General features: G+C 44.4%; 4 protein-coding genes, 1 non-coding gene and 1 pseudogene across 21 annotated transcripts in view; 4 read left to right on the forward strand and 2 right to left on the reverse strand.

The window, feature by feature from the left end:
• The first annotated feature begins 25744 nt into the window (after positions 1–25744).
• ZNF532 (zinc finger protein 532) lies at positions 25745–129208 on the forward strand. Of its 14 annotated transcripts, none has more exons than XM_057698357.1 (11): positions 25745–25993; positions 27582–27663; positions 27748–27857; positions 71678–74040; positions 86139–86320; positions 90949–91125; positions 97002–97164; positions 100976–101257; positions 122479–122591; positions 125062–125209; positions 126652–129208. In XM_057698357.1, exons 4-11 carry the CDS (start codon positions 71695–71697, stop codon positions 127144–127146), a joined length of 3906 nt encoding a protein of 1301 aa, XP_057554340.1. In that variant the 5' UTR covers positions 25745–25993; positions 27582–27663; positions 27748–27857; positions 71678–71694; the 3' UTR covers positions 127147–129208. The 14 variants fall into 14 exon arrangements, with proteins under 14 accessions (XP_057554340.1, XP_057554335.1, XP_057554338.1 ...); XM_057698352.1 differs by having other exon boundaries at positions 27790–27857; XM_057698355.1 differs by having other exon boundaries at positions 27790–27857; positions 122479–122570; positions 125059–125209.
• LOC130831006 (60S ribosomal protein L36-like) lies at positions 88373–88679 on the reverse strand (annotated as a pseudogene).
• Positions 129209–138934: 9726 nt separating the features above from the next.
• On the forward strand, positions 138935–201111 carry LOC130830936 (O-acyltransferase like protein-like). Its single transcript, XM_057698217.1, is given in 16 exon segments — positions 138935–139091; positions 154601–154740; positions 156117–156195; positions 165261–165402; positions 166369–166595; positions 171147–171326; positions 171877–171979; positions 181357–181458; positions 187112–187268; positions 188710–188816; positions 193541–193654; positions 195191–195323; positions 197666–197846; positions 200353–200358; positions 200534–200676; positions 200986–201111. Coding segments are annotated over 16 exon segments (2097 nt in total).
• Positions 201112–202042: 931 nt separating this feature from the next.
• TRNAE-UUC (transfer RNA glutamic acid (anticodon UUC)) lies at positions 202043–202114 on the reverse strand. The gene has a single exon. It is a non-coding gene; the product is annotated as a tRNA-Glu (tRNA).
• A 35682-nt stretch (positions 202115–237796) lies between these two features.
• SEC11C (SEC11 homolog C, signal peptidase complex subunit) lies at positions 237797–252206 on the forward strand. 3 transcript variants are annotated; one of them, XM_057700286.1, is made up of 6 exons: positions 237797–238233; positions 245356–245465; positions 247469–247618; positions 249545–249664; positions 251336–251393; positions 252005–252206. In XM_057700286.1, exons 1-6 carry the CDS (start codon positions 237952–237954, stop codon positions 252056–252058), a joined length of 774 nt encoding a protein of 257 aa, XP_057556269.1. In that variant the 5' UTR covers positions 237797–237951; the 3' UTR covers positions 252059–252206. The 3 variants fall into 3 exon arrangements, with proteins under 3 accessions (XP_057556269.1, XP_057556270.1, XP_057556271.1); XM_057700287.1 differs by lacking the exon at positions 252005–252206 and adding an exon at positions 251860–251996 and having other exon boundaries at positions 238058–238233; XM_057700288.1 differs by lacking the exon at positions 247469–247618 and having other exon boundaries at positions 238058–238233.
• Positions 252207–285808: 33602 nt separating this feature from the next.
• The window catches only part of GRP (gastrin releasing peptide), an 11114-nt gene continuing 8564 nt past the window's right edge, over positions 285809–288358 (forward strand). For both annotated transcript variants that reach the window (XM_057700391.1, XM_057700392.1), the window contains exon 1: positions 285809–285947. In XM_057700391.1, the coding sequence (XP_057556374.1) occupies positions 285809–285947 (139 nt within the window). The remainder of the gene's footprint in view (positions 285948–288358) is intronic.

Below are 288358 nucleotides of genomic sequence, written 5' to 3' on the forward strand. Positions count from 1 at the left end.
CCCCATTTGCCACAACTAGAGAAAGCCTGCACACAGCAATGAAGACCCAATGCAGCCAATTAAAAACAAAAAAAGTGTGTGTGTGTGTGTGTGTGTGTGTGCATGCGTGCCTGTGCTCCTGTGCACGCACTTGATTTACATAGAAGCTATATGAAGGGTGACCCAAGAAACAGTGGTTATCTCTGGGGAATGGGGTTGGTGTGGTAGGAAGGATATTTGCACCCTTCTGTAATATTTGCACACTTTACTTCTATAATATTTTGCTTAATGTTAATGAGGTGGCATTTTATGCGCCACTCGGTTTGTGGAATCTTAGTTTCCCTGACCAGGGATCAAACCCATGCCCCCTGCAGTGGAAGCGTGGAGCCTTAACCACTGGACGGCCAGGAAAGTCCTGATTTTCTTTCTAAATGGAGGCTATTTCTCTGCCTAGGAAAAAGGCCTGTTGTGTTTACCCCAAGGAAACATCTTTATTTGTCAAAAACTTCCACAGGATCCATTTATGAGGCTGTTAGCTGTGTACCCAATAACATGGAGGAAACACCAATGTTTCAAAACCCTTTGTCTTATTGAAGACTTCTGGGACGTTCCAATATTCCACTTCCTTTCATTAAAAAGCAAATTGGCAGTAAGTTTTCCTAGATTTATTCACTCTCAAAGCAAGCACAGCCTTTGGCTTGAATACTCTACATTAAGCAGAAGCAAAAATGACACAGCGAACCTGTTTGGGGTTATAAAATATTCTAATAGATTGAGTTAAGGCATCACTTTTCTGAACCCCAGTCACATTGCTAGAGTCAATATCTAATTTAATTCATGTTTATTGAAAGTCAAAGTACCTATTACTTTACAAAGCACATAGGGAATCAACACAGCAGCACTGAAATTAGACCAACGCAACTTGAATTAAACCAGGTACCCCCACGTAAGGGCAGTGTGATCCCTGTAAATCTATACTTCTTTATCTATAAAATGGGAATAGCATCTCATAGAATTATTTTAAGGAGTAATCTATATATTTCTACACTAGGGAAATGCAAATTAAAACCGCAGTGAGATACCACTTCACACCCAGACTATTATTAAAAAAACCCAGAAAGTAACAAGTATTGATGAGGAAGTGGAGAAATGGAATTCTTGCGCACTGCTGATGGAAACTGTGGAAAACAGTATGGCAGTTCCTCAAAGAACTAAACATAAAACTACCATATGACCCAGCAATTCCACTGCTGGGTTTATACCCAAAATAATTGAAATCAAGAACTCAGACTGATATTGTACACCCATATTCATAGCAGCATTTTTTCCTTTTTTTTTTTTCACATCTTTATTGGAGTATAATTGCTTTACAATGTTGTGTTAGTTTCTGCTGTACATTGAAGTGAATCAGCTGTATGTATACATACATCCCCATATCCCCTCCCTCTTGAGCCTTCCTCGCACCCTCCCTATTTCACCCCTCTAGGTCGCTCTTGAGCCTCCCTCCCACACTCCCTATCCCACCCCTCTAGGTTGTCACAAAGCATCGAGTTGATCTCCCTGTGCTATGCAGCAGCTTCCCACTAGCCATCACATGGCAGTATTTTTTGATTCACAATAGCCAAAAGGTGGAAACAGCACAACTGTCCATCCACAGATGAATGGATAAATAAAATGTGGTATATACATACTTTGGAATATTATTCCGCCTTTAAAAGAAATGACATTCTGATCAAAGCTGCAATATGGAAGGACCTAGAAAGCATTATGCTACGTGAAATAAGCCAGAAACAAAAGGACAACTATTGTATGATTCCATTTTTATAAGGTACCTAGAATAGGCAAATTCATAGAGACAGAATATAGAATAGAGGCTACCAGGGGCTAGGGGTGGGGGGGCAGTGGGGATGGGGTAATGGGTACAGACTTTTTATTTAGGTTGATGAAAAAGTTTTGGAAATGGATAGTGGTGAAGGTTGCACAACATTGTGAAGATACTTAATGCCGTTGTACTGTACACACATAAAAATCATTAAAATGGTCAATTTTATGCTATGTATATTTTAACCATAATAACTAAATTACATATATTTCAAACACCTGGCATGGTACCCCAGTGGGCACTCAAATTTAATTTGAACCATTCATGGGGTAACACCTTTGGCCAGGACAAAAACCTTCCCATAATTAAGGAAGTAGGGTACAGACTGTCTCTTGAGAAGACCAATAGCAGGGCACTAAAGAAAAGGCAAAGATATTCTTTATTTCAACCTCTAATTAGCCCTCGGTCCTCTGATGGAACACAAAATGCACAAGGCAAAACCTGCCCACACCTGTCCCTGCTCCCAACATCCTTACATTTGATAGAAGAGATGCTACGGAAGGGAAGGGCAGGAAACCTGAACTGACAGACATGAATGCACAGGGCACAACTTCTACCAAACCCTGCGAGTGACGTCTGCAGGCTCACCTCCTCCAGCGATGCTCACTCCATGGGGTCACTTTAAATCCACATTGTGGAGGGAGGGCCCTCAGACTCAACACTTCGGGGAGCAGGCTGAAGCAGTAGGGAATGGGGAGGGTTGTGGCAATTTGGAGCCTTCAGGCCCCACCTGAGGAAGCAGCAGGTCAGCCATCACCTACTGTGGCCATGCCCAGACACAGGCCCAGCTTTACAAGATCCTCGGACTTCACAGAGAGAAGTCACAAGCTCAAATTCTTACATGAAATATCTCAACTTCCAAACATGGGTGTATTAATCATGTCTTTTATTTTCTGTATTTCTAATGCTTTGACATGTAAGGTCCTTCTGACCCTGGAGGGACTGTCCCTCCCAGGTTTAGCCAATTTCTAGAGTGAGAACAACCCATTTGTGAGTGTACTTTTCCAATATAAACCAACCATTCCAGAGCCCACATGCTAACTACCTCCATAATTGGGCTCTTACGCTCTAGGTCCTGTCCACCTGCCCTAACCATCCCAGGGCAGGTGCCAGACAACCAAGGTCACCCCCTATGCCTCTGAACCTGCTGACATTATTCAGACCAGCCAACCCCAAGCCTGTTGATCCTGTCTTGCTCATTCTTTCCCATAGAAACCGCTGTAAAGTCTCCAGCCCACAGCCTCCCGCCCCTGCTTCCTGACCTGCCACAGTCTTCCCCATGTGTCCCCACAACCATGGTGTGGCATTCCCCCACCTCTTAGGAACTGTAATAAACCATCTCTTCAATGACAGTTGTTTCCTGAACTGTTGGCCTTACTAAACCTCAAATTTTCTGTTAATATGCTGTGTTTTAAAACAATGGAAAACACTGATTTAAAATAAAAATTTAAATGGCAAGAACAGTGATGTCTGTTGTGGTGTCTGTGAAGCAGGACTTATCCAGGCTGTGTCCCGAGACTTGGTTTCATTGACTTTTCATATCCATCCTGAATGGACGTCATTAGTTTCTTTCTTCTATGATAAGGAACCTAAGGCCAGAGAAGTTAAACACTCACCCAATGTCACCAATAGTGGCTTAGATGGAAAGTGAATTTGAGTTTTGAACTTGGAGAAAGCAGGATTGGGAAGGAGGAGAAACAGAACACTCCTACAACAGAGAAGATTAGGACTCTGCGATGTCACAGAGGCTAAGGAGAGAGGTTGTTTAAGTGGGATGACTGAGTAGGAATTTCCCTTGCTTAGGACGTAAATAGCTTTTGTTAGCGCCTATTGGTTATGGTTAAAAACTGAATAAAGAGTGTTGTCTTGCTATAAGGTATGTGTCTTACTTGGGATTTAAAAATAGAAGGATTTTGTCCAGACACAAATCAGCCTTGGTAGAGGAGGAGGAGGGTCAAGCCTCATGGTGGGTATCACTCCAAGTTAATAAAACACCTCTAGTACTGGGTTAACAGACCTGTAAGTAGCTGCTGTATCTCAGGCCCAAGGTCATTCCCATCAGTTTGTACCTGGTGACACACATATTGAGTGGAAGCTTTGGAGTTTTTATATTGATTATTTACATACACAAAGAATGCATACTGATCTGATTGTTAATGTGCTTCATAAATGTCCATTCAAAATAGAAGAAATCCAAAGTATCTCATTTCTGGGATATTACTGAATTTCTTGACGGATTAAATTCTATTTTCAGCTTTATGACTCATGACACCACTAGCATCCTCAAGTTGTGTGACACACTGGGTGGAACAGTTGTATGAGGTCTTCAGCCATGCACTTTTAGAATTACATATGTTTTGGGATGTCTTTTTACTGCCCAGCTAATACGGAAGTTCAGAGGAAGCAACTAATGCCAGAATTACAGAAATGGGCATATACTTGACAACACTAACAGCATCGGACACCAGCAGTGTGACCAATAATAGCTGTGACACATACCCTTAACGTACCTCTCAGTATCCAGCCCACCTCTTTGCTAAGGAGCCAAATGATGTGGGGAGGGAACTTGACAATGTACCCAGCTAATTAATCACTTTCCCAACTCTCTTGTAGGTATGGTTGGCCTTGTTAACACTGTCCAGGACAGCGACAGGTTAGGAGAAATCTGCTGGGAGGCTTCTGGGAAAGCTTTTCCTTTTCTGATGAAAGGGGACAGAGGCAGCAAATCCAAGGCTTCTCCCTCTAATGGTGATCCAATATCCATTCTCCTGGTAATAGATATTCGGGCTGTGTCTAGGTTTTGAGTGTTACAAATAAAGATGTTATGAACATTATTGGGCAAATCTTTGTAGATATGGATTTTCCTTTCCCTTTGGTAGATAATTAGGAGCAGAATTGCTGGGTCACAGATTAGGTGTATGATTCATTTTCTCAATAACGTATGAGCATTCCAGTTGCTCCACATCCTCACCCCTATTTGATGTTGTAAGCCTTTAAGGTTTAGCTGTCTGAAAGGTAATGGTATCTTACTGTGATTTTATTTTATTTTTATGAGTATTATTTTTAATCTTCTGGCTGCACCACACGGCATGTGGGATCTTAGTTCCTGGACCAGGGATCAAACCCGCACCCCCTGCATTGGAAACACTGAGTCTTAACCACTGGACAACCAAGGAGGTCCCTTATTGTGACTTTAATTTGCATTTCCCTGATGACTCATGGTGGTGAGCACTTTTTCATGTGCTTATTGGCCATTTGAGTATCTTTTTTTGTCAAGATGGCAGAACCGAAAGATGGGAACAGCCAGAATCCCACAGTCAGTGCTTAGAGAACCATCTGACCAGCTCAGGCTGTAATGAGAGTGCGAAATAAACTTCTATTTTGCTAATCCACTGAAATTCTGTTCCATATGTTTCGAGAGTTAAACTGTATGTAAATTATACCTCAATAAATCTAATTTAAAAAATAAAAAGAATAGCAGAGGAGGGGCGGATCCTGAGAAGACAGGAACCCAATGGGATGCTGAGCAGACCTGGACCTCCATGAATGACTCACATCTGGAGGGGGCTTCTGGGCCCTGACCTTTTGTGTTGGGATTTAATCCTATGCCACACATTTATTAACTAAATGGTGATTCTTGCTAGAATAGTTCCACTTGCTAGAATGAATTCACGCTTGAGATGAGAAATTGAACTAGACAAATGCAGATGGGCTGGAATGACCTAACACTGTCAAAAATCCCAGCTCCCCTCTGTTAAACCAGGAGCCCTGGTCTCAGGCTTCAGAGCCCCTCACGTCACATTGCCCAGGAGCCACTAATTCTGGACCTGGCTGCCTGCAGAATTAAGTTGAGACCTCCGGGAAATGGGCTATGTATAAGGATCTCAAAACTCCTGAACTGTCCTTAGCTGAACTTTCCTCCACTCTCCAAGGCCCGCTAAGCTCTATTTGAAGAGCTTGCAATTTAAAGAAGTGAAGAGGCTGGGAGGGATAAATCAGGAGTATGGGATTAACAGATACACATTACCATATACAAAATAGATAATCGACAGGGATTTACTGTACAGCACAGGGAACTGTATTCAATACCTTGTAACAACCTATAATGGAAAAGAATAAAAACAAGAGGAAAAAAATATGGAACCGAATCACTTTGCTGTACACCTGAAACTAAGACAATATTGTAAATCAACTATACTTCAGTAATTTTAAAAAATAGCTTAGGGACGTCCCTGGTGGCACAGTGGTTAAGAATCTGCCTGCCAATGCAGGGGACATGAGCCCTGGTCGGGGAAGATCCCACATGCTACGGAGCAACTAAACCCGTGCACCACAACTACTGAGCCTGTGCTCTAGAGCCTGTGAGCCACAACTGTTGAGCCCATGTGCCACAACTACTGAAGCCCGTGCTCCTAGAGCCCGTGCTCGGCAATAAGAGAAGCCACTGCACTGAGAAGTCTGCGCACTGCAACAAAGACTAGCCCCCGCTTGCCACAACTAGAGAAAGCCTGCGTGCAGCAACAAAGACCCAACACAGCCAATAAATAAATAAATAAATAAATAAAAATTTTCATTAAAAAATAGCTTAAAGAAGTGAAGAGGCAGCAAACACAGGGAGTTGAAAATGAGAAACATTTTCACCAGGGTTAAGCTAAGTCCTGGGCTTAAGACTTGTTAGTGAAGCCCACCTGCTATCCTTTTAAATAGATAAAAGACTCCTCAGTCTGCCACCATGAAAAACTACATCCACCCCCCCCCCCATTCTCCCACACCCTGCTCTCTTCACCCCCAAAACCCTATAATTAAAAAGGCTCTTTTCATTCTGGAATACAATTCGAGTACAATCATTAGGAAAATCCTACCCTGTTTCTGTGGTTACTGACAACTCCTTTGTGTAAATCTCATTAAATCAAACCAGGGACTCCCAGTTTTTAAGACAAATCCTGGGAGGAGAAAGCTATGTTGATTTTAGAAATAATGTTGCATATCTCAGGTGTGAGGCCTCTTTGGATTAGAAAGTAATATTATTTATCTCCCTGAAACCGCTAATACACCAACCATGAAAAATTGATAATGGTTTTTATCACCAAGTGTCCTTTTTCTACTGTGGTAGTGTTCTTTGTGTCCCTTTCTAGAAACAGAAGGCTTTCTTTGACAAGCAATCTTATTTTCATGTCTTTAAGAAAACAAATGAAATTACTGAAAGTATTGCTTTGGAAACTATTTTCATCCTGTACATTTTTGGTACTTAGGAACAATTTGCTTCTCATTTAAAAAGAAAAATGTTTCTTATTCAAAGCATAAGCAACAGTGGGTATTCCTTATAGCCTAAAAGGCTTGAAATGTAAAACAGTTCTCATAGAAAACTAGAGACAACAGAGAGACTTCCCTAGAGCAGAGTAGCATACAATATAGAATACTTATACATTAACGACCTCCAGGCCTAGAGGTTGTTACCTATTATTCTCTTTTTTCCCCCTTTAATTTTGTTGTTTCTATTTCCATTCTAGAATTTCCGAAGTCCTTAACTATAAAAACAGTCCGCTTCTCTTGTGTCTTTTTTCCATCAAAGGATATAAATAGCTTAGGCATTTCCTTTACCATCAAATGCACAAATAGACTAATCTGGGCCCTATTCTGGGTGCTACCCAAAAAGGGTTGTGATGGGACCCACTCTGTGGGCTTATGTATGGATGTGCCTTTCTTTGTGTGAATGAAGGCTCTTCCCTGCCACTGTGCCAAGTCCTGGTGACTGGAAACAAGCTCCTTGGGGGCTTCATTTAAAGGATTAACTTCCACCAAGGACTCAGTCTTAAAGGGATCTTTCACATGCTCCACATTGCTTGAATTCATGCTGATTTCCTAACTTTGCCCATGGTTGCTGCAATCAATGACAGGTGGTCATGTTAGGAAAGCGACTGATAACCGGGATAGGGATAAAAGTTCACGAGTGAAACTATCCAGGTGCATAGCTGGAACAGAGACTCTGAATGCCACACTCAGCCCTGAGGTGCCCCCTCTCATCTTCAGGCTCCCCTGGCACCGGCTGCCCCCCCAGGTGCTCCCAAGGTGGCGCTAGCTTTTGTCTGGTACTTCTCTTGTGCCTGTTTCATTCTGCCTGTTATTACAGAGCGTTGTTTCCTTTGTCTTTATCCTGAACCCATCTGTAAGGCATTATTCTTCTGGCTGGTCTTCCAGCACCAGCACACTACCCTGTCCAGGGTTGTGCATTTATAAGTGTGACCAGAACCTCTCTTATCCGTTGCAGGGAGTATCAAGGAAGTATCCATGCCTGAAAAGCTAGAGCTGTTGGGACTTGGTCAGACATACTTTCTAGAAAAAGGATAACCTGGTAGAATATTCTTCAGATAGAGATATTATTTATCTTTATTAGGTAGCTTTAAATCAGAACTAGAAATATCTTAACCTTGAATGAGCTAGTGAGGACCTAGGAAGACCTTAGGAAGCTTAGGAGTGGAAAAAAGAGTATCAGACAAAAGGAAGGGGGAAAGAGGGCAAAAGGGAAGAGGATTAGGGAGGCACACCCTCTTGTGAGATTACATCGTGATTAGCACAGCGAAATGAATATTTATGAAGGCGGTGCTGATTATATTACGAGGGATCATCTGAATAATCATGAATATGTTTCCATGCATTTGGACCTAATGGGACGGTTTTCAGTCTTTAATGAGGCATTGGCGCGTGTTTGCAGAGCGGGGAGAGTGGAGCGGGAACAGAGAGAAGGGGATGAACGATACAGGTCACAAGGTTTCCGCACGTATTGTCCTCACCGGACTGCTCTCTTCTCCCTGCAGTCCTGTCTATACAGATCTAGGGAGAAAACCTCTAAAATCACGCACCGGGTGCCTGTCAGTGCAGAGGCTAAAATGGTTTGCTGTTTTTTTCTAAACCTACTTGGCGCCTGAACGGAGTGGAGTGGAGGGGAGGAGGGAGGCTCTAGGTCTTATGCAGATTGTGCAACTGAGTTTTGGGACGGTTAAGTGATTTTTTCCAAGATCACAAAGCTAGGCTTCAGATCCACCTCCTGGCTCACTCGCAAGTGCATATACGGTGAACATGCCGCCCCTTCGCCGGGTCGGTACTGGGTTATTGTCATTGTCCTACCATAATTGCTAATGGTTGTCCCTCTCACTCGCAAAAATATAACCGTTGGAATGTTAAAGGGTTTGTTTTGTTACCCGGTTTGAGGAAAGCACCTATTTCTTTACCTTCAGTCCCTAGCAGGATGCCAGGTTAGTGGTTGTTTGGGAGGAAGATGGCAGGAAAATCACAGAGGGATGGTTGGGTGGGTGTTCCTGAGCTGTTCAAAGGGCATGGAGGAACTGGGGGCGGAGGAGGAGGGCTGCAAAACGGTATAAGTTTTCACCTCAACAAACTGAGATGTACTCGCTTCTCGGGAAAGACAAATGGAACCAGCCCCGCATAAGGCAGGGGCATAAACCAGAATGCCAACTCAGTTATTTTCTACCAAGAGAAAAAGAGCTCTCCCTGGTCTGGGCATGCTCATGTGGGCGGTACGTGCAAGGGGGAGGCAGGTGATCTTGTGCCCTGGAGCTGAGGGACCCTAGGTCCAAATCCCAGCTCTTTCTTTTTCCGTAGCTGCAGTTTGACCTGGGGCAAGCCCTCTATCTTGGGTTCCTCGGCTGGAAGATAGGCTGTGTGAGGCCAAAATGCAACAAGGAGTGTAGCAAGGCGCCTAGCACAGGATGCAGACCCACACATGGGAGCTATTCTTAGCTTCTCCCTGCAGGCGGAAGCGGAATTGCAAACGGAATGCCTGCTCGCAGGGGAACCAGAGCGGGGGAGGTAAGCGGGTGATTCAGCTGCCCGGTGCATCCTCTCGGCGCGGGGCTACACCTGCCACATTCGCGGGCACCTCCCGCAGGGGGAGGTTCTGGGTCGGGCGCTGTCAAAGCAGGATTCCGACTGGAGTTTATTTCCCCCAGGTTCTAAGCTAACCAACCCCCTCCTATGATTGACACATTCTTTCTTTAGATATGCTAATACCTTCAATTAGATTACAGACTAGTCTGGCCCTGACATGCTTTGTCTCTTAAACAGACTTCGCCTATCTCAGGCCTTTCATATTAGATTTTTTTAATAGTTCATCTCAAAGGAGGATTTTTAACCCCATTTCCTTGTTCTTTCAGGGGTACCCCTGTCGGGTGACCTCCAGCCTCCATCCGGGCCCACTCATTCCACCATCAGGGGTATCCACTGGGACCTTGGGCAATTTTTTTTTTTTTTAATAAACAAGAAACTACATCTCACTTTCCTAATCTATAAACTGGGTTGTTTGGTGAGTTGTTAAGAATAAATGAAGTCATCCTTGAAGAAGGATTAGTGAGAAAATCTTGAGTACCATAGTGTATGGTATATGGTGGATAGTAGGCGCTCAATAAACGTGTTGAATGAGTGAATGAATACATATCGTTGATTGTTGGGACTCCTACCATGTGCCACCTACTTTACTATTCTTTGGGAATATAATGCTGAACCAGAGAGGGGGTCCTGGCCCTTTGGAGCCTACAGTCCCCAAGGGTTAGCGACAAACAAGGAGCCCTGGTGCTGGGGAATAAATGCAACCACTGGAGAAACACAGGGTTTTCCTGGAACACTTAGTTAGAGGACCAACATCAGTGACAAGGTCTCTGAGGCTCCCCCGAGGAAGTGGGCTCCTGATGCCGAAAGCTCTGCACCGGTGCCGCATTGAATCTTGGAGACGGGTTTGGGTGAAGTAGAAAAGGACAGCTTTATTACTTTGCCAGGCAAAGGGGGACGGAGCCGGTTTCTGCCTTGAAAAACTATGTGTCCCAACACCAGTGGATGTGATGAAGGGTTTTATAACAATTGTTCAAGGGTTGGGGGGGGGGTCTCTGACATTATTAGGGCGTGAGCAGGGCCTGCACGCCTTTCATCTCGCCTCAGGTGGTCGGTCTCAATCTTGATGAGCTTCTACGGTCCCTTTAATCTTGCCTCAGGTGGTTTCTTGGCTGCTCCCCACCCCTTGAGTAGCAATGGTTCGAATCTGCCGTTTGGAACTCGGGGAAGGTCATGGAGGCTGGTGTCTTGCCTACAAGAAATGGGGGACCAAAAAAAAAAGGCCTCTGTGCCTGGGAGCCCCACAGGGCCCGGCTCGGTGTTACCCTAAGATATGACATGAATGGTTAAGAGTTAGCCAGCCAGAGGTGGAAAATCTCAGTGCCCTGGTGCAAAGGCTTTCCATGCAAGAGAGGCTTTCTTCTGACAATGAGACCCTGAGGGACTATGGGAGTGTACCTTGCGGTGGGGGATTTGGGTCTGAGAAGAGGCATGAGAGGTAAGCACGGGTTAGATTTCGGAGGGCTGTGTAAACCAGGGAAGGGAGTTGGATTTCATCCTAAGTGCCATGGGTGTTTAGGAGACAGGGTTCCACAAGGTTGATAAAAATGACTCAGGGCTTTCATGCTTGGACTCCATGTGGAGTAGTGGTCAGTATGAGACGGGAAGGAAGTGGGCAGGGCACAACCCTTAAAAAAGGACACAGCGGTTGAGAAAAACTGGATATGACAAAAACTGGTTAGAACTGATTAGGCCCAAGATGGTGAAAGATACAACTTCCAATAGACCTTGAGCCATATTATAATCTCACTTTAATAAATTAGCATATTCTAAATGACACACCCACAGGTGCCATGACAGTTCTGAGGCTGACCATAAAAGGCCAAGAAGTGGGCGGTGGCCTAGTTCCTGGAAATCCCTGCCCCTTCCCCAGAATAGTGGGAATAATCCTCCCACTCAGCCTATGAAATTACCCAGCCCATAAAAACTAAGACACCCCCCCCATATTTCAGGCCACACTCACCTTTTGAGACAGGCCACGTTCTGTGTATAGAATGTGCATCTCTGTCGTAAACCTGCTTTCAGTTTACTATGGCTAACTCGTGAATTCTTTCCTGTGTGAAGCTAAGGCTCCTTGCTTGGCAACCCATTCCAGGGACTCACCCAAGACCTGGGACACGAGGTGGCCTTCTCCCCCTCCCGATTTTTCCTTTGATTATTAAAGTTTAGCTCTTGGGGCAGAGCCCGCTTTCCTACCGGCTTGTATTCTTCACAAGCTTCCTATGGTAATTAATCTACTTCTTCCCTATCACTTTGCCTTTTGCTGAATTCCTTCTGTGCCAAGACATAAAGAACCTGAGCTTCATTAAATCCCAAGATGAGTTGTGTAGTTTCATTGGGAAGACTGTGGGTTCGAGTCCCATCTGAGGTGTGGTTTTAAATAGAACATGGCGCCAGGCTGCCTGGGATTGAATGCTGACTCCATCGCTAAAGGCTGTGAGCTCAAGAAAGTTACCCAGCCTCATTTGTAAACTGAGATAATAACAGGGCTCAACTCATAGGTGTGTTTGAGAATGTGAGTTAAGTGAGATAATACGTACAGAGCAACGTACTTAGAACAATACCTGGCATAGAGTCAGGGCTGCGTGAGCATTGGATGTTATCCTTGCTACTACAGCTTACACACCAAAAAGCCTCTGGTCTGAGGAATGCAGGGGGAGGGGAAAGCTTACAAACTGCCAGATAATGGAAACTCCAGGAACTTGAAGCTCCTCCTCTTAGTTCAGTCATGGTTCTTACAAATTTGGTTACTTGGTTTCAATAGCTGATTAGAAAAGGAGCAGGTGCTGGAAGTAGGTTCCCAAGGAAAGGCAGAAGTAACTTCTGGCAGCTCAAGGAAAATCAAAGTACCAGGAGAAAGATGCAAGAACCACAAGAATTATAGCAGGCTGGCAAACTGTGGTCATTTAGGGCAGAGGGTAAAAGTCCTGTGCATCCAAAGCACAGGAAAATTTTCGCTGTATTCCAGTACAGTTATTGAGAGCATAGAGACGCTGTTCAGAAAACAGCTCGCCCGTGAAGGCAGAAGTATGTTTTATGAACTTTAGAAATAATGTTATTTTCAACAGAACATAGTAGATTCATAAGAGATCCAGTGATAAACAACCCAGTGTATGTGTGGTATCTCTTTCTTTAAACCTCAGCTCCAAGCTGCCTAGCCGTTTAGGTCTTGCACCTGTTACAACTTTTTTTTAATGGGGTTTTTTCTTGGGTCTTTGAGATTTTCCTGGCAGGCTTTCGGTAGCAATCTGTTCCCGTTACCCTGACTTTCTTCCCGTTCCCACCACTGTATTGTTGGTATTTGATCATTTACTTTAAGACATCCTGAGATATAGATACATAGCTCATAATTACACTGTAGGGTGAAGGTATAGCAAAGTTTAAAGGAATTAGCAAGAAAAAAAATACATGGCAATTTATTTGTATAAAGGTAGATGTTTTCTGGGGTCTTTTTTGTTTCTTCTTCCAGGTGGGTGGGATATAAATATGCAGAAGAAAAAGAAAACTTGGTTTCCATCCGGATGAAAACTCAAAGTTCAAGCCAGGGCAAGAAAAACTTATTTTCTGCTGCTGGGTGGGAAAGGTGGGCTTTCTGAGCTTCAACCACCTCTCTGGCTTCCTGTGTCTGGAAAAGACCCATAAGAGGAATGCCACGGGTCACAAGAGTTACTTAGCTGAGTAAATACACATGAGTGATTGGGGGAGAATTACAAAGTCTTCTCTAAGTAACCGAGTCAAAACTAACAATACTCAGTTGTCAGAACATCAAGTGAAGCTGCCCAAACTATCACCCTAGACACGGCCAAGTATTTTAAAGACTCGCTGTTGAGGACAATATTTGATGGATGTAGTTTTGTTTTCTAGCTTATGGGAACAAGAGTGCCATGGAGGAACAACAGATTGAATGCAGTTGGGGAAGGAAATCCGGTAATTGTAGATGGGGAACACTTGGCAAGACAAGGAATGGATAGGGGCTGTTTAAAAAAAAAAAAATTTTTTTACTGCCAAATTTATGGCTCAATTCTGATTCGTATCAGTAGGATTTGTAAGCTGTCCTTTGACTGAGGTTTGGCAGTTTGGTATGTACTGGTGGTCTTAATCCAGTATCTGGACCAGAAAGCAAACGTTTCATCTTTGGAATCCCCGTTACAATTGAAAATTTTCCAAGGAGACAGTGGAAGCCAGATGGGAATGTGGCATGCATTGCTCTATTAGCGCTTAAGTCCTCAGTTGGTGCTGTATTGCTTTGTGCTTTCTTCTTTCATTCCTGAACACTTATGAGAACCTACTGTGTGCCCAGCCTCACAAGACTCCAGAACACTAGATGCTGGGGATTTACAGCAGTGAATCCAACAGGCCCCATCTTTGCTTCATGAAGCTTGCTTTCAAATGGGAGGGAAAGGAATGAAAGATGCAATACAATTACAGTTGCCAGATTTAGCAAATAAAAATACAAGACACCCAGTTAAATTTGAATTTCAGATGAACAATGAATTTTTTAGTGTCAGTAGGTTCCAAAGATGGCATGTATTTTATCTGGCAACCTTAAATATTGATATAATGCTGGGTAGTGGTAAGTGCTACAGGACAAGTAAAGCTGAGTACAGGGCTAGCTAAGACGGAAGGGGGCAGTTTTAGTTAGGGTGGTCAGGGACGCTCCCCCTGACAAGGTGATGATGGAGCAGAGACATGAATGAAGTGAGGGAGGGAGCCAGGTTGGCAGATATCTGTGGGAAGGTGTCCAAGAGAGCAGGAACTGTACTTCAGAGACCCTGAGGTCCAATCCTAGCATCACAAATTGGGTTCTACGCCAGTAAGCATTTAATAACTGAAATTAACTAGCTCTGGGTCAGTCCACGGTCCTATTCGCCACTCATATCATATGCTAATTCTACAATGTGCACATTATTAAAGTCTAAGTGGTGGGGGGGGGGGAGGGTGTAAAAGGACAAAGAATGGAAAGGAAGCAGGATAGTTTGTGGAACTGTTGAGCTTGGCACCGAAAATGGAATTCAGCCTCAAAGCTCCACACCAGAGGGCTGGGAGAGCTCCTTTGGGACCTTATGCTACTACCTTGCTCTATGCTAGAGGGCACTGCTGGGGTCTCTACACTTCACGACTGTAGCATCTGCTATCAGAAAGTGCCCAGATAAGAGATCAAGAATGCTTTTCCAAATGCTACCTAAAGAGCCAAAGCTCTAAGGCAAAGGGAGGCCTTCCTTGGCTTTATATTTGTTCATGGGCTTTTGCTATTAAATTCTAAGTGCTTATTTGCATCTTAGCTAGGATAGTCATCACCAAGGAAAGTTGTCTCTTCTGTGACAAGCTTCCTAGCAGAAACAATGTAAGTAGGGCCTGAGGCCCTACCACCTGATCCTGCAGGAGTCCTGCAATGGTCCTGGTTTTACAGATGGCAAGACTTTCCCCCTCTTTTGTCAAGATTCTTTGGATTTGCTAAGGATAAAGAGATCAGACCTTTTCTTTTTTCTTTTTTTATTGAGATTGTCCTTTTTTACCCAAATGCTTTATTAGTTAGTAGGTCTCAGAGAGGAAGGCTTAGGGATACTTCTGTGCATGTTTTCTCTTTCCTCTCCAGTCACCTGGTACTACAACCTCACACAGGATGGATAAGCTGGAGGATGAGGCTGGAGTCAAATAAGGGAGGCCCTGAAGGGGCAAAATCAGCAAGAACCAAAACTGGCTACTCCCCACCCCAGCCTCGACTTTGAGAACCTACACTGTACCTTAGTGTCTTCCTTAACATGACTTTGCTGTTCTGTTGTCTTAATTAGCATTTCTTTATTCTTCCAGAGCTCTTCTGCCCCAGAAAATGGTTTGGTTGTTTCTTAGGGGAACTTCTCTTAAGACCCATCAACTCTCGATGAAAAGAACACAATAATCGCTGTTCTAAGATCCTTTGAATCCCTCAGCTCTAAGTCCTCACCTTGCTGTTTTTACCAATCTTGGACTCAAACCTCCTAGCCAAGCTCCTGCATGGATAGACCCACCTTAAACCAAGCTTCCAATTCTCAGTAAATTCTTTTCTTATTTTATTTTTCCCCCAGCCCCCGGCCTTTCCTCCCACCTCCCCTACCCCCACCTCCATTCTCAATCAATTCTGACCTTCCTCCCCGCCATCCTCTGAGACACGGTGCAAGCATTTTGAGGAGTGTGCGCGCCGACTTGCCGTGGTAAGCCTTCAACTCAGCTTTGTCGTGTTAGCAGGCGGTGACCATCGTGTGTGCGGAGCCAGCTTTCGACAAGGGCACTTTTTCTTTCAGCGGAAAGGAATAACACGGTGTATGTGCACTTAATATATGATAAGCTGGTTGCTTAAGGGCTGTTTGGTGAGAAGAAATTGGTTGAAAAGAGGTCAGTGATAAGTGAAGAAGCCTCTGAGAGAGAGCAGGAGGGGGACTTCCCTGGCAGGAAGTGGTTAAGACTCAGCACTTCCACTGAAGGAGACGCAGGGTTCTGTCCCTGGTCAGGGAACTAAGATCCTGCATGCCAGCACAGTGTGGCCAAAAAAAAAAAGAGGGAGAGAGCGCGCCTTAAAGCATAACACAGCTGGAAACAGAGGACAGGTGCACTGAGAAGGCTGCAGAAAGCACGGGCAGCACTCGCCTCCTGGACATGGAGGCAGGAAAACAACGTGGCAGGGGGATGGAGAAAGGAGCATGCGGCTGTTGAGGCACATGCCCGCCTTGGAGGATGCAAGAGGAGGAGGTACCTTTTGGACCTCCCGAGTTAGACGTGACTGTCAGTCATTTCTCGAGCTTACTTGACAATTCATTGTGACCTGGAGTTAGAGTAGATATTAGAGCTAGAAACACAGATTTGGGAATCCAGAATAAAGAGATACTTGAAGCCCTGAGAGCGAATCTGTTTCCTCAAGAAATGCAGAGTTGGAAAAGAAGAAGATCAAAGATAGAACCTTGAAATATGAAAAAGAATGTCTCTCTCTCTGTATATATGTCACTTTGCTGTGTAGCAGTAATTAACTCAACATTGTAATTCAACTGTACTTCAATAAAAAATAAACTAAAACAAAAGATAGAAGCTTGAAAATATCCATATTTAACAGACAACTACAGAAAACTCAGCTAGGAAGAAAAACTGAGAGAGCATGATCTTTAGAGAAAGGGGCGTCAAGCTAAAGGAAAGAAAGAATTTCAAGAAGGGGCTTGTGTGAGGAGGTCCACGCAGAATTCCCAAAGTAGGGACAATCTTTCAGACCATAGTTTCATTAGGGAGGCAGCCAGAAAGGCGGGTAGAGGGTATATTTTATGCCCCAAGAGAAAGGGCCTTTATTCCTCTTGACTTAAGTCGTGCTTAGAGGGTAAGGGTAGGATGGACTAGTGAAAAGAATCTAAGCAGATGGGCGGCAGCACCTGGAGGGGCTTAGTTACTGCTCCCTTTGCAAAGCAGCTGAGTAATGTCTGTGGTGCGCAGTGCCTGGTGCTGAAGTAGTTTAACTGGTTGTGGTTTATGCTCTGAATTTTCCATGTGCTATAGTCAAGCTGACTTAATACTCTGTGTGATGGACTGGGAGGGACAAGATGAGAGAAAGGTCAGAGGAGAGGCACTGTTCAAGAGGGAGGATCCAGGAATCCTCTGGAAGTGATACAGTTGATTGCTTTTATATTTAGTGAAAGGCTGAAGTGGAAACTCAAGAAGGGTGTGATGATGATGGTTCATCTGATCATGATTATTTATCTCTGCAGATCTGGACTGTCAATGCAGTGAGATTAAGGCAGATGGGTTTTTCACTGTTATCTAGCAAAAGTTGAGTTTGTCTCCTCAAGGAAAAATTTCAAATCCAGTGGCTTTTACTCTTGATGAATCACAGCTAGATATTCACTTATAAATTAAATACAGAGAGTACTATCCTGATATGTCATGAACATTACAAATTATACACAAAAATAGAAGTTGAAGAAGGTTGAAATTATGATGGACTAAACAATGTCATTAAAATTTAATTTTCTTTACGAACAGTATAAAGTATTTTGCTCGCCTTAAAATTTTTAGTATTCAACCTGCATCTTTTTTAGAAATCTTTGTAGAATACATTGTGATAAAGTGATCTGAAGATCTTGTTTGAAATTCAGTTTATTTATACGTTGGTTGTAAATGCTGCCATAGTGGGAAAAGACGCTTCACAAAGTCATGTATCATTGGAACAGGTGGGTCATTTTCACCACGTGCTTAATGATAAGGCTCACTTCTTAATCCTACCCACCATCTATGCAAAAGGTTGAGTGGAAATTTGGGTGATGAATCGCTGTTTCCCAGTCAGTCAATTGTTCCTGTAATGTAAATCGGGAGATGTTGCATTTGGATTTTTATATTTTAAATGATTAGTTTCAAATATACAGAAACTCTTCATTTGGGATTTGTTGGTTTCTTTTTTTTTTTTAAGTTTAGGAAATTTGCTTTATGATACAAATTACATAGCTGATAGTTGTTAAAGGTAATATTCATATGTAATTTTTAGCACCAAATCAGAAGTGATTGCCAAACATCTGTTTCTAAAATGCTCTCTCCAGGACTTCCCTGGTGGCGCAGCGGTTAAGACTGCAAGCTCCCAATGCTGGGGGCCCGGGTTTGACCCCTGTTCAGGGAACTAGATCCCACATGCATGCCACAACTAAGGAGCTTGTTGGCTGCAACTAAAACCTGGTGCAACTAAATAAATAGATATATTAGCTTTAAAAAAATAAAATAAAATGCTCTCTCCATAGCATGAGTTTCTTTCTTAAAGCAATCACTTTCTTTTTCGTGGTTAAAATGTTATCTTTAAAGGGCTTTGTTTTTTTTCTTTCTCCTTTCTTGGCTGAGTCGTGTGGCTTGAGGAATCTTAGTTATCCTGACAAGGGATTGAACCCAGGCCCTGGCAGTGAAATCGCTGTGTCCTAACCACGGGACCACCAGGGAATTCCCATGCATTTTTTTGTTCTAACAAAATATCTGCCAGACAGTGTGTTATAGACAGCATTTACTAACGAAAAAGACAGCAGATTTGGAACTCTTCTTTTTAAGAGGACAACAAATAACTTATCTTTATAAAGCTCTTTGCTGTAACATATCCAGCAAACCACTGTGTGGTACAAAGATTTCAGTAGTCATGCCTCGTCTTTCAAAGTCCAGGATTGAGTCCCTCTTGCAGGAAAGTTCTTCCTATACCTTCCCCCCCCACCCCCCACCCCCACCTCCTTTAAAAATAAAATCAACCTCCCTGATGATATCCTGTAGCAATCTCTGAACTTATGGCTTTAATTTCTTGGCTGCAGTAGCATATCTGTGAATGATTCAGTGATGAATTTTGTGTTGGAATTTTTGTAATTTAATCCCAGAATTAAAGATTTCTGGAGAGTGGCTGCTTCTTTAATAGTTATTATTACACAGTTTTTAAAAAGTCATATATTGGGACTTCCCTGGTGGTCTAGTGGTTAAGACTTTGCCTTCCAATTCAGGGGGTGCAGGTTCGATCCCTGGTTGGGGAATCAAGATCCTACATGCCTCACGGCCAAAAAACCAAAACGTAAAACAGAAGCAATATTGCAACAAATTCAATAAAGACTTTAAAAAACAAAAATAAAATTTAAAAAATCATATTTTTTCAATTAAAGAAATCATTTATTATTGAGAATGTACCTTCTCTGCTAAACTTTTTATTTAGTGGTTTATAAAAAATCAGTTCATACAGCTGTGCCATCACTGGAACAGGATCATGTATACACCCTAAGCAGTGGCACGTTAGAAATAGCTGCTCTTCTCTTTCAACAGTAGAGCAATCTTCCCACACTGTCTAATATATTCTAATATGTGTTTGCTCAAATCTACAGCAATATTTTTTAAGCATCTTCCACTGTTTGCTGACAAACAAATGTATTTTATTTTGCAGTCATATTTTCTGGTTATTATTTTCCTATTTTAACATTTGTTGGTTTATATTTGTGTTTTCTACCATTCCAGAAATAACCAATGTTTCCCCAGTGAGATGTGGCTTTGGGTCATTTGGTGTTAAATAAACTCCTCATTAAGTTTAGCAAAAATTTTAAAGCATTTGATCATCTCATCTCTAAATGTCATTGAGAAAAAAAAAATCCCTATGGGCATTTGATCGATCTGGATGTTCTGAACACCTAAATTTTCAGTGTCTTTCTGTATGTGCTGATGGCATTGGGGAGACCTCAGTGGGCCAAAGTATCATTATTCCTGACCTCACAGGTTTCTTGTCTCATGGGGAGAGAGCCAAAAACTCAAGTGTTGGGAATTCCCTGGCAGTCCAGTGGTTAGGACTTGATGCTTTCACTGCAGTAGCCTGGGTTCAATCCCTGGTCTTTGAACTAAGGTTGTGCAAGCTGTGCAGTAAGTGTCATGTGAAAAGGATAACTTAGGAACATGTCAGGGCCACCCATACTCAGCTTGTATGTGTAGAGAGAGTCGAAGAAGGCTTCTCCAAGTGAGTGACATAAATTTACACCTAATTAACATAGGAGTTAGTTAGACGAAGGGGATTGGGAAGGGTGGGGAGAGTCTTCCAGAAACAGGGAACAGCATTGTGAAGGCCTGACAGTGAGACATCAGGTTTCATTCGAAGAACAAAAAGTTCTGCAAGACGGGATCTTAGAATGTGAGGAGGGAGGGGCAAAGGATGTGGACAGGCAAACGGGTTGAATCATGGAGAACCTCCTGAGTCTGGACCTTATTCTAAGGACAATGGAGAGATACTGAAATGTTTGAGTAGAGAGGTGACAAAATGGCATCTTTAGAAACATTCCTAGAATTCTCAGTGTGGAGAATGTTGGCCAGGCTGGAGGCAAGATCAGTTAGGACCAGTTCCAAGCTGAGGGGATGAGCAGGAGGTTGAGTCCAAGTGATGGATATGAAAAGAAGGGATTGGAATCTACAGATCCTTGGAAGGTAGACTCCTTAGCACATGGCGATGGAATAGATGAGGGAGTAAGTGCCATCAGATGGTGGAATCAAGTGGGAGATGGATCTGGTTTGGTTGGTGTCTGGGGTTGAGAGTAAGAAATTAAGAAATAGAAATAAGCTCTGGATAACCTCTGGAGATCCACTTTTGAGGAAGTGAGGAAGGCAGGATTAGGCAGAAGGAGTTGACCCATAATGCTATGGAGACTGAGGCCTAAGCCAATTTACAGGGAGTTCTGGAGCTCAGATGGCCCTTTAGAATTGGCCCAAATCAAGGCAAGCCTTTGTATGGCTACATCGGCCACACATTGGCTGCTCCCAGGGGAGGAGTGTAAACTTGGGTGAGATAGTTCATAGGACCTGGCACAAGATGGTAGCCAAGGCAATTTGCCAGGAAGGACACAGTTGTGAGTGGTCAGCTATCAATAATCTCAGCAGCTAGGGAATGGGGGCATATACCCCAAAGATGGTTCTATACAAAGCACTATAGTATCCACTACAGTGGCGAAAGATCTTATGTTTATCTTGGGACATGCTTATTTTTAGGTACCTATGGGTTTATTATCCATTCCTTAGTTCACAAATAACTAGTTAATTTCAAGTATGGAATGTACTAGGCATTATGCTAACCGGTACAGATGGTGGGGGTGTTGGGGGAGGATACAAAGATGAAGATTCACATACAAAGTAGCCTCTGTGCTGCAAGGGACCAATGAGATCCCTTCGTGGGTGGAAGTGAATCCCTGTTTCCTATATGTTAGCTTCTCCTCCTTGAAGGATTAGGCCTGATTGCCTCTCCTTTCCTCTGATACCTTCCAACTCTCCTCTTTCTTTTCCCCTCCTCTTGGACTTAGTAGGAAAGAAGCCCAAACACAAGTTCTTTTCAAAGAAGCCCAGACATAATGTAAAAGTTACAAAGGTTTAGGAAATCTTACAAAGTTCTCAACAGGCCTTGTCCATTGGCCCATAGTTCCTGAAGATGACTCTTTGCTGGTATCCCAATTCCAAAATTTCTTGCTCTTTGATTCTCTAGAGTGCATACAACAACCCTTTCCTCAACCCTTTCCTCGGTCCCTATCGTTTTCTTTCCTTGGGCAAGGCTGGCTTTTCAGCATTTAGGCCTAAAGGGACAGTAGGAGATGAAGATTAGTGAATCCATCCAGGGGCCAGGAATTAGTTCATTCATTCAGATATCTAGGGGCCTCTGAAATAATGTCCAACTTTGGATGATTACATTAATTAAATGAGGCTATTAAACTGAGGTGGCTCTAATGTCCTGGCCACTTATGTTAATAAACCAAAATCTAAGCGCAGAAATACCTCATTTACAAAATCAAAACCGATAAGGACAACCAAGTCACAAACAGCCAATTAGGTTTTAAGCTGTAGCCAATCAAATAATGTCCTTTCTTTGTGTCTTCAGCCATCTCCCTCTGCCTCTCCCCAGCTCCTATAGATGGAACCCCCTACCACTTCCTGTATGGCACTGCCCTATTGGAATAGATTTTTGCTCAAATCCCCACTTAAAAATTTTAATGTGTCTCAGTTTATCTTTTAATAGGACACAGCTCACACCCTCTTCAGGTCTCTGAGTGAAGGCTTTGCAGGTTATTTTCAAATGAGGTTTGGGAAAGGGGAGGTGGCTTTGCTACAGAAAATCTGTTTATGGAATCACTAACAAATAATAAGGGGAATCGTCTCTTAGACCTCCTCTCAGTCTATTTCTGGCAGGTTAGTAATGATTTAAATCTGGTTATGATTTCTTTCAAGGGTATGTTTTTGGAAAATATTAAAAAATTCTGATTCTACCAATATTTTATTAAAAACATGACAGATTTTTCCCCCTTTGCTGGCCACTCAGCTACAGATCTTGAAATTATAATGCTAGTGTCAAATAGTGTAATCATTCCTTTGAAAACAAGCCAACAAATCTACCATATGAAACTATAAACAGCTAGGCCTAGCTTAGTTTTGAGCTAAAAAATATGTAGCTCAAGTCAGGGGACTGTCAGTTTAAGGAGTGGTTTGTCAGGCCTTTTGATGGTGAGATAAAGAAAAGGCTTTTCTTTTTGTTTTTCTTCTCCTTTCCCTCAAGGAACACACCTTTTGTGTGCTCTGCCTAACAAAGGAATTTCCCAATTTCATAGTGGAATTCGGAGGGAAAGTATGATGTGTAGACTGATATCTATATGCTCTTGCAAAGCCGGCTTCAACCACAAAAGGTTTAAAAAAAAATGGCTGGGATTTTGCAATACACTGATTGGAGGAAAAAACGAAGACATTAAGAGTTAGCAAGAAAAAACAGCAACAACAAAATCCCAAAGGATTTGGAATTTCTTTAGTTTCTATTTGGCAGAAGAATAATATGATTTCTTTGTTCTGCCCTTTCCTATCTACAGCAGTCAAATAATAGTTTATTTCATTCTTCTATTGTTGCCCAAAGCAGAGTGGTGCCCAAGATAGCCTTACATATGCACAATAATAGAATGAACCTTTGTACTAATTTTTTGGAAGAGGGGTGGTGTTATTTTCTTTTTAAACTTACACTAAAAATTATTTTTTCTGCTGTGAAATTCAGTGATTTCATAGAATAAAGATGGGTGCTTTGCTTTTCACTCTTGGTCTACCTGGCGAAGGGATTTCTCTGAAATCCTCTTTGTAAAAATAGAACTGAGATAATTTGCAAGAAATTATTATCTTTTACTTTTGGTTGGTTAGGGTTTTTTAAAAGCAGATGCAATGCTATCCGTTGCTATTTGTGCAAATGATGAATTGTGCTTTCAAACTAATTTCCTCCAGCCGAGGCTTGACCAAAATACTGGGCTTTGTAAACGGCTCTGCTCAAAAAGTATTTTTGACATTATGAAGCCATGTGAGGCGGTTCTACAACTGAAGCCTCTTTACAATAAGCAATCCAGACCTGAGTTTTGGGAGTATAATTCTTATAACCATTCAAATACTTTGTGCTGTGCTTTCAACTCTTAGGAGAAGGGAACTGGGGGAGAGGCAAGAAAGTATTTTAAGTAAACAAAGATTTTAAATCTAGGAAAGCTAGGATCTACTATGGTATGGACATTATGGAATTCCATACATTGTAATACGTGTAGTGTATCCAGATTTCAGATTAAACAAGGCCTTGTATCCTTTCCAATGCACATAATGTTTTTACATGCATATTAATAAAGGCCCACCTTTGGGAGAAGAAAAAAGGCCTCCTTTCAAATGAAATCAAGCCCAGGTAAAGTTGAAACTCAACCCACAGAATACTGGCACCGGTTTCAGGCTAAAAGAAGATGAGTTTCAATTTCACCATCTTGGAACATTGATAAACGTGATCAGGTGGCTGGCAAAATTTGCAGATTACATAGATCTTTCTAAACACGTGTAAATATGTGTCCCAATTTATGTGCAACTCCAAACAATTTGCTGTTTGAAATTAAAGACCAACAACTCTTCTGTGAGACAATCACTCGGTTCATTTACATGAAAAGTCTTAAATCGCAAAAATGCTACTTCCAATTTACATCAGACAGTGACCCCATAACAGAGAACAATGGCCTCCTCGATGGAAGTTCATGCAAAGGAGGGGCACACTGAGATTTAAAAAGAAAAAAGGAAAAACCAACAAAGAAAACTTTTCAGCACACTTTGCAAATATTAACCCATTAATCTAATTTAAAATAAAGCACAGAAACACTTCCTGTGCTGGGAGTCTTCACGGCTCCTCGAGCAATATTATTATCTTCAGAGCCTGGTCAAACAGGAGTGAGCCTTTTTAAGAGGCTATGGTGACATTGTTTTCAGATCCTTCCATTTTGCCCTATTTCCAGGGTAGGCACAATTCGCTTGATTTGGGGGTTCCTCGCGTTTTAAAAAACCTTTCAACCGAGCGCACGTCTGTGAATCGTGTAGGAACCAGGAGCCAGGGCTGGATAAACAGCATACCTGATCTGGTGGTTAATATACTGTCTCCTTCTCGGACGTGTTAACGATTATACACCTTTGTGGTCTTCACGCGATTTATACATGTATCTTTTTTTGTGTTCTGGAGGCTGTGACCACCTGCTGTACGTACAATATGTGCTTGTTACATTTGCACACATCTCCCTTCTTGAATTTAAAGACCTAGCTATTACATCTTGTTTACTCAATATCATTCCCCCATTTAAAAAAAAAAAAAAAAACCCTACATGAACTGAACATGCCATGTTTCAATCTGGCCCCAGTGGCTTTTTCTCTGAAAGCAAAACGTGTGTCTTTTACACCAGGGCTTTCTCCCCACCCCAGGGGGTGTCTTCCATTCTTTTGTGGCTCAGTTTAAGGCGAAAAGGGCTCCAAACCACTAACTACCCAGAAGAGAGCCCCTTCTTCCACCTCCAGGGAGAATTTCAGATTTAATGCATCTGAAGATAGCGTGCTCTCTTCTGACTTGTTTGCCACCATTACGAGGATAACAGACACCACCTTGGCTTCAAGATCCTGGGTAGAGGCTCGCGGTCTTTTGCAACCATCTTTGGCGAGGCCTTGCTTCCTTCCATTCGAGTAAGTTGCGGCTTGGGGCCATGGAAAGGACCGGGTGAGAGCCTGCAAATGTCGTTGGAAAAAACAGCAGCCCTCCCTGCAGCCCCTCACCATCACCACCCCGCTCTCCCGGGCGAAGCCGCGCCGCGGCGGCCGCATATGGGCGAGACTTGGCAGGTCCGCGGGGCTCGGCTTCCCTGCGCCGAGTCGGCACCGGCCGGGCGTCCGCGCCCGCGGGCTGCGGGGCTCCGCGTCTCGCCTCCTTCTCCCCGAGCCTCCCTTCCCCCACCGGCCGCCCCCTCCCCCTCTCCCGCGCTCCCTTTTGTTCGCTCGCCGCTCGGGCCGAGCCGCCGCCGCCGCCGCCCGGGCCCGCACCCCCATCGTAGGCCCCGGCGTGGCGGGCCGCCGCTGCCGCCGCCGCCGCCGCCGTGCGGCCTAGAGCGCGGCGCCCGGGGAGGCGCGGGGCCCGGGCCGGGCGCACGGCGAGGCCGCGGCGGCGGCGGCGGCGGCACCGGCGGCGGCACGGGCGGCTGCACGGGCGGCGAGGCCGCTCCGCCGCACACGCACACCCCGACCCCGGCAGCGGGAATGCAGATGACACGCCCGTAACATGGAAGCCGCCGCCGCCGCCGCCGCCGCCGCTACGACGACAGCAGCAGCAGCCACAGCAGCAGCAGCCGCCGGCGGCGCCGCGCTGAACAAAGGTCATCCGAGCTGCGGCCCAGACGCCCGGGCTTGACCGCTGCGAAGGCCAACCCCGGGCAGGGGGTGGGTGTGCGCCCGGGGCGCGGGGGGCGGCGAGGGGGCGGCCGGGCCGAGCGAGGGGCGCAGGGCCGCGGAGGAAGGGGCGCGCGGGCGGGCGCCGGGGACAGGCGGGGGCGCCGGCCCCTCGTGCCCGGCCCTGCGGTCGGGGCCGGCGCGTGAGGCTCTGGCCCCTGGGCCTGATCGCCGTGGCCTGTCCCACCCAGGCCTTGGGGACAGCCGGCCTTCGCGCCCCGCCGGCCTCTTTGGGGGGGCCGAGGACCAGCCGGTTCTGCTAGGCCCCGCAGGTTCCGAGAGGGGGGCCACGTGAGCGCCGCCGCTCGCCGCCTCCCCCCTCCAGTGCTGGCGGTGCACCGCGGATTTTTTAAAAGGCCTCTGTGCCCCTCTGTCCCCCTGGCCCTGAATCTGCCCCCCACCCCCACCCCAGACAGCCCTAGATTGCTTGCCCGAGGTGAAGGGATTTGGACGACTCCCCCCAGGTGCTTGAAAGAAGAGAAGGTCGGAGGAGGAGGAGGAGGAGACTGGGGGGGCTGCTGGCGGTGGTGACAGGGCTGGGAGAGAGAGGAGAGGGACGGGAGGAGGGGGCTGGGTGGGGTGGGGGTGACAGGCAGAGAGGAGCCTGGTCAACAAGCCAGCACCACTCTGCCTGGAGGCCGAGGCCGGCTCCTGCCGCCGACGCATCCAGGGTGAGGAGACACACATAGATTGCTTTCTTGGGGGCTCTTTGTCAGCCACCAGCCCAGAGCACACACACTGACACACACGTACACAAAGATCTGAGCCAGGTTGTGGGAGGTAAGTGGGGGAAGGAGAAGGAGGGGGCAGCAGTGTCTGCGGTGGGCTTTGGGGTGGAGGGGCGGGGGGATGGGCCTGAGGGGCTCTGGGCTGCTCGAGAGGTGAGCCTTTCCAAGGCTGTGTGCTTGTGTGGCGCTGGGGGGGGGGGGGGGACACACGATGACCTTCCCCTCCTCACCAAGACCTGAAAGGGAGCAGCAACCCCCAGCGAGATCCCCCCTGTGCTGATGATTTTCAGGGACTTGTTGGCAACTCAGCGAGGGTTGCCATAGCTTTTTTATGTAGGGTGACCAGAACCGGCTGAAACTGGTTTGAGGCAGATCAGCTCCTGAACACAATGCAGTCACTGAGCCTACTACAGTGGGATAGCAGCTTCCTCCCTTCATGGCAGCCAAAAGCAGAGGAGCTTGCAGGAAGGGACCATCCCAACACAGTATGTGAATGCACACTTAGACACCACACAGCACTGGTACGTGACTCATGGAGCCCTAGAAGATTCTGTGTAGAGAAGATGGGGAAAAATGTGCAGGTTTGCAAGGTCTGAGATTCCTTGGGCTTTTCCTGCCTTTTTCTTTTGCTTAAGGGATGGACAAGGAGCTGAGATTTATGACCCTTATTAAAGAAAAAAATGTGCCTTGCTAGGGTGGGGACACTTGGTTTCTGCAGTCTCTCTCTTTCTCTCTCTCTCTCTTTTCTCTGCGTTTTTAACAAAACCAAACCAAAACGAACTGATGGGTTTGTAATGGGAGTTTGTTTGTTGCTGGAGAATGCTACTTTGCATGCTTTTTTTCTCTTGCAGGGTATGTTCTGTTTTGTGCTTTTCCTTTTAGAAGCTACTAAAGGGTGTTGGGGATACTTCTGACTATTATGAAGGCCAAAAGGTAACAATATTGTTCTAGGAAATGAGCATAAATGCATTCCAGTGATGCTGTAAGGCATACATGCTGTCTTTTTTTTCCTTGTAGGCCTGTTGACTGGGGCTGCTTTTAACCCTTTCATATTTGCAGAGAATGCAGCCGTGTGACAGTAACTGAACATTGGTCCAAAGTCTTTCCAAAAGGTCAAGGTTCACAAGGTGAGATATGATATTTTGAGCATGAATTTGTGTTAATTTGAGGATCTGTTCAGACACAGACTGACAGTGGATTGGTACCCTGGAGGTAATATTGGGTGGAGAGTGGAGGAAAAATACTCTCAATGTTAGCCAAGTTTAATGGGATTAGAGTGACTTTATGATAGTGTTGCTATCAAGGTGAAATCAGAATGACTTCATTAAATCGCATGTGGCTGGTCATTTAGAAGAGGCAGGCCTGAAAAGAAGCAAGTTTAAGAGAATGGTAGGCGTCAGGGCCTTGTGGGGAATGCACTGTTTTGCATAAGAGTGAAGCAGTACACATGTAGCATTTTCCCGATGATTACAAAACAAGGGAAGGACTTTGCCAAATCCAGGCAGCCTAGCCACCTTTTGGGGATTTGAGGAGTCTGAAGGTAGATTTGCCTTTTGTTCATTTATCACCTTTCTTTTTACCTTGCTCTCTGTGTTAACCTGAAAGGCTTTTCACTCTGAGTCAAGTGGTGGAATGGCTTTTATTGATTTGGGGGGCTGTTGACGGTGAGGTTGCCATTGGATTATTTGTGGCATACATTTTAATGTGGAATACTTAATGCAATGCCAGGAGGAGACCCGGTAGTCCGGCTTCCTCTGTGTAAAGATGCCTGTTAACTCAAAGGTTTACAGCAGTGGATGGTAGAAAATCTCCAATGCCTTAGAAGATGACAGTTCTATTTGAGCTGGCATTTTTATGCATCCTCCAAAACCAAAAGAGGTTTTAGAAAAGAGAGAAGCAGCAGTAATGAGTGGTAGCAAAGTAAAGAACAAAGGCAGTGAGAGCTTACAGGGGAACACGAAGCATTTCGCCTTGGGGTTCCTTGTGAAAAGAACTGCAACTTTCCCAAACAGGAAACCAGCAGCTCCAGAATCAAATCCAAGATGATCTCAACCACAGATAGAACTAGTTCTGTCTTCTCGTTTGGTGAAAGTACAGTCAAGGGGAGCCCATAGAAGACATGCTTGAAAACAATTTTCTCCCCTACTTTGTAGAGGGTATTTTGTTCTTCTTTGCATTCAGCAGAATAGTCTTTTCAGAAATGCCGAGGGTCATAGAATGGGTTGTGTGCTGGCAGTTGATGGGCAGAATATCTGCAGTGAAGGGTGTCAAGTATGCAAGAGTTTTATTGTTGAAATTTTTTTCATATGATTTCAGAGCATCCAGCATGTGATAAAAGTGGCGAAAGAGAAACAACAGTGCGTGGTTAGCTCAGAATACTTTGTGTGGTATTTAATAGAGATAAATGTAATCTCGGACTGATAGACCAGTAAATAGCTTATGTGATGGAACAAAATTCTTTACAAATCACTGTGCGAAAATTGGTTTTCAATTCTACAGCATTTTTCACTGCCAGAGGTTCTGTGTCTGAATGTGGCAGAAATCTGCTTGCAAAGCAGATCCCAGTCCACGTTGCATGATGTGCTATTCCTGCTTTTCTGGTGCCAACTAAAACTCAGATGGCTAATATGATAAACCTTAATTAGCTTAGTACTGTAAGCTGTTTTATAATTGAGTCCTTCACTCCTGTCTTTAGAAAGTCAGTGATTTTTATTTAACTTTGACAGCTAACCCCTTGCAGTGACTGTTTCTCGATAGGATGTTTAAAAGCCTTTTTTGTAAGGCGTGGCATGTCCCAGAATGTTCTGGTTTACTCTCTGTGGTTTTTTAGCTTTGTTACTCCCCCTCCCCCCAGAAGGCTCCTGGAAAATAGCATTTGCTTTGCACGCAGGCCCGTCTTTCCACTTTCCAGCTGCAAAGAGCCGTTACAGGTCGGAGAGCTGGTTCTCCAGGGCTGCAGTCAGGAGCTCATCTTGGCTGGAGGTTTGTCTCAGGTGGCGATCTCACGCAGGGCTCTGAGGATGTAGCAGGCCCAGGTCTCCCCAGAGAGGAACAGAGTTTTCTGGGCTCAGGAATGTGTGGAAGCCACAGCATCCTCTTTCCCAGAAGCGCCAGGTGGGAGCAGGGTGGCACCCACACTTGGAGTGGGGGCCTGCGCCTTGCTGTCGCTGTCCCTGTCGCCACGCGGGTGGCCACACCCGGAGCCCAGGGCCTGGTGAGGATTGCCTGCGGCGGTCTCCGAGGACGACTGACGGGCCATCCCCTCTGGAGGAGGAATGTATGGGTTTGGCTGAGACGGGTCCACTGGAAAGAAAGTGTCACTGGGTGGTGAACCTTTGCTTGTTTTTATTATTTGCCTACTTAGAATCACTTTTCCCATGTTAAAGAACGTTGGATCCAGGGTTTTTAGACCTCTCAGCCTCCTGGTTTAGAACTCTAGTGTGCACATGCTCCCTGTCTCTCTCTCTCTCTTTTTTTTTTTTGCTCTTTTCTCATGAAGAGATTCTGCACCTCCATCCACCTTGACTCCCGTTTAAAGGAGTGTCTAGGAAGGCTGCAACCAACACGTGAATGAAGTTTTCTGCAGATACCTTTGACTAGCATGAATTAGAACTTCAGGGTTTGTAATCTCCCTTCCCCCTTTATGTCTTCCCCTGAAATGCTTTCCCGGGCTGTGCCGTGGGGTACTGTCGGTCTGCCCTTGGAGTTGAATGACCTTCCCCATGTCCTTGGTGGAACTCCCTTTAGCTGTTCACAGCTGCAGCAGAGGTTGCCCCCCTGTGGAGCCTCACAAAGGTTGCCAGCACGGGGGCAGCAGGAAGGATCTGGGGAAGATGGGGTGTTGCCCCTCCCCCCATTCCCCTAACATCTCTTCCTCATCAGTTCAGTACAGCAGCAACAAAATAATAACAACAGCCACTGGTAAAGGTCAAGGAAATCCACACCTTTGTGTTAATTATACAGGCATCACCTCAGCGATATCGTGGGTCTGGGTTCCAGGCCATCATGATAAAGTGGTTATCGCAGTAATCACTCGAATAAGCAAGTCACTCGAATTTCTTGTTTTCTTGGTACATATACAAGTTATGTTTACACTATAAACTGCGAAGTGTGCAGTCGCATGTCTAGAAAAACGATGTACGTTATCGTTGTTAAAAAATACTTTATGGCTGAAAAAAATGTTAACTATCATCTGATGGTACACAGTTGCCACAAACCTTCAGTTTGTAAAAACAGTATCCGTGAAGTGCAGGAAAGCAAAGCGCAGTCAAAGGAGCTATGCCTGTATTTGGCGTATAGTCTTTAACTGTGTCATGGTTAAATAATTAACTTTTTTTTAACTTTTATATTTACATACAGTAGAATTTACTCTGCAAGTGTATAACTCTACAGGTTTTGTCAAGTGTGTAGCACTGTGTACACGCCACCACTATTGATGGGGACTAGTTCCGTCGCCTGAAAAATTTTCCTCCTGCTGTCCCTTTGTAGTCAGACTCTTCTCCACTCCAGCCCCCCGGCAGCCACCGATTTGTTCAGTCCTCATATTTGGTCTTTTCCAGGATGCCATACAGATGGCTTCTTTCACTTATCAAGTGCGTTTGAAAAGCGCCATGTTGTTTTGTGTACCTAGGCTTGGTTCTTTGTTGTATGGCCGAGTTGTGTAGACCTCTGTATGGATGTACCAAGGTTTGTTTCTCTGTTCTCCCACTGAAAGACAATAGGGTTATTTCCAGTATTTGGTGGTTGGGAATAAAGCTGCTATAAACATTTGCATACAAGTTTTTGTCTGAACGTAAGTGTTTACGTGTCTTTGGCAAGTACTTAGGAGTGAGACGGCTGGGTCCTATGGTACGTAGGTAAGAATTAGAAGTTAGAGTGAAAGTAAATTTAGCTGGTCATAGCTCACAAGGAAAGATCTAGCCTTGTCAGCTGCAGTTAAGACTTCCCAAGGAAACTTTTCATAGCAAATGTTATCTGAAGACACAGGAGAGATGTTCATGATAATAGACTACTAGGTAACAGGATGACAGGCTTTATAACCCAGAACTAATCGGAATTAGCCAAAAGTGGAAACACGAACCTGCAAGTGGTAAAATAGCCTTGATTTCCTTCTGCAGGTATTCCTAATCTCTTCAGAAGCATTTGGCAGTTTAATTTTTACATTTGTCTTCAGGTTCCATAAAACACCAACCTGTAACAGAATTGAAACTTTGGAAAGGGGTACGAAAGATCTCTGTTGAAATCTTAGCTCCATGAAGAACTTACCATTGGTTATAATTTGTCTGATTTATTGACTGTCAAAATATCAGTCTTATTTTAACATTTGAAGTTATTATTTAGCTTTTGTGCCTTTTAAAGAAGTGAAAATATTTAAGGAGTTTCAAAGCAGTGAGGTAGGGAGATTTTGGAAGCAGATTTATTTATTTTTTTAGAGGATAAAGTCATGTTCTGGATCAGGAAGAACAAATAGACTGAGGTTATTGTGTTGTAGAGGGAGGGAGGGGAGCCCGAGAAGTGGGAATCAGTGTTAACTTGGGGATTATTTCATCCACGTAGCAGATACTGCATGTTTAGTAAGCACCAGACGTTGTGCTAGGCACTGGGAGGACCGAGGGAAAAGGAATCCAGAGAGAAGAGTCTAGTGGGAAGTAGCCTACAGATGCTATGATAGGAATGTGAATGGGCCACCTAGTGCCAAGTGTGGAGGGAGGAGCCCTGGAAGAGGTGGCTTCTGAGCTGGACCGTGAAAAACCAGTAAGAATATGTAAGGCAGGCAGAGACTTGGGGGAAGAGCATGAGAGCCCGATGGAGCAGCGTGTGGAAAGGCCCTGGGAGAGCTTGGTGTCGCAGGTGGGGATGGGAGAGTGGGGTGGGCGTGGGAGAGTAGGAGATGAAGCTAAGAGGCCAACAAGGGCCAGGCTTTCGAAGGTCATTTTATACCGTCCATTCCAGGGTGGGCTTCCCTGTGTAGGCAGCAGAGGCAGAAAGACTTGTAATGACAAAGGTCCTGGGGCAGTACCACGAGTATGGAATGAGGGCTCTTCAGGCTGGAGGCAGGGATGTCAGAGGGGGGCCCTCACGACAGTAGGAGAGAGGAGGAGGGCTCGGTCTGAGGCATTGCCGTGGGGCTGCGTCTGGGGCAGGTGTGTGTGTATGTGTGCTGGTCCCTGATTAGATACAGGACATGAGGGAGGGGGAGGAGCAGAAGATGCTTCCTGAGGTTACTTGCCACCTGTTACTTCTGTCTCTGAGATTCAGGAGGCAGAAAAGCCTTGGGAGGTGGAGGTGTTGATACAATGAGTTCAAGTTTGGGTTGTATTGCCCACGGGGTGTCCTTTGCCTCCCAGATCTGTTTGAGCTGGAGGTCTAGATTGGGAGCAATTTATATAGAGCAGAGATGATAGAAAAAAGGCATGATAAGATGTGCGTTTTGGCTCCCAGAAGATAATGGTTTATATAGTAAAAAGCATGAATGAAGGGGAGGTGGGGGCTGAAGAACTTAAGATGCATACTTCAGGAAGTTGGAGGGCAGAACGTTTCCAGAAAGGCAGACCACGATGTTAGCAGCGAACACCTGCAGACAGCGCAGTCCATTGTGGCGGCCTTTCCATACATTTAGTGCTGAGACGATGAGGTGAGCTGTATGCTGTTGTCTCCGTGGTGCAGGTCAGGAAACTCAGGCCAACATCCTGGCCAAGGTCTGCCAGCTCAGAAATGGTGGTGGAATTAGAATTTGGAGCCGCCTCCTCACCTCTAGGCTCTTCGGCCTTGGGGGCAGGGGGAGCACGAGGTGGGGGGCGACAAGGGGAAACCATGGACGGTGCCTGGAGGGAGGAGCCGAGAGAGACACAGTAGGGGCTGAACAGCGAGGGCCCGGAAGACGCTCAGGTTGGGAGTGGCCGGTGAGGACGGTGGAGGTGAGCATGTGTCGTGGAGAAGTTGGAGGCACAGTAAAGGGCCTTTGTAATTAGCCAGGGTCTGCTGACCTTAGTCATCGCGGGAGTGGAGAATCTGTATCTACACCAGAGACAGACGGTGCTAGGAACAGCGTGTCGGAAAGAAACGTTTTTTTCTGGGCACAGGGGTAAGGTTCAAATTGTGAGAAGGAATAAAGAGGTGTTTTTGTTTCATTTATTCCTTGAAAAGGATAAGAAAAAGTAAATTGAAAGTAGTGTTGAGAAAAATCTTTTGTTCTAACAAATAAACACAGTTTAAAGAATTCTTTGAGTCATCTTCTACAGACAGGAAGTTCTAAATTCTGCCTGTTAGAATGAGGGGGGTCAAGAATTATATTAAAAAAAAAAAAAAAGAATGGGGGGGAGAGCAAATCCTACTTAATCTAAATATGGAGACTGACATAAGTAATTTTTAGACAACCTCTGCGTGGCCTCCTTAGCTGTCCCAAGTATTCCCCACCAAGTATCCTCTAGTCGTTAGGAGCCCCAAATGCAGGTTTTGTTTTCAGTCAGATATTACCACAACTACATAATTGGAGATTCCGAGCACCTTGAAAGATTCATAGAGACCTAAAGGTGACGTCAAGGTGGCGAAGTTCTTGAATGTCTTCTCAAGTCAGCCTTTCCTTTTAGGGAACCAAACTCCTGCTGACTCATGCGTCTAGTAATGGGTATTGATTTTGGTAATTTTCTTCTGTGGGGAGCAGATTCTTTCTAGGTATCTGAGCAGTAAGAATTCTTGAAAAACTTCTAGGTAAGAAAATTCACAGCTCTGTGTTTAAAAAAAAAAATCACAAGGCTGGAAATACGTTAAATATTTACAGTTGTCTCCTCATTTTCTACAGTGGGCCCGAGTTGCGGCGGGGAAGGGGGATGTTCAGCAGGTAGTTAATAGCACGTTTGGAACCAGAACCCAGCACCCTAGACTGCTAGTCTAAGACTGTTGTCATCATTACTTTCTCTCTGCCTTCCAAAATTTCTCATATATATATTTTTTAATTAATTTTATTTGTATTTTATATATTTATTGGCTGTATTGGGTCTTTGTTGCTGCACACAGGCTTTCTCTAGTTGCGGCGAGCAGGGGCTCCTCTTTGTTGTGGTGCGTGGGCTCCTCATTGCCGTGGCTTCTCTTGTTGCGGAGCACAGGCTCTAGTCTAGGCACGTGGGCTTCAGTAGTTGTGGCACATGGACTCAATGGTTGTGGCTCACGGGCTTAGTTGCTCCACAGCATGTGGGATCTTCCTGGAGCAGGGGTCGAACCGTGTCTCCTGCATTGGCAGGTGGATTCTTAACCACTGCGCCACCTAGGAAGCCCCCTTATATGTTTTTTTTAATAAATTTATTTATTTATTTATTATTTTATTGGCTGTGTTGGGTCTTTTTTTGCTGTGCATGGGCTTTCTTCTTAGTTGCAGTGAGTGGGGGCTACTCTTCGTTGCAGTATGTGGGCTCCTCATTGCTGTGGCTTCTCTTGTTGTGGAGCTCGGGCTCTAGGCATGTGGGCTTCAGTAGTTGCAGCACATGGGTTCAATAGTTGTGGCTCACGGGGTCTAAAGCGCAGGCTCAATAGTTGTGGCGCACGGGCTTAGTTGCTCCGTGGTATGTGGGATCTTCCTGGAGCAGGGATCGAACTGTGTCCCTTGCATTGGCAGGCGGATTCTCAACCACTGCGCCACCTAGGAAGCCCTCTTATATGTTTTTGATGGTATAAAGGCGAGCTCGTACTTGTAGTCCTTACATCATGTGAACCTGAGAGCCTGAATTATTCAAATGAACCCTCACACAGGTACTCATTGACAATTTTGCTGATTTAACATAGCAAGAGTGGGGGAGGTAGTTTGAGGTCTCTAGCTTGAGAACTGGGTATGCCTAGTGTTCTACTTAAATCTGGATGGTAAGGCCATGGAGATTTTCGGTTGCCTTTGGCTAGCTCTCTGTGATCTACACCTGTCTGCCCAGCTCTCAATGGTATAAACCTGTATTCTGCCACTGGCTAGCTGTGGGACCTTGAGCAGGTTACTTAAATTCTAAGCCATGCTTTTCTTGAGGGTGGTTTTGAAGATTCAATGCATGTGAAGTGCTTAGTGGGGTGCTCGGTGAGTCTTCCCTGAAATGTTAGCTATCCTGTGTTCCTGCGCCTTCCTGTTTTAGGGGAATGGCTTTAGCCCTGACATTCTCTTTTCTGTCTTGGAGGGTGGTGTTTCTTCTTTTCTTTTACCTCCTTAATCCGTAGTGATTTTCGTTTTTTGGAGGATGGGGCAGGCATGAAAGCATACATGGTGAGTGTCACCTGCCTTGTCTGTAGGTTTTCAGTTACAGCTGCCCTATATCTGATGAAAAGGGGCGGAAATCTAGGCAAGAGTACTTGTTCCTACTTGGCTGCACTGAATCAGTAGCCAGAAATCTTGGACGAATTTTGTAGTTATAATCTTAAACTTCAATTGTCTTTGCTCCCAGAAAAATTCAGCCCCATCAGTGAGTGGCCAGAGTCTGGGTTGTCTGTCTGTTGGTGTAATTTGTGTCAACCAGAATTTAAAAACAAGCAGAATTTGATCGTGAATATGCGGCAGGTAGCTTGAGTCTCTTCCATCCCTTTCCTGCCCACTTTTGCTTGACAGTGACCAGATAGTCCAGTCATGCACACTGGGACTCGAAGGTGATGGAAGATCGAGTGGAGATGGGATCCCAGGGATCTTTGTGTCTAGAACTGCCCTGTCCACCGTGGCAGGCACCTACCACACGTGGCTTTTGAGCGCTTATAATGTGGCTAGTCGTAACTGAGATGGGCTGTAAGCACAAACTATACACCAGGTTTTGAAGACTTATACAAAAAAGAGGAAGTAAAATGTCTCAATAGTTTTTTAATATTGATTATATGTTGAAAGGATATTTTGGATAATTTGGTTGAATAAAATTTATTATTAAAACTTATTTCACACCATTCTCCCTGCCCCCCCCCCCCTTTTTTTTGTTTTAAAAGTAGGAATAGAAAATTTAAAACTGTATTTGTGGTTTTCATTCTCTTTCTATCAGACATGCTGGTCTGCATTGTTGGACAGTTAAACAGATTTAACAGTGAAACTTCTGTGCTGCCGGTGGTGTTCACAGTTGCTGATATTGAGTCCCTCTTTTGGTTGAAATAGTTAAGAGTAAGAACTACCTTCGGGTCTCCTTGTTAGAGAAACTTGTTCTCCCCTAGTTTGGGCTCCCTGTCTCCCTGGGTTACGGGGTTTAAACATCCATGCTGGGTTGGTGTCTGCTTCCGATTGGAAAGGGAACCAGCGTTTACTGCAAGTTTACCATGTGCTGGATGTCTGGACACTGACTGTCCCCTGAAAGGTCTGACATCCCCAGTGAGACTTGGAGAGGTTAAGTGACCAAAGATGGCAGCACTGGTGAGTGACCGAGCTCAGACTTGGGCCGTTCTTCCCGGCTTCCTGCTGCATTTCCCTACCTGCTGCTGCTGTCCTGTACCTGTGGCCACTGCTGTCCTATACCTGCAGCCCCTCCTGGGTGCCCTTGTTGCCCAGATAGGACTTCTCACGCTTTAATTCGCATACAGATCACCTGGGGATCTTGTTGAACTGCAGATAATGATTCAGTAAGACTGGTCCAGGCCCAAGAGTCTGCATTTCTGACAAGCTCCCAGGTGGTGATGATCTGTTGGCCCGTGGACCACACTGGGTAGTGGGGGTCTCCACTGCTTCCCTTGGTTTCAGACCTGCTGCCTCTGCTTCCAGAGTGATCGGATTCTCCAGGCCTTGCCTTGACTGTGGGAACCCACCTTCGATTTGCATGTGGTGCCAGTGAGTGCAGTTGGGGTCAGCTCTGGTTTTCGGCCGTGGATGCCCAGTCTGGCATGAACACTGATTTCTGGGCACACAGGATCTGACTGGATCCTCAGTGTATCCTTGTTCCCACATACCTGCATTACTCCAGCTTTATTACCTTGCCCCCTTGGCGTCTGTAACCTGATGAGACAGAAGGTAATTTTAATATTGAGATGAGATCTAGGAGATTCATGGCAGAGGTACCCGTTTTAAGTCATTGTGATGAAGACTCAGGCCTTAAATCAATACGTAGGAATGACCGTGCCACGTTTGGTTCAGGGACTCGGAATCTGATGGGAGGTGAGGACTCAGAGCTGTGAGTCGGCCACTGTTTCTGCCTCCACGCACGACAAGGAATCGGGTGACTTGTGGCTTTTCCTTAGAGTGGGAGTCCTAGGGGAGCCGCCGCACAGAGTGGGGTTGAAGAATGGCTAATCAGCACCACCTGCTTGTCTAGCACAGGCTGACGGCAACCACCCTGGAGTCCTTGGGTCCAGATGTCCTGGGGAAGGTCACTCTGGGGCCTGAGCCAAATGAGAAATTTTGAGTTCTAGCAAGGAGTTTGGTGTATTATATGTTTGAACTGTAAGAGACGACAAAACTGTAGTGAGGGTGTTTTTAAACTTGGGGGTGTACATTGATTAAATGGATAAAGTGGTGTCTGTTACATGAGATAGTTTGCCATCCCCATCTCTCTACAAGAAGGCCTCCCGTCTCACAGAAATCCTAGTTGAGTTCTTATTGGGTGTTTGGACACAGAGTCTATGATACGCAGATCCAGCACGTTGAATATGATTTATTAATTGTGGCTAAATCTGTCAGCTCCCTGTTTTGTGCAGAATCCCTGCCTGGGGTGGTGGGGATATGTGTCTTGGGCCTGTGAGTGTGTCTGCTGTGGCATCCCATTTCCGTGCGGGGAGCAGGGGCAAGGCTGGGCGTTCAGGACGGGCACGGCCACAGAGACAGCCCTGGAGAAAAGGGTTGGGACCGTGGGTGTTAACCTGAGTTGGGAGTGAGTTCAGGATGCAGTGGGGTGGTAAGTCAGAAGCCTCACTGGAGCGTCCTAGGAGTGAGGGTCAAAGACTAGGCGGGTAGATGTGCAGAGAACGTCAGAAGGCAAAGCAAAGATGGCTGGTCCCCAGGCCAGTGAGCTGAGCCCGAACCAGGAGTACACGGCATGCAGACCGATGGGCACGTAAGAGTGCGGGACCACAGGTGTCAGGAGATGGGCCCCACCTCTGTGCTCAGGAGGGCTCCACGGGATGATTGTGGCGTGAGTGAACAGATGAATGGGTGAGGACAGTGTGAGAATAAGTGCGCCTGGTCCCGGATAACTGAATCAGAACCAGCCTTACAAAGTGGCCTTCACTTGGGATGGTTGGCCAAGGACAGCTCAGGCGGCCAAGGTGAGGAGGTGGATTGGGAGAGGCAGTAGCTCCTTGAAGGCAAGATTCGCGTGGGAAGGCATTGCGACACTGGATTGCTGGCGTTTGCTTGACTTTAGAGGACACACAGTCAGGATGTGGGTGTTTAGAGCAACACAGTAAGAAAGGGAGCTGATTATTAGGCCACAGCTGCTGCCAGGGGGACCCGAAGCTAGGAGCTCAGACATCGTCTTGCTCTAAGCTTATTCTGTGATCTTTTCAGGACCACGTGTCCTCAGTTCTCTCTTTGCGCCTCCCTGTTGGTACAGCTGCTTTCTTTTCCCTGAGTACGTGGCTGACAGCCCCTGTGTCCCCATGTCCTCATTGAAGCCACTGGTGGGCATCACCTGTATTCCTCAGTCTCTCTGCCAGTTCTCAAGACCAAAAACCTCATTGGTCCTGGTCTCTTCAGCTGCAGCTTGGAGGGCAGGGTTACTGCTGACCCTAAAAGGGGGACAGTTGTCTCCGAGGAGCTGGCCGGTGGGCCTGTGAAACACCCCTGAGGAGCGTCTGCTACAGCAGGCATTGTAAAGGCAGATGGATGCAGTGTTAGCTATCTGGTGTGTCTGGCCCAGGCATTCCCCGTTGTACAACGTGGTGCTTTCTAGCGAATCTCATCGTAAGAGCAAAATGTGGCAGCTGCCTTTGTTCTCACATTGGCAGACCATTAAGTGGATGAGTAAAAGCAATGAAAATATGAGCTGCTTGTGTTTATTAGCGAAGTTCAACAAGCTGTAGGCCAAAAGGGGGCAATGAAGGGGGCTGCCTTTTATAGGATGTGCTCGTTCGTAAATGAAGATGGTGCTGTTACCCAACTGTTGGGTTTTTCAGTCGGGATGGGTTTTCCTCGGTTTGTCCCATCTTTCCTCTGTCCTCTCCGGCCTGGAGCTCGGGCTTGCTGTGTGACTACGCTGTTTAGGGAGTGCCGCCTGTAGCTTTGCCATAGTTCATTATTGTCAGGAAGTAACTTACCCAAAAGCGAAGTGCGCGTGTGTCCTTTTCTGATAGCCTCACTTGGCTCCTGAAGGCAGAGGTGGGAGGAAATATACAAAAAAGGAAACATTGCATGGAGGTAGAGGTTCCAGGAAAGATAAACGTTGGGTGCAGTTTTGAAAAAATAGAGGGATGGAGTTTTACAAAAAGGGAAAGAAGATCCAAGGAGGGAAACGATGGGAAAGCTCAGCACTTGGCACGAGAAGAGAACGTGTCCAGAGGACACTGAGCAGAGTCTTCAGGCTGAGACAGAGATTTTGAGGCAGGAAATGACTCAACGATTAAGAGTTGCAAGGCAGATAGCTAAAGGGTGACTTAGGCACTGTGGGAAAGGGCAGTGAGGGAAACCGTGTCAGCTTGGAGCCACTTTGGATTTCTGAGGCGTTAGGCCTCACAGCAACCCTGACAAGCGGGTGGCCTTAACCCATTTCATGCCTGAGGCACTGGAGGCCCTAAGAGTGAACAGACAAGCCAGGCGGAGCAGCCGGTCCGTGTTGGAGATGGCTTTCCTACCTGGGTCTTTTGGACCTGAAGTCTACAGCCTGTATGTTCTTCAGTATAGCAGCCAAGGTGTATGAGTTCTTTTGAGTGCAGAAATGGACTCTTTTCTCTATTTACTCAAAAATCCCAAAAACAGTATGTTTAGTTTTCAGTATTTGCTCCATAAATGTGTAGCACGTGCTGCTTGTCTGAGGAATGCGCTGGACCTGGGGCACTGGAGGTGGGGGAAGCTGGCCGAATGGCTGGAGGCCATTGTTCACGCCTCACACTCAGGGTCTCTCTCGGGTGTGTAGGTGTGCATCTGAGGACTCTCATAGGGAGGGGTGGGGGTGTGTGATGTGAATGCATGAATGTTTGGCGCCCCTCTTAGGTGTATGTCCATTTGGCAAAATGCAAGTCTGGTTTAGCTGTCCAGTGTTAACTTGGGAAATGATTAAACACATAGTTTAGCACTTGAGTAATAATCATTAGGCTTTGCTGGTTTTGATTTAGATGACTCATAGATTTTAAAGAAAATTTCTTTTCCTGCTCATCTTGGGCATTAGGATATTGTTGACCTCTGTTGGAGTTTCACATTTAACCATAACTTCTTTGGTTACACAGTGCTCTAATTTCAGGTCGTTGAGGATAGGAAAATTTTGTTCTCTGTTGGCCTCTTCGAAGACCTTGCTGGGCTGTGTTTCTGCAAGAGGCACTGGAGTGAAGGATGCTCGTTATTAAATCCATGTAGTTGTTGGGAATTCTGGTGGCATCTATGTCCTTATCCTCTCCTGTTTGGGGGCATCAGAGTTGTGGCCGAATTTCTTCTAGGGCTTTCCCTATGCTAGAATCCTATCACTGACCTCGTTTTGATGTTTTAATAACTCATATTAATATGTACTTACTATTGACATATTCCAGGTATTATAGACAGCACCTACCTGGATTGTTTTATTTAATCCTCACAATAACTCTGTAGGGGTAGATCTTACTATCTGTTTTCTGCTCAAGAAAACAGAAGCTTAAAGAAGTAACTTGCTCAGAATCGTGTAACTTTTAAAGGGCCGAGCCGGGACTCACTCCAGTTTGTCTTATTCCAAAGCCCAGGCTTTTAACCACCACAACGTACTGTGGTTTATAGGTGTCGCTTCTAAGCTGATCAGTGGGAGGCTCAAATGTCTTTGAGGTTCAAAGCCACGGCTTCTGGACCAACCAGTATTTCTCTTGTCAGGATCCGGGAGTCATGTCTTGTTTGCTGCCTGACACTGATGTGACTGTGGCTACTGAGAGTAGGTGAACATTAAGAGAGAACCTTGGTTTCCCGATTTTTCTTCCTTGACCGTAAATATGTGTGCCTCCCTGTGCGCATGTGCATTTGGCAACACAACTAGCCTCTTCTTGGCAATGCTTGTAGAACCAGCCAAACGCTGTTTTTATTATCATTTCTGTGGCATTAACATTAAGGCAGAGTCCCTTTAGAAATACCACCTTCTTGTTCTTCTTCCATATTTGGAGATTTGTTCTCTTGTTCTTTCCTTAAGTCATCTTGGGTCAATGCCGAGGTGCCCCTGGAGAGGAAGTACCAAGAAAAACATGGAGGTAGAATTGTTCAGAAATATGGGCAGGAAGGATCTGCCTCACACTGGGCTCCAGAACTCCTGTTTTCTAATACCATCTTCCAAGGAGAATGATTGATTAGACCTTATTTCAGGTATGTCCCAGAGATGTCTCACCCTGAAAGCTTCCAGCATCAGATAAGCTTGGGTAGTGTTCCCAGTCTGGGCATTGGATCCCATAATGAAGTTTCATACTAGAAGTTCACGTCAGCACTTTCAAGTTAAGAGAAGCCTTGGGAAAAGGAAGGGTGTGTGTGTGTGTGTGTGTGTGTGTGTGTGTGTGTGTGTGTGTGTGTGTAACCCGGCACTTCCCACATTCCTCTGTGTGTGTGTGTGTTTAATCCAACATTTCCCAAATTCCTAGACTGTAGAATCCCTTCTTTCCCCTTTTTGGTGGAAAATTGAATAACAGGAGGAGCATCCGTGGGTGACCATTGTTCCAAGCTGTTGGTTATCTTTGGTGAAATTAGTGAAAAATGAGAGAGGGCCTTGTGAGAAATAACAGAGAACGTCCTCCTTCTCCTCCTTTTAATATAACACAGCATTGGACAAAATGATATAATTAATTCTCTTTCTCTGTGTTTTTCTGTTTTCTGTCTACTCCAGGAAGAGAACTTTAAGTGAGTTTACCTTTAAAGTCAACAGCCAGTAGACATGCTGTGAATGATAACCTTGGGGGGCTGCTCTCAGTCATGTTTTATAGATGAAAGTGCTGCATTTCATAAATCCAGAAGTGCCTCAAGTGAATTTGGTATCTAGCAAGACTAGGCAGTGGCCTCATTTTGGAGTTCAGGACCAGTTGTGATAACCCTGTGGGGAGCCCCTTTGTCCAGACCCTTCCTCAGTTGGTGGGAGAGAAAAGGGGGGGACGGAGCTGGAGTGGTGATGCCACCCACTCCAGGCTGGGAGGAGGCTCTGGCATGGGTGCCCGAGGGGAGCAGGTTTATTGTGATCTTAGGAGGACTAGGTCTTGGTGGGAGGAAAACAGGTGATAAGGGGAAGGTCTGGTCTGTTGATGCAGAGCAGGGGTTTGGGGTTTTCAGCCTCAGCGCTAGTGATGTTTGGGGCTGGGTGGTTCTTTGTTGGGGGGCTGTCCTGTGCAGTGCAGGATGTTTAGCAGCGACGCTGACCTCTACTCACTATCCCACTGGATACCAGTAGCACCCCTCGCCCCTCTCCGAGCTGTGCCAACCAGAAGTGTCTCCGGACGTGGCTAAATGTCCGTGGCGGTGGAGGAGGGGCAAAATCACCCCAGCTGAGAATCACCGACTCACAGCCTTGTAGCGAGGACAACACTTCAGAACTTGGGTAGTAAAAATTCTGAAAGAAAGACCTCTGAGGGAAGCCAGTGAGCACGTGTGCCTGGACCGTCAATTCCCTAGAGAACCCCTAGTGCTCCCTCATGCTTTCTAATACTGAAAGTCTCCAAAATGTTTGCAAATAGTTTCGGTTTAAGTATTTAAAATAAAAAAGTTTCTGGTAAAATGAATACGAAACAGCAAAAAATAGAGCCCCCGGTTTGATGGGAGCATTTCAGGGACAAAGGCTTCCGTGCAGGATTTAGGGTTTTTGTGCAAAAACGTAGAAGGCTTATTCAGGTGCCAAAGGAAAATTACTTTGAAGTTCTCCTGTCTGTACTCAAAATATCACCTCTAATTTAGAAAATCTATACTTTGCTTCAAGCTAGAATTATAGAGATGCTACTGAAAAGTGTGGCATTTATAAAATGCCGAAGGAATGCTTCTAAAGCCTTCATGAGTTTTTTCTCTTAAACCAGGATCTTTTGTTTTCAGTACTAAAATGGGTATGTGATTTCTTAGTTTTGAAATAGTTGGAATTCACCAAACACAAAGCATTTTATATCCAACTAATAGCAAAGAAATTTAGAAGCTTTCTTCTTGCTCTCTCATCTTTGAAACTTTGAATAACCCACTTCAAGCAGAGGCTGTATTGAATTTTTCTGAAGTCAATTAATGGTGGCAGATTTAGCCCAGACCCTTGCAGTATTTCTGTAAACTCATTGACAAATTAGTGAATTGCCGGCACAGGGGCCTTTTAGTTAAAAGAATGTGGAATGTCCAGTGGGAGATAGAGTGCTTGCAAGAGGACCTTTGACAGACTTGCCAAGGTCGGTGATTCTGACTCCCCGAGTTCATAGGAAATTTCAACTTTCATCTGCTTCCCTGTAGATATGAGATTCTGAAAATGCTTCGGTGGATGAACTTAGAAAAACATTCTACCCCCGTCTTCCTTCCCCTGCTCTTTCTAGATTCAAGTGTCAGATGTTTAATGTGAATCCTAAGCCTTTCTATGAATTTTACATCTCTATAAATTTTACATATCTATGCATATAAACATGTAAAATGCAGTATGCTTATTTTTTCTTTTTAATTTTAATGTAGTTTCTATATTGTTTTAGGACCTGATTTTTTTTCTCCCCTCACTAAATGGTGTACCTTGACTGTTTTGTGTCAATATCTATAGTAGCTCTACCTTACCTTTAATGAGTGCATAGCCCTCCATTAAAAAGGATGTACTGTAAATAATGTGAATGTACTTAAACATTTTTAAGTGTACACTTCAATAGTGTTAAGATGGTAAATTTTATGTTATGTGTATTTTACTGCAATTAAAAAAAAAGGATGCACCATAATTGATATAATCATTTCTCTGCTGATGGACATTTACATGTTTTCCAGTGTTCTGCTGTATTAAAATAATTCTGCACCAAACATTTTTGTACTGATGCCCCTCGCTTTGAAAGATTTTATTTCTTTGGTTTAAAACTTTGCACCTGTGCTCTAAGATCAGTGACGTGTCTTCCAGATACAGCAACTAGGATCCTTGCCCTTCTTTCCCTTGGGAGTTGCTAAGGAAAGAGCAGGTTTTTCCTTCTGGACTGTAAGAATTTCTTGGCTGTGAATGTGCTGTTGGAGAGAGAATCCCATAGTTCGTAATCTCCTCAGCTGAAGGTTTTCTTTCATAAAACTTGGGGGGTGTCTGGGCAAGCCCTTGCCTTGAGCACCTGTTTACTGTCTCACTCCAGGTATCTGCAGAGATAGTCAGCCCAGGTAGATGACCTGGTTCCCAAAGGCATTCCTGGAGGTGAAATGAAGGCCACCACCCCTTGGGAAGACCAGATGACTGAGTTTTGATAACCAGGTTTGGCTAGCTGGTTAGGGGGCTTACTCCTTCACACAGTTGTCTGCGCAGAACTGAGCCAGCTGTTCAGATGCACGGCTTTGGTATCTGGTCAGCTCTGCCTTCTGCTTTCAAGTTTTTCTAACAGAGCCATCATTTTGAAATGCTAACTCAAGGGCACTCCTGCCCTTTACATTTACATTCTGCTTTCTAAAGAAAAACATGGGACAGGTATTTTTGGAAGCTTTGTATATTCAGTAAGTAGATATTCCACTGTTTAAGAACCTTAGCACTTACGGCAAGTCAGCACAATTCTATTTTTGACTCTTGAGCAAGGGAAAGAAAACATCAGTCACGTGGATTGACCGGAGTTGCTTAATTTGGGTATGTCTGATGCAGGTTCAGTCACGGGGCAATCCTTTACCCCGAGTCTCCCGCGCTTTGCTTCGGGGAGGTGGTCTGGTGGCAGAAGAGGGATGTAAACTGGTCCTTGGCAGCAAGGCGGGACCTGTCATCTCCCACCAGGGCCTCCACCGAAACCACACAGCCAAGCAGAACCCCAGGCCTGAGCGCGCAGGAGCCTCTGCCCTGCGGGACGTGCCAGTCGTGGTGAAAGTGTCCTTTCCCAAATCCTTGGACCACGCTGAGCCGGGGTGAGCTATGGTTGGTCCCACTTCCTGAGGAGGTGACTGCGGGCGAGCTCTGTGAAAGCTGCTTTATCCAGGAGTCCCACGGGGTCATCCCGGGAGGAGCAGCATCACATGCAAATTGTTCGTCCTCTGAGCAGGGGCTTTGAAACTCAAGGAGCCCTCCGCAGACATCTTTCTGTTAGTTCTGTTTGATGTGTTTGTGCCTCCCTTTCAAAAGTATTTCTTACTGCTCTGTCATCCTAGTTGTTTTTCCGAGGATGTCCTATACCCGGGTAAACAGAACGTGGAAAGACAGAACTTTGTCTTCCACAGAGGGGTCTCTGGGATTATGCTCTAAGTTATGAAAACTCAAATGCATTTTAAAGGAATGTAGTCACTTGAGTAATAAAACATGATTTTCATGGGATATTTAATTTTCTACAGGCAGACTCAGGATAAAACTCCTAGATATTCATTAATAAAGGAAAATGTGGGAAACGGGCATTTTGGAACATTTTGGCAAACTGCAAATGAAAATCGAATATTAAATCAGTTAACTCCGTGTGAAAGTAAAGAACCACTTCAGATGTACCCTGTCATGGCTCAGTGTCACGTATTTTCTAATTTTGTGGCTATGAAATAGAATATTTTCATTTTGAGTTTTTTTTAAAAAAATGATTATGTGATTCATACTTTTCTTTCTCCTTTTCTCCTGTCTTCAGCATGTTGTGGACCATATTTTCTCTCTCCTCGATTTTCCTCTCTTCCTTTCCTTCTTTCCAAACATTTGGCTAACACTTAAGAGCGAAAAGCGGTGGAGTTAGGTAGGTGCAGGTGAATAAACTCCTGGGCTCCCTGTTTCCAGGTGCATGTCACTTATAAAGAAGGATGCTTCTCAGGGTGGACCTTCCGTCCAGCAGGCTGTCTTTCTGTTAATTTTCTTTCATATTTTACTTGCCTCTTCATATATATTTCTGAGTTTTTCTAAAAATACAGTTATTAAGAAAACAGCAGCACATTAACTTGTACATTCAACTTGAAAGGGCATTTTCCCAGACTGGAGCAGGTGCTTAAGAAATATAAAGTCCTACGTAAAATGAAGTACCCTTGTCAGCGCTTCGCTGTTATAACCAAGGCTTGTCCAGACGTTCACGTGCCTTGGGCTTCCACATTCTTTCCTGCTCTTTTTCACCAGAAGGGTGGTTATTACCTCTTTAATGACATCTAGTTATTTTTTTGACCTTTAACTGTACCTGATGTCTGCTTGCTAAAATCTCCATGACTCTAAATTGCCCTGTTAAAGGAATTTTTTTTTTTTTTTTTAATTTTTATTGGAGCCCAGTTGCTTTACATGTTGTGTTTCTGTTGTACAGCAAAGTGAATCAGCTATACGTATACACATATTCCCTCTTTTTTGGATTCCCTTCCCATGTAGGTCACCACAGAGTACTGAGTAGAGTTCCCTGTGCTATACAGTAGGTTCTCATTAGTTATCTATTTTATGCACACTGTCAATAGTGTATATATGTCAATCCCAATCTCCCAGCTCATCCCAACCCTCCATCTCCCCAAAGGAATTTTTTTCCTCCCCCCTCCTCATTTTTGAGAAATGTAAAATGTACTCTGTACTTTAAATTAAATTAAAACATAATTTAATTTAAAATTAAAAAATAGGTTATGAATTACATACAAGTACTACCTATATTCCTACCTGCCAGTGTCTTAACTGAATATCTTTGTACACGTTCTGTTCCCTCCCTCTCCGTCTCTCTGTTCGGCCCTCTTTTCTCCTCCTCCCCTCCTCCTCCCCTTTCCTCCTTTTTCCTGGGACCTCTCCTAATAGGTAAATGGTTCCTTCCTTCCTTTTTAGATGGACCTGGGGCCTCTGTACTTAGGGATATTTAAGAAATTACCACATAAAATGGATTAACCTTTATAAATGGGGTTTAAAGTTTTCTTATACTTGGCTTTGGTCTATTGTTTTGCCTATGTCTTAAGACTTTTTACTTAAAATAAGAGTTTGTCTATACCAAATCTGACCAGCCACCTCATTCTGTCTTTCTGACCAACGCTTTTTATTGTCGCCCATACCATTTTCTCTCTCATCCGTTTGCCCTTTCTGCTGAGGCTCGGTGAACTCCTGGGTTCATACTTACCTTGGCTTGGGAGAAGTAGTTGATTGCCTAGATAAGATTTCCTTCAGGCTGAGGTCCTTTGGAAAGTGAAAGTAAGAGAGTACTAAAATATCAGGCATATGCATACATATGGATACTGAAATGTAGGCAAACCTAATTTACTATGAAGTGAGGAATGTGTGGTCTCCTGATGGATGGAATGACAGAAATCGTTCTTTGAGACATGGTAAACACAAAGGGGTATGGTTTAAGCGCATGAGTAAATGGTTTTAATGTCTCTGTTTCCCCCATCTTTCACGTTTATCACATGAGATAAAAAATACATCCTCAGTTTCAAAGCAAATGGTGAAACTCAGCACTGTATATCTTAAAGGTTATTTTTTGAAGTGTTCTTATTTTTGCAAGAATTCTTGAGGAAAGGTTTCTCTTGCACTTCCTTGCTTTGGCAAAATCTTTTTGGAATAGATCAAAGTCTATATTTAGAAGGGTACTCCCGAACAAATGTATGCATTGAGTTAACATGGATGTGTGTCTGTGATGTCATGGAAACATGTATAGACATAGAAAGATGTTTGATATGTTGTTGAATGTAAAAAAAGCCTATTATGTTAAAATTATATATGTGTATTTATGTTTAAGCTTATGTATGCATTTAGAAGTCTGCAGCCCAAATGTTATCAGTGATTCGAGTGGGCTTCCTGGAGATGGTGACTTTCTGTGGCTTATACTTCCATTTTTTTTTTAGAGTATTGGCAAAGAGCATATACTACTCTTAAAAGAAAAATGTTTTAAAAATCCAGGAGTGAGGGACTTCCTAGGTGGCACGGTGGTTAAGAATCTGCCTGCAAGTGCAGGGGACATGGGTTCGATCCCTGCCCCAGGAAGATACCACATGCTGTGGAACAACTAAGCCCGTGCACCACAGTGAAGAGTAGCCCCCGCTCTTCGGCAGCTAGAGAAAGCCCCAGTGTAGCAACGAAAACCCAACACAGCCAATAAAATAAATAAATAAATTTATTAAAAAAAAAAAATCCAGGAATGAAAGAGAGGTATTTTGAATAAATGGAAGCCTGTTGGCTAAATAAAGCTCTTTCCAAACATGCTACCTGGGCATTTGAGTTAAGAGTGATTCTGATGATGACATAGCGCTGTTCACAGAGAGATTTTGAATCTAAGAGGTTGTGTTGGCCGGAAGGTGCCTTAGTTGGGGGTGAAAGAGACAGAGGAGGTAGGATACTGTTACTGCAACGAAATTCATGCAAAGGGACTCAAGGTTCTGCTGCTGTTGGATGAAATGCTGGGGTTCTTGCCCTATCATTTCTGTAGTGTTCATTGCACAGAACATCTTAAGGAATGCTTGTCAGTAAACTGAGAGCAAGTTGGTTATTCCAGGCTATCAAATCAGCAATTTCTAATGTGTACTTCAAAGAGAAAAAAAGGAATAAGTAGAAGCTTCTCATTCTTTTAGACGTCAGTGAATCTTTTCCCATTGTGGAGTGAATGGTTAGCTTTCAGAAGTGAGGTAATTAGGAAGCTGTATACATTTTTGGACCTAAGTGCTTATTATGTAATATATTAGAACTGCTTGAAGACCTAGCTTACCTGTGAAACGGTTGCCTTTAGTATTTAATGTTTAAAGGGTTTGTTTGGCCTGTGCATCTCTTGCGTGGAAGCCAGAGAGGGTAGTGATTGTGTGGGGTGGAATGGTGGACCATTTTAGTTAAACTGTGCATCAGCTGGGTGGTTCCAGAATATCCTGATCCTCTGGGAAAGTCGTCAGAATGTCCACTGGGTTTATTGTGGCTTTGTCCTTGTCCTGTGTTTACTGCCTTTGGTCGTGACCGCTTCCTGTGGTTCTAGACTCAAACCGCTTAGAGAAGGAAGAGATGCTGTGTGGCCCTTCGCTCTCTGGCTGGTACCTTTGTAGCAGATTCCTGTTGTCTTGTCCTTAGTCCATCACTTGTCTTCTCATTTTCAGCACTTTTACAAAGAAGCATAAATACGTGACTTTCATCATGCAAAGCCTTCTGTTTAGGAAGGGTTTAATAAATAATACGTGAAAATAATATTCTCATTAATCAAATCCAGTAAACCATGGCTTGCCCTGGGTATGTATTTGCGAGGTTTTAAGACTGTTGACCTCCTTACTCTTCCCGAAGGAATTAATTAATCATTTGCCTTTTCTGCAGTTTTGATCCTCCCTTGACTCCCTTCACTGTCAGGCACTCCTTGGCATTTTATGATCAGGACTAGCCTATCAATTTTTTCTAGATATTTTGGCAGTGTTATCTAGGTTAATGTTGTGGCCTACCTGGAATATTTTAGATGTTAATGTACATTAAAGTTTGGGCAGGGTTAGCGGGCTACTGGATCATGAGAGGTGCATCGTGGGACTTGGAGAAAAGTTAATGTATCACAGGAAAGGCTACGAGAAACCGTACCCGAATTCTCCCCCTCTTGTCTAACATGCCTTTGGCATGGGGCCAGTGAGCAGAGGCTGTCATTGGATTCTCCTTTGTAAACTGTCACTATATTTTGACCTAAATTGGCTTGCCCCGCTTGGATTGTATGACCGGGTGTGCCAGTCACAGCCGGCATTGGTGGTGCTCTACAGAGACTAGGTGTCTAACGGATGCCCAGCCGTCTCTGCTTCGTGTGGGCGTTTCTGCTTGTTGGCTGCAAGTAAATAGACTCCTTCTTTCCTTCCTTCCTTCCTTTCTTTTTTTTTTTTAATTTTTTGGCTGTAATGCGCCGCGAGGCTTATGGGATCTTAGTTCCCTGACTAGGGATCAAACCCGTGCCCCGTGCAGTGAAAGCCCACAGTCCTAACCACTGGACCGCCAGGGATTTTGTAGATTCTTGTCCTTAACGTGGTATTTCGCAGAAGGCATGGAGTACCTCTGAGATGTTCTTCAAGGAGAAAAGGGTCCAGAGGTCAAATAGATTTGGGAGACGTGTTACACTCCAGACCTTCTTTGTGATTCAAAATGCACATTACTCCATCAACAGTATCAAAAGGAGGTGGGAATAAAGATTTCCACGTTTTGTGTAATGTTTTGTGGTAAAGAAGCCAGTTTAAACCTCGTTTAAGCGTTGAACCCTAGAATCTTCCTTCCCTCCTAATATCTGTGAAGAGAGCACATTTTGGGGACCAGTAATGTAGAGCTGGGAAGTGTGTTGGGGCTACCTCTCACCAGCTCACCTGCCCGTCACAGGTACCTCTTCTCAGTCCCCCAGGGACGTCATATCAGTACCTGGAAATGTATCGTGTTGGGAGTATTTAAATCACAGAAATGGATAAATGCTAAAAAGCAGGACTCTCCACCCCTCACACTGCTGGTTATTAAAAATTACACACATTCTGCTGATAAGAGAACCAGACATTAGAATACGTTTCTAAAATCTTCATTTTAAAAATTTATTGTAACTTGTCTTCCCTGTTCACTGCAGCAGGGTTTTTTTTTTATTTTTATTTATTTTGTATTTTTAAATTTTAAATTGTAGTGAAACATACATAATAGCTTTCATTTTAACCATTCATCAGCATACAATTCAGTGGCATTAAATACATCACCCTCAGCAAACTTTTCCATCACTCCCAACAAAAACTCTGAATCAATGAAACAATAGCTCTTTCTCCAGCCCCAGGTAACTTCTGTTCTTTTTTCTGGCTCTCTGAATGTACCTAATCTAGGCACCTTAGGTAAGTGGAAAGCATAGCAGTTTTTTTCTGGCATGTCTGCTGTGACCCGGTGGAGCCACCGCTGGTGTCCGGGTGGGAAGGAGGATTGCAGCACACACCTGAGACATCCTCAGTCACGTGCATCTTTATATTCCTTCCCCTGCAGTTTTTGGTCCTTACGTATGAATCTCTTACTGTAAGCCACCTCAAATCCTTCTTTAGAGGTATTATTTAAATAAAACAACATATGATGTACATAAATGTTGAAATGACAATAACTTGGACAGATTGGAGCAGGTTGGGATTAATCAGTTAGAGAGAGGTGTCTTCGGGAGGCTTTGAACAGGAAGAAGATAGAGTAGGCTGAGGACTAGAGCATATGAAGATAAACCAGCAAAAGAACAAGTTGGGAGACAAGATCTCAGCCCTGTGTGACCTTCCGTTTTAAAATGGGCAGCCTGGTTAGCTAGAGACATAAAAGGCTACACAGACTATATTCTTCAAAGGGCCATGGTTTTGTTCTGGGGTCAAGTCTTAGGTTGTAAGCCTTTTTCTTTTTTCTTTCTGTTTCTTCCCCCCCCAGGACTTGGACAGAAACACAAAAATTCTCTGGGTTGGAATTTCTCTTTGATGTTGGTCCTGGTCTAAGGGGGAATTGTTACTCTCGTTTCATTATGTGTGCTCTTAGATTTGGTAAGTTTGACAGAACAGTTCAGCTGTTTCTGAATTAAGCAATTTTGTATGTAGGTATTTTTTTCAGAATATAGATCATCTAAAAGTACGTAGGTATTTTTTTCAGAATATAGATCATCTAAAAGTAGTTGAATGCCAGAAGCTTTTCTTCTCTCCCCTTTTTTCCTTTCCTTTATTTTTAAGTCTCACTTGAGTAAGGGTCTTCTGAATGCATTGAGGTTGGGGAAGAGAGACCTGAAAAAGAAAAATACATTACAAAATACATTAAAAATACGTTAAATTACAAAAAGATACATTAAAAAATTCTTTCTGAATATACACGACACCTAATTTTGCAATCAAAAGTGACTATTTGGGGGTTTTCAGTTATATGACATTTTGAGACAAATAATAGAATTTGCTGTATTTCACTGTAAACAATTTTGAGACCATACTAAGTGCAGTACAATCAGTGAACTATTTTCATGTTTGCATTTCTGTTTAGGAAGAGCCTTGAACAGTTTGATGTATTTTTGGAGAAGTGAGGCTTGAGGAACAGAGTGATTTTGAGTTGTTTACATTGAGGAGGGAGATGTGAAGTTAAGATGGTTAACGATTTTTAACAATTTTAATTTTTTGTTGAAGTAATACACGTACATGAAGATTTTTTAAAAAATCAGTATTTTCCAGTCCTCATCCCTGTAGGTAGTTAATTTCAACTCTTTGATCTGTTCTTCTGTTGTTAACTTTCTCATTGCTAAATAGTATACTTGCACTAGACTTCTTCATTTAGAAATTACCTTCTGGCTATCTGTTCTCGTAGGGGTTATGAGACTGGGCTGTGGAGGCAGAAAGTCTGAGCTCTCGTCCATCCTCTACCCTTCACTGGCCATCTCGTGCTTGAGCAACATACTTAAACTTTCTCTGCCTAATATATAAAACAGGAATAAAAATAATAATAATAATGGCCCCCAGGCCTGCCCTTTATGTTGCAGGGCCTGGGGCAAGAGCACAAAAGGAAGCCAGGTGGCTAAATATTTAAAGGGTATAATGAAATATTTAAGAGATATATTTAAATATTTAAAAGGTATATACCATATGCCTAAATATTTAAAAGCTTTAAGTCAAGCTGTAGCTATGGCCTGGCCCGGTTTTCACCCAGGGCCTGGAAGCCTAATCCTCTGGCGTCTCCCCCAAGACCCAGAGTCTGGAGATGCGCTCATCCTTGGAGCAACCTGCTCGGGCAGCCCCACTGGACTCTGGCCCTGGATCCGCTGAACCAGCTGTAGACCAGACCGATCCGGCTGAAGCCTCCCAGGGAGCCGACTGTGGGTGGATTCTCCTCATGGGATAATTGTCTTGAGCTTTTTCTGACTAAGACTTTCCAGGCAGTTGTAAGCACCTCCCCAAACCTGCACCCTCTATGCAGGGGTGCAGCAGGGGCTCTGCCACCCCAGGGCAGAGGCTGCGAGCGGCACGGACACACCCCTCCCCCACCCCATCTGTCTCTTTCCCATAATTCTCATTCACTCAGCCAGTTTCCAACGTTTAAAAAAAAAACCAGAAACAAAACTTTCCTATGAGACTGAAAAGAAAAAAAAAAAAATCTCTGTGTTTAGATAAATGGGTTGTGTAAAGCGTGGGCCCAAGGGCAGAGGCTTCTTTTGTGTGGAGGCAAAGGTACTAAGCATCCCTTTGGCTGCTGTGGGGATTGACAAGCAAAACTCTCACAACAGGGCCCGGGGCACAATGACTCCTCTACTGTTGTTTGTTGTGTGTCTTACATTTGGGGCGTTCTGTAATTTTGCTGTGGTGTGGACATTTTTCATATGAGGTGCTGGGCCATCACATGAGAGGTAGATCCTTGCCAGATTTAGCGGAGAAAAAAAAAAGAAAAAAAGATGCCCAGATAAACGATGGAATGTACTTCTAGGAAAAGATTAATTGTCATTTATCTGAAATTCAGATGTATTTGGCAGCTCTGTGAGGATCCTTTCAGTCTGAGACTTGGCTCTTTTAGTCTCGGGAGATATTCCTGTATTTTTTCTTTGATGATATCATCTCTGTGTTTTCTCTTTCTGGAACACTTATTACATGTTGGACCAACTGGATTGAACTTTTAATTTTAATGCCTTTTCTCTCCTATTGTCTAGATCTCTAGTTCCACTTTCTGGGAAATACCCTGATTTCCTTGACTTTTTTTTTTTATACCTGTTTTATCTTTTATTTCAGTTATTAATATTTATTCATTGTAAACATTCCTTCCTGTTCTTTGGGTGCTGCTTCTCCATAACTTCCTGTTTTAGTCCTCTGAGGATAGTCTTTGTGTACATACACACGTTCCTCTGCTCTTTGAGGCATTTCTGTCCTCGTTTTGCTCTTTTATTTGTTTATTTACTTTGGTCTGTCTTGTGTGGGAGGCTTTCCCACAGGTCTGGTGATCTTTAAGATCGAGGCTGATTGGAAGCTGTCCTCAGGTTTGTCTGTGATCAGTCGTGGAGCCGGACTCCACTGAAGGATCCCACAAGTCAGCACCTGGAGCTTTCGTTTCTCAGGGTCCTTTCTCCTGCCTGGGGAATAAACTTGGCTTTTGGCTTTAGGGTGGAGGAAAGGGAAAGCCAGGCTTTCCCATCTCCTACCTCACCGTGGGGACTCTGAATCTTAAGCCTCTGTGGCTTTGGTTAACCCAGAGAATTTTTCTCTTGCCCTTCCCCGGCTGCCCCAGGTGGCAGAGGGTCAGGACATCATACGGGGGCTCTGCGTGCGGACTTCATCTACTCCCTGGTTTCAGCCCCACACCACTCCTTCCATATCTGCTGTCTCCTTTGCTGATTCTAAAGCCTGAGCTTCATTGAAGTTCCCTGGGACTAACTGTCCTCCATGTCTGCAGCCCCCTCCTGCAAGACCTTGGGATATAACTTCTCGACCACTGTCCTCTTCCTTTTCCCAAAACTATTGATGTCTTAGGTTGGGTTTGGTTCCATTCTCATGGCCCTATCCTGTGGGTGTATAATATATGTTTTTGGTAAGAACTTTATTGAGATACAGTTCATACTCTATAGTTCACCCATTTGTATTATACAGTTCAGTGGTTTTTGGTCTTTTCACAGGAGTTGTGTAACTGTCTCCACAGTCAGCTGTAGGACTTTTCCATCACCTCAAAAAGAAACCCTGTCTGTTGGTGAGAATGTAAATTGGTACAACCACTATGGAAAACAGTATGGAGGTTCCATAAAAAACTAAAAATAGAGTTACCATATGATCCAGCAATCCCACTTTTGGGCATATATTTGGAGAAAGCTCTAATTCAAAAAGATACATATACCCCAGTGTTCATAGCAGCATTATTTACAGTAGCAAAGACATGGAAGCAACCTAAGTGTCCATTGACAAGTGAATAGATAAAGAAGATGTAGTATATATATACACAATGGAATATTACTCGGCCATAAAAAAGAATGAAATGTATATAATGCCATTTGCAGCAACATGGGTGGACCTAGAATTTATAATACTAAGTGAAGTAAGTCAGACAGAGAAAGACAAATATCATATGATATCACTTATATGTGGAGTCTAAAATACGATATAGATGAACTTATCTACAGAACAGAAACAGACTCACAGACATAGAAAACAATCTTATGGTACCAAAGGGGGTGGGGGGAGGGCGAGGAATGAATTAGGAGTTTGAGAGTAGCAGATACAAACTACAACTTATAAAATAGATAAATAACAAGGTCCTACTGTATAACACAGGGGACTGTATTGGATATCTTGTAATAACCTATGATGGAAGAGAATATGAAAAAGAAAAGATAACATATATGTAGAAGTGAATCACTTTCCTGTACACCAGAGATTAATACAACGTTGTAACTCAACAATATTTTAATTAAAAAAAAAAAAATAAAGTAAAATAAAATGGAGTAGGAAAAAAACGAAGACATCCAGTGCTTTTTAGCTGTCACTCCCCAGTTCTCCCAATTCTTCAGCCCTAAGCAACCTCAGGTCTCCTTTCTGTCTCTATATATTCACTATTTTTATCTTTTTAAAAATACTTTTAATGTCATCTTTGTAGGATTTCAGGAGGGAAGGGAAAGAAACTCATGAATTCAGTTAACATTCTTTTGTGGGACGTTCTTGCCATGTATAAAATATTAACCTATAAAAACATTCTGCCTGTTTCTCTGCTGTTGCATTCTGAGGATTGGCTAACGCACCCTTTAACAGACATGGGGATTTTCCTTTGTATTTCCTCTCTGTCCCCGTCCCATTGCCCCACCGCCCCTCCTGTTTTTTATCCTCTTGTTTAATGCCCTTGCTTGACCAGAACCTCTGATCTTTCACAGCCGGGAATTGCCAAGCCCAGACGAATGGCCTTCATGTTCTCTTGGCTGCTGTAGTTTTCAAGTGTCTGAAGAGTGGTTGTATGGGGTGGTCGAGTTGGAGCTGGAAGGTCAGCCTCTGAATCCAGGCCCCCAAGTATCTTCTAGGTTGAGGAGGTGGAGGCTCTGAGCTTGTGAAAGTGGGTATTATTTTCAGTCACTTAACAGCTCTCCCTCCCATGCATTCACTAGTCAGTAAACACCTGCTCTTGGGCAGTTTTAGAAAATGAACTTTTGGGCTCTGACTGAGCCAGTGAGGTAGAGGAGACAAACACAGAGAGTGACAACGTCACCTCTTATAAATGGTGACGAACGCAAGGTCACAAGTCCTCATGGCCTTTGGGGTTGATAGTGGATACTAACCTCTCCTTGGGGCAGCTGCCAGGGAGCCCTGGCTGCGTCTCTTCTGGACTCCAGGATTCCTCTGAAGGTTCTGTACCTCACTCTCTCTGCATTCACAGCCTGCCAGGCTGTGGTCCTCTCCTTTCCCACCTCCAAGGCTGCTTCCCTTCCTCTTTCCCTGAAGAAAGGGAACTCGGCTTTTCAGAGAGCTCAGTGACTATGAGGTAGATGTCTCTACCACATGGGGGGCACTTAGCCCACTATTGCTTTGACTGCTCCAAGCCCAGTCTCCATTCCTATTTTTCTCTAGCTTCTGCGGTACAATGACGTGTTGATATTGGTTTAGCTCCTCTGGATGAGGGCTCCTGGCCAGGGGGATGTTGCTGGGTGCTCAGCCCTGTTGTGGGCCTGGTCTGAGCCAGGGCCCTGTGACCTGTCAGTCAGCATGTGAACATGGTCCAGAGGTGCAGATTGGGCCAGGGTTAGGCAGGGAGTGGGTGAGATGGCAGCTACTCCTTGGTTATCCCTGTCTGGGAGGACAGAGCTTCGAAATTAAGAGAAAGAGTTACAGGACAGTCAGACATATTGAGATATTTTGCTTTGAGAGTTGAAATTTTGCTGCCCTTTAGGAGGAAACTGCATTCTTTTCAGTGTGTGAACTCCAGGTGACCCACCCGTGGCTGATCCCTAAAGCAGGACTTGGAAGCACATCTACACTAGGAAAGGGGCCAGCATTTTGAAATGAAATGAGACGTAAGGGATTTCCCTGGCGGTGCAGTGATTAAGAATCTGCCCGCCAGTGCAGGGGACATGGGTTCAATCCCTGGGCTGGAAAGATCCCACATGTGCGGAGCCACTAAGCCTGTGAGCCACAACTACTGAGCTGTGTGCTGCAACTACTGAAGCCCACATGCCTATAGCCCGTGCTCTGCAACAAGAGAAGCCACTGCAGTGAAAAGCCTGTGCACTGCAAAGAAGAGTAGCCCCTGCTCACTGCAAGGAGAGTAAGCCCGTGTGCATCAAGAAAGACCCAACACAGAAATAAAATAAATTTATAGGAAAAAAGAAAGAAACGAGATGTGCTAAGGAACCAGGGCCATTGCTCTGTAAAGTATCCAAGAATGTTCCTCTTCCTCCTTTCTCTCCAGTCAAACCATCATCGCCGTGAATGATCTGGCAGTTGTTATTAGTTCTTATTTTAAAAATGAGGAAATTGAGGCTCTTCCCTCAGAAAAACGCTAGGAAAGAATTCTTCATCCTTGGCTGATGGAGGGGTGTGTGTGTGTGAGATTATAGATTAAGAAGTAGCACGGCCCTAGGAGGAAAGTGTGTCCCCCCACCAGGAGAACAGTGGTTGGGCTCCGGTTGGGTAGGGTCTTTGGTGTCAGGGCAAGGAATTTGGACTTAATTTGGAAGGTGATTCGAGGATTTTTGATAGAGGGGAGCGATAGATATGATTAAGATGTAGCTTTAGGAAGATTAACCTGGCAATTCTGAACAAGAGCGTGGAGAGCGGGGCGTTGTGTTTTTCTGGGTGTAAGACGGGATGCTCCAGGAGGAGAGGAGTGGCAGGGGTCATGAAGAGCATGGGTGTGACATTGCCGAGGAAACGGTACAGGGCTCGATGAGAGAGAAGAATTTCGTATAAAAATTAAATGCATATATTTGAGATGGTAAATTTCATGATATGTGTATTTTATCACAATTTAAAAAAATGAAATTTGTACCTTGCTTTGTTTTGCTGTATGTGGGCCGTTAATTACACTGGGTTTGTGATATGTGTGGATTTTAGTATTTGGTTGGGAAATTGTACTGCATATAATTTGGGAAACAGTAGTTCCCAAATTAGCTGTTAACTTTTGGAATGGCAAAACCCAGTTACTTTGTTATTATAGAGAAAAGGAAAGGCCGGCCTTGTTAGAAGACACCTGAAGGATGACAAGGCAGGTAAAGGATTCATTTCTTTCCACGTGACCTGTACAACCAAATCGCTAGGAGGGACTTATTTTTATAGGCTGTTTCTTCTCTTTCCTTTTTTTTTTTTTTTTTTTTTGGCTGCTCCACAGTGCACGCGGGCAGGATCCTTGTTCTCCGGCTAAGGATTGGACCTGTGCCCCCTGCAGTGGAAGCGCAGAATCCTAACCACTGGACCGCCAGGGAAGTCCCCATACAGGCTGTTGTTTCCTATGGTTAACTGTCAGTGATCCAGTAGTCCTGTTGCCCACCTTGGGCACAAAGAGAAACCAGGTAAATCGTCAGTATCTCTGGCCACAGACTGGGGCTGGCTGTTGTAGCAGACGATCATCTCCATCATTCTGTGTGCAAGAAAGCGTGGAGAACGCAAACTTTGAGAGATTCTGTTTTTAATAAACTCAGGTTTAAAAGTTGCTAAGCCGTTTTGCTTACTCACTGGCTGACCTTGAGGCAGCTTATTGGTAAGAGGATAAAATGGAAAATTAATCTCCACATACGCAGAGCTGTTTTTTAAACATTTTAGGAACTACTTCTTGTTTGTAATGCCATTCGCCAACGTTCTTTGGAAGTAGAAGGATAGAAGTACCCATCTGCTCATCCCAGCTCCCTTCTTTGCATTTTAGTACTCCCCCACTCTCTTAACTAGTCATTACCTCTGTCTTACTTTTTAAAAACAAACTGAAGCCCAAGCTTTATTTAGATTCCCTCTGTTTTTACCCAGCGTCCTTTTTCTGTCCCAGGACCCCATCCAGGAGATCACATTGCATTTAGTCATCGTGTCTCCTTGGACGTCTCTCACTGTGACAGTTCCTCAGACTTCCTTTGTTTTTTATGACCTTGACAGTTTTGAGCAGGACTGGTTAAGTATTCTGTAGATTGTCCCTCAGTTGGATGTGTCTGATATTTTTCCTGTGGTTAGGCTGGGGTGATGTGTTCCTGGGATACCCTGCTATTCTGTCACATCAAGGAGACGTACTGTCCATGTGACTCGTGGTTGATGTTGACCGTGGTCACCTGGCTCAGATGGTGTTTGAGGCTTTTCCACTGTGGAGGTACTCTTCTCTCTCCCCTTTCCACACGGTCATCTTTGGAGGAGAATTATTTAAAGAGTGGGATTGTCCTCCACCTCCGTAAGGGTAGGGCATCTACATAAATTATTTGGAGTTCTGCACAGGAGATTTGTCTGCTTTTCCCCATTTATTCTGTTATTTCAATCACTTATATAAGTATGGACTTATGGATGTTTATTTTATATTTTGGGTTATAACCCAGTATTGCTTTATTCGTTGCTCAGATTGTGCCAGCTTGGGCCACTGCGAGCTCTTTCAGTTCACCTCTGTGTCCCTTTGACATGCCCCTCTCAATGCATTTTGTTTCCTTTCTTTTTGTCTTGTCTTGGAGCACTTCCTTAGTTTCTGGCACTACAGAATGCTCCAGGCTCATTTTGTGCATTTCCTGCCCAACACTGGAATCGGCCATTTCTCCAAGGAGCGCTGGTCCCTTTTAGTGGAGAGCAGTGTTAGAAACCCAGTGCTGGCTGTTCTCACTTTTGGTCTTTGCTAGGCATCTGCCCCAGTACTGGGTTCACCTCACAGGACTCTCTTTTTTTCCTATCAGATCTTTTCATACGGTAGCCCAGATTTGGTTTTTATAGCTGTCAGATTTTTAAACTAGATCAATACAAAATTATTCCTTGGATGGGCAGTCAAGCTGCTTTTATATATTAATTTTTAAATGTTTTGTGTTCTAGTATCAACACTACATAGGAATCTGGCTACAAATTTACATTGAATTTGGGTCGGTGATATTTTTGGTCTGTCATTTGTGTCTTTTATTACAGTTTTTACAATAGTTTTACAGATTCATGAACCTTAGGGAGATAGTTAAAAACCTATTAAAATTAAAATTTGAGCATTTGGTTTTATCAAGGCAAAATAAGCAGCTGAAATAAAATGGACCTGGGAGCTGGAGGTTTGCATTTATCATTCCCAATTTAAGGTGCAGCTTAGATGGTAGAGAATGCCAAGGGTAGTGGGACAGTTAAATGAAAGAGATTAATTACTGTGTAGGCAACTGGAACAATATAAAATTCATATCTTCCGGATGTAATTTCTTCTCTGTGTTTGTCTTTCATGGGAAACCCTGCCTGAGAACCTGTCTGAGCACATGTCTTGCTGTTAAGTGTGAGGGGACTGTAAGCTGAAATGAATACTCCTCTTTACTCCTTGTCTCAAAACAGATAGAGATATACATTATTTTCTTTTCTGTTCCCCACATCATGCTAATTACTAATCGAGTTTTTCTTTTCTTTTAAAAAATATTTATTTATTTATTTGATTGTACCGGGTCTTAGTTGTGGCTCACCGGCTCCCTCGTTGTGGCTCAGGAACTCTTAGTTGCGGCATGCATGTGGGATCTCGTTCCCTGACCAGGGATCAAAGCCAGGCCCTTGCATTGGGAGCGTGGAGTCTTAACCATTGTGCCACCGGGGAAGTCCCTATTTTATTTTATTAACTAAGACTCGGGGCTTCCTAGGTGGCGAAGTGGTTAGGAATCCGCCTGCCAATGCAGAGGTCACGGGTTCGATCCTAGCTCCAGGAGGATCCCACATGCTTCGGAGCAACTGAGCCCATGTGCCAAAAAAAAAAAAAAAAAAAAAAGATGTATTAACTAAGACTCAAAACTTAGAGCTTGATAAAATTCTTGGGTCTCCCATGGGGAAAACTTACCAGGATCCTGAGGGTTGGGAGAAGGCAGGTCTCCCCCCTGACCTTCTGCCCATCTGCAGAGGACAGTACGTTCTCTGCAGGGCACAGAGCAGCTGGAATCCTTTCAGGTGTGACTGCCAAAAGCTTGCTGCGGCCGCTTGTGGGAAGCTTTGCCCCCCCGTGGAGTGTCAGTCCATAGTTTTGCTGTGGTTTGGGGGCTGCAGAGCCCGGGTGGGCTCAGGTGAGGGTGGGGCCCCGCGCCTCTGGTCTGTGAACATCTCTTCGTCCACCTTCCTGGTTCTGACCTGCTGGGTCAGTGGCGCCTCAGCCTCTAGTTCTGATCTCCACTGAGGCTCACACCTCAGCCCCTGGGTTCTGTGCGGGACAAGGTAAGCCCCTGACCTTTGACCCCGAGCCCCTTGGTACCAGCCTCCCCCCCCGACCCCGCTGAGAGTGCTGCCCATGTAGCCTCCTTCCTTCTCTTGCTCCGATCCAGACACTGACGAGGAACCTGTCGGCCACACAGGTCTCCTGGCTGTGGTTGCAGGTCTCCAGTCTGGTTGTGGGATGAAGCGAGTGGGAACATTCCTTGAACATCTGTGACCCCCTGCCTTCCATGTGTGAATGGTATGCTTTCTGTGCTTCTTGTGTAGTGTGTTTGATCATGACGAGGTTCCCTCTGGACATCTCAATAGCAGCCGTCCCCGCCACAGCCCTGGGGTTGGGTGTGTGCTGTTATCTCCATTTTTAGGTGGAAAACTTCCCGACACAGAGAAGCCAGAGAGCACAGGGGATGTTGGCACTGGGAGGGGCATTGGGCCTCACACCCACTGTCTGCGTGTTGTCGTTGCGACATTAGAGCTTATTCTCTTCACCAGGGTTTGTCCATAGCAACTAATTTATTTCAGGCAACTGTACGGATGGGTTTTATATGCTCTTGCTTGTTTGTTAAGTGACAAGAACGTAGGTCGGTAAGTGATTTCATGGTGCTGCAGAGAGAAGTAAATAGGAAATTCACCATCTTCCTCCACGCATTCATTCATCACTCACAGAACAAACATTTCTTTTACAGCTAGTAAGCAAACCATATTAGGAACAGTTGAAACTTTTTAATAACGTAGATATTGTATAACAAGTCATCTTTTTGTTCCCTGGACGTTAGCTCATAAATATTTATAAAGTTGGGGGGAAGGCTGGGCTTAAAGTAACTCTAATGCATGGTGGCAGCAACAGAATTGGTGCCGCCATTTGGGAAATTGTTCTGGCATTTGTGTTCACGGATCAGAAGAAATGACCTGTGGTTAGAGCAAAATTTGGGAACTATAGCATCCCCCCCTTTTGGAGATTTATAATATTTATTAACGTAATAGAGGCTGTCCTGCAGAAAGAAATCTGCTCAACATAGAAAAATCCAGCATTTGCTATATGTATTTCAGCGTTGTGCTTGTGAAAAGCCTAATAAGGTCCTTTAGAACTGGTGTCTGTGTTTCACAGCATGTGAAGTGCAGCATGTGAAGGGTTGGTAATGTTTTCCTAGAGGAGGTGAATGTCGTGGACAACACGGGTAGGACTTGGAGAGGGGACAGGTTGGGAGGGAACACGAAGGCTTTAGTGTAAATTTGACCTCCTGTTGGACGAGTCAAGTGGCATATAAAGCAGGCGATTGGAAAGGTGGCTCTGAAGGTAGAATTAGGGCTACAGGTAGAAATGTGTGACTTCGGTGAATACACGGGATGTCGTGATGCCTGAGGTTGCCTTTGAACAAAGGTAGATGAAAGAGTCTGAAGGGACCCAGGAGGGGAAGAGCCAGGGAGTCATGGGAAACCCCAGGGGCCCCTGGCAGTGCTTGCAGGGTCCGTGAGAGGACAGAACGCCTGGAAAACAAAATTCTGCTGAAAGGCCATGGCAGTGAGAAAGGACGCAGCCAGTGAGCTCCAGCACAAGGGAGCAAAGAATGGGAGTGGCGTGTTTCTAGCTATGAGGCGCTTGCTTTGTTTCATTTAGTAGCTATACACTGTTAAATGAAAGCATGCATCTTCATTTAACTTTTTCTTTTGGAATAATTGTAGCTTTTAGAAACATTGCAAAAATAATGCAAAGAATTTCCAGGTACCCTTTACCCAGTTTTCCCTAGCCACCTTGTATGAGTATAATGTATCAATCAAAACTAAAAGTTTGTCATTGGCATAATGCTAACTAGACCATAGACTTTACTCAAATTTCAGCAGTTTTTCAACTAAGTGGAGGACAGTATTTGTGTGCATTTCCCTCTCTCTGTAGCCTTACAGTGTACAGTCAGAGTTTTGTTTTCCAAAGTTACTTGGGTGGGTTCTTTTCCTCCCTACCCTCTTCAGCATGGGTATTATGTCATTTGCTTGTAATATAGTTAGTTCTTTGTTACACTTGGTCTCTCATTTTGGGCCTCTCCTCATTCCTGGTTGCTCTTATTTTTTATTTACACACAGTTAAAATTCTCTGGGTTTTGACAAAGGCATAGACGTGTGTATCCACCCGCACAGTTGTGATACAGAACAGTTCTGTCACCTCCAGATTTCCTTCTATAGCCTGGGTTTTAACAGTGGTTTCAGGCGAGTGGGTTGCAGAGGGGTGGGGAGGGAGCTGGGTGGTACGGGGATCTGCCCCATAATGGCGAACTTGACTGTGAAGACAGCGTGGACAGACCACAAGGGTAGGGTCGCCAGGTTGAGGTTGGGGGACGTCTCTTTCACCAATAGGTAGAGGTACTAGGAGTGGCCAAAAGCCCCGAAGCAGGACAGCAAGCTCACAGTGAGGAGCAGCTTGGAAAGGTCAGCTGTGCGGAAACAGGCAGTGTCTGAAGGCAGGCAGGCCGTGGGGAGGGGTCCTGCCTGTTGTCTTTGAAGCTGACTGTGGAAAGAAGGCGTGGAGTAGCTACCAGGGAGGGTTAGAAACAGCCTCTGTCCCCTGGCAGGGTGGGAGTTAATAGTAAGGAAAAGAGAGGGTTGTGGAGGGGAGGGACACAGAGGATGCTCTGGGGCGCGAGGAACAGGGATTTGCTGCAGTCCTCTCTCGAGGTACCCTTGGCAGCTGCAGAACCAAGTGGAAAACGCAAAGGAGCTTTTTACTGCAGAGCTCTCGTTTGACCTGTGAGTGCTTGCAGTTGGGGGGAGTGATGCAAGGAGTAGGCCCAGAATTGCCAGTTGAGCTTCTGGAAAAGGCTGACGTTTGTAGGGACCATGTGCTTATGTTCCTGTGGGGCTGGGGCGGAAGGGTGAGTGTTGGAGGGAAGGGGAGGGAGCCTGCTGGTATACAGCCGGGAGGGAGAAGTGAAGGAGGACCACAGGGAAGGGCCGGGGCAGTATTTACTCGTCTTTCCCAAGGTTGTGCTCTGATTAAGTGACTCCGTGTTTACATTTCCAGAAGCAGTTTGAACTTTCACATCAGTTGTTTTTCAAATCAGGAATATTGGGTATTAACTGAAGAACACATGGCCTTGGCCAGAGTATGTGTGTCAGTACTGATACCATCCAGATTCAGTGAGACAAGAAGATGTCTATTCTGGATACTAGCAGCTGTATTAACTCATGTCCTGTTGGCTCATACAGAATTAAAACATATATTTTGTTCTTTTCACCTTATGTGTAAACTGTCTTTTTACACATGGGGAGCTACCCTGGTGGAGGCTGTTTAGAAAGAGAAGTTCTTCTGGCCTCAGCACGTGGTGGGCGGGGAGGGGGGGGGGCCACACCAGTGCTGGAAAGTGAGGGGGCGGGGCGCTCTGTGGTCCTGGGTCACCCTTCTTCCCAGTGGCTGGAGAGGAGCCTTAGACCCACAAGGTGCCCTGGCGTAGTGTCCAGATCCACCCAGGGCCTGATGAGTGTGAAGGATGGAGATAAAATGAACACTTCTCTCTGGCATTTTGGCACTTAACATGGGGCCTTCAAATGGCACGTGTTTAAGAGGTTCCATAGCTCCGTTTATTATTGCTTATTTTTTCCCTCAAAGCTGTACACATGAAGCCATTCGTGTGTGTGTGTGTGTGTGTATTTTTGTAAATTAATTTTTTGAGACCTAAGTGTCTGCCAGTTTTTGGGGCCCCGTCTCCTCGTCCGTCCCCCACCCTTTCCTAGAGAGAAGCACTGGGGCACAGACGTAACTGATCAGTTTTGTTTGTTTGTTTTTGTTTTTTGTTTTAAACTCCACAAAACGGACATCTGTTCCCAGCTGGTTTAGGAAAAGCGAGCAAAGAAGCATGAGGCAGATTTACGTAACTAAACTTGCTTGGTGTTTGGGATGGAATTGTAGGGAGAAAATATTTTTCCCTGATAAGGGATTCAGATTGAAGTAAGGTAGAAGGAAACAATCAGTTGGGGAAAAAGAGATGTGATTTCTTTTTCTCTTTTGTGATTGAAGAGATGTCATGATGGAGAGCCCTGAAAATGCTAAAGGTGGAAAAGGGATTGGTGATGGAGGAAGAGCCAAGGAGGGTGTATGCTAGTATGAGGGGAAAGGCAGGGGTTGGGACATAGGCCAGGAGAAACCAACCCCTGCTTATTTCTTTGAAGACGTATGAAGTCTGGGGATGCTAGGTCATTTTCTATGAGGAGCAAATTAAATGTGAAACATGCATGATATAAACACGTTATAAGAACATTGTACATTTGAAGAAAAGATAAGAAGGTTAGAAATGTGAGTTAGATCCATTAATCTGTTGAATTACTTCATTGAAAAGGGCTTCAGTGGCCAGATAAGAGCCAGAAAATAGTGACAGATACAGTCTCCCAAGAGGATAACAGACTTTGTATTATTGTAGTTGTTCTTTGAAAAGTTTGTATAATACTGAAGAGGTGGTCTGTAGACTTTGATTTGTTTTTCTTTAGGATTATTATGACTTAGCATTTATTGATTTTCATTAAAGAAAATGTTAGTTTCTCCATCTACATGGGGAGACCGATGTGCTGTCACTGGTCAGATTGACCTTGCGTATTCATTTGCAGTTGGGTTCAGTGGTTACGTTATGCCTGAGCTTCTACACCGTCATCCTCTAGTCGGAAATTGGCAAATGGCTTCGTGAAGAATGGTTTTTTATTGCAAAGTGTAAGAAGTATGATTAAGGGGTGAATGGGTTTTCCTTAAGTTTTTCTTTTGATACGATAACTTTTGACTTTCCCCAGCAAAGATGAAATAGCTTACTGTAAGTTTAAGAGATTTTGGTAGGAAAGAAAGTGTTTTGTCTGTGTCATAGGAGGGAATAGAGTGACCACATGACAGACTTGAGCTCTTTCATTTCCCTTTTTTATAAACAGGCCTAGCATTTTCCCCCCAGACATTTTCAATGTGAAAGGACATTCTACATTAAGCACAAATGCTGTTAGTGAATTATATGTTATTTATAGGGGGTTTAGTTTTAAATTAAAAGACTGTTAGTGCCTTTGAAGGAAGCTATATTTTACAGGGTATAAATGAAATGAAAAGACATTGTTGCAGTAACTAAAGACTAATTCTGTTTGAAAGTCAAGCTATTGAGGGGAAAGGGAAGCTAAAATGAGGTCTTTTTATCTTTTAAAAGAGAAGACTGAGATTTATTTTTATAATGTTTTTAAACAAAAGAATCTACTTTTAAAACAGTACTTAGGAATTGGGGTGAAAAAAAATGAAGAAAACTTTCAAACATAAACATTTCTCTTTGTACTTGATAGAACGGAGAAATGAAGCGGGAGTTAAGCCCTTTTTCCCCCTAAGTGGAGAATTGGCTCTTGCCTTCCAGAATGTGGGAAGGGGGAGGATGATAGGATGGTGTGATTGTGGGCATGAAAAACATTTCTATCAACCAAAAAAGAAGTGTGAAGTTACAGAGAGTGGTGTTTACTACACTGACTGTACAATCCTGGAGAGGTGAACTCACCGCCGTGGTCTCAGGTTTCAGATGACACGTGCTTTCAGCGGCTGCTGTACTTGGCCTGTTAGGCCCACTCTGCATTTCCACCTTGTAGTCAGCATTCTTTCAGGTGAACTAGGAGAGCTGACTCATAGGTTTTTAAACCTCTACGAATTCACTCTTAACTCTCCACAGTGTCCCAGGACTTCACCCCAGAGAGTTCATCCGGGTTCATCTTCTTGCCTAAAGACAACGTATATACATCTTAGGCCTTTAGAGGAATGGGGGAGGGGGCGGGCAGGTGTGGCTAGATGTCCACGGAGGAAGTTGCTCCTGCATTGGGAATGTCTTCTGGACTGCTTGGGGGGTTTGCAGACGTGGAGGTTCCTCTCTGGGGTGTTCTAAGCCTTCACTCTGCTTTAGTTGTGCGGGTAGGAAAAGATACGGGGCAGTGTGGTGGGCGACATCCTACCATTGACTGTAAGGTTTAATGCTGCTCACTATTCACAATAGCCAGGACATGGAAGCAACCTAAATGTCTGTCAACGGATGAATGGATAAAAAAGATGTGGTACATATATACAATGGAATATTACTCAGCTGTAAAAAGCAATGAAACTGGGACATTTGTAGAGACATGGATGGACCTAGAGACTGTCATACAGAGTGAAGTGAGTTAGAAAGAGAAAAACAAATATATTAACACATATGTGGACTATAGAAAAATGGTACAGATCAGCCAGTTTGCAAGGCAGAAATAGAGACACAGATGTAGAGAACAAACATATGGACACCAAGTGGGGAAAGCGAGGAGGGTTGGTGGGGAAGGAACTGGGAGATTGGGATACCAAATAGTACACTCTAAATATATGCAGTTTATTGCATGTTAACTGTGTCTCAATGAAAGTTCTTAAAAAAAAAAAAGATTTACTGCTGCTGCCACCGCCACGTGTGAGCACCTGTGTGTCCATACACCAGGCAGGTCCCTGCTGTGTGTAAATGGGAGGGAGATAGTACGAATCATGGATTAATCTTACAGATATTCATCAGAACTCCTGTCAAGCGCACTGCTGTTGTGAACTGCCCGTCGCTCAGCAAGTTTTGTTTCACGTGGTGACCTTTTTATCACGTCTTGTGGTTGTGTGTTCTGGGCCTACCACCCACTGAGTATTTGAATTTTCTCTTGCTTGCTTTTTTCTTTCTTTGCTCCTGAACTGACTGCTCTCTGGGATGAATGGTGGGAAACTGGGTGACGTCTTTAGCTCACCAACATCATGAGGAGAGGGCGAATGACATAAATCCCACGTAGCTGGAAAGAAAGGGTGGAGGGGCTTAGGCGGATCCCAGCCCCCACGGGGGACCTCCAGAGTCTGGGTCCCAGCTTTGGATAAGTGGTGGCATTAAGAAACCACCTTTCAGGCCCGTTTGACTCCAGAGCGTGTTGGGGGATGGTCTTTTTTTTTTTTTAATTGAATTGAATTTATTGCGGCTGCGTTGGGTCTTCGTTGCTGCACGCGGGCTTTTTCTAGTTGTGTCGAGCAGGGGCTACTCTTTGTTGCAGTACGTGGGCTTCCCTTGTGGCTCACGGGCTCTAGGCACGCGGGCTCAGCAGTTGTGGTGCGTGGACTTAATTGCTCAGCGGCATGTGGGATCTTCCTGGGCCAGGGATCAAACCCACGTCCCCTGCATTGGCAGGCAGATTCTTAACCACTGCACCACCAGGGAAATCTGAGTCTATGTGCTGAATTCTCTAAAAAGTGATCTGTAAACTTGGATCATCATGGCTGGTAAAGATAGCTCACAGGGATGCTTTGCTAATGGTGGTTTTATTGTGAGTATTCAATTTATAAAGGCAATATGATGCTTAAAAATAAAGCTGGTGACATTCAGGGATTATTCCTAAGTGGGTGGACTCTTAAGTGGATATGCTGTCTGACAGATGGATTTTTTCATTCCCTACATTTTATAGTTCAAGTTCATTTAGAGAAGAAAATCATAGTGTCAAACTTTCTCACTAAATCTGACTTCCTATAGATGTTTTCACATCATTATCTGCTTAGAAGTGTTTTACTTTGATGCCGGGGGTACATTATTTCCTGTCTGGTCCTGCAGGCACCCATCTGCAAGAAAAGTGGTCCAGAGTGTTCTCTCTAGGCTAAGTAAACCATCTAGAGAAAAGTGTGACTTCTGAGACATAAGTGAGTGGAAAGTGATTTATTCTTCAGCTCCTATTGAACCATAAGTGTTTATAACAGCTTCAACAGTAGTTTTTCCCAACGAAATTCTCTGAAGTGTTTGGATGTGTCCCAGAATAAGTGAATATGCTGCGGGTGTCTTAGCAACTGATAATGTATTTACGGTTAATATGAATTTCACGGGTGTGTTTATTGTTGCCTGAGTAGAAATTCTACCGTGACCCTTGTATAGTTATTTTTATTAGGAATGCATGATTTTTTACAGATTGTACAAGAAAAAACCCATTAAATACTTCAGTGAAATGTGAAAGACAACTTCTCAGCAATTTAAAGCAGATTTAAAGGAGGAATAATGTAGTAAACCTTGACAAGGAAAGAGTCTAGGTGTCTACAAATCACTGAGGCCGATTCGTCCATTGAAAGTTGCCCGCAATCAGCTGTGACCCTCGTTTCTTCCAACATAGATTGTTGCTTGAGTCCCGTCTCTTCTTCCCTCTTCTCCTTCCCTTTCTTTCTCTGCCTCTCCTTCCCTTTCCAGTTTTTCCGTCTCCCTCTTGCCTTTCCTTCTGTCCTTCTCTTCCTGGCTGCCGGCCTGCACAGCAGAAGGAAGGCACAGGCCCAGAGAGATGCCCTTACTTCCTGAGGGTCTCAGAGCCAGTGAACTGTCGCCAGAGCTGGGTGGGGCCTGTTCTTGTTGTAAATCTTGTGTTCTGGTCCCTCACGTGTGTCCTGTTGGTTATTTGGCATTTATGGTGCAAAGGCAAGAGAGACAGTGCCTGTCTTTAGGCAGCTTGACAGGCCAGTAGGTAAGAAGAGACAAGTATACACACACTGTAGTACGTACAGAACATCATAGAATCGTAAGATGGAGTGCTCTGGGGCTTCAGGGAGGAGGAAGAGCTCCCCTACGGCGGAAGGTCCCCTTGTAAAGACCCCAGGCAATGTGTGTATTTATATATCCTTCCTCTTTAGTAATGGCTGTGACTGTCCATTTCCCTAAAACTCTCGGTCCTCCTACCATCCAGGGCTTGGTGGACATTAACGGAGGTACGTCTTCCTAGACTGTTATCCAGCTGGATCTAGCCCTTCCTCCCCCCAGGCTGTCACGTCCTTGGGTCCATGTTGGCACGTGCTGGGAGTAATTTCATGGAAGGCCTTTCTTAGCTGTCACAGCCACTTGCACAGCTATGTTGGCTGAGTGGTAATTAGGAAGCAGCTGTGCGTTCCCTTAACCAGTGGAACCGCTGGACCAGGGAGCGAGATGGAAGGGACACTATAGATTTCTGCTGGGAGAGAATTTTTTTCCCTAACGTAATGGAGGGAATTAGGATTCAATAAAAACTGATAAGAGGGAGCTCCTCGGGGGTTTTTAAAAATCGCAGATGGAACCTTATTCGCAGTAGATGGCCTGTCTGGGTTAGGGTGCTCACATCTGTGGGTGAATTGAAATCTGTAATTGGTTTTTTGCCTGTAATATATTTCTTTTAATGGGATATCTCAAATCTGACAGGGACTATATTAGTAATAATTTTGCCCGTAGAGTTAAATGCTGTCAAGATCAAAATGTGTTTGGAAGTAGCTTTTTGTGAAAATGGTGAGATGAATCCAGTGATAAACGAAATTTTATAGCTGTTATACCAGAACCTGCTCTTCGTGCTGTAATAGTTTTGATCAGCTTGTTAGAGAGGCTCCATGCTGACCGTGCGGCACAGCATTTTGGAGGAATTACGTCGAAGCTGTAATTATCAAGGTATCCCATTCTCTGGATGTTTGCTCACTTTGGCTCAGAGTTCCGACATTATAATAAGTGCAGTTGGTGACTTGCTCTTTCGTGGTAATCATCACTGCGTTCATGTAAATCCTATAGGAATGTTTATCCCTGTGTTCGTTGCTGATGGAATGATTTTCTGTTCATTTAACAGAACATCTGATCAAATTCATGACCATGGGGGATATGAAGACCCCAGACTTTGATGACCTCCTGGCAGCATTCGACATCCCAGATATGGTCGATCCCAAAGCAGCTATCGAGTCTGGACATGACGACCAGGAAAGCCACATCAAGCAGAACGCCCACGTGGATGACGACTCCCACACGCCGTCCTCCTCCGACGTGGGCGTCAGCGTCATCGTGAAGAACGTTCGCAACATTGACTCCTCCGAGGGTGCGGAGAAGGACGGCCACCATCCCACCGGCAACGGCCTGCACAACGGGTTTCTCACGGCGTCCTCTCTTGACACGTACAGTAAAGATGGGTCAACGTCCTTGAAAGGAGACGTGCCTACCTCAGAGGTGACTTTAAAAGACTCTGCATTCAGCCAGTTCAGCCCCATCTCCAGTGCTGAAGAATTTGACGACGATGAGAAGATAGAGGTGGATGACCCCCCTGACAAAGAGGACGTGCGTTCCGGTTTCAGATCAAATGTGTTGACGGGGTCGGTTCCCCAGCAGGACTATGATAAACTAAAGGCACTTGGGGGAGAAGGCTTGAGCAAAACTGGAATCTCTACGTCAGGCAATCTAGATAAAAACAAAGTTGTTAAGAGAGAAACGGAAACAAATTCTATAAATCTGAGTGTTTATGAACCTTTTAAAGTCAGAAAAATGGAGGATAAACTGAAGGAAAACTCGGAAAAGGTGCTTGAAAACAGGGTCCACGAGGGGAAGCTGAGCTCTGAGAAGAATGACGCCTCCCTTGGCAGCGCGGTGCTGTCGAGGACCAAGCCATCCTCCAAGCTTTCTTCCTGCATCGCTGCAATTGCGGCTCTTAGTGCTAAAAAGGCTGCTTCCGACTCCTCTAAAGAACCAGTGACCAACTCCCGGGAGTCCTCTCCATTACCAAAAGAAGTAAACGATAGCCCTAGAGCCATTGAAAAGTCCCCGGAATCCCAGAGTCTGATCGATGGGACGAAGAAAGCGTCCCTCAAGCAGCCGGATAGTCCCAGGAGCATCTCCAGCGAGAACAGTAGCAAGGGTTCGCCATCCTCTCCTGCAGGGTCGACACCAGCAATTCCCAAAGTCCGCATAAAAACCATCAAGACGTCTTCTGGGGAAATCAAGAGAACGGTAACGAGGGTGTTGCCCGAAGTCGATCTCGATGCCGGAAAAAAGCCTCCCGAGCAGACAGCGTCCATGGTGGCGTCCGTGACGTCACTGCTGTCGTCTCCGACCTCGGCCGCCGTCCTCTCCTCCCCACCCAGGGCGCCCCTGCAGTCGGCAGTCGTCACCAACACAGTGGCCCCCGCCGAGCTGACCCCCAAACAGGTCACCATCAAGCCCGTGGCGACCGCCTTTCTCCCGGTGTCGGCTGTGAAGACGGCCGGGTCTCAAGTCATTAATTTGAAGCTCGCCAACAACACGACGGTGAAAGCCACGGTCATATCTGCCGCCTCCGTGCAGAGTGCCAGCAGCGCCATCATTAAAGCCGCCAATGCCATCCAGCAGCAAACCGTCGTGGTGCCGGCCTCCAGCCTGGCCAACGCCAAACTCGTGCCAAAGACTGTGCACCTCGCCAACCTTAACCTTCTGCCTCAGGGTGCCCAGGCCACCTCCGAGCTCCGCCAAGTGCTCACCAAACCTCAGCAGCAAATAAAGCAGGCAATAATCAGTGCCGCGGCCTCGCAGCCACCCAAGAAGGTGTCGCGGGTCCAGGTGGTGTCCTCCCTGCAGAGTTCCGTGGTGGAAGCTTTCAACAAGGTGCTGAGCAGCGTCAACCCAGTCCCAGTTTACATCCCCAACCTCAGTCCTCCTGCGAACGCGGGCATCACGTTACCGACCCGCGGCTACAAGTGCTTGGAGTGCGGGGACTCCTTCGCCCTCGAGAAGAGCCTGACCCAGCACTACGACAGACGCAGCGTGCGCATCGAGGTAACGTGCAACCACTGCACCAAGAACCTCGTTTTCTACAACAAGTGCAGTCTCTTGTCTCACGCCCGCGGGCACAAGGAGAAGGGAGTGGTGATGCAGTGCTCGCACTTGATCTTGAAGCCGGTCCCAGCAGATCAAATGATTGTTTCTCCATCAAGCAATACTCCTGCTTCATCTTCCGCCCTCCCGAGCTCTGCGGGAGCCGGCACACACACTGTAACAAAAATTCAGTCTGGCGTAACCGGGACAGTCATATCAGCCCCTTCCAGCACACCCATCATTCCAGCTATGCCTCTGGATGAAGACCCATCCAAGCTCTGTAGGCATAGTCTGAAATGTTTGGAGTGTAATGAAGTTTTCCAGGATGAGACGTCGCTGGCTACCCATTTCCAGCAGGCTGCAGATACGAGTGGACAAGTAGAGTATCATTTACATTTTGGTGTTTCGGTGGTGAATCTATAGACATGCGTGCTCTATACCGTGCCATTGATTTTCGCGGGAGCTCAGTTAAGTGGGGGGATGTGTGTGCATGTGTGTGTACACACGCACTTGAGAGAGAGGATTGTTTTCACAGAATAGAGCAAAGTTGAAACATGAATCTTATTTAAAAGTCAGTTTTTTTGGAAGATGATTCTTTTAGACAGATGGAAACTGTGTGCTGGTTGGGTTGTGGCACCTTAGGTTTAGGGTAAGTGAAGGAGTTCTTAATTGTCAGGTTATTGGAATTTATGTCGGAAGTCTGAGTGCTAGCAAGCACTTGTCACCCCATCATATTAAGTGTTTAAGTCAGGCTGTGTCACCGGTGTTCCTGAGTCATTTATTAGCGGCCATTTTGGGATTAAAAATTTTTTTGTCGTTTATATAATTACTGTGTTTTACAAACACACCCAGTCGGCACCCACTTTTAAGGCGTGCCTGCTTACTTAAGGTGTTGGTCTAGTATATTCAGTAATACTGTCCCCTGCAATGAATTTACGGTCCTAATGGAAAACCCGTCTCCATCTAAATAGAGTACCTTTGTGTGTTGTTCGTGGCTTTTTTTTTTTTTTTTTAAATGGTGACGCATAGGTTGGTGTTGGTGAGATGCGTTTCTCAATGGGCATCGGTCAGCCATTTCCTCTCTGTCATTTGCTTCTTTCTATGAGGCAACTTCTGGGCAGGAGTTAAATGTGTTTTACAAATATATGATACCTGTCATTCAGAATTAATTGGACATGTTGAACGAAACAAATTCAAGCTAGAGAGAGCATATGATTTATTGTCTAAGCCAGGAAACTTGTGAAATTGGCAGGGGCGCTGGTTTGAGCTGCTATACTCTGGCTCAGACTTTGTTTTTGAAGACCCAGTGATAAACTGATCTTCCCTTCACTTGCCTCCACTATCTTGTTGACGAGGAGCTTTATGCCGTGGCTCAGACGTCTGGTACTGTCCCCGTGATCAGTTCCTCAAGGGCAATTGCTGAGTTAAATTCTTCGTAGGATTTGAGTTCGGGGAACAAAAGATTAAGAATATCTCAGTGATTTTTTTTCTCTGGACATTCAGCTGAGTGGAAATGGAGATGATAAAGAGTTTCAAGAACATTCTTGCATCGAGAACATTGAATGTTACATGTTTCATTGGCTCTGACAGTGGAGCTACTCAGGTGGCGAGGCTGGTTCAAGAAGGAGTGACCCCCGGCAGGTCCTGGTGACAGGGCTTGGGTCCTGTCTGGGTCCCTCTTATCTTGTCACCACTTTATCAAAGGGACAGTCTTAAAAGTCATCTTAAAAGGATGCAGTCAAAAAGAGAAAAATCCGTTTCCTCAGTTCTGTCTGTCCTGCTGGTATTTTGTGCGAGTGGTGGAGTATGTCCCGGCTTGCGTGTGCTGGTCAGTATTCGCACGTGGAGCTGCCTTCACAGATGTCTGTTCCCTTGGGGATCCCTTCTTTAGGCAGGAGGAAGCACATGGCACAAGGTAGGAATTTTCCTTCTTCCCTGTTTTCCCCTAGTTTTTGTTCTCTGTTAACCATTTAGTCTCAACAGCCAAACTAGGGTCAAACAGGGAAGCGTTTTCCTTCAGGGAAGGGGATTAACGTCTCCTCTCGTGTGTGTGGTTGCTTTGCCTTGACTTTTTGTGTATCGCTGGAACAGGTGTGTGGCACAGTTCCCCCGTTCCCCACGGGACACTGAGGACCGAGTCGGGGCAGAACATACACTAACTCCGGGGCCAGGTAGCACGAGGCCAGACAGTCGCCCCGTTCCAGTGCCTTCCTCTTCTGACTCTGCCGAGCTAGGATCCACTCAGCCCACCTGGGCAGAGCGTTTCTGTTGAGGGAGCGTCCCCTGCCTGCTGAGCCAGCCACTGGCCCGCTGGCAGCGTCAACAGGCCCCGTGGCCCCCCTCCTGCTCCTCGCCTCCCCTTCCTCACCGAAACCCTGCCCTTCCCCGCAGCACCCCTCCGCGACTGCCCGCGCTTCTGGGACTCAGCCAGGGCTTCCACGCATCTGAGGGCAGCCTGGTCTCTCACTTCGGCCGTCCAGCCTGCTCCCCGGGGTGCGGGGGGGCTGCCCCTTCTTCAGCGTCCTGAGCCCCGCCTCCAGTCTCTCCCGCAGCCCAGGAGGCCTGTGACATCCGTGCGGCTCCTGCTGTCCTAGCCTCGTACGTAGTGGGAGCTCATGTGGTCCCCGCCCATGGCTGGCCCCTGGCGTGGCATCAGGTAGACAGGGCCGTGGCAGGTGGGGCTGAAGACAAGGAAGGACAGGAGAGAAAAGAGAAGAATTCTCTGTTTCATCTTCTCCAGTCTGCGGTTCCCATGACCGCTGCCTGGTGATAATCTGTGAACTTTAAGTGGGAGAAACAGTCACCTGTATAAATTGTTTCCTCTCTGAGAAGGGCCCTTACAACACGTAGTTCAACTTCTAAATTTTGTAAGAAAATCTAAGGGCAGCTCAAGTACCAGTCTTTCCTGAGCGCTTTCGTTCCATTTTACTTTCCATTTCTCCGTTGGCTTCCCTGTGCTTGGTAACTTGTGGGTGAACTTGAGCCAGAGGAGGCTGCCTCACTGCCCAGGGCGGGGACCAGTGCAGGGTCAGCCCTGTGCCTGCAGCTGCCCGTTTTCTCTTCTGGCTCTTCGAGAATCAGGTACAACAGATTCCTGTACTGACCCTGGCTAGCACTGATTCTGGAGGTTAAAGGGTGTGACCTCAGGGCCCTGGCAAAACAAGCAGGCCCACTGGCCCTTGCTCAGTGCCTTGCCACCTGTGAGTTTACCATACTAGAGAAGGGTGTGCTGGTTCACCGGCAGTGGGAATATTCCTCCCCCTCCCTCCCTTCCTCCCATCAGGGGTATTGCTCCCTTCCTTGCTTCTGCCCACCTTCTATTTATAATTGCCAAGGTAATTTAAAAATTTTACGTGATAATGTCGAAAGTGTCCTGTGCTAATGCCTTGAGTCTTCTCAGATCATTCTGTTTTTAAACTTTTTATTTTGAGGTAGTTCTAGATTCAGGTAAGAAATAATACAGAGGGATCCTGTGTACCCTTTGCCCAGTTTCCCCCAGTGGTAACATCTTGCAAAACTATTAAATAGCAGTATCTTATCCAGGCTGTGGGACTGATGCTATCAATACATGGAAGCTTTCCATGACCATAAGGACCACTCACTGCCTTTTCAGAGCCACAGCCATCTCCCTCCCACCCCTGCCTCCTTCTCAACCCCTAGGAACCACTAATCTCTTCTCCATTTCTATAATTTTATCATTTCAGGAATGTTACATAAATGGACTCATACCACATGTAGCCTTTGAGATTGGCTTTTTTCACTCAGCATAATTCCCTGGGGGTTTCTCCAGGTTGTTAGATGTATCACTAGTTTGGTCCTTTTTATTGCTGGGTGTTATTCTATCATGTGGTTGTACCACAGGGTGCTTAACCCCATCCAGTCATGAAGGACGTCTGCATCGTTCCCAGTTTGGGGCTGTTATGAATAAAGCTGCCACAGACATTTGTCTACAGGTTTTTGTGTGAACGTAAGTTTTCATTTCTCAGGGATAAATCCCTTTATGTGCTGGGTTGTATGGTAGTTGCATATTTATATTCTCAAGAAATTCTTTTCCACAGTGGCTGTACAATTTTAAATCTCAAGAGCAGTTGTATGAGTGATCTAGTTTCTCCACATCCTGACCAGCATTTGGTGGTGGCATCATGTTTTATTTTAGCCATCGGATAGGTGTGTAGTGACGTCTTGTGGTTTTAATTTGTGTTCATAGCTAATGATGTTGAACATCTTTTTATGTCTGTTTGCCATTGGCATATCCTTTTTGGAGCATTGTCTCTTCTTGTCTTTTGTCCATTTTCTGATTAGTTTTTTTGTTTGTTTTTGCTGTTGAGTGTTAAGAGTGCTTGATATATTTTAGATACTGGTCCTTTGTTGGTATGTGGTCACAAGTCTTTCTCCTGGGCTGTGGCTTCTTTCATCTTATTAGCTCTTTGGTAGAGTAGATGTTAATTTTGATGAAGTCCCATTTATCAGTTTTCTCTGTTATGGCTTGTGCTTTTGGTGTCAGGACTAAGAACTCTTTCCTCTAGATTCTGATAACCTTCTTTTATGTTTTCTTCTAAAAATTTTTCAGTTTTATGATTTATGTTTAAGTCTGTGATCCATTTTGGGTTAATTTTTGTATAATGTGTGAGACTTAGGTTGAGATTTCTTTTTCTCCATGCATGTCCTTTTTCTCCAATACCATTTGTCCAGAAGGCTGTCTTTCCCCCAAAGAATTGCCTTTGCAGTTTGTCAGATATCAGCTGGGCATATTTATGGGGCCATTTCTGGGACTCTGGTAGACTGATTCTTCCAACTTTAGTCTTTTTTCTCAAAAATTTTTTAAGCTATTCTGGTTCTTTTGCTTTCCATATGTTTAGTCTTGTTTATGTATACGAAGAAAATCTTGTTGGAATTTTGATAGGAATTATGTTAAACCTGCATATCAATTCGGGGAGAATTCTTTTCTTTATTATGTTGAGTCTTTCAGTCCATGAACAAAGAATGTCTCTCCATTTGTTTAGCTCTTCTTTGATTTATCATTTTGTAGTTTTTATCATACAAGTGTTATTCATGTTTTGTTTGCTAGCTTTGCTTCTTTCTTTACGTGTTTTGTTGGCAGTCCCCTGTCCGTCCCCTCACCCCCAACCCCGCATGTGGGCAGTTGTAAACGGTATTATATTTTTCAGTGTTTACATGTTTGTTGCTAACATATGGAAAAACAATTAATTTTGGTATATTTATCATGTATCCCTTGTCTTTGTTAAACTCATTATTAGATTTAGGGTATTTTGGTGGGGTGGGGGGGTAGACTACATTGATTTTTTTTTTCCAGATATTGAACCAGCCTTGCATCTCTGGAATGAATCTCACTTGATCAAGGTGTATAATTCTTTTTATATATTGTAAATTGTATTTGCTAATATTTTGCATCTGTATTCGTATAGGAAGGGACTTATAATTGGTGTTATTTTCTTTAAATATTTGATAGAATTCTCTAGTGAAACCATCTGGGCCTGGAGATTTCTTTTTTGGGACTTTTTTAAACACCCACTGGGCTGGTGGAGGGACTCCTTGTCACTTGGTAGGGTTGAAAGTCCCACTTCCCTGCTGCCTTCTCTGATACCATCCGGTCACGGGTATTAGGGCACCTTATTACAGCCTCAAGGGCAGAGAGGTCTGGGCTCCACCTAGACGTGGCGTGTTGCGGGTGGGGCCATAGTGTTTCCTGGGGTGTTTGGCTGGAATAGAGCAGTAATTGTCTCTTTTGCTAGGCTGCCCCTTTCCAGGTCCTTTGGCTACAGAGAGCAGGCTTTTGTTGGGGACTTTTTTGTCTGCACCCATTGGTGTTTCTGGGTTCCCAGTTTCCTCAGCTCCAAATCTGGGATCCGTGAGGCAAAAAGAACCCCAGAGAACTCATAACTGTCATTCCTTGGGTCCCGAGGTCCCTAGCCAGCTTGCCTTCTCTCTGCCTTTCAGATTCTCCATATGTTTGTTCTATATATGCCCAGCAATGTTAGTTGTACTTAGTGGAAGGAATAGAGAGGTACTTCTATTCCATTTTCCTGGAAGTGGAAGTTTCTTGCTGTTTGTTTGTGTAGCTGTTTTGTCTTCCAGAAGAGTGTGTGTAGTTACATCGTTGTGCTCTGCTTGAGGCCTCTGGTCTGTGATCCTCAGTCGCATTTTGGAGTCAGGCTTCCTGGGAGGACAGCATTCCGCTTGACTGTGGACTCAGCTCCTCTTTGAGTCTCAGGCATGTCCCCTGCTCAGTGCAATCACCTCTGTCGTGACCCATCTGTGACAGCTGTCAGTGAGCCTCTCTTCTCCCTTTTGCAGCCCAGCCTCTCTCTCTCTCTTTTTTCTTAACTTATTTTTTTGGGTTCATTTGGTCTTTGTTGCTGCATGCAGGCTCTCTCCCCCTTTTTCTAAAAAAATAAATTAATTTATTATTTATTTTTGACTGCGTTGGGTCTTCGTTGCTGCGTGTGGGCTTTCTCTAGTTGCTGTGAGCAGGGGCTGCTCTTCATTGTGGTGTGCGTGCTTCTCTTGTTGTGGAGCACAGGCTCCAGGCACACAGCCTTAGTAAGTTGCAGCACTCAGGCTCAGTAGTTGTGGTTCGCGGGCTCCAGAGCGCAGGCTCACTAGTTGTGGCACACGGGCTTAGTTGCTCTGTGGCATGTGGGATCTTCCCGGACCAGGGTTTGGACGTGTGTCCCCTGCATTGGCAGGTGGATTCTTAACCACTGCACCACCAGGGATGTCCCGCCAGCCTTTCTCTTGAGAACAAGTTCTTGGTTTAGCTTGGCACCGTATTCCTTTTCTTTTTATCTTTCATTTTCTCCTCATTTATATTTTGACCCCTGTTTATGGTTTGAAAGGATCCTTTTCCAGGTTAGTCCAGGGGTGCTTATTTGAACCCAGTAAAGCATCTCTTTTTCTGTTGACACCAGCCGTGGCTGTCTGTGCCACACCTCCTCTCACCATCTCCCGGTACAAAGGTGTACGGGCTCTGGAGCTTTTGCCAGCATGTCGTGGGATAAAGTAAGGTTTTGGTGGCATTTGCTGAATTCTGCCTTGCTGGTTACTCCTTCCCTTAAAGATGTTCTGTGGACAGTCTCTACAAGGTAATGATTGACTCAGAGACTCAGAGTACTGCTTTATCAGTAACTGGCCCTGGGCTCAGCAAAACCCCTGCAGGTCTCTGGTGAGAGCAGCGTGGTAGGAATCTGTGGCTTAGCTCGAGGCCCTCTTTACCCTGCGTCCCCCGAGCTGGAACCCGAGCCGGGACCCCAGGCACGCTCAGGCCCAGGTCAGTCTGCCCTGCCTGCATCTGCTCACCCTGCCGGGGGGCAGGCCACAAGGAGTGGGGGGTGAGATGGAGCCTCTGGGGTGGACCCTTCCCTTCCCAGCCGCACAGAACCAAGCAGGGCAATAAAAGTGGAGCACATGGGTGTTGACTTCTAATGCTGGTAAATCTGCCCTGGTTGGCGGTTTAGATTCCACCCTATTCCATTAATAATTCATGCCTTGGGGCACATTGAGAAAAGGAGTGGGTGGAGGGGCTAGAGAAGCTTCCTTCCGCTCCATGAAGCTGTTAAGGGCTGACACCTTTAGTTTTAATAATTGAAAATAAAACATACTGGAATGTCATTGCTTTACCTCTTGGTAAAACCACAACTAAATTTAGCCAAGTACAGACTGGAAGTGCATATTATAACCTCTGAATTGGTAAAAATCAGTTTTCTTCCTGTAGAATCTGTATCCGCTGTAGAATCAGAGGACGTTATAGGTCCTTTGCTCAACCCTTTTATTTTACTTGAAGAAACAAATGCCCAATCAGTGGCCAACTCAGGACCCAAGGCAAGATTTCTTTATTGCTTGTTATTCTTCCCAGTTTGTGATGCTGTAACCAAAGATACAGAAGCATAGAACTTTACAGTTGCAGAGACCATAGGGGTCTCGTGAGAATGGACCCTGGGGTTACATTCAGGTTAGCTTCAGGGGTGCAGATAAAGGTGACTTATCTGCAGTGGTCCTTATTTTGGGGGGTTGCTGATTCAGTTTAGGGTCAGGGAGTTTATGGGCGTCATTAACAGAACATCCTGGGTATATTAAATTATCTCGAGCAGCCTCCACCAGGTCTCGTTTCTAGACAGACTCTGCTCAAGCAGCTTCTTCTGGAAACCATGGAGCCCACCACCCCCAGTTCCCTCGCCCACCCGAAGTACCATTATTAGCTTGGTTTTTGGTCCTGCTCTCCTAAATGTTTAATTTTAATTTTGGTCAGGCCAGCCCTGTCCCAGTTTATATCCTTCAGTCTCATCAGCTCCTGTCTGTCTTCTTGAGTGATAGTCATTTGAGTAGATTATGTGTGTTGACCATCCTGCTTTCTGCAAATTTGCTCATATCACTGTCAACTCTTATTAGGGATTTTTAGCGCAGGATGATTTGAGGACAAATTTACCACCAACAACTAGCATTAGGAACAATGGTATTACAGTTATTTCTGCTATAATGCTTCCTTTGTGTTACTTCCATTTAAGTGAGATCTGAAATGTGTCCTTATTGTGAAACTGGGTGAAAGTGAGAGCCAGAAAACAAACCGGTATATTTTATTATTATTTATACTGTAGATGAAAGATTATGAAACTGCTGTTAATGAGGCAGAAACAATGCACTTAGTAGCACCTGGGCTGTTAAGTTGACAGTGTCTTGACCTCTGGATCAGTGAGTTTTGTGCCGTTGCAGGCTTTTGGTCTGTTTGAAATTTAAGCATAAGTAGATGCTGTATTTACTCACATTTCCCTTGCCTTCCTCATCTTTTCCCTTGTATATTTCCCAGGCTACTTTTCTCCCTTAAATATGAGTTGAAACACATGGAGTTATTTTCCTTGTTACTCAGATAATCCCTCACGTATACAAAGAGGATGCCGAGCCCTAAGGCTGTCTGAATCCTTACCAGAGCCCCAATGTGCCCCGTTCCCCTCCTCACAGCCTGCGTGGGAGGCCCAGCCATCGATTTCTGTGCCAGGATTGGGCATGGAAGGTGCGATACAGGTAGTTGTCAAGTATGAGTGTGATTACCTTTCAGCTTCATTTTCAGCTTTCTCGTGTTACCTGACTATTGAAAAAGTAATCTTTTACTTTAAAAAGTAGCAGTTCTCAGAGCAAATGAGTCTGCCCCAGACTTGAAATTAGCTGCTTGTCACCCAAGTACCGCAAATGTTTTCCATTTTCAGATGACAAGTAAACTGTCAAAAGACACATGAAACTGTTTAAATGCATTTTATTATACTGTTTTCTGTTCAAAAGGCAGGTACCATCATGTTAAACTGCTTTAGCCTCAACTTGTATAGTAGAGAGTCAGAGTTTTAAGATACATTTTTGTTTCTTTGATTTAAAGCAACAAAAGGACAGATTCTTGTAGACCACAAGAGATCTTGGCTTGTCCCCATGCTCAAAGGCATCCCCCAGATCCAGAGAACGTGTGTCAGTGCTGTAAATTCCTAGTATCCCAGAGAAGCTAATGGCATCTGCTCTTCTGGGCTATGATCCGTCACCATTGTGTCAGGAAGCAGAGAGGACACATTATCTAACGCACGGGCAGTGGATAAACCTGGAGGGAAAACAGGTTAAACCATGTCACGTGAGTTTAAAATTGTTGTGGTCACACACGTATCCAGGAAGAGAATGTCTGCAGTCCAGACAGCTTGCGCGTTCTCAGAATAGAATGGAGCGGGAGCAGGTAAACAGAGAAACATGGGCGTCAGCACAGGCTGTACACGGGTATGTGTGCCTCTGTGTGTACAAACTAAAGAGCTTTATCTGATGTGATTTCCCAGAGACTGCATTCTCCCGTTTCAGTAATACGGAGACATTGTGATCTGGGGCTGTCGCCCGCACGGGCCCCCACTCTTGCCTGTACTTCTGTACCTGAAGTGGGCGAGGAGCCTCAGCCCGGAAAAATGGCTGAGTGCAGGTTCCTGTAGCTCGTCAGAGGCTGGTGGGGACCTCGAGGGCCGATGCTGCCACCTGCTCTCACAGAGCCCTGAGGCCACGAGGACGGTCCCGCGGCACAGTGCAGTGTGAAGGGAATGCACCCCCTCTCCAAGAACTGGTGTGAAAGAGGTCTTTATTGAATCGTTGGTATTTGGGTGACCTTGTTACTCTAAAGCATTCTTCATAGTCTTTGCAGTCAGAGATTTCTATCATAAAGAACAACTTTAATTAACAAAACCTCTTCTTGAATAATTTTGATACTTATCTTAGTTAACCTGCTAGTAACAGAGCCCTTTCACCCGCCAGCACATCCATAACAGTCTATATAGTTATGTGTATTATAAACATATGAGCATGCAATAGAGGAGTGTGTTTAAGTCATTGTGAATTTTATGTGTATCATGAAGGGTGTTTGTGAACGTCTTGATGAGAGATCATGTGAAAATTCTTTTCAGCTTAGGGAATACGTACTTTGTCTCCTTTTTAGATTTTCTGTTTTATTTTTGTTGCTGTCTTTCCCTGTAATAAAAGTGGTAGAAGCACATCAACTCTCCATGAAAGAGACGCTGGGGGCGGGGGAACAGTGGCCTATAAGCCTGACGACAGTCCTCTGTGGCCTTCAGGTGCATTTGCCAATAGCCTCCACCCCCCCAGGGGGTGTTTTTGTTTGTTTACTCCTTGTAACCCCATCCCACTCCCCCCTCTGTCACAGGCCTTGGGATTATTCAGAGCCCGGTTCAAATCCTGGTTCTTCCACCTAATACCTGTGCAGCCTTGGCAAGTTTCTTAACTTTTCTAAACTTCTTTTCTTCATCTGTAAACTGGAGATAGTGTTGTCTACTTCATAGGTTATCATGAGAATCAAATGAGATGATGTATCTAAGTTTATCTATTTAAGGGACATAGTTCACCACTCCTATCATAGTGGAATGGGCTCAATACATATGATAAAAATAAAATGTTTTGACGTGAGTGTAGAAAACACTGGTTTTATTCCCAAGTAAGTGCAAGATGTTCTGAGATGCCTGTGGAAATTCAAACATTATAATTCACTGCTTGGGATGAATGACTGTGGTAAACGTGAGATGACCTTAGTTCAAAGAAACAGATGTTTACCTGTGATAATGTAGATGTCACCAGGATTTTATAATTAATGCATCTGTTGATTGGTTTGCGTTGCTGTGGCTTGTTTTAACCTTTGGAATATGTATTATTAGAAAAGGAATGCTATTTTTAAATGATGCTTAACCTCATCAAAGCTGCCTGTAATGTTCTTACTTTGTGACTGCAATAAACATTTTATGGGATAAAATTTGTATTTTAGTCCTTTCAGGAGAGAACCAAGAAAGAATTTTCAAGTGAGTTTCTAATTTTTCTTAGTTTAAGTTCCTCAGAAGTTTAAACCTTAATTTGCTTGATTCAAAAGCTAAAAGAATAAAAAGCCTTTGGAAAATGTCTTAGTTCTGTTGTCCATCTACAAGATTGTTTCAATTTTAGCTCAAGTCTATATTTTGAGGCTTTCTTTAACTGACTTTAATAAAAATTATACATTTTAGAAGATAGTGGATACTTGTTGCACAAATGTCCAAATAGTATTCAAACACATTTTATCTTCTGCTATGTTAGGTTTATTTTTGGAGTGGAAGTAATTAAGTCCTCTATTTATATTTACTTTAAGTTTTTTGTGTTTTAAAAATATGCCATGTTTAGTGCTTACATCTAAGGGGATGAAAATATGTAGCGTGTTTCAGTTTTTCCTGGTTAGTTAATGGTGTAGAGCCCTTTCCAAAGAGGATTTCAATCTCAGTTTTAGTTTATATGTGATTTGATTTTAAGCTCTGTGGTTTCAATTTAATATCTGAATTTATGTATCTAAACTTGGTTCGTTAGTTTTAATCATAAATCATATAATGGCCAATTCATTTAAGAGACCAATTCATGTGCAAAAAAGAACAAGTAATTGCTATGGCCATTCTTTTGCATTCCTGTATTTCAGATCTCAAGTTAAGTGACAAAAAAAAAAAAGAAAAAAGAAGGAAAGAAAACTGGATTAGCCACTAATTTTTATTGTTTTGAAGAAAGTTTTTTGAGTTGTGGAAATTCTGACTACTGTCGAGATAGATGCCCATAAACTTGTATTTTAAAGTTAATTATACATTAGATTTGCTAGCACACTTTATAAGAATACCTCTTCTTCACACTAAAAAAAAAAAATGTAAAAGTAACAAAATTGAAACTCTACCTAAAGCTAACATTCTCTTTACATGGATTTCGGGATGAGCCTGACTACATAGTACATATTATTTTGTCTGTTACAGCGTAAAGCATTTTATGTTGACCATTTAACTTTTAAGTTTCCTTTCTCTTTGGGCTTAGAGTCAGTTATCGTAGTATTTGAAATGACCGACGTATACTGATTTTGAGGTTTAACCAAGCTTCTTTGCATATCAGAAAATACTTCGTAGGACCAACCCTGTTTCCCCCTTTGGTTTGTTTAGAAGACTTGCACTGTCTGCCAGATGCTGCTTCCTAACCAGTGCAGTTACGCATCTCACCAGAGAATCCATCAGCACAAGTCTCCCTACACCTGCCCCGAGTGTGGGGCCATCTGCAGGTCGGTGCACTTCCAGACCCACGTCACCAAGAACTGTCTGCACTACACGCGGAGAGTTGGTTTTCGGTCAGTATGTTGTTCATTTCCGTTCAAGTAAAGCTTATTCACGTTTGAGGACACAGGGTTCAGAGTGGTCTGTGCACATCGTTTTCGGGGTCATACAGTGATACCTCGACTAACAGATCCTCTGAGTGCCTAGCTTATTGGTGGTAGAGTTGATCCGTTTGAATCCTTTAATGTATTGACTCTGGTCCACACGAAGCCACGGGTAGATAGGGTCCATCCTTCCAGGCACAATTGCACGTGGCAAGGTTTGGCCTGTATGGACTGTTAGAGCCTTTATACTTTCTGCGCCCTTTCTAGCATACTTTTGTTATCATGCTGTCTGCCTTTAACCCCTGCAAGAATACAGTGCATTTCTGTACCTCTGCATACTTCCTCTCCTCTCACCAAAACAGGAAGGGTGCGATGGTCCCTTACTTTTATCTCATCCTGTGGAAGGGTCGGATGTATGTCCTTTCCTACCATCACTCCTTCTGGAAGAGCCTTCCACCCCACGTCACCTTACTTTATTCCTTCTCCTCCATTGCCCGCGTCCAGGCTCCTCCCTCGTCTCTGCACATCTTAACTGTGGCCCCTTTCACTGCCCCTTAAGATTGTCAGATGTGTCTTTTACAACGTCTGACGAATCTAATGTTAGTTTAGTCTTTTACAAAATGTGACGAATCTCAGTGTCCGTTTCGTATTGAGTGATGATGCATTTGAACTTCATCCTCCACTTTGTGACCTTCCGAAATGCATGCCTGTACCTTTTGGGAATATTTTGTTCCTGTACGTTTTGACCCAGTGAAGGTTGACCAAGAAAACACGTCATTGATACACAGTGTCTTTGTTAATAGAGGTATTACTGTGTTGGGTATTTATCTTAAACTTGAACGTTTGGTCACTTGCTGTCATTGATATTAGACTGTTAATATACAATGATTTTTTTTTTCAGTTGTAATATAGTTATGATGTTTTATAAAAACGAAGGCCAGTTGGTATGATTTAACAGTTTTATTTCAGTTACATTTAGGTTGTGGCATCACCAGTTTCTAGGTGGTTCTGTCCATTTTTTTGGACACTGAGACTTACCTCACATTTTTATCTCATGCCTCCAACCCTGTGATGCACAGATGTTTAATGAACAGGGAGCCACCCTAGCAGAAAACCTTTGGTTTGGAAATTTAGAAACCAGGGTTTTTGGTACCAGTCCTGCCGCTCATTGTGTGGTGATTCATGTGTTCTCTGTGCCTTGGTGCCCTGTCTATGAAATCGGTGTGATGTTTACCTCTATCTTCATGGGTATGTTATAGAGCAAAACAGGATAATCTGAAAGCACGCTAAGAGCTTAAGTGGAATGTTCCACGTTGACGGTGCCCCTGATTCCACAGAATTCATACACAATGATACTTTGGTTTTTATCCCATGTTTGGAAGCTCTTATTACTGAATTCTTTGTTTAATACAGAAAGCAGTTCTATAACATTTTACTAGTGCAGTTCTTTTAACGGATGCCAATTTCCTCAGACATTTATAGTTGATTTTTCTAATATAGTGAAAGTAAACTGAAATTGGAATGAATAAAGGAAGTAAGACTTCTATAATTCTAGCTATTCCTGGTATCTTTCCTAAATGAAAACAAAAGCTCTGCAGACAGGCGAAAAGTAATGAACTCACTTGGAAAAGCCCATCCCTTGCTTTGTGAATGAGAGGGAAAAGAAGAAAAGCAAGCGATGGGCTTTTCTAAGTGAGTTCTCATTCACAGAGTTGCTTAAATTTGGCACTTTGAGTTTTTACTAAAATATCTGTGTTTAGTGTAGATTTTTTTTTCTTGCATTTGAAGGTTACAAGAGCTATAAAAATGCTGTTTGTATGTTGATGTTTTACCTCTTTAGTCATAGAATAGAATTTGACCCTAGTTTTTTCCCTGTCATTTCAAATAATGGTCCAGTCTGCTACTTGGCTGGGGTTTAGCAGCCCGTTGACCTTGTACATTTTCCCCTCCATTTTGGCTTTATAGTTTTTCCATTTTTTTTTTTCCTTGAAAAGGTTTTATTGTGCGCAGAGGGGAAAAGGTTCAGTCCTTCTTGGCCGCCGCTTCCCTCATCATGGCCAAGACGTTGCTCAGCTCCTCTTTCTTCCTCTTGGCACAGATGTGTCCTCACCCTTTTCTTGATGAACTTGAGGGCCCGCTTGTCCTTGGAGACCTGGAGCCACTCCATGGCCCGCTGCTCATAAGCCTCACACCTCCCGGATCACGTCCCGCATGAAATTGGTGTGCTGGTGGGTCGCCCGCGGCGGCGGCTGTGCCTTGGCTTGGTCATGTTCTTAGTCACTTTGTGGCCCTTGTTGAGGCCCATGGCCATGGGGTGGCACAGAGCCATGACTGCTGCCCTTCAATGGCTGCAGTGGCAGAAGTTGTTTTTCCAATTTAAAAAATCATTTAATGTTATTTTTAGCCAGAGGAGCATCTCTAGCATGGTTCCCAGCCTGACTTTGTCTCCTCCTGGGTTCGTGTGCCTTGTCTGCTCTCTTCCTCGTCTTATTGCATCTCCCAGATACTGAGGGAGTCACTTCTGGCTTCTGGTTGATTTGGTAAAAGTCATGTATTTCTCTGCATTTTCCTGCTTCTTGATCCCTTAGATCTGTATCTAGAAAGGGGAATTATAGGATTGTGTACTGTAAACATTTGTTTTTAATTAAGAGAAGTTTGATTGGTACTCAGAACACACAGGGCTTCAACTAAGTTAAGTATTTATTAATTAATAGACTGGATTTTCAGTAGCATTAGGACATGGTACAAACCTTTCAAATTCTCCTTCTATTTTTCTATCATATTTACATTGCATATTGGCCCCTGTTGCCCGTGAATCTTTTCTTCCACTCGTAGGCAGATATTTAACAGCTTTCTCTTAAGCTCTTTTAAATTTTTCTACTTTCTTTCCTCACATTAAAGGAGGGGGGCATGTTTTCCCTTGGCCTCCATGAGGCTCTTTGGACCAAGCCTTAGCCACATCCTTCTATCAGCTGTAGGTTCCCTAACCTCCTGTTTATTTTCTTAGGGATTAAATCTTCCTCTCTGTTCAGGCGACTTCAGAGAATCAGCCCTTCCTTGGTGTTTTGCCCTTTGAATACCACCTTTGTACTCTTGATGGGAAAAATATTTTATGATTCACAGTGCAGCAGATTCTTTTGTTTAACTGATGGTTAGTAACCCATCTAGCTTTGTTTTATGTAATCGTCCTCTTTCATAGGAATTACTGGCTTCTGGGGTTGGGAAGGACTATGAAATTGCCTAGTCCAAGTCTTCTCATTTAATGAATGAGAAACCAGCCCAGAGAGGCTCAATAACCCGTTCAAGACCACCCACGTTCAAGTTAACTCAGAATTGTTTCAGTGCGCTTGGGTGGCTTTATTGCCTAAAATAGTAGTTCAAGTAGGTAGGACAGAGGAGCTTTCCTCATCTGTTCTCCTGTATTTAGTGCTTTGAATGTATATGCTGCTGACCATGATGCCTTAGGTCATTTAAAATGCTAAGGCATTAATTATGATTTTTATAAAATGCTCGCAAAGCGTAACTGGGCACGCTTTATAGAACACATGTAACTCAGCGTGCCACTCCTGTGCTGCTCTGGAAGCCGCTCCTTGATTCGGAGGGAGGTTCTAAGAGCAGCTTCACGTGGATGCCAGCCCCTGGAAGGCAGCCCGGTCTGCAGCCTTCCTCCCCCCAGGTCAGCTCTCACACTCACACCCAGGGCGTGGCTGCCAGGTGTGTGAAAGGTCTGTCCACGGAGAGACCAGTCTCAGATAATTTTCAGGTGTGAACAAAGGATGACTAGGTGATAAGTGGATGGGCTGTAAGTGGTACTGGGAGTCCTTGCATGAGAAAGATGAGGTTGGGGAGAAGTGTCTCCAAGTTTTAAAGTTTGTTTCTGTATGACTAGATTTGAGTGAGGAGTTGAGCTAGTCATCACATTATTAGAAATTCAAGAAGAGGTTAGGTACAGAGGCAATTTATATAGGGAGATTGGTTTTTCAGAAGTTTATCATTCACGTCGTTTCTTAAACAAATGTAAGTGTACTTAAATTGAATTTCCAGGAGACAAACACACCAGGTGGTTGACTTTCTCTGTAGCTTCCACCAACGTTCAGTGCCTCAGAGTGGACAGGACACAGTGGCCGTGGCTTTGGAGCCAGTACTCATTTGTTCCTCTGGGTCCCTCTGTTGATGGCATGTAGGATTAGATAGCAAAGATTTCTTCCATTCGGTATTGGGGATGGGTGGGAACCTCAGAATCCAGCATGTGGGGGTTCTCTCAAAGCCAGGAGTCATAGGGTCTTGCTGTGGTCATGGCCTTGACATGGCCCCACGGTGCCTTGGTCTCACCACAGTCTGGAGTCTGGATGTTCATTCCTAGAAACTTTAAAGATGCTCAAATAGTCCATTAGAGTTTTATTTTCGTTCTTCATGATTCTTTCTCAAGTATATAAAAATAATTTGATCTGTTATAAATAGAAAAAACTCCCCCACACTTAGCCATTAAGAACCTAAAAGGGCTATTTAAAATATGTTCATTTTACCCCGTTTTACACAGTTAAGTCACACATGTGTAATGGTCTTGTGCTAACGACCGTGTGTTTATTTTCTAACAGATGTGTGCATTGCAATGTTGTGTACTCTGATGTGGCCGCACTGAAGTCTCACATTCAAGGTTCTCACTGTGAAGTCTTCTACAAGTGTCCTATCTGTCCAATGGCATTTAAGTCTGCCCCAAGCACACATTCTCATGCCTATACACAGCATCCCGGCATCAAGATAGGAGAGCCAAAGTAAGTCGTGCTGCTTTTCGGCCTTTCCCCCAGTTCTTTATTAGTAATTTAGAGGAGGTGGTAGTTCTGTGGGGTAAAATTTAAGATATGAAAAATTATGCCAATGTGCAGGTTTGGATGCTCTGTGAAGTATAGCTCATAACTGCCTAAGCCTTTCAGTCCTGTCCAGGGGGAAGTCTTTGTCCAAAAATGTCACTTACTGTTTATGCTTTTGTTGTCAGTGTTTGCTAAACACGTGAATATTTATCAATTTTGTTCTTTTTCTTAAGATGATTTTGTTCTTTTTCTTAAGATGATTTTTAGTAGGTTCTTGGAAGACTATTTCAATTTTCATAGTTTCTTTCTTACAGGACACACTTTTCACAGTCACGTTTATAAGATAAAGTCAACTTAAGACACTGGTTCCTGGATTTAATTTCATAGCCAATATAAATCCTTGATTAGTAAAAAGTGAATTTCATTCTTTGCCTTAATCTCGCTCTTAATTTTGTCGGGGTATGCCTTGTTGAGTCTTCAGTCCTTAAGTGGTGTTTTCAGCAGACAGGTAGGGGCTCCACCGGCAGTGGAGGCAGCTTAGCAAAGAGGAAGGCAGTGAGGGCGCCCGAGTCAGAATCCTGCCGCCACCCACTGGCTGTGTGACCTAGGGCCGGCACTGACCCCTGTGAAGTGAGGGTCGTGCTTCCGTCCCGGGATTTGTGTGAGGATAAAGCACGGTGCAGGGTGACATGTTTAAAATGCACAGCATGTGGCCCCTCTCTCTGGCGCACGGAGAGCCCATGGCCTCAGCTCCATCCCTGCTTCCTGGGTCCCCGGAGGTGCACGCCGCCCTGGGTCCCCGGAGGTGCACGCCGCCCTGGATCCGATGCCGGGGGCTGATGTTCTCCCTGAGTTGTTTACGGCAGTTTGGGATTTGATGCTTTTGGGAGGCTAGATTTGCTGCCTGAAACCTATTGGTGAGTTTTGTCTAAAACTCTGTATGGAGGTATTGGAGGGGTGGGGGAGGATATTCGGATATGCCATGTTATGTATGTCTGACTTTAACGTTTAAAGTTTGGGGGAAATGTTATTGGCTAAACACAATAGAAGTGACTCTGTTTACTTAAAAACTATGAGAAAATGGGGTTCTATTCTAATAGGACCTTCACTCTGATCTTTGCAGATCTTCAAAATGAAACATTACAAATTAGGGGATTCATATACACCTTGGTGTCTTAACTTTGAAGATGGACATTAGTGAATTTTAGTTAAACAGCCTTCAGTGTTCCTGGTCATGAGCCTTTTGGACACTCGCATAACCTGCCTTATCCCCCGCCCAGCCCACCAGTGAATATAATTTTTGACTTGATTTTTTATTCAAATAAATAAAACTTTATTGACTGGAATGTGTATGAAATCTGGAACAGTAGTTGTTAACCTGGGAATACAGCTCAGCAAATGATTAAAGTAAATGAAAACAATATTCCTCAAATTTCAGTAACGTATAGGAAAAAAATTATTCCAGTACTTTCTTAAAAACTTTTTTCTGTCACAATGGTTTTTTTTAACAAGTGCAAGCCCAAAGATAGGCATTAACGATTGAGTTTTAAACTATAAAACTAAAACAGATTTACAAGTGAAATACCACAAAACTCCCAGACCAGTGAACTCAGTTAACAGCATTGATTCAGGGAGATGAGTCCTCCCTGCAGCAGCAGGTACTGCTCCTTGGGCCCTGTGATTGTCACCTGTATTACAGGGGCCTTGGGGCCACCTTTCCCTATGCACACTCCTGTAAAGCCTGCCTTCCTGTGCCCTGCCGGAAGCTGGTTGGCCTCCATTTGAGCCCAGAAGCTTTCTTTCCATGTCAGATCTCTGTTCTGTTAAAGTGAACTCCACTCTGGTAGAACCTCGGGCACAAAATCTCCCAGCAGTCTTTGGTTAACAGGTGGTTTTATGCAAATGACTCAAAGTTATGCAAATGAATTATGTTAATTTTAAAAGATCAATATAAAAATCCCCCCCATTTTCGTTAGAGAATATATGGAAGTCTGAAAATATAGCCACAAAGACCTGCAGTCCCAGCATCTCAGCTTGAAAAGCACGACATATAATTTTTATTTCACAGGTGTTTATGTAGTGATTATTATATGCAGGTACCATTCCAGTGCTTTTGTTCCTTATGTTCCAGTGTGTGGTCGGGCATGTTTCCCTGCTGTGTCAAAGGGAACTTTGAACACCTTTTAGTCTTTTCTGGGTAATTTGAGATCATTTTGAATGTCCACTACTAGACTTTATGGTGATACAGTCTTGGGACTGTTTTCATATCTTCCTGGACGTCTGATTAACCAGCAACCTCTTTGGCTGCTTTGCCCTGCCTTCTATTTGCCTATTCTAAATGTATATAAGTATAGAAATGAGGACTTCAAAGTGAAGAATTGTGTAAGAGACGGAGTTTGGGAACAAGATCCTAAGAAATAAAACAGTACAGAACTATAATAGCGGCATGGTAGAGGACTTTGATTCAGACAGTGCTGAGCTCAAATCACAGCCCTGGGATTTACACAGCATCCAGCAGATTCTCTGCTCTCTGAGCCTGTGTCCCATCTGTGAGGGTGCAGATTCACCTCCAGGAGGTGTGGGGACGTGTCCTGCTTGGGACCGTGCTTTGTACCCAGCTGGACTCACTCAGTGGTGGTTCAGGCAGTTGGCAGCAGTTTTGAGCTTAGACTCCTTTATTCATGTGCTTTTATATTCAAGTGTGGCACTTTGTCCTGATCGAGGGTGGGTATTTGGGTTTACTTTTTATTTCTTTCCCACCTCCTGTTTTCCTTCCCCTCCCTTCTATCCCCTGCCGCCTCCCGTCCTTTGTTCTAGTCCAGTTATCCTGCCGTCACTCAGTCTTGCAGTTGGGATCAGGTCAGACTTTTAGGTTCAGCTTTCAAAGTACCTCCCCTGCCTGTCTCACATGCCAGGGTGTCCAGCCACACTGTCCCTATCACGCTGTGTCGTGTAGACGCTGCCTTTGTGCAAACTGGTCTCCCTGTCTGGAGTGCCGTCCCTCCCCTCTGCCTGACAGTCTCCCTGTGGTTATTTCGTGCATTGTAGTTGGAGAGTCTGCTTTGTGGTCACGGTCTATCACTCTGTCTGTGAGATTCGTGGTACCCTTATTTAGACTTTTCTTTTTTGACATTAGCACCAGTTTTTAATTTCGTAATCATGTCTATCCTGCAGAAAAGTTGGAAGAACACTGTGGAGAACTTGTGTGTCCCTTTCACCCAGATCCCCCGGTTTTCAGCATTTCTGACATTTACTTCATCCTTTCAGTTTTCTCTCTGTGGCCCTCCCTCTCTTTCTCCTATTTAGGAATAATTGGGCGTCGTGACATAAATATTTGAGTGTGTTCTGCCTCTCCTCCCAAAAAGGACACTCATGTCTATTATTACCACCATCTGGCCTCCCAACCAGGAATCAGCGTGGGTTACATGACCATCCAGTTCACAGAACCCATGAAAATTTCTCCAACTGTTGAGATATTATCTTTTTTTTTTTTTCCTTTCTTTCTTCCTGGTGCAAAATCCAGTCCAGGAGCACACTTTGCATTTAATTGTCCCATCCGCATGCTTCCACCTGGAGCAGTTGCTCAGTCGGTCCCCCTCTCACACAGCAGAGGATACCTGCCTCGTGTTCTAAGGATGACCCACCTTCCTGGTGCATCCCCGCTTCCTCACAGCTGGACTCAGGATCGTACTCTGGCAGGAATCTCCTCACCAGATCCCATCGGGGGCGCTCACTGTCTGTCCCTCAAGGCATGTTACCCTCCATCATACACTCCAGTTGGCGGCAGCCAGATCTCTGCACTGTGAGGTCACCATTTCCCCCTGGATATGTGTTAGTGGTTTGTGGGGTGTATTCCAGTATTACACCAGCAACCTGTTCCTCAGAAAAATGCTGAAGTAAATAGATTATGTCCTGTTTTATACTTTCTTTGCTGTTCCGTAGAAGGCAACAAAGCGAAACAAAATCCGAAAGGAATGCAGCATGAATAAAACAAGCCGTGCCATTTTTCATGAAAGAGTTATTTCTGAAAATGTAAGAATAGGGTCCTGAGAAAATTCCTAGCCTAGCTAGTAAGTCTCAGTTCTTTTCTTGAGGCTTTATTTATTTTTTTGCGGTGTGCTGATTACCGAAAAATCAGGAAATGCAAGCAAGCAAGACAATGAAAACAATACCATCCAGCAGAGATGATGACGGTTATATGCCATCTGTTTCTTTTCTATGCCCTTTAAAAAATGTGATCATATCCTACATACTGTCTTGTTACCTTTTTTTAATTTGCATGAAGATCATTTCATGTCGTTGGCATATGTCCACATCATAATTTTAAAAACTTCATACATTATTGCTCTTATTTAACTACATATATTACTGGATGTTTGGGTTATTTCCAGCTCTAAGCTGTTTCAGACAGTGAGGAAATGCACTTCTTCGTCGCACCTGGTAGACTTAACAGTGACACATCATTAACGCACCACCTTTGGGCTGAATGATGAAGTCACGTAAACCTTGTCTGATCTTAAAAAATCTCCCCTTTCTCCAATCAAGGGTGCTTGTGCTCTGTGCCAAGGTAACTGATGTGTCAGGACCTTCTAAAAACATGTATCACTCACGCCAATTAAATTTATAAATCTCATGTGGAAAAAGAGAAGTTAAATCTGTAATTTTTTGGCAGAGAAATACAAAGTGAGGTCCAAAGGTACGTGAGAAGTGCTCTCTTAAGAAGACCCTGTGAGGAAAGACAAGTGGTTTTAAGAAGAAAGCCATTCCTTTCTTTTAACTGTAGAAATAGCAAACAAAACTTTAGCCTTTTCTTTCTCATGTGGCTCACACCTTCGGTCAGTGTTTCTCTGCCATTTTCCTAAGCTGCTCGTTGGAATTCTTTCTGTTGGTGCTCCTGGATCTTCAGAGGAGACACAGGTGTCCCTGGGCCTCCCTTAAAGACCAGGACGACCCTATAGAGAAAGGGTGACCTCCTGTGGGCAGACGTGCTCACCAGTGACCCCATGAATCGCTGGAAGCAAAGGTTGGGAGCGGGGACTGCAGGTCCTTTCACTCTCCCAGAGGACTCCCGCCTGAGGGCCAGCAAAAAGTGTTGACGAATAAAGGAATTATTTCCAGAAGGTTCAGAGATGCTGAATTAACTTAAGGAGGCTGCTTGGTAGTAACGTATTCGGTAGGGAACTGGTTTGTAGTAGACAATGTGTATTTTAAACTCTTTAGAGCACAATAGACATTCTAGAGTTGAAGCAACATTTGTGGATTTTCTTTTACGCATCTTTATTGTCGTGTATAATTGCTTTCTGGTGCAGGGCTAAGATTCAGTGTTAAGAACAGGTACAGAAATAGTGACATTCAAGTATAAAATTACTAACTCTGAAAGAAAACTTGCAACAAGTAACAGCGTGTTCAGGCATCTGAGACATGTGGGCCTGCCTAGTTCATCAATCAGATTCTCTTTCAAGTTAGAGTACCACCATCAGGCTGTGTTTCTTGTCTGATCTTTAGAAGTATTTCAAAAAAGAAAAAAAAAAAATCAAGGGTGCTTTTGCTTTGTGTTAAAGTAGATCACAAGTGAAGACCTTGTAAAAATGTGTCAGCTATAGAATGATTTCTAAGCAAATGTGATCGAGTGCCTCTATACCCAGGATGTCAAGTTGAGCTGCACTCGAGTAATGCCAGCTGCCTTCGAAAGCATATTTCACAGCTAAACTGTTCTTTTCATTGTGTGTGTTTGTTCTTGCTGTGCTTCTGCCTCCTGAATTCTTGGATGTGACGTAGTGGTTCCTTTGGCCTGAGAGATGAGGGCTGACTGACGTTTCCCTGAACCTCTTCTGTTCTAGAATAATATACAAGTGTTCCATGTGTGACACTGTGTTTACCCTGCAAACCCTGCTGTATCGCCACTTTGACCAACACATCGAAAATCAGAAGGTGTCTGTTTTCAAGTGTCCAGACTGTTCTCTTTTATATGCACAGAAGCAACTCATGATGGACCATATCAAGGTGTGTGCACATCTCTTATGTCCTTTAACTGAACTGCAGGTCTATTCATTGGTTATAAATCAAGGCTGAGCTAGCTGCAGATTACAATAAAGCGTGTGCGCTGTCGGGGAAGGGATGGACACTGGTCATTGGTAATGAGCAGTTTGCAACATGCTAGCATCATGAGTTCACGTGACTGAGGGATGCTTTTTAATCCTAAGTCCTGGTCTGCATACCATGAAAAATCAAAGCAAAGTAACAAAGGCATGCCCTGACTGTAAAAGAATAATAAAGTTTTAGGTTTTGTTGTTTTTGTTTTTTTTTTCCTTTTCCCCTATGTGTGAAAATGATGACTGTGTAGTTTACTTTTTTGAGAACTTAGTGTTATGTAGGATTTAGGAATGGACAGGGATGCTGATGAATTATGGTAATTCACATAAATATTGGTGTGTTTAGAAAAATGAAAGTTTTCCTTTGAAATTACTTAAGCAGTTAAGTTCGCATTATAATTGATGCCCCTGGATTTTGCAGTCTTTTTTTTTTTCTTTCCTATCAAGTTTGCATGTAAATCAACAGTGGAATGTCCAGGATACAGCACAGTACGTGGCACCTGATGGGTGGTGTTATTGAAATGAATAAACGTCAAGTTTGGACGACCCACTCTCCAGCCCCCAAAAGGGGCACCTAAATCTCTTGATAGCCTTTTAAGCTCACTCGGGACAAAGCTTAGTCCTAGCCTCTTAACGGTCCACTGTGAGAGGTTAAGCAATTTGATTCCTGTGTCATTAGGAGATAATACCCATCAGCTCTCAGAGATTAAAGTGACTTCCTTTTCAGAAAGCAAAATGACAGACCCAGTATTATCATGAACTCAATCTCTCTTTCTCTTCGTTTTCCTCTGTTTAAATGTATTATACAGAAAAGGGCAGTTTACAGAGCAAATCAAGTGTCTAAATTATTCTAACCTCATGTTAGTTAAATGGACACACTATATTAATCCTTGGAAGTTCCCGTGTTGAGTGTATGTGAGCCCACAGAGCGTAACTGCCTATTGCCAAGGACTTAAAACCTCTTAGAGAGGGCACTCACCAGAAGCTCAGTGAAGGTAGTGATGGTGTGGCATTACTAGGGTGAATAAAATGCATGGGAGAAGTGTTTCATCATTCTCTAAGTACAATAAAATCCTCTTAAGATGTTTGAAAGGTTTTTACTAAAATTACAGAATTATCTTGGCAGTAACTATTTAATGAATGATCAGGAAAAACTACAAACTGCTAATCAAAACACAGGAACATTGGCATTAGGCCCAGGTGTTTTAAATGTACGATATGTGGGGTGGGTGGGGTGCAAGGAAAAGAAAGAAAAAGTTGCTTCTTAGGTGGCTTTTAAGGTATTTGCTTTCTGGATCTCACCTTTACATCTGGAAGTAGGGTCATCCTACTTTGTGGTTAGGGTCTTCCTTGTGTTAATAGTGAATTTGGAGGAATACAAGGTTCCAAGAAATAGACACTGAAGAGGAGCGGTAAACCCTGTGGCCACAAGGAGGAAAGGAGTGTTTTTTTCATCCGAACCTTTACGAGACTCCATGATACAAAAACAGTGGGAATGCTCACTTATGTTCTTATTTCAAGTCTGTTTTATACATTATGAAATATTACCCTGCCTTTATGTGTTTGGAGATGGGTAAGAATAAAGATAGTTTTAGAGGCACCCTGTTTTGGTTTTTATTTCTTAATTTATGTATCTAGCTTGTGAATTTATTTACATCGTCTAATACCTGTGCTGTTCAGTTTTTCATGAGGAAGAGTAGGAGAAAGGAGCCCAGGAACAGTGTTTCTCCCCATACCTATTTATTTAGAGGTAGATTTTTATTTGTCCAACTTAATCCAATTTGTATCTTTTCTTTGTCCACCACAATGTGGGTTTATTCACTGTGTGGGACTCCTGTGCTCCATGTTGGCATCTGCATTTAAAGTAAACCTTCAAGTTACCGTCATTCAGGCTTGTTATTGTTACAGGAGCTAAAGAAGCATTAATTCCAGAAGAATTAAGTTGTATTTCTTTTATTAAAAAAAGACAGTCATCCTTAATAATCTTATTTTTTACTTAAAATGTAAAAACAAAATGAGTAAATCAGAAATTCTCATTTTTGCACACATTCCATTGCTCTGTGGTCACAGCAGAACTTTCTGCTGCTTTTCTGGAGTTTCTATAGCATGATAAGGCTATCTTAGAATACTTTGATACTTTTTAGTTAGTAAAAATGCATTTGCCTCAGAATTTACAAAAAGTTTATCAGAAGATTTGCGGTTTGTTTTCTTTGGGTTTTAAATGGTTAAAAAAGTAAAAACTTGGCTTCTGTTTTGAGAAGGGCCATGTAAACACAGAGGCCTCTGCGCTGCATGGTGGAAAAGAAGCAAATGCAGTTTTTGGGATCAAGAGAGGTCTCTCCCCAGATTTTCTCTTTGCAAAGGCACTTTAATTTTTTTTTTTTTTTTGGCACACGGGCTCAGTTGCTCCGCGGCATGTGGGATCTTCCTAGAGCAGGGATCGAACCCGTGTCCCCTGCATTGGCAAGCGGATTCTTTAACCACTGCGCCACCTAGGAAGCCCCTGCAAAGGCACTTTAGACACATGGCCCAGACCCTTTTTCTACAGCCCAGTTTAACGATTATCTGGGGAGACCCGTAACACTGCTCATGAGAAAATTATAGAAACCCCTTTTTTCCCTCTGGGGTGAGACAGTATTGTGGTGGTTGGCTAATTCTTGGTACAGTTTAGAGAAGAGCCTGCCTTGAGAATGTGTGCTTGGTGAGTTTGCCGAAGGAACTGCTTCGTACCTGAACACGCAGAGGCTAGGGAGCTGAGGTCTGTGCTGTGCGAGTCTCTGTGGCCCAGGGGACTAGCCGTGCTAGGCCTGCTGTCTTTCTGAAGATGAGAAGAGAAGGCCCCATCCAAAGATAAATTGTACACTGAGGCACAGACTTATTTGCTTCTTTCTCTTTTTGGACTCCAGGCTTCTAGAACATGAACAAAACGAAAACCAAAGCAAGCTGGTCTTCAGGATCAAATTGCACTAGTTTTACCCCAGTGGAATTTGAAGTCCTGGGAGTTTAAGTTGGGGCTGTGGAGGCTACTGTGTTAATGATAATAAATAAGCAATGTAGAAAGGCTTTTTGAGCAGCTGCTGTGTATAGTTCACAAGTCTGGGAGCTATCAGTAAGAAGGGATGGATTGGGATGGGGTAGAGAGATTAAAATGACCAGAAATCCCCCCCAGCAAAAACCCAAACTGTAAGAAGTATTTCAAGAATGTGAAAGGCATTCAAGGGAGGGAGAAGGGTTTATTATTAACACATTGGTCTCAGGTGTTTGTTAAAGTTGGTTAGCTAAGGGTCTTGAACCCCTATCAGTATATTAGCCTATTTAAACATTTCTGGGTAGATGCAAAAGTAAAATGTTCTTCCCCAGAAGTTATCCGTTGTAGAGGGGACTCAACTTTGGTACAGTGGGGGACGACAGAGTGCCAGGAATGATTTGGATTCAATACAGAAGTCTTTCTTTTCAAATTTTAAAATGGCACAAGCAAATAAACTTTTAAAAATTACTTGGAACTAGAAACTCATAACTAACAGCAACTGTAAAAGTTAATACTCCTTTATTTCTTTTTATGTGTACATTTTGCTTAGGTTTTCTTCTTGGTATATTAAGAAATATTTCTGAATGAATATAAAATCATTTTGAAATGTCTATAATGTAGTAAGATAGTCCACATGTGCTTTCTTTTAGTGGTGTGATTTGTGAAAGATATTTCTTTTCTTTTTATAACATAGTCTATGCATGGAACATTGAAAAGTATTGAAGGGCCTCCAAACTTGGGTATAAACTTGCCTTTGAGCATTAAGCCTACAACTCAAAATTCAACAAATCAAAACAAAGAGGACACCAGATCCATGAACGGGAAAGAGAAATTGGAAAAGAAATCCCCATCACCTGTGAAAAAATCCTTGGAACCCAAGAAAGTGGCCAGTCCCGGGTGGACGTGTTGGGAGTGTGACCGGTTGTTCACGCAGAGAGATGTTTACATTTCCCACGTGAGGAAGGAGCACGGGAAGGTAAGTGACAAGTGAAGGCCTCCGGGTCAGTGTAAGGTGGACCGTCCAAGACATGGGTGCTTGCTTGGTTCTGCTGGTTATTAGCAGGGGGACCTCGAAAATCACTCATTGCCTCTGAACCTCCGTTTTTTAATCTATAAAATGGACTTTCCGAGTCCTTCCAATCTTGTTCTTTGATTTTGCTGATCACCCCAAGGCCAGCAGGAAGTTATCCACCGCACCTGTGTTTATAGCTGAGGAAACTGAGAACCATGATAAACCAAAGTTATAAAAACATGTGACTTTACCTGTTAGCTCTATGACAAAAGAGAAAGGAGGAGAGAAAGAAAGTTGGGGTTTTGAAAACTATCAGTAACATTTGTATGGCTTTTGTGATTCTCTCCTGAGTTTGGTGATAGGAGAGAGACCTCATCCTTAAACCATCCAGAAGAAGCTCTGATAACTCAAAATCTCCAAAAACTCTGCATATTTTTTCTTTTTAAAATAGTAAGTGTGTATCTCTCACTGATGAGGATTTTTTAAATGCCCATTACTAGACTTATAAAACTAGCAAGATTATTTTTTAACGTTATTCTGGTTGTCTCAAAGTTGGTTTGTTCTAGGTAGATCCAGAGGGTCTGCTTTGCATTTGATTGTTGTATAACTTAAATTTCTTTTATTCTCTAGCAGCCCTCCTTCCATTTTATTTTTTGAATGTGCTGTTGATTTGTTGGAAAAAATTGGGTTATGTATCCTGTAGATTGTCCCTTGCATTTCTGAATTTGGGTAATTGCTTCCTTTTGACATTGTTTGTTTCTGTTTATCCCATAATTCCTCGAAATTGGATTAGATTCAGGTTGAATTTTTTAGATGGGAATACGTCATAGGTGCTGTATTTTTGCTTCACATCCCGAGGCACCTAATACCAGCTTGTCCCACTTTTAGTTCAAATACGCTATACGTTCAAAGAAACCTTACTGCTTTAATTTAAGCCAATAAAGCCAAATAGTTATTCTTGGGGAACCTGTGTAAAAAGTTTATAAGAATTGGTTTGTAATTAGTATATTCTAGATCCTTGAAAAGTTTGTTTCTGTGGCATTTACAAGTTAATTAAAAGCCTTGCCTTGTAATCTCATTTATTCCCTTTATGGGAGGTGCTCACGCAGCTAGCATGTCGGACCTTCCTGCCATCCAAACAGAGTAACCTTGTCTTTGAGCATCGATCACCGTGCTCACAAATGGCAGAAAGATGTTTTTCATTATATTTGGTCTAGCTGCACTTAACGCAGCATCTCCTCACATGAAAATCAGCTACTGAGAGACTGTGAATGGCTTGAGTAGCGCGTGGCTTAGTTAATTGTCTCAGCCTCATTAGGCCCTCCTCATAGGCCGTGGCATTTTAGAATATTCGGGCTAAAACTCGGGTAGTTCTTACGGAGCCATGCTTGATAAACCTACTATATGAATACACCACCTGTAGTTCTTTCAGAGCCCGATGTGGTGATGCGAGGAAGAGTCTTCTTTTCTTGGCACCCAAACTGGATTTCACAAATGTTAAATAAAACAAGAGCAGACCGTAATAATTATCTGGTAGTCCCAACCCTTCATTTCTTATACATTTGAGATTTCTGTAACCAACTGGGAACATTTCAGAATTTTTTTTTTTTTTTAAACTATCTTTAATCTTGCACATCTGACAGTTATTGAGTCTGGAACATAACACGAAGAGACAGCTCGGAGGAAGAGCTGGTGGAACGAAATGTAACACTTTGCTTTGGGACCACAGCCGGCCGTGTGCGCGTGCGCGCCGTGCCTCGCAGGGGGCACTGTTTGGCTTAGTGGGATTTTAGGATTAGCTTTGAAGAAGTTGAGACTCTGCCTTTTGGAAAGAGGCACATCAGATTAGATTACAGTTTCAATTCTGTTCACTCGGATCTCCGATCTCCGGAAAGAACTAAAGGGAGGTGGGGGAGGAAAGAAAAGAAACTTCTTTCTAAGCTGTTTTGCCCTGAAAAGAGTGTTGAACTTGAGTCAAAAACTGAAGCGTGAGTTCTCCGTGCTGAGTCAGACTGGACCTCCGCTTCCACACCCCACCTACAGATGTCCTTGTGTCTGTTCCCACCCTTTCCTTCTTCCCTCCTGTCCCCAAACCTCAGATCTCCTACACCCTTCTTTTCTCTCTCCTCCCTTCAGACAGAAGCAGGCACCCTTTTCCACCCCCTGTGCTCCTCAGCTGACACTCGGGGCTCCATCACCGGACCCCCCTCACTCATGACCTCCTTGTTGAGGCAGGTGGTCATTTCTCCCTCTTTACCTCCCTGACCCAGTGCAGTATTTTCACCCGATTGGCACTTCTTCCTAAAAGCATTTTCTACTCTAAGTGTGAAACAGTACACTCTCTCCTGGTTGCCAGAACATCCATTGGGTTTCTGTCCTGGAAACATTTAACTCTCTCGCTGGGAAGTTTCAGTTACCCTCACAGCTTCACTTCTCATATATATCAATATATGTGCAGATAATTTCCAAATCTCAGTCTACAGCTGTGGTTTCTTGCCGGCATTTCAGTCCCCAAAATCCAGCCACTTATCGAGTGTTTCAGCTTCTTGTATAATTTACAGAAGCTTGAAGCCTATTCAACAAGGAACTTAAACTATTCTCAAATATAAAATCAGAAAGATGAGCTTGTCAGCGTTCTTTATCCAGTGATTTCATCCAAGCAGTGAGCCTTCCCCCAGATAAATGTACAAATACACAGAATTTTATTTACAATTTTAGGCACTCATGTACCTCCTGACATTCTTTCTTGGTTGCTCTAGGGGTGTCCCCGGGACCTCAAATTAGGATCCCCTCAATGAGATAGTATCTGAGGTCATTCTCACAGATCAAATAAATCTAGAATTTAAGGAACCTTATAGTAAATAAAAAAGTGAAAGTTGTATGTACTTGTTCAAATCTTGAGAATTACTCAGTGATATATGATAATTGTAGCCATTTTCTCATCTGCTGCCAGGTACCCCTATCCATCATAGGACCATCACTGAACTTTCAAATAGAAAGATCCTAAAGAAAGTTGCATTTACTGAATTGTGGAATTCAGATGCCATCCGAATGTTCCTTATGAGACTTTCCGAGGCTCTCTGGGGATATAGATGTGGTCTAGTTCTGTGTCTAGAAATTGGGAGGAGCCTGGGGTTTCAGAGCCTGACAGACTTGGTTTGAATTCTTTCTCTTGCCTTACTGAACCCAGCCATTTCAGAGCACAGGTTATTGAGTAGCTTGGTTCTGAGAATCAAGAAAAAGAATGTGGTGGATCCTAACAGCGGGTGGCTCCAGGTGAATCTTTTCTTTTGTTTATAGGGTATTGGTGACAGATGGAACAACACCACAGATGGAGAGTAACTGGGTTTCAGCACAGCCTTTGACAGACTCTCTCTCAGTACTGTTTTGTGTAGGATTGCACAAAAGGGCCTGGGTGAGACGTTGATTTTATAGCTGACTCATGATTCATTGTTGTATTGGAGAGAAAACTTCCATTTTGAATAAGATTTTGCTCAATATTTCTATCAATGACTTTTGACTGTAGGGAAAAAAACTGGGAGGGATTTCACAACGTAAATCTTAACAGGTCAGCACAGACTTTTCATTTAGGTTTTAAAAAACTAAGCACACTGATATTATGTGGGACAGATAGGGTTTAGTTATCGTATGTGAAAAAACATTCCAGCTTTGTTTGCCTATCTTAAGACCACCTGTCCTTTGTGGCTGCAGAGATAGCACTGATATCAAGGAAGCGAATGCCCTTTGATTTGGCACCATAATCTAGCTAGTGGTTCTCAGAACTTGATTGTGCAACTGAATCCCCTGCAGGAGGGCTTGTTAAAATACTCATTTCTGGGCCCTGGCACCCCCACAGTTTTTGATACAGTAGGTGTGGGAGGGAGCCTGATAATTTGCATTTCTTATAAGTCTACCCTTTGAGAATCATTGGTGTACCCTAGGTAGCAGTAAAAGCCCTTGGAGCACATTGATTTGTACAAGAAACGTTTATTTCTCACCCGTGCAGAGCTTGTTACAGGTGTGAGCAGTTCGATGGGGCAGCTGTCCTTCTGGTGACTCTGTGATCAGGACCATTTCTTTCAGCTTCTTCATCTCAACATAGGTGCCACCGCAGTAGGGAAGAAAAGACTAGAGAGTCGTATGCCCTTATATTCTAGATGTGACACGTGACACATACCATTGGCCAGGACGAGTCATGTGACCAGACCCACTTGCAGTTTTAATCTTTACTGTGCCTGGCTGTGGGGGGTGGGACAAACAGTGTTTACCTCTCCCAGTGCAGTGGCGACAGCATTGGAAGTGGTGCACCTGGGTTCTCATGGCAGCGACTGGAGGTGGATGTTGACACACGAGCACTCAGGAGGGTAACCGGAAGGGTGAGAGTCTGGAAACTCTGCCAGAAGGAAGAGAAGTTGGAGTCCAAGGGAGCTTTGATAGCTGTCTTTACATACCTGTATCCTCCAAGGAGGAACCAGTGCTTGATTAATTACAGAAGAGCTGAAGCCCTGTGGGTGAAATACCTACCTACTTGTCATGGGCAGGTAGATTCAGGCAGCAGCCAAGTGACCACCTGTAGAGGGATGGACTAGAAAGGATGCCTTTCAGACTCACTGTGGAATTAAATGAAAACATCTGTAGTAATACTTGCAGTGGTGCCATGGCTACCAGGAAGTAGGCATCTATATCCCATCCCAGTCAAAAAGTCACTTCTCGAACCGTCAATCTACAAAAAGCATTTCTTCTTACAGTTGATCTGATTTATAGGTTGAAGCCGAACTTGCAGAACAAATCACGGTGACCGCCAGTGGAGCTGAGCCCGGCAGAGTGGCTGCCCGTCATTAGAATCACCTGGAGAGCTAAAATCCCAGCACACATGCGCTCCTCGGGCCAGTTTCCTGGCCGATGCTGGGGATGGGACCTGGCGTTGGCATTTTAAGCGCTCAGGTGATTCTGGTGTGTAGCCAGGGTCAAGAACATTGGTGTCACCAGGCGATCTGCCGTGGACCCTCCCTTGCTGCCGTGGCCCCGGCTCATCTGACTGAAGCACACACCTTTGCTGGTGTATGGTGCAGGGGAGGCTGGTCCCAAGCGCATTTGTTTATTAGACTCCAGCTAATGCTCGCTTTGGGGGTGAATACAGGTGATACAGCTCCTGGAAAGTTGTGTTAGTGAGTAGAGGAGCAGCCTGGCCTGGTCTCACTATTTAATGCCTAATTGGAAACTATTTGAGGATGTCTTAATGTTTCTCTTTCTAACGAGTTTGTAAACCCTTTAAGAAAAGTCCACAGATCTCATCTCCTCCTTTTTTGGTACTGGTGGTGTGTGACCTGGAATACTTGATATTATTTCGTCTTTTCTATTGTGAAATACACTTTTAGCCTACTCAGATGTAGGTGAAAAAAGGGGCAATGGCAGAAAAGGAAAATGGGAGAATGAAATGAGAGTGTCTGGGAGGTTGGCAGAGCTGTTGGATGTAAGCAAGCTGTCATGTGCCTTTTTAAATGATGGTGAGTTTCCTGTGTGTGTCTACGTGTGTGTGTGTGTCTGTGTATGTATTTTTTGAAAGCACTCATCCAACCTGGATCCTAGCCATGCTTATAAAATATATGACAGGGCATACTTTTCCCCCTTAATCTTTCTGAAACAGTTTTAGAGAAAATTATGAGATACAATGTTACATCTCCTTTTTGTTTCTGTCTTCCTGCTTTACTGTGGTGTTGATTATTAGTTAAGAATATGAAAATATGGTTTGCAGTTAACCGTTTACAGTTAATTGCCAGATGGTTTCACTTTCATTCTTTTAGCCTTAGAGTTCATCCTGTTGTCATTAAGCCTGCATTACTTAGGGATATGAAAAGGCCTTTTATTTAATTAATCTGACTGTAAGAAGAGGAATAGATTTTTATCCTGAAACTCATCTTTTAGCTACGGTGATGTTAACTCTTTGCCGAAATGTGCTACCTTAGCAAGAGGTGAAAAAAATCATTTTCTCCTGTCTTTTTGGCTTAGAGCTTATTTGTGATTGCTCAAGGTCTCGGGAAAAAGGTATTTAAGTCAGTGGCATATTCTACACAACTCCTGGTCAGCTGTTGGGGAAGGATGGTTTCCCACTTGATTGTATGTTTGTCATCAGATGTGAACCCAAGGGTTTAAATAGTTTATTATATATGGTTTTATAAAGATCTTCTATGTGATTTAATGAAAAACATTTTTAATGTAAAAATGTCCAGTTTTTTAGTTCAGAGCATGTGAAGATACACATCTGTTGCTGGTTTTGGTAGCTTGTGCTGATTTGGAAGGTGGGGTGATGAGCTGACAGGGTTTGCTGCCTACGTGGCGTGCACCGTGCACCATTTTAATAAATAGTGTACTTATCCTTGAATCAGGCTCTGAGGTAGACATTATTACTAATGCCATTTTACAGAGGAGGAAAGGAACCTAAGGGAAGGTTGATTTATTACCTCAGGCTCTACAGCTTCTAAGAGCAGAGGTAGGATTCCAATTCAGGCTCCTCCATGCAATGCTGAGCAGCTACTCTTTTTGCAGAGCAGAAAAGCTTGATATTTCGAAAAGTGCATACTTTTCATCTCATTAGATCTTTCAATGTCGATATGGAACAGTTAGCAAATATGTGACTTTCCATCCATCGTCACTTTAATTTCGGTGTTTGGTCTTGGTTATACTTGGTTATGCCATCCTTAAACGAGCATGTGTCTGTAGTTTGGGGAGAAGGTTGGGTGTAACAGCCTCAGATTCCTTAGCTGGGACCCAGGGCTCTCCTGGAGTGATTGCGGTTGTGGGAGCAGCACCGAGGTGTCGTTAATTCACTGTGCAGGTCTTCCTGTGAGGTCTAGGGATGCTTGGGGTGGCTTCCCTTTCTTAGAGACTGCCTGGATGTGTTTGTGGCCGAGTGGATTGTAGTGGGAGTGAGCTTCCTGGGAGACAGAGGATCTTCCTGCAGAAAGGGGAGCTCAGAAACCTGGAAAAATGTGCACGGGAGTCCCCTGCCTGACTGTAGGAGTTAACCGACAGCAGGGGCTCTTGGGGAGCACAGAATCAGGATCAAAGTTCTGTCTCATGGTCTGGGTGTGGGGGATTGGGGCGCGGAGAGGTGGGTAGGACCTGGATGGAGTCCACCCTGGGTGATTGTGATACCATCAGACTCACTCACACTCCTCCCCTTGATTTGTCCCTTGAAGTCCTGCTCTCAAGGAATTAAGTTGACAGCTGCGAGACGAGCCGTTTAGGATACTTACCTCTTACTACTGAGAATTTATAAAAGGTGCCTAACAGGAAGATGGAGCTGGAGAATAACTTCAATTTAGGAGTTATTACACCTTTTAAAATATGTAGGAAGCAGCAAGTTTTTATCTTGGGCATTACCTTCCATTTAAAAAGTTCAGGAAACTCCCTGGCCGTCCAGTGGTTAGAACTCCGAGGTACCACTCTAGGGACCCAGGTTCAAATCCCTGGTTGCGGAACTGAGATCCCGCATGCATTATGGGTCCCCCCCCAAAAAAAATTTAATAATTACTTCTTTGACGTTAGTTTATATTTCAGTTAAACTATTTTAGCAGACTTATTTATTTTTGTACCTTGAACAAGAACTTGGAAAGCCCCGACCTTCCCGGTACAAGGCAATTCTACCTTGTTTCACTGAACCGAAATACAGTTACAGATGCAGAGAAGGAGCTGTGAGATTTGGCACTAAATTCAAAGAAGGTGAAAGGACAAGTTGAGTGACCAATTTCCACTTCTGAAATTTACTGACTGTTTCATGAGGGACAGAAAATGAAGAAAAATAAAACCTTCAAGAAAGATTAGTAAGTTCTTTTGAAAATGTGACTCAAATAAGACCATAAAATATTACTCCAAATTTTGTTTATAGCCAGAAGAGTTTTTTTTTTTCCCCCAGATGCTTCAAAAGATTTGCTCTTAGATATAAAATACTTATATCAGCTCAGATGTCTGTTGCAGTTACTTTAGGAGACATTTTTCTGTAAACTCACCGGAGGTTTCTGCAAACAAAGTTGAAGGGCTTTAAATATATATTTATATATGTGCAGTTATATGGTCTCATGGAAAAGACGAGGCTTTCTCTGTGAACTCCTTTAGTGCACGTTTTCTGATTCATTGAAGAACAGGGCATGTTACCGCACATTCCATTGGATATTAAGTGTAAAACCCTGAATTGAAAGATGTACAGGGAGTTCCCTGGTGGTCCAGTTGTTAGGACTCGGTGCTGTCACTGCTGTGGCCCGGGTTCAGTCCCTGCTTGGGGAACTAAGATCCCGCAAGCCTTGCAGAGCAGTGAGAGAGAGAGAAAGGAAGGAAGGAAGGCAGGCAGGCAGGCAGGCAGGCAGGCAGGCAGGCGGGAGGGAGGGAGGATGGGAGGAAAAGATGTACAATAAACATAATAACACAAAGTAGGTGGGTGTGTTAAGTTGCAGTCATCAGTCGGGTCAGTGGGCTTGCCTCTGGAAGCCTTGTAGGATTTAGGGACTGGTGGAGCCAGAGTGGGAGCCGCTTAGTGGTCCCAGTAGAGGGTTCCCAACAGAACCAATCGCCCTGCGATCAGAACTCAGGAGATCAGACCCAGCAACAGATAACACAGCTTTGTGGTAGATCCTCACACAACTGCCAGAGCATCTTTTGGGAATGCTGTCTGTCTGTCCTGGGTGGACCCTCGTGGGTGTGCTTAAGGTGGAGTTCCGAAGCCCTCGGCCCTCCCCGCCGGGCCTTCCCGCACCCCTTCCTCCAGGCCTTTTCATGTGGTTCCAGCAAAAAGAGCTGCTTACGGCCACTTCACGCACACCACGCTCTTCCTTGCCTCTGCTACTTCAGTTCCCTGTGCCTGGGCATCCCTGTGCTGCCCCACTGCCTGGGTAGCTCCCAGGCGGATCCAGCTCGTTGTGGCCACAGCAGGGCCCCTGTCCCCGCAGCCGCAGCCGCGCCCGTGTCCCTGCAGGGCCTCTCAGTGTTCTTCCTCCCGCTGGTGACCACTGCAGTCATAACGGGGCACCCTCTCTTTTTCTGTCTTCTTCGGCAGGCTGTGATCTTCCCGCTGCAGAGCAGGGAGATCCTGGTGGAGTGAAAGTAGGAGCTCAGTGAACTCTGTGGCACGAATCAGAGCCGCCTGGGCCCCGGGGTGTGCTGGGGAGCCAGGCTGTCCAGGCCTTCGGTGTGGCCGGGCCCGGGCTGTGGCTGGTTGCGCTCACTCCTTTTTGTAGGTGTGGGTGGCACCTGTGTTGTTACCTTGCCGCCTGGCAGGTGCACGCCTCTGGCCAAAAGCAGGGGGTGGATCAGTGTGGGCTCACTGAACAGGGGTCAGGGGTTAGAAAGGCACTTAAAGCACTCGTGCTGCAGACCAGCATAATGTCTTCTTTTGTGTTACTATTGATTTACAATGTTGTGTTAATTTCTACCATACAGCTAAGTGATTCAGTTATACGTACATATGTATACATTCTTTTTCTATTATGGTTTATCACAGGATATTTTTGTGTGTTTATCTTTTGGCTGCGCTGGGTCTTTGTTGCTGCACGCGGGCTTTCTCTAATTGTGGCGCGTAGGGGGCTGCTCTTGTTGCGGTGTGAGGGTTTCTCATTTCAGTGGCTTCTCGCTGCAGAGCACAGGCTCTAGGCGTGCGGGCTTCCGCATTTGTGGTACATGGGCTCAATAGTTGTGGTTCACAGGCTCTAGAGCACAGGCTCAGTAGTTGTGGCGCACGGGCTTAGTTGCTGCTTGGCATGTGGGATCTTCCCGACCCAGCGATTGAACCCGTGTCCCCTGCATTGGCAGGCGGATTCTTAACTACTGTGTCACCAGGGAAGCCCTATCATAGGATATATATATATTTTTTTATCATAGGATATTGAATATAGTTCCCTGCCGCACAACATATCTTTGCACTTGAATTACAGCTCGGTGGTCCTCTGCCCTACGAACATGCAGGCAGTACCACCTGGTTAGAGCGGACTGCCTCTCACCCCTGCAGGGACTGAGGTGTTCGTAGACGTTCAGGTGCTGGCAGTGCACGGCCCAGCAGGGATGCTGTGATTTTGGAGACAGAGGAGGACTCTTGCTCCCTGGGCTCTTCCTGTTTATCTCTCGAGGTTCAGGAGGTAGAGGCTCCCTGGATGCTGGTCTGGTGCTGTTGCAGATCAGAGAAACACAAGACTTGGCCATCTCTGTCTGCTTTGGGTGAATGTACCGAGTTTGCTGGCTTAAGAACATTTCTTATTAAAAACATCACCTGCAGCCAGGCCATCGCTGTCTCTGATGAGCAGTTTTCCTCCTCTCTGCTTCCACTGCCCCAGACCCAAACTGACGTCCCCCGGGGCCCTGCCCCCGTTGTCTTTCAGACCTCGGTCCCTTCCTGTGCCCCAGGGTTCCCTCCCTGCCCCTGGCATCCCCGGCAGGCACATGTAGGTGTAGACCCAATGGGCCGGGGCCAGGGGAGGAGAGTAGTTTCTTTTATTATCTGAAGTGTCCAGATTTGCTCTAGGATTGGGTTTCTTCATTGAACCAGAGCTGAAAATGGTGGTGAGCCTTTAGAATATTGGTACCGTACTGCGGTGTGATGTGAGGAGGCTTTTATGTGCTTGCCCAGGAATGCAACTCCATTTTGTAACTTCTTTAGGAAAATATGTTCCTAAGTCCAACTGGCAGACCAGATTTTTAAATTTCAAAAATTTGGCACCCAACTGTGGTGACCTACATGGGTGGGATACATATAACTGATTCACTTTGTTGTACAGCAGAAACTAACACAACGTTGTAAAGCAACCATACCCCAATAAAAAATTAAAATTAAAAAAAAAAAAGAATTTAGCACTTGATTCTGTAAGCTGATACTGCCTTGAAGCCCAATACAACCAGAAAATAATTTTACATCCCAAAGTGGGGGCGTCCAAGGAAATACAAGGCCATCTTGGCTGTGGTTGACTTGGTAAGAATCATAGACAGCTCTGGAAGGTGACTCAGAGGTCACAGATTCCCACTCAGGGTTCATTCAGTAATCTAGATCCTAGTGGTGTGCAGGACATGTTCTGAACACTTCCTATGAAAAGAAACCACTCTCCTAACTATATAGTTATGACTTTTTTTTTTTTAAACCTGGATTGATTACTTACTTTGTTAAATAGATTTGGTTCTGAATGATTGAGACTGGGCTCTGTTTTCTGTGGAATACAAGGTGGGTCTAAATCTGGGTTAGCAAACTAGTTCACAGGCCAGCCACCTGTTTTTGTGAATAATTTATTGAAACACAGCCACCCCCATTCATTTATGTCTCATTGTCTGTGGCTGCTTTTGAGGTACAAGGCAGAGTTGAGTAGTTGAAGCAGAGGCTTTATGGCCTGCAAAGCCTAAAATATTTATCATCAGGTCCTTTATACAGAAAGTCTGTCAACCTCTGATCTAAATTTATACTCTGTATATATTTCCCCCAAACCAGTCAGTTCTAATTTGTAGAAACTTGGATGGTTTAGTACTCAAAAATTGTTTTTCTTGATGCTTTCTCATGTACGAAAAAAGTTTGAGTTTCCTGTGCTGTGTTCATCTTAATACCTATTTATTTGTCTATTCTTGGATGTAATGAGACTGGAAAATCTTACTAGTGCCCTAAATATTAAATTCTCTCAGTAAAAAGATTTTAGAATTTATGACCCACAGTATTTCAGATTTCGGAGGAAGGCTACTTGCGTGTGTACAAGACCATTTTCTAAGAGAGCATAGGTGGTTTGGGTAAGTAGGTTTATTTCTTATGATTCACCATCTGTAACTGTAGGTAATATTCATAAAGAGGGAATGCTTTCCAGTTTCGTGGGCACATACTGACTATATCTGGATCTAACATGAATATATGAATTAAATACTTAATGAAGCATTAATTTTTATTTATCCTGGTGAGAAGTTTCAAGAATTCTCACTGTGCAAATTATACGTTTTATTTAATACCTATGCTAATGATGTTACATGTTTCTTTAGTGAATTTCTTTTTTAATAATCAACTTACTGAGTTATAATTTATATGTAATCTTAGTACATTTTTATTCTATAGAAAAGCTAATTTGTTTTACAGGAGGCATATTAAACTATAGAGCTTTCACCTGTCCAGGTTATCAGTCTGTACTTTTTTTTAATTCTTTCATTCCTCTGGGTACTTGCATATTATAGGAATAATGTGCAGTTCTGAAACTATTTAGAACAGGCCGTTCATTCATACTTAGGGAATGTTTAGCTTTACACCATGTTTGTTCTTCCATATGTATCTTGCTTTTATTCTATAAATATTTATCAAATTGTATAGTATTTGCTATGAGGGAGCACAGACCAAGTGTGAAATGTAATTCTTGCCCTGTAGATGCTTACAGTTGGGTAGAAAAGAAAGAGTAAACATTTTTAAAGCTAAAACTAGTTTGAGTTGGGTATGAAACAAGAGTCTTAGAAGCATCACAAGGTGGTATATAATTAAATACTAAGCGAAAGGTGCTTTCAATTCAGATTTCAGCTCATTACCTGTTGAGGCTCTATGAATAAAGCGAGCAGTGAAATACAGCCCAGCCTTAAAGGAATTCACAGGAGGATAGAGTGAAATTAAAAATTAAAATTGGGTGTGATACGTGGAAGAGAAGAATTAGACTTACATCTAAGGTACAGCGAAGCAGCTTTGAGCATCACTGTTTCGTGGGGAATCAGCTGGAGTTGGGAGATGCCGGGGAAGGTTGCAAAGAAATACTATCTCATACTATCCAAAGAGGTATTTGGAGGATGCACAGGAGGAATTTGCCCTGTGTACAGAGAAGCAGCAAGACAGTGGATATGGTACAAACCAGCATGGCATGCCAAGTGGCTGCCAGCAAGTAGTTCTGGAGGGTGACGTTCTAGGAAGTGGGTGATGGGAGGCTGAGATGGGTGAGGTAGGCAAGTCCAACAGCCTCACTCCCTGAAGCTACACCAGGTGGGCTTTAGGGAGAGAAGGGACACATTGAGTTGTGTGTTTCCAGTGGTTTGCTCGTAGCTATGTGGGATGTGGTGAGAGAAGGAGAGGCAGGTGGCTGGAGAGCTTGGAAAGGCCCACCAAGGACCTGAGAGCTGAGCTGGCTGAAGGGGGAAAGGGTTTGAATAGGTGTCCAGAAGAGGGAAGGCTGTCTCAGAAGGGCAAGGGAGGAATGTGTCATGGTCTTCAGATGTGGATTTGAGAGGCTTTGAGTGGAAGGTTTATAAAGTCGCAGGAGGTGTAGTCAGAATGATGGGTTGAGGATTAGGTGGTGGACCGTCGTGTGAATTTTGCCATCCATATGAGGAGACAGTGCAGTAAAAACCCCATTGCATATGATCTGCAAATACCCTGTTCTCTCCATCCCCACCCCCTGTAAGGACAGCCCATCTGTCCTCACCCTCCATCCAGCCCCCACTGACCACTCGAGGGTATCACAGCTGCACTTGTCCACTGTCTCTTGCGTCTTTCTCAGCATCATGAAGTCTGCCCTGGTACACTTATCCTAGCAAAGCAGCCTTCCTCACCCCCCTCCCCTACTGCCATTTTTTCTCCACCTAGCTTCACAACAAATCTCCCTGGAGTTGTTTTCTGCCCTTCTGTTGCATTTCCTTCTCCTGTTTAGACTTTTGTCCCAGCACTTCACCAAGGCCGCTCTTGCTGAGCTCTCCTACCTTCCGTGTCCCTGAGCCCAGGGGAGCTTGGCTTTCTCAGTCGGTGTCTTGTTGACCTGCCCGAAGCACTCGTTTGCTTGGTTCCCCTTGAAGTGTTTTCTTTGCCAGGCCTCTCAAGCAGTTTTCTCTTGGTTCTCATCCTGCCTCATCGATAGCTCTTAGTCTTTTTCATCTTATGAACGTTGATGTGTCCCTTGACTCTCAGACGATTCACATCCAGGCCCATGACTTTGAGTGGCATCTATGTCCTAACGACTCACAGAACTATTTATATCTCCAGCCGGAACTCTGAGTTCTGGACTTGACTCTAACTACCTATTTAGCATCTCTGCTTAGATCTCCAGTGGGCCTCTCACACTTAATGTACCCAAAATGTAACTCTTGATTCCTCTCCTTCCCTAAACCTGCTTCTCCCCTGTTTTCCCAACTAGTAGGTGGTAACTGCTCCACCAGATGCCCAGGCCAAAGAATTTGGAGTGATACTTGACCCCTCTTTTTCTCTCCTTTGTTACGTACATTCAGCGCATCCACAAGTCTACCCTGGAAGTATGTACCAAATCTAACCACTTATCATCACCCTTTGGTCCAAGCCCAGGGCGCGTGATCTCTCCTCTGGAACCTGTGTCCTGGCTCCCTGCTTCCATACTCGGCAGCCGGGGTGACCCAGGGAAATACAGATGGCTCTGGAGTATGTGCCTAGATGCCCAACATCACTAGGCATTGAGGAGAAACAAAGTAAAGTGCAGTAAAATTTTTACCAATCACTTTGGCAGAGTTGAAGAATGTGCCTTGGTGCTGAAGACTCCTGATGAACGGACACCGGCTTAGATCAGTAGATCAGTGGTGTCCTTTTCGAGGACAGCTCGGCAAGAAGGATCACAGCGCCTTAACATTTTTGCAACTTCTAAACTAGATAGTCTGTTTTCAGAATTCTACACAAAGGAAATAATTGGTCGACTGCAGAAAATTTTATCTGTAAAAGTTGAAAAGTTGAAACAACCTAAATCATTAACAGAAGATAGTTAAATGGATTACGGCCCATTTATACAATAGAATAACTATGATGGATTAAGAAGAATGTGGAATCATCAATATGTGTAGCTGTGTGTGCTTTCCAAGTGAGAAAATCAGGTTACAAATCAACATGTATAATATAGACTCGTTCTTATAAATACACGTGAATCTGTGTATCTGGAAGAGACATGGGCAGGATATATAGCTAGAACTTGACAACAGTTACCTTGATTGGTGAGATTAGAAGCAATCTGATTCTCTTTTATTTTGCAATAAGCATTTGTTATCTTTATAATCAGCAACAATAAGAGAAAGAAAGTGAAGGCTGCAGGATCTAGGTGCATCGTGTTACTTCACTTTGATATGGAAGCTGCCAAGCAGGAGTCCGTTCAGTTTCCCAGTCCCTTCTTCACCCAACCACCACTGGCTGTGTAAGCATCGCACCTGTTTACCTTATCTCCAGTCACACAGGAAGACGTGCTTGTCCTTCTGTGTGAGTCCCTCCCTGCCTCCCCACCTCTGTCCCCAATGTTTTTTAGAGGCTTCTAACAGGATTTAAACATGCTGATGTCTCACCCACCTTCCAGAAACAAACAGTGCTTGCTCTCTGTCCAGGACTTTATGGTAAATTTGTTACTCTGTGATCACTTTGTAGAACATACTTGTATTTTTCTGATAGAGAATTGTGTATTGTTATTTTTTTCTTTTCCTTTATTCATTTACACAGTGAATGTTTTCTGAGTGATTTCTGTACGCTGAATGCCATGGATATAAAGATGAACCACCCATAGCTTCTGTTTTCAAGGAGCTTACAAGAGAGTGAAATTCCTCCTGAAATAAAAATAAAAAACCAAAACTTACAGAGTTCAGGGCTTTTCTTTGGAAAAAAGAGGCATACCATATAAATAGGTATTTTATCTGTTAGCTGAAAAATTTTTAACTTAATACCATTTAGTTGTTAGAGAAATGCAAATTAAACCACAATGAAATACCACTAGCCACCCTTGATAATGGCTATAATAAAATAAAATGGCAATATCAAACGCTGGAAAGGATGCAGAGTCATTGGAGCTCTTATCCGTTGCTGGTGGGAAAACAGAGTACAGCCATCTGGAAAACACTTTGACAGTTTCTTATGTAACTTACCATATGACCCAGTAATCCCATTCCTAGGTATTCCAAGAGAAATAAGATCATATGTTCACACCAAAACCTGTCCATGAATGTTTATAGTTTAATTTATACCGTATACTTTAATAATTTCCAAAAACTGAAAACAACCTAGAAGTCCTTCACCTGGTAAGTGGATAAGCAAACAGGGGTCTATCCATCCTATGGAGTACTCCTCAGCAGAGAGAAACACGGAATACCAATATACTCGAAAGAGCTGCTGACGTGTGATGCTGAGTGAGAGGTGCCAGTCTCACAAAACCACAGGCGTTATGCTACACGATCCCCTTTACATGACAAATGGAAAGAGCAAAACTGTAGGACAGGAAACAGATCCGTGCAGGAAGGAGGGGTTAACTCTAAAGGGGCACATGGGAATTTGGGGGGCGATGGAACGCTTCTATATCTTGATTGTAGTGGCAGTTACTTAACTGTATCCATTTTTCAAAACTCATTAAAAAGTGAATTCTACATTTTGTAAATGAGTACCTCAGTGAACCTGACCTAAACTTTTTTTGAGGCTACAGGAAAAAAAAGTTTTTTTATATGAGCTATATTCACAGGTTGGTTCAAAAATCCAAATAATATAAAGGAATGCAGTTAAAAGCCTCATTTCCACCCTTGCCACCCTTGGAGTTTCTCTGTGCCAGCATCATCCTTTATACATCTGTGTCCTCATTTTTACCTCTTTCTAACACAGAACACAGCTTATTAATAGAATTTTCTGCACCAGTTCTGTCTCCATGTAATTTGTTGTAGTTCTTTTCATATCAGTGCTTTGAGATCTTTCATTCTTTTCTACAGCTGCATGACAAGAATATTGTTGTGAGTGCATATCATTTATTTAATTAATCCTCCTTGGATGGACCCAGATTTTTTCCCATCTTTTCCCATCACATACAGTGCTGCAGTGAATTACCTTGTACATACAATCAGTTCTGCTGTAACGCCTTTGTTGAAAACACAGATTTATTCCAATGCAGTTGATACATCAGGGAACAATTGAAGCATGATGTGAATTCTGAGTTTGCTCATATGTGATTCCATCCCTGATAAACGCTGGGTGAGCACAGAAAACTGTACAGAGTTGTGTAGGAATACACCTGACACACTTGGGCACACACCTCCCACCTCCACCAGCAACCTCATCTCCCCATGGGCTGAGTCACACAGGCCCACACCTGGTGTTACAACTTCCCTTTGATTTCAGATAACCCTCCTTCCACCGCTTCACAAAAACACTCAGCAAGCCTCCTGATGCTCACTTCCACAAGCAGACTTGCAAGTCTTTTCAAGGTAAAGTGCCATATTTTTTGCAGCACCTGTTTGTTAATATTTCTGAACTGTTTGACATGTGTAAGTCTGTGCTGCTGTTTTTATTAAATGAGTCATTGGCAGTTTTGAGTGTTCTGCCCCTAACTTCATTGTTGCTGGAAGTCCTGTGGGTTCTGTTGCCTGGTTTTGCATAGTTCAGTGATTTAGAACACATGCTGTATGTAGTTGTGTTACAGCAGAATTGACTGTGTTGTGTGCGGATTTATTTGTAGAATAGATTCCCAAGTGGAAGGGCCCAGAGTTTTAGGAGTTAAATTCTCAGGGGCTGCTGCTGTGATAAGCTTAAATTATACGGTTGGTTTGGTTTTTCCTTTTTCATAAAAAATGCTATGGTAGAGGTGTGTCAGTGTGCTTTGGGAATAACTTTGCTCCCCTTTAATCTTTCATTTGTGGCTGTTTCTGGACGTGTGATAGCTGCCAAGGAGGCTCTTTGCATGTTGGTGCGAGGCAGATGCCTCGTGGAGGAAGGGATCGCAGAAGAGGTGGAGAGAAGTGGATGTCTGGCCAGACGGGTGTGTGAAGTTGTGGCTTTTCTCCCTCTGACTTCTTCAGAGTTACTTGAAACAAGGCCTTCAAGCCAAGAGACAGGAAGGGACCAGTTATCAGAATGGAAATGTCTGATTGTGAGAGAGCCCACATCCACCAAGTGCCATCTGAGAAGAATGCCTTTCAGAGGCATTTTAAATACCAGAGCTCAGACCTGAGCCCAAGAGTAGGGCATCTAGAGCAAAGGAGTTTGGTAAGAGGAGTTAATAATAATGCTTTCTTTCCTAAAGGACACAAAGATAAAAGAGTCAGAAATTGGAGATTAGGGAGAAAATTTAGCAAGTGTACCCAAGTGTTTTATTTGATGTTTTACTCTAAAGTTTTACCAAAATTTTCATACCCTGCCAGCTCACTATTTCTTTAAAAAGTTCTCTTAAAAAACAAAATAATTTATAATTCAGAAATTTCTTTTCTGATTTTAGTTAAGTATAAAAAGTCCATTTAAGGCCCTGGTTCTGTTAATATTGATTTATGCAACCTTGGAGCCAGGAAGAAGTAAATGACCTTGAAAGTCTTGAAAACAGAATGATGATAGACTTTTACACTTTCTTCATCTTTCTTTTTTTTTAATGGTTACATCAGACATTCTTTTTTTTTTCTTTTTTCTTTTTTTTTTTAATCTTTATTTGGGTTTTCGTTGCTGTACATGGTCTTTCTCTAGCTGTGGAGAGTGGGGACTACTCTGTTGCGGCGAGCGGGCTCCTTGCTGTTGTGGCTTCTCTTGCTGCGGAGCATGGGCTCTAGGCGAGTGGGCTTCAGTAGGGCTTCAGTAGTTGTGGCACATGGGCTCAATAGTTGTGGCTCATGGGCTCTCGAGCGCAGGCTCAATAGTTGTGGCGCATGGGCTTAGTTGCTCTGTGGCATGTGGGATCTTCCTGGACCAGGGATCGAACCCGTGTCCTCTGCATTGGCAGGCAGATTCTTAACCACTGCGCCACCTAGGAAGTCCCCTACACTTTCTTAATACTGTTTTTTCCCACGTTTGTTTGATTAAAAATTGCTTTTCTTTGTCATAAGGTAGCAGTGTGAACTATTTATAATATTGAACATACAAGTTATGAAAATAAATTAGGCAAAACATCTTTAAACAAGTAAGTGTTTAAGATTTGACAAAGAAGAAAGTCATTTGCTGTGTTAGGTAATGTAAACATAGCAGGTTTGATCTGGAAACTGGAGTTTAAACTTGTAATTTTCTTGTCACCAGTAATTTTGAAATCTTGCCCCATTGTTTTGGGATTGCACAGTTCATTTCTGCATTTTTTTTCTTGAAGATGTTGAAAAAGAATATCACACATTGTCAACTCTTTTTGAAAATAGTAATTATTGATTCAGCTAAGCTGCTTTTCATTTATTTTATTATCTACTGAGGATTTCTTTATTGATATTTCTTTATTACAATTTTGATTTGATATTAATATAACTATGCCATAACCAGAAGTAGAATATTAAAATCTTCACCGTAATAGAAAATCCAGTCTGCATGTCTCTGACGCCTCTGCCCTGTTGTGTGCTTAGAAAGATATACTTCCATTGTTTCCCTCCTTTTTGATTATTTGCTTCAGCTGTCTTGCTTTTAGAATGGTGTCTTGTGTTCTGACTCTCCCAGGTGATCTTAACATTGTCCATCTTATATGTACAAAGTTCAACAGGAGTTAGATATTTGTAGATGTTAAAAACCTTTATTGAAACATAGAACTATTCATAACTGACCGTTCTTGACTTAAAGTTTTATTCTGAAAGAAACCTCTTACTCATTCTCTGGCTACATATGCCAATCCAAGAGACTAGGGATGGTTGATTTAATGTGATCAAAAATTCTTATGAAGGAGAAGGGACAGGATGTCTCAGGCAGTAGTTGGTCACTTGCTTTGCTCTCTGTCTCTCTTTTTTCCCAGAGATCATTCTTAAAATGGGATATATGATATATATCCATACATCCTGGGGATATACTTAGGAAAACAATACAAGCAACACTACGACTATTGCCTTTGTCTGGGTTCAGACCTTTTCAACATCCACCAGACTGCTTTGCTTTATTTGGAAGACAGTATTTGCCACTTTTTAAGAAATGAAACTTGGTTATGTGACTTTACTATTCCTAATAAAATAATGTATTGAGGATTTCTCTGTGTCCCAAGCACTGTGCTAGCCCTTCAGTGCCCCCCTTCCCCCAGCACCCTCTGTGAGGATGGCACTGCTGTGATGCCCGCCTGATGCTTGGGGGGTGGTTTATGGAGGTGGGAAACTTTGCTCTGTCATGTGGTTTGTGAGTGATGGAGAAGAGGTGCCAGCCCATCTCTGGGACTCCAGAGCCAGACTCTCAGCTGCCTGAATAGATTTGCTTCCCAGTTTGAATAAGGATGTGTTCATCAGGTGATTCATGTAAAAATAATATAAAAAAAAACTTGTTTCCTCATCACATGGGTCACAGTTGCTTGCGTATCTCTTCTTATTGCCAAAGATAGTAAGAATTTCACATGAGAACTTCTTCCTACTTCATCCTTATTTTTAACGAGGGCTGAGCCAAATTTCATTCCATTCATGAGGCTGACAGTTCTTTCTTGATTTCATTTCCTTGTGATATGACATTAATTCCAGACTGCAGTGCATATCATGCCCAAAGAATTTGTTTTTAAAGTTAAGCCACTAATTTTACTTTAAAGGTTCCACATGGGAATTTGTTGACTTAACATAACTATGTCTTAGCCAAGGTGGGAAACTTTGCGCTTTGGTTTTTATGTATCTCTTGAGAGTTCTCTCTTGCTGTCTGTGCCCCCCCCCCCCATACACAAATACACACATGCGCGTGCACACACACACACACACTCTACATATACCAACAGGCAACATCTCCAAAGTGGTTTCAAACTTGTGTTCTTGAGATAACCAAATGGCATCATTTAAAACAAAAAGCCTTCTTGGAAAACTCTTTCCTTATATAAGGAATAATTCGTTATTGGGGGGAAAGCTAAAATGTTTAAAATTAGCCAGAGATGTAATTTAAAATGGTACATTGGAGAAGGAAACATGTTTTTTCTGGATATAACAAATTAATTAATGGCTTTATTTGGTATTTACTGAAGAATTATGTTTTTCTGGGTTATCTGCTTTTTAAAAATAACACCTCTTAGGCAAAGAAAATTTATGCAATGTTTTCAGCTGAGTGTTTGTGTTGAATCAAAATCCTAAGTGTTTTTGAGGAAAAAAAAAAATATGGTTTTTTAGTCTTATGATAAAGTGTGTCCCATTCTCTAGAAATGAGCCCCTCCATGATAACTCCAGCCCTGCCCGCCCTTGCTGTTGTATCTTTAAAATAATCTTCTAGTCTTGTTACTGTATTGCTAAACAATGATGATTCTTAGACAATTACAGAAGTTTTTAATTTGTAAAGTGTTTGTTTTTGTTCTCTCCAGTGACTTTCTTTCTCTTGTCTCCTAATAAAGCAAATGAAGAAACACCCCTGCCGCCAGTGTGACAAGTCTTTCAGCTCCTCCCACAGCCTGTGCCGCCACAACCGGATCAAGCACAAAGGCATCAGGAAAGTTTATACCTGCTCGTAAGTCGTGGTTTCTAACGTGGGAAGCACAGTGAAAGGATTAGCCTGGAACTTCTGGAGGTTTTAACTATTTGACCACTAACTTCCCACTTAACCGTCCTCTGCTCCACAGTGTGTGGATTTCCTTTCGTAGTTTTATTTTGTTTTGACAGACCATTCGTGCTTGGTTTGTAACACTTAACAATATTAAAATAAAAAGGAGCTGTTCCTTGTCCACCCTTTGTATGTTCTTATCTGTTACCTATGTTTTTTTTGTTGTTGTTTTTTTTTTTTTTGCACCACGTGGTTTGTGGGATCTTTGTTCCCCCATAAGGGGTTGAACCTGGGCCCTCAGCAGTGGAAGTGCAGAGTCCTAACCACTGTACTGCCAGGAAATTCCCATCGATGTTCGTATCCATTATGCAGAGATGTGTATTTTATTACTGAGAATTTTGGAGAAGTGGCTCACGGGCAGGTAGGCACACGGTTGAATGAAATGCCCTTCGGTATCTTACACACAGCGAGGTGCCAGCGTCGGCAAGCTGGATGGGCTGGTTGATGTACTCAGGGGTTCAGAGCAGGCCCTGATGGGGCTGGTCATCGCGTCAGTCCTGGGCTGGACGTTTGCTCCTCAGCTGCAGTTCATCCCTCATCTCAGCACACATGATTGGTTAGAGACCAAATTCAAGGAACTGAGTGGGCCAACCCACTGAGTGCACAGTCCATGAGCTACTGCTTTGTATGTGAAGGTCAGAAATTGTTGCATTATTGTTAGTGAGAAAGCTCTGTCACCCACTCAGAACATGCCTGAAGTGAGGTGATATAACAAGGTACTTTAAGGCACTTCTCATAAAAGAGGACTAAATGACAGAAGCCATGTAGCCAGCGTGATGAAAGCAGGGCTCTGTGTACCGTGTGGCTCAGGGGGCATCAGAAAGTCGGCTGCCAGATGGCCGGGGCTTTGCGGTGTCGTGGTTAGTTAGGGAAAGTGTTTTGGTTCGGAAAACAGGGACCCTCCTTCCGTGAGGTTGAAGTCAGGAGTGATTTTGGTGAGATGATAACATTCTGTAAATAAAGTCTGTATGTTGAGACTGCATTGAAAGAATCAGTGAATTTAGGAGGAAAACCTGGGCTGAGAAAATGGAAGGAAGGTTGGCATGGATGGCACAGTCCTTCCTCTGACAGGTGTGTTCGTTTCCCTGTGAAGTCCCTTAAAGCGGTAAAGTGCCAGGATCATGCAGCTAATTTTGTTTGTTCTTTGGTGTTGGTGCTGGTTCCCACTGCTGCCCCGTAGAGGGTCTCTAACACAAATCATCAGTTTGTAGCCAGTCTTTTTTTTTTTTTTTTGGCCGTGCGGGCTTTCTCTAGTTGTGGCGAGTGGGGGCTACTCTTCGTTGGAGTGCGCAGGCTTCTCACTGTGGTGGCTTCTGCTGTTGCGGAGGACGGGCTCAGTAGTTGTGGCACATGGGCTTAGCTACTCCGAGGCATGTGGGATCTTCCTGGACCAGGGCTCAAACCTGTGTCCCCTGCATTGGTAGGTGGATTCTTAACCACTGCATCACTAAGGAAGTCCCAAGCCAATCATTTTTATACGATTTTCTGAAGCCTTTTTGAAGACAGCAAACGTGGTTGTTCATAAGCCACGAGGAGCTCTCCGTCCGCCTTCGCTGCAGTGGTATCCTTGATGTCTGGCTTCGAGCGTCTGTAATCACCATGGTCATTAATTTGTGTTTACCTGTTTTTGGCCTGTTTGATTAAGAAAATGATAAATTCATATCTTCTACAGAAAAGCTGTAATCATAATTTCGGGGCAGAGGCGTTGCAGAAGCTGAACCGACAACTTAAGTAACTGACCTACTTTGGAGATCTGTTCACGGTTTCCTACATTTTAATCGACTGACTGAACACACTTGAGCAGTGTGGTTCTAACCATGCATATTGCATTTGTGCTTTGATGAGGAATTTGACGGGGAAACCGTCTGTCTTGTCTGTGTTGTGGCAGAAGGGAGAGGAATTGTTAACTCCAGCTTGAAGGAGTCAGGCAGGGACTCTCTTCCTATTAAAGTGTCTCATAATGTAAATTCTGAGGGAACACTCTGAGTCACTGGAAAGAAAACTTTTGAAATTTAATGCTCTCCATGTTCTACAGCCATCTAGAGGAACGAATTAAGTAATATTTTAACCAAACTCAAAAAATAAATACTGCATCTGAACCAAATTAGGCTGATCCTATAAGGACACAGAAACTGATAGAAAACTTTTAACAAAAGCTGCAAGTTTTTTGTTTTTGTTTTGTTTTTGTTTTTTTCCCCCACAAATTGGCAACTGTGATTCATAGCAAAATTACTCTCACTTTGGACCATTGGTATTCATACAGACCACCCTGGCCCCTGAACCGCTTGTCGGCGGCTGAGGGCTTCCCACAGTGAATGTGTTCCTCAGTGAGTTCCTTTAAAGCAAGTAGGTTATTTCCATGTCTTTGGCCCCACAGGCACTGCCCAGACTCCAGGCGAACCTTCACGAAGCGGTTAATGCTGGAGAAACATATCCAACTCATGCACGGAATTAAGGATCCTGACTTGAAAGAAATGACAGAAGCCACCAATGAGGAGGAAACAGAAATAAAAGAAGATACCAAGGTCAAACATTGCACGTGTTCTCTTTACAGTGAAGTTGTGTTGACTTGCTTTTTCCTTTTTTTTTTTTTTTTTTTTTTGCATTGAAATTATGCTGCAGTTACACAATTTAAAAAATTCACACTATGCATAAAGCTGTAAAATAATAGGGATGCTCTTTCTGCACTCATTCTGAGCTTTCATCTTGCTCCTAAAAGGTAACCTTTATTATGTTTCTTCTATATACTTCCAAATACAATTTTTAGGGATCAATCTACTTACATGTAAAAATTTAAAAATTTTATGTTGACCCACAGAAGTTGTCTCTTAGCCTGGGGATTGTATGACTCTAGACTCCCTTTTCATCGGCAGTATATTGGTTGCAAGAGGTACCTAATCAGAATTGATTCCATTTAACTTCTCTTTGTAATGATAAAAGATTAAGATAAAAAATCTGTGCCTTATCAGTAGATAGTGAACTTGAAGCAGACAACACTATATATATTAATCTGAGTACAAGGCATGTATGTGCCAAGTGCTATTGGAGTAAAGCAGCGGTTCAGCAGACATTTAGGAGACCCTGCTGTCTTTGGCACTGTGCTGCGTCTGGAATGTTTCTGGGTGAAAGCCTGTGTGTGCTTTCAAGGAGTTAGTCATTGAAATCAGAATACAAGTCAGACTAGTGTCACATTAAATTGTAATCCTTTCCCTCAAGTGATGGGCAGGTAGGGGTGGAATTAAAGAATGTACGTGCAAAAGCAGCTTTAGGTCAAGGCGGGAAAGCCGGATGGCCATGGAGCTGGGAGAGGAGGGAGTGTCTCTTTGGCTTGGATTTTTGGAGAGGTGCTTTTGGGATTTGATGAGGCCAGAGGGGAAGGAGTATGAGGAGAATGAGTGGGCAGGAAAGGGCACTTGCTAGACCCGGTGAGGCTCAGCTAGCTGCATCTGAGTCTCAGGAAAATCACAAATGGCAAATGTTTTCTCCACAAGATGCTTTTCAGTCCGCCTGCCCCCTGCCTCTCCCTGGCCTCATCCACGCACTCACCTGGTCCCCCTGCCCCAGCCCCAGTGGCCTCCCTCCTGTCCCCCAAGCACACAGGTCGGCTCCCAGCTGGGCGCCTTTCCCCGTGCGGCCTCATGGCTCAGGCTGTCCCTGTGACACTGCGCATGGCTGCTTCGCTGCTGTTTGTCACTCCATTGGAGCCTGCGTCTGGTGAGGGCAGGGTCCTGATTGTCTTACTGAGCCAGCTGGTGGAGGATGCCTGGTCATCCTGGAGCTGAGTCCACTTCTGTGCGGCAGATGGAGGGAGCGACCCTTGGGTGGGGCGGTAGCCAAGCAAATTGTAAGGAACCCACACCCCCCAGCTCCCGGGAGGTGCTTCCCCGCAGCCCGAAAGCACTGACCGCCCATCACCCGCACAGAGGCCGGTTTTCAGTGCATCACCTGTTCTGTTTTCTTCTCCAAGGTTCCCAGTCCCAAGCGGAAGTTGGAAGAACCCGTTTTAGAGTTCAGACCTCCCCGAGGAGCCATCACCCAGCCCCTGAAGAAGCTGAAGATCAATGTGTTCAAGGTGCACAAGTGCGCCGTGTGCGGCTTCACCACCGAGAACCTGCTGCAGTTCCACGAGCACATCCCGCAGCACAAGTCGGACGGCTCGTCCCACCAGTGCCGCGAGTGCGGCCTCTGCTACACGTCGCATGTCTCCCTGTCCCGGCACCTCTTCATCGTCCACAAACTGAAGGAGCCTCAGCCGGCGGCCAAGCAGAACGGGGCCGGCGAGGAGAGCCAGCAGGAGAACAAGCCCGGGCCCGAGGATGCGCCGGCCGACGGCCCCGTGTCGGACAGAACGTGCAAAGTGTGTGCAAAGACGTTCGAGACGGAAGCTGCCTTAAACGCTCACATGCGGACCCACGGCATGGCCTTCATCAAATCCAAAAGAGTGAGCTCGGCGGAGAAATAGCCGCATCCCCTCCCCGCGGAGAATCCCGGTCCGCATTGGAAGCAAAGAGACATTTTTGTTACAAAAAGTTTGCAGTATCATAGAGTTAACAGTACTGTGTAGGCTGTTGCAATATATCCTCCCTCCACACCCTTCTCCGCCTCCTCCTGTATATCGTCCTCGATAAGTATTAAAACAGTATTTGAGTTGAAAAGAGTTTGTATATATTTAAATGAATAACTTTTTTATACTCTTTGTTACATGTTTGTATCAGTATTTAGTGGCAAGTGTTTTCAAGTTTTTTTCATTTGTTTCGTTCTCGGTTTTTTTTTTTGTTTGTTTGTTTTTTAATTTGGGTTAGAATTTTTCTTTTTGTACTGTTTCTTTAAAACAGAGTCCTTAGTAACAGGGGCAGTTCCTGAATTCAAATAACCATTTTGTATGTCACGGATTTGAATGGGTTAACTAATTACAGGCTACGATAATGCCTTTTTAATGTGTTTTTAATTTTTAGAATTCACTACATAAATTGTAGGTGACTGTAGGTCTCAAAAACACTAGGGACTTTTAAGTGTCTTAGCACTATCCTCAACGTGCCTGCCCCGCCGGGACCGCAGCCCGGCACGTGGCATCTTCTCCAGGCCAAGTGGTGTGGAAAGCAGCCTTGCGGATTGCTTCTTTCCCAGCAGGGGGATGAACACTTGGGCCAGAAATCCAGTAAGGAACGTGGATTAATTCCATCTCAGAACGGGGAAGAAGGGTATCCTAAAGGGAAAAAACGGGGGGGCCGGTGGTTCTCTGGGCCAGTTTGCAAGGCTGGCTTCTTCAAAAAGAGCACAAGGAGAGAAAGTGACGAAAGGGCTGGACAACTGTAAAAGTTACAAATACGTAGGTAGACCGATCAATTTATATAGTCACGTTTTTTGTCATGTAACTTATTAACTAGTACAGAGACACAACTAGAAATATCAAGTATTTGTCTGGCTCTTGACAGGGGGAAAAAAAAATTCACAGTTGACTTAACCCTTTGCTGTCTGAAGAGTTGGCGTTTCCTCTTCTGGGTGCTACTGCCAAACGCCCTGGTACTTAGACTTGGGATGCACAACTTTCACCTTATCGACGCAGCAGCCGGCGTGTCGCAATTGGCCGTTCGAGTCAGCACTGAGCCACCTGGGTTTAGTTCAGCCATTTCAATAAGTATATTTAATATCGGTAGTTCTGCTTTCTTAGTGCAGCCGAGGTACTCTTCTGTCCCTTCCAAACATTTATAGTTCTCTGGGAGAGTTATACTTTTTGGTTTTGTGTTTTGTGTTTTCTTTTGCATTTTATATCTTGTATTTATCCCTAAACAGGTTTTGTACTTTTTTTTTTTTTTTAAGAAAAATTCTTTTGTGTATATGTAGATATACTTGCATGATATACTGTAGTCAACGTTCGGTTCCTCAAAAGGTCTTGCTGCTGTCAGGTGTCATGCACTAACCACATCCATCCTAACTGTATGAAACACATTTCATATGTAAATAAACGTGGGACATTTGGCCTTTGTGCTTCCGTGAGAGAGTTATTGATGGTGGGTCTCTGACATCTTCATGAAGTTTAGGGAGAGTGATTCATTGCAGGGAAGGGCTACGGGATATTGCAGAATTCTTCCCGCTCAGGAGAGTAGCATATTCATTCTCGTTAGCAATCAGCTATTTTGTCACTTTCATATTGACTCCATCAAGTACATCGGTATAACCCGAGGGCGTGATTAAATACTCCTCAACTTGAAATTCAATTGCTGTTACTTGTTATATTTATACTTGTATTGCTCTTAAGTTGTATTCATAGCACTTTCAATATGTTTCTGCATTTGAACCTTGCAATAAACCTGTGTGGTGGGCTGCACGGGTCCTAATAGCCTAGTTTTACAGTTGAGGAAGCTGAGCTCAGATTAAGTTCTTGGCCCTCATAGCTGGTAAGTGGCTTTGCATATTAGAACCCAGATATTCTTGCTCTAAATCTAGTGCTCGCTCTATGTGTTTATGTACATATTGACAAATATTCCTTTATTCAACAAATAAAAAATATGTGCAAAACACGATACTAGAAATTTTTGTTTGTGGCACTATGGCTTTTTATAAGATAACCTGGGAGTCTATCTGCTAATAAATACCCAGACATACTTGGTGATATGAAATTGGCATCTCTTAAATGTCTAGTTGAGCATCCAAGAAAGTTTTTGAAAATGCCCAGAGGTTCAAAATGAAGAAGACACTGAAATGCAGAGTAGACAAACAGCACCCGATGCTGTAGCTTTGGGAGGAAACCTGGATGGTTCAATTGAAGAGAGAATTGATGAACTGGAAGAAGGATTGTGAAGAAATTCCCTAGAATGCAGCACAGAGATAAAGAGATGAAATGTGTGAAAGAGGTTAGGAGTCCAGAAGGACAAAACAAGCAGCTCTAACAAGTTTAATAGGCGTTCCAGAAAGGAGGAATAGAGGGAATTGGAGAGAGCCAGTGTGGAAAATTCTTAGCTATTAATGGAAGACACGAATACTTGGGTTAACATGGTGAATGCTGAGCAAAAATCCACATTGGGGCTTGTGAATTCTACTCATATTTCATTAGTTGTTGATGCTGGGTGTGGTTGTCAATGTGGGCATTTGAGAAATGGGACGTAGACTAAAGGCAGAAAACAGACATGTTTCATGAATTTTTAGGAATCCCATTTCCTTTTGGTCCGGAAGGGGGTGGGGATGAGGCTGACAGAGTAGGCTGGGTCCAAGTTGTAAAAAGCCTTGAATGACAATCTAAGGGATTCATACTCTGATAGAGATGAGTTATTGGAACAGGGGAGTGACAACCAGATTAATTGGTGACAGTGCTTAGGATGGATGATGGGAGAGAGTACAGTCAGTTAGATTGTGTTATGGTTGTAACCCTAATAAGATTTACTTTTTTTCTTTTTTTGGCTATACCCTGTGGCATGTAGGATTTTAGTTCCCCATCTGGGGATCAAACCTGCTCCCCCTGCAGTGGAAGTACAGAGTCTTAACCACTGGACCACCAGGGAAATCCCTCAAGACTTATTTCCTGTTCAGACTGGAGATGTTGCTCCAAATCTCCTTGTCCCCTTCACCCACTGTCAACAAAAGCTGGTTATTGTGGCAGATGGAAAGTGCAATTGAGTGCTGGGGCACAGAAGTGACAGATGTCACTTTTCACAACTCATTGACCAAAGCCAGTCACATGGTCCCACTTAGTCACAGGAGACTGAGAAGTGAGATCCTACCGTGTGCCTAGAGACAGAAGGCTGAAAATATCTGCACAGCATAAATGACCACCACAGGGGTAATTAGATCGAAGTAGCTATGGTGCTAACACTGGTTCACTGTGGGCGTGAGGACGTAGCTTAGGGTCGGGGAAGGAGCTCAGAAAGAGGCTGCAGTTGTAGGTAGTGTTTCAGGAGAATCGGGAAATTTCGTGCTGTTACAGAGAAAGAAGAGAATCCTGAAAGTTCAAACCTAGGTGATTTCTTGGACAGATATTTTTCAAGGTTTAGATTACCTAAATAGAAATAAGGAAGTCAAAATTAAGAGCTGTTTATGGAGAAGATGAACTTTAGATATACACTCAAGGTTAGTTTTTGTTTGAATGTGTGTGGTTGGGGGATTTCATTGTCAATAACCGAGTAACAGTAATGCATAAAGAAGAATGCCTTCAAGGTGGTAAAACATAAAATGAAGAAAAGGACAATGTAGGCTTAGAATCCATGGCATAGACAACTGCTTCCTCCCAAACACATTTTTCTGCAAATTCCTGACTCCTACTCTAGTAAGTATTCCAAAGAGCAACTGTTCCATCCTAAAGCTCTGATGGGTGCCTCTCTTCAGGGTTGGTGGGCTAGTGAGTTCCATCCCAGGCTCTTTGACCAACGGAAATTTCCTGTTGAAAACTTTGGCCAAGATTAATATATTATTTCATAATATAGTCATCATGCTGTGAGCACTGTCATTTTTTTTTTAATGACTACTTGGAATGGGAAAAAATGTATTTTAAAGAACTTCATAAAATAAAATATGACTTAAGGGAACCACTCACCTATCCCAAAGAATGGTCTGAAAATAAAGAGGGGTGTCCCAAATACAGGATGCTATTTATGCCATTTAGTTACACAGACGCACACTGCAAATCAGATGCTGTAAGGATCCCAGGTTGTAGCTTTTACCCCTGTTGCAGTGTGTGGGCTTCTCATTGAGGTGGCTTCTCCCGTTGTGGAGCACGGGCTCCAGATGCACAGGCCTCAGCAGTTGCAGCACATGGGCTTAGTAGTTGTGCCACATGGGCTTTAGAGCACGGGCTCAGTAGTTGTGGCACACGGGCTTCGCTGCTCCGCAGCATGTGGGATCTTCCCAAGCCAGGGACTGAACCCATGTCGCCTGCATTGGCAGGCGGATTCCCAACCACTGAGCCACCAGGGAAGTCCTGAAGCTCTTACTTTTAAGCACAGACCTTCTAGGTAAGGAACCTGGAGTTTGTTACCTTAAACACTTGGCTTCTGCTTGTACACAATTCAGTCTTTGCTTACATGGATCCTTGAACCTTCTTGTTGGAGTTTCTTTTTGCAGTGAGGTACCGCACATCCCTGCAGAGTTCATCATACACCTTTGGGATATGACCATGTGAAGTTTTGTCTCTGCGAAGAGCCTCTCTTCCTGCTGCTAGATGCTTCTGGACTAGCCAGTTGTAATTCTGTAGTCATCATTACTCCCAAAGCACTGATTCTGAACAGCCCCATCTTGGTCCACGTGGTTTGGGTGTAAGGATGAATTTGAGACTTGGCTACCCGGTCTTGGTCCACGTGGTTTGGGTGTAAGGACGAATTTGAGACTTGGCTACTGTCAGCCTTCCCTATAAAAGAGAGCATTCTCTTTTCACAGCCATTTTCCCCTCCCTACTTTCCCTTTTGGTGAACACTTTAGTAAAGACTCAGTACATTGGATGATAAAAATTTCATCATCTTAGCCTATGTTTTTTTGGGAATCTGCTCATTTATGTTTGCTGCTTCGTTGCAAAGTTAGATCTGGGGGTGCCCAGCACAGGTCCTGTGTGAATTAGGGTCTTAGCAGGGCACATGGCACACTAGAAAAGGTTTAATTTTATAGTAATTAAGGAAGGGACTATATACAGAGCTGCGGGCTGGAACAAAGGATGTTGAGGGTCCCGGGGACTCAGCAAGGGCAGGGGTGGGCTAGAGCAGGGTCCTCTAGATGAGAGCTAGAGCCAGAGCCAAGCAAGGAGGGTGGGAGGGAAATTATAGGGAAACTGCCTTTTCACACTCAATGATTTCCTGCCTGCACTTCCCACCGGCAAAAACCAAATAAAAGCTAGAAAACAAGGAAACCCAGTCATATTCTGTAATGTCAGTGTGCTGGGCACAGAGCAGGACAGAGAAGGATGCATGACGGGTCTGGAACAGGGGCTGGGAGACATGATGATAATCACAGATACCCAGCAGGTGCTTTCAGAGGCGCGTGCTCTACACATGTTTTATTGTCAATTCATGTTTTATCCCCTATAGGTAAGCTGTCAGCTGGAACAGGGTACTCTCAATTCCACGTTACTTTTTCTTTCTAATTTCCTCACCAAGTTTATCCTGGAGTTACACCCTTGCCCTCGTGGTTATTTTTTCTTAAGGAAACAGAAGAGCGTTTCCCAGAAAACATTCTGTGGTAGTTTCCAAATTAAATTTATGAGGTTAGTTTTGGCTCATAATGCAACACTATGTATAATGTTTCACAGTATTTAAAGGAACTGATTATTTAATTTGCTTTGCTTTTTATTATAAGCTGCTATCCTTGAGCTATTCTTACATTTATAATTGTAAATTACACTACCATGGCAAGTCTGTTTCTAAACACAATCCTTTGCAAGATGATATTTTTATCTAGGGGCGCTCTATAATTAGAGTTCACTCTATCACACATCCAACTTAGTTCCAGAACGTGTGGGTTTAGCCTAAGAGTAATTGTCTGACCTTCAGGTTGAGTCAAGTTTAATTGGATCGGTTATTTCTGGAGAAGAAACATCATCTATTTTTTAAAAAATAACAAGGAAGGCAGAGATCCCGTGATTGGAGAGGATGGTGTGAGGTTGACATGAGGCAGGAGAAAGCAGAGTTGCACGTGTCAAAGGGAATGACCCTGTCTTGGAAAGGGTAGAAGACACGTCTCTAAGGAGGGGTAATGGACATTTATCTTGATTTTGTCAGTTCAGCATCTGATCCCCTTCTGGGGTTAGGAATCTACCATTGTATGAATCTCTGAGAGATGGATCTTACTTCATACTCCCAAAACCAGAAGGTCACTCTCCCTGACCCCCAGAAGCCTAACCTCAGGCATGGGATGACCAATACTTGGTCAAAAAGATGCTCCTGCTTTGACTCTCGAGCAGGTGATACAAGTAGGGACAGTTTAAATGTACTCATTCCGATGGCACCGTGGCAATGGTCGTGGTGACTGCAGATGGAGAATTACACGGAGCATTGCATTTGCTGGTCAGGGAAAGCAAAGAACCAAGACCCGGAAGAAAAGAATGTAGATTCCTCAGCATCTCTGCCCATTTGGGAACCAGTCTGCCTTCCAGGAACCACTAAGCATCTCGGGCCCAGGGGTCCCATCATGGTGGGACATTTTGAAGCTTAAGCTTTTCCTTTTCTCTTAATGAGACACCATTCAAACAACATGACAATATCACTTATTTTATTTTATTTTAATATTTATTGAAGTATAGTTGATTTACAATGTGTTAATTTCTGCTGTAGAGCAAAGTGATTCAGTTATACATATATATTCTTTTCATATTATTTTCCATTATAGTTTATCACTATATTGATACTGAATATCATTCCCTGTGCTACAGGGACAAGTAGGACCTTGTTTATCCATCCTATGGGTACTAGTTTGTGTCTGCTGATCCCGAACTCCCAATCCTTCCCTCCCCCACTCCTCTTCCTCCCATCACAGGACCTGGCACTTGCTTATCCCTCTGCCTGTACTGCTTCCCCCTGTTGTTAATCCCATGGGGGCCTTTTCCCTTCTTTCAGGTTGGCTCTGAAGTCACCTGCTCAGAGGGATTTCCGGGTCACCTCACTCAAAGTGCCAGCACCCCCCAACAGCACACACCCGCTTGGCCAATCTCCATTTCTTTCTTTTTTCTTTTTCTTTTTTTTTTTGTCTGCGTTGGGTCTTCATTGCTGCCCACGGACTTTCTCTAGTTGAGTGGGGGCTACTCTTCGTTGTGGTGTGTGGGCTTCTCATTGCGGCGACGTCTCTTGTTGTGGAGCACGGGGTTCTAGGTGCGCGAGCTTTAGTAGTTGTGGCTCACAGGCTCTAGACCGCAGGCTCAGTAGTTGTGGTGCAAGGGCTTAGATGCTCCAGGGCATGTGGGATCTTCCCAGACCAGGGGTCAAACCCCTGTCCCCTGCATTGGCAGGTGGATTCTTAACCGCTGCACCACCAGGGAAGTCCCCAACCACTCTCCATTTTTTTTACCTGCATTATTTTTCTTCCCAGCACTTATTCCCCCGACACTATATGCTTATCTGTTAACCTTCTGCCATCCTTTGGATGAAACGTTCCAAGCTGTTCCATGAACTCTGCCTGCTTTCTGATCTGAGTTCACCATTTCCTCTCATTGCAAGAGGCATTTTTCATTTTGCAGCCTGAGAGCAGCAGATATTAGTTTTCCCATCAGGTTGATCCTTATTCTGGTCAGCAAAGACAAATCCTTTGTTTTCTCAAGTCCATTGCCAAATGATGAGAAGCCAAATGCTCTTTCCTTTTACGTAGAGCTAGTTACGTGAATAAAATGACTGTGGCATTAGTAACAGCATCAGCTAGCGACTGCCGCTGCCTCAGGAAATGATAGAGATTTGCTTTCAGGAAAGGAAGGCGTTATTTATTTTCATGTCCTATTTTTATGCCCAGCACATTGCCTTGTGGAAAACAGGTGCTTAAAATGTCTTCATAAAACAGCTGAGTCCCCTTGAAACTTGATTAGTCATAATTTTATTCCTTAAGCGTTGGGACAAATATTACAAGGGTCTTGAAAAGTAAAATTATGTTTTTCCCTTTTATTTAGGTGGAATTTTAAAAAATCATTTAGGTAGTTTTTATTACTAATGATGAAAATGTGGATATGTGTTCCACCCGTTGTACTTCCTTCCACCCTCCCCCCCCCACCCCGCTTGACAAAAGACAGAGTACTTAATACTGAATTCTAAAAGCAATTTCATATTTTCATTGACTACACAATATCAACAACTGACTTGGAAATAAATCCAGGTTTCAGAGATTTTTCTGTTTAATCATTCTTAAATATTCAAAGTACCTAAACCTCCAGTATTTTCAACCCTCTCCCTTCATCACTTTTTTTTTAAAGGAAAGAGAATTAAGTGCAAGAGATACATATGGAATTGAGACTTTTAACACTTACTAATGTTAATCACTCAAGAGCTCTAATGTAATACAAGGAAACAACTGAAGTAGGCTGATTACATGCTTTTATGAATTTACAGATGGGGAAAGTGAATAGATTAAACCCTGGTTTCTGTTGCCAAATTAGGTCCCTTTTTAGTCCAAGATGTTGCTTTCTCTGTGTATTTCCATATTGGATGTTATCCTTCATTTTTTGCACTGAAATTTCAGCTTCTACTTCAACTTAAGAACGGTCTGCGTGGTGCATAGTAACAAATAATGTATTCATGGCAGAAAATAATTTTGAAGGTAGACTCAGAGGGTTTCAAGGTCAGAGAAGACCGTAAAGGTAATTTTATAAAGATCATTTGATACTGAATCTTGTCTTTAACTCTCTCATCCAGTGCTCAACGACTATTGGATACCTCCAAGATTGGAGACCCCTATACCATTGGAAAGAGCCCAGTTCATCTTTGGGTAGTTTTGACTAGAAAGCTCTTTATTGTTTCAAAAGTGTCCCTTTGTAACTTGGATCTAATGCTCTGTTTTTTTCAAGGAACTATTCACCCAGTAACACTTTATTTCAGCTTGTGCGCCTGAATCTTTTTCTTTAGGTCAACAGCAATAACAAAGAATAATAATAAATTGCCACAATAGCCAATTTTTTTAAGGATTTACTATGGGTCAGACCCTGCAAGGCCCCCTTGTATATACAAGGGTGAGTCAAAAATTATCTGTACTCTGGTTATATTAAAACTTCTATAATTTCTACAGCCAGTGTGCAGATAGCTTTTAACTCACCCTTGTACGTTATCTGGGTGTCTGGTATATACTATCATCTGTCATGTGTGTAATAGGCATTTAGAATATAAAGAGAATAACAACTAATTGTCTTCATTATTTATGGTAAATCAGATACTCACAGTACTTTAAATAAGTTAATTAAATCTCACAACAATTCCAAGAAGTAGAGACTACTTGTTTTCCTAATTTTCCAGAGGAAGTAATTGAGGCAGTGAGATTGCCCTGGGTCACACAGGAAGTGTCAGCTTTGGGTCTTAGCTATTATATGAACTGCCTCTTAGAAAAGCACAAAAGATTAAAAAGGGCACAGTGCCTTCCCATATGGAGCTTCCAGGCTGTAGGAAAGAGGGAAACAGAGAATAGATGCCTTCAATATGAGGATATAAAGAGGATATGCCAGTGAATAGAGAATAGGGAGTATAGAGAACACACAGTTATCCTGACCCAAAGGGAAGTCCAGGAGGGCTTCCTGGAAGAGTGGGCTTAGAAGATAAGTAGGCTAGTAATGTTTAGGAGGAGGTGGGCTGGGTGAAGGGCACTGGAGACAGAGGGCACAGCATGAACAAAAGAGCAGAGGTGAGAGAGTGGAGTGTGTACAAGGAAGAGTGCTCTGGTCTGAACATTTGTGTCCCCTAAAATCCATATGTTGAAATCCTAACCCCTAAAGATGATGGTATTAGGAGGCAGGGCCTTAGGGAAGTGATTAGGTCTTGAGGGCTGACCCCTCATGAATGGGATGGTGCTCTTATAAAAGAGACACTATAGAGCTCCCTCACTCCTTCCATCCTGTGAGTGTTCCAGGAAAATGGGACCCTAGGGGATGGCCACGTCCCAGGTCTTGGGTGAGTCCCTGGGATGGGCTGCCAAGTGAGGGTCCTCAGAAAGAATTCAAGAGAGCAAGCCATAGTAAAGTGAAAGCAGGTTTATTGAGAGAGATACACATTCCATAGGCAGAATGTGGTCTGTCTCAGAAGGCAAGACTGGCTCCAGGGCATGGGGTCATCTCAAAAAGTGGGGTGGTTAGTTTTTATGGGCTAGGTAATTTCATAGGCTAACACGTGGAGGGATTATTCCAACTATTTCGAGGAAGGGGCAGGGATTTCCAGGAATTGGGCCACTGCCCACTTTTTGGCCTTTTATGATCAGCCTTGGAACTGTCCTGGCGCCAGCGGGGTGTGGCACTTAGCATATTCTAATATATTACAATGAGCGTATAATGAGGCTCAAGGTCTTCTGGAAGTCAAATCTTCTGCCATCTTGGGCCTAACTGGTTCTAACCAGTTTATGTCCCATCCTCAAAGGCTAATGGCTGTGCCCTGCCCCCTCCCTTCCCGTCTTATGAGGACACAGAAGGTGCCAGCAAAGACACGGAGGAGGACCTTTACCAGAACAAGACTGCTGGCACCTTGGTCTTAGACTTTCCAGCCTCCAGAACTGTGAGCCCTAAATTTCTGTTGTTTCTAATAAGTCACCCAGTCTGTGGTATTTTGTGACAGCAGCTCCAAGGGACTCAGACAAAGGGTAGGGGTCTGGGAGGCTTAGAGGCTGCTGTGAAGCCAGGAAGTACGACTGAGTCACAGTGATGTTTGCCCTCAGTGTAAACAAAATTTGCATCACATTTTAAATATAGCTAGAGAGCTTATTATTTAAGGCAGACTTTCTGGAGAGAAAGTATTTACACCATGAGAAGGCCAGAGCCATACATTTTATGTTGTGTTAAAGTAGATGAACGCAGTTACCACCGTCTTTTTTTTTTTTTTTTTTTTTAATAATTTGTACTTTTTTTTTTTTTTTGGCGCATGGGCTTAGTTGCTCCATGGCATGTGGGATCTTCCTGGAGCAGGGATCAAACCCGTGTCCTCTGCATTGGCAGGCGGATTCTTAACCACTGCGCCACCTAGGAAGCCCACCACTGTCTTTTGTCAGCATGGTTTGCTTCCCAGGACATGTGTCCTAAGCCCCCACGAGGGCATGTGTGTGTTTATTTGTCCTACCACAATGGCATCTCTTTCCGTGGAGGAGTTCATCACTCCCACGTGTGGCTTTCAAGTCCGGCAAACACATGAACAGATGCACACAAAGTCCAGATGATGACGCAGAAGCCTTTCTGTGCTTATCACTTATCTGAATGTTCTATAGGTTGGATTCACAATCGTTCTCGGATAAAAACCAAACACAGCCACTTATCCTCCGTATATTTAGTTTTTAAACCCAGAGATATTCACAAGACAGCTAACTAGAGAAAATCTAGCCATGTTAGCTGGAAATGTTAATCTGCGTGACTAAAGGAAGCCAGGTGGTCAGCGGCCCCCACATCCACAGCTCCATTTTACTCAACAATAACAAGTTGTGTACAAATCGGTTTCCATGGTTTGTTCATCGCAGCCGCTTTGCAGGTGGCGGAGGAGACACAGCTTGTCTCTGCATGTTAAAGGGCGAGAATGTCACATTTCCCCCCAACACGTTATAGGCTACTGTTTCATACATATAAGACTCTTTGTCTAAGAGGGGAGTTTTATCCTGACAGATTAAGGTGCTGACCAATGACGGTCCTGACTTTACTATTTTGTCTGCTCTTTTTTGAATTTCAATTGCCCTTTGCTTTTCCTGCAAGAAATATTTCTCTCAAGTGCGTGCAGGACACTGATGAATTCCTTTCTGATCTGAATTCAGTGGAGCCCAAAGAATATGCTCGAAGAAGTAAGTAGGTTTTTCTTGGCCCATCGGGTAGGTGAACACAGGGCAGACAGGTTTGGGCTGCGGCTATGCTAGAAAAACCCCTGAGAATTAAAAACCCAGAAGCAAATAGGAAAGAGAAGATGCTCCTCAATTGATAAATTACGCCAGGAATCAAGGCGGGAGGAGGAGTTTTTATTGCAGAAGGCAATAGAGGGGGTGGTATTAATTCTAGCCAGAAGGAATCTCATGAGGACCAATCTCTTAATAAGATGTGGATTATTCGTAAATCGTATGATGCTGTTTACTGTTTTGAAGTTGATAACGTTTCACTGTCACATGGGATGGCTTGGTTTATTTCTTTTTCTAGACATTTAGTCTGCTTTTGAAAAAGAATTGCTTCATTATTCAGGAAACAGCTCTTGCCCGTTACATGTTGGATAGTAAAGTCTGAGGCGTATCCTGGTGAATGCATTGGCTCAAGCTGGAAGAAGTTCAATGGCAGCCAGACCTGTTTGCATGTGGTATGGGTGGACGTCAGGCTGCTGTAATTATTTTTTGTTAATTTCCCAAAATGATTTTCATAAACAAAGGGACGTATATCTTCCTGCCGGAAAGGGGCAGGAAATCAGATTCATTTTCAGTGGGGTAACCTCTCCAGGAGACTGATTCATTGCTGGTGCTGATGTAAACCACTAAGAAGGAAAAATGTAAAAACTCACTCTTTCCAAAGCCAGAAACACTATCACAGCAACTTCCATTTCCATTTTGAACACATGTATAATTTATTTTGTATTGGAAAGCCCTTAGTAGCATAATATACAAAGATAAACAAAAGTTTTAATCTAATATTGAGTAATTCAAATAGCACATGATTTGAAGCAATTACCATTCTACACTGGATTATATGTCCTGATTGTTCATAAAACAGTAGGGAAATATGAATCCAATGTATTCAATAACCACCTTCAAGTTGTATTTTGGAAGTGATTATGTTTTGCTACAACACTTGGTGATATTGACAGGAAACATTCTGACAAACCCAGGCCAAATCAGCTGGCCGAGAAAATCCAGAAGTGTGCAATGATTTCTGGTGATGCGGTGGTGGTACATATTGTCATCATTAGTCACAGCTTGTTAACGCTTTATTTGTCTTATAAGTTACTCTAGTCATGCACCAACGATGTTCCATCTGTAGACACCTGAAAATCTTTTTTTTAATTAAAAAAATTTTCCAAGGTTGAATGGTCCAAGAAAGAATTGAATGATGTACATAAATGGATAGATGATAATTACTTAATTTAATAGGTGAATGCTACTATCTAGTGTTTTAACTGATTTTCATTCTAACGCACCCCCCAAAACATTCAACATGGTTGCTTTGACATTTTGCCTGGGATTTTTGAGCACAGCACGTGGTTCTGACCCTTGTTCTCAGCGTGGTTTTCCTGACAGTCATTTGGGTGGAAAAATAATGAGTCAATATTCAGAGAGTACTTTTACATGGCAGGTACTGTTCCCAGCCCGGTGCAAAAGTTGTCTCATTTAGTCCTAATGCCCCCATCCCACCATGGGGAGGGTGTTATTATCACCTCTATTTTAGAAATGAGCCACAAAGATGTAAATATTGTGCTGAAATAAGTGATGCAGATGGGATTTGAACCCAGGTCATCTGATTCCCAAGCCTGCCTTTTTAATCACTGCCTAAAATAAGCAACAACTAGAGAAACAAGCAAAAAAAGGAATGAAGCAGAGATATATGTATCATTATGTTGGGAATATACAGAAATAACATCAAGAAAAAAAAGTTGTATAAGAATATATATAGTACGCAAAGTTTAAAAAAATGCAAATTAAGGTGCTGTATTGCTTTGGGAGATGTGGAATGTCTCCGTTACACATGTAAGAAATGCATGAGAAATGCATGAGAAATGATATGCATGAGAATGCATGAGAATGATAGCCTCCAAATTCAGTTAGAGGTTGCCTTGCAGTGGGCATGGTGAGGGTGGGGATGTAATTGTGGAGCCATCCAATCTCAAACGATGGATCAAGTTGTGTTTTTTAAGCTGGGTGATTGAAACATAGGTGGTTCTTAGGGTTTTTTTCTTTACATCTTTTTAAGATTTTAAATGTTGCATAATAATGTTTTAAAACGCCATGCCCAATCCAAAGCACAGAGGTGACAATAGCAGAACCTCTGATACTGGGTGGGGTCTGAGGAATAAAGTGGAGAGAGACGGTTCTTGAAATTCAGGCCAACGTGTTTGTTTTTGCAGAAGGGAATGGGCATCATTGCTACTCTGGAACAGGAGAGAGCCTGATATTAGAGCCTGAGACAGACACTCAATCTGGCAGTAGGAGGATGGATTAAGGAGCGCAGAGCTTACTGGAAGGGAGAGAATAGTAACACGACTCCAAAATGAAGTTCCTGTACCTCCTTCCCACCATCCTCTACATTCGCTTTCATGTCCACCATCTTAAAGGGAGAGGGTTCCATCAAACAGTATTTGTGAGCTTTCATGTTGCCACCCCCTGGGGTCCCTGTCTGATTTTAACCCCCCTTTCATTGCGGAAGTCCTCAGGCCGGTATTCTGGCCCCTCCGCTTCTGGCTTTGTTTTTCGTTTTGTTTTTACACTCCATAATCCACAGGAATCTACACTGAATCTCTTTTCACGTGTAAAAATTGCAGCCTAAAAGATCTCTGTAACCAGGTAGATACAACTTACATTTTCAAGAAGAGAAAAATTAGATTAAAAACTATTGAGTATCTAGGAAATAAAATATTATGAACTAAAAATAATGCCTCTGAAAAATATTTAATGCTATGGAAAATAATCTTAGTATATTATTAAGGAGAAAAATCAGGATACAAAACAATATGTGTAATATAATACCTGTTTTGGAGAACATATGTATATACACAAATGTGTATAAGTGTATGAATGTGTGTGTGTGTATATATATATTTATACGGAAACATATTTATACAGACAGAGAAAGAGAGAGGTACTATGTCTCCTTTGTAGAGAGAGATTGTCTATCTTATTTTCCTTTGCAAAGTCGAAACCTAGCATGGTGCCATAGAGTGTGTATTAAGAGTGTACCACATCAATCATATATATAAATGAATGATTAATAAAGGACTATGAAAATGCTCAAAAAAAAAATCTCTGGCATCCTCCCTCCTGATTAATCTTTTGTTTTCCCTCAATTTTCTTTCTCCTTGACCACTGTGGTAATAAATTCCTTCTTAAAATTCGTCTTTTCTTAAAAAAATTTTATTTCTTTATTGGCTGCATTGGGTCTTCATTGCTGCGCACAGGCTTTCTCTAGTTGTGGCGAGTGGGGGCTACTCTTTGCTGTAGTGAGTGGGCTTCTCAGCGTGGTAGCTTCTCTTGTTGCGGAGCACGGGCTCTAGGTGGCAGGGCTTCAGTAGTTGTGGCTCACGGGCTCTAGAGCGCAGGCTCAGTAGTTGTGGCGCCCGGGCTTAGTTGCTCCGCGGCATGTGGGATCTTCCCGGACCAGGGATCAAACCTGTGTCCCCTGCATTGGCAGGCAGATTCTTAATTAGGAAGTCCCTAATGCAGTGACTTTTAAGGATTAAATCGTATAAATTAACAATTGAGTAAATTATGTTAAGAACAAAAGGAATGAATACTCAAAATTCACCATTTCCTAATTGTTGTATGCACTTGACCATCATCTGTACTCCTGAACTGAGTCTGTGTGGTGGAAATGCATTGCTGTGCACATCATCCTTTAAGCTCAAGTTCAGGGACGTCAGGCTGAGAGCTTGAAGTCAGCTGTGGTAGAAGTCTATTCACCACACAAGTCAGCAATTTCTGCAGGTTGGGGCTTGTATTGTTTTGTTGACTGTCTAGACTTCAGAAGATGATGGAGAAAATGTTACAAATTAAAACTTAAACGTGTGTTATGTCTATAGCCTTTGCATTATAAATAGCACCCCAAAACTGTCATTCAGCAAAAACATTGCTCACACCATGGACACACGAGTGAAGTTCTGACACATATCTTTCTGACTTCACATCCTCATTACTCATTAAGGTGGACAAAAATATCACCCAACATTTATGTGGGGATGACACTCATTGGTGTCATAGGTAAAATCATGGCTACAGATATGAGAGTTTGACAAAAACTAGTGAAAGCATCTGTGAGGATCGGTTGGCTATATACGGAATTTATAACAAGGAATGCTATTGATTTAATTATTATTTGTGATCTGTGTGTGTTATGGGCTGAATTGTGTTCCTCCCAAACTCATGTGTTGAGGACCTAACCCCAGTACTTCAGAACGTGACTGAACTTGGAGACAGGATTAATGTGAAGTGAGGTCACTGGGATGGGCCCTAATCTGACTGGTGTTTTTATAAGAAGAGGAGGTTAGGACACAGACACACCCAGAGGGAAAGCCAAGTGAAGGCACAGAGAGAAGACAGCCATCTACAAGCCAAGGAGCGAGGCCTCCGTAGAAACCAACCCTGCCAACACCTTGATCTCAGACTTTTAGCCTCCACGACTGTGAGGAAATCTATTTCTGTTGCTTAACCACCCAGTCTGTGGTGCTTTGTAATGGTAGTCTGAGCAAATTAATACACTGTGCTATACAGCATTTTTATCAGTATAATGTATGGTATATGTATATATATTATTATATCTTTTTTCTCTCATTTTGGGGAGAGAGCAGATTATTAAACATTTATCTTCACTGCCCAGGCCCCGCCCCACTGCTAGCAAAACCTCTAGGAGATGGACTTAAGAAGCAGAATTTTAAGGAAGCTTCTTACATGATTCTGATCATTGTGTAGGTTAGCTGAAAATAGGGATGTCAGTTTTACTGGTAATTACTGGTGAAAACATATGTTGGACAAGATACTAAAAATAGACACAAAACCCACCGCCTGGACTTCCTAGGTGGCGCAGTGGTTAAGAGTCCGCCTGCCAATGCACGGGACGCGGGTTCGAGCCCTGGGCCGGGAGGATTCCATGTGCCGTGGATCAACTGGGCCCGTGTGCGGCGGCTATTGAGCCCGTGTGCCGCGGCTATTAAGGCCCACACGGCTGGAGCCTGCGCTCCGCAGCGGGAGAGGCCACTACAGTGAGGAGCCCACGCCACGGTGAGGAGTGGCCCCTGCTCGCAGCAACTAGAGGAAGCCTGTGTGCAGCAACGAAGACCCAACACAGCCAATAAATAAATAAAATAAATAAATTAAATAAATAAAAAAAAAACCCAACCCCCTGAAGTAGTTTGTTAGGGCTACTGTAACAAATTACCAGACTGAGTGGCTTAAACAAGGGAAATTTATTTTCTCACAGTTCTGGAGGCTGGAAGTTCAAGATCAAGATGCTGGTAGGGTTGGTTTCCTCTGTAAACTCTCTCCTTGTTTTGCAGGTGGCCAATGACCGCCTTCTGCCTGGTGTCTCTCTGGGTGTCCAAATGTCCTTTTATACAGACACCAGTCAGAGGGATCAGGGCCCACCCTGACAGCCTCCTTTTAACCTAATCACCCCTTTTAGGGACTTCCCCAGTGGTCCAGTGGGTAAGACTCTGAGCTCCCAAGGCAGGAGGCCTGGGTTCGATCCCTGGTCAGGGAACTAGACCCCGCAAGCATGCTGCAACTAAGAGTCCACATACTGCAACTAAAAAGATCCTGCATGTCACAACTAAGATCTGGTGCCGCCAAAATAAATAAAATAAAATAAAAATAATATATAAACATTAACCTAATCACCCCTTTAAAATGCCCTATCTCCAAATGTAGTCACATTCTGAGGTACTGGGGGTTAGGGCTTCAACATATGAATATTGGGATGGGGGGAGGTGGGCGGGGGGAACACAGTGCAGCCCATACACCCTGTAAAGCCCATTTTTGATTTCTAACCTCTAGCACTACAAAAAAAAAATTTATGTTGTTTTAAGCCACGAAGTTACAGCAACCACAGGAAACTCATACAGACTTGCAAGAGGCTCACTGATTCGTGTGGCCACACATCCTGGTGACCACATTTCTTATTGTTTTTCCTACCCTTTTGTTCTATCACCACTTCTGCTTCTCCACCCCTACTTGTTTTCCTTGCTATGTTTTTAATATTGAACTCCAATATAAAATGGTGAATTTATTGAGTGAATATGTGATCCTTATTAAATATATATGGAGATAGAGGTATATCCATTTTCAATCATTCTAATCTGGGAACTTATTGCCTTTGGCTTTATCATATATGTCTCTTGTCTGAATATCTTGTCTTGTTCCATCTTTTCTCTGGAGAGAGGGCACTTGGAAACCAACAAGGTTTTATGCTCTTCTATGCTGGCACTTGGTATAAATGTATATAATTTAAAGAGCAGATGACCAGAATACACAATAGAAACACTACTGAAAGGAGACTCTGAAGCCGTGTTGTGTGTCTTTGGTCCCACCAGGCAGCTGATCAGTTATTTCTGCAGGTCTTTCCATGGCCCGCTGTGTTCTCCAGTTTCCACCCTCCTGGGATCCTGTCTCTCCATAAACCTGTCACACCTTCCCCGAGCACGTGGCTGCTGCTTCTCCCCAGGCCCGTAGCTTCCCAGCCACTTTTCACAAGCTAATTAGTAGCATCCTTGGCTTGGATTAGAATCCCTGCTTGGAGAGTGTTGCGGGTTGAATTGTGTCCTCCGAAAAGATATGTTGAAACCTGAACCCCGGTGCTGTGAATTCGCGATCCTGTTTGGAAATAGGATCTTTATAGATGTAATCAAGTTAAGATGAGGTCATGCTGGATTAGGGAGAGTCCTAATCCAACGACTGGTGTCCTTGTAAGAGGGAAATACGTGCACAGACACAAGACACACAGGGAGAATTGCTGCACAAGGACGGAAGCAGAAAATGAAGTGATGTGTCTAGAAGCCAAGGAGCGGCAACCACCAGGAGCAAGGAGAGAGGCGTGGGCAGATTCCCCATCAGAACCTCCAGAAGGAACCAACCCTACTGACCCCTTGATTTTGGAGTCTCCAGAACTGTGGGACAAAAAATTTCTGTGGTTTCAAGCTGCCCAGTTGGTGGAATTTGTTAACACAATCCTAGGAAACAAATACAGAGAGCTATGGCCTCTCAAAACCACCTGCCAGAATAAAAAAAACATTGTCTTCATTATCTGAGATGAAAGTAAAAAAGCAAAGCCAACAGTCTCAGGTAGGTCCTGGTCTTCATTTTCCTTGAGATGTACCAGGCCCACCATGGAGTCCAGGCAGACCCATTTGTAGCACTGTCTGCAGCAGAGGCCTTCCAAGGGGAATCTATTTATATGGAATTAAAACTGTGCTTAGCATATTGAGGCCCCGTTGGTTTCATATGATGCCTGCATTTTCAGGCACTTTGTTCCTCAGGGAAAAAAGCGGGCGGGTGGAGGGAGGCTTCTGGTTCCCAAGCAGTCTGCAGGATTTTTCATTTCCTGTTTTCTCTAATCTCCTCACATCCTTGAATCTTCCCCAAGCAGCTACTTTTGCTGTAAAACTTTCTTAACCCTTCAAGTCCCTTCTCCCTGGTCCTCATCCCTCAGCGCCCCCTGATGGCTGGGTGGCTGAACTTCCTTCTCTGATCACTTACTCCCTTTGGCTTCATCATTTATCTCTTGTAGTGATTATTTCATGTCTCCTGTCTGTGTGTCTATCCTCTCTCCTGGAAGCCAAGGCCTGTGGTAACACCCCTAGCATAGGAGGCACTCATCAGGTCACTGGTCCCAGCCCTGCCTTTGTTCTCTGGTCATCAGTGGAGGACTGACCATCTATTGATACTTGATTTGCATTCTCAGAATGTTGCCTCTTTTCCCATCTGGCTGTCAGTCTGGAGGGCATTTTACTCAAGGCCAGCCCCTTCACTGGTGCTGGAGCTAGGGACAGACAAGATGCTGAAACCAGGAAAATCTCATAAGAGGAAAAGGGTGACACAATGGGGTCCACTGAAATTTCTGGATTAACTGGATTTCAAATATCCATGTAGTGGTAGGCTGAAACATGAATCCCCAAAGATATGGCATTCTAATCCCTGGGACCTGTGAATATTACCTTACATGGAAACAAGAGTTATGCAGATGTGTTTAAGTTATAGATTTTGAGATGAGGAGGTTATCCTGTCTTACCCAGGTGGGCCCTAAATGCAATCACATATATCCTTAGAAGAGGGAGGCAGAGGCGGAGGGAGATCTGACACACAGAGAAGATCATGTGACCACAAGCCAAGGGATGCTGGCAGCCACCAGAAGCTGGAAGAGGCAAAGGATGGATTCTCCCCTGGAGACTCCAAAAGGAGCACAGCCCCGCTCACACCTTGATTTCGGCCCAGTGATACTGATTTTGAACTTTGGGACTTCAAAACTGTCAGAGGATAAATTTCTGTGGTTTTAAGCCACCAAGCTTGTGGTAATTTGTAATAGCGGTCACAGGAAACGAATACACATACTATTCTCGTTCTTGAAGTCCAAGATTAATAGTTGGCCAGATGAAAGGGAGACTGCCAGGAGGTGCTTGCAAAGAGCCTGCTTCAGGAACTTGGATATCAAATTGACACACATTCAGATCTTTTATCCACGAGGAGATCACTGTCAACTGATGCTCAGCATTTTACATGCCTCCAATGCAGAGCAAGGACTATTCAATTTTAGTTTTAAAAACTCTCCAATGTAACACAGCCATCTGGTAGGTGCTTAATAAATATTTGCTGTAAATGCTGAAGATTGTTGCTTTCGGGATTTGTTTGTGGCTCAGCATTCTAGAAGCTTCTTCTGCCTTCACCTTCCTAATATAGGTGCATCCTTATTTTAAAATTTAAGACCATTGGGCAAACTCTTTCCTCCATTTAAACCCAGAAATTAATCAATTCTGCATTTTCATATCCACATATCATTGCCAAGAAAGAAAACGTGTCTGCCAATTAGCTCAGCAGACTTGAAACAAGTTGTTTTTAATCTTTTGGAAATGAAAACTTGGAACAACTGCCATGCAATTTGAAGTAGCAGGTGGGATTAATCATTAATTTATTCCACCCCTCCCTCTCATGACAATCACGATGTATTTAGATTTGGACAGGGCCTCTGGCCTGGCACCTCAAGTTCTTGACAGAAACTAATTAAGGATAGGTGGGAAAAGGACAACCCGTCCATTTGAATTCATAACCGGAAAGGAAGCAAATGCAATTGAAAATCTGCACAGCATACAAAATAACCTCAGCTAGAAAACGATAAATCTAATCCATTTACAAAGCAAAACACCAATTGGAAAGAGAATTAGAGTTTAGTCTTCTCAAGTGAAGAGTCAGGTATCTCTCTACATTTGTCCTTCAGGGATTTATCCAAGGGTCAGGACAGGCTCTTGCAATTCTAGATCTTTAAACTTTAGGCTGCTGAGTTTGGGATACTCAGTGATGGAGAAGGGAATTTAGAAATCATGCCGTTTATTTATAATAAATGCATCCAGTTTTGTTTTTGACACAGAGAAGACCTGAAAATACATTTGTGGAGTTGGATTTGGGGCACTTGAAATTATTTTTTTCAAAATTTAATTCAATTGATTCAGCAAATATTCATTGACCTCCTCCTCTGAAATATCCACTGATGAAGACACAGCCCCTCCCTCACAGGGGAGACAGGCCAACAGTTACAGGCCTTCTAGTGTGATACGCTGAGCAAGAGTCTGGGCTGCTTCCTGGGCAGACCAGCCTTCAGCCCAGACTCAAAGGATGATTCAGAATTTGCCAGGCAGACAGGAAGGAGGGTCATTCCAGGCAGAAAGACAGACAAGTGCGGGCCTGGTACATTCTGTATAATGGAGCAGAGGAAATGGGCCTGGGTGTAGCACGATTAGACTGGAGAGGCAGGTCTGGTCACGAGAGCCCTTTTAAATCGTGCTGGGTGTCGGGAATTAATCTCAAAGAGCACAGCAGACAAGCCTGGCCGCACACAGCATCTCCTGAGAATATTTGAAAATCAGTGAATGCCCAAGCCTCACCCCTGACCAATTAAGTCACTCTTTGTGAGGGTGGAGCCTGGGTGTCAGTATTTTTAAAAAATTGCCCCAGGTGATTCTAATGTCTGCCCAGGATTGAGAATCCCAGCTCTAGATAAGAGATCTGCAGTTCTCCTCTCAAGAACCAGGTAGGAAATATTTTCAGTTTTGTGGGCCATACAGCCTCTGTTGCAACTATTCAATCTTGCCTGTGTTAGAAAGCAGCACTGACAGTATGTAAACAACTGTGATGGCTGTACTCCAATAAAACTACTTACAAACATAGGCAGGGCCACAGTTCGCCAGCTCCTACTCTAGATGATGGAATACCTTTGAAGAATTTTTTTTTAATATTGATTTAAAATTCTGTTCATAGTTTATTGTTTATGCACTATATTTGTTAAATAATATGTGATTCTGTTCTCATTGTAAAGGAATGGACACAATACAAAGCGCAAGTCTTTTTTTGTTCACTCATTCAATTCTCAGTCCCCCTTTCTGGATAACAGCTGTTTAGCAATGGGTCTGTGTCCTTCTAGAACTTTCCAGAACTTTCTCCTTGCATTTTGTGCATCTGTATCTACCAGAAAGATATTGTTTGGTTTTGTAAACTTGAAAAATATATTTATTGCTCTTAATCATTTTTCTTTCCACATAATAATGTTTCTTGGAGAATTTCCCACAGCAGCAAATATAGATCTATCTCATTTTAGTTGTGGCATATGAAAGTATCATACCTTTCCTGTTAGAGGCTGAACTATTTGAAACTACTGACATTAAACTGTTTTTGTCCCATAAAATGGATTTTTCGTGTGGTTCAACCTAATAGTTTGTGTCCAAATTTTGCCTTTACAAGCATTCATGCCACAAGCATCTTGCAATTCTATTCTTATATGTGTTTCCCTGGAGCAGATTCTGAGATGTTGAATTGCTGGGTCACTGGGAATACAGTTAGAAAGGAGCCTTCAGTTAAACCATAGACATCAATCCTGACAACTTTCAGCAAAAAGAGAGTTTATCAGCAGACAATGGGGCAGGTCACAGAAGGAAGAGGAAAGCCAAAGACCTGCTAGGTTTGGAACCCATCACTGGACCAGTGAGGTCCAAACAGCCTCCAGATGGTGCTCATTCTACAGCCTCGTAGGAAATAACCTGTGGATGAATGAGGCCCAAACTTGGCTTCAGACCTTGACTCGCTCCACTCTGGTCCTGGGAGAGGGTTGACCTCATATCACAGGGAGTGGGAGGGCAGAGAGGGCACAGCCTCCACGGACCCCATCAGCTTCTGTAATGAGAGGACACAGCACCTTGTCTTTTTGTCAAGACTCCATGTAGTTGGAAAGCAGTAATTTTCCAAAAGAAAATTTAGTTGCTATTAAGAGGGCAAATAGCTTCCAGGAGGCTAGATCAAGAGAACTATTTCTTCATATCCTTACCAACACTCAATTGTATCAACCTTCTAAATTTTTACCAATCAGATGGCTAGAGAAACAATTGGTGTCTAATTGTGGTTTCTTGGGTGAGATTGAGCAACTTTCTCATAATTATTGATCACTTGGGTTTCCTTCTCCAAGAGTTTCCTGTTCGATATCCTTAGCAGATTTTAGATGAGTTTCTTTGACTTTTAAAAAATTACCGATTTGTAAGGGTCCTTTATATGATCTGAATACAATTATTTATCCAAGCTGTTAATACAGTAAACATGTCCTCTCCCCTTGGGAGTTACTTTTTAACTCTGTTTGTGGTGCCTTGGAAGTGTTGTAAGGAGGGGAGGGATGTGTGGTCAATCTTGTGACTGAGGCAGTTTAGCTTAGAAGATGATCTCTGGCTACAAGTGACAGTGGATGCCAGCTCTAAGGTTCTGAGTGTTCAGAACGGAGGACAGTCACATCCACAGGAGGGAAGAGGGGAGAGTCAGTTATGCTCATTATAGCAATAACCTGGAACCACAGAAAAGAGGCCAGTGATAACAGACACCCACTGGCTGAGCCCAAGTGGCCAGAGCAGCAGAACGTGCCAAGAGCGGCGAGGGTTCATGGTGAAAGTCAGGTTACCTTAGGCAGCTCAGCAAGGACCATTTGCCCAATTATGGCCAGGAGGTTTTGAAAATAACATATTACTTTCTTAAAAAGCACTCACGTAAGCAAAATGCGGTTCCTTCAACCTGATGTCTACATTAAATCTCTGGAACCCAATTATTAGTAAAGACAGACAGAAATGCGAGAGGAGCTGTGTAGTTTGCCCCGCTGTATTTGGGGTTTTCTCCCCACTCACTCTAAGGAAGATCATTATCTTTAGTTATATGTAAATAAGAACCAATATACCAAGCCGAGAAACAAAAACAGGGTCTTTTTGTATATTTTCAAGGGCAAGAAGTTATGGGTTCAAATTAAAGTGGGTTTGAACACACAGCTCTGATCCTAATTAGCTACTCTGAATACTCGGCTCTGATTCTTGCTAGCAATTAAAAGGAGGGAGACTTGTGTTGCTGTGTGTATTGTTGTCTCTGGGCTTCAGTTTTCTTAACTTGTTCTATCACTTCACAATGATGTGACCCTGGGCGAGTGACTTGACCTCCCTGTGCCTCAGAAATTAACATTGGTACAATATGTGTGTACAGTTCTCTGTCATTTTAGCACACGTGTAGATTTGTGTAACTCATCCCACAGTCAAAACACACAACTGTCCATCACCGCGGAGGTCTCCCTCTTGTTACTGCTTTATAGATGATGGAACCACCTCCCTCCACCATCACTAGCCCTTGGCAACCAGTTATACGTACAGTTGTTCCAGAAAATAAAAAGTGTGAAAGCGGCCCAAACTCATTTTTTAAATTTGACTACAACTTTGATTCCAAAACTAGAAAAGGAAAAAAAAAAAAAAAATAGTGGTCTAAGCATTCGAGAGAAAGAAGTAAGACTGTAGAACTATTAAGAACGTTCAGGAAATTCTCCAGATACCAGAACAAATGACAAAAATCGATAGCATTTTTCCACACCAGCAACAATCAGTTGGAAAATATAATTAAAAATAAAATAGTGAGGAAAATAGCCAACTATATGCTATCTAGGAATTGTTTATGTAATCTATTTTAAGACTGTCAAGGAAAAAATATAAAATTAGAAATAAGGACACAAAAGAAGATTTTAATAAATTGCATGATATCTGATGATAGCTTGATAAAAAAATGTCGGTTTCCTCCACTTAACCTATAACTGTGAAGCAATTTCAATCAGTATTCTAGTCGGATGTTTTGAGAAACTCAATAAACTTTTTCTGAAATTTCCTGAATATGAATTTTCTGAAATTTGTGTGAATGACTAATGGTCCACAGATATTAACTGGCTCAATTTTGAAAAGATGACTAAAGGCTGAATACTCAATATACCTCAAATCTGTAGTAATAAAAGCCATGTGGTTCTGATATTAGAACCAGGACTGTCTTCATAGGCATGTGACCTTTGCACTCACACAGAGCCCCACACATAAAGGGGCCTCATGCTTCCTTTAATGTGACTTGCTGTCACCATCTTGAAATGCTTAATTAATTTTTAAACAAGAGGCCCTGCATTTTCATTCTGTATTGGCCCTGCAAATTATATAGTCAGCCTTGACTAGAAGAAAGACTGTTCAAGACTAGAACAAAAAATTACAGGCTCAAAAGAACAGATTTCTATTCAGTAAAGGACACCATAGATAAAGGATTGACAGATAACTTACTGAGAGTAAGTATTTTTGATGACTCAGGTAGACTAGGACCAATATATGGAAAAATAAGGAGCTCTTGCAAATCAAAAAAGAAAATTCATTAAGATATGGGTAGAGGATACAAACAGGTACTTTACAGAAGAGAAAACTTAAATGGCTTAGATATTTTAAACAAAACTGTCCTGACTTATTTGTAATTAGAGAAATGAAAATCCAAACAATTGGATATTTTATATCCAGTAAGCATCAAAAATGGGAAAGCTGGACAGTGCACAGAAGACAGGGAGCAGCATCCTTGGGGATGGAGATTGGGGCGGTCCCTCTGGAGCGCAATCTGATGGGACTCGCACAGCATTTGGGTACCTTGTGATCGAGCAAGCCCACTTGCAGGTGTGTACATTGGAGTTGAAGCCTCACGTAGATTTGTACAGGGACATGTATAAGGAGTTTGCCCCTGCGTGGTTTTGTGGGTTGGAGGCCATCTATGGGTCCGTCGCCCCGGGAAATACCTAAGTCTAAGATGCTGATGAGTTATTATACAGCGGTTGGAAGCTCTCAACTAGATGAGCGCAGTAACACCATAAATAGTACAAATGTAGCACTGAGTGACAGACGTGGAAACAGGAGATCTGAAGCACAAAGTCATTTACATAAATTACAAAGACGTAAAACAAAAACACCTACAAACAAGATGATACACATCAAACACAGGGGTGAGGGGATTGTGGGAAGGGAAAGAGAAAGAGAGAGGTGAAGAAAGAGGAAAGGAAATGAATTATTGAAAATGAAGGGGAGGGACTTCCCTGGTGGCGCAGTGGTTAAGAATCTGCCTGCCAGTGCAGGGGACACGGGTTCGGTTCCCGGGCTGGGAAGATCCCACATGCCTCGGAGTAACTAAGCCCGTGCACCACAACCACTGAGCCCAAGTGCTGCAACTACTGAAGCCTGCTTGCCTAGAGCCCATGCTCCACAGCAACAGAAGCCACTGCAATGAGAAGGCTGCCCACCGCAACGAAAAGTAGCCCCCGCTGGCCACAACGAAGAGTAGCCCCCGCTTGCCACAATTAGAGAAAGCCCGTTTGCAGCAACGAAGACACGACACAGCAAATAAATAAATTTAAAATAAATAAATAAATAAAATGAAGGGGAGGGACTTCCTGGTGGTCCAGTGGTTAAGACTCCGCACTCCCAATGCAGGGGGCCTGGGTTCAATCCCTGGTCAGGGAACTAGATTCCACCTGCCGCAACTAAGACCTGGTGCAGCGAAACAAACAAATGGTCAAAAAAAAAAAAAAAATGAAGGGGAAAAGGACATATATGAGCACAAACAAAATAAGACCTTTACAGGACCGGAGCTAAGGGAGGCATTTAACTATGGAGCTTGATTACTGCGCCCTTTTGCTCCCAAGATTAAAAAACAAACAGACAAACAAAAACCTCTAAAATAAGGTCCTACAAAATTGGATAAAAAAATTTTAAGACATGAGTATTTTCTCCTGGCTGTATGTAGGAGAAAGAAAAGCTATCAAATTTTAATTACATCTTTTTTACTCCCCCGAAGCATTTATTTTTTAAAAGAATTCAAACAATCTTTTTCAGCAACAGATCACGTATGAGAACATACGTCATTGTTCTGCTCAGTGAAGAGAGAGGCTGCAGGTGCAGAATGCAGGCTCAAGAGTGCTGTCTGAAGATATGTCTCTTCTTTTTTTGATCATTTAAATTTTAGAGGTTTAGAAGGTGGAGCTGAGTGCGGATAAATTCATTTGAAAGCGACACAAAGAAGCTAACTTTGCCCACTTCTTTTGCTTTGAAATTCAGTGTATGACTCCATCGGGAAGCTGGGAAGCAATATCCTTAATGGAAATGTGGACAGGCTGGGATCTTACAGTGAGTGTCTCTCCACCCACGCTCCGTTGGGGCGCTTCTGAGGGCAGTACTGCAAGCTTCACATTCTGCAGGTGAGCATGGGATCTGCGCCCACACTCTTAAAGGACGGGTGAACATTGGGCTCATGATGTGAAACCTGATACAACTCCACTGATTGCTTGTCTTCACTGTAAAAACCAAACTATTAAGATGTTTTGTAAAAAGTTAAAATTAAATTTAAACAGTTGGCAGAAACTGGCTTGTATGTCCTGAGTATGCGACATTGTAGGAGGTAGTTGTCCACAAAACAAACAGACCTTCAGATGTTCCTCTTACCACATTGCATGGGACAAGACCTCTGGATGACCTTTGTGGGGAATCCAAGGTCAAGTTCCAGCCAATATTCCTGAGCATTAATTCCTGACTCACCATCAGTGTTTGGGATACCAAAGGGAGATGGACTTCCCATTACCCATAATCCTTTCCCAGAAATAGAGCTCTGAGACGTGAATCTGAGGTTACCCCAGCAGATGGGTTGGAACTTTTACAAATACATGGCTAAATCTTGTTGACTGAGGTCACAGGGCTCACCATCTTCAAAGCATGTTAATTCTTTTACTTCCGGGAGGGAAAAAAACTAGCAGCAGCACAGGTTCCTGTTAAATACAAAGATATACTTTATGCATGTCACACAACACTGAAAGAAAATACATTACTGGTTGGCTAATAATCATATAAAAGAATGATAATAAAGCCAAGCTCTCTGATGTTAATGCTATAAAATGGTCTTACAGTCATTAACCATTGGCGACAGGGAGATTATCACCCAGTTCCGTTTGTCACGCTGAGTATTTGACAATGATTGCTTGAGGGTTTAATCAGTGTGTACAAAAGTCATATCCTATTTTCAAAGCAGATTAATGCTTCTGATATCAGAGCAAAAGGTCAGACCTACACAATCATGTAAGTTATGTGCTTAGAAGAAGCACCCCAGCAATTTTTATTTATAATTTGATCTTTGCTTTATTGGGACCGGCATTCTAACTATTGGCTTGATTTATTAATGAAATCTTTACTTGATACATTGTGTCCTGCTACAAAGAAATGGCAGCTTGGCAAATTGGTTGAAAATTGTAGGAGCTGTCAACTCTTAATGACCTGTAATATAGGAGAGAGATGCATCCCACACTGGAGGCTGCTTTTTAAATAATCAGCTACATTAACCCTTGGAGCGTATTTTTATTTAAATATGGGTGCATCTGAAGTTCTGTAAATTCACTTGAAATGCTCTGTAATGGAAAAGGCATCTGCAAAGAAGTCAGCAAACTTTTCTTCTTTCAATACATTTTTTCCCTTCTCCCAATCTGCTCGATGCACGGGTAGTGCCGCTGCAGCCACGCTTAGGAACAGTCGTGCATATATTCTGTGAACACTAACATTAAAGAATATTGTGGCGTTGTGTTCCCAGGATGGAGCTGACTACAGCGTGGGCATGTGTGTGCCCAATTCTTGTGCTGAAGAGGATGTGACTGAGATGTCTCGGCTGGGTAGGTCCGGTAGACTATGCAGTGAACCTGTTGTCCCAGCATTAGGTTTGAAAAACCCCAGCCCCTTGCAGCCTCTTGGCCGTTCTCTCAGGATTGAACCAGCCTTTCATCCTGATAAATCCAATACGCTGAGACTAATGGAGTTTGCGGGCCTTGGGAGTGAAGGTGGAGGAATAGGAAGGGCGTGGGTGGAAAGGAGGAGATAGACATTAAAAGAAGTTAAGTGCTGAATCTTTATGTAATTTTAAACCTAATCTTTCCTCACCCTCAGCTGCCCGGTTAGGTTTGAAGAAAGGCATTGGGTGGCATCTGGTTTCCACATTGTGAGTGTTCTCTGCTGTGGCCATTGGTCGGGTCCCAAATCCAGAAAGCCACTCTGGACTGGGATCATGTGAAGCCAGTGTGCCGTGATGGATTAGGCTAAGAGGCCAGCATGTGGTCCTGGTGGTCACCTCCCAGCTGTGTGATCCTGGGCAGATCACTTAATCTCCCCCTGCTCAGCCTCTTCCTCTGTACAGAGAGGGGTGGACCGTGAGGTTCAGTCTGGCCCTAACTCTCTGCAGTCTTACAATCCCTTCTGATTTTAGCCGTGCAGAATGGAAGCATTTTAGTCCACGTGGAAACTGGTCTTTCAAATTTTTCAAAGGAAGAGCTTTAAGGCCTAACGTTTTTACTGCTAGTGTCTTTTGTACTTTTTCTGGTTATTCAAATAAGACCTAACGTGACACGTTAAAAGGAAAACATTGTTTCTGTACATACAGAAACTTCCAACCCAAATGTGTGGATCGCCTCTTCACCTTATGCAATTGTGACACTAAGTATCTGGAGGTGGTGCTGACCTCACAAATTAAGGGCTCAGTTCCACCAGACTGCCTCCTACTTCAGATGCCAATTGTTTATTAGTGGGTCCCGAGGTTACCCACGACTTCTGTCCAACTTGGCTACAAATCAGGGGTTGCCATGACTCTGATATGTTCCCAGGAGCCTCTCCTCGGGTTTGATAGTTTGCTGTAACGGCTCACAGAACTCAGGGAAACACATGACTTACTATTACGGGCTTATTATAAAGGACAAACCTCAGGAATAGCCAAGTGGAAACGATGCAGAGGGTAAGGTGTATGGGAAGAGGCACAGGGCTGCCACCACCTCTCAGGGTGCACCACCCTCCCAGCACCCTGGTGTGTTCATCCTCCTGGAAGCTCTCTGAATCCCTTGGTTTAGGGTTTTTATGGAGGGTCCACTGCGTAGGCATGATGGATTAAACCACTCGCCATTGGTGATTAACTCTATCCCCTGCCTCCCTTTCCTCCCTGGAGGTCTGGGATGCGGCGGAAACTCCCAACCCTCTAATCACATGGTTGGTTCCTCTGACCACCAGCTCTTCTCCAAGTCACCTTATTAGCTCAAACTCAAAGGGGCTTATGGTGAAGAAAACAGATGCACCTGTCACCCCATCACTTAGGAGATTCCCAGGCTTTAGGAGTTCTGTGCCAGGAACTGGGGATGAAGACCAAATGTATACTTGTTATATCACAATATCACACACATTATTAAACGCCCTCTTGTAGGTGCCGATATTGCAGTTAGTTCTCAATGACCTTTGCCGAGACCAGCTCGGCGACTCGTGGCGAATGCCGGGTGCCGCAAGCTTAAAGAAACACAGACAGATTTAAGAGAAAGATGGGACCAGGGGACTCAAGACCTCTAGGATCAAGAGCCTCGCTGATTCATCCCACGTTGCTTTTATTGCGCTCTGGGCATTCCAGAAGCAAGATAGCCTAAGGTTCTCACACTCCCAGTTTCCTCCCACAATCAAGGTGATCTTTGAAGTAAACAAACAAAGGCCTCACATGATCTGGGGCAGTGATCTTTGTTTGCCTCCTGGGTCCCAATCTGAGCTGGGCGTGGAAAGCAAAGCAGCCCTGGGGGCTGGAGGCCTCTCTCAGAAGGAGTAAGGGTCTGTGCCCCACCCCTGATGGCCCCTCTGCGACTGTGCCTGTCTTAGGTTGCTCCTCCCCTGAGGAATCTTACCCGTCTCTGGCTAACCAGCCATCCTCCGGGGCCAAACAGGGTGATATGAGGTGTGCAAGTGAGGAAGGGGCTGCGCCCCCAGAGAGGGTCAATTTTCTGTTTCCTCGGTAGCCTATGCCCCCATAGCCTCCAAGCCCAGCATCCTTAGTTCCTCCGCTGCTCAAGCAGGACATCCTGCACCCAGTTGCTCGGCCCACATACTTTAATTACTTTTAGTAACATTTTCAAGGTTTCAGAAAGACTTCTGAATGTTTTCCCACAGACCTTAAATTGTCCTCTGAATTTGTGATTATTTCAACAGCTTCAGGTACTTTACCTCTCAACCTCAGCTGACTATTTTAGGTGGTATTAAGAAGAAAACCAGTTGTTATATATCAAATTTAAATTTCAATTCTTGTTGAATAAGCCGTAAATATCCTAGAAACAAAGATAAATTTTCTGAGTTATTATATTAGCGTATCAAGTGAATACTGTCTAATGAGTTAATGGTCACTATTATTTAAGAGATTTATCAATTAGTCCAGTTTTTCTGCCTAATGCCAAGCTTATTAGCCAGAGTTGATGTTAGAGTAAAATGAAAGGTTAGAATTTATTACCAATACAAAAGTATTTCGATGATTCTCTTTGAGGAACTAGAAAAAGGAAGGGCCCTGATTAGGGTGAGCAGAGCTGACTTGGGTGAACCTATTAGTAGAATTTAATCCTCATTGCCAAGGGGTTTATCCAGCTTCTGCACAGAGGCAACAGTTAGAAATGGGAGCGTCTGTGCCCAGGGGAAAAGGTCCCCATCTGGAAAGGATCTGTCAGCTGTTCCTTAAGGCTTTTTGAGGGAGTTGTCAATGTTTCCACTACAGATGTGGAGGCACCAGCTCAACAGTGACTGCTTGTGCAGATTTTATTCCTGCAGAGCAGGAGGGCAGGAGTCAACACGAGGAGAAGACCGTGGCAGACAAACCAAGAAGAAATGAGGCTGGTACAGCAGAGAGAGGGGAAAATATTCTGGGCAGGTCAGAACATATTGCTTTTAGGCAAAAAACTGCATAGTGTGGCTGTCGTAAGATGTTATAAAATTTCAACCAACAGACTTTGTGTGAGTTCCTGAGAATGAAAACATGCAACACCAGAGAGTCTAGATAAAATTTGGGTGTGATGATCACAAGCCTAGGCATAGACTAGTTCCCTAACAGCTCATGTCTGTGTCTTTCAGCACCACTTACTGTGTTGCATTTCCTAGCATTCTTGAAACAAAGTACCACAAACTGGGTGGCTTACAGTGCATCACTCCCATCTGTAACTCCATCATCGTGTAATGTTCTTCCCGGTGTGTCTCTTTGTGTCCAAATTTCCCTCTTTGTGTTCAAATTTCCCTCTTTGTGTAAAGATATCCGGCACACTGAATTTAGGACCTACCCTAACCTATATTGACCTCATCTTAAGTTGATAACCTCTGCAAAGACCCTATTTCCAAATAAGGTCACTTTCAGAGTGTTAACCAAACTCAACAGTTCCCTGGGTGGGGGTGGAGCGTTGTTAGGGTTTGAAGCTTTTTGGAGTGCACACAATTTAATGCAGAACACTACCTAACACCTAGTTCCTCATTTGGCTAGATTATCTGAGGTCCTTTAAACATGACAGGGAGTGGGGAATGTGGTGACTCACCGACAGATTAACAGGAGAAAATCAAGTTTAATTATGTACATTCAGGGGCTCCAGGAGACTGTGGGACTCAGGACAAGTTAGGCAATTGAGGCTTATGTGCTGTGCTGTCTGAGAGAAGAAGCGGGGAGGGGTTTGGGGCTTCAAAGGGAAGGAAGGCAATTTACAGGTAGGTGAAAAAGAGCACGTGTTTGGTAAACAAATGTTTGTGGGCCATGCAGAGACAACGGACATGGACAGAGACAACAGACACGGAGAGGAATTTTAACAAACAGACTTTGCTGGGTTTCTCCCTGTCCACACTCCTAGTTCCTATTGTACTATAGTTATCTATGGCGATAACTCTCTCTCTTGAATGTGTCCTCTATCTACATTCTTTTAGGCAGTTAGGACAAAGGTCAAAGGTTCTTCCTGAGTCTTTTGGGCCTTGATTGTCTTTAGCTTGAAATAATCCGAGAGCCAAAAAACAAGTTACGGGGTGGCAAATTTTGCTCCTCTGCACTGTTCTCTTTCCTTTGCTCTATGAGGCTGATTTCACCTCACTTTGCCTATTATATTATTATTATTACTACTATTATTATTAATTGACTGTGTTGGGTCTTCATTGCTGTGCGCGGGCTTTCTCTAGTTGTGGCTCACAGGCTCTAGAGTGCAGGCTCACTAGTTGTGGCACATGGGCTTGGTTGCTTTGTGGCACGTGGGATCTTCCCAACCCAGGGATCAAACCCACGTCCCCTGCATAGGCAGGCAGATTCTTAACCACTGCACCACCAGGGAAGTCCCACTTTACCTATTATAATTAGAATGATGAGGCCTACATAGTGGTACAATGGTGCTAGCACTGCAAGGGATGGCTTCTTCCCCCACTGCTCTCTCTCACGGATTTCCCCGAGCACTGATTGAGAAAATGGACCTATTTTAATAATAACCCCTTGACTTATGCCCCAGAAATGTCTTTCCGTCGAAGGACTTAAAAGGAACCCAAAACATTTCACAGAGTACCATGTTCTGTTCTCAGTTTAATTCAGAAAATACTTATTGAGTACTTTTATATCCGGCCTTTGTGTGAGACGTCACGTATGTGTGCTGGGGGAGAATTAAAAGGATTGGGAGTTACTCATTTTGGGAAACCTGCCATTTAGTTAGGAAGAAGAGTCTGTGTGCCTCAGCTGTTGGGAAGCACTGTCAGGAAAGAGATGGTCTGTCTCACGTTGAGCACTGGGGACAGGCACACACAGAGAGGAGCTTTGGGGTGTGAGGCAGTGGGGGTGGGGAGACCCACACTGGGTAAAGAGAGAACATTATAACAAGGGCTTGAGCTGGCCTGTATTAGTGCAGAGGTGGCAGGGGCAGGGTGGGGAGGGAGAGTGGGGAGCAGGTTGTGCTGAGATACTGGAAACAGATCATTTATTTGATTTGGTTTCAAGTAAAGGCTTCGTATTCACCTGTGTAGACCTGGATTCTGGTACACTGTCCGGACTTAAGGTTCATTGACTGTGCAGGGGCTGCCAGTTGGTCTTATTTACGATGGCAGGACTTTGAGCTGAATGTGGGCGCTCCCTCTCAGGGCTCCTGGGACCTGAGGACATGCACTTGGGTCACTTAGTGAGGTTGGACAAGCCCAGGAACCCCAACTGTGCACATGCAGCCCCATTCTGAGAGTCTTGGCCTGGTTCTCGGCCCAAGTGCTGCCCCATGGAGCGCAGTGTTTGGTGAGTCTCCGTGTTGGTTTGCTGGGACTGCTTTAACCAAGTACCGCAGGCTGGGTGGCCTAAACAACTGAAATTTATTTCTCATGTTTTTGGCAGCTGGAAGTCCAAGATCAAGGTGTCGCAGGGCTGGTCACTCCTGAGGACTCTATCCTTGGAGTGCAGGTGGCTGCCTTCTTGCTGTTTCCTTGCATGATCTTTCCTCTGTGTGCTCACACGTCTGTGTCCAAATTTTCTCTTCATATAAGGACACCAGTTGGATTGGATTAGGGCCACGTCAATGGAATATTTAACTTAATCACCCCTCCAAAGGCCCTACCTCCTGAGGTACGAGGAGGTAAGGCTTCAACATACAAATTTCGGGCGAGAGATTCAATTCAGTCCATAACACTCTCTTTTCAAAGTCTCTTTGAACTTGATTTTGGACCTCTAGGGTTCAATTATGTTCTATTCTTTGTCTTTCTCTTTGACCTTTAGACTCCCTGGAGACTTGTGATCAACATGAGAGGATGGTGGGTGCTTTGCAGGAAGAGGGAATGATGTCTGCAATGCAGCCCTCAGTCCTAGCCAAGAAGAGCCCTATCCTGAGCCTCATATTTAAGGAACCTCCTACTTCTCTGTATGTGTCCTCCCCATGGGATGTGATGCTGTAGGGCCAATGGGACATGCCCCCCCTGGAGCCCGCCCCTTGCCTTCCAGTCCACACGCTGAGTGTCTAGGACCCTAGAATTACAGTGGGGGTGGGGCTGGGGGCGGAGCTTAGGTTGTCCATACTCCTGCCCATAAGGCAGTTGGTGGTATAGGAACAGAGCATGGGAGGAGAAAAGAGGTGGGGTGGAGCTGGGGATGCAGATGGGATCCTGCGGAGACCCCATGCCCGAGATAGAAGGGATGGGCCTGAGTGTCTAGGGGCCTAAGCTGATGATGCCTTTACAGTGTAACCACGCTTAACCCTTTCTGTGATCTCCCCCAACACACAAAAACATACACACACACTTGCACTGTTCTGGCCTTTTGGTCGGGCCAGAGCTATTTAGAGGTTTAAAGGTCACTGCCAAACTACAGAGTACTGTGGTGATGGAGCAGGGCAGAGCCAGGAACGTCATTTTGTTAGTACCCTGCCTGGAATATCTTTGGGGTTGGGGGGCAGTGGTCACCCCATGGATGAAGAAGTTATCACCTTCCAGGTTTGCCGCTCAGCAGTGAGGACCTGGGTCTCCCGTGTCCTTCAGAGTCTGGACACCGTTGCCCAACGCTTCAGAGTTCATCCACGGACAAACTGCTGACCGTGCGGATAGGAATTTCCCCTGGGGCAGCCGAGGTGACATCTGTTGTAACATGTTTTAATCGGCTTCGGGACCAGTGAGGCAGCTCCTCTATGATTTAGACGCAGAAAGACTATCATTTCGGACAACTGGGGTGCATTTTCCAGCTGCTGCCTAAGCCTGTGCTTCTTGAAAAGGGAGGATTCCGATCTAACAAAAAGCACGTTTTAAAAAACAATGGAAGGTGAAGGAAATGTAATCTCGAAGCCCAGAGGTATATTGTATCATTCTATTCCTAATTCTGTAGTCTCAGACATTTTGTTGCCTGGAGGGCCTGACGTTAAAGTTAAAAAAAAAATCTTGATTTGAGATTAGCCTGTGTCCTCCAGTATGTGCTGTGCAGTTAAAGGTGGCAAGGAAGGTTCTGGCTGCTGTGGCCTCGCAGGATGTCCACGGAAGCTCATCACAGGGAGGAGCTGGGCTTTGCTTTGCAGGCCAAGGAAGTCCATTTTCTCTGTTCACCCAGGGTCATCAGGCTGGGGTCCTGATTCACATTGGCCAGAGGCTCTTGAGTGGTTGATTGGACACAACAAAAACAAAAACAAAAACACTCCAGCTGATTCTTTTAAATTTAGAATAGACCTTCTAAGGGGAACAGACGTGGCAGCTGGTCAGTATACTTTTTTTCCCGTGTAAGAGATTATTGGGGAAATTAAAATACTACTAGCAAGTAGCTCAGGGGGCATCAGTTCAGTGATTAGAGTTGGATGATGAGGAATTGTGCTGCCGTGTGCCCCGTAGGGACCCACTGATGAAGCCCCCACGTTCCTGGCCAGCGCTGAGGACCCACCGACAACTCCAGCGTTTTGTCTCCACCCTTAACAGGTGACAATGAAGACTCACAAGGAATCACACAGTATTAACCTTTCAGAAGCCCTCTGGTCACTCTCATGGGAACAGTGGGTGCTGGAGGTGGAAGGGACATGAGACTACATTGTGCCTAACCCACCCTTCCTCATTACACACATGAGAAAATGAGATCCAGAGAGGTGAGGTGACTTGTCCAGAGTCACACAGCAAGCTGGCTTGAACCCCAAACTCCTGAATGCAAGTCTAGTAGTGTGGTGAGATGAGGTCGCCTGGGGGGATAAAAGGACCACATCCTTCATGTTCACACAGACCTGGGGTGAGTTCTGGCTCTGCCACCCAGTGGCAGTCATAGCAAAGACGATCAGCGTTTTCTGAGCTCAATTACTCAATGCCGGGCACTTTCTAAGTGGTTTAGAGTTCTTGCTACATTTCATGTTCACAATGACCCTGTAAAGTAGGTCCTATTATTTCCATCTTACCAAGGGGGAAACCGAGGCACAGGGTGATTAAACTAACTTACCCGTGGTCGGATAGTCGGGGTGGATGCAGGCTCCCAAACTGCAGATCCTGTGTGCTTAAGCACTATGCTCAAGTTCATGAACTTATTTGAGGAGAATTTTCCTTGTCTGTAACATAAGGTAAATAATAGCTCCTTATAGGGATGTTGACAGATTAGAAATAATGACCAAGATGTATCTCACAGCAAGTGGGCACTACATAAACAGCAGCATTTTTTGTTATTTATAATGGGTGTTGCTATTTCATTAGACCACGCTGTGTCCCCATCCTTTGCTGAGATTCTTCAAGTCCCCTGGTCTGGTGGTTCTCAATGAGTGCACCCGGATTAGCAGCAGGAACACCTGGGAACTTGTTAGAAATATAAATTCTCAGGCCCCACCCCCGACCTACTAGATCAGAGCTTGCGGGGGTCCGGGGTGCAGGGGGTGAGGGGAGGCGGCAGTCTATTTACTGAGCGAGCCCTCTAGGTAATTTCGAGGCACACTAAAGCTTGAGACCTTTGCTACCCTGTCTTACCACTAATATCTTTACAAATGATTTCTCGTGGTGACTAATTAGCTGTGTCCTAAGTTGGCGCATCTTATCTTCAATGTCAGACAGCTCCTTTCCCCAGCTTGTGGCTTCCATCCTATTTTTCCATCTCATGTTGCATTTTTCTGTCTTGTGGGGACCTGCTCACAGAAAGATTTGAGCCAGCAATGGGGTCTTTGCGCATTGTCCTTCCCAGTTCCATGTGCTGGGAAAAGATGCAGAGCCCCGGGCAGGTTGAGGATTCAGGAGACCTGTGGTCCACCTCCAGCTGGGCTAAGAGTTCCTAGTTCTGTCAGTTTCAGCGTCTTTGAGTTCTAATTTTCCCACGTGTAAATGGAGAGCTGTTAAAAGCCAGCTGCCCTTTTTAATGTCAAAGTTTGATTTTGAAATAATAAATATGAAAGCTCTTGGAAAAATGTCAAATATTTATTGCAAAGTAAAGTGTTACTGATGCAATCTTTTTTTTTTTTCTTTCTCTTGGTAGATATTTTAAGATTCAGAAGTGCTTCATTTTTGGCTCCTTCTCTCCCTTTCTTTACAACAAATTCTTCCTCCTCGTCTGGTGGGGGCGTGGCCAGATGTGCTCCTGGGTTATTCCGCCTGGACACGTTTGTTGCCGTGTGTCTGTGAGTATAGGCATCTCAGGTACCGGGTTGGGATGTGCATGTTGGGCTGTTTGATCACCTTTTGCTCACCAGCTACACTTGGCCATTTCATTTTCATTCACTGAATGATGTCTGATCACCATTTACCTTAACTAAGAAAATCTGAACGTGTTCCACAGGAAGCTGGCCACACCCAAGTGTGATGGGCTTTTGGGATCACTGAGAAATGCATCCTGGCCTCAGATATTCCTGTTCTTATCATGTGACCACTGAAGATGAATTTCTTTTATTTGAGGCATTGCTTCTCCCTCAAACACCTCGGCAAACTTGACCATTAAATCTTAGTTGCATCTGACATTGTTCCTTAGGACAAACTAATGGCAGTAGACTTGCTGGCCCAGAGCTCAGATCTTTTATAAGGTACTTTCCTGAAAACCTCATTTACCTGCCCCCACTAGGAGATGCCCCTGTCTCTTTCATCACCCTGCCACCAGCATCAGAAGCTCCCTTTATAAAAAAGAAGTACCAATTTGATAGTCACAAATTGGTTTAATTTACTTTTTTAAAAAATTGCTAATAAGGATTTTTCCTTCTAAGTTTACCTGCTATTCATACTCCCTTTTCTTTGTCTGTGTTAGTTTTGTTCTTATTGATTTTTAAAGTTCATTCTACAGATGAAACTTATGACTCCTTAGTCATATCAGCTGCAAATATCTTCCTCAGCATGTTGGTTGCTTTTTGTTTTGTTACGATTTTTTTAATAATTATAATAAGGACTTTAGTGAAATCCAGTCATCTTTGACTTTGTAATTTCTTTCATTATTTTTTCTTAGAAAGCCACTCCTAGCCCTTAAAACTGTTAACGTTGGCCTACATTTCACTAGGGGGCTGGAGAGGGTTTTTTTCCCCTGGGCTGTTTTCTCTGCATCTTACTGTGGTGCTGGGGTGAGATCAGGCTTGGTCACACGTGTGTCATCTCCCCTGCAGGTTCCTCACCTTGCTGGGCCTCGCCCTTCCTCTGGCTGGAACTGTCTACGTGGCAGCCACCGGGTCGAGGTCAGCCCACAAGGCATTACCTGCACACGAGGTGCATTCGGCCACTTACGGGAGTCTACCTTTGAGGGAGCCGGCAAGGAGCGAGCCAAGAAACAGAATCCGACGGATGGGTTGCCTGGCCCATCTCTCTCTGTCAGGAACCCCGAGCAGAGGAAAAAGTAGGCATTTTAACAAACCAAGACCACCTATGAGAGGTGACTTAGATGACGATGCTGTTAGAAAATAATCCCTGCAGGGCTAGGGTCTAGTGATGCCTGACAGCTTCTAAAAGCTGGTGTGGAGGTTGGGTCTCTGCTCTTCACAGTTCAGTCTTTGTTTACCATCAGTGTGTTCAGGCGAGATCGCTGAAAATGCCGCTTTCTGTCTTGGGTACAATTCTCCAGTGTGTCTTTGTGTGACTCAAAGTCTAGGTCAGAACAGAGATTGGGTTTCACTGTGGTAATCCTCTAAGGGACCCTTCCGTGAGCACGATGTCTATTTTCAGTGTCACAGCTACAGAGATGACTCACAGAACCTTCCTGGCATCACCGAGATAAACGATTTACATATAAGCTGAAGCCAGGGGAGCGAGTGTGCAACACGAGGGGATTACGACGGAAAAGGACAACCCAGCACAGCACAGTGAGAACCTGCGTAGGGATAAGTCACACCAGATTGTGTTTTAGTTAAAAATCAAGAGTGTTACCTTTATTTTCACCTGCCTATATGGCAAGGCAAACACACACACACACACACACACACACACACACACGTTCTGAAACAAGAATAGCTTCACATACAAGTATTTTTAGAGGATGTGGAATAATTTTTGGCAAAGCCCCTTAGGCCCACACAATTGTTCTTCCTTTACTCCAATGAGAGGGATAGAAACAGAACCAAATTTCAATGAATGGACCAGAAGAATATGAATATGCAAGTAACTGCAGGGAGTACCACCAGCGTGGAAGGCACAGTGATGACTTTATCCGATCCTATTTGGATCTTCAGGCAAAAACAAAAACGGCAGCAACACAACCAAAAACCCCAACAATGAGGAAAACAGCAGAAAGCACGTTTGTGTAAAGATGATATAATATAAGCACTGGGCAACCTCCTCCCCACATCAGAAGGCCTCGGAAATGTTTATCGTTAGGCTTCTGCAAACGTCAATCCCTCTGCCCTATAATTTCTACACTTGGGCCCTAGTATTGCCCTCTGGGGCCTCAGAAAATAAATCTACTTACTCTCTTGTGTCTATTACAGCCCTGTCAGATGTTGAGGATGCTTTCAATGGCCTTCCCCAAGCCTCAGACCCCTCCATTATTTCTTACCTGACGTGGTTCAAGAACTTTCTCTGGTTTCCGGTTGCCATGTAGAAGGTTCCAGGGTGGGCCTGGCAGAAAGAGCACATGCTTAGCAATCTCCAGTCAAATGCACCTTGGTTTCTAACTCTGCCCTTGTTCAGGTTGTTTGACTCTAGGAACCTCCGTTTTCATATGTGTAAAATGGGGACATATAATGGGATTTGTTGAAGGAATTCAGTGAGATATGTACTCACCTCCTCCTAATTTGTTGCTCTTTTCCTTGTTCTCTCAGTTAAACCAGGAGAGGGAGGAAAGGGTAGGGGCTGTAACTGGTCAAGATCTCTTGCTACACTGACCTTGCTGAGGTCAGCAGGGTCCCAGGGACCTACCACATGCTTCTCATTGTCACCTTGAGGGTGAGCCTGCAGTCACCAAAATTCACCATTGCTTACCATCCAGGTGAAATGCTAACCCACAGAGCCTGCATTTTAAGGCCAGACCACGGGCAGACACACCTGATGTGGTGCCAGGAATCAGTCCCTGAAACTTTAGGTTCTTCACCCAAAGTAAGACTCTGCCCAGGAATTCCCTGGTGGTCCAGTAGTTAGGACTCCAAGCTTCAACTTCGGGGTCACAGGTTCGATCCCTGGTCAGGGAACTAAGATCCTTTCTCAGCAGCTACATTTAACTGTGGTCTCAAAATTGGAGGTTTCCATGTTCCATTGCTATAGCAATTTTCTAATATTTAATACCATCAGAGTAAAATATCACATTCCTGAATGTTTGGAAATAATCAAGGTGGAGAGACCCTTAGGTTCAGCATTTTTTTCCTCTCCACTTATACACTCTCCAGGAAATCAAATCAACATAAGACCACTGTGTCTTCTAGAAGTTTAGAGCTGAATAGGGTATTTCAGTTTCCTAGTTCCTTTTTTTTTTTCATATTATACACCATTTATTGACAAAATTATTTTCCCAAGATAGCATAAGGAAGAAACTAAGCCATATTTCACTTTAACTCCATATTCTCTGGTTTTAATAATCTACCTTTCAGAGACAAGGAGGTAATTCTGGATGATGTTAAAAATCAGAGATTTGAATTTATTTACTGTTTATATATATTTTTTTTTTGGGGGGGTACACCAGGTTCAAGTTTCCTAGTTCTTTATCCTCCAAATAGTCATTGCATTTGCTTAGAGTGGTTTCCTGTTATGTGAGCCTGTTCTTTACTATTTAGATGAGAAAAATAGAAGCGAATGTTTAAGAACATCTTCATGAAGTAAATAGCTGTGGATTTCGGCCCCAGGGCTCTTACTCTATGGTCTGTTGCTTAAAGTGCGCTCACAGTAATAATCACTGAGAAAATCCAGAAATTCAGAGCACTGTCACACCCACGGTTCTCAAACTTGGGTGAGCACAAGAGTCACCTGGAAGGCTCGTTACAACACAGATTCCCAGGCCCTGCCCCCTAAGAGTCTGATTCAGTAGGTCTAGGGCGGAGCCTAGGACTGTGCATTTCTAACAAGTTCCCAGGTGACGTGGAAGCTGCTGGTCCAGGGACCCCCACTTAGGAAGCCACAGGCGTTGTTGTCCCGATCCTCCCTCTGCTCCTGTGGTTCATGACACTTTGCATTTACAGAGAAGTGAAGCGGGACTCAAAGAGACTGTCTTCTCTATAGACCAGTTGTTTTCAGACAGTCTGATAGCTACTGCTAGTTAAGTTCACCCCCAAGTAGAATTTAGATGAAAAAAATAATAATGATAGCAAAATGTACTCAGTGCTTGCTTGCCAAGTTAGGCATCGGGCCAGATACTTGACAAATATTGTTCTTGAATCCTCACAAGAGCCCTGCCAAAAAATGTGCTCGGTTTAAAAGTGAGGAAAGAGGTTCAGAGAGGTAAAGGAATTGGCAGAACTGGGCAAAGCCCGTGACACTCCTTTGCAGCTTGTGGCTTCTCGGGTAACTAAGGGGAGTCAGGACACGAGGCCCAGGACACGAGGCCCAGGACACTGCTGGTTGTGCTGGGAGAGTGCCAATTCTTGGGGAGTGAAAATTCCTCTAAATGGAAGGGAGAGCTTCGTGCTTCCAGGCACGTCGCCTTGAGCGGGACGCCAAAGGAGAAACTCATCTTTACAGCTGGAACCTCAAAATGCAGGTTAATTACACTCTTCCATTTAAGATATTGATTTTGATTTCCAGAGCTTGGTTATAAGCCAGATCTCGATTGTAAGTTTCAATTCTGCAAGGACTCCTTGTGCCCACGATGTTTAAGGTAACCGGCTACGTCCTGGAGAATAAACGAGTCTCTTGGAGCCAGCTTGAGTTTTGGAGGCTCCCATTTCACAATTCCAGACACTTAACTGGCTCTCAGGATGAGCCGAATTAGATTTGTTTTAAATTAAAGGGAATAAATTAAATAGAAGGAATTCACCATTCTTAAAGCAATAGGGAGGTAGTAGCTGTGACACTATCATATTTGTTTCATGATAATCCCATGATTATAAGATTTACTTTGATTCCCATTTTGCAGATGTGGAAATTTAGGCACAGAGAAGTTAATACACTTGCCAGAGGTCACAGAGCTAATATGTGACCGCTAGATTCAGAGCCAGGGATGTCCAACTACCTGTAAGGCCTGCACCCTTAGCTGCTGCTCCACTTGCCTCTCTGTTTTCATACCTCAACAGGTACGGATGTTGTTGGCAAGTGATTCATTCTTGGGAGAGCATGAGGGATGCCATTTCAAGTGGAATGCCGACATTATAGCACAAGTGTGTGTGTGTGTGTGTTTTCTTATTTATTTTTGGCTGCTTTGGGTCTTTGTTGCTGTGCACAGCTTTCTCTAGTTGTGGTTTCTCTTGCTGTGGATCACGGGTTCTAGGCACTCTGGCTTCAGTAGTTGCAGTACTTGGGCTCAGTAGTTATGGCACACAGGCTTAATTGCTCTGAGGCATGTGGCATCTTCCCGGACCAGGGATCGAACCTGTGTCCTCTGCATTGGCAGGCCGATTCTTAACCACTGCACCACCAGGGAAGTCTCAGCATGTGGTTTCTTAATAATGTCTATTTCCCTTCCCCCAACCCTCTGTAAAATAGGACTGGGCGGTGGCAGTGGCAGGTGTTGGCATTCTTGGGGACTGAGCTTGGGGAGCATATTCTGTACGAGAGAGTGGGGGCACCAATCTCAGGTCAAGAATGTTAGGAAAAGTCAAGGTTCATAGGGGAGGGAGGCCAAGTCCAAAGGTCCACAGATAGATCAAGAGGGGACCACGGAGAAGTGAGTTGAGCTCCCAGGGTCACAGGGAGGGAGCATCCGGGTGGCGGCCGGGATCACTGGTTTGAGTGTTTTGCCTCTTGCCTGTGGGGCAGCGTGTGGACTGGTCTGGCTTTCAGGGTGGACAGTAACACCTTTCCTCCTGCCAAGGATTTCTAGGAGCCGTGGACCGTGTGCTGAAATGCTTTTCTTGGCAGAAGACTGTGCCGACCCTCTGGACCACAGAGATGCCGGGAAGCACGTGCTCTGCCCTGAATGGCCTCCGGGTTTTGAGCCTCCTCTGGATCATGTCGGGGCACACCGGTCAGATGACCACGTGGCTGTCTTTGGGTGCGGAAAACTGAGGAAGCTTTAGGAGCAGTCGGGGAAGAGAAGAGCTTCTGTGTAGGGGGATCACATTCGGCCAAAGGGCAGGAGGCTGAAGCTTTCCCCTTGGGCTGGCTTCCTTTCGTTTTAAAGACACAGCCATGAACTCTCATAAATGAGTTTTCCAGGCCAGCGTCCAGTGGTTGCATTACCTCCTCTTGGGTGTAAATCAGGCACCTGGTTACCAGGTGAATAGTGATAGCTGAGTATTGTATTTTCAGCAAAGCCCTGGTTACGGTTAGCTACCTCAGCCGCTATCTCTGTTTTTTTTTTAACTTTTTATTTTATATTGGAGTATAGTTGAATGAACTATTTTTGTTGTTGTTGTTGTTTTGTTTGTTTTTCACCCTCCCTTATTCCCAATCCAAGTTCTCCTCTTAAATGAATTACGGGGATGAATAAAACCCTCTCAATACAATTGAAAGCTAAAGGTGTTCTTGTTTTTTATGAAAAGATAAGTCACATGATTTTCTTCTGTTAAATAAAAAGACATTGCTTTTTATGTCTGTTACAGATAATGTGCTTGAATGGAAAGCCAGAGTGCTTAGAAACCCACTGTACCTTTGCTCCTGGAGTGGCCCTTTCTATCTTGGGGCTGACACATTTTTCCTGATCAGGTAAACACTGTGTTTTCTCTGCAGTTCTGCGGTTGTGCTCGTGGCTGCGTGTTTGGGGGTGTGTGGATATGGATGTGTGGCCGTTCTCACTCTAGTGAGACAAATTGAACAGCTCATGTTAACCCACCTTGGCCTTTGCTTCTGTGCGTCTCTGGACATCACTGTTGTCACCGGTTCCTCTCTTTTGTATCTTCAGTTTATTAAATGGTTTGGTATGGCTCTCTAAAATGGGCGTTTTACCAAAGGTGATTTTATTTATCAAAATTGTTTATTTTAGTGGTTCGCAAATTCTGGCTCATGGTGTGATGCAAATTCAAGATCCAGTTGCCAGTTCTCACTACACCGAAATGTGAAGAAATAAGAAAATTGTGTGATATTACATAAAGCTATAGTTATTTAAATTAACTACTAAGAGGTAGATTTTCTTACATATCTGAAAAATGTCAGGCACTGTGTAAAGTCCTTTGCAGCATCACCACATTCAATCCTCATAATGTTCCTATATAGTAGGGACAACTGTTATAATAAAATCCCCAGTTTTTTTGTTCGTTTTTTGGTTGAAGTGAAATTCACATCACATACAATTAACCACTTAAAGTGAATGATTCAGTGGGATTTAGCATGTTCACAATGTTGTACAACCACCACTTCTACCTATTTTCATCATCCCCAAAGGAAACCTCATACCTGTTAAGCAGTTTCTCCCCAGTCCCCCTACTTCCAGTTTTTAGAAATCTGCCCTCTGTAACTGTGGGTTTACCCGCTCTAGATATTTCATATACATGGATCACACAATAGGTAGCCTTTTGTGCCTGGCTTCTTTCACTTAACGTGATGTTTTTGAAGTTCACCTATGTTGTAACACAAGAGTAGTACTTCACTCCTTTTCATGGGTGAGTGATATTCCTTGTATGGCTAGACCACAAAATCTTCATCTTAAAGGTAAGAAAATCGAGACTGAAGGAGATAGTCTTGGTGGACCGGTTGTCTAAACCCAGGGAATCTGACTCCAGAGTCCGTGTTCTAGCCACTGTGCTGGCCTGCCTCTACCTCTTTTGGGTTGAATATCCCTTCCTTCATAGGGACATGGTGATGGTGGATGGCAGCTGTTTTTATTAAATGTTAAGCATTCATCCATCCAACCACGTTCTATCGAATCCCTATTTGCCAGAAATTGTTCTAGGCCCTGAGGATACATCAATGGGTAAAACAAACAAGGGCTTCTCATGGAGCTCCCATTAATATATGTGTGTGTGCGCACGTGTGTGTGTGCACGCATGTGCATGCAAACTTGTGACTGGCAATAAGCGAATAAACAAGAAACAATCTGATAGTAATAAATATCAGGAAAGAAATAGAACAGGGGGTCGTAGCTGTTTAGACTAGGTCAGAGAAGGCTTGTCTGATGAGGGGCTATTCGATCTGAGACCCACATGGCAAGAAGGAGGGAAAATCAGGACGAGACAGTTTCAGGCAGAGGGTGCAACTAGTACCAAAGTCTAAGGCAAGAGAGAGTGAGCCTTAAAGGAGCAGAAGACTGAAGCATAGTAAAGTTGGAGAAGAGTGTGAGGAGATGAAGACAGGAGAGACAGGCAGGGCTGGACCATGTAGGACCATATAGCGACACTAAGGAGTTTAGACATGGGTCTTGGTGGATGGGGGAGTTGCTGAGTTGCTTTAAGTTGGAAAGTGATATGATCTGATGTTTTATAAGCAATCACTCTGGCTCCTGTGTTAATAGACCTAAGAAGGGTAGGAACAGAGGCAATGAGGTCAATCAGGTGACTTTTGCCATATTTCATATGAGAAATGATAAGGCTAGGACTGCAGTGGTGGAGGCTATAATAGACAGACAAGGTCATGTTCAAGGTATGTCTTAGAGGTAGAATTGTTAGAACCTCCTGATGGGTTGGATGTGAAGTGTGGGAAAAAGAGATGTGTTGAGGATGATTTCTGGTTCTGGCTTTAGTAACTGAGTATGTGGTGATGGTATTCACTGAGACAGAGGAGATTGGAGGAGCAGGGTTTGGAGTGGAAATAAAGTTTTCTTTTTTGGAAGAGTTAAAGTGAAGAGACCTTTTAGACATCCACGTAGAGATGGTAAGTAAGCAGTTGGCTATGCAAGTCTGGAGCTAGAAATCTCGGCGTTCTTGGGATCCAGGCAGCATTTAAAGCCATAGCACTGAATCAGATCACGCTGGGAGGAGACTGGAATGACAGATCAGGGCTGAATCCTAGGACCTCTAGTATCTCAACCTGTAGAAGCTGGGAAGAAGGGGAGGAGCCCCAGAGGAGTCTGAGAATGAGTGACCTGTGATATGGGAGGACAAGTTAGACACCTCAGGGACCAGGAAACCAAGAGAAGAAAGCAGTTCAAGAAGGAAGGGTGTAGTCAATGGGGCTGACGCTGGGGGAGTGGAGTATGCAAAGAAGTGATCTTTGCATTTGGCAACATGAAGGTCTTCTGGTGACTTTGTCCACACTGAATCCATGGAGTGATGGAAATGGAAGCCTCACTGGAACGGGGTGAGGATGGGAGGATGTGGAGACACTGACTGGGAAGAGGAGCGAGATGGTTAATGGGGGTGAGAGAAGTCATTAAAGAGAGGAGATTCAAGAACATATCCATACAGGATACTGGGGATGACTGGAAGGCACAAACTGATGGGTGCTGGAGAGGTTGGTGTTGGCCAAACAACGGAGCCATCTTCTGCTAGTGCCTCATTAGAACAACTTTTTCTTACAAGTCCATGAATTTAAAAAGTGTATGAGCCATTGGATTAAGAGAGAACTAGCTCCCAAACAGGGATGACTAATAACCGTCTCTTTTCTGCAATACTTACTTCTCTGCTGCCCTGGTGGCTTGCTCCCTCTCCTCCTTCAGGTTTTTACTCAAAAATCACCTGTTCACAGTAGGCTTTCCTGGTCCTCTCTATTTTATTTTATATATTTTTTTAATTTTTAAAAATATACAGTTTTTAAAGGTGACCTTGCATTTACAGTTATTACAAAGTATGGGCTATATTCTTCATGTGGTACAGTACATCCTTGAGCCTATCTTACACCCAGTAGTTTGTACCCACCCTCCCCCACTCCGTTTTGCCCCTCCCCACTCTCCGCACTGGTAACCACTAGTTTGTTCTCTGTATCTGCGAGGCTGCTTCTTTTTTGTTACATTTGCTAGTTTCTTGTATATTTTAGATTCCGCATATAAGACTTCATGTTTCCTGATTTATTGTTTTTTTTCATCTAACAGACTACAGATGCCACTTTATATATTTATGTATTGATTATCTGTCTCCACTGGAACATAGGCAGGATTTTTTTTTCTTTTTGGGTACTGCTATCACCAGTGCCTAAAGCAGTGAGGACTTAACTGTTTTATAACTCTGGTGTGGTAGGTTCTTGGGGTAATGCAGACGAAGTAGGGTATAGAATGAGCTGAGACCTCGCCACTAGAGCAGTAGCTCCTGCTAAGAGGCGGCCAGGGTGACAAGAGAGAGTAGCCCAGACAGGCAAGGGGTAGAGTCCACTGTCTGAAGCAAACAAGGCCATGATATGGGGACCATTGGGCACCAGATGTTTCAAGAGGGCATAGCTGGGTCTAACCAGGGAGTTGAAGTCCAAGTGCAGGGTGGGAGGCTCTGGAGGGTGGGTGGGGAGGTCCATCCAGGGGACAGCAGTTCAAAGACCAGAACTCTGTCTCCTGCAAGGAGACTAGTAAGAGCAAGGCAAAAAGAAGACTCCATATGCTGGCTGGGACTGGGGAGGGGAGCTGGGAGGACAGACCGGGGCAGCTGGAACCAAAGCCAAGCTCAAGCTGGAGACTTGCCATGAGGGGGAAGAATGAGGGGCACGAAAGGCCACTGGTCATTCCAGGCCATCAGTGGGAATCAGAGAGCAGAGAGCCGTTGGGTCAGCCCTGAGATATCCAAAACACAGGCCAATGCTACTGAGATTCCAGATGTCCAAGAAAACTACAAATAAGCACCCTTTTTATCATCAAGACGACATACCTGACACAGGGCTCAGTCTGGGGTCCAGGGAGCGCTGTGCCTTTCTCAGTGCTTCTCAGAATATGGTCTCAACGTAGTTGCAGCAGCAGTGTCTGGAAGCCTGACAGAAATGCAGATTCTCGGGCCCCACCCCAGGTCCACTGAATCAGGCTCTCTGGCTGTAACAATGCTGTTGCCCGCTGATGTCTGAGAACCACTGTGCCAGCCTCGGCGTGAGGAGCTGAGGGTGGCAGAGAGTGGGAGCCAGCAGATCCTGACAGTGCAAGAGACCAAGATGAACGTTTCTTTTTTCTTTATTCCTGTTTGCTTCTGTTTCTCATTGCCAGTCTCTGTAACTTTTTTCTTTTTCCCCTTCCAGTGTTTATTTTATTAGTTTAGAAAGTCCACACAGTCTTTTTATTTATTTATTTATTTATTTATTTATTTACTAGCTGCATTGGATCTTTGTTGCTGCGTGTGGGCTTTCTCTAGTTGAAGCGAACGCGGGCTACTCTTCGTTGTGGTGCATGGGTTTCTTCTCAGTGAAGTGGCTTCTCTTGTTGCAGACCACAGGCTCTAGGCGCGTGGGCTTCAGTAGTTGCAGCACATGTGCTCAGTAGTTGTGGCTCGCCAGCTCTAGAGTGCAGGCTCAGTAGTTGCTCCGAAGCATGTGGGATCTTTCCGGACCAGGGCTTGAACTCGTGTCCCCTACATTGGCAGGCAGATTCTTAACCACTGCGCCACTAGGGAAGTCCCCACATAGTCTTTTTATTTATTTATTTATTTATTTTGAGAACTTTTATTGAGATACAGTTAATAGACAATAAACAGCATATATTTAGAGTGTACAGTTTGGTATCCCAATCTCCAAATTCATTCCCCTCCAACCCTCCCCGCTTTCCCCACCTGGTGTCCATGTGTTTGTTCTCTACACCCGTGTCTCTATTTCTGCCTTGCATTTCCTCTTTCATAGTTGTTAGCATTTGCCTTATGTATTGAGGTGCTCCTATATTGGGTGCATATATATTTATAATTGTTATCTCCTCTTCTTGGATGGATCCCTTGATCTTTATGTAATGTCCTTTCTTGTCTCTTGTAACATTTTTTATTTTAAAGTCTATTTTATCTGATATGAATATTGCTACTCCAGCTTTCTTTTGGTTTTCATTTGCGTGGAATATCTTTTTCCATCCCCTCACTTTCCGTCTGTATATGTCCCTAGGTCTGAAGTGGGTCTCTTGGAGACAGCATGTATATGGGTCTTGTTTTTGTATCCATTCAGCCAGTCTGTGTCTGTTGGTTGGTACATTTAGTCCATTTACATTCAAGGTAATTATCAATATGTATGTTCCTAGTACCATTTTCTTAATTGTTTTGTTGTTGTTTTTGTAGGTCCTTTTCTTCTCATGTTTCCTGCTTAGAGAAGTTCCTTTAGCATTTGTTGTAAGGCTGGTTTGGTGGTGCTGAATTCTCTTAGCTGTTGCTTGTCTGTAAAGCTTTTGATTTCTCCCTAAAATCTGAATGAGATCCTTGCTGGGTAGAGTCTTCTTGGTTGTAGGTTCTTCACTTTCATCACTTGAAATACATCATGCCACTCCCTTCTGGCTTGCAGAGTTTCTGCTGAGAAATCAGCTGTTAACCTTATGGAAGTTCCCTTGTATGCTATTTGTCGTTTTTCCCTTGTTGCTTTTAATAACATTTCTCTGTCTTTAATTTTTGTCAACTTGACTACTATATGTCTTGGCATGTTTCTCCTTGGATTTATCCTGCCTGGGACTCTCTGCACTTCCTGGACTTGGGTAGCTATTTCCTTTTCCATGTTAGGGAAGTTTTCAACTATAATCTCTTCCAATATTTTCTCAGGTCCTTTCTCTCTCTCTTCTCCTTCTGGGACCCCTATAATGCAAATGTTGGTGCATTTAACGTTGTCCCAGAGGTCTCTTAGGCCGTCTTCAGTTCTTTTCATTCTTTTTTCTTTATTCTTTTCTGCATCAGTGATTATCACCATTTGGTCTTCCAGGTCACTTATTCGCCTTTCTGCCTCAATTAATCTGCTATTGGTTCCTTCTAGTGTATTTTTCATTTCCATTATTGTGTTGCATATCTCTGTTTGTTTGCTCTTTAATTCTTCTAGGTCTTTGGTAAACTTTTCAATCTTTGCATCCAGTCCTTTTTTCAAAGTCCTGGATCATCTTCACCATCATTATTCTGAATTCTTTTTCTGTAAGGGTGCCTATCTCCTCTTCATTGAGTTGTTTTTCTGGGACTTTATCCTGTCCCTTCATCTGGTACAAAGTCCTCTGCTTTTTCATTTTCTCTATCTTTCTGTGGCTGTGGTTTTCAGTTCCACAAGACAAAATACTGCTGATACTGCTTGATACTGCTGTCTGCCCTCTTGTGGAGGAAGCTATCTAGGATCCTCCTGTGTGCTTCCTGATGGGAGGAACTGATGGTGGGTAGGGCTGGGTGGGCGGAGCTCAGTAAAACTTTAATCTGCTTGTCTGCTAATGGGTGCGGTTGTGTTCACACCTTGTTGGTTGTTTGGCCTGAGGCCACCTAGTGCTGGAGCCCACAGGCTCTTTGGTGGGGCTAATGGCGGACTCTGGGAGGGCTCACACCAATAAGCACTTCCCAAAGCCCCTGCTGCCAGTGTCCCTGCCTCCTCCGTGAGCCACAGCTGCCCCCCACCTCTGCAGGCAACCCTCCAACACCAGCAGGTAGGTCTGGTTCAGTCTCCTATGGGGTCACTGCTCCTTCCTGCTGGGTCCTGGTGAGCACACTTTTTTGTGTGCCCTCCAAGAGGGAGTCTCTGTTTCTCCCAGTCCTGTGGAGGTCTTGCAATCAAATCCCGCTGGCTTTCAGAGTCTGATTCTCTGGGGATTCCTCCTCCCGTTGCTGGACTCCCAGGTTGGGAAGCCTGACGTGGGGCTCAGAACCCTCACGTTAGTGGGTGGACTTCTGCAGTATAACTGTTCTCCAGTTTGTGAGTCACCCACCCAGCATTTATGGGATTTGATTTTAACGCGATTGTGCCCCTCCTACCATCTCATTGCGGCTTCTCCTTTGTCTCTGGATGTGGGGTGTCTTTTTTGGTGAGTTCCAGTGTCTTTCTGTCGATGATTGTTCAGCAGTTAGTTGTAATTCCAGTGCTCTTCCCCACATAGTCTTTTAAATAAAATTTTCATTCGAACAATGGAAATATTACTAATAGTGATACATAGTATTGCAATTGGGCTAAGAGATTAAAATCTTTTATCTCATACAATTCTCACAATAAACCTATAACGTTGGAAGCAATATGGGGCCCATTTTTACAGAAGAGGCAGTTGATGTTTAGAGATAAATAACTTGCCCAAGTCCTACCAACTAGGAAAGTTAAAATCAGAACTGAATATAATGTTTCTTCGTGCCAAAATCATGACAAATCACTATGTCACTAATGTATTTACATAGTAAGACCAAAGACTTCTAATTATCACTAGTGATGGTTTTGGAATCCTTTTCTATCTCTCTGGCTGACTTCATACATCTGTGTTGCAGGATTTTATTCTTTCCCAATCTGTTTAGGTCCCTGGGTCTTCTTAGCCTCCTGAAACTAAACTAGTTCTCTTGCTCAGAGCCTGTTTTCCTACCAGCCGTTCTCTTTGTCTTGTCTTTGTGAACTTAGGATGGTGCATGCCCACATACAGAGTGAGACCCTGATTTATTCTTTCCTGAAATTAAGAGGAGTCTGGAATTAGAATTGGCTGTGCTACTTCCTCAACTCCGTGCTCTCTTTTCCATGTCTCTATAAATTTTGTTCCTATTATGGTGAATCCAGCTGCATCTCAAAAGAAACTCTTGCTGGCAGAGAATAAAGACATTCTACAACCCTCCCCGATCCCTTCCAAGTCCCGCCCAGCACACACACACAGCCTTCTTTTGCAATAGGAAGTACATTCGTCAATCAAATCATTATGTTGGGGACGTCCCTGGTGGCACAGTGGATAAGAATCCACCTGCCAGTGCAGAGGACACGGGTTTGATCCCTGGTCTGGGACGATCCCACATGCTGTGGAGCAACTAAGCCCGTGGGCCACAACTACTGAAGCCTGTGCACCCTAGAGCCCGGGTACCACAACTACTGAGCACATGTGCTGCAACTACTGAAGCTCGAGCGCCTAGAGCCCATGCTCTGCAAGCAAGAGAAGCCACCACAGTGAGAAGCTCGTGCACTGCAACAAAGAGTAGCCCCAGCTCGCCACAACTAGAGAAAGCCCGTGCACAGCAACGAAGACCCGATGCAGCTGAAAATTAAAAAATTAAAAAAAAATTATTATGCTGTACACCTTGAACTTATGCTGTCCTTGTATGTCAATAATATCTCAATAAAACTGGGGGAAAAAAGGTTGGGAAACTCACTCACACACTTGCTTACCATCAAGTTATAACCCAAAGGCAGAGCCTCAGTTTCTTTAGCTGAACATTCTGGGTAATGAATTTGTCATCAGGATATGCTGGTGAAGAAGAACTCTAGCTGGGATCTTGGGCAGCCCACTTAGTGGCTGAGTCTCAATTTCCTGACTAGGTAGGCAGGAATGGTGATATCCTCTTTTTTGCCTAGTAGGGCTGTTTATTCATCTATACAGTCATTCACTCAACAAACATTTATTGCAGAGTGGTTTGGTACGGCTGGTGAAGCAAAAACCAATGCCCTTAGTGAAAGTGCTTTGCAAACGACGTGACGCTGCAGACATGGAAAGCCTTGATGTTACGATTTCAAAAGACCAGTGTGGTAGTTATTAGCGGCAGTCACCAAGCTTTCTGGCTCTCCTCCCTCCAAGCAATTGGTAACATTCCACTTCCTGGACCATGGCGGTTGGATGGGGTCCAATACTAGGTTGTTTTTTTTTTTTTTTTTTAATTTATTATTTTTTGGGTGGTACACCAAGTTCAATCATCTGTTTTTATACACATATCCCCGTATTCCCTCCCTCCCTCACCAATACTAGGTTTGACCTACCCGATCTTGCCATTATGCTAAGAGCTTTAAACTTTAAACATGTCACGTCTGGGTTCGGGCCTTTACTTATTGATCTGAGGCCCTCCAGAACGCTCTTGTCCTGTGTCCTCTGCCAAGGTCACTGCTGAATGTCAGATAGTGGCTGCTCCGTCAGCCTGGCTCCCATCGTGAGGAGGATGCTGAGCCGAAGGTGACTGGCCATGGACGTGTACCATGAGCGAGAACAAACTCTTATTGTTTTAAGCCTTGAAGATGTTTTGTTACTGCAGTGTTTGTTACACTGTTAACTTATTGTGTCTTGATAGACAACCAAATTAATCAACCCATGAACCGCATCATTGATAAATCATTCCTGTGATCTATTCTTCTCTTTTGATCAGTGGCTGGCTAAGTGCAAGTTCATTTTTAAAGATGCTTCAGAATTCAGACAAAGGAATAACCCCTAAAGTCATACTCAGATACTTTGTCAGTCACCTTACAAGGTAGGTTATTTATATAATTTCTTAATTCATTATTGCTGTGAAATCATTTTTAGTCTTTGTCCTTTTTTTTAAGATTTATTTATTTGTTATTTATTTTTTGCTGCATTGGGTCTTCATTGCTGTGCACGGGCTTTCTCTAGTTATGGTGAGTGGGGGCTACTCTTCGTTGCGGTGCACGCGCTTCTCATTGCAGTGGCTTTTCTTGTTGTGGAGCACGGTCTCTGCATGCTCAAGCTTCAGTCATTGTGGCTCGCAGGCTTAGTTGTTCCGTGGCATGTGGGATCTTTCCGGGCCAGGGCTTGAGCCCATGTCCCCTGAATTGGCTTGCAGATTCTTAACCACTGCGCCACCAGGGAAATCCCTAACTCTCCTTGAAAGAATTTTCAATGAAAAATAAACTGAGAGAAGTAGTTTTCTTCCTTAAATACAGTTGCTCTTGCTGGTTTTTGCCAATGGAAGATACCAGTATCCACGGTATTTGTCATAATAGAATTCGAACTATATTAAACAAGCAAAAACATCCTTATACCTCAGCTGATGGACAGCAGATTTCAATAAACATACAGTCAGATTCCCATGGAACCTATGTTCTACAGAATTTGTATGGTTCCTATAAATGAGTAGAATTGGATCCTGTAAATAAGAGACTAATGGTCATGATAAAAGTAGAGGGAAATACAACCAGGGGAGGGGCTGTTTGAAGCTTGGGACAATGGTCATTCCACTCACCAGCAGAACGAATGCGTGGTTGGTCAGCGCAGAAAGGAATACAATATTGGGACAGAATATGGAACCAGTGGGGAGCAGAGTGGCAGTGACATAATGAGACAGTAGAAGTTTGGGGAGAAAAGGGAACTTCAACTCATGTAACCCAAACCCTCCATTTATACACTTTCTAAATCATGGTTTGTTGTTGAGCCCAGCTCTCATTACATAGGGTCCACGGCTCTCTTGTTACACTGCACTGTCACAAAATAGGAAGGGGAGTGTTGAAACAATCTTCTGGGCTCGTCAGAAGGACTGGTTAAGATCTGATTCTAGTCTGCCTGGGCTTGCATCCTGACTCAATCATTCACCAGCTGTGTGACCTTGAGTAAGTTTCTCACCCTTTCTGTGCTTGAGTTTTCACATCTCAAAAATGAAAATAAAGGCTCTCACTTCATTGGACTCTTGCGTGGATTAAATGGGATGATGATGCCAAGAACTTAGAAAAAGGTGACCTGCAGTAAGCCCTCAATAGATATAAGCTCTTATTACTACTGTTGTTGTTATTTATACCTTTTTGCTTTCCCCGTTAACAGGTTAAGAATGAGTCTGAGCCAACGAAGAGAACTGTATTGATTTCTTTTCACCCCAGCCTTTGTGGTTTCCTCCAAGCTCTATTAAATCTAGTCCTCATTCTGAACGCTTGACAGAATGTTTACCCTTTCAATAGCTTTTGGGCACGTGGCACTGGGCTGAGTAGCCTGTCCTGCCCTGTGGTCTTTGGGAGGAGAGGGACTGGCATTCAGGCCAACGGTTCTTAGTGACAAACACCAAGATGGGTTGTTAGGGGTTGGGGTGTGGGGTCCGATGGCATGGTGGACTCTGCCTGGGAAATCTGCTTCAGGAGAAAAATCCTGGAGCTGGGGATTGAAGACCAAGACGTGTTTTACTAGGCGAGTAAAGCAGTCATGGGGGGCAGAGGGAGCACAGGGAGGGGGTGAGGTGGTGTGGCCTCCAGGGGCAAGATGGCGGTGAGGATCCCAGTGAGTCACTTGGTGCAGGATGTGCGCTGGGACGGGCAGCAGGGGTGGAGAGAGGGTGAGTCATGGACACTCAGGTCTTCCAGCTGGAGCCATGTGGAGGATGGTCATGACATTCTTGAGATGGGAGCTCTGGAGGAGAGTGAGTCCAACCCGGGACAAAACTTTGTTGAAAAACAGGGGAAGTAGGAAAATTCTCTGGCAGTCCAATGGTTAGGACTCCGAGCTTTCACTGCCAAGAGCCCAGGTTCAATCCCTGGTTGGGGGACTAAGATCCCACAAGCCAAGTGGCGCAGCCCAAAAAACAAAACACACACACACACACAAACCCAACACACATACACACACACGAAAAATAAGGAAGCATCACCAATCTACAGATTGAACTCACCCTCTTTAAGATAAACCCAGTGAAAAAGCAGCCGAACTCCTAGCTATTTTGATATTCTCATTCATGCCGGCAAAATCTGCTGTTATTACTCAATTATTTATTCCTTGCCTTTTTAACTCCAAGAAGAGTGAAAGTAAGATCATTTGCTCACTCGCTCTTTCTGTATTTATTGAGGGCCCACTACATACCAGGTGCTGTTCTAGGCCCTGAGGATTCAGCAGTTGAGAAGCCATGCAGGTGTCTCTGGCGTGAGGGTTACAGTCTAGTGACTAGAGATAGACAATAAACAAATATGCAACACTAGGTTGCAATATGCAACTCCATTTATAATAGGTCGGTGATGATAAGTGCCACAAAGTGGCAATTTGGAGAAGGAAGCAAGGCCGAGAGTCTTCCTCTGGAAGGGTAGTCAGGGAAGGTGACATTTGTCGAGAACCCTGAGGGAATTAAAGGAATGTTCTAAACAAAGAAAATCCCATGAGCAAACAAGGGTGCATGGAAGGGAACCACGAGCAAAGGTCCTGAGGAGGCAGCCATAGTCGATGTGTTTGCAGAATCTCAAAGAGCCCAGAGGTGCCAGAGTGGAACCAGCGTTTCAGAGGACAGAAGGAATGAGGGCAGGGAGGTGGAGGCGAGGGTAGGGGAGGGGGAGCAGGTGGCCCAGGTCTGTAGGGCTGGTGCGCTGTCTTAAGGGCTTCCCGTTTACTCTGAGAGCAGAAGCCTTCGGAGGGTTCCTGTAGGGCAGTGGCATGGTCAGATTTACATTTTGCAAGCTTCACTCTGGCTGCAGGGCAGCGAATAGACTGGGGAGAGGGCAGAAGAGGCGAGACCAAGTAGGGGCTACTGCAAGTTATAGAAAATGCAAAAACTCAGTCTCTAAGGGTAAACCCTCACAGATGTTATCTCACAGGAAACGGAGAGTAGATGCTCCAGAGCCTCGCAACTGTGTGATTATTCCAACTAGGAGCCACATGTTCAACACTAGTTTAATAGGTTAAAACATTATTGATAATAATGTCTAACGAAAACAGAAGGTCATATACTAAAAATAACCTTCCAGTCTCGCCTCCCACAGGGCAACTTTGTTAACAGTTTCTCGTGAATTAATTCTTGCAGGAACTTTCCATGTATTTACATGTACCCCGCCCCCCCAACACACACACCCTGAATAGGATTATACTTAATGCTGCTTATTTTGCAGGTAGCTTTTTTCACTTAATGCTTTAGGGCTGGCATACTTCTTATCTGCATGCAAGGACACACCTCGCTGCTTTTAAGCTTGCCTGGGATGGCGCCCATCCCAGGTGTGGTGTGGGTGGCCCATCCGTGATGTATGTAACGGGTCCCCATGAATGCGCATGAAGGTAATTTCTGAGTTTTTTGCAATCTTAGACAATGATGCAAAGTCTATTTATTTTTGCGCAATTGTCTGGGCACGTTTGTAGGGTAAATTCCTACAAGTGGAATCTATGGTTTGGTGCATCCAACGTTCTGATGGACATTTTCCAATTGATCTTGCCACCCACCAGGTATGAGAGGGCCTGCTTCTTACACCCCGTGACACCGGCTGGCATCACCCTTTTGAATCTTTGAAAACTTGCTTTGACTTTAAATCTTCAAGCTTGGACAAAAATGAAGTGCATGTACATTCATATGTCACTTTCCATGTTTCAAACAGTTTTCTTATTGGTCTCATTTGATTCTCAGATAATCTTAGGAGGCAGGAATCCTCCTCCTCCTTAGAAGAATCTGAAGAACCATCAGCCTCCTTTTCCATTGAAGAGGAAAGGGAGAAGTGATATGATTTTCTCACTGTGAAAAACTGAGACAAAACTAGAAATCACATTTCATTTTCTTTCCCCTGTAGTTCTCCAGGCGTGGCCCACCTAGCAGCCTCCACCCACTCCCACTGGCCCCAGCTCGGAGGCTACAGGGGCTGGACGCTGCCTGTACCCTGCTCCCTCCTGAGGGCATCCGACCTGAAGCCTGGCTCAGAGGGGAGCAGGGGGCTGACTTACCCTCCCCGGGAGACAGAGGCGACAGGTGGTGGGAAGGCAGGCTGGGAGGCGAGAGCCCGAGTCCTGTGGGAGCAGCTGCAAAGCAGCGTGGTCAGATGGCTCCTCTGGTGGACGGGACCCAGGACCCAGGACCCAGGACCCAGGGAGGGCTTTGTGGCTGTTGCCTCAGCTGATCCGGGAAGTTGCATCCTGGCAGAGCTGGTGCCCGTTCTCTCTTTGATCAGCAATTTCAGTTCTGTTCCCAAGTATCCGCCCCCGCTCCAGCCCACCTGCTGCTCTCTGTGAATGATGTTATCATTGTGGGGAGGAGAGGAGGCCAGCAGGTCTGGGTCCGGGTGCTGCCCACGTCTCTGTGGGGGTTGCACCTCCAGCAGCTCTGCCCTCTCTGTCTGCCACACCCCACGCCGGGCCCTGGGCCACGTGCTCTATCCTTGTTGCAGAAACCTGAATTCTTACACGTGTTCTTTAAAAAAAGAGGGTTCTGGTGGCAGCCCACCCAGAAGCCACGCCAGGACTGCGTGTGCCTCCCGCAGTGTCCAATAGGTGCCACCAGACACGGGTGGACCAGTGGGATGTGCTGCAAGTGTATGATACACACTGGCCTCTAAAGACTCAATAAGGGAGTTCCGTGGGGGTCTAGTGGTTAGGGCTCGGCTCTCTCACTGTCGTGGTCTGGGTTCTATCCCTGGCTGGGGAACTGAGATCCTGCAAGCCACGTGGCCTGGCTACATAAATAAAGACTCAGGAAAAGGAAAAGAATGTAAAATAGCTCAATAATTTCTTATATTGGTTTATCTGTTGAAATGTTAATATTTTGAATATATTGACTAAAGTATACTATTAAAATTAAGTGTACTTTTGACTCTGAAATGTGGCCACTAGAGCATGTTAACTAAGTGGCCGATGTGTCTCGAATTATAGTCTATTGAGCAGCCCCGGTTGAGACACCTGGTGGCTTATTCATCATCATTGTAGCTGCTGCAAATCCTGCTTGGAATGAGGCAGTGTATGAGGGAAGGAAGGAAGAAATAAGTGAGGAAGGGAGGAGAAGAGGGATGATGGAAAGCGGTTTTCACCTAGGGAGGCCCCGTGGAAGGACCAGCGTCAGATCTCAGTACTGCTGTGTGGTTGGACCGTTTTAGGCAAGTGACTGAAACTTCTCTGAGCTATAATTTCCTCATCAGTAGAACTGAGGTCACAGTTACCTGACAGGGGCATTTTGAGGTTTAGAAAACTCCTAGCACAGTGGCTGACATGTATGACTTGCTCAATGAAGAACAGTGCTTTTGCATAAGTAGCACCTGTGCCAGAACGTGACAGGTGCTCAAGAAAAGTTTTTGAACCCTCAAGTGTATAAAGGTTTGGGGTGTGTGGGCCGGTGGTCGCCCACGTGGTACAATCTGATTTCAAGCATCTTATCTGCCATCGCTATGTGTCCCCAGGGAACCGAATGGAACTTCTGTGGAGAGTCACCCTCTCGCCCGGCTCTCCCCTGCCAGGTTGCAGCCTCTTCACCTGTACTCAGTGTGCTTGTTGGTTGGACTGTTCTCCCTTGTGCCCTGGGGCCCCTTCTGGGAATTCCACCTGGAGAACTGCCGACAAGCGTGGTGGACGAATCTGCTGTTGTTGAATAACTTCCTGTCGGTCCAGGAGGCGGTGAGCTCAAGTTGTTGGCCGTGAAAGGGCAGAGAGGTGCAATCCGGTGTCTCCCTTCACTCGGTTTGGTGAACTTTTCCAGGGCCAACCTAGGTCTGATCCCCTTTCTTCTGGCATATTCTCTGGAGTAATAGTGATACTGTGGGCAGGGAGACTAGCCTCTCGTGATGAAGTGGGAGTTATGGTACCAGCCCTGGCGGGGCAGTTGCTGGGAGGACAGAGGGGAAGCAGGAGAGTGGGCTTTGGAGGCCAAATCTGTCCCGGACGCAGCTGCTCCTGCTCCATCATGGTTCTGTTCCGGTCCGTGTCACCCCAGGGGGAAGGACACTTTCTTCGCCTCCACCCAGAGAACCGATAATGGGACGGAACATGGCACTACACCCTCCCCAGAATGAATTCTATCCCCTGTCCAGCCAGATCTGACAGAGCAACAACTGTGTATATGGGCCATGGCTTCCTTAAAGCCCTAGTTTCCTCCTAATGAACTTGGAGCGACTGGAAGTGAAATAACTGTAATTAAACCACGTCACTTATTTCAAATATTCCTTGAAAGCACAGCTGAAAGGAGAATCACTACAGTGTGACTGCATAACTGCTGACCAACCAGGCGGGTGCCTTTGGTTCACAAGTGCCCAACGGCTTCGACCTGGCGTACCTCACCATCTAACTGCCTTCAGGTGGGCCCCGTCACAGACGTGGGTCCACCTGAAGGAGGAGAGGTTGGGCTGGTTTCCCAGAGGCAGACTGGCTTAAGCCACAGGTGGAACAAGGAAAGCTGTCACTTCAGTTGGATACGTCTGGTCTGCCTGGGATGGAGGGCGTGGGAGGAGACACCAAGGCGCCTTTCATCCCTGAAGCCCTGGAGAGAAGTGCCTCCAGGAATCGCCTCACATTGAATTAGAAATGTAGGTAACCGCCTCATTTCCCACAGACACAGAGAGCCTGCGGATCGAGGTGGCTTTGGCCAGCCAATGATCTGTCAATCATGCGTGGGAACTCTAGGGTTTCCTACAAAAGCTCGCCTGAAGCCAGGCCTCTGTTCTAAATGAACACATTCTCTCCACCTGGAGTTGGGGGAGAGCAGGAAGGCAAGGAAGAGAGGACAACATGGACCGTCTGACTCCAGCACCAAGGAAAGGTAACTATTCTTACGCCCGTGAAACATGATGGCATTGAGTTCCCACCACTGTCCTGGGAGGTTAGCTATTACGGTGGTTGTAAACCAGAGAGAAAAGTTGTCTGAATGTCCAGTTTGTAAAATGGTAATAATACTACCTCTCCCCTGGGACGGTCATGAGGATTCGTCGAGATGAGGTCTGTGAAATGTCTGCAACCAAAGTCCTTTCTCTTCCCATGGAAATTACCCCCAACCGCCCTACTGAGTTCCTCCTGGTCCAGGAAGGTGAGGCAACGTGGAGCAGAGGTGGTGCATGAAGGAGAGATGTGACCTCTGCTGGCCTCTTTCCACTGCAGCGGCTGGACGTGGCATCTTGCCAGTGACTTTCAGTTCCATCTCACCACCCCGGTGATCATCTTCAGCCACAGAAAGTGAGTCTAATTGAAACCATTGTTTCTCCCCAGGTGGCCTCTTTTATAAAACTCTTAGAGAGTCTCCAGTTCTGGGCAAAGCAGTTTTCACAACTTAGGAAATGAACTTTTCAGAAGAGTGTGGACACCGAACCTGCCACTGTGTATTTTTTCCAAATTCTTCTCTAATATTTGTCCTACACAATCAGTCTGTATTTTTGCAGAGTTATAATCAGTGTGTCTGTCATGTCTCCTCTCAGCTTTGCTTTTTCCATTTCACTGTTTTTATAAACATCTCCGCATATGGACACGACCTGCTTGCTTGTCAGCTTTAGGATTTATATACCATTTTTTTTTTTATGGTGGGCACCTAGATTGTCTCCAGTTTTTCATGATTATAAATGGTACCTCAATGAATGTCTTTGAACACGCTACTTTTCCCTCTTCTGTATTTATTTCCTTGGGGACCTATCTCCAAGTGGAATTACTAGGTCGAAGGGTAGGAACAATTTTGTGGTGCTCGTTACATACTGTGAGATTACTCTTCAGAAAAGGTGAAGTAATTTATAGTGTCCCAAGCAATACATCAGCGTACCTGCTTCCGCACGCTGGATGTTTATCACCTTAACTTTTGTTAATTTTAGGAAAGCTCTAAGGCCTCAATAATTCACAGGGAGGATGATAGTTTGTGCATTATCCATGCCATATTTTAAAAGACTTATTATTCTCTTTGTTAAAATACATGTTCAGTTGAAGAAACACTGGAAAATATTAGGATGAAAAAAGGGAAAACACAATCACCTCAGACCTGTTTCCTCGCTTAAGGACAGGTGATTTTGCTGTCAATATTTTGATATTTATTCTTCTGATCTTTTATTGTGCACAGCTTCTTATATATGAAAGGATTCTGCATATATACTTTAACTCTTTCTTGGAATAGTTTTATGACATAAGCATTTTCCTATATTATTTTATTTTTTAAGTTAACATACTTTTAATGTCTGTACAACATTCCATTTCATGAACGAATTATAGTTTACCTATATCTTCCCCTGGCGTTAAATACTTAGATTATTTCCAATTTTATGTTTGTATAAATAATAGTCTCATAAACATTTCATGGTAACCGTTTGTCTCCAACTCTGATATTTCTAGAATGCTTGTCCTTAAGAAGAATTACCAGGTCAAGGGCGTGAGTGTCTTTTGGGCTTTTGAAGTATGATGACAAATTGCTTTCCTTAAAGGTTGTATCAATATTCAGTCCTCTGGCCATCTAATTACACCATTGCCAATATGGACAATTAATAATTTAAAAAAATGCTAACCTTGTTATTTTAAGATATATAAGAAAACATTCATTTTTCACACCTAATTTGTAAGGCTTTGATTACTAGGAGTGGAGCCGAACTCCAAGTATGTGTTGACCAACTGTGTTTCGTGATTACTTGTTAATGTCCTTTGCAAGGAAACATTTAAATCACAGCATGACCCATGATGTGGCCCACTCCAGCCACATGCAAAGACTCAAGCATGCTGGCCAAGGAAAATGCATCCAATTGTTTGTTTGTTTGTTTGTTTTTGGCTGCACTGCACAGCATGTGAGATCTTAGTTCCCCAACCAGGGATCGAACCTGTGCTCCCTGCATTGGGAGTGAGGAGTCTTAACCACTGGGCACCAGGGAAGTCCCTCCAAATTTTAATTTATTCTAAGAATTGAACAATTTTTAAAAAGGCAGATCTGTCTTTTTACATGTGTATGCGAAGCACACGAAGCTTCCTAACTTCAAATGTAAAAGAGTTTTTGGCTGACTACTTAAAAAAAAAATCGTTCCATGCTTCTACTAGGCATAGGTGGTTTGCTGGTCTAGTGAGTTTGAGTCAGAAGATGTGGGTTCAAAGCATGACTGATAAATTACCAGCTGGGGGACCCAGTATAAGTCACTGGACTCTCATCTTCATTTTTCATATCTATGAGATGGAGATGATATACTTCACATCAGGGCTGGAGGAGAAAGTGAGATCACACATATGGGAACTATGAGGGTGAGTCAAAAATTATCCGCACTCCGGTTATATTAAAACTTCTTTTGGCCTCACTGTCTTTTCAGCACTTTCCATTCAAGGCTACTGTCTCCCCAGTCACTGCTCTGCAGGTGTGAATGTGTAATATCAGTTCATTTGTAACTGCAGTGCGAGCAGTTACACATCCAAAAATGGATGCCCCACTTATGATTTGCGTGAAAGAAGAGCAGCGTGCAGTGATTTGTTTTTTGTGGTCTGAGGGTGTGCATGTCCGCACACTTCTGCTCACACTGTCGACACTCTGCAAAAAACTGTGTTTTGAGGTGTTAAAGCATCCTCCCTATAGTCCTGATCTTGCTCCATTGGACTATCACCTGTTTGGTCCCTTGAAAGCAGCCCTACGAGGATGAAGATTCACTTCTGATGAAGAAGTGAAGACAGCGGTGCATTTGTGGCTCGCAGCTCAGCCTAAAACATCTTTTAATGAGGGAATATGAAAACTTGTTGACCGATGGACAAAGTGTATCGAAAAGCAAGGGCTTATGTCGAAAAATGATGTATTGGTCTTTTCTAAAAGTTAATTAACATAAATTCTACAGCCAGAGTGCAGATAATTTTTGACTCACCCTTGTAGCACCGGGCCCTCTGTGTTGGGCTATGGCTGCTGGAAGGGCTCTGGAGATGCGGCAGGTGCCTACAGGTACAGGTAGGTGAGTGCATGGCTCAGCCAACCCTGCAGCCCTGGCGGAGGAGAAGGGGCAAGCCTCTACTGGCTCCCTCCGGGGTGCACTGGCAGCAGGATGCCCTGACTGCTGGTCAGGGTATTTAGTGAAGAGAGGATTGGTTTCTTCTGAGGACTCTCTCCTTGGCTTGTAGATGGCTGTCTTCTTCCTGTGTCCTCACATGGTCTTCTCTCTGGGGTATCTGTGTCCTAATCTCCTATTCTAACAAGGACACCAGTCATAGTGGATTAAGGTCCACCCCAAAGACCTCATTTCACCTTAATTATCTCTTTAAAGGCCCCATCTCCAAATAATCACACTCTGAGGTCCCAAGGGTTAGAATGTGGGTGGCTGGGGGGGGGGGAGGGGGACACAATCCAGACCATAATAGTCTATATTAGGAAGCTTTTATTAGAGTCTTTGTAGTGGTGGTAGCCAGTGGAGACTTGTCTGACTCCTGAGAAGAGGTGCCACAGTTTGGGCTCCAGTCCCCCAGGGAGTTAGACAAATATTTACTTGGGTGGATGTGGGTTTTTATTGGATGGCCTGACTGGATAGTTTACCACCCACCTAGGACAATGAGTTCTTAGTCCCTCTCCACTCTAGAGCTGGTGAGAACCTACTTGAGGGTCCTTAAGACGGAGGCATCCTGGCCCCAATGTCAGCATCTTTCGAAGAGGCTGTCATGGAAGGTAGATTTCAATTCCTCAGCTAAAATCCAGCACTACCGAAACTTGTAACAATGCTACTATGTTTAGCTTCTAAATGGAAGGAGGCATAAAAGGTACGGCTTTTTTCCTTCAGAGAACACACTCATATAGAATGCTAGTAATTCAAGGAGGACTGAACTAGCAGGTCTCGCAAAAGGCATGGCAAATATACAGTATTGTTACCATCCCTCCCTGCCCACACTCATGGCAGACATTACGAGTCAATCACCACACCGCTGAGCTGACTCCTCCTCCATTCCAAGCATTAACACTAAACTAGAATTGGCATGCTAGATAAAAATAACGTGCTCTCTGTATCACTGTGGTGTTAGGCAAATGGTCTCTCATCCCTTCCTCACGAAGAACCATGGCAACTTCAAGCAACTGGACTAGGATTGCCAAAGGCAGAGTTGTGCTGGATGGTCTGGCACCCAGGTTTGACATTCCTTCCATTCCACTGCAGAGCCTCCTGGTCCTAACCCTCACGATTCCAAGCAGATACAACAAACAGTGCTGTGCTCTGAGCCTGTGTCCCGAAATCTCATTTCCTGCCCCGGAACCGCCCACATACTACAGCTGGGACTATTTCGGGAGCCCTCTCAGCCTTACATACGCAGAGTCCAAAATTGTGGGGGAATTAATTTTTGTGGGGCCACCTTTGACCCAAGGGGGGTAGAAGACAGCAGAAAAACGCTTCTTTCTTTCACCCCCCAGGACAATTTTGAGGTATAGTTCATGAGGCTCCACAGAACATTCTGGAAGAACTGAGCATTGGCCACTGGGACAGTGCATCCTTGCACTGGCTTTCCTTGCTTCCCTGTTCCACACCCCATCCCTCATTCCTACCTCCACATGAACTCCCCACACCCTAGTATTTGTCAGATTCTCCATTTGGGTCGGGGGAGGATCCCTGGGCCCCACCTGTGCCTTACAGTCATCTCTCTCCGGAATCAACCACCACGTCTGACCGTACAGTGCTTCATGGGTGGCAAGGGAGATTCCCAAGCATGGTCTCATTTTGAGCTGCACAGTAAATTGCAGAGTGAAGATGAAGAAATTCAAGTTCAAGGTCCTGCCCAGGGCCAGACAGCTAGTAAATGGTCAAGACTAAAGGCTAACTCAGGCTCGCTAACTCCAGCCCAGCTCCGACCCCACTCAGCCACAGCTGCCCCCACGGCAGCCTCTCTCAAAGGCAGGCTGGCTGGAAGCACCTCTGATTGCCAAGGTTGCAAGTCTTCAGTGTCCACACATTTTGCAGTGAAGAAAAGTGAACGTCCTCTCTTCTTTGCAGAAGTCAACATGCCCTTGTCCTCCTCGGGGCCACGCTGTTCTTGGCATCTTTCACCGCCTCTGCTCTGCTCACACTGGCTTCTAACCTTCCGGTGGCAGCTCCGTCGGAAGCAAGGTACCCGCGGTTCCCAGCCCACCCGGCTCTGTCCCTTGCCTGCCCTCAGAGTGGCCAGGACCTCCCAGGCAGGGCTGCTGAACGGATGCCAGGCTGTTTGCACTGTGCACGTTGGCTCCTGGAAAAGCTGGGTGGGAACTGTTCGGCCTGGATGGGAAAGTTGATTGGGTCTTTGTTTCCAAACTTCTGAAGCTTTCAACTTGCACTGGGGTTCTGCTCTGCGGGTCTGCTCTGCAAACACAAGGGAACTCACTCTTGCCCATCGAAATGCTTCTCAGATGAAAGGAGCGCCCCCACGTGGCTGTATTGCGTTTCTCCTCCAGTGGCGAACGGCTGCTTGGAAGCTCAATAGAGCTTCCCATAATGGGATGGAGAGACGGACATTTACGGAAGTTGGGGTTACCCCTTCAAGGTCACACGCCTAATAAGTGACCCAGGTGTGAGCTGAACCTAGGACCTTAGCCACCATGCTATTTTGCCTTTCCAATGTGGTATATATAACACTTCTTCCTTATACCAACCTGTGTGTCCTACAGGAAAAACTAGTAAGAATTCCTGCTAATCTATTCTCAATGCAGCAGTCAGAGTGATGGAAATGAAAATCAGGTCCTCTCAAGTCATCTGCTCAGATTCCTCCATTGCTCTCAAAGCAGAATCCCTGTCTATCACTCCCCTGCTTGCTGACTCTAGATCAGCCTCACTGGCCTCCTTCCCGCCACACACCCAGCATGCTCCCTCCTCAGGGCCTTTGCACTTGCCGTTCCCTCACACAAGAATGCTTTTCCTCTAGAATCTAGATCTTGGCACTAGCTCCTTCACTCCTACAGATGTCTGTGCGTACGTCACCTTCTCAGAGCAGCCTCCACTGACCTCATGGTGTAAAATAGCCCAGAACCGTGTGTGGTACAAAAGTGCTCAAACTATATCCCGAGTGGAATAGATGAATGGTCTTTTAACCAGGGAAGCACCATACCCTCCCCATCAGGTCATCAGCCCCTGTGGGCACAGCCAGGTGACCGAGAAGGAGGCTTGTTCCCGTGCAGCCCAGTGGTTCTCAACTCCAGACGCAAATGAGAGTCACTTGGGGAGATCTGAAATCCCATTGATGCTTCCAGAAAGGACCATCCTGGAACAACTGAATCAGCATCTCCAGGGGTGTGGCCCAAGCCACTGAGTTTTGTAAGCGTTTCCACGAAGAGATTCATTCCTTTCAGAAGAGCTTCACTTCTGGGAACTACACTGTTAGAGCTATTTCAACATACTAGCCACCAGAAAACTATTTACAATGAACACAGCCATCCTATTTCCTTGGCATCCAGGGTGGAGGGGCCCAAGGGAATCTGGAGTTTTAGGAAGCCAGCTGGCCCAAGGCAGCATCCTGAGGTCACTGTCAGTGGATCACTACTGAGCACATGAACAGATGGACCCCTAGTTTTCCTTTGGGTTTGCTGATTGCTCTGGTGAACACCTGAGGGATCTCTTTTCCCCCATCCAGATCAAATGTAACATTTGGCCTTACGTCCTTGTGTTTTTCAGTGAAAACGTGTCCGTGTTGTATTTCTTGCAGTACTACACGAAGCTCTACTGCCGATTCGGGCCATTCCCCGTGGGCCTCCTTCTGAGCATTTTCATGCAACAAAATCACCAGGCAAATGGCCTCAAAACCAAGGTATGTGGTTTCCCCATACCTCACGGTAAAGACTGGGCCTGCTTGGGACTGGAGGCATCCAAGATGAACCGAGGTTTCTGGCTTAACGAATGATATTGGATGGTGAACCAGAATGATTACTTGCAGGGAAGAAATCCCATCTGGAAGGCAAAGTAACAACTTTCCTCCCTCTAGACGCCACAGAACCTGATTCCCAGATGGAACTGTCAGGTCTGACCAAGAATCTTGTCTCTAGAAACCAAAGAGCTTGTGCTATTAAAAATCCAACCCATGTAACCATGACCTTCCAGAAGAGGAGCTTGCCATTGCCATCTCACTGGGTGTGCGTTCCCACATCAGGGGTTTCCCTGGGTGTGTACCAAGACTCCAGTGGGTGGGGCGCCGCCTCCCCTTTGTCCACTCCTCCCCATCCGATCACCCCACAGGTTGTTTCTCTTGCCATCGTCTGGTAGCGTCTCCACCTGATCTTGTTGAAGCTCGTCTCTTACTTGGATTTCTTCACTAGCTTTCTCCCCTCTGGTGTTGTTGATCTCAAATCTACCCTCAGGGCAATCTATTTAAAACACAACCTTGGCCTTGAACTGTGCAAAACCTTTTCACATGACTTTTGTTGATCCACAAGACCCTGAGGGCAGAACATGCCTTATTCACCTCTGAATTTCTAGCACCTGGTTCTGAAATCACTCAATAAATGAATGAAGGATAATTTGCTTCTCAATGGAAAAAGGGCCAAGAATTCCCTTGCATTATTAGGGGGCAAGGCTGTCCCTGAATCCCCTCTGCTAGGCCCTAACTTGGTTTGCCTAGGGCTTATGGCTACCTCACCTAAACGTTCTAAAGACAAGCTCTCCTTGGAAAATTTTGTGTTGCTCATAGCAGGGACAGGAAATAGGGCTTAATTGGAAGGAATGGGTACAGAGAGGCTACATGACTTTTCCTATAGGTTGGAGCACCATATTCCCTGATAATGCGCAATTCAGTTGTAGATTACAGCAGAAGGCCATTCAAGTGGTGCTTTAGCGTAATCCAGGTTCATGGTGCCCAGGGAGAAACTGCATGTGAGCAGAGGAAAAAACCTAACATCATGATGGGGCATTTGGGAATCACTCTGAGGACCACGTCAGGACCAGGGAATATGGAGCTAGAACAAAAGTCAAGCTGAGCTGGAGGGATGACTTTGAATGGACGAGTAGGCCAAGTGTAAACTGTAGAAGCCAGAAAATAAGAACACAGAGTCCCAGCTGGAGGCAGCTGAGGCATATTCCACGTGGTGGGAATGAGCTGAGACAGTGTGAATTCTAAGAGTGAAGGCGACCCTAGGCTAAGAGGAGCCTCATGGAGAACCCCCGAGGAAGGGACTTTGTTTCCTGTAGCTGGAACCTAGGGCAGGAACCTGAAACCCAAGGAGGGGAGAGCTTCTCTTTAGAGACAAGATTGTAGACTGATAAGATGCTAGTTCAAGTTGATGTAGACGTCATCAAAGCACCTCGAGAACTGGAACAGAGAAGCAAGAGACACCCTTGGAAGACAGGTCTGGATTGAAAAAGGCCAAGTAAGGTGACATCTAAGATCTCGAATTGAGTCCAGTAGTAGAATTTAACTCTTGGGGCTATTCTTCGAGCTGAGAACGTCTCCATTCTCCCATTCCTTCCACCATTGTATGTCCCAGTGATGGGTGTGGCCCACGTATGGTCTGTGTGCTGGGGGCCCTCACATTTATGGGGCAGAGGAGAACCCAACAAGGAGCCTCATTTGGTTAAGGAACAGATGGGAGGTTAGGAGTAGTGGGAGTGGGTTAGAGCATTACCTTTTCTTTTTTCTTTTAACGTTCACCTAAAAATGATTCAAGATTCACCGTAAGTTGCAAAAATAGCAGAGGAGAGCCTGTGTGCCCTTGACCTGTGTTTCCCCACCAGTAACGTCACGTAACTATGGGACACGATCACCACCAAGACATTGACGTTGGCACAGTCCATAGACCTTAGATCCGCCAGTTTCATGTGCACTCATTTGTGTGCGTACAGTGTTGTGCAATTTTGTCACATCTGTAGATTCGTGTCACCATCACCACCACAATCAAGGTAAAGAACTCCTCTGCCACCACAGAGACCACCCCTGTGCTCCCCTTTCATGGTCACACACCCCACTGTCCCCTACCCACCCCAACCCTAACCCTAGTAGCCACTAATCAGAACCTTGTATTTCAGTCAAATTTGGTCATTGACTGAGGTTTACAAACAGACTCGTAAAGTCACGCATAACACACAAAAAGGGAGTGGGAAAGGAATTAACTACACGACGGCCAACATGGGCTGTGAACAGTGAATTTCCTTTCCCCGCAGGTGCAGGCTCTGCTGGGGTGGATTTGCTCCCTGCCGACCCCGTTCCTAGCGGTCGCTCTGGCCTACACGGTGGATGACACCGCTGCCACCGCTTCAGTGGCCGCTGCTGTCTACCAGGCCCCCCACTGGACCCTGTGGGTGGCGGCCGTGGGCTGGGCCTTGTTTGCATGTCAGGAAGGCTGTGGAGCTAGGAGGCAGCGATGCAGCATGGGGCTTGCTCGGGGCTCACACACTGGTCTGTTAAAGGCAACAATGTGAAAACACGTGTCCATAGGGAGACTTTTATTTGCTGCCGAATGACTAGTATTGACTCAAAAACACCAATTTGTCTACATACTTGCGGAAACCCACTCACATATTCTGTTTTAGATGTTTACACTGGTTTATATACAAATACAGGTTCTGAAAGAAAAATGTGCAGTCTCTCCAATGAAGTTAGTTTAGAAATTGGAAAAGAACAGGTAGGGTAATGTTTTGAGAAAAAAAAAATTACCAGCGCTGGGACAACAGTACTGACCACACCCACCCTGGCCTTGGTCTCCTCATCTGAGGCAGAATAGTTCCCAGCGTCCCCCTGAGCCCTTTGATAACCGGGGACACTGTTTCTGTTGAGCCCGGCTTTCAGAATCAGGCAGAAAAACACCTTAAATAGAAACAAAGGGATCTTCTCCAGATTAGAAATATCTGTCCAAGTCACCCGACTCTTTCTCCCTTTCCTCTCTATTTGGCATGAGGTGCTTGAGGTGTCAGCAAATGACAGAGAAAGGCTGTAAATGCACCTTTTGTCTGTAATGCACTGTAAATGCATCATCTCTATTTATTCACTTGATTACATGAAATACTTATTAAATGCTTGCTCTATGGCAGGCACTGCTCTAGATGCGGGGGATAACACAATAGGCAAGAAAAATCCCGCTCTTGTAGGAGATTGCAGTGGGGGAGGGGAAGCGAGAGACCAGGAGACTCTCGTAGCCTGAATAACGGCCTCCAAGTTATCAGGTCCTAACCCCTGGGAACTTGCACATGTGAAGTTAAGGATCTTGAGAAGGGAAGATTATTTTGGATTATTTGGGTGGGCCCTAAATGCAATCACATGTATCCCTATAGGAGGGGGACACAGGGAGATTTGACACACACTTGGAGGAGATGGTGACATGAAGATGGGGCAGAGAGAGACGCTGATGTTGACTGGAGTGATGAGACCACAAGCCAAGGAATATCGAAGCCACCAGAAGCTGGATGAGACAAGAAATAGATTCTCCCCCAGAGCCTCTAAGGGGAACGTGACCCTGCCAACAACTTGATCTTGGCCAGTGATACTGATTTTGGACCTCTGGTCCCCAGAGTGATGAGAGAATAAATTTCTGTTGTTTTAAGCCATCAGGTTTGTGCAATTTGTTACAGTAGCCATAGGCGATGAATCCAGAGCTATATTAAGTAAATACATTTGTAATATAATTTCAGATGCAGATAAATATAGTAAATAAAAGTAAATCAGAGGAATTCCCTGGTGGTCCAGTGGTTATGGCTCCATGCTGAGACCGTGGGTTTGATCCCTGATCAGGGAACTAAGATCCTGCAAGCTGTGCATCAAAGCCAAAAATTAAAAAAAAAAGAAATCAGGGGTGAGAGGGTAACTGGATTAGGGGTGCATTTGCAAATATGTGATACAAAAGCACTCCAGGCAGAGGGAATGCTAAAGCAGAGTTCTCTAGCCTGGAATATGCTTAGTGGGTGAGAGAAACAGCAAGAAGACCAGTGAGATGGGGATCAAAGATCAAGGTGGGAGAGAGATGGGAGTGAGGACAGAGAAGAAGGCAGAGGTCACGTCATGCAGGGATTTTTTTCTAAATGCCATGTGACATGATCTGGTTTGTGATTTTGAAAGATTACTCTGGATGTTTTCTTCTTTTTTTCTTTTCTTCTTTTTTTTTCCTGTGGCTTGAAACAACAGAAATTGATTCTCTCACAGTTTTGCAGGCTAGCAATCCAAAATCAAGGTGTTGGCAGGTCCTTCCGGAAGCTCTGAGGGGGAACATCTTCCATCCGCTCCTAGCATCCCTTGGCTTGTGGGCACATCACTCCAATCTCTGTCTCCATCTCCACATGGCCTTCTCCCCATGTCTCTCCTCTGTGTCTGCATCTCATTTTCTCTCTGTTACAAGGACACTTTGGATTTAGGGCCCACCCTAATCTAGGGTGATGTCACCTCACATTCCCTACCTTAATTACATCAGCAGAGGCCCTTATTTCCAATTCTGAGGTTCCAGGTGGACAAAGCTTTTGGGAGACCACTATTCAGCCCACTGCAGAGAGCCATTGGTCTTGGAGAGAGATTTCTCGCTGTTTTAAATTGTAATTCATTTAAATTAAATAGTCACAGGTGGCTCATCAATATCATATGGGATACCCAGTTGTAGAATTATACCAAGTTACAGAAGGTGAAGGCTCTGAGGCCAGACAATGTTAATAGCCTCGTCCCAAGGCCCAGCAGTTCATGCGGTGCACCTTGAAGCAGACCCCAGGCTAGTGAAGGGACTTTGCACCTTGTCTTACATGTGGAATGTTTTGTGCTCAGAGAGGTTAAAACCACACTAAGGAAGTAAATTGGCCACACTAAGGAAGTAAATTGGTTGTAAACTCAATATTAACAACTCTTATTATTTTCATATTCCTGCAATGAGAAGTTGGGGGTTTTTTTGTCCTTGTTTTAGTACATTCTCTTCAAAATTATAATGAATAAAGCCCTTCTTAGAAGAATGTTCACAGACTTAGGGGCAGAACCCACAGGGAGTGGTAATGACATCGCATCTTCCCAGGCCCAGGGAGGGGCTCGTGGCTCCATGAATCTGTGCCTGTCCCCTCCAGGTGTGGTGCTCAGGCTGCTTTCCTGCAGTATCTGGAGTTTCCTGGCCAGCATCAGCTACGCTTGCTACTTGGTGCACCCCATCCTCATCATCCTCTACAATGGGCTTCAGGAGACGCTTATTCACCACACGGACATCAACATGGTGAGGCAGCCCCTGCTCTCAGCTCGTTGTAGCATTATGAGGTGTTCTCCCCTGAAACAGTGCAAACGATTAGTTTTGTTAGAAGCTTATCTTCTGTTTGTCAAAAGCCTGTTGTTCTTTGTTTTATTGGAGGCAGGACGTCAGCACAGGATAATATCTTTCTTTCCTTCTCTTTATTTGATTTTTAGTGCTTAGTGCCGTTTCTCTTACAGATCTATTTCATACAGCTAGGATGGTGCACTTTAAGATCCAAACACAATAGGACTCTTGTAGTAAGACTGTGTCCACTCTGCCCCTCTTTCTCTCTAGTTTTATCTTTTCTCTGGACACTGTTTGCTGACCTGCATCGCTGGGCTGGCCCTGACGCTGTTCATTGAGAAACCACGTCAGGAAATGAAGCAGTGTCTGCTGGGATCAGTGCCTGCAGGGCCATGAGCTTCCGGTAAAATCTGCAAGAGTGGGTGGCCCTTTGTGGGCAGTGATGGGCAAAGGCAGGGGTGGCCTCGTTTATGTAACAAACGCCTGTGTTTCTTCATAGGGTGTGAATCAGATTTTGTGAATGTTTAAGGTATACAAGGTCTCTGCGTTTAATATATAAAGCAGTTCTGAGTGTTTACTGTATAAAAGAGTTCTGTGATCATCTGTTTAGTAGCACAATAATTGCACTCCAGTATAACTTTTTAGCAAAAAAATCTGGATTTTTTTGGGTCTTGTCCTGCATGTATTTTCTATATCAGTGATCATACGAAAACATCAAATGTAGTAAATTTAATGTACTTTAGGTTATAATGCTTACTTTTCTTGGTAAAATCACAGTATGTTGTTTTGCACATCATAATTGTTTTTGTTATTATGATACATTTGTAGACTCGTAACTTTATCCTAGATGGTATGACCCTCTAGTGTGTACCGTTCATGGGTTTGTCATGAAAGGCCTTTCAAACTTTATTCATCTTACAAGATGGTCTACGATTTTTTTGAAATTAATTTATTTATTGGCTGCAGTGGGTCTTTGTTGCTGCGCGTGGGCTTTCTCTAGTTGTGGTGAGCAGGGGCTGCTCTTCGTTGCAGTGCACAGGCTTCTCATTGCGGTGGCTTCTCGTTGCAGAGCAGGGGCTTTAGGCATGCAGGCTTCAGTAGTGCAGCATGTGGGCTCAATAGTTGTGGCTCACAGCCTCTAGAGCGCAGGCTCAGTAGTTGCGGTGCATGGGCTTAGTTGCTTCGAGGCATGTGGGATCTTCCCTGACCAGGGCTCGAACCCATGTTCCCTGCATTGGCAGGCGGATTCTTAACCACTGCGCCACCAGGGATTCCCTGATTTTTTTTTTTTTTTTCTGGTCATGCCACACAGCTTGTGGGATCTTAGTTCCCTGACCAGGGATTGAACCCAGGCCATGGCAGTGAAAGTGCCAAGTCCTAACCACTGAACCACCAGGGATTCCTGAGATGGTCTGTGAGTTGAATTGTGTTCCCTGAAAAAGATATGAAGTTCTAATCCCCTGGTACCTTAGAAAGTGAACTTATTTGGAGATAGAAAGTTAAAATGAGATCACGGGGGTCGTGGAGTGGGTGACCCTAATCCAATATCAGCGGGGTCCTTATTAAAAGGGGAAACCGGGACACAGAGACAGATGTGTATAGAGGGAAGACGATGTGAAGATACAGGGAGAAGATCGGCAATCCCAGGAACACCAAGGACTGCCAGCAAACACAGAAACTGGAAGAGGCAAGGAAGGATTCTCCCCTAGAGCCCTCAGAGAGAGCATGGCCCAGTCGACACCTTGATTTAGAAATTCCAGCCTCCAGGACAGTGAGATGATACATTTCTGTTGTTTTATTTTATTCAGTAATTTATTTTCAGATTCACATTTCATTTATTTATTTAAATTTTTATTGGAGTATAGTTGATTTACAGTGTTGTTAGTTTCAGGTATACAGTAAAGTGAATCAGTTATACATGTACGTCTGTTGTTTTAAATCAGCCAGTTTGTGGGACTTTGTTACAGGAGTCCTAGCAAATGAACACAGTCCCCCAACACAACCTCTAACAGAGAAGGAAGAGACCCTAGTAAGCGGCTTCTATCCCAACCTCCTTGGTTTCCAGCAACATGGCCTAGAGATGGGTAAGGCTTTTAGGGCCAAGTGGAGAACCTGACTGTCCCGATTCTCAGGCTTGTATTCCTTCCTGGGTGTGTAATTTCACGTTGACCATTCCTACTTATATATGTCTAACATTATTTATAATAATGCCTTTTGTGTACTTAATAAGCAGAGGATTTATTAACAACCATGGGGTTACCAGGAGTTTATTGGCACGGAATGCTCGCCATCTGTGTAGGCTCTCTGCCTTTAAGTGGATTTACAAGGAAGACCACTGTGGGGTGGGGAGGGCTGAAGCCCCACCTCCTTTGACAGGGCGGCTGAGAGCTAACCTCGTCCTTTTCCAGCCGGCCTTGGGGAACGAGCCACAACTCCCTGAGGTCTGGTCTGCTCTGATGGCAGAATCTGACCTGAGTGAGGAGCCAAGACCCACCTGGGTGTGTTCAGTCTGTAATAAAACGTGCACCAAGTTGGCTTTTGGGGCAACTGCGAAGTTCATCGAGTTCTTCGGGCGCCCCCTGGTGTCCAATCCGCACCGCACCCTCTGACTTAATTAGGCTTCAGAGGAGCTCTTGAGGGTGGGTGGCATTTACAGAAGGAACACTGCAATCCCGGTGGACCCTGGTGGGTAATGACTTGCCTGCCAACATTGCTCCGCAGTCCAATTGCCAAGTGCTTCTAGTTATGAGGCAGGAAACCCGGGGCCCTTGGACACAGCTTTCCAATTACCAACAAAGCCTTTGAACGTTTTCTTAATGAGAAAAAAATACTCTACCCACGACGGCAATTTAACAAAACATAAAGCAGGGATAAAGAAGTCCAGTTTGGTTCTGGCTATTGTTTCAACACAGAATTCCCTAGGAGTTTAAGATTTATAGAATGTATGGACCTTATTTGGATTCTTTAACAAACTGTAAAAAAGCATATGACATTTATGAGACCATGGAAAATTTAAGTGCTGCCTGGGTATTTGATGATATTAAGGATGTATTAATCTTTTAATGTGATAGTGGTATTGTGGTTATGTGTTTTAGAGTCCTTATCTGTTAGATGCCTACTGAAATACTTATGGACAAAATGATATAAAATGCAGTATTTATCTCGAAATAATATTGGGGGGTAGCGGGATAGATGAAACCAGATTGGCTATTTAGTGATAGTTTTTGAAGCTGGTGTTGGGTACGTGGGACCTCATTACACTATTTTCTTTATTTTTGTGTATGTTTCACGTGTGTATAATAACAAAGTTAAACAAAGTTATAGAGGCAGCGGATCAGAGTAGAGTAAGTGTCAATTGGGTATCTCCTTTAATTCCTCGTAAATTCTGAAATCCGTGTTTCATCCCTCAGTACCGACCTGTGGATAAAAACAGGTCACAGCAACAGTATAGGGTCACCCCTGGCAGATCTAAAGGAACTCAGCCCTCCTTAAATTCCTCCTGACTGGTTTTGGGAGAGTCCAGGGACATCTTGCTTATTTTGAGAAGACCTGGGCTCTGCTATTTCCGTTTTAAATGAGCTGGCTCTCCTCGGCCGCCCCACCCCTCCCCTCTCGGCCACCAGAGCTGCTGCTGAGATCTGCTGGTGGTGGCCAGAGCCTCCTACACTGGCTAATGTCCCCACGCCACTCTCCAAAGCATGCCACCTCCTCCCATGACTTGTCTGCACAGGACGTGGGCTGGGTTGCCTTCGTGCTCAGGGCCATTGCGTCCATTCAAAGCACAAATGGTCTCCACAAATGCCACCGGCAGATAAATGCCCTCGCCCGTGCCATCTGTGCTTTCTCATACAAGCTTGGACGCAGGGCTGCTGGGTGCTTATCATGGTTTTTTTTGTTTGTTTGTTTTTTGTTTTTATTTATTTACTTATTTATTGGCTGTGTTGGGTCTTCGTTGCTGCACATGGGCTTTCTCTAGTTGCAGCGAGTGGGGGCCACTCGGTTGCGGTGTGCAGGCCTCTCAGTGTGGTGGCTTCTCTTGTTGTGGAACATGGGTTCTAGGCACTCGGGCTTCAGCAGCTGCAGCACATGGCCCCAATAGTTGTGGCTCACAGGCTCAGTAGTTGTGGCTCGAGGGCTCTAGAGCGCAGGCTCAGTAATTGTGGCACACAGGCTTAGTTGCTCCTTGGCACGTGGGATCTTCCTGGAGCAGGGCTCAAACCCATGTCCCCTGCATTGGCAGGCAGATTCTTAAGCACTGCACCACCTAGGAAGTCCCTGTTGTGTTTTTATAGAAACTGCTCTTGCAGTTTTTCCTCTTTCTAGTATAGGTCTGTCTCCCTTGGATGCACTGAGTCTGTGGGCACTGGTATGGAGGCAGTCTGAGTGGCAATTGCTTCCTCCTTACCTTTGTCCTGTTCACCAGTACGTCTCTAGCTCACCACCACGGCTGGCACACAGGTGGTGTTAAATAAATGTCAGTTGACACAGTGATGGAATCAACCCTTTCTTCCTTTAGATAAGTTTTTGTGTCTGTTTTTTTCAGGAGGCTTCTTTTACAGATAGGTAGGCTCTCTCAATTAGGTTTCAGATGTGTTCAATTTTATAAGACTCTTCCCCCCAAATGACCCAACCAAACCCCTGCCAATGAAGCTCAAAATTGAGAAGTCCCAGGACATTTGAAGGGGTGAGAAGCCTTTAGAACTTTAGTCCCTATGCCCCAAGTGAAATTTAAATCAGTGCTGTGCTGATATAGGCTGAGAGGCAGCCACTTTTGGTAACCTACCCACATTCGTGTCCCCTCCTCTCTTGCTAAACAAACTCTGCAATTGTTCCAGTATCAATGTGCCCAGACAGAGGGAAAGACTCATATTTAGGATAAGACAGTTTCATCCTCCTGTGTGCCTTTACCAATGGGTGGTCCAAGTGTGGTCATGTGACCCAGCTCTGACCAATGAGGTGTAAGGAGAAGTGTGCTGGGGATTTCTAGGAAAGATTGTCTTCCCTGAGGATGGAGGAGGGTGGGGCTTCAAGGAGAAAGTCCTTCTCGTCCTCACCTCTGTTAGTCTTGTGAGAGTACAGTGTTATTTAGAGTTCTTCCTACCATTATTAGGTAATATTTTTTCATTTTTCCTTTTTAAAATTAAGATGTTTATATACAATAAAATTCAAGCATGAATTTTATGTTTCAGTGAGTTTTAATAAATGCATACGGTTGTGTAATCACCACCATAAGCAAGATATAGAATTCCATCACCCCTCAAAATTTCTGGAGTTCTTTTATAGTCAACCTCTATTCCCACCCCCAACTTTTAGAGAGTAACTATCTGCTTCTGATTCCTATAGCTTTATTGTTTCCAGATGCATGTATTTTTAAATGTTTAATTTTTTTAAAATATAAAATATTTAAAATATTCAAACAAGTCTAAAAAATGAAACATTGGGTACCCCCACGTAGCCATCATGCCTAATAAACGTAGGTTAACATTTTGCCACTTTTCGTTTAGATGTGTTTCTTTTTGTTTAAAAAATAAAACATTAGAAGCACAATTATAGATCTCTCTGCATCCCATTTGCTTCTTCCTTCCCATCTGAGTTCCACTCACATTTTTTTTTAGATTTTTTTTTTGATGTGGGTCGTTTTTAAAGTCTTTATTGAATTTTGTTACAATATTGTTTCTGTTTTATGTTTTAATTTTTTGGCCTTGAGGCATGTGGGATCTTAGCTCCTCGACCAGGGATCAAACCTGCACCCCCTGCATTGGAAGGGGAAGTCTTAACCACTTGACCACCATATTTTTATATTTTTTAGTAATAACATGCATGTGTCTATCAATGGTATATAGCATGTTCTTTGCTTTTAAACACTATGTCATTGGATCCATATGGTAATATCCTTTCAAAATATGAGTTTCCTTTTTAAACGTAGTTCACCTAGCTAGCCCACTCATGTTGAATGCTAACGGTGTTATATTGTGTGCATGTGTGCCTTAAATGTTTATCTCCACCAGTGGGTAGGTAGATATTTGGTTTGTTTCCAGTTTTTTGTTGTTGCAAACATGGTTGTAACCAACTCCTTGTGTGTGTTTCCTCATGGAGTTACATTCCTTTTCCAGGGTTTATAGTCAGGGGAGTCATTGCAGGGTTATAGGGTGTATAACTCAACCTTACCTGATAATAACACAGTTTCCTAACAGGGTTTTTGAAATTTACACCTCCACTAGTGGTGGTTGGGGATAGATGCTATTACTCAAGGTCCTCCCCAACAGTTTGTATTATTGACCTGCTAATTTACTGTTAAGTCCTGGATGAGTGTAAGGTAGCATCTCATCACTTCCCTTTGCATGTCCGTGTCTACCAGTGGGGCTGAGTATTTTCCATGCGTGTTTTTTCGACCATTTAGAATTTCCCCTTCCCAGGCTGCCTGCCTATCCTTTGCCTATTCTTCTATTGGCTGTTTGTCTTTTTATTATTGATGCTGAGATGTCTTTTATGTATTCTGAAGACTAATCCTTTATCGATTGTGTTGCAAATACGTTCTCCCAGGCTGTGGAAACTTCGTATATGATATGAATGCTTTACCTGTTAATGTAGGCAAAATTATCAGTCCTTTCCTTTTGGCTTGCATTTTTCGGATCTTGTTCATGAAGTCCATAGAAATGTTCTTTTGTATTTTTTCCATAGGGGGAAAAAGCGTCAGTGTAAGTTCCTGATCTCATGCTGTGAGTTCTTTGAGTTCTTTGTAAGGTGAATTTGTAAGGTTAGAGCAGTGTTCGATAGGGGAGGGGGATCATTTTGCCTCTCAAGGGAAGACTTGGCAACATCTGCAGGCCTTTTTTGTTGTTTTTTGGTGGGTAGAAGCCATGGATACGGTTAAACATCCTACAGTGCACAAGATAGCCACCTCCCGACCCCAATCGCAGGATTATTCAGTAAAAAATGTCAGGAGTGCCCAGGTTGAGAAAACTCTGAGTTAGAGAACAATGGTGATGATTGCTGGGTTCACGCAAACCAGGACACTCAGGTTCAAAGCTCCTGCACAGGAAGGACTGAGGTCGTGTCTGGGGCTGTCAGCACTTCGACAAGTAACATTGGGTCATTCTGTGTTGAACTTGGTAAATATGCCTGAGCCAGGTGTGTGAAGTCTACAGGCGGGAACTTGACCGAATCTGCCAAACAACCTAGTATTTGCTCTGCTCACAGTGGGAGGGGGAGGCGGTGCTGCCAGAGCTGTTTAATCAGGCCTCACAGCCAAGCTAACGAGCCCGAACATGTATCATGTGTGTTATGTGCTGTTACTGGAAAGGCACATCTTATATCATATGTTCTGGTCCCAAGCAAGTTATCAGTTCACTTCGTTGTTCATTAAAAGAAAAATCATGCTCTCCATCCTGATATGGTGTCAGTGTGCCTCTGTTTCTTTCTCTGAAAAATGACAAAATCTGACAAGATTAGTGCTTCTCACATGCTGGTCTGTGCAGGCTGCTTGAAGCAGAATCATCTGAGGTGCTTTTAAAAAATACAGGTTCCCAGGATAAACTCCTGGAGATTTGCAGCTTGGGTGGGACTCAGCAATCTGGACTTTCCTCAAAACTTCCCAAAGCTTTCTAATGAGTAATGGTGGTGTTTTGTTTGTTTGTTTGCCTCTCCACGTGGCCTGTGGGGTCTTAGTTCCCTGACCAGGGATCAGACCCGCCCCCCTGCAGTGGAAGCACAGAGTCTTAACCACTGGACCACCAGGGAGGTCCCAGTAATGGTAGTTTTGAACCATTGTACTCAGTGAGTGAGAGGACTGGTTCTACATCGCAGAGTCTGGATATATGACATTCACGAGTGAATAGCAGCTTCTCCAAGACATGAACAGTCTTTGGTGCAAAGTGAGCTTTCTTGTGCCTGAAGAGGGTCCCTAAAAGGTTTCCCTTGGGAGCCATCCTCAGCCTTTCAACCCCTGGGCATTCTTTGGCCAAAGGTCTCTGCCATTGTGAGTTCATGAAGGGATTTGGGGACGCCGGCTCTCTGCAGGTAGCCTCCATTCGTTCACGGACACAGGCGGGCACTCACTCGCTCAACCACCCCCTCCTCTGTACTGTCATCAAGTGTTTATTCGCCCCTGCTTTGTGCCAGGCACTGTGCGAAGCACTGAGGACACACCGTTGACAAGCACGGCACCCGACTTCTGCTGTCTCTGCTCTCACAGTGTTCCAGGTGAGGGCGATAGTAGGCCACGCCCCAAATACCTGATTACAGTGAGCTGAGAACTCTGACCCTAACTGGGAGGCTGAAGATGGAATTTCTGGGAAACTAGCCTTAAACTGAGATTTGAAAGACAGTAATAAGCTATATTTATTGAGGGCTCATGACATGCCAAGCATTGTTCTAAGCACTTGACAGAAACCAATGCTGATTTTTTTTTTAAAGCTCTTTATTGGAATATAATTGCTTTACACTGTTGTGCCAGTTTTTGAGGTACACCAAAGTGAATCAGCTGTATTTATACATATATCCCCATATCCCCTCCCTCCCGCGACTCCCTCCCACCCTCCCTATCCTGGCCCTCTAAGGCATCACCCATCATTGAGTTTATCTCCCTATGTTATGCAGGAACTTCCCACTAGCCATCTATTTTACATTTGGTAGTGTATATACGTCAATGCTACTCTCTCACTTCATCCCAGCTTCCCCTTCGCCCTCCCCCACCCCCGTGTCCTCCAGTCCATTCTCTGCATCTGCATCTTTATTCTTGCCCTGTCACTGGGTTCATCAGTACCATTTTTTTAGATTCCATATATATGAGTTAGCATACGGTATGTTTTTCTCTTTCTGGCTTACTTCGCTCTGTATGACAGTCTCTAGGTCTATCCACCTCATTACATATAGCTCCATTTCATTCCTTTTTATGGCTGAGTAATATTCCATTGTATATATGTGCCACATCTTCTTTATCCATTCATCTGTTGATGGGCATTTAGGTTGCTTCCATGTCTTTGCTATTATAAATAGTGCTGCAGTCAACATTGTGGTACATGTTTCTTTTTGGATTATGGTTTTCTCTGGGTATATGACCAAGGATGATTTAATCCCAACACAGCGCTCTAGGTACCACTCTCACCCTCATTCGCACATGGAGATACCGAGGCGTGGAGACAAGTCACTTACCCGAGGCCGTGGCCGAGCGGGGTACCAGATGTGAACCCGAGCAGCGTGAGTCCGGAGCCCATGCTTGCGGCCATGCTTGCAGCCACTGTGTTCTCGTGGCTTTCAGATGAGCAGGGTTAACCTCGCAGGGGGTTTATGAAAAATTCTTTCCAGAAGTTTGTCTGCTGCCATGTGATATGAGCTTTGAAGGTGGGAAAGACTTACCACGTTTGTACTCCTCGAGGATTTTAAGAGGAATTTTGCTTTTCCTCAACACTTGAAGGAAAATGAGGACAAAGGAAGCTTAAGGGAGGGCCTTACCACTAGACCTGAGAAGCCAGGGCTCCTCTGAATGTGCTGCTTCCTCCATAGCTTCTCTCCATCTCCCCACATCCCCCCAGGAGGCCCCCTCGCTCCCTCCGGGTTCTGCAGACATGCTCAGGGTCTTCACGGGTCTGGGTCAGAAAGCTCAGAGGACCCTTGAAGAGGTTAGCACCCTGTGGTTTCCAGATCAATGCTGGGAATGGGATGCACTTGTGAGCAGAGAGCTGGTAATCCTTCCTCTGACATAAAATGAGGATCATGGCCTCGGAAAGCCTTCTGAGACCTGGAGAAGCCCCATCTTAGGAAATGTCTGATTTTACAGAGACTGGACCTGAGACAAATGTGCTTTAAAATACAGCAAATCAGTATCCAACACGAGCAATCAGCGAAGTCCCGTGAAGAAGGGTCTTTTTTGTAACTAGACCCCCTCCTACCACCTCTGCACTGAAGGGCAATCATACCCCATGATCTCACTTTATAAAACCCTAGGAGGAATTTTATAAGGGTCTGTCTTATAAGGGTCAGGAGCCTGTTAACTAGATATTCTGCCCTTCAGGGCCTGCTGTTGGGAGAGTTAGAAAAACACTATTTGGCCAGTCATCAAATGTTAAGGATCCAAGAAATTGTGTTCCAGCATGGCCTGACCTGTAGACATTTGGTTGGGGAAGTAACCACTCCCAGCTCCAGAAATCTGTCTTGTCAGTTACTATTCCCTACGGAGAAATGAGGCAGGTTGTAATGATCCCGCTGAAGAGCATAACGAGGTTGAGAGTGTCTAGGTTTAAGCAACTATCATCCGGACTTCATCAAGGAATAGGTGGGGAGCTGGGGACAGAGGGACCTGATGGGAATGCCAGCGGTCGTGTCTGCCTGAGTGGCTGCAGAAAGCTGTACCCTGGAGAGAACAGGAAAACGCTTTCTGCAAAGGATTTGCAAGGGAGAGCTCCTCTCTCCCCAGACTGTGCCGTCCCAGCTGGGAGTCTAGGAATTGTGTCGCCTTTGATGGCCTGAATCTTAGGCCAGCCTAGGAGAGGAGTGGCTGGTTAGCACGTGATCTCCAGCCTTCTTTCCCCAGCTGCCTGACTGCTCCATCATGATGCTGATTCCTGGGATGGCAGAGAGGGTTTAGGGTTCAACCCACTGTGTTCTTGGACGGGAATATTTCTCATGGGAACCTTAAGGCTGAGCTAACCTGGTGGATGGTTCTCCTGAAGTGTAAGGCTCCACCTTGCTGCTGGTGGGGCTTCTGCCCCTAAGAAGAGATGATTCCTGGGGCCAGTTCCTAGGGAAGAGAAAGTCCTAAGACTGGAAAACTGAACTAAGAGGGCAGACTATAGCTGAGACAGAGAGAGACCTCAAATACTTTCCTTTGTTCAAGGCTACAATGTGACAAAGTTTAGCGAAGGTAAGAATTGCCTGGGGATTTTGAGAAAAATCATGTTCCTGACTTCTTGCATTTTAGCAAACAGGCGATTCTGATGACCACACTTTAAGAAACACTGATATTGGGACTTCCCTGGTGGCTCAGTGGTTAAGAATCTGCCTGCCAATGCAGGGGACACAGGTTTGAGCCCTGGTGCGGAAAGATTCCACATGCCGCGGAGCATCTAAGCCCGTGCACCACAACTACTGAGCCTGTGCTCTAGAGCCCATGAGCCACAGCTACTGAGCCCACAGGCCACAGCTACTGAAGCCCATGTGCCTAGAGCCTGTGCTCCACAAGAGAAGCCACCACAATGAGAAGCCCGCGCACCACAATAAAGAGTAGTCCCCACTCACCACAACTAGAGAAAGCCTGCGCGCAGCAACAAAGACCCAATGTAGCCAAAAAAATAAATAAAATAAAAAAAATTCTTTTTAAAGAAAGAAACACTGATATTGACACTAAACTGAAGGACATCCCAAAATATGGTCCTAGGAGTACAGGATATTAAAGCAGTGCCCATCACATGGAGAGGGATGAGGAGAAGGAAGGGGCTGGGACCAGGAGGCTTCTGCCTATGGGTACCTCCCCCGACACTGCCTGTTACCAGAGCAACAGGAGCAGCAAAAGCTCAATGCCAACCTTGCTTCCACCTCCTTCTCCAGAAACTCAGTGCTTGCTCATGAGCAAAGTCATCAACCAGGTGACCTGCTGGCTGCACAGGGAGAGGCTGCCTGACATCCACTGCACCAGCCATCTTGCTCACCTGCTTACTGAAGGCCTCATATGCAGTGGTACCCTTTGGTGACAGTCACATGGGATACAATTATTGTCACACATGAGGCTCATTCTGGGAGGATTCCACATACAACTTCCCCCCAGATCATCTCAATACTTCCTCTAGTTTTGCTGCTTCCAAGCTGCCTATCATCCAGCCAAACGGTTGCTGCCCAGAAATTAGTGAAGAACCGTACCTCTGAACATCTCTCCTTTCAGGAACTCAAAGTTCTGCTCATTGCAAGGAGTTCTTTGTCCTGCAGGGCTACCCCTGTGAGGGGCTATAATACCTTTGTCTTCTGCCTTGTTTCAGAATCAACCTCTTCTTCTTAGTCATCTGGTCATATGAATAGCCATGGCCAGGAAGCAGCCGCAAAGAACCAAGCAGGTCCAAGAGGTTTTCCAGCAGCTACTACAGAAGAAGCAGAATTTTTGTGTTTATCTAACTTCTACCTTCCACTGAATATTAAATCAGTGCCCAGGACATGTGTGCAAACTAAGCTTCGGGAAGAACCCCACGGTCCCACGCTCCTCCACGTCAGTGGTTCTTAAACTTTTGATCTCATGACCTCTTAACATTTTCAAAAATGTTTGAGGCCCCATAGAGCCTTTGTTTATTATGAGGGGTATACCTATTGATATTACTGTATTAGAAACTAAAACTGAAAAAAAATTCATCTTTATTAATTACTTTACTTAAATACAACAATAAATTTATTACATGCAAATATAACATATTTTTATGAAAAAGTACCTATATTTTCAAAACCAGAATTATTGAGAAGAATGCCATTGTGTCACAGTTTTCAAACCTCTGTATTGTCCAGTTTAATAGAAGATATATGTGCTTCTTCTATCAGCTACTGCTTTCAGTCTGTTGCAATCTCACATGCCGTGTAGATTCTGGAAAACTCCAGTGTAAATGAGGGAACAGGGGGGTAAAAAAGGAAATAATGTCATAGTATTATTATGCCAATAGTTTTGACCTTGTGGATCCCCTGGAATGCTGTCGGGAACTCTGGGTTGTGGGGGTTGGGGCAGGGTGAGTACCAAGATCATATTTTGAGAATCACTGCTCTAAATAGTATGTAAATTAAAGCAATAAATGACTCTGGTCATAAATATATCCTGCCTAACAGAGGATCTATCTCTGTGATAAAGCCCAACACAACAGTTACTGAGCAGGAACTTATAATTTGCAAAAATGAAGAACATGGTAAGATACACAATATATTCATATACATACAACATATATACGATACAACAGACATATATATATATACTCATATATACGAACTTTTTTTTCTTACTTTCCAAATTTTCTCTTAACAAAGTCTAGAAATATCTCTATTACCTGCCTCGATGATTTCTCTTACCTCCTCTGCTTGCAAAACATTATGAAACAACATAGCCATCGCAAGTTTCAGACCTGTGGATCTGTGTCATGGCATATTTTCATGATCTTTCCTCCCATTGGTGGGAGAAATCAATTCGTCTGATTTGAAGAAATAGATGTGCAGAATCCACGAGAAAGTTTTAGTTGCAATGTGTTCAAGTGGCCACAAGAGGGCAGCACCTGCGAGACCGGTGCAGGGCCCCACTGCCTTTTGAAACTCACCAGCAGCCTCCTAGGAAAACTGCCGACTTGAACTGTGAATTAGAAGCATCAGAGTATTCAAGGTTTCCAGCCTACTAGGAAATTTAGAATGTCATAAAGACAAAAATAAGGTTTCCACTTAATCCTTTTGGAAATATATCTGTTATTTCTAATCTATCTGATAGTTTTCAACTGAAAATAACTTCTGTCTTTTCAGTCCTTTCCACTGCCTTCTTCCTGAGGATGCTGAAATGAAACTGTTTCACTTTTTTTTCAGTCCTTAATATGAGGACTGCCTGTCAGACTTGACCTCAAAGTTCCTGCATCTTCTAACACCCATTGCATCAGATAAATGCCTGGATGTGCCCTCCCCACATCCACCCCCACTCAAGCTAAAGGATGACACTGGACTTCCCTCCTTGGTGATGGAGACCTCGTGGAGGTGCTGGTGTTCCTGGTGAGAGTATGGCTGGGGGAACTGCTCAGCTCCAGGCTGCTCTGGGGGCTCCAGGACCTCTGATGAAAGCTGACTGTGGGGACCAGCCCAGAGATATCACAAGCCCAAGGAAACATGGAACTCACACCCACTTGAGGAGTGAGGAAATCTTCAAGTTCCTCTGGGACCACTTGGGATCAGAGGCTCAAGACTTGGTGCTCTGTGGCATTGCCCAGCCCTCAGACTGACTTCCACAGTCCCCCTTAAAAGCTTCATTAGTGCATCTTTGGGTCTTGAATGGAGTCCTGCAAGCTTGATGATGAAGCTGTCCTTAAGACAAAAGAGCAGAGTGATCTGGTGACACTGGCTAAGGCAGAGCTTTGTCTAAGCAAGTGCTTCTCTCTAGCCTGGTCCCTGTTACAGCAGCATCACCCGGGAACATGTTAGAAATGCAAAGTCTCAGTTTCCACTGCAGACCACCTGCATCAGAAACTCTGGGGATGGAGGCCAGTAATCAGTGTTTCCCCAGGCCCTCAGGAAATTGTGATGCACGTTCAAATTTAAGAACTAGCAAAGCAACATTTAAGTGGGGAAGCTCATGGTTGCAAAGCCAGATGAATCTGGAAGTAAATGATAGAGAAAATGAAAGTGAGAATAGAGAAAAAGCATAAAAACAGAGAAGAGAAACGTTTTCAAGCAAGGTTAGAGTAAGAGCGTTCCCTCCCTCGCCTGGGTGTGTGAGAAATGATAAGTTGCACCTGCTCTAGAGTAGTGTCAGCAACTGAATATCTATCTAGAGCTTTCCACCCCGCTATGGCAAATTCATTTGGCTAAAAACAACTCTTGGGGTAGTGACCTTTTATTCAGCTAATATTACTCCTCTCGTGGCCTCCAAAGCACACAGAGAAATTGGAGAACTGATGAAAATCTTTAAATACCAAAGCCTTCCCAAACACTGTGTACTTTTCAGAGGGCATTTCTTTTTATTGGGATTTCAGATTATTGAAAGGTTATCTGTCTCCTGTTCCTAGAGGGATTAAAATACAACAAAAGAGAGGAGAACATGCTGTGACACGTGGCGTGTGCTTTCTTCCCTCCCCTGGTCGGGCCTAGCTGACTGCCGCCGTGGACCTGCCGGGGGAAGATTGCGAAGTGCTTTGCTTGCTGAAGGTATTACCGGGAGCTTGTGATGCAGACTGCCGATGGGCAGCTCCGCCCGAATGAGAACATTCCCAGTGCGAAGTGAAACCTTCCAGGTCTCTGCAGATCTGGCTGCCGGAGGGGCGGGTGACTGCCTCGTCCCTCAGTTTCTTTTTCTGTAAAGTGATAACTTTGGGGTGTTCTTACCTTGGACAGCTACCATGCCCCTCCTGGTCGTCTCTATTCCTTTACTCTCCTCGAATTACTCTCCTGGCTCTTTTCTGTTTCATAGCTGTCTCTACTCCTTGCATTTCTCTCTCGGATCCAGAAAATGGAGTTTTTTCTTCCACTTGTAATTTTCTCTTCTCCATTCTCTTCTCACCTTTTCCGTCTTTGTGAGAGAGACTGTGCTGTTTTGTAATCTTAATTTTCATTTCATCCCGCGAGCCACTTCCCTGTCTTGTTTGAGCCCCACAAAATCTCCGCCTTGAGGATTAGTAGAACTGGAAGTCAGAAGACCTAATTTTGAACGTTAAGCGAGCCACCTGAGTTAGCCTGTGTTTTCCCACCTGTGAAGCGCGTACCATGTACCAGACAAGATTACCTCATCTAATCCTCACAACAACCCTTTGAAATAGGTTCTAACTAACATTTGAAGTAGATGCTGTTAATATCCCATTTTATATTGCGGGAAATGAAGTTCAGAAGAGTTGAGCGAGTTCCCTGACATCACGCAGCTGGGAATCCAGTCAAGCATGTGCCCCCAGGGGCTGTGCCCTCAGCACGACTTATTGCTAACAGTGGCTCTTGCTACCTTGCAGTTACATTATAAAAAGGAAATGAAACATCATCTGTAAGAAGTTTTTGAAAAAGTTAAACTGCCGTATGACGGGAAGGATGTGCGCTAGACTTTTTCAAGGAATCCCGCCCACCCCCCACCCCCCGCCTTTCCATCATCTGTGTTCAATTACTGTCTCTGTTCAAGTTGTCTGGTGAAATTGTTTGATGAAAGCGGTCAAGTAAGAGGGAACAAAAGGAAAACAATTTTAAAAGTCTGAAGCACAAACTTAGAAGCTATAAGATGAACCTGCACACAGGCTGGTACGGCCAGAGCAATAAACCAGGCCCTCCCTCCCGACTATCGTCCCAGATCTCCCCCGACGCCAAGCTGCAGAATAACAACCAGAGCCTGGCTACGATGCTGCAGGGACTGGTCAGAAAAAAACCCCAGGGCTTTCCCTCAGCAAATGGGATTTTTTTCTTCTACTTATAATTTTCTCTTCTTCTCCATCCGCATTTCTCTCTCACTCTCTCACTCCTGTCTCGATCTTCTCACTGATCTTTTCACCTTTTCCCTCTTTCTGAGAGAGACTATTATTTCTCCACCAGCATCCATGTTCTATTTCGTTCACGACAGCAGGCACATAACAGCAGATACTTAATAACGAGGCACTTGGCTGCCCAGTGGGGTGCCATTTCCCAGCCTCCCTTGCAGGTATAGTCATGTGACCAGGCTCCCACCAATAGAAGATGAGCAGAAGTGGTGTGCGCCACCAGCTGGGACATGTGACAGCTGCTTTGCTGGCTTCCTGTGCCTTTCCTTCTTCCTGCAGCCCGGACCTTGGACGTGACAAAGACTCATCCTTGACCAGCTCTACAGTGCCAATGCCATAAGAGGTACAGCAGGGAGCCTTCCTGCAACTCATCTCATGAGAATGAGACGTTTTTTCTTTAAACATTCGACGGATGAGTCTCCTTGCTAGAGCAGCTTTGTGTGGTCCTGTGATACAGATTTCCCCCTTGCCTTCTCCTCCCTCTACTGCTGCACACTCTTTGTTCTTTCCCAGTGTTACCTCCCATCCGCCTGCAAGGTCCTAGAACCAACTCTGCTTGAAACTTCTTGGCAATCACATAAATGTGGGGGCTTTCTTTACCATAATCAATAGGAAGGTAGGGAGAATGTGAACCGAAGTGTCTCCATCCCAGAAGACCAATTTCAAACAACTGTTCAAGAGTGAACATTTTTCGAATTATATATGTAAAAAAACTGGGAGTAATAAGTGATTATAGCAGGATTGAAGGATACAAGGTTAATATACAAAAATAAATCATTCGTTAATATACAAAAGAAGTCACCTTTCATTCAATATACAAAAATAAAGCATTTTCCAATAAAATCTTGTTTCAGTATGAATAAGTGGAGTTTGAAATTTAAAAATACAACACTGGGACTTCCCTGGTGGTCCAGTGGTTAAGACTCTGTGCTTCCACTGCAGGGGACATGGGTTCGATCTCTGGTCAGGAAACTAAGATCTCGCATGCCACATGGCATGGCAAAACAAACAAAAAACCCCACAACAACAACAACAACAAAAACCAAACAAAAAAATGCACTATTTACATTACCACTGAGAAAAATGAAATCCTTAGGTATAAATTTAACAATGTATGTATAGAATCTATATGAAGAAAACTATAAAATGCTGGTGAAAGAAATTAACTAAGTAAATGGAGAGCTATTCAATGTTTGTGTGTAGGAAATCTCAACACTTTAAAAATGTCAGTTCTTCCCAACTTGAGCTATATATTCAGTCCAATCCCATCAAAATTCCAGCAAGTTATTTTGTGAATATCAACAAACTAATTTCTTCTTGTTTTGCTTTTGCACCCTTTACTTATTGCCTTCACCATGTTACAAGAAGACTATTAATAATAGGTAGTATTCAGTGACCACTCACTTTGGGCCCCTCCATATCCTGTGTGGAAACCACCTTTCTCCTCCTCTTGAGCTGGGGAGCCTGGGCTCGTGGTTTGGGGCCATCACCGCACAGAGGCCCGAGGGGTTTCAGAAACACAACCATGCATAGCTTCTCAAAGAGGCAACCAACAAGGTAATTTTAAAGTTTACATGGAGAGGCGAAAGATACAGTATAGCCGACACAATATCCAAGAATGAAGTTGGAAGACTGACAGTACCCAACTTCAAGACTTACTAGAAAAGCTGCAGTAATCAAGACAATGTGATATTGGCAAAAGAATAGACAAGTACATCAATGGAACAGAATGGATAACCCAGACATAGACCCACATAAATATAGTCAACTGATCTTTGGCAAAGCAGCAAAGGCAATACCTGGAGTCCAGATAATCTCTTCAACAAATAGCCCTTGGAACAACTGAACAACCACATGAAAAAAAAAAAAAGAAGCTACATACAAACCTCATACCCTTCACAAAAATGAACTCAAAATGAATCACAGATGTAAATGTAGATTACAAAACTATAAAAATCCTAGACGATAACGTAGGAGAAAATCTAAATGCTCTTGGGTTTGGCAATGGCTTTTTAGATACAATACCAAAGGCATGATCCATGAAAAAAACATCAATAAGATGGACTTCATCAGAATTAAAATTTTCTGCTCTGTAAAAGACATTGAAAAGAGAATGAGGAGATAAACCCACATAGTGGGAGAAAATATTTACAAAAGACACATCTGATAAAGGACTATTATCCCAAATGGTACGGCCACTTTGGAAGGCAGTTTGGCGGTTTCTTACAAAGCTAAACATACTCCTACCATAAGATCCAGCAACCACAATACTTGGTATTTACCTGAAAGAGCTGAAAACTTATGTCTACACAAAACATGCACGTGAATATTTATAGCAGCTTTACTCATAATTGCCAGAATTTGGAAGAAACCAAGATGTCCTTCAATAGGTGAATATATAAACTGGTAGTCCAGACAATAGAATATTATTTAGTGCTAAAAAAAATGAGCTATCAAGTTATGAAATGACATGGAGAAATCCTAAATGCATATTACTAAGTGAAAGAAGCCTGTTTGAAAAGGCTACATACTGTATGACTCCAAATATATGACATTCTAGAAAAGGCAAAACTATGGAGACAGTGAAAAGACCAGTGGTTGCTAGGGGTTAGTGGGAAGGGAAGGATGAATAGGTGGAACACAGAGGAGTTTTTTGAGCAGGAAACCACTCTATGTGATACTGTACTGGTGGATACATGCTGTTATGAATTTGTCCAAACCCACAGAATATGCAATACAATACCAAACTACGGACTTCTGGGTGACGACGACGTGTCAGTATCGGTTCATCAGTTAACAAATGTCTCACTCTGGTGGGATGTTGATAATGGGGGAAGCTATACAAGTGTGGGGGCAGGGAACATAAGGGAAATTGCTGTATCTTTGCTCAATATTGCCGTGAATCTAAAATTGCTCCCAATAAGTCCTTAAAAAGAAGGAACATGCATTCTCAATTCAGAACACTTGGAGAGGTTAATGAAAGCTAAAGAAAAAGAAATAAACCAAAGAAAATAAAATCACTCACAATCGTACTACCCAAAGTGGTGGAGAGATGACCTCCATTTTGGTGTGTGTACTTCCAGGATTTTTTTAAAAAAAATCATTAGACGTTTTGATGAAGTCTCATTCATCAATGAATGCCTCATCAAAAATCATTAGACATTAATTTTCCCCCGTCTCTTTAAATTTGCTTCCAGAGTAACTTTATCACTTCATGTCTTATATTCATGTTTCTGTTGTTGATTTGGATGTTACAAAACAAATGATAACTCTGAAACATCTGATAGGAAAATTCTTCTTTTTTTTTACTTAAAAAAGTGTCTATGAGTTCATAAAAAAGAAAAAAATCCTCAATAATGGCAGGCATATAAAAAAATTATCAGACTTGTGGTTGCCATGGGGGAGGCGAGATGGGGGAGGGATGGGTTGGAAGTTTGGGATTATCAGTTGCAAACTATTATATACAGAATGGATAAACAACAAGGCCCTACTATATAGCACAGGGAACTATGTACAATATCCCATGAGAAACCATAATGGAAGAGAATATGAAAAAGAATGTATATACATGTATAACTGAATCACTTTGCTGTGCAGCAGAAATTAACACAACATTGTAAATCAACTATGCTTCAATAAAATATGATTTTTAAAGTTTTTTAATGTAGTTTACCAGAAGTCCATGTCTACTTATTTAATATATGGACCAATATAAGTACTTAGCATTTCCTGGAGCAACAATTAGAGACAGACACGTTTGCTCCCCACAATCCCAGCAGAGTCTGCCTGACGGCTGGCCGTGTGGGCAGAGCTGGCTGGCTGTTTACGAGTTCTGTAACATCCATTTCATCTGCTCTCAGTTACTCTGCTCCTCTCGAATTCAGATGCAGATCAGCTCTGAAAGAGTGCAATTTCCAGTGTTTCTCTGGTCAGCCAGCTTATTCACATTACTTCTATACCATATCTCATAAAAGCAAAAAACTGGTCCCTCTGCATATGCAGAACAAGCTGCTTAATTCTCTGACCCGTGAACAGGCAGCTAATTGCACCTGTACCTTAGACGGGGGTAGGGGGGTGGTTCCCATTTCATCCACTAAACACGATTTCCTTTCATCCACTAACAGAAATGAGTCTAACAAGTCTCTCATGATCAGTTTCTAATGGGGTCTGCTCTGGTCCACCACAAGAGAGAGAACTTGCACTTGCTGCTGTGAACAGGAGAGTGAGTTTGGTTAAGCAAGATGGGGGATGTTTCCAGACGGGAGGGGAGGGGGTGATATTCTTATCAGGTGCGGAAGTGAGCCTATGAAGGCGTTAACGTGGATGGAGGGCCTACCATGTACCTGAAGATATGCTAATCCCTTTAAGATGGATTATGTGACTGAATACCCAATCCAAAGTCACTGCTATAATTTGCATAATATAGTTGAGGAAAGTGAGACTCAGAGAAGTGAAGTAACTTGCCCAAGGTCAGAGCAGGGTTTGAACCAAGGCCAGCTGACTCCTGGGCCTTTGCTCTTAATCAGAACTCACACAAAGAATAGAAGGCAGTCCTTAGCGCAGTACATCGCAGGCTCCAAGAACAAAGATGGTCAAATCCAGACAGAGGCTATGACGCCTTGGGTATCCCACCTGATACCTGCTCCTTGGCTTCAGGAACATCACCCTCACTAGAACTGGGACCTAGAATAAGGCTGGCGGCTCACTTAGGCACATGGGGCTGCTTCCAACACCCCTTGCGTGGCCTGGCTGAGCGTTAAGGAAGGGAGGGGACCAAGTGGAGACTGGTGTCCAGGCCCTGCCTTCATCCCTGCCTTTACCATTTCCCCATGTCCAGGCAAGTGCCATTACCCGCCTCCTCTCTTCATTGTCTTGACCCTTCCCTGAGAAAGAGTTCTAGAAAAAGTTCCTCTGATGGGCTAAACGCTTGCGTTAGGGTCAGGGCCACCTTGTTTTTCACTTCCAGGGTCATTTGTCTGTTCAACAGCTGGGCACACGATATGGCGTTGGGACTATGGCCAGACTTGTCCCCGGGTTTCCAGACCTGCTTCTCTTGGGTCCTCAGGGAAGTCTTGCCAGCTTCCTGCTTAACCAGGAATTGTATTGTCCTTCAACCCCGGACTGTCCTGCCTTCCTCCCTAATGTCCAAGTTCTTCTCAGGGCTCTGTCTTAACTTTCTACCTGGTTTGCCTCAAACCCCCTCTTTCTCATGGAGTCCTGGTTGTTGATCTGATTTTGATCATCCCATTGTTCTTGAAAGAGTCTTTCTAGAATCTGTGGACTGAGCAGGAGTGTTGAAACCAGGGACTGGCACCCATGCTAGGATCAGACATGGGTAGACAGGCTGAAGGAGAGTTGAGTTTGGCTGGGAAGGGCCTTGGTCAGGAAGGAAATGTCAAGAGTGAATGCTGAAATCTGAGTCAAAGAAATAGCAAAATCCCCAGCCCGAGAAAAACCTGAGACAAGAGCCAGCTGGAGCTGGTGTGGATGGAAATGAGAAACCATTGTGTTGAGTCTGCATAAAATGGGGAGAGAGACATCTGCTGAGGTTGGGTGGATTTGGAAGGCCAAAGGTGGTATTTAAAACCTGGCTTCTGGGTCGGCCTGGCTGATCTCTTGTACGAGTAAGCGCCTCTCATTCCAGACCATTCCATGGGCACCTAAAGATGGATCTGCCTTGGATTCCTCTTCCCACGGCTCTTACAGGTCCTGACTCACCTTGGTCATCATTGAAAAAGGCATCTGATTTGCATAACTGCGGTTGGCCTGATCCGTGGAAAATAGTTTAGTTGAATTGGGTTAGAATCGGGATTCTTCTCCCTGGAGGGTCTTTGGGGTTACATGGATGTTTGGGGCAGGAACAACTCTGAATCATTGGGAGCCATGAATGTAAGAGCCCCCCAAGCCCCAGAATCCACTGCGAGCCACAGAGTCTCAAAGCCTTTGCATTTGGCACCCTGACTTTTCTTGACCTTGTTCCCTCTCTTCTACTCAGCCTCCTGCTCTCACTTTTTGGCTGAATGGAGAGGCAGACCCCAGAACTTTGCTTAGTTTATGGGTGTGAAGCTGACTCTGAAGACTTTTGAGCTTTCCTGAAACATTTATACTGACTTTGCAGAAGCACAAGGTATAATGAATGAGATGGGCTTTACAGGTCTCTGCCCTGTAAATCAGCGTGAAATAATGAAGCTGATGATGAATGAGACCAAAAAAAACACAGAGCTGCCAATCAGAGAGAACTGGTTCGGCTGTGCAGGGAAGCCCTCCCGTATTTCTGATCTCAGTGTGGCAGGACAGCGCATTACATTCTTTTTCACAGTATACATTTCATAAAGGGCTTTTACATAAATTATTTTGCTTATTCCTCCACATAGCACAAAGGGCTGGGAGGTGTCCCATGTCACATAGGAGGCCCTGAAGCTCAGGGCCACCCTGCTGGCTAGAATGTGATCGGCTGAGATTGGACCCTGTTTTTCTGATTTTAGTGTAGGACTCTTTCCTGTAAAATGTGCCACTTTTCTTACGTCGCTGTGTTTTGTTTTCCTACAGCAGCAAAACTTTTTCTCTAAACAGAAGTGCAACACGGTAAATAAAACCATCAAAGGCCAAACTGATCTGGTTGCAATCGAATAAGAAGTTTGGAGTCCTGTGATCAGTTGAGAGATCTCCAATGTCTTCTGTATGCCAGCAAATTCACTCCCCACAGGTGCCCACAAGATAGGCATGTTCTAATTTTAGAGGTAAGAAGCCAAGGATCTAAGAGGCTGAGAAACTGGTCCAGGTTACTCACCCTGTGTTACGAGTTTGGCTTCTGTCTCCCTGAAATTCATATGTTGGAATCTTACCCCCAGTACTGTGATCGAATGCGGAGTCCGGCTGCTCACCGCTCAAAAGCCAATAAAGAGGTAAGGTTGGCAGAAAGTTTGTTTTATTTTGGATGCCAGCAACTGGGGAGGGAGGTGGAAGGGGAGGACTCCTGTCCGAAGGCCGACTCTCCCTCCACCCCCCTCGCTGACAATCAGGGGACAAGAGCTTTTATGGACAGAGGGAAGGGGCTACAGGCAGAAACAGCACAGGCAGCTCTGACAGTCATCTTGAAATTGGTCATTGGTGGTCTGACCAGTGTCATCTTGATTGTGTAGAGTACAATTAATCTTCAATTCAGTTGGTTCCCATTTTCTTGAGGCCAATTCTTGGAACTGTGGCAGCTTATGTCATGGCTACAGTCTGGTCATCGTGTCGTTAAGTCCTTTCACCTGGTGGGCGTTTCAGCATCTACTGACTACAAGACAGCTCCCAGGAAATGGCTGAGAATATTACCTATAGCCCATGAAGACGAACTAAAGGTCCTTGACTTTGCTTATTGACTAAACTATTATTGTTTTGTTCTGTTTGACTGCTTTTCTTTGCTTCTGTATTTCCTCACGTCTCTGATTAAACTTATTCTTTGGAGAAGGTTTTTCCACAGATGAAAGGCAGGCTGAGGACACGGGGGGCCTGTACCTCACATTGTGACCTCATGCGGAAATAAGGTCACGGTAAGGTAATTAGTCTAGATGAAGTCATTCTAGAGCAGGGTGGGCCCCTAATCCAAGAGAACTGGCATCCTCATAAAAAGGGGAAATTTGGACACAGACATGCACACAGGGAAAATGTCATGGGAAGATGAAGGCAGAGATCAGGGTGATGCAGCAGAACCTAAGAAATGCCAAAGATGACCAGCAAACCTCCAGAAGCCAGCAGAGCAGCCTGGAATAGGTTCTCCCTCACAGCCCTCAGAAGACAGCAGCCCTGCCAACACCCTGATCTCAGACTTCTAGCTTTCAGAACTGTGAGAGAATAAATTTCTGTTGGTTAAGCCTCCCAGTTTGTGGATCTTTGGTGGGTTAGCTCTGGAAAACAAATACACCTAGCCTGGCTTAGAGCCAGGTAGTAAATCCAGGCCAGGCTCCAGTGTCCCTGCATCAGACCGTGAGGCCGAGGCAGCCTGCTGGGTGGAAAAGACAGAGTCCTAAACAACACATTAAACAGCAGCGCTCAGAGCGTTCTAGAAGAACCGCTGGGAACAGGGAGAGGTGGCATTGGGTGAATTGACCCCGAGACTTTGTTTTCTGTACGTTCTGTGTTCCTGGCACAGGTGGTGAGGAGAGGCAGGCGAAAAAAATAGCTGTTGCCAAGTTGGATGATGAATGCCAAGAAGTGCAACAGGCATGGGGGAGTGTTTTGCAAATGAAGCGCTCCCCAGACATGGCCACATGGTTTCTGGACAAATAGGTAATTGCAAACACAGTTGCATCCCTGCTTTTCACCAGCTGGGTCTTGTTTGCTGTTTGCAAAGGTTGGTCTCTATTAATCTCCATGCTTCAATGCAGGAACACATTTCTGGCTAACAGCACTTCAGCAGGCTTCACGGAGACAAACAGCCCTGGAATATCGTTGCTTTCTTTGCCAGCTAAATAGCTAGAATCCTGTATTAGTACAAAGACCTCTAACTAGTGAGGCAAATAAAGTGAGGGGAAATGCATTATTTTGCAAGTTGAAATCAAGTTCAACTGATCGGAGGCACCAAGGAAGGTCTGCTCACCAAATACCCAGAGCACATGTGGGTATAGATCCTTGCTCCAAGTGCAGATCATATTTAGTCATTCAGAGGAAGATGCCCTAAGACAGTCAAAAGATGCAGGGAAGGTTCTAAGGCCAGGTTACTATGTTAGAATAGAAGGAAAGAATTTCCTAATGACTTCTACCCCATTCCCTGTCAAAGGCAGGACGCACAATTTAACATGCATTTAAGAATGTCATATCTGAGAATCAACCGCATTTCATCTGGTATGACAAGCCCAACAGTGAAAAGGCCGAATTTTATTGTCATTTTAGGGCATTGTCTTACAAGCTTCCCAAAGATCACCTGACTCTCTAGATAGGGGACTGCAACTTTGTTCCTGTTACTATTTTCTATTGATTAGAGCCCAGAACCTGATGATCTAGAAAGTTAGATGTTGGTTTATAGGAAATAATTGCTGATGAGATGCAATTTATTTATTTATTTATTTATTTATTTATTTTATACAGCCAATTTATTTATACAACTATAAAACTATGTATATTTTTTCAAGCTCTTTATTGGAATATAATTGCTTTACACTCTTGTACCAGCTTTTGAGGTACACCAAAGTGAATCAGCTGTATTTATACATATATTCCCATATCCCCTCCCTCCCATGACTCCCTCCCGCTCTCCTGGTCCTGGCCCTCTAAGGCATCACCCATCATCGAGTTGATCTCCCTTTGTTATACAGCAACTTCCCACTAGCTATCTATTTTACATTTGGTAGTGTATATATGTCTATGCTACGCTCTCACTTTGTCCCAGATTCCCCTTCGCCCCCTGCCCCCCCCCCAACCCCGTGTCCTCCAGTCCATTCTCTGCATCTGCATCCTTATTTTTGCCCTGTCACTGGGCTCATCAGTACCATTTTTTTTTTTTTTAGATTCCATATATATGAGTTAGCATACAGTATTTGTTTTTCTCTTTCTCGCTTACTTCACTCTGTATGACAGACTCTAGTTCTGTCCACCTCATTACATATAGCTCCATTTCATTCCTTTTTATGGCTGAGTAATATTCCATTGTATATATATATGAGATGCAAATAATTTTTGTTGGTAAAGGAGATAAATCCAAAAGTTCTGAATTTTCTTTTGCCCTATATGATATTAAGCCATTTAAAAAATACTATTCATTATAAGAACTGACTCTATAGCGCAAGGAACTCTACTCAATGCTCTGGGGTGACCTAAATGGAAAGGAAATCCAAAAAAGAGGGGATATAGGTATATGCATGGCTGATTCACTTTGCTGTATAGGAGAAACTAACACAACACTATAAAGCAGCTATATGCTAAAAAAAATTTTAAAAAGTATCAATAAAAAGTATAATTCAGAAATCATAATCCAGCATTCTTCCTATCTGTCATCTACCTAGCTATCTATCCATTTACCTGCAGGAATTTCTTGTATCTTCCCTTAAACTGGCATTGTCATCTGCTGGTTCTCTCACTAATGAGTTACATAAAACTTTGACATGTGCTCACTATGTATTTTTATGAGATTGTATTTTTTAAACATTTTGGAAAGTGTATTTGAATATACCCATCTTCATTGCATGCGGCCCATTAAAATACAAACTTAGGCCACAAGGGATCAAAAAATACCAGCAATAGTATTGCTGGACCTCTGAGTTCAAGCTTGATCATCATTTTTGCTCTCTGAGGGATTCTTTTCTTTTCCAACAGTTCAACTGTGCATTAAAAAAAAAAAAGTTCAGTGTGCTGTGTTGAAAGAGATCTCTGACTATCTAGTCTGCCATATTGATCCAAATGGAAGTCCTTCCATTTGACTTTTTAAACAGTCAGATGTTCATTACATTTTGCTAACCAGAACCTTCCTGGACAAGGAAAATGCCTCTGTGGGTTTCTTATCATCCACACTTCTAGTTTAACTCAGGGCTGTAGAGGATGGGAGGAAGGCTGGGGTAGGAAGGAGAAGAGTGGGGTCATTCCAAGCCTGGGTTTGGGCAGCCACAGGGCAGCATAGAGACTCTGGATTCTAAGGCACAGGGCAGAGACAAAGGAAGGAGGGAAGAGCCGTAGGAGGTAAGGTGCTTCAAACCCACACCCAAGGTCTCCCCTAGAGTGAAACTTGGGACTTTAACATGACTGGGTTTGTTCAAGGGTAAAGAACAGCATCAGCAACAAAACTGCGCCTCCCAAGCCGTGGGGCTGGCAGTAGATCCCTGTGCTGTCCCCCAGCTGGAGGACCCTTCCCCTGGGCGCTTTCTCCATCAAGGCTGCATCTGCACTGGGTTCACTCTCGGAGTCCCACTGGCTCCTAGGGATCTGGGGACTGACTGTGACGAGCAGACGCGAGAAGGTAGCAACTCTAGGACTGAGCTTGCGGTCCTGATTGTACGACCATGAAGCTCTGAGCCTTGTGTCTGCCCCTTGCAAACTCTAGCAAAGAGAGGATACGAAATTAAAAATAAAGGTAAAATCATAAAACACTTCCAGGTTGTGAAATTCAATGTGTTTGAGTACCTACCATATGGGGAGAGCTATTTGGGGAGTAATTGATTCTTAAGGGAAAACTTCAGATTTTTCCATTCAGTCCTAATTTCAAGTATTCTGCCCCAGTATCAGATTGTCAGAATTTTGTCTCCATGTTTGGACTGGAAACTATGTAATTGTACCCAGATAATGTCATTTCTTTCTAGTCTGGAATCTGCTATTTACTAGTTAAATAAGCACAGACAAGTCACCCTCCCTCTCAGCCTCTGCCTCCTCTTCTGTAAAGTGCAGAGACCCCTCCAGAGTGGGTGTCTGTTTCATGGTTCTGCCTGGAAGCCCCTCCATTTGGGGAACAGCCCCATCCCATTGTAGCCCCCCAATCATGGAGCTCTGGAGAGGGCCCTAGTCATGATTTCTGCCACCCCGTAGCCACAGGAGTGTCATATATCCCAAACCAGTTAGAATCTGCTATAATTTTTCCTCTGGAATTAAATAATTCATTTCTCTTCTATTGGTAAAGCTGGGAAGGTGGAGAAAGTCAATCTGAGAGAATGAAACTGACATGCTTTGGATGATGGAGAGAGAGAGGCTGAGAAGGAGAGGAGAAGGGGGAGGGATAGAGACAGGGAGGGGGAGGGGGAGGGAGAAGGAGAGGGGAAGAGGGAGAAGGGGAGGGGGGGAGAAGGAGGGGGGAAGAGGGAGAAGGGGAGGGGGAGGGAGAAAGAGGGGGAAGAGGGAGAAGGAGGGGGAAGAGAAGGGAAGGCAGGAGGCGGGAGGGAGAGATCCTGAGTCCTGAGATCCAATGGCCCAGCTCTTCCCCTAGACAGGCTATAAAACCAATAAATGCCCCTCTGTGAATATCAACTTAGAGTCAGATTTCTCTTTTTTTAATAAATTTATTTATTTATTTATTTATTTATTTATTTATTTTATTGGCTGTGTTGGGTCTTTGTTGCTGCACACGGGCTTTCCCTAGTTGCGGTGAGCAGGGGCTACTCTTTGTTGTGGTGCGTGGGCTTCTCATTGCGGTGGCCTCTCTTGTTGCAGAGCACAGGCTCTAGGTGCATGGGCTTCAGTAGTTGCAGCACATGGGCTCAATAGTTGTGGCGCACGGGCTTAGTTGCTCTGCGGCATGTGGTATCTTCCTGGGGCAGGGCTTGAACCCGCGTCCCCTGCATTGGCAGGCGGATTCTTACCCACTGCGCCACCAGGGAAGTCCTAGAGTCAGATTTCTGTCATTTGCAACCCAGACAATTCTGACGACTCCTGACTATGAGGATTATTTCTAGACTCCATGAGGTTAGGTAAATTTGTTAAGCTAAAAGTGCTATGTAAACATGTGACAAAATCATCACTGTTAAGTGGCTTCTGCACTCAGGGACAAGGCAGATATAGGGACTCTTATTTGGAATATATCTTTCTCGTGTATGAAAACATACTCATAAGCACACGAATCCAGAAGAGGACTAAAACACCCCCCGGGGCATGCTTGCTGGTGAAGGATGTCCCATGAAGATCCTTGAACTTGTCAGGACCGTGTTCCTCTTGGTGTGTGAAGCTGCTGATGGAGGCTGAGTTCTGCCACGAATGCAGGACACGCATCGCTGAGAGGTTCCTTTTGGCAAATCTGAACCCATTATTATTTATAACCAAGTTTACTAAAGAAGAGAATTTGCTTCAAAGAAAAGCCCTAAGAAGTTAACTAAAACTCATGGAAACAGCATTATCTTCTGCCACACGTGTAAGGGAAGGATGTGGTGGCTTACGTACCACTGAAAGCATCACGAAGAAGAGTAGGAAAGGCAATATTATCACAGAGAACTGAGTATAAAAGGCAGATAAAAATGTGCTGCTGCTTTCTCTCCCGGGGAGGGGTGGGGAAAAAGCAGCTTGGGGTCCAGGAAGGTGTGGATGTTGGGGAGACTTACCGAGCCTGCGCGGTGGCAGACCCAGCTCAGGGTGGGATGGGGAGGGAGCCTCAGCTTTGTGGGGCCCACTGTGTTTCCTCCCTGCTGTAGGGAACTGGGGGACAACCTGCCAGGTGGCTGCGACCCTCTCCAGGGCTCCCTGGGATCTCATTCAATTTTAACAAACACACAACCCTGATGTGCTGTCACTTCTGGCAAAAACATGTTTTGGCAAATGCAAAATTGCTAATAAAATTAAGTAACATTCTGGGTAGCATCTGTTCTGTGACCAGTTTACCAGCTTCTGAGTAAATCGGCCCTTGAGCACATCCTCAGGCAGAAACCTGCGGTGCTTCTCATCCCAGGCTGCAGAGAGCCCCTGGCGGGGAAGGGGTCAGGAGGTAAGAAGAGAAGAATCTCTCTATTAAAGCCAGCACTTTTCCATTCTTGCTCTTTCCATCCGAGTCCACCTGTACAATTGTAAGAGTGTTTTCTATTGATTAAGACTTTCTGGTTGCCAGTGACAAAAACCTAGTTTTATCCAGTTGAAACCAAAACAAACAAAACCAAAAGGGGACTTTATTATAAACATACCAGGTGTCTCATGGAACCCAGGACAGGAATGAGTCATGCCTGGACCTTCTGGAAGATGGAACTCAAATGCAGTCAGGGCTCGCTCTCCATCTCTCATCTCTGTTCTGCCCTGTGCATCCCATCGGGCTCTCCTTCCCTCTTTCTAAAAACACATTGTCTCTTCTTTATTGGCAGTTCATGGAGGAAACACGACTGCAGGTAGCTCCAGGCACTGAGGGAAAGACTCCCAAATCCAAAAACTCACCGTGGAAGCTTCGTCAGTGCCCACCCCTGGACTGGACCATTAAAGCCATGATGGGATGGATAGGCCAAGTGGTCGGGCATCTACACTAGGACCTGTGGCTGGGATCAGGATCCTGTTGGAACATGGGGGCCGCTCCTGTTCATGGTTAGCCAACCTGCCCCTGGCTCTTCCCTGCTCTCCTGCCCATTTCCCTACCCTGTTCTTGGGTGGTGTCCCCAGCTGAGGGCTGGCTTGTTAACAGCCCTCTCTTCCACCACTTGGGGGCACTAGACCATGTTGATACTGCCCTGTACTGTCTCCCAGGACCTGGCATGAGCTCTGAAGACCGCAAAGCTGTTATGCCCCAGAGGGTAGGCATGAATTCAGATTCTAAATCTTCCTAAGATTTAGATGGCATGGCTGGCTCCTCATCATTCATGACACGAATGTCTAAAATTATCTTAACAACAGGTCCTACAGTAGAGCACTGGGAACTGTATTCAATATCCTGTGATAAATCAAGATGGAAAAGAATATGAAAAAGAATGTAGATATATGTATAACTGAATCACTTTGCTGTACAGCAGAAATTTACACATTGTAAGTCAACTATGCTTTAATAAAATAAATTTTAAAAATTATAAAAGTTAAATTATCCTAATTATTTACTTGTTGACTTCTTCATTGTTTCTCTTCCTACTAGACTAAAATAACATGCGAGCAAGAACCTTTTCCATATTGTACACTGTTAATTCCCAAGTTTGAGAACAATGTAAGTAGTAAGGATTTGATAAATATGCACATTTTAATGAGTTTTTTAAGAACAGCAAACCCTCACATTTAAACTTAGAAGTCATCTTTAGTAGAGTCAAGTCATCCAGCCATAGAATTGTCATATGTATTATTGGTAGCTTTGCTTCTCCTCCTCATGTCCTACTGTTTGTCTTCCTTTGTTCCCCACGGCCTGTCCTTGTCCCATCATAGACAGCCAAAGATGAGTCACCCACTTTGAGGAATAAGAGGTCACTTCAAACTCTGAGACTAAGGTGGTGATTTCTTAACTTCTAAGGTCAAAGTTATCATTCAGATGTAAAAACAAAAAGTTATGAAGGGGGATGCTATCTAGCATAATCATTCTTTTCTTTGAATCCCCTTCAAAAAAATTCTAAGTGAGGGAATGGAGAGGAAAGTTTAGAGAGGAATCAGCAGAGATTACAAAGGGCTGCCTTTGCATCTACCCCCTTCCAGCTGAGTCCTGAGGGTGGAGCAAGGTTAGATACAAGCTTTTTCTAAGATGGAGAATTCCAGAACATAAGTGCATCTCCTGGACCTCCGAGTGCTGGCCAATGTCCCCTGAGCCACAATGGTGTAGGGATAATAGAACAGAGATGAGTGGAGGACTTTAAGACCAAATGACACTGAGTGACAACAGTACCAAAACCTACTTGGGTGTCAGAAGCACTCAGGAAGTTAACCAAGAAAGACCAAGAGAGAGAGGACCATGGACCCAAAGAAGCCTGGGGCTGGAGGTGATGCCACGACAGGCACTTCAGTGGGGGCTGTGAGAACAGAAGCCAATGACTCAGCAGTGGAAGAGGTCACATTTAAGGACTAGATGAGACAGACTACATTTCCAAAGATGCTAGAGCAGGTGTGAGGCAGATCAAGAGGGAGAAACAGATGCAAACAATGGCCCCTGAAACTCAGGATGTGCCTCCCTTAACTCAGTTGCCATCTGGGGAGGAAAGGGAGGGGGTAGGAGAGAGGTTTTCAGAATTCTCAAAGTGACCTAGTTTTAAAACTGAAAGTGACTACATTAAATTTTTGCAAACCAGGCATAAAGGGGGTTTAATATAACTTTTCTAAGTTATAGGAAAATCGATTTTTGTTCCCCAGCAGCCATGATGGTGAGACTTATACACTTGCCACAGAACATCAGAGGTCAAACCTTGTCCTAAGGAGAAAGATGGGTGATTCACGGTGACACTGCTACCTGTGGGCACAGCCAGAAGGACAGCCCAGAACTCCTGAGTCTTATTCCAGGGTACCCAGCATCACAGAGTGTTGCTTCCTGTGTCTACCAAACTCTTGCAGAAAGTGTTGAGCCTCACAGATAGCAAATGCAAGAAAACATCTCTCTAGCTTTTTTTTTTTTTTTTTTTAATACAGCATAGAGTTAAGCTTAGAAGCCAAATTTCACTGTCTCATGACAGTCGTAACAGGGGACATAAATCAAAATGAGCATCTTTGGTTAACGAATGTCATCTTCCTCTCTCCCTACTTCCTTTCTCTCCCTCCCCCCACCCCCACCCCCGCCCGCTCTCCTAACTATTCCAGACACGTTTCTAAGCATACAATTCCTTTTGGCTGGTTATAACAATAGTAAGGCACAGGGAAGCATTCAGAAGAGTCAGCTGGGATAGAAGAGTGTGGCAGTTTGAGAAGCGGCTTATTTTGATGGGAGCGCTTAGGCATCCGAGTGGGAGGGAGATTGAGGAGGAGGGAGAGGCAGCCCAAATTTCCACTTTCTGATGACGACATCTCTGGGTAACAGTGCAGGCCTTCTGAGACACATCCTTCCACAGATGTAGGAGACAGTGAAGACAGAGCACGACTCAGAAAGCTGGTGTCTGGCACCATTAACCAGGTGCAGCTGACTCAGATTCAAGACGATGCGACTCATTCCTACCCAGCCAGGCTCCAGTGTTCCTGCCGGGGCTGACCAGATTCCAAGTCATCTGTCAGATGTCTTCCTGTTTGTGCTCCATTTAAGAATGAGTCCCACCTCTCTCTGTGCAGCACAAGGAGAGCCAAGATTCCTCAGTGTCTGCGATGCGGGGCTGATGTTGGTTTCCGACACCATCAGTCTGTAGGTGGCAACCTGAACTTAGGAACTGAAAGTTGAAACTCCCACCTGGAACTGTGTCTGCTCATGCAGTCCTGGGGGGTTTCTAAGGGCAGAAAAGAGCAGAGGACAGGCTGCACCACGCTGAATACGTGTTTGGATTTGGCAGACCTAGAGAATTTAGGAGCCATTCCATAATGTTTCAATAGAGTCTTGACGGTTGTGCAGTCTTTCAGGGGAGATGCCTGCTGTGGGTTGAAATTTGACCCAGATGGATTCTGAATCCCTCTGAAGTATTAGAGCTTGTGATTCTAAATGGAGCAGGTGGTCAACAGCTAGGTGATTCAGGCTCCAAAGTCACTCGTGGCTGAAGCACACAGAGGATTTTGTTTGAAATGCAGGACTCTGGCAAGAGTGTCGCACCAAGAATTTTCTCAGGTCTCCACTTTACTTTGGGTTGACAAGATTTCAATATCTGACCATTATTTTAAATATAATTCCTTAAAGCCCAGTATAACTGAAGAGGAAAATTAGAAACTTGCACTCAGCTAAAAATAACTCCATGCTTGTTCTGCTTTTGTAAAATATGCTTGCTTGCACCAAGGAAAAACTCTGAGAAAAACAAACAAAAAACCAGGATGACCTACAATCCAATGTAACCATAAAATGTTTTGCTAAAAATGGAATGTTCTGCACCTGCTCTTGTAAGTTTCTGTTTGGAAACTTCCCTGCTCTGTAAACCAAGTAACCAATCTACCCATGCTAACTGTAACCATGTGAACTGACCCCTATAAAAGTAAATCTCACCCTGAGCTCAGGGCCCAAAACTTTGGAGCCTTAGCTCCTCTGGGGCCCCTTAAAAAACCTGAGTTCTCCAACCCTCGGAGTGTGGTGCTTGGTTTCTTGACGGACTGATTTCTGCAACACAACAATTTAAGTATTTTTGCTCCTTCCAAGTGCAGCTAATTGTGTGACACTGAAAAGTCATTTCTCTCTCTGAGCCTTATGTTCATCATCAAAAAAATGAAAAAGTTTTAAGCATGTGATTTCTATGGTCTCTTCCAAACTTGACAGCCCATGATGGTCTAAAATCTCTATTGTATGGAATTAGAAATTAGCCTTTCTGGAATAACTACCAAGACACACACACACACACACACACACACTCATTGTAGCATAATTAGAAACAAATTAACAAGAGAGAAGAGACTGGGGTTGGAAGACTATACATCAAGTTCAGGGCAGGAAACCTCCCCCATCTTGTTAGTTTCCATTCCCACTTGAGGATCTACTGCTGTTGCACACCTATCCTTGTAGCTAGGTAGGTCATAAAATACCTAGTACATGATGGAAAATTCAGGCTGCATGGGCGACTGATGTAACTACAGTTGGGCTTTAAGGATCTTCCAAGGACCAATACAGAAGATGTTTCTCAAAAGGAGAGTAGGTATCTATGGGAATTCCCTGGCAGTCCAGTAGTTGAGGAACCCGGAAGCCAAGTGGCATGGGCAAAAAACAAAACAAAACAAAAACAAACAATGACAAAAAAATGAGAGTAGGTATCTATAGAGGAGGGCATACATTAACTCCAAAATCCTAAAAGTCTACTCTGTGATGCTCTTTTGGTGCTTGCTAGAGTTTTCAAATTGCATTCTTATTTGCCATCAACACTCCCTGGGAAGTCACCCCTGGAGTGCTACTTACACTTGCTAGGGAGCCATCCTTTGTGGTGCTGGGGAGACTCACTAGAGGCTGAGGGTCACTGGGTGTCTCACATGCCACTGCAACAGAAGTATAATGACATGTGTCCGACAGTATAGTTTCAGACAAAGTAGTTTCACTGCCCTCTGTGCTCTGCCTAGTCATCCCTCCCCACTAGCCCCTGGCAACCATTGGTCTTTTTCCTGTCTCCATAGGTTTTTGCCTCTTCCAGAATGTCATATAGTGGGAATCATATCGTATGTGGCCGCCTCACACTGCCTTCTTTCACTTAGTAATATGCATTGATGTTTCCTTCATATCCTTTCACGTCTTGATAGCCCATTTCTTTTTAGCATTGGAATAATATTCCACTGTGTGGATGTAGCACAGTTTGTTTATCCATTTGGCCACTGAAGGATATCTTGGTTGCTTCCCAGTTTGGGCAACTATGCGTTAAGCTGCTATAAACATTCATGTGCAAGTTTTATGTGGACATAAGTTTTCAACTCTTTTGGGTAAACACCAAAGGACGTGATTGTGGGATCTTATAGTTAAGACTATGTTAAGTTTTTCAAGAAATTAACAACGTGTCTTCCAAAGTGACTGTGACCAATATACTTTTTAGCTCATGGATGAAGAAAAGGGTTCACGGAAGTTAATCAGCTAGTCCAAGATTGGCAGGTACGTGGGGATCTCCGCTCCATGTCACTCTGTGTTGCTCCTTAGCCAGTGCTCCACATAAGCAGGAGCATGGAGGCAAAGTCCAAAGGCTGTGCCCTGAGGACACTGGACAGGTAAAACCTGGGTCCCAGGTTTGCCGGTCAGAGCAATGTGAATTCTTACTCTTCTCCCCAAAACGTGCTCTACCCGTAGCTTTCCTCGTCTCCGTTGAGGGCAACTCTACCCTTCCAGTTCCTCAGGCTAAAAACCCTGGAGTCAGCCTTAACTTCTTTTCTTCTCTCATACTCTGTATCTATTCTTTCAAAAAACCCTTAGGATGCTACTTTCAAAATATATCCAGAATCTGAACACATCTAAATACCTTCACTTCTACTACCTTGGTTCCAGCAACTACTAGTGCTGGTTTTAATGATTACTGTATCGTTCTGATTGACTGAAGACAATTTTATGTTTGGAAGAATTTGATGTTTGGAAGAATTTTACACATACTAGCTTCTGGCTCCATACATTTGAAACCTTGTTTCTTTTCTATTATCCACATCCTTCCAAGGCCAGGTGCTGTAGGACACCCTCATATCAGGATACCACCTCTAATGCAGCTTCCTGCCTTGATGTCAGGTGAATTGGTACAGTGGGTGGTAGCATTCCTAGAAGCCATTCCTACACCAGGATGGCAGGAAATGACCACGAACCACAGAAATATATCCACTAAACCCAAACTAAATGTATTTCCAACTCAGTTTCTCCTTAGCTGGATACTGAAAACATTCCTTGTCCCTCCAGCATAAAGGGAAGTATGATGGAGGGGAAGTTGGAATACAAAGAAACAGGAATCAACCAATAGCAATTCAAATATCTTGGTTTTTTAAAAATAATTTTTAAAATTAATTAATGTGGCTGCTCTGGATCTTAGCTGAGGCATGTGGGATCTTCGTCAGGGCGTGCAGGATCTTTAGTTGCGGCATGTGGGATCTAGTTCCCTGACCAGGGGTTGAACCTGGGCCCCCTGTGTGGGAGAACAGTCTTAACCACTAGACCACCAGGGAAGTCCTAAATATCCTGCTTTTGAAACTTTTACAAAACTATATGACCATTTTTCTTCAAGGCTTCGGAAGGGGCCTCTGAAAGTGAAGTGTCCCAAGTGTACGTTTCCTGGTAAGTAGCTTCCTGGTGAGTCAACTTCTGGGGTATTTTAAATTGCCACCTGCTCCCTTCCCCCACAGCTTCTTCTCTCTCTTACCTGTTTTTCCTACGCCCATAGCACCACCGCTCCTTAGGTGCTGTATAACTTATTTATTATGTCTCTTGCTGCTAGATGTTCACTGTTTCTTGTGTCTAGGGCCAGGTGCGTAGTAGACGCTGCAAAAAGATTTGTGAATAAATGAATGAAATAATGCATAAATGAGTAAATAAACTAAAGATAATCTAGGATCAGGACTACCATAATCCAGTATTTGGAAATTTAAAAATTTGAGTTCTCTTCCAGACTCTACCACTTTACCTTGGCTATGTCATTTCACTTTTCTGGGCTTCTGTTTCCTCGTGTATAAAATTAATTGGCTATTTTTTCATTCAATTAACATCTGTTGCGACCCAGCTATGATCAGAGGATACAATCACTGTACCCTCTTGTTTCCTTGCTTTCAAATACCACTACTCTTGCAGAGCCCGAAACTCCGCGGCTTCAAATGTCCCGCCTCTTCCAGGCCCCGCCCACCCACCGAGCCCATCTTTAGGCTCCTCCCCTATTCAGCACAGCCGGCAGCGGTGTAGAAGCCCCGCCTTCCCTCATCGCAGTCATCCAATGGCCTAGATACACGGCTAGGTGAATACAGAGGGAGCTTTAGGTGTCCTCCTGGCGCCTGACCAGAGTCTTGGGGGACTCGGTTGGTCTTGAGTAGTCACTTCCCAGAGCGGCCCGTGCAATATGCAGGATATCCCGCTCCCCCAAGTTCCCTCGCAAGGGTCTGACGAGGCTGCTGAGGCCGGTCGCCCCCCTCCCTCGGAGCCCTGGGTCTTCACTGGACGAGGCTCTCGCCCCGCGGAATTCTGGGGATGGTAGTTTTCTTCCTCCTGGTTCCTGCCAGGTACATTGGTGGCGAAGGCTCGCAGGACTACGATTCCCAGACGCCCGAGGGAATCTCCGGTCACGTGGCCGGCAAGGCCGGTGGGCGGGGGCCTGGCCGGGGCTCCGCAGCTGTCTGTGACACCGGGAGCCCGCGGGCCGCCTCGGCCCCTAGAGACCCCGACATGGTGCGCGCGGGCGCCGTTGGGTCGCATCTCCCCGCGTCCGGCTTGGACATCTTTGGGGACCTGAGGAAGATGAACAAGCGCCAGGTAACGGAGTCCCGCGTGGGGGGCGCGCCCGGGAGCCGGGACCGGCTGCGGCAGCGGGGAGTCGAAGCTCCCGGGATAGGGCTCCCGCAAGGACAGCGCCCCGCGACTGGGGCCGGCGGCGACCCGAGGCTGCCGCCCTGGGCTCTCGGAGGCCCTGGGTTCGAATCCGCACAGACCCACGTGTGGGCACTTTTTTGCACTGACAAGAGCGCAGTCAGGGGAGGGTGGTCCGGAAGGGGAAGAGAATGGAAACAGCGTCCTTTGGCTGTCGAGTGTGGTTGAGAAAGCGGGGAGAGATGACTCCACCGCGAGTGACAGCCCTATGCACGTATTTGAAGGGCCACCCTGTGGAAGAGAGAACAGATTTCTCTTTGGGGCTTCTGAGGCCTGACGTCCAGAAGGAGGCTGCCCGCGGATGAAGTGGCAGAAAGGCAGGCGAAAAGGACAGAACTTCCTAGCGATGGGAGCTGTCCCGCAATGCCCCCCGACCCAGTTTCTTCCCATCCCCGGGGGTGTTTTCCCGACCAGGCGTTGGCACTAAATAAAAAATAAAGCTCCCCGTGCGGCAGAGCTCACTGGTGGTGCTGCACCGTGGTGGACTGAATCAGTGTTCCAAAAGGGATTCCAGATGTCTCCTAACTTGTTTCTCAGATTTCGTGATCTGGCAGCCCCTTGAATATCGGAGGCAGCTAGCGTGGGGGACTTTGGGCAGCTGGGGCTGATTTCTCACCCCTCCGTGAGAGGGCCTCGGAAGAAAACTTTTCTTGCTCTCCTTAGCCAGCCCTTGTTCCCCTCTGTCTTTCTTTTTTCCAGGTAGAATTTCAGACTCGTGCAGTAGTGTGGGGGAATTTGGTGACTTGAATCTCATGAACTGTGTTGAGAACCTAGTTGTTTCTAGGTGTGCATGTCAGATGAGCTCCTGGGAGTTTCCGTGACTGAGATGAGTTGTGGCAGAGATTATCACTAGCTCGAAAAACCAATAGCTAATGCCCTGAGCATTGATGCTGTTTACAAGAAAATCCTTCAGGAAGCAGAACTTTACTTAAAAATCTAGACTTAACTGGGTAGATTTTAAAAATGGCTCTAAAATTGGTGCCAATTACCAGCTACTATCAGTGAAGGCCCTCTGATGAATGTGTCAATCCCTAAGCCAGTTTCCCTTTTGAAAGTTCTATATATTCCCACTCTCAGTGACTGAGGCCCATTAGTAGCTGGGTGCATTGCCTATACAGTATTTTGTTAGTCTTCTAATTAAAATTCAGAAGCTCAAGTCTGCTGCCTCCTTGTGCTTTTTTTTTTTTTTTAAGCTTTGTCCTTTTGCTTCTTTCTTTTTCCCTCCAAAATAGCATCCTATGACACCTTGTCAGGAATGCTCACTCCACCAGTCTTGGAAGCAGAACCTCCTTTTTCTACTGCCCTTTGCTTACTGTTAATTAAGGAAAGAGCCACATGCAAAAACAAGGACTCTTTGTTTCTGCAGTGAGGAAGAGAGGAAGAAAAACAGCCACTGGCATTTCTGCTGCTCTGTTAGCCACAATATCTGGTGTGAAACATTTGTTTAAAACTCTTAGACATTGGCTATTTCATCTTTGCTTGACAAAGACTAAGTGTGGGCTTGCTTCTAAACTCTGCTGGGGTGATTAAGTGCAGAGCATGTAGGCAAAGATGAACAACAAGAAAAGGCACCAGTGAAATGTGGGGTGTGTATTTCCCATCAGCTTATCAGTAGTTCCATCAAAGTTACATTTTCTAGATTCCAGGATTTCAATCCTAGACTTAGATAGTAGGTCCCTCGAAGATAGGGTTTTGGAAGGGTGATCTGTGGTTTTGCAGTTAGCTTGATTGTTAGGTTTCTATATAATTGGCTGTCTCTTGAGCAAATAAATGTCTTGCTCAAAGAAGTTTTTTGTTTTGTTTTTTTGACGAATTGGTTTTACTTCCTCTTGATGAATTTTTCAGGCAAATATATACTGGAAAATATATTCTTAGTACATGGTCTTTATTAGATAAGAGACGAGATTGTATAATTTGCTTTTATCAGAGAGAAACCCAGTGGTTTGAAAACCTGTATAAAAATGGCAGTCTCTGTAGAAAATCGTGGCTTGAGCTTTTCCTAACCAGAGCTGCAATTCATAATGAAACAACAGTTGTTTATTAAATCCTTTAAGTTAGTCAGAGCAGGTGGCGAAGTATTTGAGTGTGAACTCCAGTGAACAACTTCTGCTTTATACTGATGTGATTTGCAGGGCCGATTTTATACTTCAGAAGCAACAGTTTAACGTATTATAGCCCAACACTTGAACAATAACCGGTTAGCACTCCAGTTTCCTTTTTTGCACTCCTGGGAATTCAGTTTCATAATTTGCTATTGACACTTAAGCCAAGGAGTTAAAAAAAATGGTTATGTGACTCTAATTTTGAATTGCATTTATTTTCCTATTTTCATTTATCACATCAAAATATCTTAGTTATTTTAATTCACCTTTTGTCCCCACTTTTGTAACCTTCACAATTACCTCAAATTACATACTTGAGCACAGATATAATTTTAGCAAGAGACAGTTTTGAGCTTTGCTTTTGCTTCCTTTGTATCTATCGGAATATGTTTTCATGTTTTGTCACACTCTCCAAAATGATTATTTTAATGGTCTCTAACTGGTCAAATTGTTCTTCCTTTAAATACTTCTCCACCTCTTCCCAGATTTTGAAATTAATCTGTGCTCATCATAGGAATTTTAAAGAATAGACAGTAGTTCAAAGTAGTTTAAAGAAGACAATCCAATCGCTTATAATTCCACCATGCTAAGATAGCCTCCATTAGCATCTCAGGGGATCTCCTTGTCTTTGCTTTATAAACTGTTTTACAGTTTGTGGAGATCCTACATTTTTCACTCACTATATCTTGAGTGCTTGGTCCTGCCATTAAAGTTCTTTATTCATTGTTTCAAATAGTGCAGCAATTTGCTGTTATTTACCCAGTCATTTGTCTCTTGTTGCTCATTTATTTCCCTTTTCCTGTTTTTACAAATAAGATTGTGATAAATATCATTGGGCCATAATTCCCTATCTGCCTTTATTTTAGACCGAATTCCTAGAAGTGGGATTACTGGGCCAAGAACAACCTCTTGATACTAATGGTTGATAATAACTTGCTTTCAAAATGATTATATCAACTTGCATCCCCACCACAACATATGTTTGCGAAGCACTGAGTATTAGCACTAAAACACACACACACACACACACATGTGCACAAAAATAAACAAAAAACCTTTACATTTACTAGGCCAAAAGGGGGCTGGAGGAGGCAGGATTTGTTTTGAAAACTTTGTATGTATTTGCACACTTAGTATGTATTTGCCGCTTGTATTTCTTCTTTGGAATAGTAATAGTTTTAAGCTTGTACCTCTTTTTTTGTTGTTGGAATTTTAGTGGTCTTCTTACTACGAGTTCATATGTGCCCACCATGTATTTCTAACTATTTATTCAACAAGTTGAATCCTTACTTTTTCCCAGGCCTGTGTTGGACATTGGGGATACAGCTGTGAACAAGGCTGAAATGATCCTTGCCTTTGTGGAACTTATAGTTTAGTGTGAAAGATGCATTAAATAATTATATGCTTAATTATCAAGGTGATGGATGGTATAAAGAAATACAAGATGGAGTGAGAATACATAACAGGAGGACCCAGGCTGGTCTATGGCAGAGGTTGGCAAATTCCAGCCCACTGCCTGTTTTTATAAATAACATTTTATTGGAACACAGCCACATTCATTCTTTTATGTGTTGTCTGTAGCTGCCTTCCTACCACGATGGTGGAGTTGAGTCACTTCCACAAAGATGATAAGGCCTATACACCTAAAATATGTATTACCTGGCCTTTTACAGAACAATTTGCTAACTCCTGGTCTGATGGGTCAAGGAGGGCTTCCCTTGGGAACTGATGTTTTAAGTAGGACTTAAAGGTGAGTAAGTGTTAGGTGTGCTAAGGCTTCTAAGGAGAGAGCCTTCTGGGCAGTGACAGTAGCCAGTGAAGGTCCTGGAGTGGAAAGAAGCATGTGCTTTTTGAAGCACTGACAGAACCCACCAGTGGAGCTGGCGTGCAGTGAGCTCCACCAGCTGACACTGGAGAGGAGAGGATATATGTCAGACAGGGCCTCAGAGACCATATTCATCCTCAGAGTGTGGCATGCAATCAGAGAGCCTTATGCAGGGCACAGAGATGCACAGATAACCAGAGGTGCATTTGAAAACGAGTGCTGAGTGTAGCGTGGAGAACGAGTTGGAAGAGGCACGCGTGGACATCGGGAGGCTGAGCAGGGGGCTGTGCTGGTGACTTGGATGAGCGTGGTGTTGGGAAAGGATGAAACTCAGCAGATGCCAGACATGGTTACAGGACAGAAAGGACAGAACGACTGGGTGGGGTGGCTGCATACAGCTGGGGCGTTGGGAATGCCATGTATTGAGGCGGCATCATGAGCACGGAAGGCTTTTTGGAGACGGTAAGTTCAGGTTTGACCATGTTGGGTTGGAAGTGCCTTTACAGACATCCGAGTAGAAGTGTCAGGGAGGCGGTTGGAAAAGTCAGTATTGGGAGCCGTTAGCATGATGGTGCCAATGCCGGCATTCGAAGATCCAACTGGAGGAGGAGGAACTGGCAGGAAGACGAGAAAGAAAGTGGTCAGAGGTTGGACCAGTGTGCCTTCCAGGAAGCCAGGGGTGGAGAGTTTGTGGAAGTGATCGCCTGTGTTGAAAGCTGCCGAAAGGTGAGCAAGGTGAGGACTGACAGTTGTGCGTTGGATTTAGTGAGCTGTGACTGGGTATGTAGGCTGAGGAGTGACTGTGGGTAATGAGGAAAGGGAGAAACCTGGGGTAGAAAATCTTGAGAAGTTTGGCTGTGAAGAGAGAGAGTGTAGAAGCCGTACGGAGGATGTGAGGTGGAAGGAGGACTGAAGAGGGGAGAGACTGAAGCTGCGGGGAGGGACAGGGTATAGAGCAGTGGTCCAGCCTCTGTGCATCAGGACCACCTGTGAGCTGTTTGTGAAACAGGGATGCCAGCACCCCTCCCCTCCCATTGGTTCCATTGGTCTTGGGTGGAGACCGGGTGTACTGTGTTCCAGAGGCTCTCCAGGTGCTTCTGATGCACAGCCAAGGTTGAGAACCAATGGGAGAGAACAGAGGTTCTCAAACCGTGGTCCCCAGGCCAGCAGCTTCAGCATCACCTGGGAACGCGTTTGAAATGCAGATTCTCAGGCCCCACATGGGGATGCAAGTGCACGCTGAAGCTTGAGAACCACTGCTGTAAAGGCTGGTCTACACTCTCAGAAGTCAGAACTGTGTAAAACCACCTGCTACGTGTCTCCTGGGCTTTCCTGAGTGTCTCAGCCCCCATTTCTCCAAGCCTTGTGCGTTTTTAAGAGTATTTAAAACTATATTTAAACTGTGCTTAAAATGGCATTTTAAACTGTATTCAATCCTCAAAAAGAGTCCATAACCCTGCATTCTGTCTCAGTTAAAATTATATTTGGATATTTGAGGGAAACAATACTGTCCAGAGCCATGTGATCTGAGTCCTAGTTCCAAACTCACTTCAAAAGGATATTCTGAAAAGCTGGCAGGTAGTTAAGATGGGATCTAACCTATCTAATCTCATTTGCTCTGAAATACCACTAAAACTATATATAGTAGAGGGATTTTAAAAAGTCATCAGTTACTCCAAGGTAGGAAGCCCAGAAAGCGAAACAAGAGCAATCAGATTCCAGAAGCTGGAAAACAGAAGAGTGGCAACTGACAGAGCTGGAACCAGCAGTGGGGGTCACTGAGGAATAAGTCTCCAGTGCTTATGCTGCAGGAGCCTCCAAGACTCAAGAATGGGCCGTTCCAGATGTCCCCAGAGTGGGGGAAGGGTGAAGGGGAGGTGGGGCTAAAATTGTTGAGACTGGGCAAAAAAAGCTGAGGAGCAGTTAGAGCCCAAGCGGTCCTCCCCGACCCTACTCAGAGGTTTCCCTTCCTGGGTAGAGGTCTGGAAGTTTCTTCCATGGAGTGGTAGACAGAAGGTCTTGGAGTGCGGGCTGCTGCCCAATCCTCATGGAGGATGAGGGGCTGCATGCTGCATGCCGAGGATGGAGAGATGGAGGGGGTGGTGGAGGTCCCCAGAGGGCGAGAGTCCCGCTGTGTCCGTGAGCACACAGGCCAGAAGAGCAGGTTCCCGTGCCAGACGTGGGGTCGAGTCGTTTCAGGGCCAGGTATGCTGCTGAGAGTGGACAGTTCAGGTGGAGGGAGAGGGTTGTTGGAGGTGAGGAGGTCCAGGAATTGAGACGCAACGTGTTGGGTGGGCCACGCATGCTCTTCAGATCACCCAGAGCAGCTGCAGGAGGAGGGTCGAGGCAGGGACCACAGCCGGGAGCTGTCCTGGGGCACAGTGAGGGCGGGCAGTCCTGTGAGCCTTCGCTCTGTGGTCTCAGGTGAAGCTGGAATTAGATGTGGACTTGGGTGGCCTTCCCACCGTGTTCTTAACCAAATATTTGATTCTCATCATTTTAAACATTTATGGAAATGCTAAACATCCAGGTGTTTACAGTTTCTGTTTACTTTTAAATTGTAATTTCCAATGCAGAATGGCCTCACATAGGACAGAGTGTTGTAAGACTAGGACTCTGCACCCTCATGTGGGGCCCTTCTGGCTGTGGGGCTGAGGAGGGTTCTAGGTGAACCTCGCGGTGTGTGTCGGGCTGAGGTTAGACCTGCGCCCTCTGCACTAGGGTGTGAGGCCGAGCAGTAGAACTTGAGTGGTGGGGTCCCTCAGGGTTGAAGGTTCTGGGGGGTTCTGGAGAGGTAAGGAGAGTGGTACCGAGGCCTTAACAAAGCATGTCGCACGGATTACTGTTTGTTTGTTTTTTCCTTTTCTCTCATTGAAGGAGAGGTGATACATGGGTATTCCATGGTCAAAAGTTGAAATTCTACCCAATGTTGTAGTCTGTGTGAACTAGTTACATGTCCTAAAATCACAGGTTTAAAAAAAAAAAAAAACCAAAAAACCAAAAACAAGCGCATCTCCAGCTTTGGGTTAGTGAATATTCTGTCACCAGTTCTCACTTCTGGTTTGGCCTTTTCCGTTCCAGCTCTACTACCAGGTCTTAAACTTCGCCATGATCGTGTCTTCTGCGCTTATGATCTGGAAGGGCCTGATCGTCCTCACTGGCAGCGAGAGCCCCATCGTGGTGGTGCTGAGGTGGGTCCCGCAGCCGCCCTGCTGCTGCCCGGGATCCAGGAGCAGCACGGACAACCCAGACTCGGTGTTTTAATTGCATAACACTTTAGCGTTTTCTTTATTGATACCTATTTTGAGACGGTTTCATTATTTTTTCTGGCTTTTGTCGAAGAATCTTTTTTTCAGTAGACATTTTGGGCCTTTAATCATGTTGGATGTTCGTGGTCCAGCACAATATGATTTACTATCGTGTTTTAATCCATGTTAAATGACATTTTAATAAGATAGCAATAATGCAATATGTGTGTACACATTGTTTTTTAAACGTAACTAATTTAAAGCTCTTACTTGGTTCTCTTTGTATACCGGGCAGGCAGGGAGTCTGTGTCCCCAGTGGTCAGCATGGTGTCTGGTGTTTTCTCAGGCTTCTTCAGCGGTGCTGTGATAGTTGACTCCTTTCTTATCAATACTCTCAAGACTCTTACTCTTAGAAAGCACAGCAAATTCATCTTAGAAAAGTTTATACTTTAACGGCCCAGAGCCATGAAGTCATCCAAGGGGAGAAAGTTAACAACTTGAAATTAAATAGCATGTTTGCCAGCCACGAGGTGCTTGGAGATGCTCTGCCTCCTATGTCTTAGAATGTGAGTCCTCCTGTGGTGGGAGTGGAGCCCCTCTGTTCCACAGGGGGAGTGGGGGCTGTAGCGGTGATCTGGGCAGGGTCACTGCTGGCCAGAGCAGAAGAACCAGCACGCAGGTTTCTTGGCTCCCAAGCCAGTGCCCTTTCCCTCCTCTGGGCCCCGCTGCCACATGATGGGGGGACAGCTCTGGCCTGGGCTTCCCTGGGCCGCCCTTCTGTGGCTGGCCAAGGGGCTGCTTCTAGAGATGCAGCGTCTTCATAAACTTAGGAGCCTGAGGATGGCGTAGCTCACACACAGAGCTGAGGGGGCCTCTAATTCACTGGTGTTTACACAGTGCTCCCGGGGTGCCCGAGGGTCCAGGTGGATGGCTTCGGAGGGAAAGGGGACCAAGCTCACGGGCTGTAGACATCTTAGCCTTGCTTCAGTTGTAACAGTTCCACTGTTATGTATTTTATGTGAAGATTTCATCTGAAGGAAGGATTTTAAGGCTTTTGAAAAAAAGAAAAAATTAAACCCCTTGAATTCACATGGGCTCTGTCACTCAATAAATAAGGAAGCTGAGGTCCAATGAGGCCAAGTTGCTTGCATCTCACAATGACTTTCGGCAGAGTCAAAACTTGGGCCGAGGTGTTTCGGCCCTTCTTCAGTCGCACAGGCGCGCTTGCATGCAGAGATTATTGTGAAATTGCAGTATATGGGGACTTTTTTTTTTTAAAGCATCCTTTACAATTCTAAAGCATTATGGTTTGTCAGCATAAGCTGTTGACATCACGAGGGATGTGTGACCTTGGGGAACACAGACCTTGGGGGAGTCCCCGGCCCTTGAGGAAAGCAAGTGTAAGTTGTTATTAGTGAAACATTTCAAGGAACTGCCTTCCTAATGGGGCATGAGAGTGACTCAGTGCCAAACTTCAGTTCACACTTCCTGCCTCTGAGACTTGTCCTGGGAGGTTTTTTTTTTTTTAAACTGAGATCCTTGTTATCACAGACCAAGGTGGTTTTCTAGAAACTTCTTTGCACTGCATGTCTTCAGAAATTTTTTCGAAGAAGTAAAGATAAAGCAGTAGATGAAGAAATCATCCTCAGTATTTTAGCCATCACTGGCTTTTACTTCAAAGAGTCCACATTTTTCTTAGTTCTTTTTCTACCCGATACAAACTGCAGAGGGGCCCATTTTCATACTCGGATCCAAGAAGAAATTGCTCCCTTTCTTGCTGTCATCACCTGAGTGGTGAGCAGGAAACCTCTGTGGCTTGTTTTATAGCTTGTAGACCTGCCTGACTGTTGATGAAAGGTGACATGCCAAGTGGTATGTTTGGTGTATTCTTTATAAGTTGAAATGTTCACCAGGTGTACTTCTGATGTGACTGTGTTTCTTTCCAGTGGCAGCATGGAGCCAGCCTTTCACAGGGGCGACCTTCTGTTCCTAACCAATTTCCGGGAAGACCCAATTAGAGCTGGTGAAATCGTGGTTTTTAAAGTTGAAGGACGAGACATTCCAATAGTTCACAGAGTAATCAAAGTCCATGAAAAGTAAAGAGGCTTTACTTCTCTTTGATTTTGTTTTGTAGACAAAACTGTGGATGGTTTGAATGGTTGATTAGAAAGTAGCAAAAACACTAGATTATGTTCTGAGCTTTACCATTTAGTAATTGGGTGACTTTGGACCTGCCGCTTATTAACTCAGGCTGTAAGATGGGAATGATAATACTTGACCCATAGTAACTCACAGGGTGATTATGAGAATGAAATGAGCTGATGTTTACTAAAGCTCTTGAAAACCTTAAATTGCTGCACCATGTAAGGTGGAATGTATTCTTGCATAATAGTTATTTGAAGGTCTCAGAGAAAATCAAATCTCATAATAGAGATAATTTTGGTAAGAGAAGTATCTTCTGAAATGCAGAAAGCTACCTGTTTCTCAATGTCACGTTGGACCAACTGGCATTCTCAGCAGTAATATTAGCCCTGGATGAATAAAAATTCCTTTCCCCAACTCATCCCATGATTTGGTCATTGCATATCCTGCATTAATTCTCCCCTGCCCCCACAAACAGCTTTGCCTTTCCCTTAAATGTCAGTGATGACTTATTAAGACGCTTCTTGGGAACCAGAAACAATTACTTCTAGCTCAAATATATTAAGTTTCTGTGAGAGAGTACAGTCACGTGATTAGTGAAAATGTTACATTTTATATACTTGGTTATTCATTTACCTTTATGTAGTTTAGTGTAGCATTTTACCTGTATGAGTTATGGGATTAAGATTAGGTTTGTATATTTGTGTTTTTTAAATAATGGAGGATTTCTCATCCTCTGTGTGCATGTGTTTGTGTGTGTGTCTGTGTGTGACTATTTGTACGTTTCTGGTATGAGATTCTTATTCCATTCACTGCTTCCAGGTGTTCCCGGAAGATGTTTGATACTTAAAATATTCACTTCATTTTACTTTAGACATTAGAATGACCCTGTTTCAGTTTGTGTTAATACACTGGTGCTGTGTTAACATTTCCTCTTTAGTAGTACTTGTTAACTTACTGATGAAGAAATATGCTCAGTCATGATGTGACAGAACGCTCATCTGATTTTAAAACAAGTTTCCAGAGATGAGAAATTGTTCAAAATTGAGAAATAATGATCCTTTGCTGTAATTTACATGAATTTTGAGGGGTGGCCCGGATTTTTATTCTCTTGATTTCTTTTTAACCATCACTGTAAATCAGCTCGCTCCTTTTGGCATGGTTTCAAATCTTCTTGGGCTTTTAATATTTTATCAGATTATTTAGTGCCCTTTGTTATTTGTCTTATTGAAAAAGACCCCTCTATAATGCTGTAGTATCGTGTTTCTAGTATCAAGGCTGTGTAAGCACCAGTTTAGAGTGTTTAAAATGAATCCCACCTGTCTCTTTTTTTAACATAGTGGTTTTATGCTGGTTGTAGTTCCTGTTTGTTTGCAAACTGGATTGTATGCCACTTCACTCAGTGGTGAAGGAAATGAGGCTCACACATTTGGTAAGGAAAAATAGGTTTGAGGAGAGCTAAGAGCACGCTTATGTTTGAATTACCTTGTGCTCAAGGCTGTATAATCTGGGACCAAGTTCACGTGTAGAGTGAAGAGGACTGTAGTCGTGTTGACCAGTTGGTCCATGAGGACTAAGAATGGTTGAGAGCAGTGCTGGAGCTCATCATTGCCTTCCTGGTGCCCTTGAGCTTTGCCACGCTTTTTGGTTATCAGGGTAACTTAAGTGCTTTAGAATTTAAGTCCACAAAATCGTCATTAGATGTGTGCTTTAGTTGAATGGTTATCTGCCAGCAAGCATCTGAAACCAAGAAAGATCAAGTTATCTTTGACGCTTTTCTCAATGCCCACATCTGCCTGTAAAGTGTTGGCCTAGCCAATATTTTTCTGATGATGCTGTGCTGAAAATAATTTCTGAAAGGACATTGTTTTGCTTTCCAGAGATAATGGAGACATCAAATTTCTGACTAAAGGAGATAATAACGAAGTTGACGACAGAGGCTTGTACAAAGAAGGCCAGAACTGGCTCGAAAAGAAGGATGTGGTGGGGAGAGCCAGAGGGTGAGTGAGGATTAACTTTTAAGTTATATAGAAGATCCAGAAACCAGCAAAATATTTAGAAACAAAGAAGCCGAGGTGAATAGAATTATTCATTACAACGATTATATGTCGGGAGAATTGTAGGCAGTTCTACTTCGTACTGTGAAGACTAAACAAAATTCAGAACTTCCTAAGGACCTAAAGTCTAAAGCTGAATGCAAGTAAGCTGTCTATATCATGGATTTAATTCTATTTTTGAAATAAATCCTCACCTCAAGATTAGTTATTTATAAACAACAATTACAAGAATTCCTTTCAGAAATAACTACCATTTAGCATTGTGATGAATAGTCTAGATATTCCTTGTACCTACACAGATGTGTGTATGCATATATAGTACGTAATTTTATATAGAAGAGTTTTTTTTTCACCCGACAGAAAGTTGCAAATACCTTTCTGTGTCAAATCTATACCTATATCTTTTTGAACGGCTGCATGCTGTTCTTCTGAGAATCGTGATTTACTTCACTAGTCCTCTTTTGGTAGACATTTAGATGATTCCCTGGTCTTTACTACTAAGAAAAGTTCTGTGATGAATGTTTTAATACCCATCTTTGCATAATTGTACCAGCCACGTGTTCTGCTTCTGACTGACACCGCAGAGTCTCTCCTCTTATTAAATATCAAAAAAGGCGATTCTTCCCCTCTCTTGGTGACCCTTTTTATGCTTAACCCTTGCTAGAAATGTCTTTACTGAAATCCCACTGGCTGTGTAGGGCTGGAGATCACAGGTGACCGTTTTCCAAGACAGCTTTATTCGTCAGCTTGTAGTTTAAGGCCTCTTCCTACCCCTTTTCTCCCTCCGCTTACCTTCTAACCATTTTTACTGTATTGCATTCCCACCTGAATATCTGCAGGGAGATAAGAGAGACCTGAAGCTGGTCAGTCCTGTGTTTTTAGACACTCTGGTGAGAGGCTCTGTGTAAGCGACAGGTCGAAGCTGCTGATTTTAAAGCAGACTGGAGGGCACCAGGGGGTGTTACCTTGTTTCCCATCCGTGACGTGACTGAGACTTGGGGCAAACTGATTCCATGTTGACATTAATTTTGTCAGCTTAATCATTGGCTGGTTTATGCTGGCTGATTATCTCTGGGACCATAGTCATGTTTGGGTATAACTTATGGGATTCACATTTGTATTCTCTGCCCACCCAGCTTGTCTGTTACATCTGAACAGCGCTGTGCAGTGAAGATGATAAGGATGCCTTCAGTTACAGACTAATCATTCATGTGCTTTCAAAGCTCTCTCTCACAGCTGTTTATGTATAGGTTGTCTGAATCTTCTCTACTAAGAAAAATTAAGAACTTGATTTGTGAAAGTTGCCCATTCTGTTGTACAAGTGGCTCAGCTAATTATTTTCATTCTGTTACGGTGAAATGCAGCAAGTGAAGACAAGTAGCATCTCTGGCTCCTGATTTGCCTTCTTAAAAAATTGTCCTGGCTGTTAGCTCTGATGCTTTTTATTACTAAGAAAGCCTTTTGAGACAGGAGTGAATATTGTTTTCATGGCCCCAATCAGTGGTGTTCCCAAGGAAGACTGTTTCCTAATTCTGATTTATAGTGTTTTCAAGTATTGCTATCATTATATGACAGACACTTTTTACATTTCTGGCTTTTTATCCCACAATTTAGGTTTTTACCATATGTTGGTATGGTCACCATAATAATGAACGACTATCCAAAATTCAAGGTAGGAATTTATGTGTATGTCTAATATTGGCTCTTTTACACGTGCAGCTGTAAAGATGCAGTCTGTTTTAAATGTTTTGCTGGCTAATTCTTCTGCAGAGTATTTGTAGTTAACTACAAATTAATATAATCATTTAAATTATCGATTTTAAACTATTGAAAGTAATTATTGAAGGTAGCTACTTCCACCTTTTACGTTTATGTAGTGTGTTCTAAAATAGCACCTGTATGTTTTTTGCTTTTTATTCTGGAAATCTTTAAACATACAAAAAAAGTAGTACGGTAAGCCCAGTAATGCTTATCTCCCAACTGCACCAAAAATAGTATCCACGTTTTTTTTTTAATCACTTGAAGCACAATAGGAAACCTACCCAGGAATGAGTAGTACCTTAGCCGCGCTTGCTGGGGTGTGATCCTTGGTGCATCAATATATTTGGGGGTTTTAACTGTCGTGTGTTATTGAACAGCTCGTTTGGAGAACAAAGCATGGGGAAGAGGTCATCTTTTGATTCTGCCCTCCGTCCACTGTGAACCAGACTTTATGTGAATACATTTATAGACCAAATTTGTTTGTAGCCCTCACGGTAATTTTGCACTGTGTTTTCTTTACAGTATGCTCTTCTGGCTGTAATGGGTGCATATGTGTTACTAAAACGTGAATCCTAAAAAGAAAAGCAGTTCCTGGGACCAGATTGAAATAAATTCTGTTGAAAAAGAGAAAAGCTAATATATTTGAAATGTTCCACTTTCTGTATAAAAGGAAACAATGTGGAGACGTTTTTTGTCTTGTTTGAATAAATGATTCATCAGTGAAGGTTGTTTTCTTTTGTGGACTCTGATTTGAATGTGCGCAGTCTCTCTGCCTCTTAAACCGAGCTTGAGGGTCTGCAGCGCTTCGGGAATCAGGCAGGCCGTCTCTGGGCCTGGCCTGCTAGTGGGACAGCGCGTCATCCAAACGCGATAGAGATGTAACATCTGAGTTTCAAAAATGAAATTCTTTGCATAGCATTTCCAGGGGAAACAAACGGGCCCTTAAAGGAAAATGATTTTTTATTTATTGAAGTGCAGTCTGATAAACGAATAAAGCCTAAAACCTTTTTAGAATAAGGGTGTAATCTGCTTTGTTTTTGTGTTTTGGTGTATCTTGAGGTGGCTGGATAAATTGTTTCAAAAATGTTTGATAAATTGCAACAACAGTGCACACTCCTTGACCAACTGCAAAAAGCACAGAAGGGTAGAAGAGCCGTGTCCCTTTTCCCCTCTGTCTCTTCTCCATTTCCCAGGGATCTCCACTATTATAGTTTAGTTTCTTTATCTTTGCACTACACACAGTCCTGCATATAAAATAGGCCTTCATTAAGTCATTTATCAGACCCTCATATCCCAGGCGCTGCCTCAGGTGCTGGGGATACTGAGTCCCAGCCCGGACGGAGGTTACAGTGTAGTTGGAGGAACAGGTGATAAACTAATTTCAGGAGGGACGGTTGCTGTGGGAAAGAAGCCGTGAGGGCGCTTTTCGTGTGGGTCTGGGAAGACCTCTGAGGCGGGGACGTGGAGCAGAGTTAGAAGAAATGAGAGGAAGGGACTTCCCTGGTGGTCCAGTGGTTAAGACTCTGTGCTTCCACTGCAGGGGACGAGGGTTCAATCCCTAGTCGGGGGACTAAGGGCCAAAAAATCCCCCAAACACTCCCAGGGACACCATTGCTGCTGGGGCCCAGACCACACTGCAAAGCGATAAGGGAATAAAAACGAGGCCAGTGGTGTTTTCACATGCTCTCCTCAGTTCTGCCAAAATGTTGTCGTTTCACTGAACAATATGAGGTTGACATCCTTTTCAGTCAGAACTTAGAAATCTACCTCATTCTTTTAAGTTTGTCCAATTCCGATCTAAGAATTTAGAATCCCTCCAGGTCACTTAACCACCTATGGGCCTTGAGCATAATGTACCTCAGCCTCGAATGGAGGGTGAGAACAGCTGTCAGCAGCCTGTGTGTCCCCAGGAATTAGAGATGATTCCTCAGCCCGATGCTGCCCATGTACACAGTTCACACTCAGTACGCGTCACCCACGGTTACGTGTGTGTTCCTCTTCGGCATAACCTGTGCCTTGACACACCTGTATAGTCACTTTCCCAGACGGAACTCTGATTTGGTGAAGATCAGCAGGAGTGATCCGTGGGCGGCAGCCTGCCCTTTAATCCTTTATCTCTGCTAAAATAGGCTGTGGCAACAAGAATGGACCTCATCCTGTTGAAATCAGCAAAGTGAAAGAAAAAGATTTACAGGGTACGTTCTAAAACCATTATTCTCTTGTGCCTTTTAATAAACTCGTTTTTTAAGGAAAAAGACATTTTTCTTCCTTGAACTAAAAGTGGAATTTCAAAATGTTGGGTCAAGACTTTATTTTATCATCTTCCTGGGTATCTGTAGTTGGTTAATATAAAATTTAAAAAGCGCCTTAATGTGGCTAAGCTTTTCGGCAATCCTTTGAATATGCCTCACATTCTGAAACAAATTTTACAGAGACATCTAAGAACCCAAACGTGGTTCAGCCAGAGCTATTTCATTGTGGCTCGTTAGAAAGCATGGTCTCTTGGCCTTTTAGAGGCTATTGGTCTTTATCAAATGGAAGTGATGGGAGTTAATGCTGAGTCGAAGCTCTTTTATCTGTAGGTCTCAGTGGCAGCCTCAGTGTCTGGAACGAGAACCAGGCCGGTATCCGGGCAGGCAACACTAGCCCTGCCACATGGCGTGGATTCACCGGGGAGAACCTCTTGCTGGGAGCTTCTGTATGCTTCTGGGACCCATTTCTCACATGGTTGAGCAACTGCTTTCCCACTTCACAACAGCTTAGAAGCCTGAAGGTGAAGGTATCTGGCGGACACTGGCCAAGCTAGTAATACCCACAGAGAAGGGAGAAGACCAAGTATAAAAAACAGTGGAAGGATTTCAAGACACCACCTAGTGGAGGGACAGACAGCCCATGTTCCAGCTTATGAAGGCTTCAGTGATACACAAGGACACTTACATAGACGTTAAATGGTGTTTGCTATACTGTGTTTTAAGATCTATTTAGGCTTCTATCAAAAATTGGGAATTTTCTACTATGGAATTAAGCTTCAGTTTTTTAAAAGGTTAGTGGTAGAACCTCTGATTTCCCAACCCACAGGTCTTAGTCCTGCCTTTCCCCTCTGAAAATGAATGTGTTAGTCCTATGCATATACTAGACACACCCACACACACCCCACAACAACCAGATTGTGGGCTCTAAACTACTCTATGAAAATTTTGGACCTGCTACTGTCCCCAGCAAGCAAGGATGGACAGAGGACGCATTCTTGCGAAGTGGAAGAAGTCTGACCATTTTAAGTAAGCCAGGTAGAAAGCTCTTTAAATAAAGCAAAGCCAGGCTGGGCATCTGCTCTATCGAAACCTCCTCAGGTGACTCATGCAGCCAGGGTTGAGGACCTCTAAGAAACATCCGCACAGATTAGCCAGGAGGAAATGTGATTAGGATGCTTGATTGTTCACATCTTCCATTTCGTCTTCGTGAAGTCATTTGCGGATTGCATGGTAGGAAAAAAACCAGAAATGTACTGTATCTATGTGCCACCCTCTCCCCTCCATTTCCCACACCAGACTGATGGTAGCATCTCAATTAATGGTCATCTGGTTTCTGCTTCAGTACCTCGTCTTACCAAATAGCCTTTAGCCCAGCGCACTGGTCGATCAGTTTAGTCTCGTCCTGAAAATCCGGGCAGAGGTTCAGCAGTGGGTTCAGCAGTTCCTTCAGTTTCCAACGAGAGGCGTGGGATGGGTGGGGTGCAGTAGAAAGAGGGATCTGGAGTCACACTGGGGTTTAAGCCTTGCCTCTGCCTACTGGATATGCAGTTTTTAACTAATTGAGACTCAGTTTCCTTATCTCCAGAATGAGTGTCAAGGTGGGTGCAGGGTTTATTAGATACTTGGTTTTCATCAAACAGGGCTTTACCCTTTCTTCCTCAGGATCACTGGAGCTTGACTGCTTAGGATTTGTTTATTTTTTAGCTCCCAAATCCTCTTGAACAGGGGTCCCTAACTTGTGGGATCTAATGCCTGATGATCTGAGGTAGGCCTGATGATCTGAGGTAGAGCTGATGTAATAATAATAGAAATAAAATGCTCGATAAATGTAATGTGCTTGAATCATCCCAAAACCATCCCCCTCACCCCCAGTCCTTTGGAAAATTGTCTTCCACGAAAACAGTCCCTGGTGCCAAAAATGTTGGGGACCGCTGCTCTTAAACACTCTTCCCTATCATTTTTGGCCATGGCTTCTGCCTACTTTTCTCTGGATTTTAAACCTGCTTCCCTGCACTGTTGCAGACAGGGACATTTGCCCCCAGAGCCTCTGCTTTTAGCCACATGAAGCTTCAGGAAGATGCAGGAGAGGGGAAGGCCCTTTGCCATGCGCCATAGGTGGCGAAGCCTTCTGTTACAGAGTTTTCTCTGGGCTTCTTCCCTTCAGTCCTCACCCAAACATTACCCACTACATGCCTCTCATCAGGGGTAATTGTCTCCCCACAGGTGTTTAGCTTTTGCCATACAGCAGGAATTTTTTTGGAACAATTTAGAGCAGTTTTAGGTCCACAGCAAAATTGAGTAGAAAGTACTAGACATTTCTCCCCACCCTCACAAACACACAACCTCCCCTACTATCGAAGCCCCACCCCGCAGCATAGTAGTATATTTGTTACGTTTATGAACCTACATTACACAAAGTTATCACCCAAAGTGCATAGTTTACATCAGAGTTCACTCTTGTCGTTGTATACCTTATGAGGTTTGACAAATGTATACTGACATGTACTCACCATTGTGGTATCATACAGAATAGTTTCACTGCCCTAAAAATCCTCTGCCTATTCATCCATCCCTCCTCCTACCTATTCATCCATCCCTCCCCCTACCTGTGGCAACAACTGATGTTGGTCCTGTCTCCAAAGTTTTGCCTTTTACAGAATATAAAACAAGCTACAACAAAACAAAAAGGAAAATCCTCTGGGCACACTCTCTACTCCACTCCTCAATGTTCTTGGGTTCTTTCAGTTCCTCTGGGGGCCCAGGTGTCCTCTCTGGGGTCTCATGCCCTGAGGACACAGCTCCTGAATGAATATGCAAAAAATAGTAACTAACAAGGGCTTGTTGTCTACCTCTCAGGAGTCTTTACATTTTAGTGGTGAGCTTGTGAAAAAGCTCAAGGCCTTACAATGGGGTCATTACAGATGCCCTGATAGCTGAGGTAGACAAATTGGGGGTGTGCAGGAGTGGGAGTTCCCCAAGTCTTTGGACTGAAACTTTTGTTTTCGCTGCAAGGCAGGGATCGGGTCTGCGTTGATGCAGTGCCTTGCACGGCTGCGCATGCTCACAGCTTCCACTTCCCACGACCCCCTGAAGATGGGCTTATGCAAAACGCCTGCCACCCACCCACCCACATGTGTGCAGGTACGTGGCTTTTGATGGATTAGCTCATTTAAAATTTCAGTCTGAAATTGGTTAAATAAAAAAATCAAAATAACACATTTGTATCATTCGGGCAAGTGATACGAATTTACAAAATGAGAATCCCAGCGGGGACTCTGACAGCTAAAATGTAAAAGGGAGATTAAGGGGTTTAAGAGGAAATTTGGAAATACAAAAAGCCAAGGATAAACAGTCCGGGAGAAGCAGTGAGCGGAGTGCTGCACAGCTGCTGAGTTCTTACCGGCTCTGAGCTGGGCGCCCTGGGCCCTCAGGGCTGGGGGAGCCACACAGGGTCCCCTCCAGGGCCATGTTGAGTTTTCCCAGCAGAAATGCCTCTCACTTGCACCCAGGCCCTGTGGGCCACCAGGACCTAAACTCTTGGAGCCTCCAATGCATTTTGGAGCCGCGTTCTCCTTCCCTCCATCACAATTTCCAGTTTTTGCCAAGTGGGGTGTTAGAAAGAGGCCAACTGTGGAGAGGAAGCAGCTAGAGGAGGCCTAGAGGTCTGCATTTCTAAATTTAGTTTCTGTGTTTTTCTAAGTTTGCCTTCCTCAGTGGTTTTCAGTCCTGGCCGCCCCTTAGAGCCATGTGGGCACTTGGAGTGATCAGGGTTTCTGGGTCCCATCCCACATCATTCAAAGGAGAGTCCTTGCAGGTGGGACCCAATGGTGCAGTTTTAAAGCTCCCAGGTGACTCCAGTGGGCAGCTGGCGGCTTGCTGCCTTGAGAGCGGCTTCCTCACCCTGCATGGGACAGGGTGTCCATGAAGCAGCTCAGGAATTCCTTTTGTGGAGGATATTTCTAGGGCAAGAGATCCCTGCATCCCAGCCCTCTCAGTTGCCAGAATGTCTGAGAACCTGCCTTTTACCACAGGCAAATGCCTTTCCTGGAGAGCCGCCTTCTTCACCCGCCTCCTCCTTGGAGCTATCTTGCCAAATCCCTCCCTGCCTACAGCAGTCAGCATCTGGGAAGGGTACTCGGGGAGGTGTGTGGAGAAGATGGGGGCCAGCGAGGGGGCGGGTAGAGAGGAGGGAGATGGGCACTTTGTTCCCTACCCATTTAGGTGCCCCTAAGCCACTACATCTCAACCCTTGACTGTGCCTAGAAATCTCCTGGGAATCGTGCTAGAATGCCGATTCTGATTCAGGCGGCCCAGGGCGGGGTCTGAAATTCTGCATTTCTAACAAGCTCCTAGGCTGATGCTGTTGGATGGTCATCTCACTTAGAATAACAAGGCTCTAGGATGCTACTTCACCCCATTCTTGGAAGTTTTTGGGGTTTAAACTTGGATGAAGCCGGGTTAGATGGCTTCATAGGTTAGCAGATCAGGAATGAGGGGACCCTGGGTCCTTACTGGGGGTGGGATGAGACTATACTGATTTGCCTCAGATGAGGCTGCTGGCTTGACACTACCCTAGACTAGAGCCTCCTCTCCTAACCAGGTGACAGAATTGTGACCTCATCCACAGAAAATCAACCTCGACCTCGAGGCAACATAGAAAGCCCTCTTCCTGCCCATGCCCTCTGTGACTGCCCATTTAAGGCCACCATCTGCACTCACGGTGACCTGATTATACTGGAATCACCCGCTCTCACCTTTCCCTCCACCACGTGCCAGTTCCTACCCTTCCTGTTTCCTTAAAAGCTCCAGGAAAGATCATAGGAGGTAATGTACATAAAGTCTCGCGCTGAGAGTGGAATGTGAATAAAATAATTTGCTTGAATATTCTGCTCAATATTTCCAAAGCACCAGCATCAGAACGCAGTGGTGTCATTTAACTGGAAATATTCAGCAGGGCCCCTTGCTGCAAGCATCTCCGTGACAGCTACCACTAAAAGGATTTCTTTGATTTCATTTCTTTCCAAAACACTGCCTTTCTTAGCTGCTGAGTTTTCAGCCACTTGCTGTCTTCCCAGTAGTTCTTCATTCAGCCATTTCCTCCGCGGAGGAATTAGGCAAGACCTGGCGACTCTCTGAGGAAGGCTGCAGCTATTCGCGTCTCTAACCACAAGGAAATGACTACTGACAGCTCCAAGTAAAGCAGAAATATTAAGAATGATGGGTGAAGTTCCTGTACCAGGAGAAAATGGAACATTAATAAAAAGTATTAAAAGCCAGAGCATAGCAATACACTGTAGGTTATGAAACCATGTTTAAATCTGCATGAAAGTTGTTTGCCTTTGTCCCTTGGAATTTGCAGAAGTGCGCTAGGTTTCGATTGGCTTGTTCAGGATTCTTTGACTATGATGGGTCAATATATTCCACTTCTAATTTCCTTATATTATTGTCTCCCAGAAACACCGGCTCCATCTCCATTTAAAAATTTTGCGAAGAGACAAGTAAGTTGCACATTTAGGAACTGATTATCCTGACTGTAAGTGGTCCAAAGATTTGAATTTTCCTGCTGCCTGCTGCTGGCTGATGTATGCAAATGGAGAAAAATGAAGGGAGATGAAACTCAAGTCAATATATTTTGTACTTGTTAAAAGTTCTGGTGGGAAAAATGTGGGGGTGAAGAATACCAAGGTTACTCTCTGTCAACTCAAGGCATCCAGTTTCCCTATGGTGGATGCAAACCTTTTTCTGCACCGCTGATTGGGTGACATTGGTGACTTGCATACTTGTTGTGAATCTGTTATAGCTGGAGGCTGCACATCAGCACAGCAGTAACAAACTATTCTCTTTTAATTTTTTTTTTTTTTACGTGGACCATTTTTAAAGTCTTCATTGAATTTGTTACAATATTGCTTCTGTTTTATGTTTTGGTTTTTTGGCGGTGAGGCATGTGGGATCTTACCTCTCTGGTCAGGGATCAGACCCACACCCCCTGCATTGGAAGGCAAATTCTTAACCACTGGACCACCAGGGACCGTTGGGTCTTCATGGCTGCGTGCGGGCTTTCTCTGGTTGTGGCGAGCAGGGGCTACTCTTCGATGTGGTGCGCAGGCTTCTCATTGCGGTGGCTTCTCTTGTTGCAGAGCACAGGCTCTAGGCACGCAGGCTTCAGTAGTTGTGGCACATGGCTTCAATAGTTGTGGCTTGTGGGCTCTAGAGCACAGGCTCAGTTGTTGTGGCGCACGGGCTTAGTTGCTACGTGGCATGTGGGATCTTCCCGGACCAGGGGTCGAACCTGTGTCCCCTGCGTTGGCAGGCGGATCCTCAACCACTGCGCCACCAGGGAAGCCCCTTCATTTGGTTGTTATTGAAGTATAGTTACTGTACAGTATTATATGTCACAGGTGTATAATATAGTGTTCACAATTTTTATAATCTCCATTTATAAGTTATTGTAAAATAGTGGCTATATTCCCTGTGTTGTACAATATATCCCCATTTTATACCTAATAGTTTGTATATCTTAGTCCCCTACCCCTCTATTGCCCCTTCCCCCTCTCTCTTCCCGCTGGTAACCACTAACCACTAGTTTGTTCTCTATAGCTGTAAGTCTGCCTCTTTTTTGTCATAAGCACCAGTTTGTTGTATACGAAAAGATACATGTACCTCAATGTTCATAGCAACATTATCTACAGTTGCCAAGATATGGAAGCATCTTCAGTTTCTATCAGCAATATGAATGGATAAAGAAGATGTGCTATGTACACACACATGGGGGAGAGAGAGAGAGAGAGAGAGAGAGAGAGAGTGACAAGTGGAATACTACTCAGCCATAAAAAAGAATGAAATTTTGCCATTTATAGCAACATGGATGTACTTAGGGGGCATTATGCTAAGTGAAATTAGTCACACAGAGAAAGACAAATACTGTATGATATCGTTTACATGTGGAACCTAAATTTTATTATTTTAAATTAAAAAATAAATGCATTCACCATGTCCTATTTTTAGTGTCAAGTATAATACAAAATTCCCTTGATGGTTTTAGTGGGACCTTGGGAATTAATTAAGGGTTGCACTCAGTAGGATTCAATGCTGGTCCCTGCAGTATGTGAAAGTGAGACCTCTTTGTGGGAATTTAAATATATTCTCACTTGCTGAAGGGGTTTATTAAATGACTTGTAATAAACACCAAAGCTCTTGCTTGAGAAAAATAAATATCCTTGTCAAAATGTCTAAATAGGACATTAATAAATGTAATCCTTTAGTTTCCCAGCTTTGGACAAAGGCTAATGTCATTAGCTATGACATGTTTAAGTCACTGTAATCAAATATAGAAATAAAATTTAAAAATAAATACAATAAATAGCAACTCAGATATCTGTGGAGTATTACAGTGAAGACATCAGAGGTTCTAGTCCCACTGACATTGGATTTGGGTCCCTAAGAATGGTTTCCACCATCTTGGAACCACAGACAACTGCAAACACGCAATCACACTTGTGACTACTCCTTCCCTTACGTGTAATTTCTCACAGCAGCAGTGTGCGTGGAATTAGGGAAGTCTAGGTAACTTTTGCATAGAGAAGAAGATCAGGATGCTAGCAGAGTGACATCAAAGAAGGGCATATTTTGCTGGAGAGAAGGGAAGACCTGTAATGAAGTGTATTTGGAGCTGTTGGTAGGAACTGAGTGCCTGGGGAGAGTCTGCCGAAATAGGGAGAGGGCTGGACTTCAGTGGCACTGATAGCTCATGATCTGAACTATTACCAGCACCTCTGCACCAGACACAAGCCATGCCTGAAATGGAGCAGGACCCTATGGTCCTTGTCTGCCCCACCCCCCACCCCGTGTCCTCAGCCTGCCTTTCGTCTGTGGAAAAACTTGAGTCAAAGAAAAAGTTTAATCGGAGTAGTGAGAAAATGCAGAAACAAAGGAACACAGTCAAAGGAGACCAAATAATAATAATTTAGTCATTAAGCATAGTCAAGGACCTTTCATTCCTCCTCAAGGTCTATAGATCATATTCTGAGCCATGTCCTGTGAACTGTTTTGTAGATACTGAGACCCGTACTAGGTAGGGGAAGTTAACTCCATGATGACCAGGCTGTAGCCATGACGTAAGCTGCCACAGTTCTGGCCTCAAAGGAATGGGAACAAACTGACCCTGGAACTGAAGATTAACTGTACCTAAAACAATCAAAATGGCGCTGATCCGACCACCGATGACCAATTTCAAGACGACTGTCAGAGCTGCCTGCATTGCTTCTGCACGTAGCCCCCTCCTTCCGTCTACAAGAGCTCTTGGCCCCTGATTGTCGGGGGGACGTCAGCCTTCGGACAGGCAGCCACCCTTTCCCCACCCCCCCACCAGTTGCTGGCATCCAGAATAAAGCAAACGTTTCTTTCCACCAACCTGGCCTCTTTATTGGCTTTTGAGAGACGAGCAGCTAGACCCCACCTGCGGTGACATGCTGGCCTGCTGGGCTCTTGGCCGTAAGTAGGCAGTACTGGTCTGGGGTACAGTTCCCTGGGAACCACACAGATAGAAAGTGCTATGTGGTAGGGAAATGGAAACAGGGTCTCTGCCTAAAAGCAGAGTTTCCCCCATGTAAAAGATGAAAGGCTGGAAAAAACTTGCCACAACCGTTGACAAGGTTTCTGTTTTTTCCATAGCTGATGTCCAGGGAGGAAGGTGGGAAGATATAGACACATCCTTTTAAGAGGACCTGAGCTGCGCTGCTGCCTGATTCTGAAACATCCCTGAGGTTTTTGGTAGGACCTGGTTCTAAATTCTTTGCTATGGGGAGGTGGAAGGCAGGAGCCGAGGGAGACAGAAGCAGAACTACCAAAGGGAGAGAGAAACTTTCCACACAACAAGAGCCTAGGAAACAAAATTTGGAACTTGAACTGTAGGCAGAAAAATCAATATCAGGAAGATCAACTTCATTCATTCATTCAATTTGAAATTAAAATGATATAACTAAATAAAATGAATTTTTAAACTCATTATGTTTGGGATCTTTACAGGCCAATGAAGAAAAATCATTCATAGACATTAACAAAATATGACAAAACAATAATCAAGCATAAATGAATGAAGAATAGGAGTATATGAAAAATAAGCAATTGGAAATCTGGAAAATAAAAAATATATGGTGATTATAATTTAAAAGCTCAATGGATAGGATAAAATCTAGACTAGAAACAGGCAAAGTGTAAATGAAGATAATATCATGCAACAGAATGAAGGCCCAACAACCAGGGACTGAGAAAGAAACAGACGGACAGAAGCTAGATGGAGAGGCTCTAACATGCACCAATAGAGATCCAAGAAAGTATGAAAGAGGAAATTCCAAAGCAGCATCATTTGAAGAACTTACAGGTTACAAGAATGAAAGAAGAATAAAGCCAATGCCCTTATATTAAAGATATTCTCTATGTACTGGGAAAAATAAATAAAATTCAATCCACACATAGACATATCTTGGTGAAACTGAAGAGTATCAGTGATAAGCAGAAAATCTTTGGCCCTATCAGAGAGAAATGACCTATTACCTATAAAGGAACATTTAGGTCGAAAGCCTACTTCTCATGAGCAGCAGTGGATTTTAGCAGTTAATAGGCAAGGTTCTCAGGAAATATCTATTAGCCTGGAATTGTACTCAGTTTCAGTATCGTGCAAGTGCAGAGACAAATGGACGACCTTTGTAGACATACAAAGACTAAGGTCACTACCCATCGAGCCTCACAGAAGAGCCACTTAGCAAGAAGAAATCCAGACAGAAAAACAAACTGAATCAAAAAACAATACCAAACACAGAAATAAAGAAGAAATTGATAGAAATTGGTTAATTTAATTAATTATTGATTACTAGAAGAAGAAAAATAAGCAAATTTTTGTGCATTTTATTTTGTTTAAATGGAGTTCTGGACAATAATAAGAGGAAATAGGCATGAGTATATCAGTTTCCCACTAGAATATCAGCACCCCAAGAGACAGGATTTTGCTTTGCTCTCTGCTGTACCTCCAACCCTTAGCACAGTGCCTGTAAGTGTTTTTTGAATGAATGAATCAATGAATGAATGAGGTAGGGTAGAAGCAGAAATTTAATGGGCAAGTATACTCAGGATTTTGCCTTCTTCTGGAAGGGACAAGAGATACTTATAAAAATAAGATGAATGCTAAGAGGATAGAAATACTATCAAGAGTATCAGAAAAAAAAAACAGAAGAAAACAAAGAGAATATAGAAAATTGTATTAGCCCAACAGAAGGTAGAAAAGTAAAAGCTGATAAAGAGAAACCAGAAAGTAGAAATAAGTTCAAATGTATTAGCGATAATCACAATAAATATAAATTGAATCAACCTACCTATTAAAGGACAGAGACCATCGAATTGGATTAAACCAAATGAACAACAAACCAAATCCAGAAATTTTCTACAGCAGTGAAAGGTTAAAAAGAAAAGTCTGGGAAATGATATTCAAGTCATATATTAATCAGATGAAGCTCATAGTATTAATGACAAATAAAATAGAATTTAATTTTTTTAAAAGTTACTCAGGATAAAGACATTGCATCATGCTAAAAAAAACCCACAAGATACAGTAAGCAAAATCTTGTATGCACTTAACAGAAAATCCTGGAATATATAAAGTAAAAACTAAAATAATCAGAAATTAACTAAATCACAGTCAGCATGGAAGATTTTTAACACATCTTTGTTAGAAAGTGCCAGATCAAATAAATAATGATAGGTAGTCTATAGAAGATTTGTTTAACACGATAAAAAAAATTTTGACATAAGACATACAGATATAGTGGTCAGCTGCCAGTAAAAATAGATACTATGTATCCTTTAAAGAACACACGAAGAATTAAGAAAAGAATCACATATAAGAACATAGTTTTCAAACAAGTTTCAATTTTTAAAAGCAATTAAATGAAAAATCAATTGAAAAATTTAACATGGAAACTAAAGCAGGCACTCCTAAAGAACTCATGGTTTAAAGATAATTCCATGATGGAAGTGTCAAGATAGAATTGGATCTCAATAATAGAACCACACGCTGTGACACTTGGAGGTGAATATATAGCCTATATTCACATTAAGAAAATAAATATAAAATAAATATAAATATAACCTTATGTTCACATTATAAAAATAAATGAATTTTAACATTTAAGATTCTTATAGGATGGCAGAGAAAACCAAAAGAACAGAGAAGAAAATCATAACATCAAGAAAAAGTTAACAAAATAGAAAATGAAGAAACAGTAGAGAAGTTTTTTTAAAGGTCTAAAGCAAACATGATACAAGTGAAGGTTTGTTAAATCTGCCTGGTATATACATGAAGTATATATTATATTATTCTGTACTTTTCTATATGATTGAAAAAGTAAATGAAAATACTGGAGATGGGGGCTGGAAAATGCTTTTGCCTAGATCACAATTTTGCCAACGTTAAGTTTACTCCAAATTCTCAGTGGCAGAGTCTGATTTTGGCATTGGCTCCTGATGTGACCTGCCTGGGCTTTAGCTTTTTGGCAAAGACATCAAGGTTGTTATTTTTGTTACAGAGAATGTGGCAGAAGAATGTCCCTAAAGTACTGCATCCATCCTCCTGTAAATAGAGCTGTGGGAGTTCACTCGCTAAAGCCATATGCACCCTGAAGTAGCTGTCTTAAGCCTCTACGGGATTGCCTTCACAAGCTTTATCTCTGTGCGTGAAAACATATATGAGGGAACGAAAGGAACATCATGTTATAGGTCATAGAATTTTAAGGTGGAAAGGGAACTCCTGTCTGTCCTCTCTCCCATAGCAGGGAGGCCTTTTACAATGCGACGGAGCAGTGTGTTCTGTGATACAACACGGAAAAGGCTCAACTCCTATTGAACAGAAGTCCCTGGGACTCTCACCCACTGCTTTTAGCATTTAAAGCAACACATCAAAAGTTTACTCACTTCCACATGACAACCCTTCAAATGTTGGAAAACAACAATCTGGTCCCTCTTCAGACTCCTCTCCTCCTTGAAACACATCCTCAGTTCCTTCAGAAAGGCAAGAATCTAGTGATTCTTGAATCCTGTTATACATGCCAAGTGCCTTAGGTAGAGGGTGTGATGATCTTCAAATTCCCTGTGATTATCTGCATCGCAGATAGGGAAACTGAGGCTCGGGGGATTGAAATAACTTCGCCTAAGATCCAAAGGTTAATAAGGCAGCAAAGCTAAGCAAGTTTGACTGAGCCCCTAGGTTTCTGCTCCTCCCTGCTGTTTGTGAGGTGCGGTCCTCGTGGATCCCCGCAGCCTGCCCTGCCTTCTCCTGCTCCCTGCGTGCTCAAACACGCACCCTGGGATGAGCTACTGAGAACTGAATGTGACAGCATGATTTCTAATAGCCCTTTAGAATATTTTAGCTTATTCAATCCTCCCTCCAATCCATTGAATATGTAAGAAAGGCATTAGAGCTCACTAATACTACAGATGCTACAGATCAGGAAACTGAGGCTCAGTACAATGGACTGTCCCCCTCCCCCAAATCCAACCTTTAAGTGGAAGAATTGGGATGTAAACCCAAATCTTCCCATTCAACATCATTCCTTCCCGTTGCACCAAGATGCCCACCCATGATCCAGACTCTCGCCAGCATTAAGAACTGAGCCACCCTAGTTAATCTGGACTTAAGTACCTGATTGTTAATACACAGCCTAAAATGGTCTTAGATCCTTTAGCAGCCATATGACACTACTGCCTTATGCAGATTCTGTTAGGAAGTAGTCCCCCAAATCTCTTGTTTTACAAAAACTGCTGTGACATCACAGCTTCTCTTTGTGCAATTGATCCTTGTAGAACTCCTTCCTTCCTCCATTCCTGTGGACTCTATCCCAAGCTCCAGCCCAGAAGAATATTTTGGACTATCACTGTGTCATCCAATGTGGTAGATCCAATGTCGTTAGAACTGGGTAACTGGCACCCTTGACAAGCCTCTGTTTGCTCTCACGGTGGATTTCTTGATGACACTGGGGAAGTGCATCACTGAGGACTGAGCCTGAGGGTGTGGGTTCCAAAAGCTCAGGGTCCTGAGGAAATGCGATTGCAGAGAAGGGAAATCAATGTGTGTTCAGATGTTGCCACTACACCATGACTGGTGTGCGCTGGGAAGGGGGAACAGCTCCCCCAGAGATATATTCTCTCTGTACAGCGGGGAAGGTTGATGGATTTGGGGGGAATGAGACACACATGGAGACATCCCCACACATCCTCCTGACATAAAATCTATCTCCTAATTTATTACAGACCATGCTCAAGGTCACAGTGAAGATTATTCAGTGCCAGTGCTTTTCCCCACCTTTGCCTCACTGGTGGAATTCAAGGTGCTCAGAAAAATCCCATTGCAGCTGCCCGCCTTTGGAGCTTGCTCTTAACTGAAGTAGACCACCCCCCTTTCCCTACCCCACCCCACACTCGGCTTGCCTTTCTCTATTTGCTTAGCACCCTCTTCTTTTCCTGTTACTGCACTCTCCCAAACAGATGGTGTTTATAGACAGGAGAGAAATGGAAGTTATTCAGCTGTGAGGCTGGTAATCGATACCCAGAAACCGACCCTCTGAAGATGCCAATCAGAGGAGGATCCTCACGGATGCAGCCACTAAACCAGCTCAGAGCAGAGATCGATGAGTCTGGCCTGGGCTGTGTCCCCGGGACAGGATGACAACCTCCTGTGCTTGTAGCCAGTTAAGTCGGATAAACATATGTGTTTCCTGCTGGCTTTTCCCTACTTCTCCCTGAACTTTACGGCTGTGTGTGTGAAAGTCTGATGTTCATGCAGCCAGCAGCAAACAGAGAACTGCCTTTCCCTGAGCTGGTGGGCAATCTCGCCGCTGGGAGGGGTTTATTGAACTCCTGCTCCGTTTCTGTACTCCGCTCTTCACGCGTTGCTGTGGGGACCCAAGAAAAACCCTCAACTGCTCTTTAGTTGATGAGGAGGCTGTGCTGTCAGGACAGCCGATCCTCTGAGAACTGCCCTGAGCAAAGGTGGAAATAAGACAAGAGGCAGAGAGGGAGGGAGGCGGACAGCACGTTTGTGTTGGTATATTGGCAACTACCGGAATAATCATTATATGTGGAATCACAGACACACACAGACACACAGACACACACACACACACACATACACGTACATTTGATGCCCAGGAATCTTGGGTGCAGATGAAAGGGAGGTTTGGGTTTAAGATGAGAGAGGGCCCTGATTTCTGAACCAGCTGTCAGGAGAGTTTGAATGGAGGGGACCAGCAGTGGGTAGGGAGTGTGGGGTGGCCTGGGGGGGTCCCAGGTGCTGAGCGAGATGATGGAAAAGGACACAGGTTCCCCCATAACCCCAGTCTCAACCTGGAATCTATTTAATTAGTATTTGGCCTGGAAATGAGGTTCCTTTACCCAAGACAAATATCTATGGAAATGATTGGAAGCTGAGCCACCTGCTTCAGTAACTGGCAGCAGGATCATCCTTCACTGAGCTTGGTCACCGTCCTGGGCCCACTCAAGGGACCCGGAAGTGCCTCGGGGTGGGGTCCTGAGCCCATGCATCCCTGTGTGTTCATTGGCCAGCCTCGGCTGCTTTTTGTTCCTTTCCTTTCCCCTCTTTCTCCTTCTCTCCCTTTAAGCCCCTCAGCCTCCTCTGAGGTCTCTTAATTGTTCTCTTCTGTAAATAGAAACCCTGGGGTGTTACTAGGACAGACAGGCTCCCTAGTGGGTCAGGGGCCTGTGTGTGAGAAGGTCTGGCAACGCGTGAGATTTTGAGGCAGCCTCTAAGTCTTAGCAGATTACAATTCAGAGACCTCTCTGGGTCCCCCTCTCCTTCCCTCCAAAAAGCTAATCTCTCTTTGGTTGATGCCTAAAATGTCTGTAGCAGAGAAATGCTTTTATAGCACAATTTGAGGTCAGGCTTGAAACGCAGCAGGGCCCACTAAGGGAGATAACCCCACATGGAGGTTCCAGTACAGGCTTTGGATTCCATGAGGCGTGGGATCCACCCCAGCTCTGCCATTTGCTTCTAAGCTGATTTCCACCACTTCCTGAGCCTCATCTTCTTAATCTTTAAATTGAGGACCACAAGTTACACGTTCCTTATAGGGTCTTTTTAGGGATTATAGGAGCCAATGCATTTTCTATGCAGTCACGTTTGTAAACCATCAACAAATACCAGCTATTATGAGTCCACCCATGCAAACGAGTGTAAAAAATTCACTCAACATGTAAATGACAGGATTTCTATTTACATAAGAGAACAACTAAGAGACCTCAGAGGAAGCTGAGGGGCTTTAAAGGGAGAGAAGGAGAAAGAGGGGAAAGGAAAGGAACAAAAAGCAGCCGAGGCTGGCCAATGAACACACAGGGATGCATGGGCTCAGGACCCCACCCCGAGGCACTTCCGGGTCCCTTGAGTGGGCCCAGGACGGTGACCAAGCTCAGTGAAGGATGATCCTGCTACCAGTTACTGAAGCAGGTGGCTCGGCTTCCAGTCATTTCCGTGGATATTTGTCTTGGGTAAAGGAACCTCATTTCCAGGCCAAATACTAATTAAATAGATTCCAGGTTGAGACTGGTCTCTGCCCTCAAGCCATGTACTGTCTGAGTGGGGAGATTAAGTACCAGCAAACAATGCGAAAATGGTGACAGGCTGAACTGGGAGGTGCTGTGCACTAACAGTGCATTGGAAGTAGGGACCCCAGGCTGGGGCAGACAGAGTCCCCTGCAGGTGTGGCACTTGAGGGGCAAAGTCAGTACAAGCAGAGCAAGTGGAGAGGGCATTCCTGCCAGCGGCACAGCAAGAATAAAATGGGGAGGCTGGATCACTCAGTGGGGAGACTTGTTCCCCTGGAATGAAGTGCTAGTGTCTGATGAGGGATGAGTCAGTCCCAGCCGAGGCCACACCTCTGGAAGGTGCTCACAGGGCGAAGTTCAGAGTCAGGCTCCCAGGAGTGGTGAGAGACATGTTGATTTCTCGAGGGCTGGGGAAGAAATCAAGGGCATGGTAGGGCAGGAAGGTCAAGGCAGCTTGTCCAGGTGGAGGGCACCACCTCAGAAAGGATGAGCAGGACATGCTTGGGAGGGGTCCTGTCAGGTCAAAGCCCACACTTGAGTTAGGAAAGGTGAAGTTGGGACACGCCAAGTGGATAGGAGATTTCCTGCTTGGTCATTTCTTTCTTAAAGGGATAAAGAGGGACTTCCCTGGTGGTGCAGTGGTGAAGAATCCACCTGCCAATGTAGAGGACACGGGTTCGATCCCTGGTCCAGGAAGACCCCACGTGCCACAGAGCAGCTAAGCCCATGCGCCACAACTATTGAGCCTGCGCTTTAGAGCCCATGAGCTACAACTATTGAGCCTATGTGCTGCAACTACTGAAGCCCACGCGCCTAGAGCCCGTGCTCCACAACAAGAGAAGCCACGGCAATGGGGAGTCCACTCACCACAACGAAGAGTAGCCCCCCCTCACTGCAACTAAAAGAAAGCCCGCGCACAGCAGAAAAGACCCAACACAGCCAATAAAATAAATAAATAAATAAATTAATTAATTTAAAAAAATATATGGCAGGACTTCCTAGGTGGTGACGTGGTTAAGAATCCACCTGCCAATGCAGGAGATACAGATTCGAGCCCTGCTCCAGGAAAATCCCACATGCCACAGGGCAATTAAGCCCGTGTGCCACAACTATTGAGCCCATGTGCTGCAAATACTGAAGCCCACGCACCTAGAGCCCGTGATCTGAAACAAAAGAAACCATTGCAATGAGGAGCCCATGCACAACAGTGAAGACTAGCCCCTGCTCGCCACAACTAGAGAAAGACTGTGTGCAGCAATGAAGACCCAATGTGGCCAATAAACAAATTAAATAAATAAATAAATAAATAAATAAATTTATATTAAAAAAAAGAATACATAGGAAAGTTAAGCGGTTGTGGATTTGCGGCTGGAATTAAAGAATTTCCTCATGGCCAACTCTGCTGTTAATTCACCCTGTTTCCTTAGGATCTTCAAGCCTCAGACAAAGAATAAAACTCAGCACCAGGGGAGAAATAGAGCCTGAGTTGCGATAAAATTTATGCCTCGATTCAGAAATTATGGAAGGTGATTGGGATCACCTCTAGACAAGCTGAAGCCAGGTTTGTAACCCCCACTCCATTCAGAAGGCTTAATAGTTAATATTATTTCAAAATCAATATAAACAGGCACTCTAGAGAGTCTCCTCAGGTACACTGGGCCCAGCACACTAATTAACTGACAGCAACTACCTATTTTACCTGTGAAGTCCATGCTGAAAGGCCAAATATTTCAGGCAAAAGTGAAACAAGTGAGGCATCATCAGGTCCCAGTGACACAGCACTATTTTAAAGGTGTCCTGTGAGCAATTTGGAAATGATCAGGAAATTCTAAATGTGCGCGTATTTAGAAACAGTAATTCCATTCTTAGGACTATACCTTAGAGATACAAATCTGTACGAAGATCAAGCACAAGGATGTTTATCACCATATCATTTGCAATAACAAGAAGTGGTCAGTGTCTTAAATAACCATCAACTGGGAACAGATTAAATCAGTGATTGAACCTTCACACGAAGGGATAATATTTCTTCAGAAGAAAGTAGATTTCCGCGTAGTGACAGGAAAACATTGCTGGCATATTGTTTAGTGAATAAAGCAAGCTTCAGACTAGAATGTGACCCCAATGGAAAAAAAGAAAATCATCAACACATGCCATTGTGGGTAAGAGTATACACCCTGTGGTCAGACTGCCTGGGCTTTAACCCCTGATCTACTGCACACCAGCTGGTCAGCACGAGCACATGGAGGAAGCGTTGGTGTCCCCATCTGTAAAATGGAAATGGTAAGAGTACCTGCCTCATAGACACATTATTATGAGGCTTTCTGACAAAATATCAGACAAACTATTAATAATGATCAACTCTAGGGAGCTAGACTTGGGATAGAGGGGAGCTTTTTTTTTTTTACTGTATTCACTTCCAAACTATTTTTTTTTTTGCAAGAATGTTTAAACAGACTTTTAAAAAATGGTCTTTCTGAACTAGAAGCCATCTATCAACAGATGATGACTCTTCTCACACCCTTGATTGACTGAGGATTAGTGAAAGGTGAAGATATTTATCAGTTCAATCAGGACTCCAAGACACCCTGAGACTCTCCTCCTAGGAGAGAAAGGCCTTGCTTCACAGTACCCAAAAGTCTCACTGAGAATCACAAAAATCTCACCACAAATGACTCTGTCCAGCTTCCCACACTAAGTGACTTGACCAAACTCAAGCCTAGGCTTCTATCAGCTCAAGACCATGTCACTTGGATGACCCCAGCCCCTTAACACTAAGAAACTCAGCACTGTCAAAAGGATTTATTGTTTGTTCAGGCTAAAACCTGATTATGTGTTCCTGACATCTTTCTTCTTAGAGCAGTTACTTTAGAAAACTTACAGTTATAAATCCTTTCTTGGGCCTTTCCTGTGGTGCAGTGGATAAGACTCCATGCTCCCAGTGCAGGGGTCCTGGGTTCGATCCCTGGTTGGGGAACTAGATCCCACATGCATGCCGCAACTAAGGAACCTGTGAGATGCAACTGAGACCTTGTGCAACCAAATATATAAATATATATAAAAAAATCCTTTCTCTACTCCTTTGAGATGTAAACCTTCTCCACTCAGAAATGTCTCCTCAAGGATCTGGGAGCCATCTCTTTGAAATGTGAACATCTAGGTAGATAGCTCTCATGTCTCCTGGTCTTGTGGGAAGGGAGGGGCCTCACTTTGGTGGGTGCCTTGCTCCAATTTGCAAACTACCTCCTGTCATAAAGATGTGAGAAGTCTGTTACTCCTCTGGATAAGTGCCAATAAGCAAACACAGATGGCCTAATCACATTGACCACCTCCTCCCTTATATATCCTCTAGTACTTTTCTTTTAGCACAATCTAGTGTTTAAAAAGTCTCCCACCTTTTATTTTAGTGGTGTTGAGCTCGGTTTTATACTGAAGTCTCTCCCCTGCTGCAGTAGCGTCAATGAAATCTGTCTTGTCACCTTTACTTGCTATCTACCTCTGTTTCTCTTTGACACTGCTGGTGAGGGAAGACTTCATCCAAGGGAAGACCATGACCATGGAGAAGGGAGGCCTTGACATTTACCTTCATGGTAATTGCTTAATCTCTGCCTCCCAGTAAAATACCAGAGGGAGAACTGGGTAGCTGTGGTTCACTATGCAAAAGACAACTGAAATGTGAGTGAAGATTTCCCCCCCAAATGAACATTATAATAAGTCCTTAACTGAATGCTTTGCAAAGTACTGAGAAATGTGCTAAGTTCTCAATATACAGCATCTCATTAAATCCTTACAGTAGTTATATGAGAGAGGTGTCATTATTTTCTTAAAAATAAGCCTCAGAAAGATTAAGAAATTTGCTCAAGGTCACACAGCTCATAAGTAGCAAACCCAAGTGTCAAATCCCAGTGTCTGTCTCCATGAGCTTTTGCATGGCCTAGATAAAAACATGGTGGCTCTGCAGATGAAGTACAGCTTAAATTTATGTTTAGGCGGGAAAGTTTCTTCTCCACAGAAAAGAGCTATGTCTTGGTGCATGTAGTCAAAAAACAGCCATGCTCAAACAGTAACCACAACAGACATCTCTGTAGTAAAACACTTAGCCTTTTTCCTCAAAACTGGATTAAAAAAAAAGCATGTATATATGTATGACACTGAATCTGCTGTACAGCAGAAATTAACAAAACATTGTAAATCAATATACTTCAATACAAACAAACAAAAAAAACAAGTTTCAGGCCCCTGAAATCGGGTGGTCTTGGTACAGATCTCAGAACGCTGCCCTTTTTTCTTAATTTCTTTCTTTTTTTTTTTTATAAATTTATTTATTTTTATTTATGTATTTATTAGCTGCATTGGGTCTTCTTTGCTGCACATGGGCTTTCTCTAGTTGCAGCCAGCGGGGGCTACTCTTCATTGTGGTGCATGGACTTCTCATTGCAGTGGCTTCTCTTGCTGTGGAGCATGGGCTCTAGGTGCTCAGGCTTCAGTAGTTGCGGCACACAGGCTCAATAGTTGTGGCTCACGGGCTTAGTTGCTCTGTGGCATGTCAGATCCTCCTGGAGCAGGGCTCAAACCCATGTCCCCTGCATTGACAAGCGGATTCTTAAACACTGTGTCACCCAGGAAGTTCCTTCATCTCTTTCTTAATGGTCTTTGAAATGCCTTCTCTTAAATATTGTCTCACTCCTCAGCTAGAACATCACCTCCCACGGGGTAGGGATTTCATCTATTTCGTTAACATATGTGTCTATGGAAGTGCCTGGCCCATGGTTGGCACCCAATATATACTTGTTGAAGAAAGGAAGATGGGAAGAAGGGAGGGAGAGAACTGAAACAGGGTTTAGAAATATACTCTCTCTAATTCTAATCCCAACCCCACTCAAATTTAATGCTGTGGTCCAGAGAGGTAAGTGACCAGCCAAAGGGAATAGGTCTCTTTACTCTTCAACTAGATTAACTACTCCATCTTTCTTGGGGTGGGGTGGGGGGGGGGTGGGAAAGGGGCAGATATAAGAATAGCCTAGATTTTATGAAGTTTCTCAATCTCAGCACCACTGACATTTTGGGCCAGAAAACACTTGTGTGGGGATCTGTCCAGTGCACTGCAAGGTGATTAGCCACATTCCTGGCCTCTAATCCCTGGATGTCAGTAGCTCTGCCCCAACCACCCACCTCTGAGTTGTGACAACTGAAAATGTCTCTAGGCATTGCCGATGTCCAGGGACAGAGGGAAGGGGGAGGGGGCGGGGGCAAAATTGGCCAAGGTCAAGAACCACTGGATTAGAAGATAATGTAATGATGAGCTACTAACTAGAAAAGGAGAAATTAAACTCCACTGCTTAAACAGAAGTGGGGGACATTTCAGGCTTTCAGGGGTACTCAAAGCCATTGCACATACTGTGGAGAGAACCAGAATCTTGGGATCTGGGAAGGTTCCAAACTCCAGAAGGAGAGGAATATTCATCAACGTGATGACTCAGGAAATGAATATTCTCATGGTCTGCCTGCCATTCCAGGTAAGAATTCAAGAAATTTAATAAGAAAATTGATCTGTCCGCACATGGTGGAAGAGAATCTAATGAACAACAGGCCAGGCAGATTCAAAAGCCTCAAATTATTCTCCCTAATACCGGCACAGCCATTTTTGAACACAATTAAGGACTTGAAACCCCACAGGGGAATTCAGTGGAAATCATTTAACATTTATTTGATGTGAAATCTCTGACCCAAGCAATTCATAGAGCAATTAAAGGAGTAGGGTCTGGGAGATTTGACGGCAACATAGTTTTGGGCTTTGTTGACAAATGGTCAGTAGAAGTAAAAATTAGTGGCATCTTAAATTAGATCTGAATGTGAATAAGATTCAAGGATCCCATAGGGCTTGGTACAGGAAACTGTATTATCCAATAGACAGTGCTCATTAACAACCTGGAGGGGAAAGTAAATTCGACCTAGATTAAATTTGCAGATAATACAAAATGAGTGACAAATGGCAAATGCAGAAGATAAATTAAAGTTAAAATTACCAAAGACCTGAACACTGGAGGATCTTCATCAGAACTGAATAAGATGAAATTTAATGAGAAAAAGGAAGCTATTACACGGTCAGGTTTGATTACACTTGATGGTCTGTGTAATCAGATAACACACACGAGAGAGACGTCGGGATGGTGAGGATAAACTAAAGGGAAAAGGTATTCCTCCAACACACCTTGGAAGTTTGGCTCAATAACTTAGCATATTTTGTCTGAAGGAGATTTTGCAGCAGAGGAAGTGAGACGTGGTGGATAGGCGGATACGAATCTGCTGCCCCTGCAATCCTAGTTCAGGGGTATAGAGTTTTGCTACAGGAAAATGGGGTTCTGATGAAGTTGATACTCTAGTAAAGGCTTCAAGGTAATTCAGTGCTTTACAAACTATCATTATATCATCATCATCACCTATTGACCTACAGATAGACTAGACACTGTTATAAGGACTTTATTTTGCCTAAAAAATTTTCTAACAAAGGCTGGTGAACATTACTTTGTTACTTAAACATATACATGTATATTGACGAACAGAGCACGCCTAACAAAACATACAAGAAAAAGATGGAGATCAGTGTGATGGAAAAGACTTCTTTTTCCCTGATGACATAGAATAATATGAGGACTTTAAAACTCTTTGTGTTTTTTTTTTCTTAGCTTTAAAAAAATCCTTATGACTTCCAGGTTTTACAAATGAGGGAATTGAGGCACAGAGAGGTTAAGCATTTTGCCCCAAACCAGATAGGAAGTGGCATAGAAGGGATTATCAACCCATATTCCTTGGGGAACAACCCGTAGCAGGGGGAATCTGGGAGAAAACCTAAAAGATTCCTGGCACATTTGAAACCAGTGGTGAATTCTATTTGTAGGAAAATTCTGTTTGTTGGCTCCAGTCAAAGAAACCCAACTTTTGCCTTCACTATGCTCCTATCTCCTTTTTCAGAACCTCCCTAAATTGGTTAGGGATTTATTTGGCCGTAAGAAAAACCTGATTCACAGTGGCTCAAACAAATAGGGGTTGCTTTGTCAGATGTAACAAGAAGACCGAAGTGGATACTAGTGATGATTCCCCATTTCAGCAATGCCAGGGATGACATCTCTGTGTGTTTCTTGGCCTTTCTCTCATGGATGCAAGATGATACCAGAGCTGGTTGGAGTGTCTGCATTCAAGGCAGGAAGGAGGAGGGAGGGCGGTGCTGTCCACCTCTGTTCCTTTACCATGAAGGTAGACGCTTTCCCAGAAGCCACCACAAGCTGACCTCCACTAAGGTCCCCTTGGCACAAATGGGTCACATGAGCATTCCTGCCTGGGAAGAGACTGGGAAAGTAGCAAACAGGATTGTTATGACTGAGTTGAGGCAGCCATTGGGTAAGTGACTATATAGGTCTACAATGGCTTCCCTCTTTTTTCTTTTCCCTTCAGTCAAGCAACCTGATTCTAGCAGTGCCTTGATCTGAGCAGCTGACGTGTTCTGGCTAAAGTGTGAGCCAGAAAGGAGCTAAGATGTGCCTATTCCTGTTTTTCATTTTCAGTAGAGTGTTTCCAAAGGAACTTAAATCACAAATCTGCAGGAATATGTTCTGGAAAGCCATCTCTTTGCAGAGGCCAGCATTCATGGAGGAGTTTGAATGTTCACAGGGTAAAGATTTATCAGGCATTTTTGGCCAGTAAATAAAGTCAGAATTAGAGGCATCCCAAACATAGAGGAATAACTTGATGAATCGTTCAAAAGGGGAGAATTGGCTTTTCTATCAGGAGAAGATGCTGGGCAGCTTTTTAGAAAGTTAAACATATAATTACACTACAACTAAGGAATTCAATCCCCGGTATTTACTCTAGAGAAATGATGTTACATATGACTGCACAAAGACATGAATGTTCATAGCAGCTTTATTCACTATAGCCAAAACATAAATAGGCGAAAAACCAGAACAAAACAGAACCAAAAAACCTCCCAAATTGGGAACAACTCAAGTATCCATCAACTGGTGGACCAGGAAACTAATTGAGAGGCAGCCACACAGCAGAATTCTATTTATTAGTAGAAAGAAACAAACATCAGATACACGCAACGATGTATCTGAAGCTCAAAAACATTATGGTAAATGAAAGATACCCGACGCAAAAGATGTCAGATTTTGGACTTGCCAAGCCTCCGCCGTTAATTCTTTGAAACCTCTATGTACTGATCAATTGATCAATTGACGGATATAGACAGAGCTAGAGATAACTGTATGTGTGTATCTGCATATATACACACATACACACATCCTGTTGATTCTGTCTCTCCGGAGAACCCTGACTAAGGCAGACAGGTAAGACAGATAAAGCTGTGAAATTAGGTGAAGCTCTATGCTCTCAGTGTACAAGTTGCTGCACAAGCACTAGCAGCGAAGAGTTGTGTGTGAAAAGGAGGGGCTGCAGCACACTTCCAGGGTTCTAACGCCAGCTGCTTGGCCGTGGACGAGGGCTGACATTGTCTAAGACTCTCCCTCCCCTCAAAAGGAAAAAATGAAATCATCTACTCATTAATAAGGGTTAAATGAGTTATCAATACAAAGCAGTTCTCACTTCAGCATTGATAATATTGCCTATGAGAGGGTCTCACAGTTAAGCTTCCCAGCTTCTGGAGCATTCCTCTTTTCCCTGCCTTTGGATACCTACATAGTGTCCCCTACTTTGTCTTAGATGACAAAGCGCCCACGCTACCTTGAACCCTAAGAGGACCACCACTAATTTAAACTTGAATTCGAATTCCAATTTTGGTAGAAGGGATTGTCACACGGTTATCACATTAGGTGCTAGGGTAAGTAGTTTTAAGCAGCTTCCAGATAATTCATTTGAGCTGACCTGTTCCCTTCATCGCTATTGTCAGCAGGGCACTCATGCCCTGTGACACTGCTCCACCGTCAGGACCTCTTCTTCCCCTGTGTCCCCAGGGGGCTGTGCTGGGAGGCCCCGTGTGTGTGTAGCACTTGACCCACCAGACACCCTGGTTTCTGCAGTGATGTAATATGCTGGTCTGAATACCTGGGTGCCACAGTGCTAGGCGCCATTGAGAGGGAGTCCGAGAGAGATAGACAGATGTATGTTGATTTGATAAGTCAAATCAGATTAAACTAATGGAATTTCAGAGATTTTCCTGAATAATACTTTCCGTATGGACTTGCTACTAAACGTGGCTACAGCTTGGCCTGGCTAGAGTTGAGAGACTCTGGCCTGGAGAAGCCGGCTGGCTGGGGGGATGATGATCTGGAGATAACCACACATCACGTGTGGAGTCAGCTCTTCACGTAGAGTCTATAACGTAGTTTCACATTTGTGGTCTTTCATATTCTTGTCCTTACAAATATCCCAGGGGAGAGGAAGGATGAGGAGCACAGCCTCTGCGGATAGGTCCTTAGAAGAAAGAATCAGAGTTGCTCAAGCCCAGAGCTGCCCCACCCTTTGCACCATCACCGACTCTGCCCTGGGCCTCCTGTGGCCTTGGTACTCAACTCTCTGCTCTCTGAGGGGTAGGGGCAGCATCTGAAGCCTCCCAGCCTTCCAGGCCTGGTTGACCTGGAATAGGCAGCTGCTCGTACAGCGGCTTTCATATCCCCTGGAGGCCAAGTGACATAGGCATATACTTGTGGAAAGTTCTGGAAAATAGTGCCCCTTGCTCACCAGATCCCTTGACTAATGCTCAGCACTCATGTCTCTCGCTTTCTCAACTTTAAAGGGAACAGAAAAAAACACATGCACACGAATGTTCATAGCAGCACTATTTACAATAGCCAAGACATGGAAGCAACCTCAATGTCCATGGACAGATGTGAGATACACACACACACACACACACACACAATGAAATACTACTCAGCCATAAAAAAAGAATGAAATAATGCCATTTGCAGCAACATGGATGGATCTAGAGATTGTCATACTATGTGAAGTAACTCAAAGACAAGTATCATATGATATTTATATGCGGAATCTAAAAAAAATGATACAAATGAACTTATTTACAAAGCAAAAATAGGCTCACAGACATAGAGAACAAACTTATGGTTACCAAAGGGGAAAGGAGTGGGGAGGGATAAATCTGGAATTTGGGACTAACAGGTACAAACTACTATGTATATAAAATAAATAACAAGGACATACTGCATAGCACAGGAAACCATATTCAATATCTATCTACCTATCTACTATCATCTATCATCTATCTCTGTATATATCTGAATCACTTTGCTGTACACTTGAAACATTGTAAATTAACTATACTTCCATAAAAATAAAAATAATAAAAAAATAAAGGGAACACAGTCCCGCTAGAGGATATTCAGATCAGTCAGGAAGGGGAGAGGGAGCAGTCTTTGCATCTGAGTGAGTGTTGACGATACAGAGAGTATCTAGTGAAGAGAAGAATGGGGGCAGGCACGATGGGGTCTGTAAACGCAAGGGGAGGGGTGTCAGGAGGACTGGGAGGGGCAGAAGAGGACCACGTGATCCACGTGATGTGGGGAAGGAAGAGTTTTCCAACATCAGCAGTCTCCAAAGATGAGAAGGAGTGAGTTCTCCAGCACTGGAGATATTCAAGTGTGAGCACAAGGAGCACCAGGCAAGGAGGGAGTTAAGGACAAAAAGTTGGGTTACGTCAACCTGCAACTGAGGGTATTATCCCCCATCAAGGGATGTTGCAATGTCTGCAGACATTTTGGTTGTCACCCTGAGACATGCTAGTAGCATCTAATGAGAGAGGCCAGGGGTGCTGCTAAAAACCTTACCATGCCCAGAACAGGTCCCACAACAAAGAATTATCCAGCCCCAAATCCGAACAGCACTGAAGTTGAGAAACCCTGGAGTAGAATAACTGGAAGGCTGGAGTCGAGGGTAATCACCTCTGCAGTCTGTCCAGGAGTGCAGAAGACCAAGGAAGGTAATCAGTGAAATGTCAGAAATAGCTGGATTTCAAGGAAGATTGCAAAGTAGGATGTTTAAGTAGACATCCAAATTATATTTGCGGTTTCAGACATTGTGGGCTACATTTTGGAACTCTGGCCATCCCTGTTATAACCCAAACTATGAGCCTGTTATTCTCCAAAAAGCAAATTTATATGTTCCTACCACTTCTGCCCACTTCCACGTACAAGTTGGAAGGCCACGTGCACAGATCTAGAGGTGGAGTGGGGGTGGGAGGGTGGGGAATAGCTGAAACCAACCAAACAGAGGAGTTTGCACTGAGCTTTCACCCAAAGGCCCCTAAAAATTATCCCTGATATCCCCTCTAAAGTTATTTTAATATACTTTTTATGCCTGCTGGGTGATGAAATTTATCGACCCCCAGAAAAGTCCTGTAACTACAGAGAAACTCATTTTTGCTAGACTTATCACTCTCAGAGCTTGAAAATCAGGTGCCTGTGAGGTCGACTCTTGGCTCTGCCAATTACCATGGGGTCATTGAGCAAGTTATGTAACCTTCCTGTGCCTCAGTTTCCTCTTCCATGAAACAGGACAAATAACATCTCTGTCACAGGACAGCTGCGAGGATTACAAGAGTGAGTGCACAACGCCTGGTACGTGCCAGATGCTCACTAAGTGACAGCTATTAGCTGTGATTAGTGATTACCTCCTTGGAGGATCTAAATAGCATGTGGTATTGGGTTAGGCACTGGGCAAGGAAATCACACCATTTTGACACCCACATCTGAGATAAAAACGAGCTCGCCCTAATTATAGCTCTCCATTTTTATTAATTAAAACAAATAAGTAGCTGCCAGTCAATAGGTACACATGACCTCATTTACTCCTCCCAACATGCTAGGGAGGGAGATATTACCAGCTCAGGGAAGAAATTGAGACGCAGATGCCAAGTCACTGGCCCAAGTCACATAGTAGATCCTAAGTGGCAGAGGCAGAATTAGAACTCACCTGTGTGCGTGCAGGACACCAATGCCTCCCTGTTGTCCCCCTCTGCTCCCCGTTCCCCACATTTGCCTTTGCAGCCTGCTTCCTTGTCTTTGGGCTGGACCTGGGGATCTTGCGGCATCTTGCTGCAGCAAAACCAGCCCTTCACAGGCACCATGGTATAAATGACCAGTGACAGCAAAAATAGCCCCTAAACCTTGAGACTCCCAACCTAGATTCCACATAGGACAAAGATAAAGATGCATGAGCTATTTTCCATATTTCAAAGAGCCATGGAACTTCCCTTCCAGTAGGTAAGACTCCAAGCTCCCAATGCAGGGGGCCAGGGTTTGATCCCTACTGGGGAACTAGATCCCTCATGCATGCATCAACTAAGATTAAATAAATAAATAAACAAAAAAATAAATAAAAAATTTTAAAGCCATACATATACCCCTGATGAAGCTGAAAAGATGAATTAAGCTGCACTGTTTCACTGATTTAAGCCAGAATGACATCTACCCTCTGAGGTAATACTGGTGACTTCAACCTGATTAGAAATTCTGTTGGACAGATAGTTCCTGTGTCTTTGATGAATAAAAATGAGAAATCCAAGCAATATGGCTTATTTCTCAGTAAAACATTCATCAAAACCTGAACTCCATGGAAGAGAATTAAAAAAGAAAAGCTCTTAGTGATGTCTGGGAGTCACTGAGCTAAAAAAGAAAGATCAGACGTCGTGAAATATCAGGCACAAGATAATGTGTGCCTAAGTATGAGACATCAGCGTACCCCCTCAGCCCAAACCTTCTTTTCAGGGAACACTGTCCTGCCCGGAGCCCTGTGGAGTGAAACCTACCATATCTGCCACCATGCGTCCTACCCCCGATGAGAGTGGATTGGACATTGTGGACTCCCTCATCTATCAACTGTGGGGCAACCTAGAACTCATGTAGCTGGGTCAAAATAATGAGCTGGGTCCACCATGTTTCTTTCTTGGAAACCAGGAGTTGGGAAACTGAGAGATGGAGGCAGTTTCCAGCAGAGGTGGAAGACAGGAGGCCAGGACCCCAGCCCACCCCACACACATGCAAAATAAATGCCATTGAAATATCATGGCTGTTGGTTACATAGGTCTTTTGTGAAAGTAGCTAAAGGGTTAAGATCCATTTATTACAGAAAGATTAAATTAAATGTTCCCAAATGGGGAATTCAACAAAGGGGTACTCTAATTTGTGTCACAGTGATAAGAGGGCAGTGCCCTCCTGCGCCTAAGGGGTGCTGGTATGGTAGTTAGCAAGAGATTCTCTAAGGGACGTAGAACTCTGGGGCAGAAGAGATGGGCTGGAGACCCAGTCTTTCCTCCCCAGGAGGGGAGGTTTTACTTCATTAAGTAAAATTTGTAAGATGTCTGCGTGCCTGAGGCACTCTAGGCTGGTTCTCTGAGTTTATCAGCTGTCCATCAAACTCCACTTACTCCTTCTGCAGTGGTGCAATCAGAGCCAGGCACCTGACTGATTAGCAGGGCTACAACTCCCAGCCTCTCTCGCAGTTCCCTGTGACCCTGAGTGGCTGAGTTTTTACTGATAAAATATGAGCAGGAAAGATGAGTGGTACATTTGGGTGGGTATATTGACTGGCCCCCACCCCCACCCCCACTTTCCCTGTCCTGCCTGCTGCTCTCTAGGCCATATGAAAAGCTATATGAAAAGATACCCAGCCAGGATCTATCTATTGGGGATCATTCAGTCCTGGCTGAATCAAACCTGCAATGGTTTCTTTCTCTAACTTGCAACAATCCATCTGGTTTGAGGACTGGGCTCAGACTGCTATACCTGCAGGGACAATACACTTGGGACAGTGCTAATAATTAAGTGTGGTCCATGCATCAGCTGCTCATCCTTAAACTGTTTGGAACCCATCCACAACAAGATAAAGAGTTTACGCCAGAAAGCAAATCAACAGTGTCATGAAACACAGTGTTCAGCTGACAAAGTAAGATGTTCTCAAGGAAGGAAGCAATGCACTGATTTACATTCTGCCACAAGCTCCTTACCTCCTTGCAGAACATCCCTTTGAGGAACAGAGCACTAGGGAAGGGTAGAGGCACAAGATGGAATGAACCCGGATTCCTGAATATCCATGTGGAACAGAGCTCTGAACTATAACAGAAAAGAGGAACAAACCATCCCTATCTGGCAGGGCTGTGGTGAAGATTTTAAAAGCTATATGAAAAGATACCCAGCCAGGATCTATCTATTGGGGATCATTCAGTCCTGGCTGAATCAAACCTGCAATGGTTTCTTTCTCTAACTTGCAACAATCCATCTGGTTTGAGGACTGGGCTCAGACTGCTATACCTGCAGGACAATGCAGCCATTTACAACTCTTGAGTCCCTTTTCTGTACTTTGGACTGGGTCAGGCACTGTGGATTCAGCCCTGAGCAAGACCGACACACTCTCTGCCCTTGTGGGACTCCAAAGCAAGTGGTGTGTGTAAGCCCAAGACTGGCTGCAGAAAGCCTGTAGGCCAGGGTGCTTAGAGCAAGAGCTGAAGTGAATGGAAGAACCCAGGTACCTCCTGGCCTGCAACAGACCCAAGAAACAGGGGCTTGCCTGAGTCAGCAGAAGAGTTGCACTTTCTACAGAGCTCTTCCCATATGTTACTGTATTTACAGTAGTTTTCCCTTGGTCTCATAGTGGGGAAAACTTCATTAAAAGATTCTAAACGAATCGATTAAACTAAGGGGAAAGGACATTTTCTATAACTTAATCTGGAGAGATAAAGGTTTAATGCCCCTCCAAAAGCATAGGGTTGCAGAAGACATTTAGATCCAAGCATTTCTTAGGTTGGTTGTTCATTCATCAAATAGTTGTTGAGCACCACTGTGATCCAGGCTCTTTGCAGGCGCACAGGGGAGCAAGACCAAGTCTCTGTGTTCCTGCAAGCTCATGGCCAAGTGGGAGATGGCAAGCCTACAGATGATCACTTGACCATGGAACATGTGCTTACTAATGAGCAGAGCCTGGGAACCTGGAAGGATAAAGTCCAAGCCAATTGTGGGCTTTTCCCCCTTGATTTTCACTTGGGGTCTTCCCTCAGGATAGCATTACTCTATTGGCTGGCTAATAATAGTGATCTCGAAATTAGCATTTGTTTTAACCTTCTAGTCAGACACATGCATGAAAATACTCTTCCAAGCCCAAGAATACTCAGTCATGCAATATGCACATGTCATCATCTAAGAATGGCACAGGTGTATTGACTCATCAGATATGCAGAGAAAAACTTATGATTTCAACTTAGTTGGTATCAGTGCCCAGTATTGACATGGAACACCAGCAGGAACCAACCAGAGAGACAATTCCCAGTGCTTGGTGAGGAATAGCATGCAGGAACACATCAACACACCCCCAGTTCTGGCAGCCGCATCGTGGGCAACAGCATCCTACCAGCTTCTAGTCAATGTTGCATTGCTATGGTACCCACCCTCTTTGTATCCATGGCATTGAGAACCTCGGGAGTTGGGCTGGTGATCATTCCTCACATCCGAGAACAGAAGGAGCAGGGGAAGGTTGGGCAGCTCTAGAGAAGTGTGTAAATAGCAGTTTAGGGACAATTTGAGCTTTCTCGTAGACGCAGCCTAGGGAAGTCGGCACAAAAGCTTCATCTATTATATGGATGTCGTAGGCTGGTGAAAGGAACCAGGAGTATAGTAAAACTATTGTTAGCTCCGATCACGTAACATGTCTTTCCTGCTCCATCCTCCATCACACCCTACAAATGGGCAGGGACTCTCCGAAACCCCAGGTGGAGTGAGGGTATTAGTGGTGGCGGTGAAGGTGAAGGTGGGGCGCTCTGTAGGAGGGAGGCAAAGGTCTGGAGGTTGGTGGGCTGGGACCGCGAGCAGCGAGATGGTCCACGGAGGGGAAAAGTCTGAGAATCGGAAGTCCTTTGCAATCCGGGCTCCGATCCCCTCCGGCAAAGCCCGACTAAAAACATCCGTCCTTTGTGCTCGTCCTTCTCTATCCACCCTCGCGCCGCCCCCGCCCCTCGGCCCCGGGGTCAGGCCGCGGGGTCATCGCTCCCTCTAGCAGGATCCGAAAGCAGCTAACGCGGGAGGGGCCCTGGTGAGGCTGGGGAGGGAGGAGTTCACTGAATTGTGCAGGAACGAAGGCGTCGAGGATGGGAAGACTTAATCCAATGTGGGGAAGGCAGACGGGACTACGAGGGAAAGAGAGGGGACAAGGTACACTCAGCCTTTTCATCACTCGGCGGGAAGATGGATAATTTTCGGAGACCGTGGTCCCAGCGCCCCGGCTCGCTATAGGGAGACGTCAGAGCGCTCGGGTCGGCGGTGGAGGAGCCCCTCGGCGCCCCCGCCCGGGCTTGCATATAAAGTCGGGGCGTCGTGGACGCTGCAGCAGTGGCGCTGTCGGCGGCGGCGGCGGCGCTCCTGCGAGGTTCTGGTGCTCCCGTCTCTGCTCCGCGGGGAGAGCGCACTCTCTGCCCAGCCTCGCCGCGGCGCTCGGAGGGCTTCCCGCCGGGACCATGCGTGGCCGCGAGTTCCCGCTCGTCCTGCTGGCGCTGGTGCTCTGCCAGGCGCCCCGGGGGCCGGCCGCCCCGGTGTCGGCGGGCGGAGGGACCGTGCTGGCCAAGATGTACCCGCGCGGCAACCACTGGGCGGTGGGTGAGTGTCCGGCGCGCTCTAGTCCTGGCGGGACCAGCCAGCCGCGGGGGCTTGTCTCCCCATCTCTCAGGGTTTCTGTGGCTTGGCGTTGGGGACTGGGTTTGCTCCGACCTCTCTACTCAGACGTCCACCCCGTTCTCCCAAAACGCTACCCTGCCTGCCCTTCAGCATCCTGGGAAGCCGTCGGTCCCTCGGCAGCCTCAGACTGGTCCCTCGGTCCTTTCCCCCTCTCTTCCCTCCTCCCCAGGACACCCGAGCCAGCACGCAGCTCTCCAAAATCCCAACCTTACGTGGAGATCACCCTCCCTCCGCGTCTCCCAGCACTTCCTTTTATCCGCCTAAACACAACCCTGGCTGGCGCGGTTCTCTTCCTGAAAAACTTTGGGGAGCTGGATCCCCTAGCGCGTCTCAGAGCCCTGGTCCAGCCTGGCGGCTGCGCTTTTGCACCCGGCAAAGCCACAGGTTTGGGACCCGGGGCACTGCGCCCACCCTGGGTTTCAGATCTGTTCTGAGAGCGACGCCTGAATCCCACCTCTGTTTGGGGCTCGCCTGAATCTCCCCAGTCCTTCTTTGCCTTGCGGTGATTTTCTTTTCCCTGACCTTCTGCCCAACCCTCCCTCTTTCCATCCAGCAGGCTCGGTGCCCCGGGAATCAAGCCTGGTCTCCACGCTGATCCCGGGTCTCTCTCTCTGTACCCTAAGCCCTCGCTTTTCTCCGCCTCTCTTGACCCGATACCTCACCCTCTCCCCTAGCCCCTTCCCCCTGCCTACAAGTCCTGCTTTCTGGGCACGGGCTTGGAGGTTCGCCCCTCCCTGCCCCGGAACCACAGCGGCTTGGACCAGGTCTCGGGCCGCGGAGCGCGCGTCCGCTGTTTCCCCTCAGTTGGGAGGCAGGTAGCGGCCCCGGAGCTTCTCCCTCCTCCAGCATCACCCCGGCGCTCTCGGCCGCGCAGAGCAGATCCTCTGGCAAATAATGCAAAGCGTTCGACTTCCTCAGACACCTCCCCACACAGCCGTCTACAACAACCCTAGCATTTCCCGGGAGATCCCTAAAGAGATTTAAGGCTGGTGCGCGCGCGCGTGCGTGCGTGTGTGTGTGTGCGCGCGTGCGTGTGTGTGTGCGCGTGTGTGTGTTTCACGATTTCCTTAGTCATCTGCTTAGGAGTAGGGGAGGGTGTGTTGGAAAGATACTTGCTAATTCAACTCTCAGAGGATTTACAGACTAGGATTGATTTAGAAGATGGGGTGAGGCTAGAACTGCACATCCTGTGCGTTGTGTAGGTTTCCATCAGAGAAATGGAGAGCTCTGGGTTGCAATAGAGTAGTTTTCATTATTACTGAAAAAATCATTTGCCAAGTCTTGGCAACCCCAGGGATGAAAGTATTTGTCATCTTTGAGGGACACCTGGACGCCGGAGCCTGGTATAGAGAGGAAGGGTTGGGATGGGTGAAAACCCCTGCACTTACAGAGAGAAGGATACTCAGAAGATGTTTAAGAAGCCAAACCTGGAACTGATACTTAAAAAGGGCTCAAGGAAGTTTAGATCAAGTGGTCATTGTCCAGTCTGGCCAGCAGTCAGTGGGCTGGGAAGGTGGAAGGAAACTTCCAGATTTCCAGCCTCTTTTTCTCATCCATGTTTTTGTACTGAAAAAGCTTATTGTTAGGTAACCCTTGCAGGCTAAATGCAGGACAAGAGAGTTAACTGGGAAGCTAGAATCATGTTATTTCAGACGCAAGCCAACCCCGATTGCTGTGGTTCCAGAGCACATCAGTCCCTAGGTCTTCAGGGTATCTGCCATTTAATCACCCTCCCTGGTGGTACTTGGGCATTCCCTGCCCCAAAGTGTACTGAACAGTGGCACCCCAAAATTGTCTTATTCTCTTATTTGTTCTCAAACATACTTTTTACTTTTTCTCCCTTGACTAACTGTGCAGAGTTGATGAAGATCAAGGGAAAGGGGGCGGTGACGTAGAAAATCACATTTGGGTTTAAAATGTTGTTGCAGTTGCTAAAAAGTTTGCTTTGGGTGGATATGCCCTCTGTTGGAATGTGAGCATTCACAAGCAGGAATGCCATGTTAGATTTTAAATTGAGCTTTCCGCTCTAAGTAAACGCCTGTCCTCTTCAATCACTGAAGACATGCAGTTTAGTTGTAATTAAAACAAACGAAAGCTACATATTGCTGTCCATGAGGAAGCTGTCAGCACAAATTTGCAGGTTTGTTAAGTGAAATGCCTCTTCCAGCTGAGAGAAACGTGATGTGGCTATGGAAAACAAGTTAACAGACTGAAAACTTAACCAATTCCGATCTGGCTCAATGTTCATGGAAATGTTTTATGTGTGATGAAAATATAGGTCAGCACTAACACTGGTAACTATCCCCTGTGTGCCCATGAAATGTTTCTGGTTG

This window comes from Hippopotamus amphibius, chromosome 11 (genome assembly GCF_030028045.1).
Source record: "Hippopotamus amphibius kiboko isolate mHipAmp2 chromosome 11, mHipAmp2.hap2, whole genome shotgun sequence".
NCBI lineage: Eukaryota > Metazoa > Chordata > Mammalia > Artiodactyla > Hippopotamidae > Hippopotamus > Hippopotamus amphibius.

Coding starts and splice junctions, on each gene's coding strand:
- SEC11C (XM_057700286.1), top strand. CDS start 237,952: ATGGTAGTTTTCTTCCTCCTGGTTCCTGCCAGGTACATTGGTGGCGAA. Junction 245,466..247,468: donor CCCATCGTGGTGGTGCTGAG/GTGGGTCCCGCA, acceptor GTTTCTTTCCAG/TGGCAGCATGGAGCCAGCCT. Junction 249,665..251,335: donor GTGGTGGGGAGAGCCAGAGG/GTGAGTGAGGAT, acceptor CCCACAATTTAG/GTTTTTACCATATGTTGGTA.
- ZNF532 (XM_057698352.1), top strand. Junction 86,321..90,948: donor ACGCGGAGAGTTGGTTTTCG/GTCAGTATGTTG, acceptor ATTTTCTAACAG/ATGTGTGCATTGCAATGTTG. Junction 97,165..100,975: donor TCATGATGGACCATATCAAG/GTGTGTGCACAT, acceptor TTTATAACATAG/TCTATGCATGGAACATTGAA.